The 288,358-nt window shown below is 36.3% G+C and overlaps 1 protein-coding gene across 1 annotated transcript; it reads left to right on the top strand.

The window, feature by feature from the left end:
- Window positions 1-76,884: 76,884 nt before the first annotated feature.
- On the top strand, window positions 76,885-247,787 carry TLL1 (tolloid like 1; the record flags this gene model as incomplete). The annotated part of the gene is given in 23 exon segments (XM_084232314.1): window positions 76,885-77,053; window positions 148,556-148,666; window positions 151,055-151,135; window positions 151,726-151,878; window positions 152,409-152,526; window positions 157,470-157,648; window positions 171,754-171,859; window positions 177,308-177,432; window positions 183,292-183,407; window positions 194,713-194,815; window positions 198,190-198,306; window positions 199,430-199,575; window positions 208,111-208,306; window positions 210,388-210,513; window positions 211,432-211,592; window positions 214,614-214,794; window positions 220,209-220,239; window positions 220,241-220,275; window positions 224,394-224,519; window positions 227,069-227,196; window positions 239,356-239,569; window positions 245,988-246,238; window positions 247,653-247,787. Coding segments are annotated over 23 exon segments (3,108 nt in total).
- Between the last annotated feature and the right edge of the window lie 40,571 nt (window positions 247,788-288,358).

Below are 288,358 nucleotides of genomic sequence, written 5' to 3'. Positions count from 1 at the left end.
TTTGATAAATTCTTTAATAGAATTTCCCATGAGGAAAACACCAAGTCTAGATCATTTCACTGTTTATTTTATCTTATCAAACTTTTTAAGAAGAAGTAATTCATTAAAATACATTTTTAAAAATAGTAAAGTAAATAGGTTTTGGGGATGTCACAGATAGCATGGTGGCTATTGTGGAAAATGCTGTACGGTACACTTGAAAGTTACTAAGAAACTTAAAAGTTTGCATAAGAAATAAAATTTGTAACTACGTGAGGTGGTGAATATTGACGAAACTTACATTGGTGATTATTTCATTATGCATACATACTGGCATGTCTCAGAGATATTGTCGGTTCAGTTCTAGACCACCACAAATACTGCAATATAGCAAGCCATTTCAATTTTTTGCTTTCCTACTACATATAAAATTTATGTTTATAGCTTAGTCTAGTAAACCAATTGAGGGCATTATGCTAAGTAAATAAGTCAAGGAAAGATAAATACTGTAGGAAAGCACACAATAGCATTTATCCAAAAATACCATGTGCAAGGGGTGGGTGAGAGGATTCACCAGAGACAGAGTGGGGAGCAGAACAGGTAGATCTACTGAAATACACTGCTGAGGGGAGCAGTGGGTGAGACAAGAGAGGTCTGCTGTGCCATGTGGATCACCTGCCTGGCCTGGAATTGAACTCCTGCTGCAGTATCTGCCAAAGGCTTCATAGTGTTGAGACTTAACCCCTTGCACCATCAGGGAGGCCCTGAGATGTATTTCTTAATAAACTTGAAAGTCAAAAATGACTCCTTGATCCACACTTTGCCGAACGGATGTTGTGTTAGCAAGCAGGACAACGACACGAACCTCCTTGTGCATCTCCATCAGAGCTTCTGGGTAGGACTAGATATATTGTTGATGAGCATTAATATTTTGAAAGAAATTTTTTTTCTTCTTAGTAAGTCTCAGCAGTGGGCTTAAAGTGTTCAGTCAACCATGTTGTAAACAGATGTGTCATCATCCAGGCTTTGTTGTTCCATTTATAGAGCATAGGCAGACTAGATTTAGCATCACTTTTAAGAACCATAGGGTTTTTGGAATGGTGAATGAGTACTGGCTTCAACTTAAAGTCACCAGCTGTATTAACCCCTAACAAGAGAGTCAGCCTGTCCTTGGAAACATTAAGCCAGACATTGACTTCTCTCTAGCTATGAAAAGCTTAGAAGGCAACTTGTTCCAATATAAGGCTGTATAGACTCCCAATATAGTCTACATCGATGGCCTCTTGTTCGCATAGCTGCTTTCACCTGTAAGGCTAGCTACACCCTGTGGATAACTTGCTGCAGCTTTTGCCTTAGCACCTGCTGCTTCACCTTGTGCTCCTGTGTTGGGCACTTGGCTTCTTTGCTCTGTGAGCCTTGAATTTTTCTTCCTCACCTTCCACACCTACTTTCAGGCTTCATAGAATTGAATAGCATTAAGGCCTTGCTCTGGATTAAACTTGGCTTCAGAGACTGTTGCTTCTAGTTTGATCTTCCATCCAGACCATAAAAGCTTTCTCCATGTCACCACTTTCTTACGAGTTATTGTGGTCACTGGAAAAGTGTCTTTTATTTCTTTGTGAACTTTTCCTTTGCTTTCACAGCTTTGCTGATTTTTTTTGGTGCAAGAAGCCTAGCTTTTGGCCCATCTTACCTTTTGACATGCCTTCCTCACTAAGGTTAATCGTTTCTACCTCGTGATTTAAAGTGAGAGACGTTGTGCTCTTCCTTTTGTTTGAACACTTAGGGGCTAATATGGCATTATATGTTGGCCAAATTTTAATATTGTTCACTGGGAGTTGGGATGTTTCTTGGGGAAAAGCCCAGTCACTGGGCCAGTCAGAACACAATTAGCCAGTTAAGCTCACTGATCTGGACATGGTTTATGGCACCCCACAACAGTTGCAGCAGCAACAGCAATGGTCCTGTTCACAGATCATCTTATGATGAGAATTACCAAAATATGCCACAGAGACATAAGGTGGGCATGTACTGTAAGAAAAGTGACACAGATAGGCTTGTATTTACACAGGGATTGCCACAAACTCCATTTTTTTAAAAAAAGAAAGAACAACAAAAACAAAAACACAGTGGAGCACAATAAAGCAAGGTATACCTACATATCAAATAACTATGTTAACTTAAACTAATATAATACTGTATGTTCATTATATCTCAATAAATTGAAAAAAAGGAAACTTAGCATATAAGATCTTACTTTTTGTCATAATGGACACAAGAAGACACTTCACAGTGTTTTTAGATCCGGGTAGATTGGTTTTGAATCTCATTTCTGTAATTCACCTGTTTCAGGAACTTGGTCAAATAACCCATCAGCTTCAGGTCTTTAGTATGAAAGAAGGTTATTATATAAGGATTGAAAAAAGGTACTTTATATTTTTATATTAAATCTTTAGCAGAGTGCCTGGCACTTAATATATTCTCAGTAAATAGTGGCTAATATTATGAATTATTCCTATTATGTTAATGCAAATATCAAAATTGCATAGCTTCATAGCAAGTAGACATTTGTCAGAATTTGGTGATAAGTGGAGCCTTTTGTATTCTTTACACTTCTAAGCAGGAGTTTTCCTGGTCTGTTTTGGGGTAGAAACTCAGGGTAATGTTCTCTGATGATAACTAAAGCTCTTAGAGAGTTTAATAACTTACCACAGGCTTGGAGATGGGCACTGGGCACAATCTCAAGATGCCAGATGCTCAGGTGCCCTCTTGAGACTAACCTCTGAGAGGAAAGTACCCGTCAGTGGGATCCACGGGATGGGTGACCTTGAGGTGTCTTGATTGAGACACCTAGAACCCCACGTGCCATACTTAGCAGGAAAGCACAGTCTCCGAGGGTTGGTGGGTATTTACTTGTAAATGTGAGTGAAGATGAGTGTTTTGCTTTTGGCTCTAAATCTTTTTCTTGGTCACATTGACTTCAGCGTATTTTAGATCTTATGAGCAAAGTAGTAAGAGATTTGTGGTGATTATTTTTTAATTATGACTTCTCACACATTGTTTGACATTTAGAAGCAGTTTGGTTCTTTCCTAAACATGGTTTTATAGATTTTTCTAGGCTTGGCACTGTCCTTGTTCTTGGCACAGCATTGTTACTATTTTTAAAAATGAGCATGACGGTGTAGATACTGAAATGGAAACTTAGAGCCAAAACAAAGCTTGGATTCAACTGGAAGAAGCCAGAGGCTGACATTCAAATGTCAATGGAGTTCCCCACTCACCTTTTTTTGTTACATTGTAAGATTTACTTTAGAATCTAGATTGCATCACATTAAGCAATACCAATTTAATGTCCATCACTGTATTTGTAAGTGCTTTAATTTTAATTTCACTTGCTTCCTAATGACTTTATGTTTGGACTTCCTTTCAAATTGTGCTATTTCAAATACTTATCTCCACTCATCCTTCCTCTTCATAAAAAATTTAAGATCAGGAGGGCTTGTAAAATCCTGTTTTAGATAAGGACACAGTGACTGTCATACATAAAATTAATGAAAAAATCTAAAAGCTAAGTTGCTGTTATAGTCTCTATATCCATATTTTAACTTTATCTTACTTTATCTCACTTTACTCCTTCCAAGTGGCATAATTATTTTAATTATCAGCTGGATGATACTCACAGAGCTATTTTTATCTCCTCTCCTGAAATTTAATAAGGTTAAAGGTTGCATCTGAGTTTGTTTTCACACTCAGAGAATTTATTTTCTAAAAAGAGGTAAGTAAATATCAGAGCCTTTGGAAATGTATGCAGTGAAATTTTGGCTGGTCATCTTCTGAGAGACCAAGAAAAATGCTGTCAGCCATAATGCTAAATTTGGAAGTGCAATGTCGTGCCAATGGGTATTTTAGCAAGGCTGATGCTATACTTGGGAATTTGTCAAGCACATAAATAATATTTCATAGCACATTTGGCTATGTGCAAAGTAGATACAGAATTTATCTTCACCCTAACAACGAGAAATACCACACATTTAAAAATGTATTAGGGTGAGTTCCTCCATTCTGTTCTTCTGTTTATTTTTATGGTACTTATTAAGGAAGTACCTAAGCTGATTTCAAAATGTCATATTTTACCTAACACCAAGGGATTGTATTCCCATATGAACTTGTGTTCAGACAGCTAATGGACAATAATTTAATCTAGACACTTGCACTGCAAATTTTGCTGGCTAAACCAGCTGCAGGCTGGGGAAATGAAGATGTTTTCAACTGGCTATCCTTAAATACTTATTCAACTCTCTGTACCACCTTCTGTTGCTCTTTGGTGAAGACAGTAGCAAATATGTGGGCACAAAATAACGGGCACACGGTTGTGTCTGTGGTGAAAATACAACCCCAGAGGACAACAGAATGTTGTTCCTAAAATGACTCAAAATTTTGGAGCTCAGAAGTATCTTGAGAAAAAAATTCTAATCAGTCTTGTAGGAAAACACACAGATTCTTAGACAAATTAGATCACACTGTCATCTGACCGAGGACCTTCTCAATTCTGTGGTAGTACCTCTTGCCCCTCTTTAATTATTGGTAAATATCGATGATAATTGAGATTATTTGTGTTTGTTTCATCTAACCTTTTGTGTTTTGCTACTAATGATTGAAAAAAGAAGGGAAAGTTCCCTTGGCTACCACAGACCCAGAGAATTTAATTTTTGAGAAAGGATTACTTTTTAAATTGGACGCCCTTTTAGATCTCCTTATGATTGGGAAAGAGCCCTAAATTTGAGGACTTAGAAATCACCCTTGTTAAGGAACCCCAACATACCCCTTTTGGAAAGCAGGAGAACACATTGTGTCATGGTTTACAGAGCAGACATGGCCTTCCCAGTAACTTTTTGTTACTATCGATGATTAACATTTATGGAATACATCACACATTTTCAGCCGTACCCCAATCCCTTGACTGTTACCCTTATTTCACAGAGAACTTGGGGGAGTTACCATGAGTCATGCAGTAAGGAGAAGTAGGAGTCATAAATTAAACCCCATCAAGCCCAATTTCTCCACCACTCCAGAACTGGTGGCATCAAAGGCCATGTTCTAAGTCACTTTGACTGATGTCTTTTGTTTTAACAGTGCATAATGGGGAAAGAAGTTTTCCATATGTTTACTTCATAATCATGGAAACCTTAAGTAAATAAATTTCTCCTAAATTCATGGTATTTAGGTAAATACATTCAGTGTAAACGTCCATTTATAATGCATTAAAATCACTGGTCCATGTAGGGCTTTCTTTTATTTATTTTTTTCCTTTTTATCCAGAAGGGCAGACTTATCATTAAAAAAGGTTAGCAAAGAAAAGGACGCTTATACAGACACAAGTGGCCAGAGAGTGCTGCCCCCGAAAGGAACACATTTGTGAAAAGAGAAGACTGTATAGTCACAGGTGTGCAGGAGAGCTATTTTTTTTATTTAATTAAAAATTATTTAATGATTGTCTGGAGCCCTATCACTCAGTTTCAGAAATTTCAGAAATAACTGTTTCCACCTGCACAGATATTCTTCCTCCCATGGCCCCTGTTCTTCCCCTACTACTCATTCTACTCTGAGAGTAACTTCTATTATGAATTTCCCATTTATCAGAGTCCGCAGTCCTGGCCGTACTGCTCAGTGCATATTGCCAGTGGCACCTTGTGAATTGCAAACCTTCCTGGTTATTGTTGCCCCAGCCCCAGGCCCTGTTGTTCCTTTGAGCTACAATCTGAGGACAGCATTGTAGCTGGTAAAAATCTGATTATGCTCATCACTGGCCCCATTCGAGCCACTGGCTCCAGAGCCCCCTCCAATCTGCTTTCTATTTCTGCACTGTCTTCAATGTACCCCAGCTGTTTGTGCTGAAAATTTAATTCTCAGGCTGTCCCTGTGCTTGGCAGAAGATAGACACTGTAGGAATCCAATAAAGATGCGGGTGCCAAGCAAATTGATGTAAATACATTGTGCCTAGGAACTCTTCAGTAGGGTAATTCATCCTTAAAATACTATTTAAGGGCCTGTACTGGAAAGGGAAGAGGTTTCAGTTCAATATCAAACACGTCCAGTGTTGGTGATTTGAGCTGGAGCTAGAGAGACAGGATGGCATCATTGTGAAGCGATGGCTGTGTTTGAAGCTTGACCCAACTACCATATAAGTGACCAAAATTGCTATCAGGCTTGTTTCTCCCATTGTGGGTGTCTACTTCTCTGCTCCTTGCTTTGCCATGTGCAGCAGCAGCTGACATCAGTGCCTGGTTAGTTGAACCTGCACCCCCTGTACTAACTTGAAGAAAGACCCACCTCAAAATAAATGTAGCCTCTATTTCTTTCATTTGCCCTCTGCTTGGAATAATAAATAGCATGATTAATCCACCTTTGGCTTGGAGTATGAGCTTTCTGTATTGGTTTATTAAGAAGAGATATTATCCTATATACTATTGGATTGAACAATACATTTACTGTAATTATAGATCCCACAGTGAACCTGTGATAAAATATCATCACGAATTCCCATTCTCTAGGAATTTATTTATTTATTTATTTTTCAAAGATCTATTTATTTATTTATTTATACAAGCACTGGGTACAGTCAGAGGCGCGGGAGGGTGAGAGAATTCACCAGAGCCAGAGCAGGGAGCAGAACAGGCAGAAGGACCAAAGTGCACTGCTGAGGGGAGCAGCGGGCGGCAGGAGAGGTCTGCGTGCCATGTGGGACCCTCCTCCGGTGGTCGGGGAGCTGCAGGGGATCAAACTGGCGTTGCAGAGGCTGCCGGCAGCTTCGCAACCCAGCTCAACTGCTGTGCCACCGGGGAGGACCTCTCTAGGAATTTGGACAATAACAGGTTAACAATTCTTTTAAAAAATTTTTAGGAATATCATAATATTAATTTATGGATAATTAAGAATAATAAAATGAAAACATCGGTATAGAGAAGATATTTGAAGGAAAGCTAATATCTCAAATTATCAACAGGAAAAAAGTTACCCTTCCCTGTCCTTGAAATTTTCTTTTGAAGTTATCAGCAGGATTTTGTACACGGGCAGTTATACTGACTTCATTTTCTCAAAGGTCTTACTGAAATTAGTAGAATTACCAAATGTGTTAATTGCTATAAACTTTCATAAATATTATCTTCATTTAAATACTTGAATGCATTAATATGAAATACTGTAGGTAATGTTTCCTGAATATTTTGAGTCATTGATATTTTGAAATTAATTTGATTTCATGGTACTTCAAGCATGAAAAGAATGCAATTTTCACTAAAAACTGCTTAATCTAGTTGTTATCTATTTGCATTCTCACTGGATACTTGATGAATGCTTACTAAAGATACGGATTCATCTCATGCCCAGTAATTATATAATTACTGAGGATGGAGGAACCCAGCTGTGTTTTTGTTTTATTTAATGTCTTTGACTATTATTCAAACATTTGGGGTAAAATAAATTCTAAAATGCATTTGCCAAGGACTTTTTCCATTTAACTTTAAACCCATGTACTTTTCAGAAGAAATATAATTCATGTTTCTGATTAATTTAAAATTAACTCATCGAAGTTTTTGCTAAGAATAGAATGATGTTCATAAACCCTTAAGTGAAATTTATTTGTCCATTTCTATTGTCTAACAGAATCTCACCTTTGTGAAACAAACACCATTTTAAAATACTCGTCATACAACTTAAAAATTTGCCCTCTTTTAGTTGTTTCTTATTGTGTTCAACATGAAGTCCCCCTTATTGTAAAATTATTTTTGAGGTCTAAGCTATTGTTAGTTTAAAAGAAAAAAAATTAAGAAATTCGCAATAAAAACTTCTGATTTTTGTTTAGTACCCTCTTGATAACATTAAGTAGGGATTAAATATTTACTAAATGACTATTGCATATACTTCAGGTAATTTACCTAGTGTAGAAAATAGATCACAAAATTTGTCATAGAGTAACTTCTTAAATATTTTTCAAATGAATGGATGAATAACAAATGAATAATTGGATATATTAAATGGCACTGGAAATATCCTGGACCTCTGCTTTTAGTTTCCACTTAATAGGATTGCTATATAGGTAAAACTATGTAATAATTCTGAGTTCATAATTTCTTATTTAAATTTGTTCAGGTATCTAAAAGAAAGTATATTTATGTAAAATTAAAGAATACATTCATTTCCTCGATCATTAACTTGGGCGAGGTACATATACTATACAATTTTCACAATATGTACCTATTATAAGTATAACATATTTGTTATATATATATTGTGTACATGCATGTTCTACTTTATACACATGATATGCACATAGTATATAATAGGAACATAGGATTATGTCTATTATATACTATTATATATTATATAATTTTTTAAAGATTTATTTATTTATGCATACAAGAGTTGGGGTACAGGCCAGAGGTGCAGGGGGTGAGAGGATTCACCAGAGACAGAGTGGGGCACAGAACAGGCAGATTGACTGAAGTACACTGCTGAGGGGAGCAGCGGGCGAGTTAGGAGAGGTCTGCTGCACCATATGGGTTGCTCCTTAGCCGGCCAGAGATCGAACTTGTACTGCCGAGGCTGCGGACAGCTTCATAAGTTTCGTCTTAACCCCTTGAGCCACCAGGGAAGCCCTATGTTATATAATGATGTACAAATATTCTTGCACCATCTCAATTGATAATTACAGTGAAACCATGATGTATTAGCCTGATGTTCTAGAGAAGGAGACAGTAAGAAGAGTGCTGTTTCTAAATAATTGAAATATATCTAGAAAATCTGAAGTCTTCTTTTAAGCACTTTCAGGATAAGATACTATTATTGCATGTATTCTTCTTGTTTTCTTCAGTTATATTAAAAAAAATACATTCTTTGGAGCTAGTCTAGACTCTATAACAGAAATATACAATAGAAGATTTAATATCCACTAGGGATATACAAGATTCTTGAAATCTTGCCAGGTCAAAATCTGGAAATCTCTAATCCAGGTTATTTTCCCTAGCACTAAACCAGCTCAGATCTTCCTCTTCCTTTTTTATTTTTTTTATCTCTTTTAATCTTTCTTAAATCACAAGAAGTTATAGTTGTATAACCATTGTGATAGGTTTATCTGTCCTATTACTTTACATTTAGAATGAATAATGTGATGGAAAGAAAATGTAAGATTACATATAAATAAATTCCACAATGTAAGCATTTCTTTTTTTGTTTTGTTTTGTTTTGTGTCCAGGAGCAAGAAATAAGAAATTTTTGCTATTTTTTTTTATAACTTTGTACTCAAGCCTAGCTTGTCTTAGTGATTGCCAATGAACTCCCAGAATAGTGAACATTTAGCAGAAATTTGTGCTGCCTTACATGTTTTATAAGTTGGAGGGCATGGAGGTTAGATATTCTTAGAAAAAGGTTTCCTCATTTTTCCTTATTGCCTGTGAGTTATGCATTTAAGATCTATTGAAATGTTCAATTTATCTTAATCGGGCTTTTACTTCAATTCATCAAAAACTCAGATTTTTTTCATAATTCATTATAACACATTATTGTTTGTTGAAAATGTGCCCAGAGACATATGCATTTTATGCCTTTTTTAAAAAATAAAAGATAAACAAATAGTGACTTCTGTTAAGTGAACAGATGCCATTATTCCATACTCTCTGTCACCAGACTGTGAAATCCTTCTTTCTCTCTGAGAACTGTTAGAACTCAGCTCTGATTTTAAATGTTGTTTTCCTGGCAGATTTGCACATGCCATTTAAATTTTATGTACATAAATGAAGCATGGTCTGTGGTTCTAATGTCAATATTAAACTGTTCAAACACTTCCAATGCTATCAGCATCTAGACTGGTTTTCTGAATACATGGGAGGGCATGTAATGTGCTTCCACTTGACATTTCTGTTAAGATTGAGACCCTGTGAATTTACTCTAGACTATATGCATAACACAAATAGACTGGCTATTTACTTTAGTCGGATTGCATTTTAGTTTAACTGCCACAGCAGGTGAAATATCTCTTGGCCTCATATTGCAAACTTCACAGTTCCTTTATCAGTCTGTACTAGAGTATAATTGAAATATATCTGGTTCCTTGTTAAGGGTCCTTTGATAGCCCTACAGACATGACCCGTTCTTCCAGCCACCTGATAAAGTCCATGTGAAGAACTCACCCATACAGGAAATTAATCCAGCATACATCAACCACACATCCTATTGTCTGGTTTTTCTTTATTTAACAAACATTTCATATTGCTTTATTGGTATTCACTTGAGAACAGCTTGCCATACACAGAGCTAAGCGAAAACTCACCTTTGTATTCAATGCAACAAAAAGGGCAACTTTGTCTAGCAGATGGTGCTGTGCCCAACCCATTTCCATGTCAGTGGGCATTCTCCACTTTTCAGAAGCAATTTCAAGTATGTATTTTTTCAAGTGTGATGCAATGGATTGTGCCCTAAATGTTTGCATTGGGCAGACTGACTCCTCTTTTTCGTGCCTTAAAAAGTAATTGGTGTTCGGCAGTGAAACCAGGTGTCATAAAGTAGTATTTCGTACTTTGTTTACTCTGTGTGTAATGTTAGCCTAAATAGCACATTTTTTAATAAACTTCCAGCTATACTACCAACAATAATTTTGGACATAGGAATATGTTACCAATTACCTCATTAAAAATATTAGCCATCATATTATATAAAATATCAGTTATAAAAGAAGTAAAAGAAAAAAAAATCACTGGACAATATCAAGGACTGTCTGCCATTAGCCAGCCACTGACTTCTGCTTTTTAGTTATATTACACAAAATAAAGGCTTCAATATTTTTTTTGAAAGTCAACTTCTTGGAACTTTGGTCTTTAAGATCCATAGTGAAAAAGCTTCATAATCAAATAAGTTAAAGAAATATAAATACTATATTCTCTCACATTTGGAAATGCATGAAGAAATTTGTATTTGAAAGACATTAAGAAGTCCATGTGAGTTTGTTTAACTTGGTGTTTTTGAACTTTATTTGATTAGGAAACATTAAGATGCTAGGAGACATGCTTTGGGAATCATTGTTTTAAATAATTTCTAAAATTATGCTATTCTAAGTTTATGGATATTTATATTTCTATCATGAATTGATTAGTGACATTAAAAACTCAGTTCTTTAATTAATATAACTCAATATTTTGCCATTTTAATTCACCGTCTCATATATTGCTTATCTCATACTCTCTAATAAATATAAACGGCATTTAGATAATGAATAAACTTTAGTCTTCACATGCCATGTTTCATGTTCTAGTCTCTTTTTTAATCTCTTTGACTTTTTTAAGTAGCTTACCATTTTGAACTCATACCTTACAACCCTTTTGCATATTATTAAGTTTATTACTGCATCCCTAAGTGTCAAAAGAACTTGAAGTCCAGTAAATACCTATCAAAGTTAGAACTCAAAGCTCAAGTTCTTTACTCTGTGGCTTAACTTACTAAGCTCTGTATCATCCAAATGACTGGCATGATCCAGACTCTTTAAAGGAAAGTAATAGATCAGTCACTTCTAGGCAACACTCTCGGCAAACCTTGTGATGTTTGGTGGGCAAAGTTTGTGGTAGAGTTAATAACGAATGTTTTTGGAGTCTGAGGAATTGATGAAATACTATGGGATATTATTAGCTGTAGCTTAAGAACAGTCATCTTTATATAGTTGCATGGTAAGAAAAACATTTGGGAATACCCAAATGACACCAGATGCCGTATAGCCTTTTCACCTTGAAATGATCCAGGCAATAATTCAGCAGCTGCCACACTGTGGTGCCATATGTCTGGCGATCTCATAGAGCTGACATACTGCCTCTGAATCCGTTTTATAAATGTGACTCATACTATGCTAGATAATTTCCCCATCATTCTTTACCTTTCATGCTATTTAAGCCTCTTTGTCCTGTTTTTTTTTTCACCTCACCCCCAGAATTAGCTACCTAATTATTCCAGAAGGAATAATGGATGAACAGAGAATACCAATAATACTCCTTATACGTGATTCAGAAAACACCTATTGTTTATTTAAGAGATAAAATTTAAGTAATCTATCAGTGTTTTCAAGGTAGTACTAATTCCAAACTGCCCCCAGCATCCTACTAATATTAAGTGCTAATTTCTATTGAGTTCTTACTGTGTTCTGGGTGAAATGCTGTTTCCTTCCTATGAATTTTCACCTGTAATTATCAAGATAACATCAGAATTGCTTTGTAAATGGGGAAAAGGAGTTCTAAGTCAAATAGTTAGTGTCAGAATTAGAAACCCACTTTGCCCTCTTCACCACAAAGCCCCATTATCTCTTTTTTTTTTTTTTTTTTTTTTTTTAATAGAGGCATGTTTTATTTATTTATTTTATTTGTTTGTTTGTTTTGTTTATACATGCACTGGGTACAGTCAGAAGCGCGGGAGGGTGAGAGAATTCACCAGAGCCAGAGCAGGGAGCAGAGCAGGCAGAAGGACCGAAGTACACTGCTGAGGGGAGCAGCGGGCGGCAGGAGAGGTCTGCGTGCCATGTGGGACCCTCCTCTGGTGGCCGGGGAGCAGCCGGGGATCGAACCGGTGCCGCAAAGCCCGCGGGCAGCTTCGCAAACCAGCGCTCAACCGCTGCGCCACAGGGGAGGCCCAGCCCCATTATCTCTTAATTGCCTCTCCATAACTCCTTACAATCAGAAAGGGATGCTTTTACAACTTCTCAATAAAGCCAAACACATTTCTCAGTCATTTGACTAATAACTGGTCTTTTTCTCCATATGAAATATTCGGTTTAGGAAGTAATAAGGTCAGTATCAACAACAAAACTATATAGCATTAAAATAAATACTTAGCATTACTGATTTTTCTGAAATCTAAGACTGAAATTGGAGCAATGGTTTTCCCAGTTCTCTAGAATTCAAAAGGAATTTTAAGGCTATCATTCCCTGTATCAAATAAATATTTGCAGGAAAGAGGAATTTCTGTTTTTTATGCCTAACTGACTTGACTGTGCTTCTGTCCAAAATGGACTTTACTGCCCTCCCAATCTGCATTATTTCAGTTTTGACTCTATTGATAAGAGCCAGATGTGTAAATTCTGATAAGTGAAAGGCAATTATTCCAGTAGTGAAGGAAGCCCCTGCCCTTCACCCCAGGCTACTTATTCTGCAGCTCCTTTAGGCTTTTTTTTTTCCTATAAATTTTCTGCCCAGTGCTATAGGCATCCATGATCTTTGGCATTTTTTGCTGGTTTGATGACTTGATTTCATGATAACTGAAAGGAAACTATCTAGGAAAGGCTCGTTCACACTTTTATAAATCAAACCTTCTCATAATCCTCACTTCCCTTCAATTATGCTGTGTCTCCTTGACTTACTAGAGGTACAAAAATAAAACTTCAATAGACACTCAGGCCTGTAAATCATGTTTAGCAATTATAAGTTTTGAACATGGAATCACAGAATAGTATATTTGGATTTTAGCCATGACAGTGCTTCTAATAATATTCTTATGAACCTCCAAGTAAAAGGGCTCCATCGTTAAATGTTTTTAGCGGATCAACATATGTCCACGAAAGGACCTAGCTGGGCTCACCAGTTGGTACCTTAGGGTTCGAAACTAATAATTGTTCATAGATGCTTACTGTCGAACTTTAATTCTCAAAATGTTTGCCCAAGAATTTGATTAAAACATAAATGATATTTTATCCCATTAGAAGATGCAATGAGGTTGAGAAGTTAACAGAATAAATTGTATGCCATTAGAAAAAAAATACTTAGCATTAAGAAGATAGTTATTAGATTAAAAAGTCACTGTTAGGGAAATTGGGCTCCTTTTTTCTTTCTTTCATCAAATGTACATGGAAAGATATACAAAATGAAAGAAACTGAAATAAGTCTATATATCATTCTTTTCCATATTACAGCTAGAATTCTGACATGATTGTGTGAATGAATCTATGTACACACTAACACAGGTGGTTTATGCCACCTCTGAATAGTTACCAATGTTCTCCTCGTTCAACTGATATTAATGTATCACCACTGATTCCAAGTAGAATTTTCTCATATATGTTGGCTAAGATCAACAGTTTGCAAAAAGGTATTGTAAAACCTCTCATGGCATTTAACTTGATTTTCACACCTATGATTGGGAAAAGAAGTCTTGCCCTAACTTCGCTCATGACCATTTTAGGTGGAAAAAGTAAACATCATTACACATACCCTTTCCACTAGAAGACTTTAATTTTAAAATATATCATAATAGAAACAACAGTGCCATAAATCCCAAGTATGAAAATATGAATTTAGGACACAATCCAAAACTAGACTGAAAATATACTGTAGTGAATAGAGTTGATTAAGAACATCCTTCCCAGTCTCCCAGAACATCCAGATTTTAATTCATGAATCAGAAACTGTCTTAAAAAATGTGTGAAAATATTGCACACCTCCCATTATAAAATAATGCATCGGTTTCACTACTCTGTAAGGGCTGAACCCCACCCCAAAGCTGGCAGCCTTGCAGTGTCAGCAACTCCAATAAAGCATTTGAACACCAAGTGAGTTTGAGTGGACAGAGGGGTCCGTTGAGGGGACCTTCCATCTGTAGAAGTCTAGTTTCAGTAGGAACACGTTTAGTGTAGGAGGGGAGGCAGGAAGACCCTTGGAGTGCAGTTGGGGGGTCCCAGTGGTTTACCTACAACTTTGAACAGTCAGAGAAACATGCTTCAAGGTAAGAGGCCAGAAAAAAGATAGCAGACTTGCAAATGATGCAATGCTAGTTTTAGTAACTTAAGGGGGAAAAAATGAAATGAAGACATGAGCAAAGTGATTCACTACAGAAAAGAAAACAACTGGTAAATGTTAGGGGCGGGGGCAAGAAAATCCTTCTCTAATCAAGAAAATGCAAATAAAACAAAACACTATTTTTCAGCTCTGCAATTGGCAGATATTAAACATTGTGAAATACAATATTGCTGACTAGTGGAAGGACAGTGCTGCTGATGGGTACATTTTTTTCTGGTCTATAGTTTGGCAATATGTACCAAAGTCTCAAAAAACATATTGTTTATTTCAGATATTTCACTTGTAGAAATGAACCCTTAACTGAGAGCATGAGTATAGTTAAAAATATTTTTCACAGATTTATCAACTAAAATATTAGAAACAATTTTGGACTTTAACTATAGGGTATTGTGCAGCTGTTTATGCTGGTTTAACGTATTTTGTTGGAAATCATATTTGTGAGAACATGTTGGAACATGTAAAGTTTGAGAAAACATGTCCCTTGAACAACTTTGGAAGAAATTTGTTTTCAAATATATTACATTTTTCTAGAAAAAAAAAATGTCTGTTTTTGAGAAAAGCATAAGCGAATTTTTCCATATTCAAGTATGCATTTCTATGTAGTTGTAAAAAGGGGCATAATGGAAAAAATAATTTCTCAGGTGTCATTTGTGTTTCCAGGTGGACACACAGGGCCTTTCACTTCTGTGTTTCAATTTTTTTGGTAAGTTTCTATGATTTCTTCTGCTATTAATTCTGAAATATGTTTAGATAGCTAACATACCACTGCACAAACAATGGGAAATGTTCACAAAATGTCAGGAAAATGTTTGAAAGACTTGAAATGGGGGAAAAATCATTTTGTAGTATCTATTTTTAAATCAAGATGAAATTATGACTTCCATGTATTTATAAAATGAATACATCCCTAATTTTATTTTATTCAACAGCTAATGATAGAATCAACAAGGTGATAGAACCAGTTCGAAGGAAGAGTCAATGAACCAAACCTAACTGGGCAAATGAGGATTATATCTACTTTTTGCTGTCTTTGAACTATTGTACAATTCAGTAAGCTGTAAACTTGACAATCAGGCAAATGATTCTTGACCATAAAAATACAAATTGAGTTTTCATAGAATGCAATTGATTATTGCCATTAATTGGGACATTTTGCAGCTATTTGAAAATTCATTTCACCATTCCTAATTTGCTTGTTTATGTTTGATTCATTGACTATTCTTTTGAACTGGCTCTGTCACCTTGCTGGTTCTATCATTAACTGTTGAGTAAAATATAATCAGTGATGTATTCAATTTATAAATTTATAAAGTCATAATTTCATCTTTATTTAAAAACAAGTTTTTTTTTAATCAGTAAACTTTTGTTTGGACATAGGTTTTTTTTTGTTTTTTAGAGATTGATTTTATTTATTTATACATACAAGAACTAGGGTGTAGACCAGAGGGGTGAGGGAGTGAGAGGGAGACAGAGTGTTCACCAGAGACAGAGTGGGGAGCAGAACAGGCAGATTGACACTGCTGAGGGGAACAGCGGGCGGGCGAGACAGGAGAGGTCTGCTGTGCCATGTAGGTTAGCAACTTGGCCATGGATCAAACTTGTGCTGCAGTGGCTGGTGATAGCTTGAGTGCTGCAACTTTAACCCCTAGGACAACAGCAAGGCACTGGATGTAGATTTTGATAATTTAATTCAATAAGGAAGTCATTAGGCTGAGGAGGCTCTAAGCTGTGGTTGCCTGGGTAAGCAAACCAAAATCTAAGCCTGTAAATGACTCAAGTTCATAAAGTAAAAAACACTAAAGACAACTAATTACAAACATCCAGCGGGACTTGAAATTATGTCACTCATTTTCTTTTTTTTTTTTTTTTTTTTTTTATAAATTTTATTGTTATATTCCCCATACAATTGCAGCCCCCCATTCTGACCCCAATCCCTCCCCTCCCGCCCCCGCCCCCCTAAAAGTGTCTCTGGTTCATAGTTTTTTGTTGATTTTGATTTTCACTTTCTTATAGTTATTCATTTTCCTGGTCCCTTATTTAAGTTTTCTAGATTCCTGCTATGAGTGAGACCATCCGGTATTTTTCTTTTTCTTTTTGGCTTATTTCGCTGAGCATGATCCCTTCCAGCGCCATCCATGTTGCAGCAAATTGCATGTGTTTATCTTTTTTGAATGCTGAGTAATATTCCATGGTATATATGTACCACATCTTCTTGATCCAGTCATCTATTTTTGGGCATTTGGGTTGTTTCCAAAGCTTAGCTATTGTAAACAGTGCTGCTATAAACATAGGGGTGCAGGTGTTCTTTGGAATTGATGTTTCTGTGTCCTTTGGGTAAATACCTAGGAGTGGAATTGCTGGGTCATATGGAAGCTCTATGTTTAGTAGGTCCAGAAATCTCCACACAGCTTTCCACAGTGGTTGGACCAGTTTGCACTCCCACCAACAGTGCAGAAGAGTTCCTTTTTCTCCACACCCTCACCAACATTTGTTGTTGCTAGTTTTTTTAATATGTGCCATTCTCACTGGTGTAAGATGGTATCTCATGGTAGTTTTGATTTGCATTTCCCTGATGACAAGTGATGTTGAACATTTTTTCATATGCCTGTTGGCCATTTGCATTTCCTCTTCAGAGAAGTTTCTTTTAAGCTCTTCTGCCCATTTTTTGACTGGATTATTTTCTTTGTTGTTGTTGAGTCTCATCAGCTCTTTGCAGATTTTTGTGATCAGTCCTTTATCATTAGTGTTGGGTGCAAAAATGTTCTCCCAGTTGGTGGGGTTTCTCTTTGTTTTTGTTATTGTCTCTTTTGCTGTGCAAAAGCTCTTTAATTTGATATAGTCCCAGCTGTTTATCTTTGCCTTCACTATCACTGCTTTGGGTGATGTGTCTGTAAAGATGTCTTCGATGTGCAAATCACGTAGTGTTTCGCCTATATTTCCTTCTATATATTTTATGGTTTCAGGTCTTATGTCTAGTTCTTTAATCCATTTTGAGTTGATTTTTGTGTATGGTGTGAGGTGGTGGTCAAGCTTCATTCTTTTGCATGTAGCGACCCAGTTTTCCCAGCACCATTTATTGAACAAACTTTCTTTGCTCCAATGCATATTCTTTGCTCCTTTGTCAAAGATTAGTTGACCATAAATCTGTGGGTTTATTTCTGGATTTTCTATTCGATTCCATTGGTCTGTATGTCTGTTCTTGTTCCAATACCATGCAGTTTTGATGATTATGGCTTTGTAGTATAGTTTGAAGTCTGGGAGTCTGATGCCTCCATTCCCTTCTTTTTTTTTCAGGAGAGCTTTGGCTATTCGGGGTTTTTTGTGATTCCATATGAATTTCATCAATAATTGTTCTATTTCTTTGAAGAATGACATTGAAATTTTGATTGGAATAGCATTGAATCTGTATATTGCTTTTGGAAGGATGGCCATTTTAATAATGTTTATTCTTCCAATCCATGAGCAGGGGATGTCTCTCCATTTCTTTGTGTCTTCTTCTATTTCTTTTAACAGTGTTTTATAGTTTTTTTGTATAGGTCCTTTACCTCTTTTGTTAGATTTATTCCCAAATATTTGATTTTTTTTGTTTCAATAACAAAAGGGATGGTCTTTTTGATTTCTTCTTCTTCAGATTTATTGTTTGTGTATAGGAAGGCTACTGACTTTTGCGTGTTGATTTTGTATCCTGCCACTTTACTGAACTGATTGATGAGTTGAATTAGCTTTTCTGTGGAGTTTTTGGGGTTCTCTATGTATAATATCATATCGTCTGCAAATAGTGATAGTTTGACTTCTTCTTTTCCTATTTGGATTCCTTGGATGTCTTTCTCTTGTCTTATTGCCCTGGCTAGGACTTCCAGTATTATATTGAAAAGCAATGGTGAGAGTGGACATCCTTGTCTTGTTCCAGATCTTAATGGAATTGCTTTCAGCTTTTCACCATTGAGAATGATACTAGCTGTTGGCTTGTCATAGATGGCCTTTATGATGTTGAGGTATGTTCCTTGTATCCCAAGAATTTCAAGGGCTTTTATCATGAATGGGTGTTGCACTTTGTCGAAAGCTTTCTCAGCATCTATTGATATTATCATATGGTTTTTATATTTCTTTTTGTTGATGTGTTGGATAACGTTGATTGATTTTCGGATGTTAAACCATCCTTGTGCCCCTGGAATGAATCCAACTTGGTCGTGGTGAATTATCTTATGGATACATTGTTGGATTCTGATAGCTAAAATTTTATTGAGGATTTTTGCATCAGTGTTCATTAGGGAGATTGGCCTGTAGTTTTCCTTTTTTGTGTTGTCCTTGTTCGGTTTTGGTATTAGTGTAATGTTGGCTTCATAGAACGTGTTTGGTATTGTCCCTTCCTTCTCAATTTTTTGGAAGAGATTGTGAAGGATAGGCACTAATTCGTCTCTGAATGTTTGGTAGAATTCATTTGTAAATCCATCAGGTCCTGGGCTTTTGTTTTTGGGGAGGTTTTTGATTACCGTTTCAATTTCGCTAATTGTAATTGGTCTGTTTAGGTGTTCTATTTCTTCTTTATCTAGCTTTGGGTGATTGTAGAGTTGTAGGAATTTGTCCATCTCCTCTAGATTGTTAAACTTGTTTCCATATAACTGTTCATAGTAGTTTCTGATTATTCTTTTGATTTCTGCTGTGTCCGTTGTGATTTCTCCTCTTTCATTGATGATCCTGTTTATTTGTGCTTTCTCCCTTTTTTCCTTTGTGAGCCTGGCTAGGGGTTTGTCTATTTTATTGATTTTTTCAAAGAACCAGCTCTTGGTTTCATTGATCTTTTGGATTGTTTTTTTAGTTTCAATTTCATTTATTTCTGCTTTGATTTTTATTATTTCTTTTCTTCTACTGGTTTTGGGTTTTTTTTGTTGGTCTTTTTCTAGATCTTTGAGCTTCGAGATTAGGTTGTTTCTTTGCGTTCTTTCTTGTTTCTTGATGTGAGCTTCTATTGCTATATATTTTCCTCTTATTACTGCTTTTGCTGCATCCCATACATTTAGGATATTGGTGTCCTCCTTGTCGTTCAATTCAAAAAATTTTTTAATTTCTTCTTTGATCTCCTCATTAGTCCAATGGTCTTCCAGTAGTGTGGTTTTTAATCTCCATGAGGTAGGAAAGTTCCTTGCCTTCTTTTTATGGTTTATTTCTAGTTTGATGCCTTCATGGTCAGAAAAGATGGTTGATATGATTTCAATCTTGGTGTATCTGTTGATGTTTGTCTTGTGCCCCAGTATGTGATCGATCCTGGAGAATGATCCGTGTGCGCTTGAGAAAAATGTGTACTCCGTTTTTTTTTTTTTTTTTTTTGGGGTTTAGTGTTCTATAGATGTCTGTTAAGCCCAATTGCTCTAGGTCTTTATTTAGAGCTTTGGTTTCTTTACTTATTTTTTGTCTTGTTGATCTATCCATTGTTGATAGTGGTGTGTTGAAGTCTCCCACTACGTATGTGTTTTCTCTGATGTCTGTTTTCAGAGAGGACAACAGTTGTCTGATATATTTTGGTGCTCCTTCGTTTGGTGAGTATACGTTAATGAGTGTTATTTCTTCTTGAAGTATTGTCCCCTTGATCATAATGTAGTGACCATTGGGGTCTCTTTTTATCTTTTTGAGTTTGAAATCTGTTTTATCTGATATAAGTATAGCTGTTCCTGCTTTCTTTTTTGGTCCATTTGCTTGTAGGATTGTTTTCCATCCTTTAACTTTGAGCCTATTTTTATCTTTTGTAGCTAAATGTGTTTCCTGGAGACAGCAAAAGGTTGGGTTTTGTTTCTTAATCCAGGCTGCAACTCTGTGTCTTTTTATTGAAGAGTTTAGTCCATTTACATTTAGAGTTAATATTGATATGTTAACATCTGTATTTGCCATTGTGTTTGTCTTTCCTTTGATTTTATTTATTTATTCTTTTAATAACTTTTTTTTTTTTTTGGCCTTCTTTCATTGTTATTCGTCGCTCTGAGGTTCTGGCTTTAGGACTCCTTGTAGTATTTTTTGGAGTGGGGGTTTAGTTGCAATGAAATTCCGGAGTTTCTGTTTGTCTGGGAAGGTCCATATTCTTTCTTCAAAGAGGAAGGAGAGCTTTGCGGGATAGAGTATTCTTGGTTGGCATCTGTTTTCTTGGAGTCTGTTGACTATGTCCCTCCACTCTCTCCTTGCCCGTAGTGTTTCTTCGGAGAAGTCTGATGTCAGCCTGATTGGTTTTCCTTTGAATGTTATCTGTTTCTTCCCTCTTGCCAGCTTCATTATTTTTTCCTTGTCCTGGATTCTTGGGAGCTTTACTATTATGTGTCTTGCTGTATTTTTCCTTTCGTCGTGGAAGTTTGGTGTTCTTCTTGCTTCTTGTATATCAATTTTCAGCTCCTTCTTCACATTTGGGAAGTTCTCTTCAATTATCTCTTTGAATATTTTCTCTGTTCCTACATCTCTCTCCTCTCCTTCTGGTATTCCTATAACTCTTATATTTCCTTTCCTCATGGAGTCAGATAGTTCCCGAAGTCTTTCTTCGTTCTTTTTCCTTCGTACTTCTCTTTCCTTTTCTGTTTTGGTTCTTTTTATTTCTGTGTCTTCAAGATTACTTATTCGTTCTTCCATTTCATCTATTCTGCTTTCATTGCTTTTCCCAGAATTCTTTAGTTCTTCCATTAATTCTTTGATTTCCTGCATTTCTTTTACTTCCCTCTTTAGGGACTCAATTTCTTTCTTCTGACCATTGTTTTCCCTCTCTAGGGACTCAATTGCATTCTTCTGATCGTTGATTATTTTTCCCTTATCATTGTTTTCCTTTATGACTTCTGTCAGTTTTTTAATCACGGCAATTTTAAATTCTCTTTCTGGAAGGCTCAGAAATTCTTCCAAGTTATTGTCGTTGCAATCTGGGGGCTGGCTTTCTTTTTGTGGTGTGCTTTTTCTCTGGAGAGTTGCTAGGTTGCGTGTGGTTCTTCTCCTCCCTACTGTCTGTTTTCTAATTTGCCGTATGCGTTGGGACACTGTGTTGTTGGGACTTGCCGGCATCTTGGGTGGGCTTCTCTGTTCCCCTCTGGTTCTTCCAGGAGTCATCTGTCAGTTTCAAGCAGCCTTTACTGGAGAAAGGTCCCTGTTCTAAAATGCCGATGTGGGGACACACTCCCCTGTGCGCCTGGTCTGCCCCGGCGGTGGGTTCCTGCTCCCCTCTGGGCTTGGACTGCAGGCCAGAGGGGGTCTGGCGTGGGCGAACTTCCCCCGCTCACCTCTGGCTCCTGAGGAAGCCTTCTGCAGGTAGTCTTTACTGAAGAAATGTCCCTGTTCTAAAATGGTGATGTGGGACACACTCCCTGCGCTTCTGGTCTCAGGCACACTCTTCTGCGCGCCTGGTCTGCCCCGGCTGTGGGTGCTCGCTCTCCCTGTGGGCTCAGACTACTTGTTCAGAAGGGGCCCGGTGTGGGCTAACTCCCCAGCTGGCCACTAGCTCCTTCAGTAGCCTGTGCTGGGGTCAAGTCGCTAGGTGGCACCAGAGATCTCTCCTAGAGCCCTTGGGGAGCTGATTTTCCACCCCGTGGGACAGGGAGCAGAGCGGGGATGGTAGGGTACACCTCAACGGCTTTGGGGTGCTGTGTCTGCCTTGTGCCCCACCGTCGTGGGGAACCCACGCCCCTAATTTCGTGCCCCGGGTCTCAGTTCCAAAGCCCTCAGTTCCAGGACGCGGGCTGTAGCCCAGATCAGTGGCGCGGGAATGGCGCCTTTTGAATCCCGCTCCCCTGCCTGGGCGCCTTGTTCCTGCTCACTCAGGAGGGCCTCCGCCCGGGTCTCAGTTCCAAAGCCCTCAGTTCCAGGACGCGGGCTGTAGCCCAGATCAGTGGCGCGGGAATGGCGCCTTTTGAATCCCGCTCCCCTGCCTGGGTGCCTTGTTCCTGCTCACTCAGGGAGGGCCTCCGCCGTCTCCCCGCAAGCCTAGGTCGCAGGCGCGGGGACCTGGGCAGCTGCAATCCGAGCGCCGCTTTCGCGCAAGCTTACCGGGCGGCCGGGGCTGTGTGCTGGTGCTGGTCTCCTCCTGGGGGGCGGGGCTCTCTTTAATGGCGCGTGGAGCTCACCTCCGTGGTGGATCCTGCAGGGTTCGCCTCAGCTCCCGTTCACGGGGTGTGGTGGCTGAAATAGTTCCTTTCCACTCACAGTCCCGCTTGCTGCATCCGTTTTTCTTGTTGGGCGTTTTGATTTGTTGTTTCCCTAGTCTCTGCCGGTGGGAGAGTGCCGCCTCTGTGGGCGGGGGAGGGGAGCAGGGTTCTGCGCTTCCCTCCCTTCTCGTCCTCTTTTATGGCCACTTTCTTCTTCGGGCAGTTTGCTGGAGTCGTCCGTTTATCTTCCGTGTCCCAGTTCTCACTGGGACCTGCCGCTTTTCCTCCCTATTAACTTTTTTTAATGGGAGATCTTACTCGCAGCGTCTCCTCGCCGCCATGTTGCTCCGCCCCCCCTGTCACTCATTTTCTTTTCTTTGCTTCTGAACTTTCTTCATCTTACTGCTGGGTCCCTTTGGGGCGTGCACCTAATCACTTCTGGTTTGCACCCCCCAATTCCAGTAGATCTTTTTCCTGATAGACTTAAAATTTTGAATGGGCCTCAGCTTGTATTTCAGCAGTTAATTGACTATAACAACTTTTTTCAAGCAAAAAAAAATGACACCTAAACTTTTATAAAATAAGTTAAGTGACAAGGTTATAAAATGGAATGTACAGCACTCATTAATATTTTTTTGTTGCATATTCCATAAATTTAACAGGTTTACCTCTTATTATCTCCTCCTCTGCTGCCATGGCCTTCTTTGCTAGTTAACTTCAGCAATATTTAGTGTGTCTCCTTGAGTGACATCATTCTATGTATGCATGGTGCGTTCTCCTTGATTTTTCCATAACCCATCTAACAGCCCTTGTGTTATAAAATGTTATGGAAGACTTGGTGGTAAACAAAAGGGGAATTAAAATGCAGAGAAAAAGGACATTTAATGCCAAATTTTCTGTCATGGTCCTTGGAGTTCACCAGACACTCCTCCAAGAGGGCCTCTCACCACTAACTCTTCCTACTATGTATGTCCTGCAGTGGTTCACAAGCTGCCCTATTTTCCAAGATCTAGAGAAAATGCCGCCTTCATGATAATCTCTATAAAAATCCAATTGTGTTGTTCAAGAACAGGTTACTTAATATTTCAACCAGAATCATCTACATTTTGATGTGTTTATTCCTGGGCTATTGGGAAGGGGCCAACATTACATCTTTCATGTCTAATCTCTCCTAGAACCAGGGAGATACTGCCCTAAACACCAATTTTGGGGTCTGCATCATCCACCCACAGAAGGAACAGTATATGGTGCCCTACCCCCCAATGGCTGTCAGCTGCCCTCACAATGTTTACTCTCCATAGTCAGCAGTAGGAAGAAATTTTTAATAGCATAAAAAACCAGCAGCTTCTCAAGGTCATGTGCGTTTTCCATGTTTTTTAAGTCTGTAATAATAATGGTAGTAGAATAAAAACTACAACCATGATAATAATTATAATGGAAACAACTAAATACAAATGAAAAAAGGAAAGGATATGAGGTATGCTGACAAGGGTTCTGTTAATAACAAAATGTATTGTTTATTGAAATTACCTTATTTGTATTAGTTATTATTTTTAATAGCAATATATTCTCCAAGGCATAGATTACCAAACCATATGATGGTTATCTCAGTTGAATAAATGTGTGTTATTCATAGATAAATAATGATAAAATCCAAGTCCATTTATTAATATTTAATTTTCCAGTCAGTATTTTTCCTGGACAGTTTTTGTCTTTGCTTTGAAGGGAGACTGTCATGAAACTGCTAGGTAAGTTGTTTCTCAGCACATTAAGTTAGATAGGGGATAGATGATCTAATGTTTTCAGCTAATTTTAAGCTAGCACATTTGAAGTTTCATTAAAATGCTTTGATGTTTGGAGATCTTAGTATATCGTGAGGCCATAAAATCATACAAGCACACACACACTTTTTTAATATACTTTTTTTTTTTTACTTTTCCAGTTCCTGTCTAATTTTTTTTGGTGAGCAAAAGTGCTCCATAGCTGTGTTTAATCCTGTTCAGTTTGTCTGGCAGTAGATGGTCTTTGTTTTATTTTTTTTGTTTTTTGGTCACTATAACTAAATATTTTTACCTAAAATACACAATAATTTATTTGTTTTTCTTAACATGTACATTTTCTTTGTGATTTCCAGATATAGGGTTAGAAATATTTAGTGTGTCCCACTGATATTTTTTTTATAAATTTTATATTCCCCATACAATTGCAACCCCCTTATTTTGACCCCAATCCCTCCCCTCCCTGTCCCCCACCCCCCATAGAGTGTCTCTGGTTCATAGTTTTTTGTTGATTTTGATTTTCACTTTCTTATAATTATTCATTTTCCTGGTCCCTTATTTAAGTTTTCTAGATTCCTGTTATGAGTGAGACCATCCGATATTTTTCTTTCTCTTTCTGGCTTATTTTGCTGAGCATGATCCCTTCCAGCGCCATCCATGTTGCTGCAAATTGCATGTGTTTATCTTTTTTGAATGCTGAGTAATATTCCATGGTATATATGTACCGCATCTTCTTGATCCAGTCATCTATTTTTGGGCATTTGGTTGTTTCCAAAGCTTACCTATTGTAAACAGTGCTGCTATAAACATAGGGGTGCGGGTGCTCTTTGGAATTGATGTTTCTGTGTCCTTTGGGTAAATACCTAGGAGTGGAATTGCTGGATCATATGGAAGCTCTATGGTTAGTAGGTCAAGAAATCACACAGCTCTCCATAGTGGTTGGACCAGTTTGCACTCCCACCAACAGTGCAGAAGAGTTCCTTTTTCTCCACAACCTCGCCAACATTTGTTGTTGCTAGTTTTTATAATATGTGCCATTCTCACTGGTGTAAGATGGTATCTCATGGTAGTTTTGATTTGCATTTCCCTGATTACAAGTGATGTTGAACATTTTTTCATATGCCGGTTGGCTACCACATATATATTTTTCAGAAGATATATCTTTTGGAAAATCATTGGCAGAAATGGATTTTTGCATTTACTTTTGTATGTTGTTCTGTCCTATGCAGTAAATGAAAGTTCTGGAGTATTCCTGGAGGAAAAGTTATTTTATTCCAACTGTGATTTTAAATGAATAGAAACTTAGTGAATTTACAAAATAAAAAATTTACCTAGGGTTTTTGGTTTCAAAACATTAGAAAAGGGGTAATTTGCTTTGTTTGGTTATTTTTGAATATGTTTTGTTTTTACTGAGATATGAGATTGACATGTAGCATTGTAATAGTTTCAGGTATTCAATACGGTTATTTGATGTTTGTATATATAGGGAAATGATGTCTCATTTACATCCATGACTTTGCACGATCAATAATTTTTTCTTTGTCATGCGAACTTTTAAGATCTACTCTTAGTAATGTTCTAACATGCAACACAGTGTTGTTAACTATAGTTGCCATGCTGTATATTACATTCCCATGCTACCTTTTTTTAATAAAGAACTTCATGAGTAGTTTAATTTTTGGTTCTTGTTGGGAAAAGGTAAACACAGTGTCAAGTTATGTTATTCTTATTTTATAAATTGGTAGAAAATGAGAATTCTATGCAGTAGGTTTAAGACTCTTGGCATCTTGTTTTTGTGAGTTAACTTTTATAATACATTAGGAAATTTTGTTTGTTTTATATTTCTCCAAACATGTTATATATTTTATTTATACATAATGACTTCTATCTTTGATTTTTATTTGCCTTGTTTCTTGCCTGATAAATGTATGTATGTAATACACATGTATATAAAATTATTAATAATGACATATAAAATCCAGTTGATGATGAGGAAATTAATGAACCTGAAGAGAATCTAATTGATTCTCCTTATGAACTTCACTCAGCATTTACTATTAGAAAAATGAGACTAATTAATACAAAGTAAAAATCAAAATCAACAAGCATCTATAAACCAGAGACACACTATGCGGGGGCGGGGGGAAGAGGAATGATTAGGGTCAAAATAAGGGGGGGTGCAATTGTATGGGAAATATAACCAAAATGAAAATGCATACATTGTACAAAAATGAAAAATGATGTAAGAATTATATAAAATAAAATATTAAAAAATATAAAGAAAAAAAGAAAAATGAGTTTTCAGTGTAGTGTTTTTCATCATAATTTAATCAGGAAATGTATTTGGTTTAGAAAGGTTCCAGCTAAAATGTTGAGAAGTGATTGCAGTTTTCTTAAAAGTCTTAAAATTTAGAGAACATTCTTTGTTGTATAAGCAACAAAGATTGTATGTTGTTTGAAGTTTTATTAGAGATAAAAGATTGTACATTAACACAAAAAATGAAAGGATTAAATGCACTTAAAATTCTTTGTAATGAAAACCACAATTCATATTTCTTTGAACTTTGTGTTCTCTTACTTTTTACATTCTATTTGATTATTTTTTATTTTGATATACAAATAAATGCAAAATAGGGAGTAGATTGTCCTAATAATTTCAATTATGCAGTACTTTTTTAATCCTCATTTCGTACTTTTTTCTTTGTAATTATTTACCTGATAGAGTATCTTTTTTTTTTTTTAATTGCCCATTGGTGGTGAAAAATGAGGTTTAGATAGTAGTAGTTTTCTGGGTTGCTATAAAATGAGACAACTTTTAAGAAAATTTTACTTTTCCAACAACGACTTCTTAAATCTAAAAGGTGGCCCACATGTGAACAATATATTCTTCATAGTTGTTCCTACTATAAAATAAAAATATATGTATCACCATATTATGGACTTGAATTAGTTTGTGCTAAGGAATAAATGTGCAGTGTAGTCATTATCTATGCACAGAAGGTTAGCATTGAGGGATTTGGTCATACTCCCTAGCAGTCTGGATTTAAAATAGATGTACATGTGTGAATTATTGTCACCATTATTTGTTCACATTTGACAGCAGAACACTGTCTTAAAAGCAGTTTTATTTTTAGCTTATTTAAATCACAGGCCGTCCCTTTTCTGACTTGGCACACTTTTAGCATCCCCGACAACTGACATATTGGACTTGATTTTTCACAGATAAACTATTATTTGAAGTAAATAATGTAGCATTCTCATGGAAAAGCTTTTTTTTAAAATAATTCAAAGATGCTTAGACATTTTGATATTCTAAAAACAGAATTATCTATGTGTAGACTTGTCAATCATTAGTACTATTTTAGATTAGCATTTCTAAAAGTTGCAGTCTTTGAAAAGATATATGGAAATTGCATGGAATGTTTTAATCTCATCATATTAATTGTCAGTGTTGAATAATATATTTTACAATAATTATATTTTACAATAATTATAATAGTAATGAAAGAGAACACTTATTCTTTTTAAGTAATTTCCGCAGTGGTAAAAAGTGTTCAAGAGCTATCATTTTATAGGTGAGGAAATTGGAGTTAATGAATCAGACTGTGGTTATGGAAGATATTACACAAAATAATTATTAGTCTAACATCAATCTCTTTGATACTAAAATCCATGCCTCTGAAAGACTTTTGATAACGACAGATCATCCAGCCTTAGGAAGTACCATGTTCAAAAAACGTGGGAAATATGTTCAGATGCAGTAGGGTTGACTAGGTCAAGAATTAGTTTGAGAAGGTATCTGTCACATTACAACTTCGATGCACTTCATTGAGTTCAAGTTTTAGTGCTCCCTTCTATGTGCTCAAATCCAACATTGCCTTGTTTTACAACCCCAAGGCCACACCATTCACATTACATTTTCTGTCACCTGGATCCCAGGAGTATACCTCCTTCATCAGTGCCTTTGATCTTATTGGAGATCCATGCTTGTTTAAGAGGTTTCTAATCTGTGCATGTAGTTCTTCTATAAATAAAGAAGGAGAACAATACAAAAGCATTAAAATAATTCTGTGACTTAAACATGTGGTAGAGACAGTTTTTTTTTTTGATTTTACTAATTTTTTTTTACTTTTGAAAAAATGTAGCTGCTAGAAATTTTTTTTTACATTAGCTAATTTAAAGTAATTTATTATCCATTTTTTTATAATAAATTTTATTTTTATATTCCCCCATACAATTTCAACCCCCCCATTTTGACCCCAATCCCTCCCCTCCCTCTACCCACCCCCCCAAAAGTGTCTCTGGTTCATAGATTTTTGTTGATTTTGATTTTCACTTTCTTATAGTTATTCATTTTCCTGGTCCCTTATTTAAGTTTTCTAGATTCCTGCTATGAGTGAGACCATCCAGTATTTTTCTTTTTCTTTCTGGCTTATTTCTCTGAGCATGATCCCTTCCAGCGCCATCCATGTTGCTGCAAATTGCATCTGTTTATCTTTTTTGAATGCTGAGTAATATTCCATGGTATATATGTACCACATCTTCTTGATCCAAGTCATCTATTTTTGGGCATTTGGGCTGTTTCCAAAGCTTAGCTATTGTAAATAGTGCTGCTATAAACATAGGGGTGCAGGTGTTCTTTGGAATTGAGGTAAAAGCAGGAATCTAGTGAGGTAAATCTCAACTTTGTTCTCTTACTTTTCTTTCTGCTTTCTTAGTAATGAATTGAAAATATTTTAAAAACATTCCTTACAAGCATCACTTAAACAAGAAGGAGAAAGAAAATAAAGGAAACTACTAGAGGTCAATTTCCATTCTAAAGAGGAATTTAACTATCCAGAGGAGGGAGTCCCAGAGGAAATTTTGTTTTGAATTTATCTATGTCTTATCTAGTAGCAATTTTCTATAATCTGTCCATTTCTGTCCCTCTGGAGGCATAGTCCTCCAGAGATCTGCCTTTATCATCCTTCTTTTTTCCACCCATAGGACTCACACAGTACATTCATCAGTGCCCTTCCCTCCTAGGCCTGGGGCACATTTAAGGAGCTTTGACGATGCCTCTGTCAACCTTGTACTGTTGGGCTGGCCAAGGTAGAGAAAGAATGGTAGGGGTGGGGGCTGGTGCTCATGGAGAGGAGGGTTTAAACCTTTGTACTATATTTATTATTTAACCTTAATGCATCTTCTCTACCACCCACCCTATATACTCTCAGGCCTCTGGCTCCAGGGATTATTCTCGAATCTAGATCAATTTAAATCTATTTTAGCAGAGGAGCACAAGATGCCTTGAAAAGTGAACACAGTCCTTGTCCTTGTTTCTGTACTCCTATAATGTGTTGCAATTGTTGTAGTTATAATTATGTACACTGAAATAGGAAAGAAATATAGAGACATTTGCACCAATTCATTTTCCCTCCCCACTTCCTCCCTATTTTCAGTTTTATTTATACAGGATGTGTAACACCAAGTAAATAAACCATGTTTATAGTTAATAATCAAGAGTTTAATTAACAATTTTAGATGTATTTGGTGACCAGGTTTTCAGGAAGTCTAATTCTCCCTCTTGCTGGAATTGGAAATCCCTACTAAGCTTTCTCTCAAAATAACAGTATCCATCTCCCCATTAGCTGACTCCTTCAAGCTAGGTTTTGATAAACACCTTGATTTATATTTTGAGGATCTTACCTCTAATGAAATGGAAGCGTTAGTCCTGAAAATACTGACTCAGAGAAACTAACCTGCTGGTTCTAATTACCTGGCAATTTGTTGCGATGTGGAAAGGCCCTCAATAAATCCTTATGTCTCTGCGGGAGCCTCACTGTATTCTGAGGTCATGAGAAGCAAGATGCTGTGGAACCAGCCAGAGCTGCCTCAAGGCAAACACAGTGAACTGAGGAGCTGAGAGACGTGATCCAGTTGGGCCCTTTTGCGTGGTTTTATGCAAGAAAGTTAGACTCAGTTTACCTTGACTTCATTTATAACAGAATGCTGTTACAAGAAGCAAACCGAAGAATAGATCAAACACCTTTTGGAAAGGGACAGAGCACAGGTGACATGTCACACAGCACAAGATTTGTTAGAGACATATATGGGGTCCTTGGAGACTACCCCCACTATTGCCTTTGAGACTCCTTAAACCAGTACAGGGCCTTGGGGAATTCAAGTCATGGGTAGCCTGAAGTGCTTCAAGTCTTCCTTTTTCTGTTGCCCTTCCTGGTGAATTGGGAGTGTTAGGCTAAGTAAGTATACGAACCAATTTCTAAAAATGCTTAGAATAGAGAAATGACTACTGTTGGTTCTCCTAAGAGTGGAATAATTTTGTTCACAGGTACTTTGTTCTTGACTCCTTTCTGAAAATCAGCCAAGAGTGTCTTCTAACAAGCATGTCACATGTAACAAGAGCATTTCTAGGGCACTGCCCAGAAAAGATGCTCTAGTCGCACAATTGCCATACAAAGATGTCGCTTTTGGTTTTAAAGGACTTCTGGCAAAACCTGGTTTGCACAGCAAAAACACTGAACTTGCCAACAGTCCTATTTTTATTTAGTTTCTGTGTACCCAGATATAGAAAGAGGGAGAAAGAACATGGTGCTGAGGAAGGGGGTGCTTTCCCAATAGTGAGGAAATTGCCAATAATTCACAAAGGTGGAGCCTTAGAAAGTTCAAAAGGTCACTCTCCCAGCTGTGACAACAGAGGGCATTTGTTTTATACAGGAGTTATGCTCAGTGTTATCTGTTATAGGCTCTCTGTATAAATCATTCTGACCTGTGTTAATTCTTAAACAAAATTATCTGCTTTACAGTTGCTTCCTATCCTGATGCCCTCAATATTTATAGCTTTTTCTTAAGTGAAAATTCCAGTGTAACTTTAATACACTATTTTTGAAACCAGAATTTCTACTGGTGATGTTTTGATGTGATATGTGAATTGTAAGGCAGAATCAAAAGTTTCATGAAGCCAGATTTTAGGAGCAGGAGAATTCAGCTCTTTTGTGGACAAAATAGAAATAGAAGCTTTCCAAAGTTGCTGGAGTTATTGTTAAGGTATTAAGCTATTAATTCTATTATGAGCTCATCTTAAATGAGTGAAAGTTAGTACAGTGCAAATTTAATGTGTAAAAAGCCTTCTATCATCATGTCTGGTAAAAGTCACTTACTGTGAAACACAGCATCCCTACCCTACGATGAGATCTACAAATCAATTTTTATTAATTTAGAAAAAATTTCTGGGTTTTTTTTGTTGTTGTTAAGTAGCCCTTTTTTAAAAAAACTCTAATATATGATTTCTATTGTTATTTTTTCATATTTTGTTCAATGCCCCATAAAGAGTATAAATAAAGTAGTATGTTCCAAAATCTGTCTTTCCCCAATATTTCATACTTTTAAGTTTCTTTCCAAGTATAATGTGAATGGGCTGAAAATTGGGCCAAGGGCTAAGAGCATCCAATGGTAATAAGGTATTGCCATCATTGTTGTTATTGCTCTTTGTTTTTCATTGTTTTCCTAAGTTCTCTGCCTTTTATAAGTTTCTGTTGCAAAGTTTAAAATTGGTACTTGTGTATATGAATGTAGATAACTGTGTTAGAGTATGTTAGTACCAGTCTCACCCACCATAGGCGCTGTTATAAGCCGAGGGAAAATGGAAGAAGAAAATCCACTGCAGTGTCTGGTCAGGACCTTTATTTACCTGTTGAAAATGAGGAATTGTCTGGATCTGAACATCTCCCTTGTCCTTCTCTGCCTTCCTTTCCCAAAGGATTTATTCCATTTACATTGTCCTCAACAAATCTGCTTAACAAAAAATACCAGAGGGAAGAAATTTGGATTACTAATTATGTATATACTCCCAGCCACAGTTAAATCTAACAGAAAGGATTATATATGTTGGTTGTGTTTGCTTCAGGTCGGTGTGTGAGGGCAGGCCAAATAGAAATGAAATATTTATTGATGATAAAAATAAAGCATTTATCTAGAAAAAAAGTCAGAGGCAAATGGGAGACAAAAAGCAGCATTATATTTCAAGTGACTGCATTATCAGACCAAGTTACATTGCCCCATGCTGTGATCAGCGAGGAGATAAGGTCTCCACCATCTGTTCTCTAGAGGTCCTGAGTTTAAATCTCAATGGGAGACTACTGCAGGATGCCAGGGAAAAGGGAAAGGTAATTTGTAAATTTTGTTTTCTTTATACCAAGGCAATAATGATTCTTGCCTACATTTGTTTATAATAAGGGGTAACATTCCCCCTATACACTAATATTAAACAGACTAACATTTAAACAAAAATAAGATCCATTTAAAGTTGCTTTATGTGTTTAAATTTTAGCTTATAAATGTTGGGACATTTTATGCACATAAAAAGGTGTCAACAATTATACCTATTCTATTTAGTTTAACTATTAATTCTGTTGGGTTCGACCGCATTGTTTAAAATGGAATGAGATGAGGAAGTTTAAAAGCGTTTAAAGGTTCTGTTGAGTGTCAGGTTGAAGTTGATTTAGTATTATAATCAAGCAATACTTTCAGGTGTATGTTTGTGTGTTTGGAAATAACCTGGGAGACTTGGCATCTGGCACTTTCTAGACTGGATTGAATAGAGCTGAAGGTAAACAGTGGGTACAGGTGCTCAAGAGAAGAGGGGTCATATTGCTTTCTGTCTACATCAGGTTGTTTTCACCTCTTCTATTTAAATTTCTTATAATAATTTCATCTTGTCTCCCAGAGAGACAACATTCATATCTAAAAAAAAAAAAAAAAAACAACAAAAAAAAACCACTTCAATACTAAAAGCATTTATATAATTATTTTCCTGAAAACAAGAAATGCCCTCGAAATACAAAACCTACTTCTGGATTTCCTCTCTCATTACTCAAATCTGCCCACATATGTCCTTCTCCCACCTACGTGCTACAAGTAGTCATTTCCCATTGAATAAAATGCGTACATCCAGACAAGTGTGTTGGGTTTTAAAGGAAGTATTTATTGGCTGTACAATCCAACACATAATTCAGCCCCACACATAAGAATCCTAAATGAAAGATCTGATCTTTCTTTTCTTTTCAGAACTGTGGCCAAAACAACCTCTATGACTCGCTCATCTGTTACTCCCTTGGAAAGAGCCTTCTTTCCCCATTGCTACTGGACTAAGTACAGACACTCGATGCCCACAATCTGGCCTGTATCACTCAGACTTACTTCTGAGCACTCTCATGTATTACACTCCTGCCAACCACCCATCACTAGCATAAATCACAGTTTTCCTGCCTTTGTGTTTTTATTCAAATTAGTTCATCCTAGAGCATTCTTGGGACTTTTGTAAAGATCCTGTAAATTGATTTTGTAACAGTTTGTTAACACCTATGCCAAATACCACTTCATTTGTGAAGACTTTCCAGATACTGCTGGTAAGAAATTATTTCTCCCTTCTCAGTATTTCGCAACTATTTTTTTAGCAATTACCTTATTGCATTGGTATTGGACTGAAACGACATATGATCAATTACATTAAGGCAGGAGTGTGTCATTCATCTTAACAAATTGTTTTTCCATAACATCTTCCATATTCCCTTACAGACAGAAAGTACTCAATGATTTTTGTGTGGAATTTGCCAAACATTAGATGTTGATTGTGAAAATCTAAGTACAAAGGGTTCAGAGAGAGCCTTGCCTACCTGTCACTCTGTGGAGCATGGGGATGTGTGAATTAACCAAACAGATTCTGTTCCTGCTGTCCTGGACCACCACTCTCTGGATTATGGCATTTGTGGATTTCAGTTTCCTTATCAGTAAAATAAAAGAGTTTGATTATGTAACTTCACAGCTTCCTTTGTAAAATTATGAAGACTCATAAGCAGAACATACTTTGTAAAATTAAATATATATATTGGAGACATGAACTGATGTTTATGCATTATATACTTATAAAAATAATACATATGTGATTTCATAGGTGCCATGTCATAAGAATGACAGTCATATTACAAAAATTTGAATTTTAGTGGGGAAGAAAATGAATTGTCTGTCATTCACATTAGTAATTAGGTATGGTCATCAGTGAAGTTATCAAACACTTCATCTATTTTCTTGAGATTTTGGGTAAAAATATTGTCCTTTATGCTTTTAAGAATCAAGAATTAAAATATTGTTAGCAGATATGGAAATTTGCATGTGTGTATGTAGTCATATGTCCATTATCGTTCTACATATCAATTACACCTACATATTAAAGTTCCCCATTTCTAGTATGGATTTTGTAAACTGCACAAGGAATATATCCAATAGAAAATATTGTGATATTTTTGATTATAGTGAAGTTTGATTGAATTAGTTCTTAAACCATTCTACTTAAGTAGAAATTACATATGCCATCAACTCTTCAATCTGAGAAAACTGCAAATTTTCCAAAAATATTCCTTTATAGCAGATGGTGTCTATCATGGCCAAGGGTAGAGATAACCCTCAGCTCTGAGATTTTTCTTTAGTCACTTAATCTGATCTATAACAGAATGACAGTTAATCCTTTTAAACCTTTTAAAGAAGATTTAAAGTGAAAATACAGTGTATTTTCATCTGTGCAGTGAAGCTGATTATCCCTGTTGTTCAAAAACGTTTAGATGACTCCAATATATTAAAATGAATAAAAACCTTCCTTTTGAGCTTTTTATTCTCAAGGCAAGGCAAAGAATTAAGGTCCAGAAATATGATATCTTGATTATGTGATCCTGTATTAAGGGATGTCTTTGGGGAATACTTTTGATTGGATAATCTGGACACAGCATATTCTCAGTGGAAGTGAAGTAAAGTGGGTAAATATAGAACTGGAAAGGATAAAATGGAAGGATCAAAATAAGAGCAAGATAATACTTACATTGCCGTCATTTAAATATAATCCTTATTCTATTATGGGAAATTATCAGACTGAACGTAGGAGGTGAGTATATGTTTATACAGATGTGAAACTGCTGTCTAGGCTCATTATCCCATCTTGATTCAGTGAAATCATGCTCTCAAAGGAGAGTGACTTGTTATATTTGTGAACAGGTGGCAGCTTCATCTACTCAGAGACCAATTATGTAAAGCAGCATGAGAATAACCAGGGTGCCAATGCTGGCAGAGAGAGGGGGGTGATAGGGGGAGGGATGGAGAGAGGGAAAGTAAGGGGGGGAAATCGAGGGAGGGGATCAAGCAACAGACAGCAGATTTTTCACATGTCACAAAAGCAATAGTGACTCAAATTCTTGAACAAGGAAGTATTTTTTGGAAAGTACCCAGTGACATAATTCCTCACACAAGTGCCTATTATGTAATATCTACCTGAGTACCTGGTAGTGGGAATGAAACTTACCTCCATTATATTTCAGTGCTGTTTTTTTCTAGAATATGCTGCTGGAACTCATTTCCATGAGTGGTGACTTAAATTAACAGACTAAATTCTAAAATTTGGGAAAACACTGACAAATCAACAGTCCCTGCTGAGTCACCATGCTTCTTTTGGGTTAAAGCATTGCCTACCAAAGCTGCTATTCACATGCAAATGCATTGTTTAGAGCAGATTTGCATGTTTAGTTAGCTAGAGAAGATTTCTAGAGGAACAATGGACATATTTTATTAATTTTTAAGAGGGTAAAATGATCAGAAAAGTTGCTGGGAGACTCAGTTTCCAGGAATCAGAGACAGCAGGAGTGGGACTAACTGCTCCTCAGCCATCCAAGGACTGGATCTGCTGGCAGTTTAAAGAATGCCTTTCATCATCAGTCCTTTTTGCTAAAAGCCTTTTATGCTAATGTTTGTAGGTTTTGGTGAGGATTCAGGTATTTTATTGCCCGATGAAAATTGCCACAAACTCAAAGATGAATTGATGAAAATCTCTCATTCCTTAAACCTGGAAAGGACTTACTTACATGATGGCAAGCAATTAGAAATGTGAGAATGTTCAGATAATTGAGTTTTGACCTTACTTTTTGTTTTCTATACAAAGCTTGCTTTCAGGAAGTGAAAACTGTATTCGTTGTGGACATTGGAGAAATAATGAAGTCTGTTTCAATTTTTTTTTGATATTTGTTTGAATTTAAATTCTCTGTTTAATATATTGATTTAATGACATTAGCATCACAAGATTTTGGTCGCATAGGCACCAAATATGTAGGATACTTAAAATTTGGGGGAAATTGTTCTGATGAAGTTCATCTTGGTTTACAAAGCAATGTTGCATGTGCTCATGAACTTCTTAGGTCTGGGGAAAATTGAGTTTCTGATGGAAATGTCCTGATGAAATAAAGATAGGATTTCAAGTCTCTGATGACTTGCAATTTCTTCTGGAGTTTGAGAATGTGATTCAGCTAAGAATGGGAATAAACACCAAGCTGCACCTATCTAAACATGTAATTAGTCTGCATGACAGGTCTTTAGTGTAATCTGCATCAGCTCCATGTTTTTTTGTTTCAGTTGATGTTGATGAGCTTGTTAATGTCTTATGTGAATTTAAGCTTAAGCTAATAAGCAACTAGTTAAAGTTCCTCTACTATACACAAGTTTACACTTAGATTGTAGCCTACATTCAAATTTAATTAGTATCTCTCTAAATGAATCAAAGCTTGTGTCTATATTTGGTTTAGATTTAGATACATTCTTGTAATTTCCATTGTCTTTTGCTTTACCAGAAGTCTCCTTGTTTGGCTCATTCCTCAAAATTTGGTGTTAATTCTCGAGAACTGTTAGAAATATAAGGGAGGAAATCTATAGAATGTCTGTAGAAAATGCATGTTTCTTAGATTAGTCATATATGAATTATTAATATATGAATTATTGTAGTTTGTCTACAAAGTTGAAGAAATCAAGCTGTGAAACTGAGGTTTTTAACATTTTTAAATTTATATTTTAAAGGGTTTATTTATTTATTTAAAGATATATTTATTTTTTATACAAGAACTGGGGTACAGGGCAGAGGTGTGTGGGGTGAGAGGATTCACCAGAGACAGAGTAGGGAGCAGAACAGGCAGACTGACTGAAACACACTGCTGAGGGGAGCAGTGGGCGAGACAGGAGAGGTCTGCTGCGCCGTGTGGGTTGCTTCCTTGCCTGCCGGGGATCAAACTCATGCTGCAGAGGCTGCAGACTGCTTCATAGGTGGCATTCCAACCCCCTGCACCAGCAGGGAGGCCCTAACATTTTAAATTTAGTATTATTTGTGAATTTAATTATGATACGACATTTGGGGATATATTTAAATAAAATCAAGCTATTCTGATCCTTCCGATCAATTTAATTATCTCTTTGTTGTTCATTGCCTACCCCAGAACCTTCACTCTGATTTTATCCCATTATTGGTGGTCTAAATAATTTGACTTCATTTTTTTTAAGTCCATTCTTTTTCTCATTAAGTTCCATTTCAAATACTAACTAATCTATAATTGCATTACATTTGCCATTCTTCATTCTATCAGTTTATTAATATGTAGGCCACTTATCTAAATTCTGTCTTCACTAGAAAACTATTCTAAATAATTTTTTAAAAGCTTAGGAATAAATATCTCTTAGAGGCTCATGTTACTATACATTATTCTTTTAAGATAAGTGATGGTAAATATTAAAGTCTTTTCAAAGTATTCTAAGGTTTTATAAACTACTAACTTTTCTGTGGCAGATCCTGTATGTAAGGGAATGGCACAGTATGCAAAGGAAAAAGGAAGTGAGGAAACCTTTTAAGTATCACTAACTTCCCTGAGTCTGTTTGTCTGTGTCACTGAATTGTTTGAAGGTTATATGATGTGTATTCAAGGTCCCCAAACAGCTAGACTCAGATTTTCTAGTTGGATTCTGTAAAGGGCATAAGTATTTAGATCTAAAACATTTTTTTAAAGACAGGATGGTAATGGAAAAGTTAATAAATGGAAGATTTTGTTACACACTTTCAGGATTGGATGGGGCGGTATTTTATTAGTTTCATGGTTTTTAATCTCCTTAGGTTAATTTTACACATGCATGAGTGACATATTCCTATTCCCCACATGAAAGGATAACTTTTTTAATATCAGAATTCCTTTTCCTTGTAAGAATCAACTGCATGGGGAATGTGTGAGAGACTTTATTACTTGTTACATGAGAATAAAATCTAAAAAGACATAAAAAAGGACAATTTCTACATAGGAAAAAATGATTTGAGGAATTCGGGTTATCAAAGAACCCAGAATCTAATTAGTTGTGAACTAGCCATATCAAGGCCTATGCATTCAGTAATTACATCTATCTAGAAAGTATGTATATTAACAATGACATTCTAGATGGCACCCAGTATCTTTCTATAACCAACCGTGACTTCATAAATATATGAACTAGAGCTGACTTCCCTATTCAGACATATTATAAGCTGCCTTCCAAGCACACAGGTTAACTGTGCTCCATTGTCAGTTCATTTCTCATAATTATTTCTGTCTGTTAAGGTGGGACAGCACATGTTCCCAGTGTCCTACTTTCCACCATTTATTCTTAGTCTCCTCTCCAACTTCATATTTTTCTTTACAAAACAGCCAAAACTTCTCACATTGTGATATGTATGTGAGTATGCATGGAGTTGTATACACCCATGCAGACACACAGTGTTAGGATATGTTTCTATTCAAAGATTTCTGCATCTGTGTGTCTTGCTCATTTTTTTTCCCTAATAGACATCTAAAACTCTCATGGAAGACAAAATATCATTTAACAATATGCTGGAGATCTGTGTCAACATGAAACTCATTTTTAGTTCATGTAAATGAGACAGTTCCTTGACTCAGTCTGAAGAGGATGTACTAAGATGGAAGGAAGCCAGTGGGTTCTGCCAGAGAATTTTCTCTCCCCGGTCATTGGAAATTTCTCACATAGAGACATTAGTGTCCATGGTGAGGACAATGATGACCTGCCTTAAAAAAATATCTATGATTGGATAGACTTGGAATATCTTAAGCTGTTTACAAATTGTCCTACTAATATATCTTCCATGAGCATAATTGGGAAGGAAGTTACGCAGGATAATAGAAGTTTCCAGGATTTCCCTGTTCTCTTTGTTTGACATTTACCTCCATATTTATTTTTCTTTAGTTGCTCTGATACTTGCTTAGATTTCTTCTTGAGTTTAAAATCCTCATTTAAAAATATGTTATTAGATATGTTTCAGATTTCCATTTTTTCACTTTATGCCAAAAATAAAACACAATTACACTCTACATTTATGATGTCTTTTCATATTTCATTATCAACCCAGGATTCATCCCCATACCATCTTCCGTAGCTTAAGAAGCTGACATGAAGTTATACTTAATTTCCACATTCTGCAACTTTGCTGTGCTATGTAACTTTCGTTTTTCTTAAATTGTTCGTGAACTAATTATCCACCCTATGTTATCATTGCATCAATAACAATAATTTATATTTCTGGAATACTTAATAGCTGTGATGCTAAATGCTTTGCGTTAATTCATTCAGTGTTAGTCACCACCCTCGCATGAACATATACCATTTTGTGCACGGGCATCATTTTAAAAATGAGGAAACTGAGGCTCAGAGTAGGTAACCAGCTCACATTTTTAGTCACTCTCCACCTCCCCACTTTATCGACTCAATTTCCGCTAAAGCGCTCTTCTAAACAATGGTTCCTAACCTCTGCAGCTGTCTGGAGCTCTCTTCCTTTGCTGTCTCTGTCTTTTCCTGCACCGACTTTTCCTGACATGATTCTGGAGTGCGGCTTCGTTCCATCCCAATGCCTTTTCCATTTATATTGTGCGCCCTTTTTCACCTCATAAATCCCAGGGCATTATCTGAGAGTCAGCAGCAAATATAGGAGCGCCCAAGGCCCTATTTACAGGTGTGCTATTAGATGGCAAGATAACTGGGAAGCTGGGGAATTAGTCATAATGAGCATTGCTGTCAGTAGAGGGCAGGGAAGCCTGCTCCCTCAGCCTCCTCGATTAGTGCTGATTATCACCACCCCGCAGTTCCTGCTGGGAAACATGGCAAAAATAATAGCTGTGGAGATTTGATTCATATTCTGGCAAACCTGGGTTATATTCTATCAGAAATGTTTGTTACGTATAAGTCTTCTCTGTTGTTTGATAAAGGGTTGGGAATAGGGCGAAGGGAGGGGAAGTAAGTTCGCTTTGTTGTCTTTCCCTTCCTCCGAGCCTGGTGTGAAATTCCACTTGGCATACTCTCTAAAACTTGGCCTGAGTAGTGCACACAATGATACACAGTGTATACAGGAAGCAAAATTCAACAGAGTACCTTTGGCTACCACCCATGATTATACAAAATAGGAAATGGGCCATTATCCCTCTCTCTACTTGCTGAACTTTGGCTACCATTGCTGTGAGGACAATATTTATCCTCATCTCACTTCATTCAAACTACTGTATTGTTTTCAAGGCACAGTATGAGGCAACAGGAACAAGGCCCAAGCAAAACAAACCCTTACCTACCACAGTCAGACGACTAATAAGTCTAAGAGAAAATAACTTCAGAAAAATTGGTTGTACTTAAACATTGGTGGTATTTGGACATAGGGAAGTTTATAAAATAGCAGAGGATAAACCAGCAAGATTTACTCCATTAAAGGTATTTTAAATCCCTCCAATCACAGACTTTATAACTGGAGAGGACATTAGGGGTTGTGTAGCTCACAGACGAGCTATTGATCTTAAAGTGTTTAGAATACAGAGGTACAGAAGTCCAGAATCAATGGGAATACATGCATTCCTCAGTATTCAGTAGCTAGTAAGGGACAGAATCAAACTCTGGACTAGGATCCTGAGGAACTTCTGACCAACACTCTACACATAGATTGTTCTTCATGGTAGGGGGTGTGAAGTCTGAGTAGCTATGGATTTGATTATAGTGAACCTTTCTTTCCACATTTGACATATCCCATTTGTAAACTTTCTACTAAAATATTATAATCTTGTGCTGGTTTTCTCTATGATGAAGCACACATCACACTACCCCCAACTTCATTTATACTAATCTTCATTTATCCTTTAGTCATTTACTGTGACTAAGTACTACATTTGGTATTCTGTGCTTCCTGCCACAGAAGCAGAAGGGGATTATTTCTGTCTGGTGGCAACTGGAGCAGCCACACAGAAGCTCAGGATTCAAGAAGAGACAACGTTTACTAGAATAAGATAGGGACAAGGGGACTGAGTCAACAGTGTGTATGCTTTGCTGCTGGAACAGTGCTGGAGCATTGAGATGTTAACTGGAAAAAGGCAGGATTGTAAAAAACCTACCCCACTGAAAAGAGGGAGACTAGGAGGGACAGAGAAGGGGGGAAGAACAAGGGAGAACACACTGAAGAAGCAAAGTTAAGGAAGCAACCAGAATGTGGTGGCATATGTAAGGAGTCGTTACTTAAATAGTGAGAAGATTGTTTTGTTTGTTAGTATATGCATGAATTATGAAACATTTACTGGGGTCATTTAAGTGTGACATGATAGGCCCTTTGAGTTTAGATTCTAGAAGAAGTTGGCATGACAATATATTAAAAGTAAGTGTAATTACAGTGCAGTAAAGAAGGAAAAAAAAAACAAGAAGTATAAATTTAAAAACTTTGAGGAATCAGACATTTTAATTTATATGATGAAGTCTGTGACAGAAATGAGTAATAATCAAAAATAGTATTTCAGTTCCGCTTATTAATTGAATCAACAGCATTGTAAGATGCTACAATAACATTATCATCAAATTAGCATTAAAATTCCCATTTAGCCAAAAAGATGGAATCATTTTAAGTCATACATTTAGCTCATATCTAGGATTAGAATGCAGACAACCTGATAAACACACTTAATACTTATTTTCTTGGGTAACTATGCATCTGACTTCATTGTGACCTATGAACAGCAAACAGTCATTTCTATGGGTTTGTTCAATAAGACAGCAGAGAGACCTTTTGAAATTCATCAGGATGGATTCTAATGGAAGTTCTTTGAACTTAAAAGAGTGTCCCCCCATACAAATAACTTGACCTTCTCTATAAGTCTTACTTTATTTATCTATAACATGGAGATTAGAATGTTTTTCAGTTTCTCTTTTGAGGATTAAATCTAATAAAACATGGAAAGTAGCTAACACGATACCTGGTACACATAAGCCATCCCAAGTACAATTCCCTTTTTCTTGTCTGCCTCATCAAAAAATTGATATACAATTTTTATTCCTTAGGGAGAAAAACATAAATCAAGACAGGAAAATGAATTCCCGATAAATTGGGGTTGGAAGAAGTATATTTTTTAAGGTAAGTGGAGTCTTTCTAGTACTGAAAAACAGATTATTTCTCTGGCCAATCCTGAAATCATTGGCTTCTAAAGCACCTTTCTTTGCGAATGAAAAATCTTGCCCCTGAATGAATATAGCTAATCAGTGTAAGCAACTAGAAGGGAAAATAAAAACAATTGTAAACAGGCAAAGTATATGATAACCCTGATGCCCATCTTACCTCCCTTCAAAATAAAATTGAGTCTAAATACATAGACCTATGTTGTTCCCCTCTATCTTTACTCCCCCAAAGAACAACAGCAAAAGAGCTTACTCTGCTAATATTTTCCAGACATTTATTTTATTCCTGACTATTAATTTAGCTTAAGTGAATGAAATGGATCCTCAATAGGTTAATGTCACACGAGGACACTGTAGCTGTCTGAATACTCTAACATTACTGTCAAGGAAGAATAAGTGTCCTCACACAGAGTGACATTTTAGCTGTCTTGAGCGGTTTTTATTCTAAACTCAATTATCTCTAGGACAGAGAGAGGGTGTCAGATTTCTCACTGTAGCAGACTGTGTAATGCTAGATGTTTTGGTGAGTCTTGTGGAGTTTCTGGATTCACCAGAGACAGAGTGGGGAGCAGAACAGGCAGATTGACTGAAATACACTGCTGAGGGGAGCAGCAAGGAGACAGGAGAGGTCTGCTGTACCATGTGGGCCACCTCCTTGGCCTGGGATCAAACTCATGCTGCAGTGGCTGAGGATAGCTTCATAGTGCTGTGTCTTAACCCCTTGCACCACCAGGGAGATCCCTAGTTTTTGTTTTAATATTAATATTTATTATATCTGGACATTTGTCTCAACCTGCTCTTGCCCTTGAATGCCAGAGAAGCACTGTTCCCTCACTCAACCTCAAGCAAGTTCTCATCTATTCAGAACATCTGTCCTTTTTGTACTCACCTGTTGGATTTTCTTCCTGCTTACCTGCCTGCTTCTCATTATTGCCCATTTTTTATTTGCTCTGGATGATAGTTAATGAAGTTGAAGGGTTTATTTGTGATAGATACTAATTTCTTTGTATTATCCATACATCACAGGAGTAATGCTTGCCTTCCCATATGAATGGCTTTAGACCATTTCTCAATACAATTTTAACCATGGTCTAAATATCAGATATTAGCTTCTGTGCATCCCTTTTCTTTAATAGGAAAGACATTATGTATGTTTTCTGACTCTGTCTGGCCTAGTTAAAAAAACATTTTTGACGTTGCTCTTTAATGTAGTGCTTTTTCTGGCCAACTTGTTATTAGCAGCCCAGACAGATCATAGCCAAATTTCAAAGGTGGGTTGCTCACTGAGCATCTCAAACACACACTCACTCACTCACTCACTCACTCACTCACTCACTCACTCATTTACTCACTCACTCATTCACCCCTTACTCACAACATCAGCAAATAGGGGTTTAAAGTTGGTGGTTCTGAAACAGCAGACTTCATTGCTTCCTCCTTCCCTCCAGATCCTCCATTATATTTAGGCATAACAACTTGCTTAAATTCTCTTGAGCTTCCATGCTCCATCACAGGAGCTACTAATAACACTCAGTGTATCTAGTAGTCTCACCCAGATATTTAAAAAAAAGTAATTCAGAACTGCAGATAATTTAAAATCTTTTCACTGCGGGCAAAACACCCCTTGAAGGGGGTGGTGAAAGAGTGCAGGGTCTAGAACAGACAAGTTGATCATGGCTCAACTTTTAGAAGCTACTGACTAGGGCTTTTGCTCAGCCTCTGTAGATTTCAGTTTTCCTACTTGGAGAATGGGAAGATTTTAGTATCCACTAAATGGTGCAGTGATGCAGATTAAGTAAGATTTAGCACAGTGTAACAGCACTCAGTAAATGGTAGCTATTATTTTTACTGCAGTTATTATTGAAATTATTATGGTTATCTCCATAATGAAGACAAGAGCTATAATTAAGTGTATCTATTTTAACCTGGCTAAAAGTGATCTACAGTCTTATCTGACTTGGAGATACTTTAGCTCCCAGGATCTCTGAAATATTTATAGTAGCTAAGGGAAATTCTATCCAGGCTTGACAGTGGATGGGAACATAGTTCAGTATCTTTCTGACAGACACCATAGCCTGGGATCCTTTTCTTTTGGTTTAAAAAAGGATATGTTCTGTCTAGGAATAAATACTTAGATTTTATTTTCTCTTTCAGCAGAAAGTTCTGGGAGTATTACAACTTAAATGCAGGATTTTAGTAAATGCATCTTTTCTGAATTAGGGCCCAAAGATACCGTCTATCCTTGGAGAAAACATGTTGTATGTCATAGTGTTTCTCTAGCAATATGGGCAAACATGCAAGCAAACTGGTAGCCAAAAAACTCCAAATTAACTCTGAATTAAGGTGACATGTTTTCAGATAGAATGGTCCAGAAGCAAGAGGCTACATAGGGTCTGATATTGCCTTCTTCATAAAACTTTGAAATTGACGCAGTATACTGCAGTTAAAAATACCAAAATATGTTCAGAGGCTTCTGAGATGCATCTTTGTGGTGATTGGCCTTCCCCAGGGGACAGTCAAACCTGATGAGATGGAATGAATGACATGCAAATTACTTTCTTAAAGCAACTGCCCCTCTGTATCTATTCTCACCCTGTATACAAAAATTCTCTGTCTCTGGACTGTCAATTTTGAGATTCTGAATATCAAAAATATCATGCCACCTGATTATAAAGTGATGAAAATAAGTTGTTCTATTTTAATAACATGCAATAGGACAAAAAGAGAAAGACCTGACTGTGGGTTTATCATTTAAGAACATAAACCCTTTAGAAGCATAGCAAGAATTTATTTACTTAAAATTCCCAAACAACAGAATTTTCTACTGATGTAGTTCTTTTGTCGCGCCTTTCTTACTTACTGCATAGAGTTTTGAGACATAGTACAATCAAAAGGAGAGATAGGGCCTCCCCGGTGGCGCAGCGGTTGAGCGCTGGGTTGCGAAGCTGCCCGCGGCCTCTGCAGCGCCAGTTCGATCCCCGGCTGCTCCCCGGCCACAGGAGGAGGGTCCCACATGGTGCGCAGACCTCTCCTGCCGCCCGCTGCTCCCCTCAGCAGTGTACTTCGGTCCTTCTGCCTGCTCTGCTCCCCGCTCTGGCTCTGGTGAATTCTCTCACCCTCCAGTGCTTCTGACTGTACCCAGTGCATGTATAAACAAGACAAACAAACAAACAAATAAATAAATAAAAAAAAACACACGCCTCTATAAAAAATAAATAAATAAATAAATAAATAAAGAATAATAAAAAAAGGAGAGATATATTAAAACTTTATTCAAATATGGGTATTATTAAATAGAACTCCAAATTTTGTCTCTCATAGTATTTTAATTTAATATATCTTTGAGAAATCCCAGATTCTATAATTCAGAGATTTACAAAAAGAAATAAAGAATAAAACTGAAATGAAGTATTAGGCTTTCTATATTTTGTTAAAACATCAGTACTTTTACCCTAAAGGAAATGGCTGGTACTTAAAAAAAGAATCAGCTTGTTGATCAATAAAATATACCTTGCACTGTTACTTAGAATATTTTATACTAATAAAAGAGATATTTAAACATTTTTTTCTTTAGTAATAAATCATAGATGTGCTCATAAAATCATAATGTATAAAATAACAATTAATTTATACCTCTAAACTATAACAGGGAAGACTGATAACCTTAATAAAACAATAACAACTCAAGACTATGAATTTAAAGTAGTATTTAACATTAGCTAAAATTTGACGTCTTGCCATAGACAGGAAGATAAAAATTCTTTCCAGTAGAATCAGGAAATTGTACTCTTTGGCGTTACTTACATTTGGGCTTTAGAACTTTAGACGTCCAATCAGATTTGTTAAAAAAAAAAAGACTCTATAATTTTCCTATTGCAATGCCAATCTGTCCTCAACAATATTTGATAGTAAGGTTCAATTTTTGATAAACCAGTTTTTGTGAGTGGAGGTGGGATGAGAGGACTAACTTGTACACAAGATTATTCAAGAGTCAAATTCTGTGACACCTCTCATTTGTCTTCTTTAGTGTCTGACCTGGGTCTCCTTCACAAAGAGTTTGTTATTACTGGCTGTGTTCACAGGACAAACTCAGTGTTTTCAAATATGCACTAGGATTTTATTTCTGGGACCAAATATGCTCTAGGATTTTATCTTCTGGCCTAAATCATTTGTGGGATTTGACTAATTGAGGAAAAAATAAAGAAATTAATTTAATAAGTCTTGCAAAACATTTTTAAAAGGGATGTACATTCATTTGGATCTTAGTTAGTTATTAATTTTCCTGGACCAAAATGTAACCATTGATCTCAGAGCAAAAATATCTTCTTGAAAACTCTGGAGGAGCAGATGAAAGTTAGTGAAAATTGCCTGAAGAATAACTGGCTGTCTTCTCTGTCAACCACAGAATTCTTCTTGACAAGTCTTCTTGCAACACACACACGTGCACACACACTTGTGTGTGCACACATGAGCACACATACTTGCACATACACTTTCAAGTCTACAGGAATAAATAGCCACATGAGTCTGTTTGCATTTCTGTACTCTGTAGATAACACAAGTATCTTTCTTTTGTGAAAATAAAGTTAGGATTGCTATTATTCTTTAAAAGTCCTATAAATTACATACATTAGATAAGAATAAACCAGAAAGAGATATGCTTGACATTTTCCTATCAGCAGTTTAACCAAATCTAGTTTGAGATGCAGGAACCTGAAATTACAGGGTGCAGATTCATCCTCTGTTAGTATTCAGTGCATGTCAACCAAAAACATGACATTGTTATAAATTACCTTTCTCCAGTCTATGATTCTTTAAAGTGAAACTTAAAAATTTAATAAACAAAAAAAACCACCAAACAATAGCCACTAAAAAAAATGTTCATTAGTGATGACTTGTTTAAGAAAACCTTTTGCCAGAAAAAATTCAATTAATTTGGAATTGGAATCCCTCATCCCTTTTCAAACCCCCCATCCCAATGTTTAAAATCAATTTATAAATCTTTCCTATTTGCTCATAGACAAACAAGAAATGAACACTTTTGAAAATATTTCTATTATGTCCAATATCCCTCTTTTTCTGATATATATATATATAGATAACGTAGATATGGCTATAGATACACACACACTTACACAGTGAGTTGGTCATTAGTCATTTATTTAGGTTAGAAGCTTCGAATTTACTTCAAATTTACCATTTTTAGAACAATCATTTAATAGTCATTTATTAAAACAGTGTATTTCTACCATAACAAAAAATTTATAAATTATAAGGATAAATTAATGTTTGCTATTGAATATTTGCATCAATTAGATGGAAGGTTTTTTCTTAATGAGAATTTAACCATATATATGGAGATTGAGTATAGGTATTTGTTTTTTTTTTTAATTTTTTTTTCTATAGAGGCATGTTATTTATTTATTTATTTATTTATTTTATTTGTTTGTTTTGTCTATACATGCACTGGGTACAGTCAGAAGCGCGGGAGGGTGAGAGAATTCACCAGAGCCAGAGTGGGGAGCAGAGCAGGCAGAAGGACTGAAGTACACTGCTGAGGGGAGCAGCGGGTGGCAGGAGAGTTCTGCGCACCATGTGGGATCCTCCTCCGGTGGCCGGGGAGCAGCCGGGGATCGAACTGGCGCCGCAGAGGACGCCGGCAGCTTCGCAACCCAGCGCTCAACCGCTGCACCACCGGGGAGGCCCGAGTATAGGTATTTGAAGTGATTCCACCTCTTCAAGATGAACTAAACAGAAGCTTAAAAAGAGAAAACACTAACTACCTTGTTGAAAAATCTAGTTTATTTCTTACATAGGGAATAATATGTTTTTCTGTGTTTATTAATTTACAGAAAGATTTTTTTATATTAGGCAATTAGGTTAGAGCGAACTGATTTTTAATATATAAATATACATATAAAACTATTGATATTTGTTAATATAATATGCACATAAAATTAATATATATTTATATGCATACTCATACAAACAAGATTTAGATGAGAAATAGTCCTACTCTGAAATCTCTGAAGTTTTCTAATTTTTTCTTACCAACTGATTAAAAGCCAGTTACTATTCATTTTGTTTGCATCAGAGTTGTTTGATGCAACATTTGCTAGTATATTCAAAAGGTAAAATATATAAAATATATTGACTCCTCTGAGTCAATGCTTTTATCTCTCTCTCGTGTATCTTTTTTTTTTTTTTAAGATTTACTTATTTATTTATGCAAGCACTGGGGTACAGTCAGAGGCGCGGGAGGATGAGAGAATTCACCAGAGCCAGAGCGGAGAGCAGAATAGGAAGACTGACGAAGTACACTGCTGAGGGGAGCAGCGGGCAGCAGGGGAGGTCTGCGCGCCATGTGGGACCCTTGCCAGGCAGCCCCGGATCGAACCTGCGCTGCAGAGGCTGCGGGCAGTTTCGCAACCCAACGCTCAACCACTGTGCCACCGGGGAGGCCCTCTTGTGTAAAAAAAAATAATAATAAAAAAAAACAAAAACAAAAACAGAGTTGTTTGATGCAATGAGATATATGACATATCTACAACAATAGTTGTCTAATCATCTGGAAAGTTAAGGCTTAAAGCACCTGCTTGGGGAGTGTTCTGGAAATAGTCACCTTCTCAGCTTCCAAGTCCATGGCCTGTACCTCTCCTGAGCTAAGCAGTGACTTAAGGCTTTACAGAGCTTTTGACCATCAATGGGTAGTAGAGTCCCTGAGATGCCCTGAGGCAGGAAAAAATGATGCCAAACTCTTTCTTTGTGGCCTGGTAGGCGGGCGATAAAGCCCACTGTTGGGGCAGCTCAGCTCTCAGACCAGAAAGGGGGTAGATGCTAGGAGCAGCTACATCTGTGTGAATCTCAGTAACTTAAGAGAAAAGCCTTCATTGGTTGTACCCAGTGTCAGGTCTCTCTGATCCCCAAGGAGACTATATGGAGCTTCAAGGAAAACCAAGTGTGATATAGTGTTTAAATATTTAAAAGTAATAATGAGGGCCTCCCTGGTGGGGCAAGGGGTTGGGACATAGCCCATGAAGCTGGCCACAGCCACTGCAGCATGAGTTTGATCCCCAGGCAGGGAGCTACCCACATGGCATGGCAGACCTCTCCTGTCTCGCCTGCTGCTCCCCTCAGCAGTGTATTTCAATCGATCTGCCTGTTCTGGTCCCCACTCTGTCTGTGGTGAATCCTCTCACTACCATAACTCTGGTCTGTACCCCAGTTCTTGTGCGTATGAATAGATAAATCTTTAAATAAAAATTAAAAAAGTAATAATGATATTAATGAAATTATCAAGATAATATAACTGTAAAGTGCCTGCTTGATAATCCCTTAGATAGTGCTATAATAATCTTGCCTTATTTTGTACCTTACCTAATCTGGACCTTAGCCAGTTTATAGTTTGCCCTTTCATTTAGCATTCATTTTAATAATTTGATTTAGAGTTTAAAAGAATTTATCAGACAGGGTTAAAGAATTGTGAAAATGGTGCAAACCCATTATTGGATGACAACTCAGAAAAGGCTAAAATGCCAAGTCATTTATCTGATGCCACAATTTCTCGACCAAATAATAAAAATAATGTCAGGGTGCACTCACTCAGTGCTATGGTTTTGTCTATTTGTTTATAACCTTCTCTATCCTCTTTGAACATAGGGAGGCAGAATTTCAGCATGAACATAGGGAGGCAGAATTTCCACATGATTCCTTTGAGTTATGAAGTCCTGAAAGATTACCTCTTTGATTCATCTCTAACTTTTTTTATTTATGTGGTCACAAGAGTATGACTAAATTATCTTTGTTATGACTTGACAGAGTTGTTATTTCATTTATAGTGTAGCATTCATTGTGAACAATTTAGTTTTTTAATGTTTCTAATTGAACTCTGAAAAATCACAGAGGCCTCTGATTGAGCCTTTTGCTTTGGACTAACTTGGCACCAGTAAAATGAAATATTTTAGCTATGAATTTTCTTAAATCGTATGCAAACTTACACATGGATTCTGTTTTTCATTGCTATGGCTATATTGCTCTGTTACTTTAACATTTGAATGGAGTTCATTTTCTTTGTCTTAAATTATGTGTCTTTCAATTCAGAAACCTGTTTTTCCTTCTTGCCTTGCGAACTGCCACACTGGTTCAGCTGGGAAAAGCTATCCCATACTGTGTGTGTGGTTAAAGCTAGAGTTTCTTTTTCTTTCCCACATGCACACAGCTTCACACAGTCACAAACTATTATAACACACATCATACACACATGCTGGGGGGCACATTCATCAGTTGCAATCTACGTGTAAGTCTTTGGATTGTCCATAGAGAAGTGAATTTTTCTTTCATGCTCTTTCCTGCCAGCACTCCTGTGAGTGGGAAGATGTGTATGCTTCACATAGGAAGAAACAGTGTGCTTCTGCCAGAGCTTTTAGTTGGTAAATTACTATTGTAATTATTATTAGTTCTTTAAACATAATTTTTTAAAGATTCATTTATTTATTCAAGAACAGGGGACAGTCAATAATATCCAGCAGCAATGGAGATATCATTTTTCTTTCCTACATTGCCAGTAAAAATGTGCAATTGCATATGATTCTATGAATTATTCTTTACCATTCACTTTGATCATCTCCAAACCACAAGTTAAATAATTCAAAACTGTAAACTTAAGTAAGGCAATATGTAAAAATTAACATATTTTTAAATGTTCCTGACACTGAGATTGATGTAAACGGCCTATTTGTAGTGTGCTTTCTGCCAACTGCACTGTCTAAAAGACTCTGGTCAATGTTTGAAAGCTCTTTCAACTCAGAACTCCCTCAGATGTTCTTTTATGATAAGGAAGAAAGGAGAAGGCAGAAGAGCTTTGTGTTCTGTGGCAGTGCAGGAAGGTCAGAAACCATAGTACATAGATGTCTGGAAAAAGACTCAACTTTTTCTAGTGAGAAGATAAAGATTATTGGCAACTTTGACCTTGCAATCCAATGTAACCATTCTGAAGGCTAAATCAAAGCCTTTGTGGAACAAATAACATGTTGACCCTCAAAGTAACCTCATTGAGACTATGAGCGATAATGGAACAGCTAGAGGTGAGAAGGGATTTAGTTTTCAATCATAGCAGCACATCAGACTCACGGGGTAAACTCCAAGAAGTTCCCCCCTTATTTTCTCTTTTTGTGTGGTGGGAGAACTGTAACTATTGTATTTTCTTATTGTGTCATTGCTATAGCAATTGTATAAATCATCATCTGAACTGAGACACTTTTGAGAGGGATAGGGACACTATTATAATTATGGAGAAACAGGAATAAAATGGGGCAGACCAGTGGAAATAAGAATGCATAATTATCTAACAATATATACATGGTAGAGAAAATATTTTCCTGTCATAGACTGCACATCAGTATATACTCTATAGAACCTCAATAGGATGCTTCCAATTTTTTGAGACACATTCTAAAAGTAAGCCAGTTCAACACTGAGATTTTTTTCCAGGAGGAAAAAGTGATTATTTCAGTCAGGTTTTAATCATATGCTTTAAAGTTCTGCTCATTGACAGTGATGATATGATCTAGTAAATATCAGAGATGAAATTTTGTGCATGACTTCCAATTAATATACCATCTTGATCTACATATAGGTCTATCAAGTCCTAGTATGACATTTTGTTTTCAGTATCTACAGAACATTGTAGATATCGTAATATAAATATATGTGTGGATTATCACACAGGAATTCCATTATGCTTCTGTTTTGTGGATGAATGTCTATAAGTAATAACTCACATAGAGAATGGAGTAGTCAAAATAACAGTACTGAGAAATTCTTTAGGAAAAAAGAAATTTGCATTCAAATAGTATTATGCTATTATAGTATACTATTATACTACATAAGCATAAATAATTAGAATAAATTTAGTTATGTTCCCCAATGGTCCAGCTTACCTTTAAAGCAGCATTTTAAGGCTGTTATACTTCATTCAAATAGAATATTTTCCAAAGTTAACTATTTGCATTTTGATTCAATAAGTTAATTGAAGAAGCCAAACAAGTTGCATGTAGTGATACAATTTGACTCTGTTTAGACATTACAAGTCCAGTTGACCTATAGGTTTCATGGATGAATAAGAAGAATACTGAAATAACACAGAGGCCCAGCTTGGTGGAATTAATGCCAAGCAACTGTGAGTAAATGTTATAGTTAAGCCCTCTGGACTTCCGTCTTCTCACTGCTCAAATTGGAAGAGCTCCTTGAGGTTGCACCATCAGTTCTTTCCATCCCTGCTTCTCCTCCTGATCAAACCAGCAAAACCAATTTGTTATTTGGTCATGTATGGTTTGACTATTATCCTCCTGACATTGTGAGTATTTATGTACTAGATAGTGGCTTTCGTAGAAATGGGTAATAAATCAACTCTTTTTGCTTGAATACAGGAAGGAAATTTGGGGGTTTGGACTTTAGATGTGTAAAAGTACACCTTTTTAATAGTTTTTTTCTTGACATCTTCACATTGGCCATCTGCTGCACGTAGAAGCAGTCACAAGAAGGGCGTTTCAGCTGCAGTTTTACTTATTTTTGCATGAGAAAATAATCAGAATTGGTTATAAGGGTTTACTTTCTGGAGAGATTGGAGGAAATGTCTGATTTTTTTTTCCCCTTTCAAAGGTAACTCTGCCAGCTACAAGTGAGATTCCATATGTTGTGTGGTATTTAAAGAAAAACTGCTCTTGGTTTTTTTTCACACCTGAAATACCCTATTTCAGATGTTTCAGAGAATGTCTACCTAAAAAAAGGAGCTACAAAATAAATTTTAAAATGATTTTGGCATCATTTACTGAAGAAATCATCGATGGTATTTACTAACATGTTATGTTAGTAAAAAATCACACCAACACTCATAAAAGAACAAAGCTATTTGCTTTCCTCTTTACTAGAGTACCATTTAAGGCAACTGAGTGAGAAGAAAGGTTTGTTACATCTCTCTTGCTTGAAATGAGTTATATGCTGAATAGTTATACCTGGCTGTTATGTTTCCTGTGACCCTGATTTTTCTTGGTAGCCTTTACAATTAAATCATCATTTACAGTTTCCAGTTAGTTGTCATCTTGGTTTTATGATGACATACTAGAGCATATTTTAAGCAATTTGGGTCTCTTTTCAGCAGTATCAGTTCCATAGTAATTCTATGTATGTTGGTGTGATAATATGTTAGTAAATACCATCGATGTTTTCTTCAATAAATGATGCCAAATTAATTTCAATGCTTTTGTTATCCTCAGTGCTGTAGAGGATAAGAAATATGCAGGCATAAATAAATACTCCATAGCAGGACTGTTTGTGGTTGCTAGTTCAGATGCAAACAGCATTATGTTTGCATCTTAAATCATGTTCTATCACATTGAGCTCTCACTAATCCCTGAATTTCCAGAGCCCTGTATATAATAAATCTTCATAAAGTCTTTATTGAAACACAGACTATGGGAAAAATGCCCCAGAATAGATACCCTCTTGGTGTGGGTGTAAATTTTATAGATAACTATCCTTCAGATACTCTCCTTTCTAAATAAGTGTGCTTTCTCGACTGAATTCTAATAACTCAAGTTGTAAAAAGCCTGGATATAATTAGTTTGAACCATTTCTTGCTGCACAGTTTTATGTATCTTTTTGTTAATTGTGGCTATTTTTATAATACTGATGGAAGAAAGACTTTGCTATGCAATGGTACATAGCATCTTATACATCATTTTCTAAGATCGATATCTTCTTTATTTTTTTAACCAGGACCTTTAAGAAGAGTGAAATATACGTGGCATGTAGTGGTGTCTATGATTTGAATTACCCCACAAAGTGCCATGTGAACTGTTATCAACCAGAAGTATTGGAATGTCATTTCTAAATCTGCCCAACAGAATTAGGTTTTACAAATGTTGCAACATATATTTGCAAAGCATCTTATTTTCAGATCCAGAGAATGCCATGCAAAGAGAACTTATTCAGGCCAAAAGCAGCAACATAAATATACATTTTTCACCAACTGGAATAAATCATTCAGTCACAACTTATTATGGTAAAAAATAAATAGGAGATATCTTAAAGTCTTTAAAGGCCCTTTTGGTTCTTAATTCTATATTAAACACAGAAGTTGCATCTTACAACAGGATGAAAACACAGTTCTGCATATAGGACTATTACAAAGCAATGCTGACACCTACAGAGGATGTATGCAAATATCCAAGTTTAATTGGTATATGCTTTATTGATTGGTAGTAATACTTTAAATCCCAGCTCTATTGTTATGTAGAGAACAAGACAAGGTAAGTTTTATGTGTTGCACTTGGAAAGGCATTTAATTTATAGTGAAAGGCTCTTTTATAGTCTTTTCAGTAAACTTTATTGCAACATATTAATGTCAAATAAAAATGATTTTATTTTGTTAATAGTCCACTATTATAATAATAGCACATTATTGGGTTTTTGGAAAAGTCAAAATCATGATGTATTTTTTCTTTATCAAAATATGTCATGACTTTTCCAACAACTCATTATTTTCAGATGTGGAGACTATCTTGCGATTTATGTTATGTATATATATGCTATATATATGCTATATATGTGCTATATATATGCTATATATATATGCTCTCTCTATATATATATCCCATACATATAAATCCTAGGTCCACCTGCAATTGTTATAGACTGTTTCACATTGGGAGGGCAATCTGATTTACGCAGTCTATCAATTCAGATGTTAATCTCTTTCAAAAACATTCACAGACACACTCAGCGTAATGTTCAACTGAGTTTCTCTGTACTCCATGCATGATCTAGTCAATAAAATTAACCACCACATGAGTTCATGGGCAAAATTAACTTGGAGCATTTTGAACAAGAGCACTAATAAGAGAGCAGTGCTAGTAAATAATTATATGCCTAATGAAATGTGTATTCCATAATATATAGCATGTACCATATTAAGTATATATGACATTAAGACAAAATAATAACAATGTAGATCTAGCAAAGACAGATATTGTGAAAGAGCAGAATCTTTAAGTAGAGTCTACTATCACAAAATGTGAAAGGAAGAAAAATGATGTTGAGTAAAATGGTGTTGAGAAAATTGATTTCCTAGTTTATTGGGGAAAATATATATGTTGCATAAAGTAAATTGCACATATCATCTGATCTTTAGTTATAGATGAAGAGATCATAAAAGGAAATGAAATCACAAATAGTGATTGAATTAAGACAAGAAAAAGGAATTTCTGTGTCACAAATATATCACACAAGTTAAAGTGACAAATTAGAAGGAAAATATTTATAGTGATTATGAAAAAAATCTATAAGGAAAATTCAAAATGGTTCAATTAAAAACTAGGCAATGATTTTTTTTTAAGATTTATTTATTCATGCATACAAGAACCAGGGTACAGGCCAGATGTGTGGGAGGGTGAGAGGATGCACCAGAGACAGAGTGGGGAACAGAATAGGCAGACTGATCGAAATGCACTGCTGAGGGGAGCAGTAGGTGAGACAGGAGAAGTCTGCCATGCCATGTGGGTATCTCCACAGCCGGCAGGGATCGAACCCGTACTGCAGAGGCTGCAGACAGCTTCACAGCACTGTGCTCAACCACCTGTGCCACCAGGGAGGCCCTAGGAAATTATTATAAAAGATCATTATCCCCAAGACTAGTGTAAGTACTTAATAAAAGAAAAATTGTTCAACATCACTACTATTTAATCATGTTTATTCTAGTCAATTTGATAATATGTTTTTGCATATTAAAAATTTCAAAGATTAAAAGTAGATTATATTCATTATTAGGTAGGCATGCAGTGAGAATACACACTCTTCTATAGTGACAAAGATATAAACGTGATAAGTCCTTCTGAAAAAGATAGTATGTAAAATAAATGTCAATAATCATTTTTGATATTAAACTTTTATAATCATATTTTTGATATTAATTTCACTACATATTTTATTTATATTGAATTATGCTAAGTAATATATTCTAAGAAAATAATTGCAAAAACAAGTTTAGGAAGAATGTTTGTTGAACTGCCATAAAATTGGTGCTAACTCTAAATACCCAACAAATTGGGATGGTAAGGGCAATTCTGCATCCTTAAGGTAGAATGCTATGTAGCTATTAAGAAAATCTTTTCAAAGAAATTTTAACATGTAAAACAGAAAAGTCATTGAGGGGAGAAAAACCCTCACTACATGGGAAACCAGTTTGTGTTTAAGAACCTGTTCGAGTTGAACATAACTTTGAGATATGTCAGAAGTATCCAAATAGGGATTGACAATTAGATATGAGTGTTACCTTTCTTCGTGATTAAGGTGACTGTGGCTTACAATGCTGCATATTATTTAGAAATATAGGACCCTACTTCTTCAGGTGTAGGCTCCTATGGGAGTCTTGAGCACAGAGGAAATTTAAAATAGGGGTTAACCTGTATCCTAACCTTCTAGTCTGTGTTTCTGGCATCTCAGGTCATTGTGGTTAGAACTCTTAGTGTAGGGGTAGATTCTTCTCTTTCCTTTGTTGTCTCTTTCCATCGGGAACAATTGTTTAGTTTATCCAGTTCTACAAATTACTCCTTCCTGGTAATTCCTTGACTTAACAGAATACTTAATCCTCCATTCAGTAGACTGACATTCTTCCTGTTGTCCCTGTGATGTCAAGTGATTCACAAGTTTGAATCATTCTGAAAAACTACACCAGATTAACCTTCCCAAACAACCAATACCGTTATGTCTCTCTTTCTCCAAATTTTGAATAACTCTAGCTGCTTATAACATGAACAATTGCACAGCCTGTGCCACCTTTCATTTCCCAATATGTAACTGATAGTGCGAGCAATCTGCATTATTAGCTTGAGCAAATATTCACTATGTTGTATTGAGACCAACTTTGACGTATTTGTTCTGACCCCTTTTCTATAAATCCAACTTCTATTTATGTTTTAAGAATCATGTAAACTGTGTTATCATATTGGTAATCCTTTTCCAATCCTCAAGACAAAATATTTCCTCACACTGAATTTTCTGGCTCCTGCTTTTCACTTTTATATTACACTTACCCCATGCCAATCTATTTTTCACTCATCTGTTAAATGTTTTACTTCATCTCCTAATTGTTGGCTATTCTTAGCAAAGTTGGAGGCTTTTAAACATCCTATCTTTAAGAGATATGTCAGGCCAAAAACAAAAAACATGTCAGTTTGACAAATAAAGACATTAACACATGCATATTAAGTTTTTATGCTACTATAGAGAAAACCTGTTCGTTTCCTGTGCCAATTGGGTTTTTTGCAAAAGCTAATTATATTTTGACAACAAGTGAAATCTTAATACATTCTAAACAGAAAAATATGTCAAAAGCTACTTTCTTTGATCACAATGTAAAGTGTAGGCCAGAGATGCTGGGGGTGAGAGGGTCCACCAGAGACAGAGTGGGGAGCAGAACAGGCAAATCTACTGAAATACACTGCTGAGGGGAGCAGCGGGCGAGACAGGAGAGGTCTGCTGCATCCTGGCAGGCGATTGAACGCAGGTCCTAGTGATGAAAGCGCTGAGACTTAACCTGCAGGGCACTAGGGAGGACCCCTGAAACAAATAATAATAACACTGTCAGATCAATGTTTATAACATTAACATGTTGATCAATAATTTTCTATGAAAAGTGCAATTATTACATTTGATTGGTGATATAGTGAAAATCTGGATATCCAGGAAAGTATCAGTAAGCATCTAAGATAGAATGTCATCTTTCCACAAAGGAACTTCCACTGTTGAGAAAGTCTCTCTTCTTTAATCCCTATTCCAGATGTACCAGATGGGAAAATCTGAAAAAAAAAAAAAAAATGAGAGTCAGCTTAACTGAGACTAGAGTTTTAAGAGTGTGTAGGTTTCACACTATTATCTTGCAAAATTTTAAGCATTCAATACTCAAAAATATTCATAAAAGTTATCAGAAAAAGGTCATCATTTTTAGTAATGATAGGTATCATTTAAGCATCCCCAAATGTCTGATTTTTCTTGTATCAAAATGGATATGTAATACAGAAAAGTACCTAAAGTTTATGGATGGATACTTTTTGACAGTTTAAAAGTAGCAAAATTTTTTTTCCAGCTTATTGGCATTATCAAGTTGAGCACCACTTTGAATTCAACTAACCAAAAGAATAGGTTATAAATTACTCAAGAAGATATAGGATATCTAGCATTTGATTTATGACTTATAAATTAATATTTAATCACTATATTTAATTACTGAAGTACTTATATAGATCCTATTCTGTCCAGCATTTTGTTCATGAAAAGATGAATAAAACAGAAAATATTGTTTGATATTCATACACATATCTAATATACATACACATATCTAATTTAGAGTTATCTGGTCATAGTTTAACACTATATATATATATTATGTACATGCATCTATATTTCTATGTATAATTATTTAGTTATGTTATGGTGATGTAGCCCATTTTGAATTTCAGTGGCAGCCAAATAATCATCTTCTGGGTGACTATTTTCATACTACAAAAACATACTTTGCTTCAGGAAAGAAATTATGTCCCATTTTATTCCCTAGAGAGTATAACAGAATGCTTGTTGAATTGGTTTGGGAAGAAAATAAAATTGAATTTTCTTTCCCATGTTGTTTTACTTTGTGTGTCAGTTTCTTCAGCAAACAATAAAACAAAACCAATCCCACCACCATCACCAACAATGAATTCTACCATGTAATCTGAATAGCATTAAACCTACTACTAACTTCTGTCTGAGTAGTTAGAGGGCATCTGAATGACCACAGTGTTAACGGCATAAGATGATAGCCAGATGTTCCTCAGTTCATCTCTATCCAGTATGTAGAAGAAAATGCCTTTATCCATATTTTTTTTGTATGAGGAAACAACTAAGCAAAGTTTCTCTCCATGGGAGAATGCAATGTTCTTCTAGTACTTTCTAAAACATTAACTCTCATATACGTTATTACAAACTGCCATCTAGCAGAAACTTAGAAAGAAAATTCGGAGTAAACTCAAAGAAAGTGACATGCAACTAATGTTCTTACTGGCCACCTGCCACTCATGGATTGCCAAGGTAATAATAGTTTCAACTATTTTAGAAATGAAGAAACTGAACAGTGATCTATGATCATTTAAATTGCTATAATTCTGATGATTCATGCTATCAAAATATATTAAAAATTAGCTGTTTTAAAAATTAATATAAATTTTGTAACAATATATCATTTTATCCCACATATTGTTTTCAGTTGAATTATATTGATTGATTATTTGAAACTACTTTCCAAAGTTGCTAATTATAAAATTTAAAACTGTTCCAGGATTACCAAAATGTGATGGAGGGAAGGAATCTTGGATGATAGAGAAAATAATAATGTAAATATTTTCCTATATTATTCGTTGTGTAAAAACAACTTTTAAGAATTTGAGGAAGCTAGATCCATAATAAGAGCTTTAGGTAGGACTATTAATTTCCCCATTTGCTACCTAAGAGAAAGAAAGAAAAGATAATCAGAGCAAACAAGATACAACATGGCCAAATTTAATCAATTAATTTTGTGTGATTAAGAAAATATTTCTGTCATTATATGGGTTGAATTTAGCTAACAGGAACTTTAAGACACAGTGGGACTCAGCTTCGCATTCAAATATTAAAAAAATTACATCTATAGTAATAACTATACATGCACATATCTAATTTAGAGTTATCTGGTCATAGTTCAACATTATATATGTATATTATGCACATGTATATGCATTACTATATATAAATATAAAATATTATGCATAAATATTTATATTCATGTTTCTCAAAAATGATACCTGGAATGAAAGTTTAAAGATATTGTCCAAAAAGTTTGAGATTAAATCAAATACATTTATTTACTGTAAGGATTTTATGTAATAAAATGAATAAAATATAAAATATTTTATATATAAGCATAATCTTCAAGAAAATATTTATTGACCAAGGACGCTTTTTCTCAGGAAGAATGTTTTATTTAACTCATCTTCTTGGAGTATCTTAAATGTTATATCATTGAAGAATAGGTATGGAGCCATCCAATTTTCTTGTGAGGATAAATATACCATAGAAACCGTAGTTCTGAAGCATTGATTTTATGTCTATAAAATGGATTTTATGTCTATAAAATGTATATTGTTTATGCAAAAATCCCAGTGCCAAAAAACCACATGAATAAATTCACTGTTAACAGAAGATTAAAATACAAAAATTTGTAAAGTGCGTTTGTAAAATTTGGAAGAGATCTAAGACTAGTACCCCAAGGTAAGATCTAAATAGACAATATTTTCCTCATTTGTATAACAGATTGACTAAACCTAGGCCAAGCAAGATGCACAGAAGTTAATGTGAAAGGTAACAGAAGGTGTTTCTTATTTCTTTCACTCTCCCCCACATTTTCTGTTAAGTCCACTCATTGAACATCTCTATTAAAATTTCTCCCCTCATATCCTAAAGTGAAAGTGATCATTTGCATGGCACAATTGTAATTTTTCACTTGTTTTTTAAGAAAGGTATTTAGCACGTTTTATCAGGTTACATGTTGTCCACCCCATTAGATTGCTCATCATTCTGTACAAATACATCCTGTTAATAAGTGTAGATTGACCTCAGACTACAAGGCATCAGTATAAAAGTTCCAGTTCTTAGAACAAAATTTTTCAGATTGAGTACCAATGCAGGTTATGTATTGAGTTATGGTTTTGTTATTCTCATTCATACCTTATGTACATTTGTGTTTGCATTGAAATACACTTTTTTTTACCTTAATTTCAAGAATAATAATATGGATTGTAGGGTTAACTTAAATATAGCATAATTGTATTATTCTAAACATTCAGCAGAAAACTTGGAAAAATGTTTGCTTAAGAGCAAATATCAAATCAACTGTTCACTTTTAGTTACTTGTAATATTTAAGAGGCATATTATTTTCTTTCAATACTCAGCTTATATTATCGTTGGACTTCTTGCTGTTTTTTCTTTTGCTTGTATGCATTTTTATTTTCTCTAGTAATTGAAGGTACACTAATGATGGCAAAGACATTTCTAAAAATTTGAGGGAAATTTTCTAAAGGAATATATTTTTTAGTATTTTCACTCTCTCCAACCTGAATTAATGCTGGGATCTGAAAAATGAAAAGTGCTTGATAAGCCTTGTTGAATTAAAAAAAAATTTTTTTTGCTGACTTTCTCTGAAGTTCCTATAGGGACTTGGAATGGGCAAGGAAATTTATGTTGGCTGACAACTTCTGGTTCTCACTAGAGGTCGCAGGATGTCAAAAAACTGACCAGCCAACAAGGCTACAGTTGCCAACAGTAGTGTGAATAAAGCACCCTCTTTGTACAGTCCTAGCCATGCCTCAGACTTCGTGCCAGTCAGAACCCCAGTCTCTGAACACACTAGAGCCAATTAGTGCCCAATTGCTGCATTGCTTCTGCCTTTAAAATTAAGAACTTCAATGCTATATGGCCTTGAAAAACAGGATCTGAAAGGATTAGTAAAACATTGTCCAGAGCAAATGTTTCAGTATAGTCAAGTTTATCTGGTGATTTCGATTATTATATTTTCTCTCTCTCATGATATGTTAGAAACATTTAATTAGTGTCACAATTTTTGTTATAAATTCATTGCTTACAAAATCATTATTTCTTTAAGTGCTTTGATAATGTAATCAAGTTGTTAGAAAAGGAGGTTATATTGTCCTGTCTTTTACTTGATACACTTTAGTAGATTCCATGTGCAAATATTTTTCTGGAATTTTCAGTATCCAAAATCTGATGTGGAGCATGTGCTTTTGATTTTTTGTCATCATACTAACTACAGCATTAATAAAACAAAGCAATGCTTAAAATATATACAAAATAAATGAGAATGCCATGAACATAACACTCACCATTGTGGTCTAAAGTACCAACTGGAAATCTTCAAGTTTTTTCTTTTAATAAAGATTTATTTATGCATACAAGAACTGGTGTGCAGGCCAGAGGTGCAGTGGGGTGAGAGGATTTACCAGAGACAGAGTGGGAAGCAGAACAGGCAGATCCACTGAAATACGCTGCTGAGGGGAGCAGAGGCAGGCAAGACAGGAGAGGTCTGCTGTGTCATGTGGGTTAGCTCCCTGGCCAGGGATCCAACTCATGCCACAGTGGCTGGATAGCTTGATAGCATTGAGACTTTAACCCCTACACCATCAGGGAGGCCCAGAAATCTTTGAAAGTTTTAAATGAAAATTTCATTCTGAAAACTTACCCTGAAATGAATGATATGGTTAAAGGATTAATTTAATGAACAATATATATTATGACAATTAGGGAAGACAGATTTAGTCTTTGATAGAAAATCAAAAATCACTGGAAATTTTAAAAAACAAACAATAGTCAGCACTTCAATCTATATTACTTGCCATTTGAAAACAAACTAGTTTTGCAATTAAGATCTAAAGCAAGATTAAAATGTGCCATCACATTCACATTTATTACATATTGTTTTGGGAAATTATTTATGAAACTCAGATACTAAAGTCAAAGCAGTAAATTTGGGTTCAGTGAGGAGCAACTTAATTGGGCGGCAGGGAGAACACAATTTAGTAACTGCTCTTATATGATGTTTTTTGTAAAGCTTAGCTCACTACCTAGCACATACTCCATTTTATGATGAGCTCCTTGTTTTGCGATAACTTCACTTATCCTCTAAGAGCATATCTTGTGAACATTTATATCCTAGGTTATTAGAATAAAAATGCTAATAAGAGGCCTGAATGCATATTGACTTAATTGCTCTACTAATTGCTTTTCTATTTTACTAGTAATTAAGAGCAAACAGCTTCAGGTTCTCTGCATGTGGTCTGATGATTTCAAAAGAGTAAAGCCATAAACTTTGCACTGATTTTAAAGTCAAACACATGACAATTTCCATTTCTCACTGCAATTGTTATTATAGAAGCAAGAAAACAAAGGAGAACCAGCTCATTTTTTACAGGTTATCTAGAAGCGTTTAAATCTTTTGTTATTCCCTTTTGAAATTATGAAAGTGTTTTAGTTTAAAAGGGAGCTGTACTTAGAGAATGTTCTAGCAATAGGATTTAATTACTTTTTATGTTGATGTTGGAACGCATATGAATGAGTAGACTTAAAAAAAAAATCCTTCTGCAGAACTGTGGGAGAGAGGCAAAAAGATAGCAACCCTTTCCTTTCTGTTAGAACCAGAAACTTAACAGTGAGGAGATACCAAGCAGCCTTCCAAATGAACTACGACCTCAACTCACAGATGGTGGTGTTTTTAGAAGACTGGTAATAATTTAGAAAGTATAACCTTCTATCAAATACATGCAAACTAAAGTAGAAAATGGAGGAAATTATCCAGAGATGTCAGCACTTTCCCACTAGCAAAAAATTGAGCCACCACACCCATTGTGATCTGAAATAGCTAGATAATTGAGGATGAGGGATGCTTTCAAAACCTTTTCTGGTTAATTGGCTTTTGATAAGCCAGATCTCCCGTGGACACCCACCGGAGCACATGGATACCTGTCTCGTGCTCTGCTGACCTGTGAGACATCAGCCTCACTGCTCAGATGATTCAGGTCCCTGGACCAACAATGCTCAGCTCTGTTGACAGGATTGATTATTTTTGGTTGTCAGACACAGAGGAAATCTGAATGAAAGCTTTCCCTAGGAGGTGAGGAAGAGGAAAAACATGAGGGAAATTGTTTCCTTTGAGTCGTCGCCACTTCAGCCATTCAGGTTTTGAACTTGGTGTTGGTGTCGTTAGCCGGGAGCAAACCATGTTCCCCTGTTCACCTATTTTAGGGACCATTAGTTAATGTCATTAAAGTGCTTTGAAGATGCAAAGTAATAAATATATAAATAAACACACTTCAGATGCTTCATATTGATTGGGAGTTGGTTTTATAGTGCAAAACTATTGCTTTAGTGGTTGGAAAAGCAACTCCAAGTGAGTTAAATGCCTGAAGAGGAAGGCCAAGGTCATTAATTGTTGCCACCTGAAAGCCCAGTACAGCTTACAAAATAAATTTGGCCTGGCCTCAGAACCAGACCTAGAGCATAATGGAGAGTTTAGAAATACTCACAGAAAAACTAGTGTTCAAGTGCAGCTGCATATTATGAATAGAGTTAAATAAGTTATAAAATAACTTGGTGATTTTACAATGCATCATAAAAACTGAAGTCACACGAGTTTTATATTTATACCGAACAATTATCCCACAGCTATTCAAGGGGTTAGTGGACAATGCCAGCTTTCCTAATTTAAGTCATTTTGATCATTGTGTTTTTTTATTTACTATGGGTTATTGAAAGATGTGTGCTTTGAAAATTGGGTTTGTCAGAAATTTATTTTGAGAAGGCAAATTAAAGTTGGCTATGGGGCACGACTACTATTTGAACACTGTCTTTTTCACAGGCAGGAATGGAAAGGAGAGAAGAGATTCTGAGATCAGCATGTCCTTTTTATCTGAGAAGGCAATCTTTTTCCCCCAGCCACTTCATAAATACTCATTACAAGTTTCTTTTCAGGGCCCCTGACTTGATTGTTGGAATGCTGATGAACATTTATATTTGTTGACAAGAGAGGATCCCAGCCACTGAGCTCCTATCAAATGCCGGGATTCATGCTAAGAATTGTGATCTGCACACTAAAGTGTTGCATGATGACATAACCGTATGAGGTGAGCATTTTAGTTAAAAGTGAGAAAAAGTGAAATAAGACAGAATAAGTGTGCAAAAACATTTACGAAGTAGAGCAAAGATTCAAAGGCCTTTTATGATCTCAAACCCTTTTTTCTCTGTTTGTATTTACTTATGCATACAAGAACTGGGGTGTAGGCCAGAGGTGTAGGAGGCGAGAGGATTCACCATAAACACAGTGGGGAGTAGAACAGGCAGATGTACTGAAAAGTACTGCTGAAGGGAGCAGTAGATGAGACAGGAGAGGTCTGCTGTGCCATGTGGGTCATCACACTCATGCTGCAGTGGCTGGTGATAGCTTGATAGAGCTGAGACTTTCACCTCTGCACCAACCAGGGAGGCCCTCACACCCTTCTTTTATATAAAATGTATATATCTAAAAAAATAGCTTTTGTTCTTATTCTAGTGTTAAATGTTTCCAGTGATGGTGTATTGAATATTATCTAGATGCCTGACATGGACTCAATACTAATTTTATCAGCAGAGAAAATTATTTTTCACTAGTATGTCCAAAACTTTCTGTGGTATTCATGTGTGGGAAAGATGTGGCCTCTGTCCTTAATGGAATCAATGGCTGAAATGCAAGGCAGACTCTTCTGTCTGGAATGTAATCTGGGGATCAGGATGGATATAATATACAGTGAGGCTTCATGGGAAGAGTGAGGGAAGATGGACTTTAGCTGGGGCTGGGGGCTCTTGGCTACTGTAAGATATGTAGTTCTCTATTACCCAGCACACATCAACAAGATCAGCAGAACTGCGGCGCCCAAAGAGTAGTCCATTAAAAGAGGCAGTGGGGGCCTCCCTGGTGGCAGAGGATAAGACGCGACCTGTGAGGCTATCTGCAGCCTCTGCAGCACAAGTTTGATCCCTGGCTGGGGAGCTACCCACATGGTGCAGCAGACCTCTCCTGACTCGCCCACTGCTTCCCTCAGCAGTGTATTTCAGTCAGTCTGCCTGTCCTGTTCCCTGCTCTGTCTCTGGTGAATCCTCTCACCCCCCACACCTCTGGCCTGTACCCCAGTTCTTGTATGTATAAATAAATAAAACCCTTTAAAAAAAAAGAGGTAGTGGGAGGTCAGAGTTTAGGAGGTGATAGTAATATATTCATGAATGATGCCCATTCTAATTCTTATTCAGAATAGCAGATCAGAAAAACACTGAAAAGTGATTGACTTGGATAATGGGCCCAAAGCTGGTACTAATTCATTGCTTTATTTTTAAAATTAAATTATTCTTGTCCTATTCACAGTAGCCAGGTTATGGAGACAAGCTAAATACCCAAGGACAGAGGAGTAGATTAGAAAAATGTGGTGTATACATACCCCATGGATTACTACTCATCTGAAGAAAAAATAAAAGATGAACTCTTGCCATTTGCAGCAATATGGATAGAAGTGGAGAGGACAAGCTAAAGAAATAAATCGGAAGGAGAAAGCCAAATAGCAGATGGTGTCACTTATATGTGGAATATAAGGAAACAAAACAGTCAGACAAAACCAAACAAGTAACAAACCCTTGAAATCTGACTGCAACCAGAAGGGGACTATGGGAGGAAAAGAGGGAACACAGTGGGGAATGGTAGAGAGTTATTGGAGTTTTGGGGTGTGGGCATGCTGTGAAGACATACAATTGTAGAGGTCTGACTCTATAACCCTTAAAACAAGTACAGTGTTGTAAACCAACACTACCCCAATAGACATAATTGGGAAAAAATAGAAATAAAAAATTGAGTTATTCTCATTGATTGGATGTCTGTAGAATGTTTTATTGAAGGCTTCAAGGTCTATATTTAATCATCAAAAGTAAATAGAGTGAAATGGGATACAAATTTAATTATATAGGGAAACTACTTAGGAAAAATTGGGAGATTATCTCATGCCCGTAATTGGAAAATAGAACAGAGGATTATAGTTAGATTAAGGTTATGGAAAAGGATCAGATGTGAAGCATTCTAAATATAAGTCAGTCACAAAAGCATATTGCTGGGGAATTTATAACCTACATCTAGCAATGTCATCTAAATATTTATTTCAACTTGATAAGATTTTATATGTTTGGAATTTTTCAAATATACCTGTCCTATCTTAACTTATAGTTAAGGGTGTGTGTGTGTGTGTGTGTGTGTGTGTGTAATTTCTTGCTTGACAATGGAAAATCTCACAATGTAGAGGCTTTCTCAGAGATCACTAGGAACCTAGTAATTAATGACAATAACCATCTTTTTATGCACTTACACCACCAGGAATTACATTGCACAGATAATGTTATAAATTTTATTTTTATTTAAAAAAAAAATCAGGAGTGTAGCAAGGGAAGCAATGTGTCCAAGGCAAAACAGTCACGCGATGGCAAAACTGTTTTCTGCTGATGAAGCCTATTTTTAACAGGTTGCCTATTTCCTCTCTCCAGCATAACTTTGCATAAGTTAGTCTACCTTAGCGTTAAGCCATTTAGGAGAAACTGAAAGAAAAGATGACTCTTTTCAAATAATGTATCTAGAGGACCTGGAAATAGTTGGACTTAATCTGAGAGTATGAAGTATTAGTATTACTCACCATCCGCTTTTTCGCTTACTCACTTAAAATGATAGCAATAGCTGACAGATACCAAACAGTTCACTAAAGACTAAGAACTATAAAAACATATCAATACACATATTAACTAGCAATCCTGTGAAAATGCTATGTAGTATTACTGTCCCTAAGATACCTGTGTTATGGATTAAGAAACTTTAGGACACACGAGGTTTAAAAAGTGGATTCAAATTTACCAAGCTACTAAGCAGAGAATTGGCTCTGGATTGAGGAACTACTTCCAAATCGTGTGTCTTCCCAGTTGGGCAGAGGGGACAAAGTGAGGGTTCAGTATAAGTGTAGAGGTTCCATAATTGATTATTCTTGGTCCACTCAAACTTAAGTCCCACCAAGTGGGAAATGAGACACCCCTTCTTATGTTCCTCCTTCATCTCCCTTTCACAGAGCTCATGCCTGAATGAAGAAAACGATTATTTCCAGATGTCGCTAGGCAATAAATAAATGGCTTCTGAGCGTGCACATCGGTTTCTGAACAAATAAGGCAGTGGGTCCTCTTGAGACTTATATAGCAAATAATGCTTAAGCAAGCAAGCAAGCAAACCAAATGTACTAACAGTAAATACATGCAGCTTCTGTGTCCAAACATAGCCTCTGGAAATGAGAAGGGGTGCAAGGAGGCAAGAGAGAAAATGACTGTGGCATTGTTGATGGAGAGGTTGTGGCCAACAGACGATGTAATCTAAGCATTGATATAAGAAATATATATAAAATTACAGATTTGTTAATTAATTTTCTGTAATAGAGACACATATGCAACTATTAGAAAATCTTAAACCTTATCATGATATTACTTCAAATGACCTCAGTTACCATCAGTAGTTTAAGTATCACACTTTGGACATGAACTAGAATGAGGAGATGCTGAGTAGACTTGCTCAGCGCTGAGAGTCTCAGAGAAAGATAGTAAAATAAAGCATTATTTAAGCTGCAGAGGGTGACATCAAATGAGGCAAAGGGAAAGTTAAAAGGTCTGGAGTAGCTAAAAGCCATAAAAACAAAGGTGTCTTTGTTCCCCACAGCAAAGGCCTGCTAGAGACAGGGCAGTACAGCAAACCACTGAGTACCAAGGCATAGCCAGAGACTTGTAGGTCAGCAGGTCTTGTTCACACCAGAATCAATTGCAGAAGGAAGAATCTTTCCTTTTTCTTTTTCTTTCCTCGGGGGATGTGGTCTTTTTCTTTTTAAAGATTTATTTTATTTTGTTTTATGCATACAAGAACTGGTTGTAGGCCAGAGGTGTGGGGGTGTGAGGGGATTCACCAGAAACAGAGTGGGGAGCAGAACAGGTGGATTGACTGAAATACACTGCTGAGGGGAGCAGCAGGCAAGACAGGAGAGGTCTGCTGCGCCAGGTGGGTCAGTGCCTTGGCTGGGGATTGTACTCGTGCTGCAGTGGCTGCCAATAGCTTCATTGAACTCGTGCTGCAGTGGCTGCCAATAGCTTCATATTGCTGAGACTTGTGCCACTAGGGAGGCCCCAGTGTGGTCTTTTTCTTAACGAACAAACAAATAGCTTTGTTAACATTTTTTGTTGGGAAGCAAATATGGCCTTCTGTTCGCTTTTTCATTCCGTCTCTGACACTCTATTTGTTACTTAGGAAACAGCGATAGAACAGATTTTGACTGCAAGCAATAACATCCTAATTATCAAGAGTTGGGAGCATCCTGAAGTGGTAATATATGAAATAATATAAAAATCATAGAATGCAAGATTATTAAAAAAAAGAAAATATGGACATCAAAGTCCACAGAGGCCAGAGAATCATCTCTTTATTTAAAAATATTTGACAGAGATGAATATAGGTTGAGAAGAACAGCATTAATACAAAGCAGAATTTAAAAAAATCTTTAATAGGTTGAACTGTTTTGGCAATTTCCCAGAGAAATCAGACGGCACTCGAGAGGTGGAGAGAGAGAAATTTATTTGTCACCCAGGCAGGCCCAGTGGGATAGCTCCCAAAAGTCTGAGCCCTGAATTGCAGGAATGGCAAGGTTTTGTACAGTTTGTATGCGGAAGCTTGTCACCCCATCTATCATAGACTTTCTTCATTGTTCAGGAACGAGGTCAAGGTAGCCGTGGCCACTACTGTGGACAAGGAGCACACTGCAGGAACTTTCCGCTCCAGCAAGCAGCAGATTCCAAGTAGCAGACTCTAAGCAGCAGACTTAGCAACTTCCTGCTTCAGAACCATCTGAAATTGTCAATATTGGCTGCTTTAGACCTGTAGATAAGATAATTTTATAGGAGTAAATTGATATACAGACTATATAGGTTAGCACTATTTACTTCAGAGGAAAAATGTGAGACTAAGGGAATGCAGGAAACACATTTTATTCTCTGGGTATCTAAACTATTACAATTATTTATTCAAGGTGATACCTGGGCCCTGCAGTGTGGCCTGCAAGGTAAGATTGACATTTTTCCATTGCTGTGTGAGCAGCGGGAGCCATTGGAAAAACACGGTGCATTTACCCATCTGCACCAAAAGTTGCTGACCATGGGAAACCTTTTTCTTGAGTGCCAGCCAGGTTCAATGGTCCAATCAGGGAGTACCATCTTGGGTGGGGGACTCTGAAAGAGAATATAAGGGAACCCAGGAGCCAGCTTGATGTACCCCCGAGTCTCCCTGTGTTCCAAGTCACTTGGATGCTGACTCCTGGTCTCCTGCTACTCTGTACCCACCTGGGAAAGGAAAAGCAGAAGCAAAGCTCATGGGAGGGCCTGGGCCTGGTGTCTCACTGAGCTATTTGTTGTTGGTGTGGGTCAGTGGCTCATGCAAAGCTGTTTATTGGATTGCGGTTATCACCTCCTGGTGCTGTTGTCCCTGTTGTTGTTTGGTCTAGCGTCTGATGCTGTCATCTCGACCTTTAGACTGTTGCTGCAGGCTGCTGTGGCCTCATCTCAGCAGCCCCACCTGTGAGCACCTCTGGGCTCACCGGGAGTTGGATCTGGGTTGGGGCCTCCAGTTCCCACAAGCTCCAGGACCTCGTTGGCAGGACAGCACCATCTTGCATGAGCAGCCTTTAGTTTGACAAGTGTCCTTCTGAACACTGGACACTATCTAGGGTGAGAGAGGTGACCACTAGTGGCCTTAGTAACTTTTTCTTCTCCTATTTGTTAAATAAACCCCATTATTGTTTTCTGAGTGTGTATGGTCTTACAGTTATGTGTGTGGATGAGAACGCACAGACTATCTGTCCCCTATTGGGCACAGTTCTTGGATGCCTATAGCACCCTTACAACCCTATTTCAAAGGGACATGAGGGCAATCTATTCATGCATTAGAGATAATCCCCCCATTATCTGAAAATAGTGTTCCCATGAAAACTTTCATAAACTGATATACCATAAAACAAAGAAGCAGTTGCCATTAATTTGGATGGAATAATTTCTGAGCATTCTCAGACTTCCAAAATAATCTACCAAATCATACCAAGTAACAAAAAAGGCCCTAAAATAACATATAGTAAAAACAGGATATTAGGATAAATATGCAGCCTGATAAAGGATTTCTGCGAGCATAGCTGTGCCACTCAAGATGTTGGGGTGCATGTAGCTCTAGAACTGCTGCTGTAAAACCAACATGAGCACTGTTTTTGCTTTTGTCAAAAATCCTCCTCAGGTTTCTTTCGAGTTAGAGAAAAAGGTAATGTCAGTCGTTAAAAAAAATGAGGAGCTAGAGAGCTAACTTTTGAAAGGCAGAGGATACCTATACTTGGTTTTATAACAAAGAGCAATCCCAGCTAGCTTTTCACAAATTGACTAGAGAATAGACATTGCTAATTGACATCATTTAAAAAGGAAGTTAATTATAATTACTGCAGTTGGCAGAGTGTGCCTCTCTCTTCGGCTATATGGGATGCTTTGTTCCCTAGGATTGCTGGGGGTTGATGTGTTGCTACCACAGGGGGTGATGCTGGTCAAGGGCAGTTGATAGCTGGAAGCCAAGATGACAACAGCACATGCATTACTAAAAGGATCACTCTCCTCTATCTTCCTGAGGAGATTGGATTCACTTGCTGCACACGTATGTGGTTACATTCAACTCCTTTCCAGATGCATGTTCTTATTATTTTTTTCTCTTTTTTTTCATTTTTTTTTTATGGACAGTGCCAAATTTATTTTTGTTTGCAGTCATAGCAAATTTAGAAATAAAATTTAAGATAGGTGTTTTATTAGTATAAACTTAGACTTAATAAACACTTTAAAATAAAATTTAAAAATAAGTCAGGTTGAAGCTCAGGATATTGTGATGCAAACTGATATGTTCTATAAGTATTAGGTATTAAAAAAAACTTTTTTATATTTTGATTTGGGGTTCTATTATCTCACTCATTTGTACATCTAAATTAAAATTTGGATTGCAAAATTATAAAATTGAAAGACTAAGTAATGATAAATTTATAAGGAAAACAAAATAGGCATCATTATATAATAATGTTCCTATATGGTACCATTTTTTAGTACAAATGAATGAGATATATTTATTCCTACAAAAAGGGTAATGCTTATTAGGATAGTCATTTTACCTAAAGCAATACATAGAGTCAATGCAATCCCTATCAAAATTTCAATGGCAATCTTCAAAGAAATAAAGAAAATATTACTGACATTTACAGGGAACCACAAAAGACTCTCAAGCAATACTGACCAAAAAAAAAAAAAAGTCCCAAACTTCAAGCTCTATTCAAAACTATGGTAATCAAAACAAGATGGTGTTGGAAAAACAGACACATAGACCAATGGGATAGAACTAAGAACACAGAAATAAACCCACACTTTTATGGACAGTCAATCTGAAACAAATTTGCTGAGAGCATATATAATGGATAAAGGAAAGTTTCTTCAACAAATTGTGTTGTGAAGACCGTACAATCAAATACAAAAGAATGAAACTAGACCACTATCTCACATCTCACAAAAATTCACTGTAAGTGGATGAAAGACGTGGATATATGACCTGTCTATAAGATATATAGAAGTAAACAGGCAAAAAACTCTGTAATATTAACTTCAATGATGTCTTTGGAGACTTGACTACAATGGCAAGAGAAACAAGCAAAATTAAGCAAATGGGATTACATCAAACTATAAAGCTTCTGCACAGTGAAAGGAGTTATTAAAATCTCTACTGAATGGGGGAAATATTGCATATCATACATCCAAAAGGGGACTGATATCCAAGATCTGCGAATTAACTTTTACAACTCAACAAAAAGAAAACAATGCATAAAAAAAAATAGAAGATCTAAATAAGCATTTCTCCAAAGACATGCAAATGGCCAACAGGCACCTGAAAAATATGCTCATCATTGCATATCATTAGGGAAATGCAAATGAAAACCACAATAAGATAATCACCTCACACCTGTGAGAATGGCCCATATCAAAAAGTCCAGAAACAACAAATGTTGGAGAGGGTTTAGAGAAATAGGACCCCTTCTACACTGTTAGTGAGAATGTAGACTGGTCTAGCCTCCAGGAAAAAAGTATGGGTTTTCCTCAAAATATTAAAAATAGATTGACTACAGGATCCAGCAATTTCACTCCTAGGTATCTGGTCAAAGAAGCAGTAATTTGAAGGGATACATGTACTCCTACATTCACTGCAGCACTGTTTTTGTTCTACAAATTATGGAAATAACCTAAGCGTCCAACAACAGATAAAGAAGATGTCCTATATATACATAGTGGACTACTGCTCAGCTACCAAAAAGAAAAAAAAAAAAAATGAAATCATGCCATTTATCAGAACTTGCATGGAATTGGAGGGAACTATGCTAAACAAATAAATCAGACGTAGGAAGTCAAATATTGTAGATTTTACCCATATATGGGATATAAACAAAACAAAAATGAAGGACTAGGCAAAACTGAACCAAAACAAACCTGAGAAATCAGACTGAAAAATTGAGCTTACCAAAGGGAGAGCAGGGGAGTGGTGTATAGAGGGGTTCCAAAGGACCACGGTGGAGTATATTCCAGGTGCTCTAATATTGGGTGTGGTGTGGTTGTATACATCTGAAGAGGTGTGACCCTTTACCCCTAAATCATACTATGTTGTAAACCAACACTATCTCAACGCAAATGATATAATAATAATTAAAAAAAGGCAAACTTAAGGTATAAAGTTGTGCAAACTTACATGTAATAAAATAGGATGTTTGTTTAGATTAACAAGGGAAATTTAAAAAATCTGTGTGTGGGGACACTGGCAGCCACTCAAGAACAAGCATCCTCTAAAGGAAAGTGGCATTTTCTGGGCTTTCAGATGAACTAAGGAGAACACATTCTTGTTGAGCCCTGCACTGGAGCAACACCATTATTAATTATGCAAACATTTTTTTTGGATGGGTAAATGAATTTGAGAATGACTCAGCAGGAGATTTCCAAACCAAATACCTCTACCTCCTTATTGAACATGTTGTTTCCAAATTTGCTGTGCTGTGACCTGGAGGTTAAAAATTTGAGATCTATAGAAGGGAGTTTCCATCACTGGAGTAGCCTCTGAGGAAGCCCCACTGGTGCCAGGACAGTGGAATCAGCCAGTTCTACCTATTCCACCCATCCTTTTACTTGTGGTTTAAGTCGGAAACAGCTGATACGCCTTCAAGATTAGCCTCTAATTTTTCTTTAACAAAAATCCCTGTCAGATCCCCTAATCAGACTGTATCTATCTGTCAAAGGGGTGTGTGTGTGTGTGTGTGTGTGTGTGTGTGTACACCCACTCACCTTCCTACTAGAGGAGACCATATGTTGGCAGTAAGTTGGAAAGGTGGGGACTTAAATGCTAACTAAAGATGTAAAGGCCACAAGATTTATTTTACAAGTCCCTGCTAAAGTGACAGTTCAAGACTTAGTTAGAAATGGGAAGGATCCCAACCACCAGTCTTTTGTAAAAGTGGGGGAGGAGAGGTCCTCTCACCTATTTTGGAAACTACTTGCAGATGTGGGGAAACCTCTGAATTGCTCACAACAGGGGTTTTGCAGAGATTTCCTCTGATTTTTTTTTCTCCCCAATTTCCCACAACCTGTGTTTGTCTTGCGTCTGGTAGGCTGACATGTGGTTTACCTCGCCGATCCGGCTGCCAGGTTTTGCACACTCTCCTCTGAAGCAGGGAAACAACTGAAGCCCACGGATCCTGAGCAACTCTGGGCACGGGCGCCAGAACTGTCACAGAAAATTTGCTTCCCGAGTATTCCTTCCAACTTCCCTTCCTGCGCCCACGTGAGCCTTAGCGCCAGCCCATCAGCAAGGTCTTAACGTTTCCTGCTGCTGCAATCTGCAACTTGATTTTTGGATTAAAAAAAAAAAAATTTTTTTTTTTTGCACTACTGAGTTCGTAGCAAAACTTTGTTGGTTGGGGGACTTTGGAGGCAGTTTGTTTCCTTACCGAGCGCAGAAGGCGCACACACTTTTTTCCTCCATAAGCTTCACTAAGGTTAAATCCGAGCAAAGTAAAGAACCACACACTCGCTGATTATTGGGGGGGGGGGGGGCGGGGGGTTATAGGGGGGAAGGGCAGAAGAGATTTGCAGATTTGCATCTAAGTTATCACGATCCCTCGCGCAACCCCCAGTCTGGCGCTCCCCACAGCCACGAACGCCATCTATTAATTGCTGGTCGTGGACGCAGAGACATCATACATTCATTTTTATCTTTAGTTAAATATAAATGGAATTGTCAGCACGCTCCTGCCTGTTTGTTTGTGTAAGGCTATCAAAAGCAGTCAGAGAGGAGGCTGTGGCCCGGATCTTGACCCTGATTGTATGAATAAGTAAGCAGGATGCAAGTGATTGGGTTAGATGCTGCGAAGATTTTTTTTTTTTTTCAAGTTAGGAAAGGGTAAAAAAAAAAGACAGCCTGGGGAGAAAAAGGCAAACAGAGCATCCCCAAATCCTCACACTTTTGCTCTCCTCGCAGTCAGTGGCTCTGCTGGCTTCTGCAGGCTTTTTAAGGGCTCGCGGCGCAGAAATGCCTGCCCCCCACCCCCTTCTTCGGTCTCCCCTTTCAGCTCAGATGTGCTGATGTGCAGACCGGATTCATCCTCCCGGAGCGGCGGCTGCGGGCGCAGGCGGCGGCTCCGGCTCGCGCTCGGCCGCCGGGTCCTGGCAGCGGCGGGGGCGCGGCGCGGGAGCCGGAGCTCGGGGCGCAGCTGAGCCCGCGGGGCGCCCTCGCCAGCCGCGGCCGCGGGAAGTTCGGCCGCCAGAAGGACGCCCTGGCCCGCGGCGAGCGCCCGCTCCGGAGCCGAGTTTACCCGCGGCCGCCCCTCCCCGCCGCGGGGAGCGGGGCTCCCCACCTGCCCTCCGCCCACCCGCGGGCCCCTCGCCAACTTCTCCCTGCAACGGGGAGGGGGTAACAGGCAGTCCTGGCCCTCGCCACTGTCCCGCCCGCACCTGCATGTCTCGGGACACCTGAGCACCCCGGTCCCGCCTAGGAGCAGCACCCGGTCTCCGCGCCCCGCTCATCCGCGCGCCCCGCGCCTCGGGTCCCGCGCGCGCCGGGCCGCCCGCGCAGGAGGATGGGGCTGGAAACGCGCTCCCCGAGGATGCTCGTGTGGCTGGTGACCTCAGGGATCGTTTTCTGCGGGGAGCTGTGGGTCTGCGCCGGCCTCGATTATGATTACACTTTTGATGCGGGCGAAGAGGATAAAGCGGAGACGATAGATTACAAGGACCCGTGCAAAGCCAGTAAGTGCCTCTCCAGGTCGGGGCGGCCGTGCGCCCGGGCCGCCGCGCGGGGCTCCGAGGGGGCGGCGGGCGCTCACCTGTTTCCTTCCTCGCTGCTCGGCCCTCCCTGTGCTTCTGCTCCCCACCCCCAAGTGGCCGCCGCGCGGCCACTAGTTGACTGGAGCTCTGTGCTCGTGGGATCCGAGGCCAATCTCCGGTCTCCCAGTTTGGGAAAAACCTCGCCGAGTTCTGATCCCCCGCCACCCTCCCCAGGTCTCCCCGCGGCGAAACGAAACGAGCCCCAAGCGCAGCTGGCTGCCCGGGGTTTAAATACCAGCACCCCGCGGGCTCTGCTCTGGGGGGCTGCACCTCCTCTTTGTTCCAGGGCGCGGCTCCCCAGCTCTCGCCTGACACCGAGCGGGCAGCGTCCCCCCAAAAGTGGGTGGGGATGGAATCGTTACCTCGGGACACCTTTGCTCGCTCTTTCGCCCGGGATGGCAAGCGCGGCTTCCAGGCGAGGAGCAGCGGGTGGCTGCCACGACCTCGGGAGCTCTCGCGCTAGACAGATGAGTTTCTAATACCTTGTGCCCAGTTGCAATAAACCTTCATTAAAAAAAAATCCAGTTGCTACCCCATTCAAACTTGCGTCTTCCTGGCTGCGCGCACCCGGGGATCTGCACTTGGGCCAGCACTGCGGGTCGCTCAGCTTCCCCCAGCGCCCCGACTTTCCCCTCCCCGGCGCGCGTCCCGTGTCCGAGCGCGGCTCTCCGCGCGCCGGGGCGCTCCCCTCCGCCCCGCCGGGGATCCCCGCCGCGAGCGCTGCCCGCCCGCGACCACGTGAGCGCAGCGCCCCGGGGCGCCCGCGCGCCTCCCAGCTTCCGCCGGGCTCCTGGTCTTTGGAGCTGAGGTGACTCGCGTTCAGTGTGAACTCACCAGTAACTTGGGAAGGAAGGTTACAAAGGTTGTTGGGGCCGATTTGGTATTGTTTGTAAACTGAAGGCACATCCTGTCCCATCTTCAGAGGTGTGGGCTTTGGCGAGGCCAAGAGGAAGGGAGGAGGCCGAGTAGCAAGAGTGTCTGTGCTGTCCAGAGTCTGTGCAGGGGTTGGTGGGACACTGACTGCGATTTCGTCCCTGCCTTGGTTTGGTAAGCCTTTTCCACCTCTGGGGCCTGAAGGAAAGAGAGTGCCCACCTGAAGGAAAATGCTGGAAAATTTCCTCCTTACTGTATATCATTGATGACCAGTTGTTTTATTTTTAATTTTTTAATAAAAGATTTATTTATGCATACAAGAGCTGGGGTAGAGATGCGGGGGGCGAGAGGATTCACCAAAGACAGAGTGGGGAGCAGAACAGGCAGATTGACTGAAGTACACTGCTGAGGGGAGCAGCGGGCGAGACAAGAGCGGTCTGCTGCGCCATGTGGGTAGCTCCCTGGCAGGCCGGGGATCGAACTTGTGCCGGGATAGAACTTGTGCTGCAGAGGCCTCGATTGCTTCATAGTGCGGGGCTTACTTAACCCCTGCGCCACCAGGAAGGGAGGCCCCGATGACCAGTTGTTTTAACCAGGAGAGTATGCCGGTTGTGTTTGGAGTCAGATCTTGGTGCACTGGACATCAGCAGCTTATTCACAACTCAGAGTAGCTTAATAGAAACTTGTCAGTGTGGAACAATGATTTAATTCCGGTTTTTTGCTTGTAAGTTTTCTCCTTTTCCCGGTAACATTCAATCTAGCTCAACCAAAGTGTCTTGGGCCATCCCTGATGGTTTGGGTGACAAGTGGCTGGGCAACCAGAATTCAGCACTATGCAACTATGTAAACACACTTTTTATTGTGTTTATTGTTTAGAAAAATGTTTGTAACTGGGTGAAAATTGTATGGGTTCTTGTTTTACATGAAGTATGTGTAATGTCTGGGAAAGCTCAGTGATGTGGAAGTTTCAACCAGTTATCAACAGGAGGAAAGCAGGACATATGTGCACACCGGCCAAGTTCAGGAAAGTAAATGGAGTTTTTGATTCAAATGAAAGCATGTTTCTGCCTTTTAGGAAAAAGTAACTTCAAAGGAGTCTATCATAATATATGAGGTATCACAAGTTAGCTATTGTATTTTCCAAAGTCATATTGTTTTAGGCATATCTTATGTTGAACATTGCCCAGAAATAAAGGTTCTAGGGACATAAGTGACTTTTTTAAAATTTAAGAATGCTTTAAATTTCAAAGTTTAAGTAGTTGCACCTTGTATACTGAAACACATCTCAAGCAAAATGTTTATTTTCCTCAGCAAGTGATCATCTAGGGCAAGAAAACATATCTTTGATAGAATTTATGCTTATTTTTCCTTTAATACTGGTTTACTATTGCTCATAGATGTTTAAGCTTGAACAACACAAAAACAACTTTGAATGGATCACTACGCTTATTTCTTCCCTATCTTCGAGTAAGAGATCTACCAATGGATGTTTGCTTGTGTGTGTGTGTGTGTGTGTGTGTGTGTGTGTGTGTGTGAAAGAGAAATAAAAATGGCCAGGAGGAAGGCTGAGAAGTATGTCCAAATCTGAGATCACTTTTTAAATTATTGACCCTGCCTTTTTAATTTAGTGAAATGAAAGACTTTAATTTACCATCTTGGCTAAAGAGTAGTAAGATCTTAGTACCTCCCATTTGGCACTGTATAAGACAAATAAAGTTGTAATAACAGGAAAAAAAATTAAATTGTGCATTGAAATCCCAAGCAAGAGTCAAAAAAGGGTCACTAAATATAAAAGATGAGGACAGATAATGTGAACCATAGTCTTGCAAAAGCAAGAGAGGGCACTCTCCAGACACCCACGCGCGCACCTCTGTTCTTTTCCAAAGAGCAGAGTGGAGGGTCTGGCCATTGAAATAAAGTTTCCTTTCCGACTTTCTCTGTCAGAGGTCCTCAGAGTCCTCAAAATGTATAGAGACTTAATGTCATAATGATTAACATGGCCTTATGGTGTCAAAGCACTTTTGAAGACATTATTTCTGCTCAACACAACCCAACATGGAGGAATTTGTTAATCTTCCCTTTACATAGGTAGGAAAAGAGGTGCTCTGTTGAGGTTACCTGTGTGTGTTATGATTGCCTTGGACTACATCTTAGGTCTTCTGTATGCAAAGTCTGTCTGTGTGAAGTGATTACCTTGTGTTCTTAGCTGGTCTTTTGGAGGTCTTCTTCAAAATGTAGACACTCATTCAGGTTGACCTGGAATCTAGACTAATAAAAATATAGCTAATTCTATATCTGATATGAGTGAAATGACTAAGAACATAGTTTCATCTTTTCCAAGCCCAATTAGAATATAAAGTCCTTGAGGACAGAGGTCATAACTGATTTTGAATGTTTATCTCAAGGTTGAATTACCACTGTTCGGTATCTGGCATGTTCTCAATACTATCTATAGGTTATTAATATTGATCTTCATACTTCATTTACAAATTTCTGTCCTAATCAAAATCATTTACCCAAAGAGAAATATTCTTAATTGTAACTTATTAAATATTGTGCCAGCCTTTATTGTGACACAGAATATATTTTACAGATCTGTCAGAACTCTGATTTCAGGTTCATGAAATTATAGAAAGATTTAAACCTTATTAATTTAATTGAACTTTGATTTAGAGAGATATTTTGATATAAATGAAAGGAGCTAAATAAATGCAGCACAACTTCAGATAGAGTTATATAACCAGCTCCATTAGGACAGACTATAGGTAATTAATCTCTTGATATAAATAGATGCACAGATGCAGGTAACTCAAAGGGATGCTGGGACTTTCTTTAGTGCAGCACGTGGGCATCTCAATTTGCAATCAGATTTCTCTTACTCTCTCTAGTTCTGCAGGGTCCTGAGGGATTTTGGAAGCTGATGCTGCAGGTAGTTATTCCAGAACAGAGACTGAGGTGTCCTGTTTCATTGTTGTACTATATCAGAGGTGTTAATCTGAGTATTAATAGCTGTATAGAACCTGGGCAAGTTAATCTCTCAGATTTGTCTAGGGATTACCAGAGGAAGCAGAGAGAACTAATAAACCTACTCTGGATTCACAAATACCCTCTCCCTTCCCTCCTTGTCGCTCATTTTCTCTCTGTCTCTTCTTTCCTCCATGTCTGCCTCACTGCCTTCCTCTTTTATCTCCTTTTGTATTTAGGGGCATATATAAGAAGGAAGATAGAAGAAATGTGTATTTTTGAATGCTAGGTAGACACTAAAAAATCTGATGAGGTTAAGTGGTTGAACAGTGGGGTAGACTTATTTCCTCTTAGTCAAGTGTGAACACCCTGAAGAAAGACTTTCCACCTTGAATTTTATGAATAGATGGCTCCTTTTCCTGGAACAAATCCAAGAATGATTAAAGGTCAGTGACTTGCAAGGTTATCTTTGCTTTAATGTAGCATATGGGCTAGGAATAGGATTTTGGCATCCTAGAGAATTCTTTCTTCTTTTCTTTATAGCCAGTGTCCTAGTATTTTAGTTCTTGGGATAATTTTCATAAATTTATAATCTCTTGGTAAGATCCTATCATTCCTTTGGTCCTTGATGTTGTACTTTCTAGCTTCAGGGGTAGCCTCTTGGTGTTTTAGAATGTGATGTATAATCCTGTCTCCTTTATTCCATCATAATATTACATATCCAGACATCTGTTTCTTGGTTGGCACCTCTCTAGATTGCTGAGCCCTTATATTAAAAATGCATTTCATAGAGCTGCTTCTCTTAACTGGTCTCTGCTGTTTTTATTTTCAATCCTCAGATCTTGATTTTTTTTTCTTTTTGCCTCTAGTGTCACTTCAGAAGTGGCCAAAATAGTTTTTGTGAAAGGAATGATTGATTGTAAGTAACTGTGCATTTGAATTCTGTTCTTCTTTTTCCAAAAGAAATTTTTTAGCCCAAGTCTATTTTTGGCGCAAATTGCTCTTATTAAGTATGAATGATAGGCTTTTTTTTTTTAATATAAATTAAATCCTTCAAACTAAGCCAGCTCTGAATCTCATTTTTGTTTGTTTGTTTATGCATAGGAAGAGCTCACATAGATCTTACTACTTTTTGTCTCTGAAAGGGTAGTATCATTTGCAAATTCAAAATCTAATTGGATTCCCTTTTCTGAGGGATTTGGTGGAACAATTCATGGAATCCTATGGTTTCCCTCTAGCCCTCCCTTCTCTGTTGAGGCCTCTTTAGTCCATGGTGAAACAGCTAAGTCTGTAAGAACCTAGTGAAGGCTTCTTGAGAAAGTTATTGTGTAATTGTCAACTTTTCTTCTTGCCCTCATGATGACTTCTTCCCACAAATGTCAATATATGCCATGTGTACTTTCTTCTACAGAAGCCATATTGTCTTCCCCATTTAACATGTATAAATCCTATTTGTGTGCCACCTTCCCTGCTTTAAAATTTAGTCTACTTGCCTGTAGTTACCACTATGGAAGCTATTAATTAATAATATTAAATAATCACATTAATAATAATCCCTTAATCATTGAAAGCGGTGACCCCTTGATTTTTTTCTAGAACTCTAGTAGTGTCAAGTGCTAGTGATTTATTACCATTATTATTTTTTTATTTTAGAATATTACCTTTGTTTGTATTAGCACCTTAGGCCCATCTCCTTAAAACAGGTTAAAGTGGGACCCCATCTAAGCTTTTCTCAGAATGCTTAGAAAAGAGAGTGGCAAATAATCTATTTAAAATGAGGCCTTGCACATCCTGCTGAGACCATCTGGTGTCTGGGGAAGTGGGGGGAAGGGGGTACAGGAAAGGCCCCCTGCAGCATCTTGAGCCCACAGCTAGGCCTGAACAGGGCTCAGGTGCCTGGCAAGTTTCCTGGGGACATAGGATTTCATCAACTGGAGGAATTTTGAGGCAGCTTATTCATCTTTCATATTCCAAGATCTAGACTTAATTGTGTGGACTTACTTTTCCTAAATTAAGGAGTGGAGAGGCCTCTCCCAACCCTGATGACAGTAGAATGACTTAGCAATATGGCTTTAGTGACTAATTTCCTTTAGTTATCCGTGGAATAATAATGCTTGGAGGAACATTAAAAAGATTTTTTCTTAATAGCCTCAAAGCTATGCAACGCATTTTATAGAAGGTGTTCTTTCTCAGAAAGCAAGAGGGAGGAGGAAATCTCTTGCTTATTTGTCTTTGTCAGCCCTAACCATGAGCTATTGACTATTCCATCTTGAGACATTGTGGGCTAGGTAATGGAATGCTGGTTTCGCCAGATCCTTACAAAATGTGTGCTAATCCTGTCAAGCTGTTGTAAAGAGCTCAACTATATATTTGTATTAAGAAGTATTGCAAATTGGGTGTTAATTGAAATCCAGAAAGTGAACTGAGGAGGTGTTTGTCTTACTCAGCTTTTCTGCAATTAACATTTATCCTTTAAGCTAAAATATTTGCTGTCGACCATTTTTAAAAACATAGTAACTTTCTCCAATGATAATAATCCCCAAATGTTGACACCATGCATTACAGTAGGTCAGAAGGACTTCTAAATACACTAATTTTCCAGAATAAAATGTGGCTGTTTGCACTATTTTACTAGTTAAAGTATTTACCTCAGTGTCTAAAAATTGCATTTCAGCAGGTTTTAAAAGGCTGGACTGTTCTGCAAGTCAGGGAAGTCCTTAGAGAGATGGAGACACAAGGCATGGATTTACTCTCAGCACATCATATGTTCTGTGATGGAATGACATTTAATTTATGTGATGGCAGAGGCAAAGGTGGAGGGGTAGAAGATGGGATAGTTCCTTCATTCCTGACATTTCTCATCTATGTTAAATTGGCAGCCTTTGGGCTTGTCACAAGGGCACCTGGAATGTTCCCTGGCCTGCTTGCTCATTTCAATTTCTTTTGAGCTCTCTTCTTTGGCTGTGCATGGATTTCAAGCATTCTTTTGTATCATCGTGGTTCTTGTACTTGGAAGGGTAAAAGGAACTTCATTCCTCTGCCCCAGTCTTGCTACCCACACAGGCCTGGTAGCTAAGGGTTGAGGGCATAGAGTGTTTTGTACTCAGTCTGTTGCATTATCAAGCATTCCTTATTGTATGGAAGTTACAGCCTTTGATACTTCAGGGAGGAATATCAGGCACAATAAGAAAGCAGCCAAATGGAAAACTTTCCAAAGAATGAATTTTTGGACTCCTTGCCTCTCCTATCTAAGGATTGCTGTCAGGATGTACGTCATAATAACATCATTCACATTTTTACTTTAAAAATTTTAATTGGTCTCTGTCTTCACCTTATTCCCATCAATCAGCAGTAAGGAGCAAACGGATACTCAGAAAGACTCAGTGGCAGGCCTGTTGTCGGAGGTGGTAAGTGATGAGAACTTGAACTCCGGTTCTGGATTCCAGATGCCATTCTTTTACTCGAATACCTCTGCTGGCTCTGCAGCCAGCACAGATGTGTTAAGACTGACTATTGAAAGGATGGTGTTTGTGCCATGGGCTCCCATCTGATTTCCTATAGGGCAAACACACCTTGCCTTCAATATTCTTACATCTTATGAGCCAATATATCATATCTAAAGATGGAAACTTTTGATGGCATGAAATCTGGGGCAAGCCCTACTCTTTTTCCAGGAGTATTTTCTGAGTGTGGAGTTACAGATGAAATGTTCCAATTATGTAAAAGGCATACAATTAATTTAATAGAGTGAAAGAAATAGCTCAGTGCTAAGTGTTGTAGAGACATGACTGTGTGTTGCCTGTGTATATAAAGTGGGACAGCAGGCCTTCCATGTCCACTGAGGTAGGGATCGAATGGGATATGGGTAGAGTTCTGTTGTTAGTGCCCACTGCTTGGCTCCAGCTCTGCCATTTTGTGTGGTACGTGGTGTTAAATGGCTTCACACTTTAGATTTGTTCTCTGAGTATTCATTGAATTCGTGATTGTGAGTCCTTGAAGAGTGTGAAGAACATCCTTTCAAATGCACAAGATTGAGGAAAGAGGTTTACAGTATATACTCTGTATGTAAATGATGTGTGAATGTCTTTGAGAAAACAAATATAGTGTGAGAAAATACTTAAATAACTTTATCTTTTTTAATTCTAACTTGTCCAAAAACCCTAAGGTCAAATGTTTGACAGCTTTTAGGGATCATAGTGTTAACTAAACTTCTCAAAGCTCTCTTCTGACTTCCTAAATGTAAGAAGTTTAATACATTCAAGAAATATACTCTATGTATTATTTGCTGTGTTAAAATTTCTTTGAAAGTGCGTATTACTTTTAACAAATTACCATGTTTTCTAGGAGGAAGAGTTCTTTTTTCCCTTTTCTTTTTTTTTTAAGATTTATTTATTTATACAAGAACCGGGGTACAGACCAGAAGTGTGGGAGGGTGAGAGGATTCACCCGAGACAGAGCAGGGAACAGAACAGGCAGACTGACAAAATACACTGCTGAGGGGAGCAGTGGGTGAGACAGGAGAGGTCTGCCGCGACATGTGGGTATCTCTGATGCTGGCCGGGAGCAAACCCATGCTGCAGAGGCTGTGGACAACTTCACAGTGTGGTGCTCAACAGCCTGCGCCACAGGGAGGCCCTCCCTTTTCTTTATATATATATATATATATATATATATATATATATATATAGCGAGAGAGAGAGAGAGAGAGAGAGATTTTACATCATTATTTTACGTCATTATTCATTTTTTGTACAATGCACACTTGTATGCCTTTCTTTTCAGGTGTATTTCCCATAAAATTCCCAGCACCAGTTCACCCACGGACCATCACCATAGTCTCTTGTGCTCGTCTCTCCTCGGTTTTGTTTCCTCTACCTCCCTTTTCCTTGCAGAATGTTTTATAGCTGCCTGCTAATTTTGTTTATTTATTTATTTATTATTATTGCTTTCCCGATCCCTTATTTGGTTCCCGTATATATTCCTCGGAGGAAGAGTTCTTGTACTTGCTTGTACTTGTTCTCTATCAAACGGGTAAGAAAAAAATCTGGTAAACCACACTTCCCTTCTCTACCTATTTTTCTCAACCCAAAAGTAAGGACAAGTGTTTCTTTTATTCTTTTATAGATATTAATCCCAGGAGAAGAATTAGGGTCTATCTGGGCCAAGGTGCACTGTGGCCCTCGGGCAGTCACCAGGGGAGGAATAATTGGAATTTGCTATCTGTAATGCAGATGAGGCACCTAGTATAGGCTTATATTTCCATGGAGAAAGGCATTTGTGAGTAGTTTACTGAATGAGACAGTGACTAAGAATTATACTACTATGGAAGGAAGATGTCAACTATAAGGTGTTGACTATTAAGTGTCCTGGGATGAATGTTTACAATAAAAACAGATCTCCAGCATGTGTAATGGAACTCAGTGGTCTTCATTCAGAAGACTATGTGCTTCATAAGCAAGTGTTGTATAAGACATCATATTTCTATATTGAAATATGATCATCATATGATCATAGGATCATCCTATGATCATCGTATTTCTATATTGAAATATATTGTCATGTTTACTCTGTTCTATATCATCTGCTGTCCCACTTTATATACACAGGCAACACGCAGTCATGTCTCTGCAACACGCAGTCATGTCTCTACAACACTTAGCACTGAGCTATTTCTTTCACTCTATTAAATTAATTGTGTGTATACAGTTAGTGTTTTAAGATAAACTATGCCCCGCCCTCAGAGATAGAATGAGAATTTGAATCCAGAACTCATGAGGCTTCTCCTTTCTTTTTCTTATTCCTTCTGCCCCTCCTCCTTCTTATATGGGTGATTTTCGCAAATTGGGGTTGGCTTCAAAATTTGTCTTTTAAGGTTTCAGGAAGGCAGAATAACATATCAATTCTAACCTTGAGCTTTGTTTTTTGTTTTTTTTTTTTAAAGATTATTTATTTATTTGTACAAGCACTGGGTACAGTCAGAAGCACGGGAGGGTGAGAGAATTCACCAGAGCCAGAGTGGGGAGCAGAGCAGGCAGAAGGACCGGGGCACACTGCTGAGGGGAGCAGCGGGCGGCAGGAGAGGTCTGCACGCCATATGGGACCCTCCTCCCATGGCCGGGGAGCTGCCGGGGATTGAACCGGCGCTGCAGAGGCTGCAGGCAGCTTCGCAACTCTGTGCACAACCGCTGCACCACGGGGGAGGCCCTAACCTTGAGCTTTGGAGTGAATGGGACAGGAGTTCTAACTCTGAACACATTTGGAGTGGCTTTTGGCAAGTGATTTAAGCCTTTACTTCTCAGTTTTTTTATATATAAAATGGAGATATTATGATCCTCATGGTGTTATTACAAGAGTTAAAGAAATGAGAAGTAAAAATCACTTTATTGAAATACAGTAACACTATCATTTTTATTCACAGTAACATTAATATATGAAAGGTAGATGATTTTTTAAATTGCTTCTACTTATTTCGGGGAAGATGATCTTTATAAAAATGTTTGTGGTGTAAATGTCTTTTCTTCTCACATTATCATGAAATTGCATTCATATTTCAAGTTCTCTACAACTTGTAATTGAAAGGATAAATGCCCTTAATACATCTTTTTGCTTGGAGCAAGAGAAAAATCATTTTGTTTGGAATCTCTGATTTGGAACAATCAGAGGTAACTAATATAAACATTTTCTATGTGTTGTTCTCTTCACTATTTGCTCAAATGCGTGATACACTCCAAATATATTGACAATTTTTAATTCACATTGACTTATGTGTGAATAGAATCTTGGCTATATAGTTTTTCAGTAATTTCTGGTTCAGGTTTTATTTGCCATCTGGAGTAACTTCAAGAGCTTACAACCTCACAATCATATGTTTACACAGAGCTAAGTTTAAGCACATGGCTGTAAGCTACAATTTCACAAATTCATCAAACCTCTATTGAACATTTACTGTGAATGAAACCTGGATTTATTCTTGAGGTCACAGAAGTATGCAATATAATACAAAGCCCAACATGGTGTAGTCACAAATTTACTATTTGCAGGTAGATGAATGAGGTAAGAAATGCAATGAAAAACAAGGCTATATTTTGTTGAGCAAATAAATTTGGTCTTGAAATCCCTTTGAGTTTCTCATAATTCTTGATGTTTGTAATTGTGGGTCCCCTTATATTGCTGTTCTTCAGGAGTATGTAGATTATGTTTGGACTTTTGTATTCTAAATTACTTTGGAAGCAACTCTTCATGTCCCATTGTTTAGAGTTAGATTGGAATTGACTGAATATACGGGTAAATTTAGAGAGAATTATTTTTATGCTTTTGTGTCTTCTAATCCCTGAACATGGACAAGGTCCGCATTTGCTTACTTTATCTTTAATATGTTTAATACATTCTTAATGTTTTTACCTGTAAAGATTTTTGGGCAGGTTATTTAATATCTATTTTCTATTTTTTGATGACATAAATATACCATTTTATAAAATTTCTTTTAAGTCATTTGCTGCTGTTGTGCAGAAATATTTTGATGTTTATTTTATTTAACATCCTTGCCAATTTATCATTAATTTAAATAATTAATTACATATTTTCATATAGGCAATCAAATCATGTGAAGTAAACATGTAGGTTTGTTTCTTCCCTTACAGTCCTTCTGCTTTTAATTTAGTTATTCTTTCTTGCCTTCTATGCTGAGAATTTTCCAGTGTGTGTGGAAGTGATGACAGAAAGCTAGCTTACTCAGTTCCCAGTTTTAAAGAGAATGCTTTCAATTACCTATCAGTTATGTTATTTGGTGTCTTTAAAAAAAAAAAAAAAAACCTTTTTCAGATTAAGGAATTATGTCTTTACTAAGATGATATAATTGTCCTTATTTTACCTTTTAACATTGTGTATTAAAATAATTAATTTACTAATATTAACCCACTGTGCATTCCTGGGATGAATCCAATTTGAGCTTAATCTATTATGCTTTTTACATCCTTGGATTTGTTTTATTGATCTTTAGTTTGGAATGTTTGTTTCTGTGTTCATTGGTTAAATTGGCTTGAATTTTTTCATACTGTGGTTTTGGACTTCAGGTTATGTGGCCTCCTAAGTGCTCTGGAGTAATGAATGTGAAAAGATTTTTCTTGGCTTCTACTGGGTGTCAGGAGTACAGTCAAGTGTTCATAACCATGGTTTCTACATTTGTAGATAAAACCAAATTCAGATCCAAACAGATGCCATGTATAATAATCAGGTCTGCACTGGGTGCATCTGCACCGAACGTCCACACACTTGGTTTTTGTCATTATTCTGTAAACAATACAGAATAATAACTATTTATGTGCGACTTACATTGATTATATTAGTTATTATAAGCAGTCTTATGATGATGTAACCTATGTGGAGCATGTGCACGGGGACTTGAGAATATGAGGATTTTTGGTGTCCGAAAACCAAATCCCCCCCACAAAGATACTGAGGGACAACTGTACTAACAATTCAAGACAAGTTTAATTTCTCTACTTAAATGTACTGGGCTACCATGGTAATAGCAATTTAGAATGCAAACCTCCTTTTGGGATGATTTTGCTTATGAGATTTCAGAGAATATTTGCTTTTCTCCCCTCTACTTAGTTTCAAGCTTCTAGGAAATCAGTATTTCTATAGTTACCTAGGGTGGCATGAGTTTAATTTTTATTCTTTTTTATACTTAGGAGTCGCAGATTTGGGAGTTCCAGATTTTGAGGAGGGTTATCCTGCTGTACTTTCCAGCTTGGGTGGGCCCTGGGCTGTGTCCTCTGTCCTTGGAGTCCTGCTTGGCAACAAAATCCAATATTCATGTCAACTAAGTGTGGCAAATGCTCTCAGTTAAAAGCTGACTTTAGTCTTCCACTTGTCTTTCTGGGTGACCTTCCCTCGTTCAACCATGAATATGTTTTTTACTTATTCTGTCATAAGTTCACAGAGATAGATAAAAAAAAAATATCTAGCACTTTTAGTTATGCAGGAAGCTCAGCCCCTATAATATATGGTCTGTCATGTTGGCTGAGATAGCAGTCTTTAGAAGGGACTTTAGCTATTCTTTACTTATTCTTTACTTATAGAACTTTACTTATTCTTTACTTATAGAACTTAAAATAAAGATAATGAAATCACTTTATTTAAAACTCATTTTATCATTGCATATTAAATATAATCATAAATCATTTATGATTTGGTTTTCATGGGAGTTTGGTTTTCATGGGAATTTCATAATGATCAAATCACCTTGTGTTTTAGCTGACTTTTCAGGATATCCATTCAGTCCTAGTTATGCACAAGAACTCCCAAAGTTTCATGAATTATTTGTGAAGACTTCATTATAAATGTAAAACATTTTATGCCCTTCACTTGAAAAGATCTGATTCAAATTTCATGGGATAAGAGCATCCACATGTAACTCAAACTAGACATTGTGATTTGCAAGTGAAAGACAGTTTGAAGGGAGCCTTACAAGTTACCTACACTGATATGCTGCCTTCAGGCAGATTTGATTGCTCTTTAACCTTGCAAAAAGAATTAGGTTCATACTTCCTTAAACTTTCTAGTGAGGTAGATTAGGAATGCATTTGTTTTGATATTTAATGCATTCTGCTTTACTGATTTTGAAAACAGAGAAGCATCTCACTATCTCTTTAACTTTTTAAAAACCATGAATGATGTTTTTAGATTTTTAATTTTTATTTATAATAAGGCGAATATCTTCAACCTCTTCTCATAATTATTCAAGATTTTAGTAATAAAACTTTAACCTCTGTTAACATTTACACAGATTCAAAATTTCCTGTAGCACCTTTCAGTTAGTTACAGGATCTTGAAGAAACTTATTGCTTTAGAGCCCCAGATTCCTTTTAGTGCCAGAATGCAATTCTGAAGCACTAAGCAATCACAAGTGTCATGTTTACTCTGTTCTGGAACAGATTATGCAAATTGTGGTAGTGACTTCAGGAATGAAGGTGAATTAAAAGGTCACTCACTGCCTCACAGTGTGTCCCTTACTGATTCATTACAGTTTCCTGAAAATATGCCATTAATGCTTTCTTTGAGTTAAGCATCGCTCTCTTTATACCTCTTTTCTTTTAAAACACAAATACACGTTGCTGGTAAATACTAACATGAAAATCATTAACATGAAGGATAAGGTCAATTTCATAAATGCATTGAGAATATAGAATATAAGAAGATGGAGAAAGTAACTCTGAGGATAACCTTAGCCTACTCATAGTGTTGTAGAGCAACCCCGATATAAAACGGGGTGCCTGACTGTGGGTCCTCACCTGCACGCTTAAAAGGACTTATCAATGCTCTACTGCAGGCACACGTGAAAAGTTAATAAAAAAGGTTTATTTACAAGGGAAGGGGAAATGAGGAAATGTACAGCTCTGGGAGAAAAGTGGGAGACAAAGTTTTAAATGAGTCCTACCCAATCCGCCGATCAGGAATCCCAAAATGGCGCTCTCAGAGTTCGCCGCCAGCCAGGAGCGGTGAAGCCAGGAGGCGAGCGATTGCAAGCCAGAGAGACCCCAAGGCCCACGTGTTTGGTTTTTATATCCAACCTGGCTGCCCAACTCCACCCTCAGGTCCCAGCCACCCTCCCTTTGGTGGTGATGGGATTTGTCTTTCCCAATGTCTTGATGGCTTTAGTCTGGAGTGGGGGTGGAGTCCACAAAGCCTGTATGGGATTAACTCAGGACATCATTTCCCCCTAACAATAGCTTTGCTTTTGGGCACCTCATAGACAGCTTGGGTACCCCAGTGACTGTCTTGCTCTTTAAATTTTGTATTCCTTATATTGGTGCTTCTCTCTGCATTATGTTTAGTCATTCTTAGTTAGCTTTGGTCTAGGTTGTGTTTATACAGATTTTTCTTTTCTAAAGAAATTATTCTGACCTTACATTAGGATATACCATTTTCAAGATGGCAGTAATTTCCATTAACTCCATTCCATGCCAAAAGCTGAATTAGTACTCAGCTTTTGAGTAAGATTGTCAATTCATGGCCTTTTAACTGCCCATAGATAGATTATAATTTTTAAGCTCTGCTTCTTTAGTAAGGTTTTCTATATGGATATTTATATATGTAATTATTATATTTCTTAGTATAAATAGAATCACAATAAATTCAAGCTATGTGAGCTTTTGTTTCTGGCCAGGAATGAGCAACAAAGATCAAATATTATTGTGCCTGAAGAATAAACAACAAAAATCTAGACAAAATATATGGGACAATAGTTTCCAAGACATTGGGCATCAAGAAACAAAAGACAGTGGTCTTTGGGAGGGAGGAAATAAATAAGGTGCGGCCCATGATTGCCAGCTTGCCATCTATAGGGCCATCAGTTGGGTGGGAACTAAAGACCTCCAAACTACATGCATAAAACAAGTAACTGATGAATTATACCTTGTGAAAATTAAGAACTTTTGCTCTTCAAAAGATACTTTCAAGAAAATGAGAAGTTATAGATTAGGAGAAAACCACAGCAATTTAAATATAGATAAAGGAATTTGTATCTGAAATTGAGAAAATATTCTCAAGATTCAATAAGAACTTAACAACACAATGAAAAATGAAGAAAATATCTGACCTGGAACTTCACCAAAGAGAGAAGTGGCAGGTAGCACATGGAAATAAATCCAACATCGTCTGACATTAGGGAAGTGCAAATGAAAGAACTTTGAAATATCATGAAACGCCTATTAGTATGTCTTAAATTCAATGTTCATCAGGCAAATTGAAGAACTGCTTACAACCTGATCAGTACTGCTCAGAAATCCTGATAATACCACGTGTGTTGGAAAAACCAGAATGCTCATTCAGTGCAGCTAGGGAAGTAAAATACTAAAACAACCTTGAAAGTTTCTAAAGAACATAAACTCATACCTACTATTGATCCAATGATTCCACTCCTGCTTGTTTACCCAAGGGAAATGAAAGCATATGTCTATATAGACCTCTTCCATGAGTTTTCATAGAGGACTTGAAATAGCCCCCACTGGAAACCACCAAAATGTCCACCCATGGGTGTGATACAGTTGTGTAATAGAGCATTACCCTGCAATAAAAAGGAGTGATTGATTAACATGTATCACATAAATGAAACTCAAAATAACTGTGCTAATTTTTAAAAAAAAAAGTCAGACAGACATCTACAATTAATGGTTACTTGTGGTATGGAATACCACCAGGAAGGAGTCATAAAAAGAGATCTTAAGAGTCTATGAGTAAACTTTTGCAAGTAGTAGATGTTTAGCATTTTTGATCTTGGCTTTGGTTTCATGAATATGCAAAGTGAATCAGATCGTACACATCAAATGGAGCAGCTTATTGAAATTAAACTTTTTACCAATAAAGCTCTTAAGTTCAATTTATATGGGATTTTAAATGAATGAGACATTTTTCTTCTTTAGGTGAAACACTCATTTTTAAATTTCCCTCTGCCCTGACTCATATGTCTCCCGCACAAAGGTTTTGTTGTACGAAATTCTCCCTATTTCTTGTGATGTTCCATACTCCTGGAAATTCTTATCTCCTAAGCCATGGTTACCTGTCACCCTTTTCTCTTCTTGTACTGGCACATCCTACTATACTTCCTCCTCCCTGGACTGAAATACACACATACACTTACTTTTACAGAGGTGAAATTTGTTTAAAATTAGTATCAAACACAACTTCAAGGAGGGCATAGAAAAATTAGAGTTATAAATATTGGGATGATTAGGTTTGGGAACAAAAGTAAGGTAAGAGTATCTGGTAAAAACCAATGTTTTCACTCCATATCTGCTTTCTCAAAGCATCATCAGTTGCTTTTCTGACTCATTCTCCCGTCGATCACCAATGAGAGAAACGTGCAGGAAGGAAAACACCTTGATTATATTGTAGGGATGACTAACTTGTCTTTCTGGAGTCATCATACCAGTTCATTTTAGGATAGGATTGGTTTTCTAAACATTGTAGTTTTGGAGTCAGCAAACTACTGACTTGTTTTCATGAATAAAAATTTTGTAAAAGAAATTTTTTGAAACGCAACTTTGCCCATTCCTTTTTTTGTTGTCTCTGACTGCTTTCATTTTACAATAGCTGAACTGCGTAGTTGCAGCCACCGAAGTTAGTATGGACTTGCTGCAAGTCTAAATTATTGATTCCCTAGCCTTTTAAGAAAATGTTTGCTGACCTCTATCGTTGATTACAACTAATAATAGCAAAATGTACAGCACCTTCCATGTGCCAAATTGTTTTACTATATTAAGTAAACTAATTAATTCTAATACCCATAAAAAAACACAAGAAACTAATAATGCTATAATAGCTTTTTGCCTAAAGAAACCACTGCACAGAGTGATTAAGCAATTTATCCTAAGTCACAAGCTTAGTGGTAAGACCAGGCTTAGCATAAAGGTGCCTTAACTCCAAAGTCTGTGTGTTTAACCTTTGTCTTTTACACGTGCTCCAGTGAAATGAAGAACCAAAAAAATAGTCTAGCATATAAAACACATAGTGAATTTATTGGTGGGCAGCTAAATAATTTAGGTGTAAAGCAGGGAATTATTTAAATCACAACAAAGGAGATAAGATATTTAATTAGTTTTAGATTAATTGCTCTTATTTCTTCAGGCTTATCCATGAAAGAATAATTGTGTGACTAGTCAAGTTTTTAAATTTAGTCCTATTCATCCTCAGTAAATTACCTCTTTGAATTATACCTGTATCTCATTATAGCAATTGTACAAGGTGGTAGAGGCAGACTCCCTTTATCAGCTTTTCCCTTTTTCTATTTTGTCTTTTTTATTTGTGGGGGTGGGTGGGTAGGAGGTGGGGGGCACTCAGTGTCCTATCCATGGGACCATTCCTTGGAGGAGTCAAAGTCAAGTTTCAGTTTCATAACTGAATTTTTCTGAAAACTGTTTTGTATTTTCTGCATCTTTGTAGTAGAGAAACCAGTAAGCATTTATTTTGGTAACTGCTTGCAACTAAAACATGTGAAATAAAACAGGCTTAAGAGATTCTGACAGCTTGCTTATTTTCCTTTAAGCTCTTTGAGTGTGGGTTTCTGACACGGTGATCTCAAAAAATTGTTTAAGTTATGAACAATATCCCACTTGGTAACTTTCTCCTTATGAAGATTATACTTGTGGCCACAGTTTGGCATGGACACATATTTAAGGGAATGTCATCATTATGCTTTTATTAAAAGTCCATCATGTTACACTTTATCCCCTTTAGGGTCACAATAGATATTTCTTCAGTAGGGGTAGCATAAGTTTTATTCATTATGAGATGTTAAAGCAATCTCTGTTCATTGAACCCAAATAGTCATATATAAAAATGTGCACATTTTCTTGTACTAGGCACCTGTAGAATATGTGAGGAATGAAAGAATATTTTGTATGGTGTCCTGTTCTACAAAGAGATTATAGTCTATTCAGGAATAATAGAATAAATATACAGGTGAGTGTAATAAAAATGCAGAATATGGTTTTCACATATGAGACTATAAATTTATAAGTTAAACAGAATTACAATATTAATTGTACAATAATATAAGTTGATGCAAAATATAATAAATATTAATAATAAACAGTACTATAGGATTGAAAAGATACTCTTCCTACTTTGCCTTGGAAATGTTTAACCAAGTCTGAGCTGGGTTTTAAATTGATAGGAAGGATGAGATTTCAATGAATACTAAATATTTTTAAGTCCCTGTTTTTTCAAAGTGCTTTCAAATATCAAATCTGTTCTTACAACAATCTAAAAGAACAAGTAGTATTCTCATTTAAAAAATAATTCGAAGGGCCTCCCCAGAGGCGCAGTGGGTAGAAAGCAGCACTGTGAAGCTGTCCGCAGCCTCTGCCGCACAGGTTCGATTCCCGGCCCGCCAGAGAGATTCCCACATGGCACGGCAGACCTCTCCTGTCTCACCCGCTGCTCCCCTCTGCAGTGCTTTCGGTCTGTTTGCCTGTTCTGCTCCCTACTCTGTCTTTGGTGAATCCTCTCACCCTCCTGCGCCTCTGTCCTGTACCCCAGCTACTGTATAAATAAATAAATCTTAAAAAAAAAAAGTAATTTGAGACTATTAGATGTTCCATGGCTTATATTGTATACAACTGGTAAGTGTGAGAGGTGCTATGTGCACCGAGGTCCTCCAACTCTGAATCTTTTGTGTTTCGTATTATTGTCTCACTCCTTAAAGAGAAGAATGCAAAGCACTAAGCCTGTTTTCACTCCGTCTGAAATTCAGGCAAAAGAGGTTGGGGGATTAGGCTGGGAGACAGAGAGGCTCTAAATTCTGAAGCTCCTTAAATGCCTGAGAATAGATTTTCAAGAGGAGTATTTTTCAAGAGAAGATGAGTAGACCATTGCAGTAGTCCTGGCCAGACACGGTCATGAAAGGAAGTGTTGAGATTCTGGATACATTTTCAAAATAGCATTATCTGGATGTGCTAACAATGGGAGGTGGGGGAAACAGGAAAAGGGAGAAGTAAAGGAAGATGCAAAGGAGCTCCGAAGTTTAAAAATTGAGCTATTGGAAGAGTGAAATAGAAAATTATGGCTTCATGAGATGAGTAACACTGAGAAATGACAGGTTAGAGTGAGATGCTACCGGGACAGCTAAATGGTAATGTCAAATAGGTAGCTCATCACATGAGTTTAGAGCTCAGGAGAACGTAAGCTGGAGGTGGGAATTCAGAAGTCATCAGAATGTAGGTGGTATTTAGTGGTGAGGTCATGTGACATCACCAGGGAATGACAAAAACATTAGATAATAAGAAGGGGTCTGAGATCCCAGTTCTTGTGTATACCTTCATTCTGGATTCTTTTTTTTTTTTAAGATTTATTTATTTATTTATACAAGCACTGGGTACAGTCAGAAGCGCGGGAGGGTGAGAGAATTCACCAGAGCCAGGGCGGGGAGCAGAGCAGGCAGAAGGACCGAAGTACACTGCTGAGGGGAGCAGCGGGCGGCAGGAGAGGTCTGCGCACCATGTGGGACCCTCGCCCGGCGGCTGGGGATCGAACCAGCGCTGCAGAGGCTGCAGGCAGTTTTGTAGCCCAGCGCTCAACCGCTGCACCACCAGGGGAGGCCCCATTCTGGATTCTTTAAAAATTTTTTTTGTATTGAAGTGACATGGGTTAAACAACACTGTATATGACTTAGAGATATAGGGTCTCTTTCAGGTGTTGATAGTATATGATTTAGAGATACAGGGTCTCTTTCAGGTGTTGATAGTTTGCCATACCCACCTCCAAAACACCCATAATCCCTCACTGTAGTCCACTGAGCTCCCTCCTCTCTTGGTTCTCTCCTCTCCCCTCCTGCTCTGGTAGCCTCAGTTCTATAGTCAGTTTTCTAGTTAGTCATTTTGAATTTTTGGATGTAGGGAATAACCAGTAAGGAGCTTGATACCAATACCATTTAGAATAAGCTGAAACAAAGCCACCCAATGTGGGAAAAACTGTAAGGGCATGTTGAAAGTTAACTGTAACTTCGAGATATATCTTTTTTTTAGACCATGCTAACTGTATGTTAGGGGTGGACTTGTTCAAAACACGTCCATCATAAAACCCTCTAGTGATCAAATATTTTTATTTATTGGGTGAAGCAATGTTTATTTAATTGTCACAATAACAGAGAAGTAACTAACAGAATCATCATTATCTTCATTTGTAACATGAAGAAGCTGAGACCAGAGGAGGTGAGTGAGTTGCTTGTGGTTTTGATTGGTTTGTTTCTAATAAGCATGTATTACTTTAGTTTCACCAAAAAGTGAAAATGAGAAAAAACTGAGTCAAATTTCTCTTAAGCAATTACTAGATGTTAGTAGAAATATATATTGTGTATATATTTGATGTCCAAGTCCGTTTCTCTATAAAGTTAGGAGGACTGGCCAGAGTCCCTACAACAAACTCTAGCTCCAGCAATATGTGGTCCTCTGGAAAGCCACAAATATCAAAAGGTGGAATTCTTTCCTCAATAATAACTGAAGTGCTCTGGTGTATTGTAATAGTGAAATTGTCATTTGCTTCAGTACCTAGTACTACATTACATACCGAGCATTCAGTACCAGGCAATGTATTACTTCACATAACAATATCAATCACTTAAAAGAATTGCCCTTAATATTAAGCATCTTCTACTTTTAGTATGAGGACATTGGGGCTTATCAAGACTAACTAACGCATCCACACCCAGAGCAGCTAAATGATGAAACTTGAGCCTAAGTCCTAGGCCTGAAATCCTAGTTACTAAAAACATCTGTTCTTTCCGTTTTGGGGGGGTGTATTTTGATGGGGAGTGGGGAAAGTAATGATTATTTTAGTTTACAAATTAGGAAAATCAGAGTCTGCTTGATTTTTGTCATTTTTGGTCCTTGGCCTCATTTTTGAACACCTTTCTTTTCAAGTTCTCTAAGTTAGTGGCTTCATCTTTCTGCAGCACACATGATAAAACCATCTCATATTCTTCAGTCATTAAATGCATTGCCCAGATTTCATGTTTCCAAAACACAATGTTTTAAAATTGATGGGTCTGTGTTTAATGTGCCTGTATTCTTATTTTCCTAGAGAAAAATTAAATCAAAGATGTTTTTAAAAGTGATACCGTCTCTGAATCCAGAAACTAAGAGGTCTGTTGGCAGCACTGTTACCTTGTTTCACAGAGGAGGGTCCAGCATCATTTCCTGATGGTCTTCCTGGTCCGCTCTCTTCCTCACATCGCCAGTTGGAGTCTGCGACTTTCATTTCTCTTCTGACTATTAGACAGGGGGCCCTCCTGGGTCTGCCTCACTCCTTTGCTGCCTCCTAATTCTCATCCAAAACGCATTAGTTTGTCTACTGTTCTGGTTTCCCCATCAGTTTCTGTGGCCCATGCGAGCTATTCTCAAAACTGTCAAGAGTGTCAGAATCACCTGGAGACATTTTTAAAAAATACAGATTCTGAAGTACAGATCAGAAGTGCAAAACCAGTTGCTTAAATTGGGACCTGAAAATCTATTGATTTTTTTTTTTTCTTTTTGCGTAGAAGAACTGGGGTGTAGGCCAGAGGTGCAGGGTGTGGGCGGAGGGATGGTGGTGAAAGGATTCACCAGAGACAGAATGGGGAACAATAAATAAAGGTGCCTGCAAATTTATATTGAGAAGAGTGCTTTCATTCAGAGCCAGACTGGACTTTCTGCCTGTGTGCTGTCTTTACCTGAGGAGGTACCTGTGTGGTTTTTCTCCTGATTCAACAGTCTGGTTCTTTCACCAGCTGTGAGAAGTTAGGGGATCAGAGATCATTCTGCTATGGCACTTTGATGAGAAACTTATCATCCAGAGTTAAAGCAAGAATGCATTCTTAGCTCCAGAAAAACGTATGTGTTTATACTTATAATTATATAAGCACATCATAGTTAATTACCTTTAGAATGATCTTTCCCACAGAAGTACTCATTTTGCCATAAAATGAAAAAAAAAAAAAACCCTTTTGGGATGAGTTCTTCTCTTTTCCCATCTTTAATTAAATGTAAAACACTTTTTGCATTGGCATTCACATGCAAATACTTAAAAACCGCTCATCATATCACTTGAAATGTGAAGTAATTGCATGTTTATTGAAAACACTTCTTAAAAAGAGAGTCTCAGCACTATCAACACTGTGGCCTGGGTTTGATCCCCACCTGGGAGCTGACGCACATGGTACAGCAGACCTCTCCTGTCTTGCCTGCTGCTCCCCTCAGCAGTGTATTTCAGTGGCTCTGCCTGTTCTGCTCCCCACGCTGTCTCTGGTGAATCCTCTTTCCCCCTCCCTATGGCACTGGCCTGCACCCCAGTTCTTGAATGCATAAATAAATAAAAATAAATCTTAAAAAAAAAGAGATTTCAGCCAATCCCACAATGGATAGTTTTCTTATGATAAGAAAATGCTTATCACCTTTAGTATGTGATGAGTTTGTGATGATTAAAATAGTCAATAAAATAGACTTACCTATTTAATTTATGTAGTGGATATTTAGTAAATGTCTACTAAATGCTAACATCTCACTACGTGCTAGAGACAACCAGTTTAAGACCTCAGTTAGCTGACTGTTATCTAAATTTATGGTGTTTACTGTGTGAAAAAAGCCTTTTCTGAGCCAAGTGTTTTTGTTCTGCACCTCACCATCAGCACATGCAGATTACTTTTTGAACTGTGGCTTAATTACAAAGAGCTGCTTAAGCAAATCAAATGATATATCATTTATTCACCTGAGAAATTCAGGGCAGTGCTGATGCTGCTGAGGTATGAAAGTGGAGTTGTAAATAGGTGAATACTGAGTTCCAAAATCAAGCCCGGATTTCTTGAAGCTTCCCTCCTGCATCTTATCCTTAATTTGCAGTTGTGCAAAATAACTGCTGTCTCATAGTAGCAATTTAAACCGAGGTACTATGTGCAACACTTATATTTTAGTTTATAATTATTTATAGTATACAATGGGGGAAGTTCCCAAATTATAAGAAGTCAGTGCAGTAAATCTGTATAATCCTCTCATTCTTCACCTTCTTTAGCTGCATATAGCGCCAACAAGGAATGGTGTTTAAACTCTTTTTTTGGAATGCATTTTTTAAATATTCATTACCTTCCTAGATAGTATTTTCTGTTTAGCTTTCATCTTTTGCTGTGTATAAAATGTTTTATTGTACTGTTGCTAACTCGGGGAACAATAGGCTTTACTAAAAAATGTTCCATTTCTGCAGATTTGCAGAAATCTTGATCTTCCTCATTTTCTTTTCTATTTTTTAAATTTTATTTTTTTAAGGATTTATTTTTATGTATACAAGAGCTGGGGTACAGGCCAGATATGTGGGGGTTGAGCGGATCCACCAGAGACAGAATGGGGAACAGAACAGGCAGATTGATTGAAACACACTGCTGAGGGAGGGGAGCAGCGGGCGAGACAGGAGAGGTCTGCCTTGCCATGTGGGTTTCTCCCTGGCTGGCCAGGGATTGAACTCGTGCTGCAGAGGCTATAGATTGCTTCATAGTGCAGTTTTTAATCCCCTGCACCACCAGAGAGGCCCTAAATTTTCTTTTCTAATAAAGATTTTTATGATTCACATTTTTATAGAATAAAAATCTAAATAGACCTAATATACATAAAACCTACACATATTATAGAATCAGAGCTGGTTTGATTCTATGAAATGCAATGTGTCCTGGTCTTCAAACCTATAGAGTAAATGAGCAGGAAAGTAACCTGAAAGTCTGGTGTTGAAGGCAGTTTAGTGTTACCTGAGGGAGGTTAGGCTATACCTTAGCTGACTGCCAGGGATGCCACAGGATAACAAGTGTGAATAATAATAATGGCCTTGTAAAGAATTGTGAAAGGTCTGAGATTCTTGCACACAGTTCTCATAAGTTAATGGATCAGCCTACAAGTTTCACAGATGCTGGCAAAAAGGTCTGTTTCAGAGACAAACACCTTTGCTATGCCCAGCATAGCAAACAGTATGAATTTCATGTTTGCGAGTTCTTCCTGCAACCTGGATCCCCTAGGGGTGCTGTGGAGTGGGCACTCTAGTGGATGCAGAGGGTTTGTATCACAATTAGGGGCTCCTAGTTTAGGGTACTCTTTTATAGTGGACTGCAAGCAGCCTGTCCAGGTGTTGCTCCCAGAGAGATGTTCTTTATGGTGCTTAGCACAAAAAATCTGCCCTATTTGCCTAGGCTGTGCTCTAAAAAAAATTCTTGAAAATGTAGTCTAGATCAAAGATAATCAGTACTTTCCTCCAAATGTGCTCACAGGAGAATTATATCCAAAATGGTCCTTTGTCAACAATTCCTACCAGATTCACAACCCCGCCCCCCAAGCCCCCTCCCCAGTCTCCTAATTCTGGTTTACTTGAGTTTACCTGGGAGTATATCTTTTCATATCATCTTTATCACAGGCAATATTTATGATTAATAGGCTAAACCTAGATAACTAGAAAGAGGACAGGAGGACAGCCCATTGTAGATTAAGTCCTGTTTCCTACAAATGTGCTCTATTGCAAGTGATAGGAAATGTAATATTAACCGTTACTATTATATGTCAATAGTCCAAACTAGGAATTCCTTTTAGAGAAGATGATTTGAGGGAAAAAAAGAAGTGTCAGAGAAATAAGACTGACTATTCAGATAGGACTATGTAACTGTTGAGAACAGGACTAAATCTCCAGCAGTTTGAGTGAAACCTTGTGGTTAAAATGATTGGTGATCTGCTGAACTACATGCTTATGTCTTTTTTTTTGCCAGGTTCTTAATTGTCTGTAGAAAGATGCTTCTTTTGGATTGAAGTTTGTGTTAACTGTTCATGTGGTTGAGGCCATGAATGCTGAATGTTCTTTAGCCATCTCTCAATATTACCAGCTGGGAAACAGGTTCACGAAATCAGGGAAACTGGGTTATCCAGAAACCTCAGAGAGAGGAGCAGAGCTAAGCTTTCAAACCTTCCAGGAGGGCATTTGTTGACTCAAAAGGGAACATATGTTAAGGTCAAGTGAGAGAGGGGTGGGGCAGAGAGAGAGAGACCACCTGACTCAGCAAGGACTGTAGACAACTCTGTAGTCACAGTGCACACCTTGCTGAATGAGTCTTTACATCTGGGAACTGGCTAGAATGCATGAAGTTGCAGTTCAGCTTATGACTAGAGCTTGGCCCTAGTGTAGAAGAATATTAATTGCCATTCAAAATCACTTTAAAAGATAACTATCTGAGATGCAAATGCGGGATTGCCTTAAGCACAATAAACAAACTATTAAACCAATTATAATTTACCAGTGAAACTTTCAAGCATTGAGAAATTGGCCTTGTTTTGTGTTTGGTGAAAAGCAGAGAGCGTCAGAGTGGTTTAACTGCTTTCATCTGTGGTCAGAGGCCATGTTGTGCTGGTGGGGATCTTAAGAGAGAATCTATGGGGATGATTTTCTCCCCTTAGAGGAGCCCAAACTCTTGGAACCCCAAGGCAGGGCAGAGGAACCACTCCAAACTCTACTCTCACTTATTTCTAACAAAGTTCTCTGCTTTTACCTGCTTCACATCTTGGCTTCTGTTATTTAGAAAACACGCTCTTAAACGTATCAATATAATTTCTGTCTTGGTGGGAGTTTAGGCACATGCATTTATTAAAACTAAGTGCTTAATTATATTTGAACTTTGTGTGAAAAACTGAAGGCCTTTGCTGAACACAACTATAGCTACATGTTAATTGTAGACTGTAGTTGGAATGGTTGGGAGAAATCACCATTTCATTTTTGTGAGAGTAGATTAAGGTTAGGGAGAATAAGAGAGTAAGATTAAATCACTGACAGAGCAGGCACTAGAACCAAAAATATCTTCAAAGAGCAGATTCTGCTACTTTTCTTTACACTCAAATTTGAGGATTTTCCCTAAGATTTCTTTTTTTGGATGTCAGAAAAATCATGAGCACTATGAAAGATGAATAAAGACCTTCTTCAAGATGACTAAAAGTCCTACTTCAAGGAGGATGTCTTTCTGTCTCTGGTTTTTGGTTGAGTTTTCATGTTGGTAGCATTGAGGCGATTTTTGTGTTTCTTGTGGTTTAATACATTAAAATTGCTTGTGCATTTATATGTGTATATGTTCTGTGGCATTTCTGGGCCAACTTTCCATTCTGTTTTCTATTCACATCTAAATAAATGCATAAGATAGTTCTCCAGCATCCTATTGAATTCAAAGTATAGGAGTGAAGGTAATGTCTTTAGAAAAGATCCATGGAAAAGAAAGGTTCATGAACTTTGCAAAGCTTCCCATGCTGTCTTTTCTGGCAGAAAAATGACTTTGCTTCTGGTGTTGATTGACATAAGTCACAATAAAGGACCACCCCCAAATGACATGTCTTTTATTTTGTTTTGTTTTGTTTTTTTAAATATAAATTCTACTAGTATTTTTTTTATAGATTTATTTATGCATACAAGAGCTGGGGTACAGGCCAGAGATGAGGGGAGGTGAGAGGACTCACTGGAGACAAATTAGAAACAGAACAGGCAGGATGACTGAAACACACTGCTGAGGAGAGCAGCGGGCGAGATAGGAGAGGTCTGCCTTGCCATGTGGGTTTCTCTTGGGCCGGCTGGGGATTAAACTTGTGCTGCAGAGGCTGCAGTTTGCTTCATAGTGCAGTGCTCAACCCCTTGTGCCACCAGGGAGGCCCTACATGTCTTTTATGTTGTATCCTTCTAGAACATTTGGGGATTAAGAATCTCTGGAGTTAAGACTGCCTTAGGTTTGAATTCTAGTTGTGATATTTCTAAGTGCAAGAACATGGGGAGCTTATTCAAATTCTCTGTTTTTCCCTTGAGTATATAATGGGGATAATGATAGTGCCCTGCAGCACATTAAATTTAATAAAATTTGCTATAACAACTTTTATTAATGATAACCTTGGAATTTGTAGGCCAGTGACATAGTTATGTCATTTTATATTATATATCATTTATTTTGCTTTTTTATTTATAGCTGACATTTAGTTTCACAAAAAATTGTGCTTCTAAGTATTTATAGGATTTACATCGTCATTTGTGCTGTCAAGGAGGCACGCACACTGTAATTCTTACAGTTGTTTACCTAAAAGCATGAATCATCTTTAAGCACATTTTAGTTAAGATTGGGTTTATTTATTCCCTAACTCTGTTGTCCTTTAAATGACTCTATTTGCTTTCTCAGATTCTAGTGTTGATTTCTGCTTTTCTGTTTCCCCTCTAAAAATCCAATATATAAGAATTGTACATTCAATTTGTACATCTCAAATTGTAATAAATGTAAAATTCTAAAAGAATGAAAAATTAAAATTTTGTTCACTAGTATAACTTAAAATATTTCGCAATGTTATTGTTCATTTTAAGTAGATAAAGATATTGTTATTAGTTGGCAGTACAATTTCAGACTCTGAAAATGTTAGCTGGAAAGTTAATAAGTAAATATATTTTATCCTCACCAGTATCTGCATACATATAAGATATTGGTATATCATTTGAAGGATAAAAAAGATCCAAGGTTCTATTTTCTATAATTCAGTAGTTATGTAATGCTTTCTTTACCTATCATTTGAAATTCTTTGTCTTTATAATGTAATATTTCATGCCTTCCAAGACTAGTGAAATGAACTTATGTTACAGAATCATAGAATTTGGAGGCTTAAAAGCTTTGAGATCATCTGGAATTCTAGATTCATGATTTTTAATCCTTGCTGCACATTTGAGTTATTTCAAGACATTTAAAAATTACCAGCTTTTACTTGTATCCCAGTTGCATTAAATTAGAATCCCTGTGAGTGGGGCCTGAATAGACCTAGGTTTCAAAAGCTTTCCTGGCAGTTCTACCTACCATGATGTCAGTGTCAACCATCCATCTGGAAGTCTTTGGGCAACATGTAAAAATGAAATACAATTGCTCTAGATCAACGAAGTCATAGATTATTACCTTTCAGAATTGAAACCAAATCTTGGTCTCCTCCTAAACCAGTGTTTTTTCTACTGTCACACACTGCCGCCTTTTGGTTATTCCAGTCTGTGCTTTTTATTTAGTTTGTGCGGTGCCAAAGATACTTGGAGTGGACTTATCCTATATAGACAAGCCTTGTTTTGGTGAATGAGCCTCAGAGGGGTAGTCTGCACTTGCATTCCCTGAGGCACTGAGTAGTGAGTAGAGACACTATCAGAGTCCCCCAGTACCCCTGCACTGGACTGGCCAGGCTGCTCCATAAGTAGAGTTCTCTGTGGCAAAGAGAAGGCACAGTGGTACTTAGAGTTGGCTGCTCTACATTTTATGCACTGTGCATTAATTAAATTATATGCTACTTTCTTCAGCAATAATGTAATATACCTTTATTAGACTAGTTTTAGTTATGGGACAAATATTCAGTTTATTTTAAAGATGGTTAGATTAAAAATAGCTGTCTCCGATAATTGAAGCTCATTTAAAATAATTTTCTTTATGTTAAGATATTGTTACACTTTGTTCTTATTTATAGGCCATAATATAATCCATATACTATCTATAATTGATTTTCTATGTGCTCTAGAATTTTTTTAATATTTAGCTATAATATCTTGCCATTTAAGGCTAACTTCAAATGAATGGCAATAATGGGAAAATGTGTTCATAACTCTTTTATCCAATAGCCTTTGAATAAATACAATTTACTTTAGGCTTTCATCACCATTTCTGGCTGTGGTGGGATAGTGATAACGTCATAATTTCAAATGGCATGTGGCCAGACATGGATATAGTGTAGTGCCTCTTGAAGGCCTTGTTTAAAACACTCACTCTGGGATACTACTGTGCTTCTTTACTTCCAGACTGACCACTGCTCTATGCAGTGTTGGGGCAATACCTGGGCTGCCCGAGCCCTTGAAGTTCAAGAAGCAGCACCTGGACTTCTTATGATGGGAGGTCAGAGTCAATGTAAGTGACTTCCTAATTTGGGGGGCTAAATTCTTTCAGTGATTTAGATCTGTAGAAAGTCAGCCTTCTAGGTGACTATTTTCAGTGTGTGTTTTATGTCATCATCACCATACCTCCAAATACTGCCATCAACTTAAAATAAAAATAAAACTTAAAATACTTTAGCAGTGTTTCTAAGTAATAAATTCTTAGGTATCTCTGATGAAATGCATACTGCAAAGATATAATGTGCTCAATTTTTTTTTTGTTTTCTTGGATTACCCAGCAATATTTTCAATTATGTGAAAATATTACTTTGAGAACTGGAATTGATTATAGTATAGAGAAAACTTATAAAATCTAATTTGAAACTGTCTTGTATTTTAAAGCTGTGCAGAACTTTCTTTATCACACATAAATGCATAGTGGGAAAAGGTAAAAAATTTATGTCTTTGAGAATAGTTTTGATTTTTCTGTAGTTTGTTATCATTGTTGAGTGTCATTACTCAAAAAAGGTTTATTTATTTTTAATGATGCTACTTCATGAATCCCAACCAAATGTTACAGTTCATTTAATTGCAACTGAAAATACTAGATGTGTATGCAAATGGATAATAGAAATGGTAGAAGTAATGTTCAGTTGGTGATAAATTTCAAGAAACTGGGATTAGATTTTTCCCTATAGGGCAAATTAATGAAGCTGTAATATGATGCTTGTATTAAGATCAAATTTTCATTATGAACAGAGATAAGAGGAGAAAGTGATGGAAGAATGGAAAATATTATAATCCCATCCCATCAAGTTATATTCTCATTAAGTCCTAAGGAGCTAAATCTCTTTTTGAGTAGTTTTACGTTATTATGAGCTATATAGTAATGGCATTTGAAGCTTGTTCTTATACAAATGAACTCTAGACCTTGTGTGTAAAATCATAATACTTGGTTCTATAGAAGAGAAAATAAAGTTCTATAGTAAGTAAAGATTCAAATTAGCTTTACTATTTCTATCTAATGGCTTGGATCTAAAACTGATCAACAGATTTGAAATAATTTACAAATTAGTGTTTTACGTATTGCTACTTTTCTTAACTGAACCCATCCTGTAGCATATTAAATTAATGGGTATTGGGAAAAGCATGGTTCACAGAGCAGAAAGGCCCAGGTTTACCCCAATTTCTTACTCTCCAATGTTTTAGTGTCATCTAAGTTCTCTGAGCTCTGAATTTGAGGGTCTGCCCACAGGCCCTCCAAAGTTGTGAGAAGCCAATGAAAGTGTAAGTACTTTGTTAACTATAAAAAGCTGTAGAAAATTTATTAATTGCTTGGGCACATTCAACTAGAAGCTGTCAATGGTGCCTAAATAGTTCTAGTTTTCAAAATTAGAAAACATTTATAATAATCTGGGTATTTTATGCAGTTCCTTTAGAGACATTTGTCTTCCTAAGAGCTCTTAGAAAAAAATTAGAAACAAAGTTATTGATATGCAGTGAGTTGAAATACAGCATCAAAATGTTGATGAAAAAAGTAGCTTTAGTTACCATGGTGTAGGGGCAGGAAGGGACACAGAGCAGGTTTTCTATGACCCGAGCAGACGGGGTAAAGGAAGAGAGAGTCCTGGAGCCCTCGGTGTCTTTTCAAGCTTTTATTGGGATTTATCAAGTAAGGCAGGCAGGGGTGCTGGGGGGCCTGGAGGCTGGGAGGCCTCCCAGCCTCCAGCAAACCTTCACTCTATCTGGGCTCTCGGGCGTTCTCTGGTGGTCTCTGTTGCTCTACTCTCTTGTGGTTCTTTATGCTTCTGCTGGCATCCCCGTGACGCTGCCCTTATAAGCCCAGTCTCTCAGCCCAGGTGAATCCCATCTACCTAGGCCCACACCCCACTCCAGGTGTCCGCCATCAGGCATGCATTCAGGACCAGAAGGATCCATCATCTATCCTGATGGTGGGAGGGCAGAAAAGCCTGATACTTTTTAACCTTACCCTACACACATGGCTTATCAGATTGTTATCAGCCCCCCTCGACTCTTCCCCCGTCCCATCTCTAATTTCTCCCATTTCGGTCTCTTCTCTCCCCTTCTCCACTCTGCTTTCTCCCCCTCCTTATTTTCCAAGGTTGATAGAAGTCTCATGCTTGTCTCCTGGCCTTAGGTTTTGCATCACTATTCTATCACTTAGACATCTTGGCAGGTTTTTGTAGAAAACTTATTGACATCTTTCCCTTGATGTTCTGTAACAAGAAGGCATAAAGCTCTAAGCTGCTGGACCAGAAAAAGCAGAGCAGGCTGTGGTCCCTGTGGGAAATACAGCCACAGGGGGTGCTGACAGGTGTGTGGGGCTACGCTTCAGCTGAGACCGGTGCTGTGGCTTGAATCTCTGTAGCTGTATCTGTCACAACTATTTACAATTAAAAAAAAAAAAAAATCCAACCACACCACATGTTTAGATGGAAACTCTGAGGAGAGCAGAAACACAACAGTAATGCATACAAAGGGAAGTCAACAGAGTTTGAGAAGCAATGCATGGACACCTGACTTGCATGAAAAGGCTAGCAGTTAAAGGGGAGAGTTTGGGTTGGAGTTGAGAGGAAGGAAGCTGTTGGGGGAGAGAGGAGGAGAAAGAGAGCTGATAATCCCCGGGTTGCTGTGGCTTGTCAGAGCTGGTTTCGGAATGGTTGACTGGGCCTCTGGGACCCGAGGACAGTACACCCCAAATGACTTAAGCCAGTACACTGAAAAGGGAGAAAAAGCCAAAAACGAATGGCTAACAGGAGGTAAGGAACTCATTTGGCATCCACAGTCTAAACATCATAAACTCAAGAGGAGTATCTGTTTTGAAACTATTTAAACATATTAGCATCAAATACTTGTTGTGATTCTGTGTTACTGGTTGTTTGTTTTTGAAACTTGTAGTTGAAAGAGCAGTGCAGAAAGCTGGAAATTTGCATGAACATCATTTGCCATTCTTCAATTACCCTGAGGCAGAAAATGGGGGTTGCTTTTTCTCCATTGTTCTTTGCCTTCGCTTCTTTATTATAACCATCCTTCTTCCCCCACTGCCTCTCCTCCCACATCTCCTCGTAATTCTTCAATTCCTCCCACTCCAAGATTTTAGAGTGATTTCTTTAGACCTGCAAGCCCTCACTTGATAATGGGGCATCGCTGAAGAATTTTTCCATAACCCTGTCAGTCATAAATTCAATCCATCATTAGTGCAAAGGAGAGTCATGTACCACATGGAAGTCTCAAGTTTTCTCTGTTTTAGGAAGAGACTGAAATCAACAAAAACAAAAAAGTGAAACAGCAGAGCACTACTTCAATGACTTGAGTTTTTGTGAACATCATTGTAGGATTTTCAGTTCTTTATGTGTAAACACCGGAAATTTCGATCCTGATATTTAGACAGAGCCTATTTATCTCTGAGAGTTAGGATCTGGTTTACACATGCTGGATTTGAGAAGATGGGCCTTTGGTCCTAGAGAGCCTTTCCTTTGCCTGGTCATCTACATTTGAGAGATTCCTGAGCTGCTGCGGTGTGAGTCGTCTCTCAGGGAGAGATATCATTAACCAGCTTATACTTGTCTTTGGATACATTACAAACAACTGTCCCCTCTGAGCAGAAGAATTACCACAGGGCGCTTTTCCTTTTAGGTGAGGCTTGGCACAGGAATGGAGCTGGGTTAGCCTCCAATTTGCCACCCAGGAACTCTTACATATGATGAGTCCTGAATCATAGACAGTAGCCCAACCTCCGAGCCACAGAGAAAGGGAAAAAACTGGGCAATGTTCCCTAAAAGTAACTCAAGTTCCCAAAATACAGCAATTTTTTTTTCATTCTCAATAATCAGTGACTGTTGATTTTTGGAGTTATAGATTATCAACATTTTGTCAGTTAAAACAATTAAATAAAGTTATAATTCTAGTCTTGACATTAATTATTGGAAAAATGATTATGATTATAAGATTTCTTTGCTATTTAATGAGACTTTGGGGTTGGAAATAATTGATTTAAATGAAAGATTAGATTTTGAATATTAGCATGGGTCAGAGAGTTAGTGGCAGTAATTATGATTGGCCAGCCATGGGCGCTTCCCTGATTCTCAGATAAATTGGAAACTTTTGGATTGTACTACAAGTAAAATATCAAGTGTGTGCGTGTGTGTGTGTGTATATCTATTCTCTAAGATATGAATTAATATTTTTAAGATCTTATTGAGTAAATACTAAGAATAATGAGAAATAGGTAAAACTTTATAGTTAAAGTTGTGACATTGATAATAAATACATTTAAAAATATGAGTGGCTATATAAGACTCCCATGAGAACTGGAGTTTGGATATAATGTGAAACAATTTGCTCTTACCCGCTAGCTTAAGATCTTATCTCTTGGGGACAGGAAGACCACAGGGCAGGCAACCTGGGGTCAGGGATGGGAGGCCACTCTGTCACAGCAAGCAGAAGGAAGAGGCTGGAGTCTCAAAAGTTAATGTGCATAATCTAGTGATGAAATCACCTGATTTCCAGGGGGCCCCCCTTTTTGTTCTGGTTATGGCAGTTGGCCTTTGTGCCATGTATTGTAAGCTGGAGGGACCAACTGCCACCCAGAGATGTCATGTCAAAGTCAGGAGCTGAAGCCAGACCCTAAGAACTCCTAGCCAGCTGGCAGCACTGACCAGCTCTGACATTTCATTAACTTTGCAATAATGGAACCTCATGTTTATACAATTGAACAATTCCAGTTTCAACTCTACTCAGTAAGTCATGATACAGTTTTATGGCACTAGAAGAATGGAGCATATCAGGTTTATGTTATTTTTAAAAATAAATCACAGCTTCTTTATCAAAAATAAAAAAGCATTTGCTTTGGCCATTGAGTAGTTATGTTTGCCATTATGGCTTTGGATTGTGAACTTGATGTCATGCTCATATTTTGGATTGAGAGCAGGAGTCTGTGTGCTGGAGCAGACTTTTAGAATTTAGAAAACAAAGAAAATGCGAGTATATAAGCTTTTGCCCACCATACAAGGCATGATTTTTGGAAGATGTAAAGTCAAGGATATTCATTTACTCTTTTGCTAATTTCTACTCCCTTGAACTGTGTTTTGTAGGAATATTGGATTTATGATTTTTGTATTTGACAACAAGGGAGGATCTTGAAACAAATTTAAAGTAAAGCTAAAGTAAAAATTAAAATATCCCCAAAACATGTGAAATGTGTTTATTTCCCTTCAGGACTGGAATTTTTAGCTAGTTTTGTAGGGTTTTTTTTTTTTTTTTTTCCCTTGCTCTGGCTGCTGCATTAACAGCCACAGACTAAATGACAACATCTTTATTTTTAATAAAGCGGATTAATGAAAATGTAAGACGATTAAGAATTTAAGGTTCTGGCTTGTATGCTTAATATGAGAGTATTGGTTTGAAGCCAGTGAACTGTACATGCTAATCAGCTGGTGCTTTGCCTGCAGTAATGTAGGAGATTACCTCCTCTGAGAATGGCTGCAGCAGTCTCAATCAAGGGCACTTTTGCCCCCAGGGGACACTTGGCAATGCTGGAGACACTTTTGTTTGTCACTAGTTGGGGTAGGAGTCGCTCCTGGCATCTATTGAGTGGAGACTAGAGATGCTGCTAAACTTCCTCCAGGGCAGCCTGGCAGCACAGCGTCATTCAGCCCAAAGTGACAATGGTGCTGAGGTTGGCAAACCCTGATCCAGGAGTATTTCCACTTTGACTTAAAAAAAAAAAATCCTCTTTGTTTTTTTCCATCTCCCTTATTTAGATAGGTGTATGTCACTTGGTGTGGAAAAGAGTAAGCATGTCTCTATTTTGTACTGTTATCTTTTTGGTGTTTCCTAAGATGTGGTATTACACAGAGTGGGAAGGGAGCCAAGAGACCTGGCCTGTGCTGCAGAACCTTGAACATGTCACTTATCTCTACAAAAGTCAGAATTAGATGAGATCTCAACCCAACAAAGTCAATATGATCTGTCCAAGCGATTTACTCACGCTGATATGAGCCCCTGCTCTGTGTCAGATCAGATGTGAGGTGCTAGGAGTGAACCTATAAAGGACCAAGGGACCAAGGATGGATCCAGGTTTCTAAATGCTGGCCATTTAACCCGGGACACATACTTGCAAGCAGAAGTGACCACACACTGTGATCAGTGACGTAATGACATTGTGGCAGAGTTCTGCAGGTCAGACGATCCTAGGAGAGCTGGGTAAGTCATCAGAGAGAAGGCAGAGCCTGAATGAGGTGACTGGAGTTGAGGGGGGATTTGCCATAGGGAGCAAGGGCATTTCAGGCAAGAGGATGACATAGGCAAAATGTGGAATTGCGGAAGCCCTGGTATTTTCCGTAGTGTTTAAGGGCCTCAGTATGACTGGAACATCATCACTAAATAAAAATGCTCTTCTTATAGGGCCTTAAAATAAGAAATATTTCCAGAAGAATCTTAGAGCTATGAAAAGTAAATATTACCACTTACCGTTACCATGCATGAATTTCCAGTGTGACTCTCACAAGCACAGCAGGCCTCAATTACCGTCTGAGGATTCCCTCAAGCTCCTGTCTGTCCTACTTCACTTGTCTTAACTTTTGTCTGAGTTAAGTGTCTGGTTTTAAAGTGTCTGGTTTCCCCTTTTCCCCATCAAATTTTCTTGAAGTAATTTTGAATTTTAATAATCATCTTGGGGTGATGGACTTGGGTAATTAAAGTTGATGAGTGGATTCACAAATGCAGGTGAACCAAGTATAGCACCACCCCATCCAATCTCCCTCAAATAAGTAGGGGACAAGATGGGGAAACAATGCCCATATTTGGGGCATCAAGTGATCAAATGTTGTTTAGCACCACAAAACAAGTGGCTCTCAACTTGGCTTAAACTACCACAAAGCTCATTTTCCCCTTATAGCTATGAAAGTCTGTTTCTTCCCTTAAAGAATGTCATAAAAGAAAACAGGATAATGTGAGGATGATTTATCTTTCCATTGTCTGTAAAGAAGTAGATGAATTTTGTATGAGTTTTCTCTCAGCAAGTCTGACTTTTCTCAGGAAAAGGAAATTTAAATGAAATCACTCCTTCTCGAGCTTTCCTTTGGAAATAGCCAGATATAAAAGAAGTTCTGCAGCAGATATCACAAGACCTGATGAGAGTTCAGGAAATCTGTCTTCAGTCTATTAGCTGACTTTCCATGACACTGTATTTTGTGATGTCTGAATTTCTCCTTCTAGAAATAAATCTAATAATTCCTGTGGTTCATTGGGCAGGACTTATGAAGTAATGTCTACAGAGTATTTAAGACAAAAAAGGTTCTACCACACAGATAAGTATTTTTCATCCCTCGATATCAGTTCCCTGTTGATATGACTAAATTCTAAGTCCTCTGATGTGTGGGAATGATTTACTCCTCCCCCCCAACAAGAATGTAATAATTGACATGATTAATTGCTCATTATGAAATTTTCACAATCTCAGTTACCTAATAAATATCTCAGGAACAAGCCAGTTTGGCTGGGGTTCAATCAGTACAGCATTGCTAATTTGGCCACTAATTTAAGCCAATACTTTTAAATCTGGAGCTAGATGTGGGGAGAATGTTCAGAATTTAAGGATTGAGTGCATTCTCCCAGAAATCACTGGAGTTCAGCTGTTTTTATATATGTGGTAAGAGGAGGAGGAGGTACAAAAGGATGTTTCCCAGGTTCACATGCCCCCTTTGGTATGTACCACCAGCAGTTGTAGTAGCAGAGGGTCCATATTGAAGAAGTAGTGGGTGGGTAAGTAATCCTAAGTGTGATACTGGAGAATTTAAAATATCTTAAGTTCTTAAAGATGGATCATTTTGTAATTGGTGAATTTTTTAATCACTTATAGGATTTTGTTTTCTACGTGAGTAATCAGTTACTGCATGTTTTAAATCTGGAGTGGATGAAATTTTACTGGGACAGTCGTGCTGATTCATACACATGTAGTCTGAGGCTGACTCTGCATTACAGTGGTGGCATTAAGTAGTTGCAACAGAGAATTTATGACCTACAAAGACTAAAGTAAAATATGTACCATGTGGCTTTTTACAGAAAAAGTTGGCTAATCCTTGCTTTAAAGAAATACCTTTTAAAAACAAACTAATCTGCAATTTAGGTAAAATCTCATAGGGAGATTATCCATCTAGATAAATGAATTTCCTTTTTTTTTTTTTTTTGGAAGAAGTGGTAACCCTACTTTCTTTTCATCTTACCTGCTTTATAATACCTGAGAAATTCTTTCAAAATACAAATGTGGAAGTAATATATAAAAGGAAATATGTTTCTTATGATCTTTGTAAGTTTATGAGCTTATAATTGACAGTTTCATCCAGTTGCACGATCTTATGATTTATGTTATGTATGACAGTGGGATAGTGACTGTAAAGTGATCTTGAATAGTATGTCTCTGGTAAGATAAGGAGATGAATAAATGACAATAGCAATAGCAATTGTTCATACAGTGCTCATATTCTGTGTTATGCACTGTTCTGTTATTTTTTAATTTTTCTTTAGCAAGCCTCTAAAATAGGATACTTAGGGCCTCCCTGGTGACTCAGCGGTTGAGCGCTGGGTTGCGAAGCTGTCCGCAGCCTCTGCGGCACCGGTTCAATCCCTGGCTGCTCCCCGGCCACCGGAGGAGGGTCCCACTTGGCGCGCAGACCTCTCCTGCCACCCGCTGCTCCCCTCAGCAGTGTACTTCGGTCCTTCTGCCTGCTCTGCTCCCCGCTCTGGCTCTGGTGAATTCTCTCACCCTCCCGCTCTTCTGACTGTACCCAGTGCTTGTATAAATAAATAAATAAATCTTAAAAAAAAAAAATAGGATACTTATATACTTATAGATGACATTTTTAGTTGTGAATGCAGTTGAATTCAACTTGTAAGGAAAACAATAACATATTATTGATAATTTATGTCATGGGTTTCTTGATTTCAATGAATAGTTGTATCTCTCAAGACTTATACTAAGGCATTGCCTGTATTCCCTGACTAAAGCATTAGTCAGGGAGAGTTGTCTTGAATTGTAATTTAGTTGTTTTCAATTCTGAGCTTAATTTAATTTTCTTAAGCCACTTTCAAGTTTAATTTAATTTTTTATATAGTTAGGTTTCTATTGGGTTTATTTTTGTCTTCCTTTAAAGTTGATGAACTCAGGTGTGCCCATAGGGGGGGCGGGTGCCATGCTTCACATTCTGTGCAGGCAGTTTATTCTGAGATATGGCACCTAGAGGAACTGACTGATAGACGCGTTCTTAGCACATGACTGGATAGTCGAGCAGGGGAGAGCAGAGTGCCATATAGGATTTTTAATACTAAAGCGGAAACTGTGCTATGTTGATCAACGAGAATGTCAGAGCAATGACTGATAGAGTTGGATTGCAAGGAGAAGCACCCCTTGGGACTGATTCTTGCACAAAAGTCAGATGAGGGATGGACATCCTGACTAGGAAGTGAGATGGTCACTGTCTAGTCTTTCACGCCACTTATCTAGCCTAGTCTGTAAGTTGTGTTGGGGAAGCACAGATGATACAGTGAAAAGAGGTGAGGTGCAAAGGCAAAGAGGCCCCCCAGAGACTTTTGAGATCAGAATTTCCTTAGTCCTCACCCATGAGAATCCCCTACCCCACCCCCTTCTCTAGACCTCAGAACAGTGCTTCTTGGGCTATTCAGCATGTTACCATGTGCTTTTAAATCTGAAGATGTCATTTAACCTGCTTCTGGGATGACCATCTCTTCTGGATTATTTATACTGGGAGATTTGCAGCTGAAATTTTTTTTTTCATGGTTAGAAAATGAGCATTCCTAAGAGAAAGTACTTTTCATCCCTGAAATGAAAACTCAGAACAGGAAGCTAGTACTGCTTTTAATTGAACTTTCTGACTTTCAAACTTCAGATTTGCTCTCATTCTTTTGTTTGTAACCTCTTATTGTTAGAATTACTTGACAGAAAAATATTTAGAATTACTTGACAGTAAAATATTTTAAAACATGAATATATTAATTCAATTAGTTATATAAATTGATATAATTGTACACATTATAGATTTATAGCTATACATTAAATACATTAATGCACATTAAATGTGTAGGTGATGTTTAGCATACATTAAATATTTACAGCTATACATTAAATATATAAGAATCAGTACTGTGTTTCTTGCAGCTTTAACTCTGGCAAAGATCTTTCCTTTTGTGTGCATAAGATCCAACAATTTAAATTTTCTCTGTGCTTTGTTGAACTGTAGAATGAATCATGACATTGAATTTTTCAGTGTATGGAAATAGTTGTGGAAGCTAGTGTCACCATTGCTCAGATATAATACTGCTCTTATCAAATATAGCAACACACATCTATGATCTAGGTATCTTTCACCAGTTCTCATTAGAATGTCAGGCAGTTTTAAGTATATGAACTTCCCCCCAAAATTCTCGAATAAGGCTTCACAAGTTTTATTCTGTACTACATGTGCCCCCACATCCAACAGTCTATTAAAAATCAGGGGCCAATAAAAAAACAAGTAAAATTTTCTCAGCCTCATGTTGCTTGATTGTTCAAGTCAGCTCACTCTTCTGTCTGATCTGTTTCCCTTCAAGTACTCCCTGAGATGTTTTCTCATCTCAGGGGGCAGGCAGGAGGGTTTCGTGACGTCACACTCTTCGGAGAGAGGAAACCTAGGATGTGAGCCCTGCCCGGGTTCTCACTGGCCTCTGCGGGGGAGTGCCATTCTGGGCTCCTTCCCACTGCTGTTTCATTGGCGGGGTTCGCTGTGGAAATCAGGCATGATGAACTTGTGTCCCTGCTGACGCAAGCCCTGTGGACTGTCATCACTGCTGAAAATTCCAACGCAGTCCATTCCGTCCTGGCTCTCTGTCCTTCAGCCTTTAATTGCAGGAACATTTTGACTCTGTTGTGGTAACTTCCTTGGGCTCATATCCACCATCAAGTGCCTTTGCATCCTCCACAGGACGCAGAGAAATATCTCAGTTGCCTTTCTCAACCTATGTGTTGAGAAGTCTGGGGAGAAGGAAGGAGCTGCCCATTTATTCAGCAAGGCTGCCCCACCAGGAGGAGCCTGCTTGCTGGCTGCTTCCCTCTTGAGTTCAAGTGCTCTCTGAGTTCAGCTTTTCCCTCAGCCACCACCCCAGGACTATTATTTGCACACCTGGTGTGGGAGCTGGGACACTCTTGAGCACTGAGTCCTTGCTGCTGAGTTTATGCTTCAAATGTTTAGGAGCTTCTTTAATTTCTACTTTCTGTCCTGCTAGGAGTCCTCCTACCTCATATCCATTTTCTTCTATTGATGTTATTCATTCCCTACCCCTTTTTAAGTGCATAATACCTGCTGGGAAACAGAAAAGATTTTAAAGATACATTGAAGTTATAGATTATCATTTCTGTAATCTCTAATATATGACTTATCCTGATTGTACCTTCTCTGGCCTCTTGAAGTCAATAGATGGGACCTCCAGGCATGATACTGATTTCAATGACTTTCCAGAGGTATGAGAATTGCTTAGAAAACAGGCTGTGAGGAAGAGGTTCCCTGGAATAGAAAAGGCAAGAAAAAAAGTGACAGCCCCCACCCCCCAGTGCTTTCTTTTTCTTTTCTTATTCAATCTCTTCTGTTCTAACAATATATAAATTTAATGTGGTGCTAACTTAATGTCCATGATCTACATCTAACCTTGTCAGACCTTAATATTATCGGATAAAACGTCAATGAAGCAAACCAGACAAAGTAGCTTAGTGCATTGTAAGGTGAATATCCTTTAATCACCCTGCAGATCAAGAAACAGAACATTTCCATCAGCCCCAGAAACCATCCCTGTGCTATTTCGAAGGAATATCTCTGTCCTGGACTCTCCAAATGCAAACACTATGCTGCTTTTATAAGCACTTTCCCCTACAGCTTTATCAGCTGAGAGTGCATTCCTAGACACTATAGTTTAGTCTGGCCATTTTAAAGTGTGATCTATCTTCTAAGTCTCTGTTAATCTACAGGTTCCCCTTTAATCTCTCTTCCTTATAATCTACCTGGGGGAGAACACATACCTTTTAACCGGTGGAGTTGACCTTAGTATAGGGTTTGCTGCTTTAGGAATTCACAGTGCATCAACCTGTACCTCTGCCTGCTCTATCTCCTGCACTTGGAAGTTAGATCCAGACATGTAATTATTTTTGAAATAGATCCCTCTGGTTGTGGTGTGTTCTTTTATCAAGATGCACATCATATCTGGTTTTAGCTTATTTTATATTAACAGTTATTGATAGTTAAGGCTTATGATTATTAATTCCTTGAGAATTGTTATATTGATAATAAACTTATATTGATAAGTTTATTAATGTACTTCACCTCTTCTATTTTTTGGTTATAGAACTAAGAGGTATCATTTGTATAGGAAAGTTTGAGTAAATGTTTGACTCTTTCATTTACACAAAAAGGCAAACATTTAATTCCCTTTCATCCTCTAAAAGTGACCAATTAGTATTTTTAAATATTACTAATGAACTGATTAATTTAATCATATTTGATGTATTTCAGTCTTCCATAATTAAATAAAATTAGCAATCCATCTATTTATGGTGGTTTTGATTGTATTTCTTTACTTTTTTTTAGTGGTTGCTATAATATACAAATGGAACTTATCTTAGAGTTCTGGTATCAATATTTTGCTGCATTGAGTGAAGTGTGGAAATATTCCTTCCATTTGGTTCCCTTTACCTTTCTCAGATTTAAGTATCATTGTCTTAAATACAGTATGATATCACTTCTATGTGGCAATCTAAAAAAGCTGAACTCACAGAAACAGAGTGGTGGTTACCAAGAGCTGGGAGGTGGAGGAAATGTGGGAAACATCAGTCAAAAGAACAACTTCTAGTTTTAGGATGAATACCGTCTGGGGATCCAATACACAGCATGATTATTACAAGTTGCTAAGAGGGTAGATCTTACATCTCACCACAAAAATGGTAGTTATGTGACTTGATGGAGGTTTTAGCTAAAAACTGGGCTGGTAATCATTTTGCAATGTCTAAGTGAATCAAATCAACACATTGATACCTTAAAACTTGCATAATATCAATTTTTTCTCAATAAAGCTGGGAAAATATTGTCTTGAGTGTCCACTGATGTTATAATATTTGTTTCAATAGTAACACATGATTATAAAAGTAATGAGAAGTATGGTCTGTTGTATATTCCTAAAGGTGTATTTCTATTGTTCTTCCTTCTTTCCTCATGTTCCAGAATCCCTCCATTTGTCATTATTTCTTGGCCTACTCATTGGAAAATGTATGAAATATCCATATATTTTAAAGATAAAATGTCTCGTGAGTTCATTCAGATACTTCCAATTCAAATGTTGATCCCTGGATTTTTATTTAATTTCTTATGTTACTTTGGTTCTTAAGGACATAGAAGATGTTAGAAAAATCCATAATTATACTGTCCCAGATATCACACACAACACTCTCAGGCTAGCAATGCTAGCTCTAGGGTCATTATTGTCAATTCTGACTCTTGAAGATAATGAAACAAAATGTCTTTATATATATTGACTTTATTCTCTATTTTGCCAGAGCTTGTAGTTATAATATACAATATGCTTTTCCTTCTAACATTCTTTTCTCTCTGTTGTATAAGTGATCATTTAATTCTCCACACAAATCTGTTGTTGATATTCCTTTAGTTGTTTTGATTTTCTGAAGTTAGTCCCCTGAAGTTTGAAGTAGATTCCCCAGAAGGCTATTTGTAACCATATTCTCCGAGTTCTTTCATGGTGATAGCAGTTTATATCCTTTAGATTAAAAGTTAGAGTTGTTGGATAGAAGTCTGGCTCATTTTAATTTTTTTGAGCATCTTAATTATACTCTTCATTTATTTTAGAAATAAAGTGCTCCTCTCAAAGAGAAATGATTTTTTTTCTTTACATGTCATGTACTTTTATCTAGATGCCCACAAGATGTTTTTCTTTCAAGTCCAGAATGTTATGAGATTGTGTGTTGGTGTTGGTATTTACAGGCTGATACTTTCAGATACATGATGTACTTTCTTAATATACAATTTCAAAAATCTTGAAAGATTTTTCAAAATTATAATGTAATGTCAACTTTATTTATGATTTTAGAAATCTTAGCTAACTTTGCAAGTTCCAAGTTTTAAAAGATCACAAGTTCTTCTCTCTTGGTAGTATTTTATATATTTTTGTTTCTTTTGGATATTCCTAGTATGATTTTTATTAAGAATAGATTAAATGTATGTCAGGGAGAAAGCTTTCTTTAAAACTGCTTATCTCCTTAAAACTGAACCTTTAAAATACTCATGCCAGGAAGTGTTTAGTACTAAACTATGAATCTGAGTTCTAGCTGTGGTTATTTGGAATTTTTTTCCTCTAGTTTTCTTAAGCCACATGTACTCGTTAGAAAATATGAGGCAAAATACTTATAACCGACCTCATCATTTAGAGCCCAGACAAGGAAAACTCATGAAAAAGAGGATGCATGTACTATATAAAGTTACTAAAGTAGACTGGAATTATTTTTTATTCTGAATTTTTTGCTGTGTAATCAATATATTAGGAATTGAACATTCACAGCTTTGTTGTTGTTGTTGTTCTGCTACGTATGACATATATTGGCTTCTGCTCATCATAATGTTGTTGAGTTTAGCTATTCTGACTTTATTTCAGGGAATGACTCTTTATGTGTGCATGTGTTTTTGTATGTGTGTATTTTTAGCAATTTCAAGTAAATTCTTATTTCAGGCTTTATGGATTCAGCTATTTGGAGAATAAGTTTCATTCTGATATAATTTCATAATAAATGGATAAAATGTCTCTTTGGAGGCATAGTCAGTATTTGGAGATGCTCTTATTATTGGAGATGCTCTTATCTTAATTATTGGAGATGCTCTTATCTTATTATTGGAGATGCTCTTAATCAACTGTTGATTTTTAGGCTATATCATATCTTATGGGAGATGTTTTAACTTGTACTACATTAACATTATTTTTGTATATCAAATTGTGTCATTCTTTTGCTCAAATAATTCCAAAAGCTGTCCAGTGTTATAAATTCCAGCTTCCTCATCTGGTCTCTCAAGGCTCTGCCAGACTTGATCTTGACCTGCACTTCAAACTTATTGCAGGCCCTTCTGCTATGACTCAAAATACTTAAGTCTCCATGGCCATTTTTCTAACAAAGGACATGCTTTCTTGGACTCAGGGCCTTTGCACATGCTTTTTTGACTTTGAAATCATTTACATACTTGACTCATTCTCATTATTTAAGTCTCAATTTAAATATTCCTTTCTTAGAGGAACCTTCTCCATCAGTCCAAAATTACTCCTACCCCATGCTGTTTGTCATAATATTATTTATGTGCTTGATTATACATATTACAGATGGTAGATCTTGAAGGTCTGGAAACTATCTATATTGTTTAATCAGAATCCCTGCATTTGATGCTATGATTAACCCCATAATAAACACTTAAGAAATATAAGAAAGATTAAGAATGAATAATTAAGAGTATATTTCTTCACACAAGTGAACAGCTTATACAAAATTCTGGAGGCAGGAAGGGGCTTGATATTTTACTGAAAGTGAAGGAAGACCAGTGTGACTGGAACATACTGTCACAAATATGATATGAGGTAAGGTCATAGAGCTTAACAAGGCCATATATTAAATACAACTGAACTATTTCATAATACAAAAGGACATCTTTACGAGGTTTTAAACAGGAGGTGAAAAGTTCTGCATTTAAAGGTATTCAGAGCCTCTTCTCTTTGGAGACTAGATTGGTATGGGAAAAAGTAAAACTAGGAAAATCCACTAAGCGATCTGTGCAGCATCCATGGGTGAAGATGATAATTTTGACTCTAGTGATTGAAGTAGTGAGAAAAAGAGATAGAAAATGAGAGATGATAATGTGGGTGTCATTCCTAGAGATATGTAATTCTGGCACTGGGGTTGCAAGGTTGGAGTGGAGGATCAAAAGATTTTGCATGTGCTGTGTTGAAGATAGCTGAGATCCAAGTAATGATGTCAACTAGGCAGTGAATCTATACACTTGGAGCTTAAACAAGAGGTTTTAACTAAAAAAATGATTTTGGCAATCTTTGTTATCTAGTTATTACTCAAATACACATAACTGGGTATAACTGACTGGGAGGCATTATTGAGAGAGAAATAAATCCGGGGAAAAGATTGGAAAATCCTAACATTTAGGAAGCAAAATTTTGCAGAGTTAGCAAATAGACTGTTGAAAAGGAATAGCTAAAAATTTCTAACATAGGTAGAAATTTAGAACTATGAGGTACTGAGAAAGGGAGTGGTCTGCCTTGTCCAATGCTGCCAAGAGTTTGGAGTAAACCACTTGAAATATCACTAATATTGGCAAGAGAGGTTTTAGTGTGATTGTGAAAATAAAGTGGGGAAAGAGTTGGCTAAGGAGGCACTAACGGCAGTATGTATAGACAACTTTTAAAAATTGCTCTGAATTATAAGCAGAAAATAACATATTGACATGAAGGACATGGGGGGAGGGTCAAGGAGTGATTTTGAATGGAATGGCAAGTATTGGAGCAAGTTTGTATGTTGATGGGAGTCATGTAATGGCGGGACAGTTGGTGACTCAGCAGAGAGCAGCAACCACTGTGTGAGAGGGTTTTCAGTGTCACACATAGGATGACGTGTGGAGGGAATGGTAAGAGACATGCATAATACTAAAGTCTATTTACTTACTTTTGTTTGAAATAATGAAATGATGAATTGCAAGTGGATGGTATGAAGCGTGAACTGGATATTCTAAGCATTATAACAACAGGATTATATGAAGCCCATGTGAAAGTATAAAAACTATTATAGTCAAAAAGGAGAAAATAAAATGGAATTCTAGAAAACATTCAAATATCTCTAATGAGGATAGAGGAGGAAAATCTGAGGAACACACATGCAGTGGGCAGTTTCTAAAGATGTTCTTCCTCAGCCCCCCAAGATTTCCCACCACAGGTTATCCAATCCAGGTGCTGCCATGAAGGGGCTTTGCAAATGGAATTCAGGTTTCTAAACAGTTGATTAACATAAGACTATTCTAGATTGTTCGGGTGAACCCACAGTACTCAAAGACAAAGACACTGGTGAGATTTGAAGTGTGAGGAGAATGTAGGAGAACAGCTCAATTTGCTATTGCTGGAGGGACAGGTGAAGGGAAATATGTGATTTTAAGAAGCTGAAAGAGGCTCCTAAGGAAGTAGGGACCTCAGGGACTTCTCTGCAGCCTCAAAGAAATGAATTCTGCCTTTGGAAGGGAGCAGCCCCGCTGAGAACTCAATTTCAGCCTTGTCACTGTAAGCAAACGCATCAGCCGAGTAGCATCGTGCTGGGCCTTCGGACCTACAATGACCTTGACATAAATTGTATGTTACGCCACAAAATATGTGATATGTCATGGAATTAATAAAGATTAATTGCAGATGTTGGCACCTGGAAGAAGAGTGCTTCTGTTACAAATACTTAAAAATGTAGAAATGGCTTTGGAAGCAGGTTGTGGGGATTTTGAGGAACATGATTGAAAAAGCCTAGATTGCCTTGAACATGATACTTAGTCGAATAGGGGTAGTAGGGGTGCTTCTGGTGAAGGCTTCCATGGGGAATGGGGAACATGTTTTTGGCAACTGGAGGAATGGAGAACAGGCTCTGTAGTGGCAGACTGCTCAGCAAAATTGGGTCTTGTTGCAAGAGAACCAGTGACTGATAGACTTGAAATTTACTTGTGATTTCCAAGTTTAATGTTGAGGGTAAAGTGGTGTTCGTCTACCCAGGCTGCCATAAGGAAGTGCCATAGATTGGGTTATCTTCAACAGCAGAAATGTATTTCTCACTGTTTGGAAGGTAAGGATCCAAGCTAAGTATCTTTTCTAGATCAAGGTTCAGGTGACTTCCTTCCAATGTGCATTTTCTTGGCCTGTGGGCAGCCGCATCTTGCCCTGTTCTCCATGACCTCTTCTTTTGCTCACACAGAGAAAAAGTGGGCACTTTGTTTTTTTCTGAGAAGCATGTAAATCCTATTGTATCAAGACCGTACCCACATGACCTCATTTAAACTTAAATACTTCCTTATTCAAAAAAAAAAAAAAAAAAACAGCCACACTGGGGGGCTAGAGCTTCAATATAGGAATTTGGGGGGGGGGGCGCAAAAATTTAATTCAAACACTTGGCTCCTCTTGCAGCTTATGGTAAAATGTGAGGAAAGAAAGATAAGTTGAGGGGAAAACTGGTAAAATGAAAGGACTGCATAATTTTGGAAGTTCTCAGCCTACCCAGATGACAAAATACTAAAATTAAAGGATTTATAGTCACTGGAGAAAAGGCTAAGGGTGTGACTGTACAACTTTTCTCTGAAACCTCAGAAAGATCAAAAGATCAAAGTGTTCAGGTACATGAAAGACCCTTTGAAGAGATTAAGGGTATGGTTTACAGATCTCCTCATTCAAACCAGGGAGTTTCTAGGAATCTGAAGGGTATTGTCCCTCAGTCGTCTCAACAGAAGCCAAAATAGAGAAGAGATTATCGAGGAAAGATGTGTAGAAAAGCATGTTGACTAATAATGTAAAACGTTATGACATGCATGCAAAACCTATAATCTCGACAGTTCTGTACTGGTGGAAACTCAACCAACTTAGACAAAAAGGACAGAGAACATGAAATGAAGTAAGGCTGTTTGAGCATCAAAATTCTCTGATGGATGAAACTATTGATAAAACTACTCCACCTCAAACAGGTCCTAACTTTCTAGAAAACAAAGCAATAGGGCAGAGGGCACAGCAGTGAGCCCCCAAAGACCCAGGAAGGCAGAAGCAAGAGCCGAAGAAAACTTTCCTGGAGCTTTGAAAACCTAATGTATTTTTCCCACCTGGATTTTGAAACTGTTTTGGGCTGTGACTGTTCCATCCCCCGCTCCCCTCCCCCTGTCTTGTTGGAGCAGGCATATTTGTAACTGACATCCTATGCCTGTTTCACAGTTGTATATTAAGGGAAGATAACATATGTCTTTAATTTTACAGGTCCACAGATAAATAGAAATTGTTCCCAGGAGTTCTGTTTAATGGATTACTCATCCACACTTGATTTAGATGAGTGATTTTGGGTTTTTGAGCGGATGATACTGTAATGGGATGAAACTCTTGGGAAAATTGGGAGGGGTGTGAATGTATTTTGCATTTGGGAGGAACTTGAACCTTTGGGGGCCTGAGGGCAGATGGTGGTAGATATAATTCTAAAGATATTCCCCCAAGATTCTCCTCTTCTAGTTATTCAATCAAACTAATTCAGCTACTGATAGGAAGGGACTTTGCAGACATAATTAAGATTTAACCAGCTGATTTCAAAATAGGGAATTTATCCTGCTTTCTCTGGATTGGCTCAGTGTAATCACATGAGCCCCTATAAGCAGAAGAGGAAGGTAAAAGAGAAGTCAGAGAGCTGAAGTTTGAGAAGGTCTTTATCTGCTGTTATTAGAGGACAAGGTGAAGAGTGATGCAGATAACACTAAGGAGCAAAGAGCAGTTCCCAGATAACAGCTAGCAAAGAAATAGGAACCTCGTCTCTACAACTGAAAGAAACAGTTTGGAAATTCTTTTCCACAGTCTTCAGGAATGAATGTAGCCCTACTGAAAACTCAGTATCAGTGAAGTTCTAAGTAGATGAATTGCTGAGCTGCACTGTGCCTAGATTTGTGCCCTGTGGAAACTTGATATAAATGAATGTTGGTTTAAGCTTCTGTTTATGATAATTTGCTACAGCAGCTATAGAAAATGAATGCAACAAAATACAAGGACTGAATAGAAAAACAATAGTGAAATGACAGATGTAACTCCATTTTCTTTAAGTAATTTATATGTACAGTTTTTCTGTTTCTTCTTGATTCTGTCTTGGAAGGCTGTATGTTTCTGAAAATTTGTCTAATTCTTTTAAGTTATCCAATTATCCAATTTATGGTCATAAAGATGTTCATAGTAGTCTCTTATGAGCCTCTATTTTTCAGATATCTGTTGTAACATCTCTTTCATGTCTGATTTTATATATCAGAATGTTTTTTTCCCTTAGTGAGCCTAGTAGAGATTTTTCTATTTTGTTTTCCCTCTCAAAGAATCAGCGTTTAGTTTCATTAATCGTTTGGACTGATTTTTGATTTCTATTTCATTTATTTCCACTTTAATTTTTATTATTTCCTTCCTTCTGGTGGATTTTGTTTTAGCTTGTTCTTCTTCTAATTCCTTGAGTTATGAGTTTATTTTATTTTATTTATTTATTTATTTATTTTTAAAGATTTATTTATTTTATTTATATAAGCACTGGGTATAGTCAGAAGCATGGGAGGGTGAGAGAATTCACCAGAGCCAGAGTGGGGAACAGAACAGTCAGACTGACGAAGTACACTGCTGAGGGGAGCAGCGGGCGCGGCAGGAGAGGTCTGCTGCGCCATGTGGGAACCTTGCCGGTGGCTGGGGATCAAAACAGTGCTACTGAGGCTGTGGGTAGCTTTGCAGCCCAGAGCTCAACCGCTGCACCACTGGGGAGGCCCAAGTTATGAGTTTAGATATTTATTTTTGATCTTTCTTGTTTCGTGGTGAAGACCTGTATTGCTATATACTGCCCCTTAATGTTGGTTAAAATCCTTCCAAGAGAGAATACTTAAAGCACAGGAGGACTTGAATTTAGGGCAAGACATTGGAACCAGCAAAGTAATGGGCAAATTGGGGCTGGGCAGGCTTGATGTAGTGCCCAAATAAAGGTTTATTGCACAATGTGAACCCCACACTCAGCTTGCTGGCAGGAATGGGGCCGCTGACTTAACATTCAGGTTGGTTGCAAGTGGTCCATGGACAGTTAATCCCAGGCTTCAGCATTTACATTCAAGAAGATCTAGGCGACCTTTAAAGGAGACATGGTGTCTCAAGAGGACAACACATCCTTCAAAAAGATTTAAATTACCTGCATTAAATTTAGGGTATGTGGAGGAAAAGATGTTTGAGTAAATTGTATATGATTGCAGGTTTGGTGGTACCAGTGGTAAAGACAGTCCCTCTTTAATGCAGAGTGATTCCATGAACCCACTACCCAGCCTTGGTGTTTTATAGTAGAGTGAGATTTCTTTAGGTGACAAATACCAGCTCTACTTTGCTATATTCCAGAAATGTTTTGAACTCTATTATAATCATTGTCTCTTTTCCACCAAGTCAAGTGATTCTCACTTGTTTTAATCATTTTAATTCTTTTTAGAACAGTGTTTTTGGTCTTAAAGAGCATTGCTAATCTACTTTGTACCATACTTTGTATAGCATTGTGGTTATTTTTACACATTTGTTATAAATTTGAACATCTGCTCTCTTTGTGTTTTGGTAGCTCTGAACAGGTAGAATGGTTGATTTTTGCAGTTACAAATAGTATCTATATTAATATTTCTCATACAGTTCAAAATGCAGAATTTCATACTCAATGAATAATTTTAGTGGACACTATAATTAAAGGATAATATGAAATTATGCTCTTTTAGATATGGAAAATACACAAAAAGATTATACTACATTTTTATAATAATTTATAGTTATTTTGTCCATATTATTGGCCTATTGAGTAATGGAATCCAATGGATCAAGTGCATTATTAAAAAAACTTCTGTACAATCTTGAGAAAACATTTGAAATATTTAATAAATAATATTATATTCTGGTTTTGAAGGGAACGTTTTGGGAGTCAGTTCTAAATTGTGTGTTAACTAGAATATTTTGAACAGTGATTTAAGCAATGAAGAAGTGATGTGTGCAGAGTGTTTTAGTTTTAGACATCCCTCACAAGTTTGGGAATGGGGACCCCCTCACTTGATATGTGCCCTTGAATCCTACAAATTTCTTATGAATATTGATAAATTCATGGATTGAAGTTTGAAAATACAAGTAAAAAAAAAAGAAAGAAAAATTGTGGCCCTGGATATTGAGTTACTGCTAAGGTTACTCTCTTTATAAATTAAATATATTAATAGTCAATGGAAGACACAACAGAATTGGTTCCCTGCCAAAATGCCTATATTAACTCCCCATAATGCATATCACTGGGGAGACAATCAACATATTAAGAAGGTAGGTAGATCAATACTTTGAAGGAAAAAAGAGCAAGAATAAAGAGCAAGAATAAAGAGCTTAAAGAGCCAGAATGAGTTTAAAAAAGGGAAAGGAAAACTTAAGATATGTAAAAATTTTCTTTCTGACATTTTTAATTTCCAAATTATTTATGTTTACATGGTTACAAAGCTGATTGATTCAGTTTTTTCTTATTCTTTTTACATATCTTTCAAATAGCCTTAACATGTCTAAAGATGGAGTCTAAGTGAAGGTCAAAATAAGATGTCAAAAGCAGCTGTCTTGTCAAGACACAGTATTGTAGGTTTTCCATCTTCCGCCACGATAACCAGCGTGCCTTGCTGAAAGGATGTGTGATTTCTACACTTTGACACTAGACAATGACTTTGCTTGATGGAGGTTCAAGTGTGGGAGACGGGTCCAAGAGAGTGTGTATAGTATTTGTCCTTTGTTGCTTATTGTCATTGCTCAGTTTCTCCCCCAACCTGCAGTGTTCAGGAACCATGAGGTACTCCAGATGGACAGCCTGTGCCTCTCAAATTCTTTAGCTCCCGCAAGCTTCCCTTTTCCATATGGAGTCTGGTTAACTGTGCCAACGCTGCAGCACCAGGATCTAACTTCTACCTGCCTCTCCACGGCTATGTTCTCCCCACGGAGCATCTATTTATACATCACCTCATGCTGCAGCACCCAGCTGGTTTTGTTGTCGTGGCTTTCCATTTGCAGAGATGTTAACTGCAGTGGTATTTATTTGTCATAAAATAACACCTTTGAGGTAGGTCATCTATTTGCTCTTGGGCATTTTTTTTTGCACAAATGAAGACAGTGTATTTCCTTCCCTTTAGTCAAGGACACTATGACATTTCTGCTCTTCTCTTTTTTTTTAAGATTTATTTTATTTATTTATGCATACAAGAGATGGGGTGCAGGCCAGAGGTGCAGGGGGGTGAGAGAATTCACCAGAAACAGAGTGGGGAACAGAACAGGCAGCTCAACTAAAATACACTGCTGAGGGGAGCAGTGCATGAGACAGGAGAGGTCTCCTTTGCCACGTGGGTCACCTCCCTGGCTGGGGATCGAACTCAGTGCTGCAGTGGCTGCGGATTGCTTCATAGTGCTGAGACTTAACCCCTGCACCACAAGGGAGGCCCTGCTCCTCTCTTAACAAAAGAACAAAATTTTCCCTTAAATATCTTTTCACAGCTTCATTAGGGAGAAGGGGTTTCGAAGTAGAGTCTGTAACATTTGTAAGGAAACAAATCCCATTGGAGAATTGTGCAATTTTAGGGTTCAGAAGGGATCCTGTGGCAGAATCTCTTAAAATAAAAATTTATGGTTTTTTTTTGGTATTTTTGCTTTGCTGTAGTGACTTTTGTTATCCAACATGGTGCTCACCCTATTCAACTCTATATTTAACTTTCCTCTGGTCACTAGAAGTCTTCATTTGGATATTGTCATATGTGTTTTACTTTTAAACTCAAAATTTATTTTTATAGTATTTAATTTTTGATCTTTATTATTTTAAACATTCAAGTAATTACTGACTTCTTGCCAGTATTCACTAATTACATTTGTATATACCATTGCTTGGAGCCATACAGCGTCACCCAGTGTCACCCCGTAACAATGGGAGATGCCAAAGGATATGAAAAGACTAGGATTTTAAGAATGTCTGAGTAAGAGTCACTGTAACTATTTGTGAAAATAGAATAGCTATACATTTGAAAGGAGTAAAAGGAGCCAATGGGTTCCCCTCAAAGAAGATTTTTTAGGATCTGGAAAATACTGGCGGACTCATAAGAAAGACAAGTAGAAAAAGTTATGACCATAAGCTTAATAATTGTACTGAGACTGGAGGCAAGCAAACAACCAAGTTCAGTATTATGTTGTTATAGCAAAAGAAAAGTCTTAGACTTATAGACATTTAAGATGTCTACAAAGACCATTAAGTGAATTTGTATTTGGGTTAGTTTCGTCTCATGATTTTCTTATCACTATTTTATATTTGTCATATATCATATTTTCTTTATCAGTGTGTGGGAAATGATGTCTTTTCTTTATAGCTCAGGGAAGGTTGCATTTTTGATTCTGTAATTTTAAGCTTTTTATAGTGAGGATTGAAAAATAATAAACAAGCACAGGTAATCCAGAGGAAGGGGAAATGCATAATTCTCTGGGAAGACTGGTCAGATTTCAATTGTCTGTAATTTATCATACACTGCGAGGAGCAAGGGAGAAAGCCCAATATATAAGAGACTCTGTCTCGCCTGGTAGGGGAGGATGCATCTCCATGGTGATGCCTCTGAAGTTTAGGGGTTCACAGAAGTTGTACTTGGTTTCAACATGAAAATGGATGAAGTGAAAACATGTGGGGACAAATAGAAGAAAGAGATTCCAGCCCCACAGAACAACATTTAAAATAGCATTGATGATTGAAATAACATGTAACGTTACATCTTTGCTGGAATTGTGTTGTCATTAGTACCTAATGAGAAACTTCTCTCTGACCGTGTATGAGAATCTCAAGATTTAAGCGAAATATGTCAGAGTCCCATTAAGATTTTACAACCAATTTGGGAGACATAGCTTAGCATATACATTAAGATGCATTAAGTGCTATAAAAGAAAGATACTAAAAAAGTAACCATAGTTAAATATTTGGACTCTGTAATCAGACTGTCTGGGTTTGAATCTGTTTGGTGATTTGATGACTGAATTTCTCTAAGACTCTATTTTTTCATTAATCTTTTAAAATCTGAGGAAAATAACTGGATGGCTTAGTAAGTTGTTTGTAACAATACTTGCACCATGATAACTTTAATATTGGTTATTCACAATAAATTAGTTGTGAAGATAATTATGAATAAAATGTTATGAGAACAACATTGTGATGTTAAAGGCTATTGGGCATCAAGAACTCTGTGTGTGTGTGTGTGTGTGTGTGTGTGTGTGAGCTTGAACACATTGTGCCTAACAGCTCTGACTTTAAAGTTAGCATACAAGCTCCCACTTCTGACAGTGATGTTGATCAGTTGTGATGAGGATTCACTAAACATCTTATCTAGTCCCTTCATATGATGTGATTCCTAATTCAAAGGGTGTGGTGCATATGCTAAAGATGCTAAAGAGACTCGTAAGAGCACAATCAGATATAAATAAAACCACCTATATCAGTTATCCTTGCATAACTTTGGGCATTTATATTTTTTCATTATCAATATGTGAAAACAGTGTTGATTGAAGTTATCTGGCTGTTTATATTCAGATCATTTAGATTTCTAAAACTGCATTATTTCCCTACCACTGTTTCTCTGTTGAATTAAAATAATCAAAACCAAGTATAGATACATCATGTTGGGATTTTATATAGATTCAAACTTAATGTGGTTCTTTATAGAAATGTTTGGATGGATTTTCATGAGATTATATTTACCTTTAAGAGACACATTGAAATCCATTTATGAAAGATTTATAAACGCACATTTCACCTGAAGTCAGATTTAGAGATGTTTCTATTCTGTAGAGCAGAACTTTGAATCTTGAAGTAAATAAAGGCTTGCAACACCTAATACAAATCTGTGTCACAAAACCGTGTGTTAATTGGACATTTTATTTCTTGGAATTCCTACTGGAGCCTTAGAGATTCTTTTTTGGCATAGGATTTTTAATAAGTTTAATTATCAGCTTTACTGACAAAGTATTTGGAAGTAAGTATTCCCACAGCTGGAGGGGACATATGACCAGTGGGGACACAGTGACCTTAATGTCAACATAACTGTATTCCTGTGGTCTCCAACAATCAGTGCTCTTCATGTCTACTCATAATGCATGACCATGAGTCATGGAGAAAGAATGTCTGCTCTCCACTTTCATGATGATAGGCACATGCATATTGTATTTTATTATGTTGCCATTTAAGAATTTGATGTGGAATGTTTGTTTGCCCTGAGTCCTCAGAAGCCTTCCAGTATTTAGAGTGTAGCATGAGGAAATGGATTTGAACTTAGACAGACAGTACAAAGTAAGAAGAGAAGAAGCAACAGAAAACAGCCCTAATGAAGACAAAGATGTAGACAAAGCCTGACAAGGCTGGCAAGGGAATGAAGCTGGATTTTGAGGAGCAGGGCATCCCAACTATATGGCTGATAAGGCTGGTTAAAATGCATATTTATGGGTCTTGGTTTCAGAGATTACATTGCAATGGATTGGAGGTGAAGGTCAGTTATCAATATTTTATCTAACCCCTCACAAGTTCTAATGTGTAGAATGCAAGGCTCACACTTGGAGAACTAATACCAGGGGAAGTGGGGCCATTTGTTGACAATTTTGTGCAGAAGAGTAATGTTGAAAGTGTTTCAGGAAAATAAATCTGGTGGAGTGACATGCCAGAGACCAATAGGAAAGCTACTGATTAGGTCAGCTAGGTGGTGGTGAGAGTCCGACCTGATGTGCTCCCAGAAACCCTAGAGAAGACAGAAAAACTCTACAAGAAGTAGAGTCAACAGCATTGGATGATTTGCACGAAGGGAGAGGGGGCTAGAGTGATGACAAAGCAGACATATTAAGATGTCACTGGAGAAGAACATTTATGTTGGGGCTATCTTTTACCTGATTGTAATTACCATGGTTTCCATGAGGTTATTCATTAATGACTATGACATAAAAAATAAATAAAATGCCTGGGTTAGTCAAGTTTGTTTCCCTCACTAAACTTCACTTATCTGTAAAAGGGTGTATCAACTCATATGAGTTGTTATGAGAAATAAGCACATGTAGAGAACTTTCTACATCCCTTCTCTAAGTTGTAAACAGTAAAAAAAAAAAAAAAGCTAGCTATGGCACTTCATTTGTCTTTGGTCCCAGAGTTCTGTTTGCAGAACAAGAATTTTAATATCTGTGTACTTTTTGTCTTCTCGTTCACAATGCAGAACTTCTAAATAAGGATTGTGCATCTACGTTTCTGAGGTTGCTGTGACTGCTTTGGCAGAACACTCTCATTAGTAGGCATCCTATAGATGACCTACAGGACTCACACACTTCTAATAGGGACTGAACTTGTTCTTGGCTAGGGGATTTCAAAGCACATTTATTTCAGTGCCTGGCTTCAATTCTGAATTCTTCCCCTAATTTCTAATTGATCATTTCTTTGCATTGGAACACAGACTAAACAAGTGAATGGTAAAATATTGCCTTAGGGAAAAAGTTATCAATTTCAAGCTTGGTCCTGATATTTTTGGGCTGTGCGTCAGAGGACTATCATTCACCAAAATAGTTGTATTAATGCTATGGTTAGTAAGATAATCATAGGTATGTTGACTGTTTCCCAGGGAAATCTGAGCCAGTTTAGCCATCTTGATGGCCTAAAAGGGAAAAATGATGACTTTTCTGTTACCAATAATTTTTTTTAAAGTTTTTTTTTTTTTTTTTTTTAATACATGCACTGGGGAAGTGCGAAGGATGAGAGAATTCACCAGAACCAGAGTGGGGAGCAGAATAGGCAGACTGATGAAGCACACTGTTGAGGGGCACAGTGGGCGTGGCAGGAGAGGTCTGTGCGCCATGTGGGACCCTCGCCGGTGGCCGGGGATCGAACCTGCGCTGCATAGGCTGCGGGCAGCTTCGCAGCCCAGTGCTCAACCGCTGCTGCACTGGGGAGACCATGTTACCAATAATTTTTTTTTAAATAATCAAATTTTATTTTCATATTCCCCATACAATTGTAACCCCCCCCCCCATTCTGACCCCAATCCCTCCCCTCCTGCCCCCCACTCCCCAAAAAGTGTCTCTGGTTCATAGTTTTCTGTTGATTTTGATTTTCACTTTCTTATATTCATTTTCCTGGTCCCTTATTTAAGTTTTCTAGACTCCTGCTATGAGTGAGACCATCCGGTATTTTTCTTTTTTTTTCTGGCTTATTTCACTGAGCATGATCCCTACCAGCGCCATCCATGTTGCTGCAAATTGCATGTGTTTATCTTTTTTGAATGCTGAGTAATATTCCATGGTGTATATGTACCACATCTTCTTGATCCAGTCACCTATTTTTGGGCATTTGGGCTGTTTCCAAAGCTTAGCTATTGTAAATAGTGCTGCTATAAACATAGGGTTACCAATAATTTTTAAGAGAAAGATTCAAATTGTATTGTTCTACCAAAATGTCATTTCTTCAAACCCTGAAATCAAAATTATTTTGGTAGTTTTTCTACTCAAAGGCAGAGCTTCTCCCTCCCTGTAGTAATTATTATGATGGCAACATGGGAAAAACTGTGAAGCCTTGTGGTTTTGGAAAGTCACTTTCATTGCCAGTGAAAAGACAGACTACAGGTGTATAGGTGTTAAGCCTTGGAGAACCTGGAATTGTTTTGAACTTGGCCAAATTAAACTTCACATTGAAATGTTTTTTGTCTAGCAAAGCTCAAAACACATTTTTGAGAACTGTCTTCTTGCTTAAGCTTATAGCTCTGAGCATTTTCAGGATATTTTTATTTCTGATACCATATTAATAAGAGATTTCTGTTAGCCATGGGATATTCTTTGAACCTGGGAATTTTGTCTTTCTAATATTAAATTGTAGTCTAGCCCAAAGTGAGTTTAGCTTAAAATTTTAATTTGTGCCTTGATGGTTGGTCAAATATCTTCAATCATTCCCGATGAGTTTGTGTTTGTTACTGAAATGTTTGTCTTATCATTGCATATCTAGTTTTACCTTTATTGTTTTGTTTCAGTGCACATTCATTTAGAAAGTGTTCATGACTCTAAACCATTAAGCAACAGGTTATGACTCTTCTTAGAATTGGAGGTCATTGTGTTATGTGTATATACATTTAAAAATATATTGCATCTATGTTGCATACATTGAAATAGGCTCCATATTCAATAACTCTAGCTCCCAATAAGATCTGAGAAAAATACATGGAAAGTTTCCTCTTTCCTAAAATGGATGCAAGTTATAATAGCACAGAGGGTCATAAATTGTTTTTGTGGTTATTACATTAGAGAGATGACCTAATTGAAATTACTCAGGGTCTGCTTTTCACTTCCTTTCCTGAATGTGCGGCACACTCGCTGTCATGAAAATAAACAACAGAGCCCAAGTACAAAATATGAATCACTGTGCTTTGAGGGACTTTTTCATATTAAAGTGTTGAAAACATGAAATGATCCTTTGAAGAATCTTGTATATTTTATTATCAGGAGGGTACATTTTTATCACATAAAGTTTATCAGATGTTACTTCCAGTTAGGGTTTTACTCTGTGTAATAATATATGAATAATTTTATAGGAATCTGTACTTTCTTACACATATTTTCACCCTGTATAATTCTAACAGGATTCATTAAGTTTAAATACCCAATTTAAGGAAAGTTCTAACAGTTTCATGAATTTATAAGGCACAAACATCAAACATTTCATTAGGGTTCTAAGGTCACAGAAAATCGTGTTTTTAAATAATATTTATAATTAGATAGTTTTTATATTTGTTCTACGTTTGTACTATGGATGCTCTGTTCTAGAAGTGACATTTTAAAAATACAGTAAACATTGCTGATTCTTTAAGGAATCTTCTTTTCTTTGTTTTGTAAATGTAGAAAAAAAGGAATGCAAGCTTAAATGATTCTGGAAACGATCCAATGGGAATCCACTACAGTGGGTTCTGTAGTAAGAAATATCACTAAATATAATATTTATAAGTAGGTGAATTCCTTGGGGCATTTAATTAGAGACTATTACTTCCATACTCAAACTTTATTCTCTTTTGGTAAAATGAAAGCTGTAAGAGGAGGTAGTATTAAATTTTTTTCTTCATGGGCGGCACAAGAATACCAGCATTCGAAACAGACAGTATGACTGGACTGTAAAGACATTTACATTTATATTTTTACTTATCCAAATTTCCTGTTCTAGGGTATGTTTTTTAAAAATGAAATTGACACATTACTTAAGTGATTATAGTTATTTTGCTTTGAAAAATAAATAGTACATATAAAATTGAATTGGTTCACTGATGATCACCTATACATCATTTGCAGCAGAAATTGTAATTCATGAGTTGTTTTTTTGTTTTTTTTTTTTCCTCACCAAAGTCACACTTTGTGGGTTGGCAGTATTAGGGCCTCCTTGAGGAGTCTAGGTGGCTTATTTCTGATGTCACCCATGCCCACACCCCCTTATCAGACCATGACTGCTATGTTGATAATCAAAATTGCTCTAGAAAGGATGACGAGGAACTCAAGGCATTGGCTGCTGGCAAACATCTCCCAGTCTCCAGGTTTGTAGCACAGCTCTGCTCCTCTCATCACTTTCAGTTACCCTGTGGGAATGATGAGTCCTCATCTTGCTTGCTGGTTTCTTGACACAAAAAGTCCAAAGTACCCAGGCCACAGTCATAGTTTAAAGTTCAGTGGGATTCTTGCTTCTGATTTAAAATGTCTTTCATTGTTGATCAGGATCTCTAAATGCTGAGTCCAAAGCTGTGGGGGATGAGAAACACAGATTTCCCAGTGGGTTACTGGAAATGATAATCATTGGACCACATCTGCTTCTCCCCTTTGGCTTTTTGTTGTGATGTTAGTCTACAGTCAGCTTTTAAGAATTGGTTAAATTTTGGATAGTTTCTTCTTATCCAGTTTTAAGGGCTTGCCTCTTCCTCTCATACTCGGATTTTTATAGGGCCTTATTCATTGGATGGAATTTAGTTCAATTTGCAGTGTTAGCTGTCTGGATTTAAGAAAAGTGATAATTTTGTCAATTATCTGGATTTATTTTAAGACATAGTTGAGGTGGGAACAACATTCTCTTCCACATTTTTACATCTTATTCATAAAGAGAACAATCATAGTAATAGTGTCTGATTTGATAGTGGTTTTCATTTTTTAAAAAATATTTTTTTTATTTTATGCATACAAGAACTGGGGTGTAGGCCAGAGTTGTGTGGGGGTGAGAGGATTCACCAGAGACAGAGCGGGGAACAGAACAGGCAGACTGACTGAAATACACTGCTGAGGGGAGCAGTGGGCAAGACAGGAGAGATCTGCTGCACCATGTGGGTTAGTACCCTGGCTGGGGATTAAACTCATGGCACAGAGGCTGGAAATAGCTTAATAGTGCTGAGATTTTAACCCCTGTGTCACTGGGGTGGCCTGATGTGGTTTTCATTTGAAGAGACTTCACCTATGTGATTGGTCTGGAAAGCTGGAAAACCAATCAGGAAGTTGTGACAGTTCTTGATGTCATGCCCATTATACATTTAATGACTTGAAAAATGACCATTAGGAGGGTCACAGACCCACTGGAAGTACCATGAATCAATCCTGGCTCAGCACTCCCTTTATTACTTCCCGTATGGCTCCACCCTAGCAGGAGGTCCATGGGTTTTCAAGTGTCAGCATTAACTTATACCCTGTTTCCAAGAGTCCCCAGAATGTCTGTGACAGATTCCCCAAGGAAATAGCTATAGGCCTCTGTGGAAGGATTGAAGGATCATAATTTTGTCTTCTTTTCATTGTGTTATGAGTCTTCCTCCTGGAAGCCAGATTGCTCTTCAGTATATGGACTCCAGGCCTTAAAACAGGTTGAGATTCTGAAGCTCAATGAGGTGGGAAGTAACCTCTCAATTTCTGATCATCCAGCTTTCTATTTTTGTTTGTACACAATAATAATACCCTTGGTTAGTTGCACATCTATTTTGGCCCTTAAAGACCACTTTCAATGAGCTCTCTCATAACTCTCTGTGGTCATGCATGTGACTATAGTTTGGCATTATGATAATGGCCCCCATTTTTCAAGATTCTGTCATACCCATTGTTGTAGTGCACCCAGTTCTAGAACACCATCTTCTGTTATCAGTCTTCTTTCAGTCAATCATTGCTTCTTAGTGATATTGCTTCCTTTTTACCAGTGTGTTTCTTGTAGGTTTGGTACACAGTGTTTCTCCAGGGTCCTGCTACCTAGTCATCTGGTGGCTTTTCTGACTGAGCATAGTGTACATATATGAGTCCATTTGCTTCTCAGAGCTTTCTACTCTCTCTGAGATGGCAATTTTGGCATTTCTCTCATAGTTAGGGCAGGTCAGTGCTTTATCCTTGTAGTCTGTTTGCATCATCTTCCAGTGTCCTTTCAAGGTTGTTAAATCCTATATCTCAGCATGGTGCTTCCAAATGAATAAACTTCTCATGTAATTTTATGCTTCATCTTACATTGAGTCCTTGAGTACATTCTGTGATCCCCTAGGGGGAACTGAACAGGTGGAATGACTGAAATACAATGTTGAGGGGAGCAGCAGGTGAGACAGGAGAGGTCTGCTGCACCATGTGGATTGCTCCCTGGCTGGCCGGGAATCGAACTCATACCGCAGAGGCTGCGGATTGCTCATTAGCGCGGTGTTTAAACCCTTGCACCACCAGGGGGGCCTGAAAAAGATGGATTTTAAACATAATTTTTGAATGTATTATTTGGGGGTAGTACTTTTTTATAGATGAGCTTTCTTTTCATTATTTAGACACTGATTTTTTAAAGCCTCCAATGAATTTATCATAAGGTGAATTAATATATAGATTTATTTTACAACTGGATTATCTTGCTCAATGTTGAATATATATCTTTTGTTTATGATATACATATGGTAATTTCTTTTAACTTCTAAGCTTTTTTTTTGTAAAATTAACTCATTGATAGTTCTATAGAGAGATTGGGGGATTTTATGAGCAAATTTCTATTTTATATCTACTTGCTAAAATTCATCATGTTGGTTCTAAGTATTTACTTTAAAAAATGTCGTCATTAAAGAAAATTATTTTCTGATATTTATAAAGATTTTATTTACCTAATATGAATATATAGCTTTTTGTATTTCAAAATCCATTTTCTTCTACTTATCTCGAATGTGTCTTGAAACGTTACTGGCAAATTACTCAATAATATTATTATTGTGACTAGATAATAAGCAGAGTCTCTAGTGGTTTTGTTCCTTCCAGTGTGCAAGGCACTATGAACTCCATTTTCTTTTAATAAGTAACTTTCTTGGTAGACACTTTGCTTTTCAATAAAAGATATCATTTCTTTATGCCAGTGCAGCAAACAGCCTTGTTTCTGCAGATTGGAAAAAAAAAGGAACCATACAGTCCTTCATTCCCCATATGGGATCTTCCTGAGGTTCAGATGGGTTATAGTTTGACCTCAAATTGAAAATTTTAAACAAACGATGCCTCCGATTCAGTCTCTTATAATTTTAACAAATGATCTAAAGCCATTGCTAGGAACAAATGCTTTATCAACTAAAAGGTAGATCTGATAGGCTATAAGGGAGGGTTCTCCCAATCGTTGAACATTCCTGAAACTTTGAAAAGCAGGGATAGAAATCGGTATATGGAGTCAAGTTTTTGGAGATCAATGAGATTTTTAATTTTATAAAGTTTATACGTGCATACGCTTTACTGGTTGTGTAGCAGGAAATATGAACCAAAGGAAAAAAGATTTTAGCCTTTGGCTTTTGTGCAGAGGAAATCTTTTTACAAAGATGACAAATACCCTGTGAGGTTGGAATTTGACATTTTCTCACTTAACTGATGATAATAGTAGACTAAATAAAAGTGGGGAAAAAGATTGTGGGAAGAGCTGAAAGTCAGTGGGGAAAACATAGCTAGAATATAGAAAATATCAAATTTGCATGAACAATATTACTTCCAGGAAGACATCAATATTTATTCTAAGAGCTAGTGTCAATATTTAGAAAACAAACAAACCTAATTAAAAAAGAAATATCAGGGTTGACTCCTACGCTCACCACCAGTGTAAACAATTATGGGCCTCAGGAAAGGAAAAAAAACAAAACAAAACAAGTGTTTGCTCTGACCTTAGAAGATGTATGATGGGGGAATATAAATAAATGAAACTTGGTAGATTATTCTTTATCTGAACAGTATAAGAGTGACAATTTTGTAAAAATCATGAACTACAATTATTCATTTCATTAAAGCTCCCGAGAGAAAATATTAGGCTGCACACAAAAAAGTTTCAGTATTTATTTTTAAGTTTCTTGATCAACGTTCTTCTCTGACAGTGTTTTCTCTTTCTAGACAAAGAGTTCAGAATGATTATTTGTGGTATGGGTGATATTTTAAAAATGTCCTGAGAAATCTAATCCTCGGGCATTGTGGGTTATAAATGCAGATTGGTATGGTATTTCAATGGATCTTTTGTTATGGGAAAAATTTTGGTTCTTGTCTTAAAAAAAAAAGATTTGTTTATTTAGAAATTCAATATTTAATAACACCCGTAATGTAAAATTATATTTGAAACACAAAATGATTTTAAATAGATAGCATACCATTCATGTTTTGTTTTCAGAATCTGTTAAATAATCTAGATTCATGTTGAAATTCACTAATGTCAAGAATTATTATTATGAAATAGCTCTGTATTTTGGAATATCCCTGGCTCTACCATATATGCCATAGTGTACGTGGATGCAGATGGGTGGTATATGTATAGACAAGTCTTTTTGATTTGTATTTTAGATTAAACATTTGATTTTGTATTGAGATTATATTTTATTTTCTGATTCAGTGAATAATGAAAGAAGACTGTTTAATTCTCATCAGTTTTATGTTCTTTGAAGGGATCTCTAGATTGGAGTATAATTGAACAGGTTTTTTTCAAGATTATTTATTTATGCATACAAGAAATGGGGTACAGGCCAGAGTTGTGGGGGTGAGAGCATTCACCAGACAGAGTGGGGAACAGAACAGGCAGTCCGATGAAATACACTGCTGAGGGGAGCAGTGGGTGAGACAGGAGAGGTCTGCTGCGCCATGTGGGTAGCTCTCTGGCCAGCAGGGGATTGAACCCTGCTGCAGAGGCTGCAGATAGCTTTACAGTGCTGTGCTTAACCCCTTGAGCCACCAGGGAGGCCCCAGTTTCTTTTTTTATAATCAATGATATAAGTAGTGTCTCGCTTTTTATATAGCACCACCCCCCTTCCCTGCAAAAAATCTTTCATTAATACAAAAAAGCATCTTGTTTTAAAGTAGCCAGACAAGGGTAACAATACTGAAAAGAATCTCTTCTAATCCAACTTATGAGAAAACTATTTGATTTAACTCATCTGTAGTCTTCACTTCATGCACACTTTGTAATCAAAGATTAGATGATTTTGTTCATGTGATAGTATATAGTAAAAGTAGAAATGAAGCTCTTTCAAACAACTATAAAATATTCTATTTATTACATAAAATATTTTAAATAGATCACTGCCTGGGATGCTTTCTCATGAACAACCACTAATATCATTGGGCTGCAAATGCTTTTTTAAATTATTATTAGGAATGTACTACATGAAAAAACTTATCTCAATTTTTTTGAGGAGTATTTGTGAGAGTTGATATAAAAATACATTATCAAGTGCTTTTAACATTATAAATAGGTAAATAAATCTTTTAAAAAAAATGAAATTATATAGGGCCTCCTCTGGTGGCACAGGCTGTGAAGCTGTCCGCAGCCTCTGCAGCATGTGTTCGATCCCAGCTGGCTGGTGAGAATCCCACATGGTGCGGCAGACCTCTCCTGTCTCGCCCACTGCTCCCCTCAGCAGTGTATTTCACTCAGTGTGCCTGTTCTGTTCCCTGCTCTGTCTCTGGTGAATCCTCTCACCCTCCCACACATCTGACCTGAACCCCGGTTCTTGGATGCATGAATAAATAAATCTTTAAAAAAAGTTAAAAAAATAAGTAAAATTATAAACAATTGTTTCTCAATCGTGGAAATTATGCTAACTTTCATGTTTGTCATTTTTTTGGGGAAATTTATTTTCTATATAAAATGCCACCAGGAAATTATTTCCTTTTTAAGTGAGGTGATACCATCTCCCAAATGTAAATAATTTTGCCAAGTCTTACTTTTCCTTGGGAGTTTACTAAGTAGTTGCCAATCATGTAAAAATAGTTACCTTTGAGTCTTCTTTGTTATCCTTGTCTGAGGAAATTTTTCAGGAGGCCTTTATTGTTGAGTACAGCAGCCAGAGCAGCCTTGTCAGGGCTTCACATGACATCACTTTTCCTCTTTAAATCCAGTATTAATAAAAGCAGAAAGTTTAAACTGTATATGAAAAAAGTATAATAAGCAAGTGCTCTTGGCTGTTATTGAATCTTTGAACTATCTCTCCAGATCCCATAAATCTCAAGATAACTGCTCTATTAGCTCAGTCATATGTTTCCTCAGCCTATCAATGTGGTGCTTAGAGACAAGGGGACACAATTCTCATAACCGTGCTTAGGAATCTGGGACACTGTAACATAAGAGAAAGGCAGATGCCTTGTCATTGTGTTTTTAAATGAGTAGCAATAATCCAGTCTAGGCTGAACTAATCATTCCTTGGAATGGTTGTATACCTAGTCTTAAGGCAAATTTGTGGAATATGTAGCATGCCTAACCTCATTTTTGTTAAATATAACTTATTCCCCAATCCAAAGTATCTTCTCATTCTCATTCTTTTGTGACTCAAAACATATATCGAGGAACTACTTTATGTCAGGCACTCTGGCAACGAGGATTTACAGATGAGCCACACATGCTTCCTGTATGTGGTCATCGTTTTCAAATCAGATTGAGGGATCAGATGATTGAAAACATAAAATTTTGAGTGCTGGCCTGTTGTTAACAGAAACACAGGCAGGTTCTGGAAGCAGATGATACACCTAACTCTGTTCTTTGGGGAGGGGGTGTTGTGGGAGGACTTTCTGTAGGTGATGCCCAAGGATCTGCCTCCTTGTCGATTACAGTGTACTTTCAAATGGTAACCAGCTATCAGATATCTTAGTATTAATTCAAGAAAATATATTCATTTTATTGAGGTATGTAGTTTGCAAGTACTTTCTCCTTAATGCACTGAAAGCCTTTGTTTTTTGGTAAAAGTAGTGAATCTTTACTTTGTGTGATAACTTTTGACAATCAGCTGCGGATCTTTTTCCCTGCAAGACATGTGGTGGCTCATACATATTATTGTCGTTATTGTTATTATTATTTTGAATATGGTGTTTAGGAAATCATAGACTTGAGTCTCCTTGAAGCAGGACCCCAGTGTCAGAAATGAAAGACCAGAGATTATCAGAGAATCCAGAAATGGGTACAAGAGATATTTATAGTTAGAGTATAGAGAACTTCAATCATGAGTTCCTTATTTTTTGTCATATTATTTGATAAAATATGTTTATTCTGTCTACTACAACAAAAGCACTCCTTTTTGGTCTCCAGTTTTATTGTTTATTATTTTTTAGCACTTTTTTAGTGTTTTTTGAATACAAATAACTTTCAGGAGAAAAACAAAACTTGTGGTTTTCCATATAGTTTAAAAATTGTTCTTTTTGACATTTTATTTTGGCCTATTGCTTAGCTCCAATCCCAGGTTTGACCATAGAAATCCAAGCAGAATTCCAAACCATATAGTAAATACTCTAGTTGTATTTGAGCATCTCCTTAGTGTTGTCATTTATCACCAGTTCTGATATCTCTAACTTCAGATCATTGTAGGGCTGATTAGTGATAACTCTTTTTTTAACTATTTCTTTCTAATATTTTAAATTCAAAGTGAATAGAAAATACCATATAGAAAGAAAAATAAAAAAAAATTCCAAACTGGACTTGAGAGTTACAAATATCTCTGAGCCTAAAATCACATATATCTTAGATCATAATGCAAATTCTTAACCATAATAACATAAATTGCCATGGTACAGCTTGCTATATTGAAATATAAGTAAAATATTTTAGGATGCAGAAATGTAACCCTTAAACTAAAGGGTGAATTAAGAAAACTTGCAAATATATGCAGATAAGAAAGTACATCTTAACCTACATGATAAGTTGAAGTGTCTAAGACATCTATCTTTTTTTCCTGATAGTCGATAATATGAAGTTGATAATATGAGGCACATGACCTACCATGCATCTAGTCGGCACATAAATGCGTTGGCTCAGTCACTCTCTATTGTTTGCATTCAAAGAAGTTCTTGGTTTTTTTCTGAAGCAGTTCATGGTGTGCATAGAACTGTTGAGTGATTCTGAAACTATTAGTTCAGGGGGAAAAAAAATCAATAAATGTAAAACGGCCAGAGCAATTTTGTCTCCTTTAAAGAATCATCGACCCTCTTGCCTTTTCTTCCTCTGAAGTAATGTTTTTGCTCCCTTGAAGTGTTAATCGTTGGACTGTTCATCTGTGTTTGAGATCATCTATCAAGACATGAATCCGATTGCATGTGCAAAGTCGTAACAAGAAAATAAAAATGTAGAACACATTTGAGTTTTATTTTACTCATATTGGTTTTATTATATGAATGTAGCAGTATCAAATTGTGTTCTGTTTTCCTCATGCCTCATTTTTCAAGACAACTAAGTTATTACAGAGGAATAAACATTTATTCTTGCAGAAAAATAGTTACAGATAATGACAGCGAGAATTATTTCTAGTAGTGGAACCTTGTTAAAAAATGTAGGCTCTGAGGCTTTTCTCTATGTCCAGTAAATCCTATGCAATTTAATGTTAGAGAGACATTAAATATTTGAGTGTCTCCAGTTGTCCCCACCACTAGAAAAGGCAGAGCCAGGCAGAAAGCTGGCAGCCAGTGCCTTCAAGTGTTTGCATAATTAATACAAATACTGGAAGATTTAAAAAACTCGCAAACTTGGTTTTATCTGACCACAGTATAAAATTTTGAAGGAGAAAGAATAAAATTTATTTTTATCAAACCCTACAAGTCTTTTATATAAAAGACAAGATATTTTCCTTAAGCAGTTTCTCTGTTTCTTGGGATTCTGAGTTTAGGGGCAGTGGAATATCAGCAGTTTCCCCGACATGTGTCTGAATATGAAGCTGATTCGAATCTGGATTCAATTTCAGACATCAAGATCAACCTCTTAGTCACTGATATAACTGTCCTACAGATTTTTCTTCTGTCTTTTTTTTTTTTCCATGATTTCATTCATATGAAATGCTAGAAAAGGCAAAAGTGTAGTGACAGAAAGCAGGCCAGGGGCTGGAGTCTATCAACTGCAAAGGGGTGCCACAGGAAGCTTTCTGGGGTGCCTGAAAATAGTACATTGTGATTATCATTGTGGTCACATGAATGTATACATTTGTCTAAACTCATCGCATCATATACTTAAAATGAATAAAATATTATCGTGTGAAAAGTGATATTAAAGTTGATTTTTTATGGTCTAAATTTTTCAAATTTATCTAGTGATGTATCAAGCAGTACAAAGAACTCTTGTGTTACTCTAACATCAAAGGTGCCTAAGAATTATACATACATAATATAATAGCCACCAAAGCTCTTTTTAGGTTATTATTTACATGGAAATTTTCCCCATTCCATCAATTTCAGTCTATTTGTGTCCTTGTGTCTAAAGTGAGTCTCTTAGAGACAGAATTTAGAGAACCATTGCGGGCAAGGGTGTAGTACATTCTTTGAAAGTATGCTTTCTAATTGACATATTTATCCATATATATATATTTTTTAAAGATTTATTTTATTTATACAAGAACCGGGGTACAGGCCAGAGGTGCGGGAGGGTGAGAGGATTCACCAGAGACAGAGTGGAGAGCAGAACAGGCAGATGGACTGAAATACACTGCTGAGGGGAGCAGTGGGTGAGACAGGAGAGGTCTGCTGCACCATGTGGGTATCTCCCTGGCTGGCTGGGAATTGAACCTGTGCTGCAGAGGCTGCAAACAGCTTCACAGCGCTACCCTTAACCCACTGCACCACCAGGGAGGCCCTATTTTTTTTATTGAGGTGTATTTGAAATATTACATTAGTTTTAGGTATAGAACACAATGATTTACTAGTTGTATATACAGCAGGAATGACCATCTCCATGTGTCTAGTGAAGAAAAGAAAATAGCTAGTGTTGTTGGCAAGGATGTGAATAAATTGGAACCCTTGTGCAATGTTGATAGGAATGTAAAACAGTGCTATGAAAAACAGAGTGGAGGTTCCTCAGAAAATTAAACATGTAACTACCATATGATCCAGCAATTCCACTTCTGGGTATTCATCAAAAGAAAAGAAAAACACCATCTCAAAAAAGATATCTGCACCCCCCCCCATCCATGTTCATTGCAGCTTTATTTACAATAGCCAATACGTGGAAACAAACCAAATATCCACTGATAGATGAATGGATGAAAAAGATGTGATTGTGATAGCATACACACACACACACACACTCACACACAACATTATAACTTAGTCATAAAAACAGTGTTAAGTTTTTGTGACTTGCTACTTGTGACAACATGAATACACTTGAGGATATTATGCTAAGTCAGATAGAGAGAAATCCCATATGATTTCACTTACATTTGGCATCCCAAAAATAAAACAACAAAACAAATGAAGGCACAAAACACATAGATACAGAGAACAGAATGCTGTTTATCAAGGGGAGGAGTTGTGGGGAGAGGGAAAATGAGTGAAGGAGGTCAAGATGTAAAACTTCAGTTAGAAATAGTCATGGGGATGAAATATACAGTATGTTGTCTACAGTCAAAAATATTTATTGCATAATCAGAAGTTGCTGAAAGAGTAAATCTTTTTATTTCTGTGAGCCAATATAGTAAAAGATAGTATGAATCTCTTTACCTCTACAAACTGCTGTTGCCTTTGGCAGTAGAGCAGGGGGGTGACGAGAATTCTTATTCTGAAGAAGTTCTTTTCATATGTCTAACTGATAGATGATCTTGAATTAATTTCTATTTTACTCCTTTTTAGATTTATACTTTCTTATCTCAAGTTAGTTTTGTATGAGGAAACTAAAGTGGGTAAATAATTGTATATGATAAATATCTCATCTAGGCTTATACATGGTGCAGCTTTCAGAATTGAAGTTTAAATCTCATAAATTATATTAACTAGTTCTTATAGCTAAAATTCATAAAGACAGTGGTTTGAAGTGGATAGGTTTTGTCACTTCTTAAATTTTTAATGTATTTTCCTCCTTTTCCTTTTGGCCTTTCAGTAGAATAATCTGAAAAATAAAATTTTATAAAGAAAATATGTAAAACTGTATCAGGACACATATCCTATAGTTTCTAAGGCATTTGCCAATGCTTTACTGTTTCATAATTAATTTATTCTGTTTCTAAAGTTTGCTGTGTTTCTTAAGGTTATTATAGTTTAAAATTTGACAGAAATTTAATAAGGGGTATGTTATTTTAATTTTAAACTCAAATAAGGAGGTATTTTTTTTCTGTTTTGTTTCCGTAAAAGAAATTTCTCCACAGAGGAGAAACTCACATATTGGTTATAAATAAACTGTCCCAGTTTTTCACAATGGTTTAAAGAATCAGAGTGTTTCCAGTTTAAGGTAATGATTTTGAAGACCCAAATAAATGAACAATATTTTATATTTCATTAAAGATCAAACCCCTGCTACCTAGTCTTTGCCTAAATAAATTTTGACTTAATACTTTTGGTAGTTCTGTATACATTTTTTTTGATCTAGAGATAATGTTATGTTTAGAATAGGTACATTATAAATGTGTAAATGTGATAAATTGCTCTAATAGCACAGCATTCTCTTGTCTTAATTCCACCTTGCTTGATAAAGTTATCACAGCACATAGTTTTGTTGATACTACCTTGTCTACCTGTTAGTGAAGACCTGCACTAGTCACAAACATCCATTTTAAATGCAGGCCTTCTTATCTGATTTTCACTTATTTGCAGATTAGCTCATGTTGTCAATTTCACTTTCTTAGAACTCCCCATAAATCAGTAACTATTTCATTCAAGGAACTGATTTTTCACTCCCAACAAACATCAAAAGAAACGTAGCTCAAGCTTACACTTGGTTCATAGTAACTAAAAATGTCCATTATATTCAGTTATAATTACTTTCTGGAGTATCTGTTTATATCTATATGGGTCACTTTTACATATTTTTAGGGATATTTTTCTAATTACCTTTTTTATTCAAATATTTTACATTTAATTGAAATTTTCTTTTTTTAGCTGTGTTTTGGGGTGATATTGCCTTAGATGATGAAGACTTAAATATCTTTCAAATTGATAGGACAATTGACCTTACACAGAATCCCTTTGGAAAACTTGGACATACCACAGGTATGGTTGATGATTTGATTCAGTTTGCAATAATTTAGCAGAAAATATACTCTTGACATACTATAAATGCTCTTTGGATGATTTTTTCATGTCCTACTGATCAACATTAATTTCCTAGATAAAAATTAGCCTGCTTAGAAATTTCTGTTTTGTTCATAATTTTCCTTTAATTAATTTATTTAACAAGCTGGTAGTGTTTACCATGTACCAGACCTAGTTTAAGTGCTTTGCAGATATTAACTCTGACTCCTCATCGCAGCCCCATAGGGCAGTTACTAATATTGTGATTTACAAATGAGATCAAAATTTAGAAAGTTTTACACTTCACTACATTGCCACATAGTCAAGAAGTGACTGTGTGTGGACTAAAATTCAATTCTGAGAAAAACTGAAAAATATCATTATTTTAAATCAATAATATAAAACAGATAACACTGTCAGCCATAAAAAAAATGTTCAAAATATGTTTGTGAAAGGTCCATGTCTTTAAATGTATTATGCACTATATATTCAGTTTAATTTTAAAAATATGCTACATTTTATTTTTTCTTATTTTTCCTTTCAGTTTGTGCCAAATTGACTATATTTCTTATTTACTTATCTCAAAATGTTTAGTCTGTCTCATAAAAATTTATTTTTTTCTCACTCAAAAGTACATTTTTTATATATATTTTTTATTTAGGTAGCATAGGTTTACAATACTGTATATAACTCAGAAATAAATAATTTCCCCTATTCACGTGTTTTTATTTTGCTCTTAGAATATGTGAGAAATAACCACTTATTTTATACATTTCTTTTTTTAATTTAATGAACTACCTACCCAGTTTTATTTCAATTGCCATAAAATTCCAGATTGCTAAATAACATACTTAAAAACACTATTTTTGCTAGTCTTGAAAAATTGTTCTTTTCAATTTTATGATTATTCTTGTCCTTATAATTATCTTAATGTTATCCAAGACATTCCTTTTTTCATAATTAACCTTTTTCTAGCTCTATATATGTTTCATACCCATCTAATATGAAATATTGATACATGAAGGTCATTTCAAACACATAGATGCCATCCTTTAAAAATGTTTCCTGTGTAACTGCTTAGGAATGGATATCTTTAAGTATTACCTCATCTTTCTAAAATGTTCAATGAAAAATTTTGGAAATTTTTCTCCAGGGGCACAGAAAAAATGTGACCGTGTAATGCAAATAATTAAGCAGATTATTAGTCAGTGAAAAAGCATTTTAACTTATTTGCCTTATAAGGGCTTCATTGATTTTTTTTCTATAAAAGGCTTCTATGATAGCACTTTTTATTATTGTTTTTGTTTTGTATTAGCCTCACTCGAGGTAATTAGGTTTCAGCATTCATTTCAAAGGGCAAAAGAGAGAGACTAGAAGGAAATATTTCAAAGTCTGAGAACAGTCATTTGTCTTTATAGAATCCTGGTCCTTTTTTATTCTTTTCTGAAAATAAGACTCATGAATGGCAGATACACCTAGTGGTACAAATTCATCTATGTTGTACTGATATCAGCAGCAGTTACACTGATTATTTGCTCAATGATGCTGCTTTACTATTTGCCTATTAAAAATTCAAGGAGAAAGGAAAATACAAGATAAAATTGGGAGAGAATTTTATTAAAGATTTGGAATGAGAATCAGAGGCCCTGTATTTTCATCCAATGCTCTGCTTGGATTACTTGAGATATAATAGGATCACTCCTTTATTAATTTTTTGTTGATAAAATTGCAGGAAGAGCTATTTACCCAAACCCATTCTTCTATATTTTGAATTATAAATGTTCACATATGTGCAGATGAATACCTTTTTGCATTCTTATATGTCATTTTATTTCTAATTAGGTGTTACTTACAGAAACTAATTCAAAAATTTATATGACTGTTATATGTATTTTCAGAAACATTTCAAAATTGATCAAAACTTTGGGGCAAATTTTACACTATACACTTGCTCTCCTAATGTTTTTATTTCCATGTGCTGATTTGGCTTCTGTTTGCATTGGAGAAATAGCTGGAATGTGGTCGCAGGTCAGACCCCTTGCTGTCATCCTACATAACATGTGATGTCAAGGTCACAGCAAAGAAAAATGTTTCAAATTATCGATAGTTGACTCAATTGCTGTGATGTCCAAATAAAGTCATTTAAATTGCTCTTTGGATCTCCCTCATACTCTTATTTTTAGTTACCAAAATTTGTTATTGTAGCATTTTTACCTTGTTCTAAGATTTACAACTCTATCACATCCAGTCCACGTAAAAGAAAATGTCTAAACAGAAATCAATGTAGCCTATTGCTATTGCTGTTGTTTATTTACAAGAACTTTAAATTGCTACAGTGAGTTTAACCTATTTTCTTTTTTCTTTAAGGTGGATTTGGAGACCATGGTATGTCAAAGAAACGAGGGGCCCTCTACCAACTTATAGACAGGATAAGAAGAATTGGCGCTGGTATATCTGTTTATAGTTACAGACACTTGACTTGATGTACAGTAAATATTTTACTGCTAGCAGTTACGTTTGCCATTATGATGAAAACTATGTAAAGATAGATGTTGAGAGAGTCCTTTATTCTTATTTTGTTAGTTGATGTCTGATGTAAGTTTTTCTAGAACTCATTGAGACAATTGTTATGTTTCTTTAACTTTAGTTGCTCCTCATTAAGAATGTATGTAAGGTGTTTATTTTATATTTGATGCTTTTTCCCAGTAAATTGGGTAACAAACAAAGATGGTTTTATCAAGCATGGTAGTGATTTAATACATTAAAATATATAAAACTATCTTCTGTTAGCTATGATATGAGCATTTATCAAAATCTCATAGAGCATTAAGAAATAGTATTTTGACTTGAAATACTTAAATATTTCAATGCTTTTTCCAAGTATGTAATATGAGTGAAGTTTTTCTTTAATGGACTTTGACTTCAGGCATATTTATACAAATATGTAAATAAGACATTTTAACTTTCATCCGTTAAGAGGTAAATGATACCCTGACTAAGGACTTCTGTTTCACAGAATGTTTTAAATGTCACTGCAGGCTTGGAGCAAAACAACACAGTTAAGGGAAAAGTACCTCTAAAGTTCTCAGGGCAAAATGAGAAAAATCGAGTTCCCAGAGCTGCTACATCAAGAACTGAAAGAATATGGCCTGGAGGTGTTATTCCTTATGTTATAGGAGGCAACTTCACTGGTAAGATAGTCCCAGAGTGTCTATTTTGTTCAAAAAGTAGAAATGACCACACAGATTAAGTGTCCATTTCCATATAATATCAGTATATAAAATAGTTCATAGAGTATGAACCCAAACTTGAGAAATACTCCTCTCACCTCGGTTGTTCATTGAGAACATCTTTGGAACTGAAAGGTAAATATAGTCATGAACTCTTAAGAGTTTAAAGTAGTACTTTGGTTTTTAAACTGAGTTTCAAATGTTTTCATTAAATCTGGAAGTTGATTTCTCTTCAACTGACAGGAAGAATGTATGTCCTGTTTTAGAGCCTTGGACACACTTGTTTGTAGAGATAATGAGCTTGAACCTTCTCATTACAAGGTCAGTGTCCATTCTTAACAATGGCTCCTGTGTGCTGCTCTAGGCTAGTATTCTCTGGTTGATGTCAGAGGGGGTGACGGAACCGCTCAGACACTCAGGCTGGAGAAGCCAGCATGGAGCACTTCTACCTGGACAGACACTGTTTCATTAATGTCCTGCCCTTCTTCTAGGCAGCCAGCGAGCCATGTTCAAGCAGGCCATGAGGCACTGGGAAAAGCACACATGTGTGACTTTCATTGAAAGGAGTGATGAAGAGAGTTACATTGTGTTCACATATCGGCCTTGTGGGTAAGTAGAGCCAGGGAATGACTTAAATTTAGAAGGAGAAAAAAAAATCCATACATGAGACTCATTTTTTATTATTTGCTTAGGATTTTATTCATGAGAAAGTATGAATTTCATATAAGAAAATATTATATTTTAAACAATGTGCACCCCCAAGTGTATTCCTCTACTATTGCATGCCTCAGTGACAGTTCCCTGTGTTCCAACTATAACAATGGTGTTGCCAAGGTCCCACCCATTTGAATAGAAACTTCAGCATCGCTGATTAGTTATTCTGTTGTGCTCCTTCTAAAATCCATGCAGGCAGCGTCTATTGACAGTCACTGTGTCTTTTGGTTTGCACCTCTGTCTCTTGTCAGTTCTTGAGTCCTTTCATGGCTTTGCCAATTCACACCTGGTCTACTCCAAATACTCTCCTGTCTTGCCTCACCAGTTCATTGTCTCTGTCATTGTCTTTTAAATTATTTGTTAGAGGAAGGGACCATACTTTTTTTTAATAGATTTTTAAAATTTATTTATGCATACAAGACTGGGGTACAGGCCAGAGGTGTGGGGGTGAGAGGATTCACTAGAGACAGAATGGGGAGCAAAACAGGCAGATCCACTGAAATATACTGCTAAGGGGAGCAGCAGACAAGACAGGAGAGGTCTGTTGTGCCATGTGGTTTAGCTCCATGGCTGGGGTTCAAACTCATGCTGCAGTGGCTGGTGATAACTTTATAGTGCTGAGGCTTAACCCCTTGTGCCACCAGGGAGGCCCAGATCATACTTTTTGAGACACCTTGGTGTGTCCTCCAGTGGTATTCTCCAGATTCGCTTTTTACAGGATGATAAATATATATTTGCTCCATAACAACTGTTCTGTAAATTGTGAAATCCTGTGTTAAATTTCAATAGATATTTCTACAGCAGTGTGCTAATGAACATTATTAATATTCAACCAATTGTAAGGTGTTTTCTAAATGGATTTTAAAAGGGTGCATCCATTCTACCCTTTTAAAAGTTAGGATATATATCAATATCTTGAAACACATTTTTTTGGGAAACGCTAGTCTGAGAATAAAATCTAAAGTCCTTGCTATAACATTTAAGGAATGCCATTAACTTACATCTTCCATTTGTTGCTGCTTCTGCCACCACATCTCCCCACACACCCCGTAATCTAGCCAGTTTACAGTAATAGCAGTTTTGCAAGCAATGCCATAAGCTAAATGGACTTTAAATTGAAAAGGTTTTCAAACTTCTCTCCCCTGTATTTCTCTTTAATTGGAATTTATATTTAAATATTTGATTAAATCCAGTTTGGATTGTAAGTTTGTCTGCTAGGAATACATGGTAGGATGTGTTGTCTACATTATTTCACACCAGGAAACAGTGTACCTGGTTCCATCCTACAGCTGATCAGCAGACATCTGTGTTGACAGCCTCCTTAAAGTCCCCTCATGGAAAACAGCAATTTTGTAATGCTGTGCTTTTCTTTTATTCCTTCTATGTTTCTTTTTTAAATTTAATTTTAATAATTTTATTTTTTTAATCTAAATTTTATTTTTATATTCCCCATACAATTACAACCCCCTTATTTTGACCCCAATCCCTCCTTTCCACACCCCCCACCCCCCCCCAGAGTGTCTCTGGTTCATAGTTGTTTGTTGATTTTGATATTTTCTTTCTTATAGCTATTCTTTTTCCTGGTCCCTTATTTAAGTTTTCTAGATTACTGCTATGAGTGAGACCATCCGGTATTTTTCTTTTTCTTTCTGGCTTATTTCGCTGAGCATGATCCCTTCCAGCGCCATCCATGTTGCTGCAAATTGCATGTGTTTATCTTTTTGATTGCTGAGTAATATTCCATTGTGTATATATACCACATCTTCTTGATCCAGTCATCTATTTTTGGGCATTTGGGTTGTTTACCTTCTATGTTTCTTAACTGAAATTCTTCTAGAAAAGAATTTTTTCCTACTAAGTTATAGCTATTTGAATACACTCTAGTATAGATCATACAGGGAATTAAAAATCATTCTTAAATCCTTTGGCGGGAATAGATTTTGCCTTAATGCCATGCATTTTTTGAAATATAAATCCTTTACTAGGTATAGAAAGGAATAAATTGCATCATCTGGCTTATTCTGCCATATTTTCCTAGAATTGTTACCTTAAAAAGAAATTGAATTGAATTTTGACCCAGTGTGAGTGACAATATACATATCTTTCTATATATTTTTGTGTAATGCATAATTTTAAAGTATAACTAGCTCAAGTGATACTTTCTTTATATTACTCTAATTTTAGCTTGATTAGTTTTGGTTACATTTGAAATGCCTCCTAGTTCTTTATATCTATTTAATATTTAAAAGATCCAAATCTAGACTGTCCTTCCTTCCTTCTGGTTATCTAAGAGGAATGGATATAGCTCAGCTTACATATTCTAAATACATAATGTATTCAGATCAATACATCTTTCCTCTTCTCCACCCTCAGTGTTGTAAAACAAATATATCCAAGCACCAATCACTATTTTATTGTTCAATTTCTAACAACTTCACATTTGTTCTTATTTTCTTCGTATTAATCTGGCTCTTTTCGGAGTTTTCCATTTCACTGTCCTGCCAACTGCTTTTCCTCCTTCACAGTGTGGTTTTGCTTATATTTCAGTCACTAAGTGTGCTTTTACCTTCTTTTTCACCAGTGCAATTCTTCCATATGCTTCCTCTCACCCCCCTCAGTACCCATTTCTGAGTTTCCCAGTGTGGCATTCAGGGGTGTGGACTGAAGAAGATACATTTCAAAGATTTTAGCGATATGAAAACTGAGATTGTTTTGCTCATACACTTATATCTGTAGCTGCATTCCTGAAATTAGATTCTTATGGATTCATACATTCATATATTTACAATTATTACAGTAGTAATATTGAATGTTTTAAAATTTGTTTTGCTATAATTTTCTAGTCCAAACTTTATCCTACATTATTTTTTCAGTTGATAAGAAGGATAATAATTTTTATAGGAATTTATAATTGTTCTGGTAGTCATTCTAATCACATCATAAATATCAAATTTTATTTGCAATTGCCATTATTGGACATGATCTTAAAGCAGTTGTTATTTCATAATTATGAAGATTTTTAATGTTAATGCTGCTGCATTTGTATCTCACAAAAATTAAATTTCAAAAGAGTTTGATAGTTGGTTTCACACAAAATTCTGAGGACCATCTAGACTGGATATATGTCAAGTTCAATGCAAAATTTTATTGGACTTTAGTTTGGGTCTTCTGCCTCACAAGAGCTGTGACATTTGCTGTATAGCACTTACCAATACTCATTGTAAATCTTCATTGACTATGGAGAATCTGTGAGGTTGTGGCTGTGATGCTGATTGCTGCATTTATAAGTTCTATTTCTAGCTGGAAATAGGATTTCAGGAAACCTAATGTGGAAGGCAAACACATCTAACCATTTTGTATAGCTTTGATACCTATGATTTAGCTTACCTTCTAAGTCATGGCAACTTGTCGCGCTTGTGATTTTTTTTTTTAAATAAAAGCTAAAACAATCTCCATTTATATGGACAACTATTAAATATTCAACCACCTGAATCATTTAATGCATTGAATTTCCCACTTTTTGCTGCTACAGTCAACCTTTATTCAATAAGTATTTACTGGGTACCTAATTCTATATCAAATAGGTGGGGAAATAATAAAATTTTATTTTAATTTTTAAAATTAAATGTTTCTTTGAGGTAATGTTTACAATACTGTCTATGTTTTAGGAGTACAGATTGGGAAGACTAACTTTAAAATTGATTTAAGTGGTATAATAATATCATAATTACAGTAAGTTTTAAATTGAATAAGAATATAGTACACAATTAAAAATAGCTTATTAATTGGGTCACCTCTTTAAACAGCAAAAGAGGGCAATAAATAATTGGTCTTGAATATTTGGGAATCATGGTACATCAGATTCAAGTACAAAATGAGTAAATGTAGCTTCCATATTTTGGACAGAAAAACATTGAATATGTAAGCAATCCTCAATAAATTGAAAATTTGTAGGAAAATATAGAAATGTTTCACATTTTGACAGTCTGAAAGATTCTTTCAGAAGGTTAAATGGAATATCACAATTACATATACCTCTGGGCATTTGATAATCTCACAAAATCTCATATTTCTGACAGTTAATTGATTTTTCTCCACCAGTTAACCGTTAATGTTAGATAATATGCCTTGTGAAGCTATTTTATTTCTCACTTTGTTTATTTTGAATCTTCTTTTACAAAATGTTTCTCCATTGAGTAGGAAAGTAAGTACTAATTAACCAACATCTTTTATAAATAAATTTGTTTTCAAAGAGGGAAAATAGACTTAAAAACACACAATTATTGAAATAATGGATTATTATCAGATGTCCATCTTGCAAAGTAGTTGCCTACTTAATTTATACAGACTGTGAGGCTAACTGTACTAGTGGTGTGGTAACATACCTTTAAAGAGCTATCAATCTGTTCCCCTAAAACCACCTCAATAAAAAATAATTTAATAATAAAACTATGCTAAAAATAAATGTGAGTCACTGTCTTGAGTTTTACTGTACCTCTAATAGCACATTGAACATTGTCACAAGTATTTTATTTTCTGATTTATCTTCTGGATACTCCTAAAACTGATTTAAGATATGCTTTTGTACGGATGGATTGGAATGTATTTCAATATATTCCAATCAATCAGTACAAAAGCACTACAACTTATCTGTAGAGTTTTATTGTACAGAAATTATCAAGTTACTAGAAATTTGTCATACTTAATAGTGAAAGCTGTTCTGCATCTGAGTCTGTTGGGTGCTGTAGTTATCACAATTCTTTACAAAAGTTTCACCATATTTTAATTCATCTGGCATCACTCTTTCCACCACCACCCCACTTTCTACTTTATTCCAGATGCTGCTCCTATGTAGGTCGACGAGGAAATGGACCTCAGGCGATCTCTATTGGCAAGAACTGTGATAAATTTGGAATTGTTGTTCATGAATTAGGCCATGTGATAGGCTTTTGGCATGAACACACTCGACCAGATCGAGATAATCACGTAACCATCATAAGAGAAAACATCCAGCCAGGTGAGAGGCTTCAGAATGTGTGGGGTTTAAGCTGACTGAGTATCTTTTCGTTGTTTATATGTTTATCATCTAACTTCTTAATATATCAACTGGTTTTTTTAATATGTAGAATCAACATTCTGTTGACTAAAACATACCCGTGATCGTGTAATATCTTAAATTTTCTTTCTATAGACCAAATGTCTTATGCTGTTTTTCGGTTTACATTTTTCCCTTAAGATAGAACTGTTTTGTTTTCAAACATCTGTGCCTTCCAAGAATGGGTGTAGGCTATTGAATCATAAATTAATATTGTTATGTTTTCTTTTAAGAGCATTTTCTATACTTAGCTTTATAATTTATGTTGTAGGGATTTAGAACGAGTCCCAGGGTTTGCTGCAAAACGTGCCTCTACCATAGGAATCTATGTAATACCAGGGATAATTTCTGGAGAAAATTCCAGTGAAGTGAGTCATTTCCAGGATGATCTAAATCGTTTCTTTGCGATTTCCCCTTAAATTTGACTACCCTAAAGAAAATTCTTAAGAATGCTTGCGGTAATTGAAATATATTATATAATTAAAATTTAATCTTCTCTCAGTTGATTTATATGCTAAAAGCCACATATTAAGCCTTTTTTATTTGTTTTATCTTTCATAAATTTATGCAGTGTACCTGAATTGCCAGAAGAGAAAACCCCGTTTGAAGTTGTTTTATAAAGTAGTATGTGAATTTTAAGCAAAGTAAAAGAAAGTAAGGAAAGTAAACTGCATCCTTATTTGCTTATTCATGTCCAGTTTGGGTTTAAAACATTGAATTCCATAGAATTTTTTATAATTAACAGCATTGATCTATTATTTGCTTGTCACCTGCTTGGTGCCAGTTAGCTATTAAAGCACTATTAGATGCCATCATGAAAAACATGAAGCTTAGTGTGGGGTACGTGCACATAAGCAAATAATTGTAAGCTAAGTGCAGAGTAACAATAGTCATATGTCGAGAATACTGTAGTCAAGCAGGTGTGATCAAACGTGCCTTGGCAAGTCAAGAGAGAACTGAAATTTCAGGTATACAGATTGGTGGAATTTCTAAGCTGAAAAAAAAATCATGGTCAAACTTACAATTACAGAAAATTGAATCATTTTTATTTGTCAATTGTGGCAGCTTGGGAAGCTATAAATGGGAGATTAAATTGGGAATTACTTAGGGAGATTATATCGCAGGGATCTGTTATATGAATCCAGGAAATTTAGATCTTATCCTGTTGCTACTGGGGAATATTTGAAGAATTGAAAACAGAGCGAGTTCAGATTTTTTTTTTATAAGAATTTATTCAGCTGTAGGAATCATTAACTGTGAATCGGCATGTGAAGATGGAAGGATGAACCTGAAGTCAGGGAAATCTATTAGAAAATGAAATAATTTAACAGGTGACTAAGGGTGGAGCAGGTCAAGAGAAAACAGAATAAACTTTCAAAAATACTGTAAGAGGTGTATCATCATGTGAGAGGTGAATTCAAAGTTTTATTTTTAGGCAACAGGATAAATGCTGGTGCTATCAAGTGAAACAAGAAATATGGATAAAGCAACAAATTTTTGAAAGAGAGAAAGACAAACAGAATTTTTATTTAGCATATCCTTAAGAAATCTTTGGATAGTACACCTGAATATGTTTAATAGACAAAGGAAAGGTCAGTCTTGTCTTCAGAGTATGTCTAAAGGTAGAAATTTGATAGTAGAGTTGAATGCCTAGGGAAAAGCTGGAGGGTAAAGAAAAATAAAATTAAAGATAGAAAAGGGGAAACATCAGTATTTAGGCAACATTTTGTAGAGAATCCTCTAATAAAGAAAGAAGGTTTAGTTTAAGAGATAAAAGAAAAGTGAGCTGTAATGTCCCAAGGAAAAGATCATTTCAATGAATGTAGTGCTGAATATCTAAGAACAGTAAAGAAAACATAAACAGGTTTTCCCCACTATCCAAAACTACTTTATACAGGTGAGTATATATCATATCATTTCCGCTTTTAATATAGGTTAATTCCATTTTAATTTTTATGTGTTGTTTGGTATGACTTGGAGGGTCTTTTTAGAAGTCTGGGAATGCTCAAAACTCTTTTCATATAAATTAATGTTAATTGTTTCTTCATTGTATACCATTTTGACCTAAAAATAATTTCATATAACACTATTTTTGGATAGTGGGGAAAACCTGTTTATGTTTTCTTTACTGTCACCACAGTCCTCTGTGCTCCTCCCTCCCTCTGATCCCTCTCCCTCCTCCTCCGCTACAGGATGTCTCTGATTTATAATTGTCCGGTTTTGCTTTGTTGTGTTTTGTACTGTTATTATTATTTTTTATACTGATATCTTATTTGGTTCCCTATATTCCTGTTATAAGTGAAACTATCCCATATTTTTCTTTTTCCTTCTGCCTTATTTCACTGAGCATAATTCCTTCTAGCTCCATCCACATTGCTGGGAATGGCATGAGTTTATCTTTTTTGATTGCTGAATAATATTCCATTGTGTATATGTAGTGCTGCAATAAACATAGGTGTACAGGTGCTCTTTTGAATCACTGTTTTTGTGTCCTTTGGGTAGTTCCCTAGTAATGGGTCTATCCCTAGTAGTGCTGGGTCGTATGGTAGCTCCATTTTCAGTGGACTGAGGAACCTCCAGACAGCTTTCCACAATGCTTGGACCAGTTTGCACTCCCACCAGCAATGTAGGAGAGTTCCTTTTTCACCGCATCCTTGCGAACATTTGTTATTGCTTGTTTTTTTGATATGCGCCATCATGTTAAAAGAAAGAAAAAAGAAAAAAAAAGAAAAAGAAAGGCTACGCACCAAAAATAAATAAATAAATAAATAAATAAACAAACAAACAAACAAACAAATAAATAAATTAAGTAGTTTTGGGCAAGGAGCTTGGTGGTGCTATTCTTGCTGCTTGGTGGTGCTATTCTTGCTGCTTCCTCCAGAATAGCTGCTACAAAACTAACTTTGAATGCTCTTTTTAATTTCCACTTATGATTAAAGCAGAAATCCTTTTTGGATTTCTTTCAGTTAGCAAAAACAGGTACTAAAGTAGGTCTTGGGTAATTGTGAAATGGCAGTAATGCAAACTTTGTAAAAGCAAGAGATACTTGCACTCCTAATATAGAAGACTCAACACCTGAGCCAGCTATAAAGATTTATTTTATACTTTACATAACTAGGAGATAAATGAAAATGAAATAATACTTTTTGAAAATTATTTCAACTGGGCCTCTCCTGGTGGCCCAGCAGTTGAGCGCTGGGCTGAGAGGCTGCCCGCAGCCTCTGCAGCGCTGGTTCGATCCCTGGCAGCCGGGGAGGGTCGCACATGGCGCGTGGACCTCTCCTACTGCCCGCTGCTCCCCTCAGCAGTGTATTTCGTCAGTCTGCCTGTTCTGCTCCCTGCTCTGTCTCTGGTGAATCCTCTCATCCTCCCGCGCTTCTGACTGTACCCAGGCTTGTATAAATAAATAAATAAATCTTTAAAAAAAAAAAAGAAAATTATTTCAACTATTGTAATAATAAGTTGCTCTTAACTACAGTTACTTAGTTCCCTCTCTATGTCAAATATTTTACTATGCAGACAAAAAAATAACAAAGGAAGTAACTTTCAAGAATGATTCTTACACTTAAAAATAAGACTGTTTCAACATAAATATGTATCTAAAAAGACAAGAAAAAAGTAATATGTGTGTATAATTCTTAATATAGTGCTAAGCAAATTATGGTTATTCATGTTTCTCTTGACTCTACATTCAGTCTATAGAAAAAAAAAATTATTGGGTGAGATTTCCTGTATTTGGAATCACTACAACAGGGCAATTGTAGTTTGAAAGAGTTCTTGTTGGAGATTAATCATCAACAAATTTATGACTTTCCCTAGCTCAGAAACTTAAGATCAACTGTTATTCATGGGCAAAGTCTACTTAGTACAGACTTCAGCTTTGCATTTCTATGAAAAATTCTGTGATAGGAACTAAATTGGTATAAAGATTGGATTACTCTAATCCATCTTAGTTTATACCTTTAAGGAATAGGCTAATTATTTTTTTATTGTTAGGGTGAGTTCCCTTAGTCCTCTGTATCTCAGGTTCTCTTTTCTTCTTTCTGAAACAAATGTAATTTTATTTATTTGGACTGTGCATGGCCATGTTCTTTTTAAATAGCACAAAACACTGTGACATACACACACACGTTAAGAGCTTAGTTCTTGCATCAATATATACTACTGAAGTTGCTCAATATCCCACTTTCAGAAATTGTAATGAAATGTTTTGCTTTCATTAGAGAATTTTGTTCCCATATTGTGTTATAGTGGATTATAAATTTTTTCTTTAAAATCAGGCCATAATTAAAAAAAATTACCATATAGCTGTATGTATATTAGTATGTTAGTATGCTAGCATGTTAGTAAAAACATACTAATAATCCTTTCTGAAGAAGACTTTCTTTAACAAAGCTAATAAAGGGTATTTTCTGAGGATGGTTGTAGTACAGATAGACACACTAGTGGCCTGTGCAGTACCTATTTACCATATGGTCTGTTCATTTAGAACTGTATTTTTTATAAGAAGCTAATATCATTGTTTTCTTACAGTTAAAAAAAAAGGGCATTTGTATGCAGCATTTTTTAAAAAAATAGGATGATGAGCAAGAAGATAATTAAAACAGCTTTTAGATTTTTGGAATCATTTAAATTTATTATGTAATATATAATGCAGAAAAAACTTCAGCTGGTGTGTAGTTTCCAGAGACATTAAATGAACCCTCGTGGGTCTCTCGCTCATTTTAAGAAATGGAACTATAATAAATAGTAGTTTGTATTTTTTCAATTGAGTCTTCCTTATCAGTCAGAAGTAAACACTATGTTAAAATTTGTGTCAAGCTCTCTCCACTTTTCCATACTGTTTTTCACACATATGGGTATTCCTAAATGGAATGTTGTCTAATTTTGCTTTTTTGACCTCTGTATAAATGCAGTCCATCATACAACATAAATAGATAGATAGATAGACAGATAGATAGATAGATAGATAGACAGAGAGACAGATTAGGACTTGTTTCTTTTGCTTGTTTTTGAGATTGAGCTATATTGATACATACAGATGGAATTAATTCTTTTCACTCTGCAACTTTGCTGTATTATTGACTGACATTTTGATTGTGGCATCACTCAATTTCTTTATTACCTTTTGGAAATTTTTTGATTAATATGATATTTTATATTAAGTAGTATTATGGCAATTAGAATAAAATGTAGTTTGTTGTAGTAATTTAATTTTGAACTCCAACTTTGAATTTGGAACTCTAGCTCACTTTATTTTTTGATGTTCAGAGCTTTTAAAATGAGTCATAAAATTATGAAAACTGAATAATAGCAACCCAGACTCTATGAGGAAGTTCTCTATTTCTGGAACCCTTGGTGTAGATCTGTATATTTAACTCTTTTGTTATTTTCAACAACATAAGAGAGGAATCTTAAAGAAATTCTTAAGAAATAATATTACCATACAGATACAAACAGGCAGTTGAAAAATCTATTAAAATGAAGACATCCAGATGTAAAAATTACACTGTGAAAAAGTTAAAAATAAGTTCTAAAGCATATTCTTCTGGATCAAAAAAGCCTCCAAGTAGAAATTCCTTTTTATCAAAGAAAATCTTGTTTCAGTTTTGAATGAAATTTTGTGCTGTTGGTTTGTCTTTGGTGACAAAGGGCATAAAGTCTGCTCTGTTGTGTAAACATCCAAATATTGTTTTGTATTTCTCCCAGTGTTTCATAGGAAAGCTCTAAAGCAAATAGGAAGATAATTTTTTGTCAATTTTGGCAAATGTAATATAAGAGAGAGGTGGAAAACTTGGAAAAAATGTCACTTTTTATTTTATTCTCACAGTACTACAAAAAGCAGTACAATTTATTTATTTATAAGATTTTATTTATTTATACAAGAGCTGGGGTACAGGCCAGAGGCATGGGGTGTAAAAGGATTCACCAGAGACAGAGTGGGGAACAGAACCTGCAGACTGACTGAAATACACTGCTGAGGGGAGCAGCAGGCAAGACAGGAGAGGTCTGCTGCACCATGTGGGTTTATCCCTGACCAGCCAGGAATCGAACCCATGCTGCAGAGGCTGAGGACAGCTTCATAGCGCTGCACTCAACCCGCTATGCTCAACCCACTGTGCAAGAAATATTATGAGTCTTTAAAGAAGTTACTGAGGTATATGTCATGTAGTGTTTTGCCTATATTTCCTTCTCTATATTTTATGGTTTCAAGTCTTATGTCTAGTTCTTTAATCCATTTTGAGTTGGTTTTTGTGCATGGTGTGAGGTAGTAGTCAAGCTTCATTCTTTTGCATGTAGTGACTAATTATAATAAAGTAAAAATCAAAATCAACAAGCAACTATAAACCAGAGATACACTGGGGTATACACTGGGGAGGAGGGAGTAGGATCAGAACAAGGGGGGTGGGAATTGTATGGGCACTATAACCAAGATGAAAATGCATACGTTGTGGAAAAATGAAAAATGATGTAAAAATATATAAAATGAAAATTAAAAATTTATAAAATTAAAAAATAGCACAGCTCAGATAAATAAATAGCACAATACTTTAAGAAAATAAGCACGAAGAAAATAGGAATTAGGTATTTGCATCTCTGTGCCATGCTTAAAAGGCCAACTTGAAAGATATTTGAGAAATTAAGAAAAATATCAAATACCAAATATCAATAGTCTTCTGAAACTATATGCAGATTGTATTAGGAAACTACAGTAAGAATTGCACAATAAAGAAATTGTGATTTATAAAACAAAAAAACAAGAAAGGAAGTATTATGAGAAGGTAAGAGTATACAAGAAAAAAAACCGAAGAGGGCGGAGCAACATGGCGGCGAGGAGACGCTGCGAGTAAGATCTCCCATTAAAAAAAGTTAATAGGGAGGAAAAGCGGCAGGTCCCAGTGAGAACTGGGACACGGAAGATAAACGGACGACTCCAGCAAACTGCCCGAAGAAGAAAGTGGCCATAAAAGAGGACGAGAAGGGAGGGAAGCGCAGAACCCTGCTCCCCTCCCCCGCCCACAGAGGCGGCACTCTCCGACCTGCAGAGACGAGGGAAACAACAAACCAAAACGCCCAACAAGAAAAACGGATGCAGCAAGTGGGACTGTGAGTGGAAAGGAACTATTTCAGCCACCACACCCCGTGAACGGGAGCTGAGGCGAACCCTGCAGGATCCGCCGCGGAGGTGAGCTCCAGGCGCCATTAAAGAGAGCCCCGCCCACCAGGAGGAGACCAGCACCAGCACACAGCCCCGGCCGCCCGGTAAGCTTGCGCGAAAGCGGCGCTCGGATTGCAGCTGCCCAGGGCCCTGCGCCTGCGACCTAGGCTTGCGGGGAGACGGCGGAGGCCCTCCCTGAGCGAGCAGGAACAAGGCGCCCAGGCAGGGGAGCGGGATTCAAAAGGCGCCACTCCCGCGCCACTGATCTGGGCTACAGCCCGCATCCTGGAACTGAGGGCTTTGGAACTGAGACCCGGGCGGAGGCCCTCCCTGAGTGAGCAGGAACAAGGCGCCCAGGCAGGGGAGCGGGATTCAAAAGGCGCCACTCCCGCGCCACTGATCTGGGCTACAGCCCGCGTCCTGGAACTGAGGGCTTTGGAACTGAGACCCGGGGCACGAAATTAGGGGCGTGGGTTCCCCACGACGGTGGGGCACAAGGCAGACACAGCACCCCAAAGCCGTTGAGGTGTACCCTACCATCCCCGCTCTGCTCCCTGTCCCACGGGGTGGAAAATCAGCTCCCCAAGGGCTCTAGGAGAGATCTCTGGTGCCACCTAGCGACTTGACCCCAGCACAGGCTACTGAAGGAGCTAGTGGCCAGCTGGGGAGTTAGCCCACACCGGGCCCCTTCTGAACAAGTAGTCTGAGCCCACAGGGAGAGCGAGCACCCACAGCCGGGGCAGACCAGGCGCGCAGAATAGTGTGCCTGAGACCAGAAGCGCAGGGAGTGTGTCCCACATCACCATTTTAGAACAGGGACATTTCTACAGTAAAGACTACCTGCAGAAGGCTTCCTCAGGAGCCAGAGGTGAGCGGGGGAAGTTCGCCCACGCCAGACCCCCTCTGGCCTGCAATCCAAGCCCAGAGGGGAGCAGGAACCCACCGCCGGGGCAGACCAGGCGCACAGGGGAGTGTGTCCCCACATCGGCATTTTAGAACAGGGACCTTTCTCCAGTAAAGGCTGCTTGAAACTGACAGATGACTCCTGGAAGAACCAGAGGGGAACAGAGAAGCCCACCCAAGATGCCGGCAAGTCCCAACAACACAGTGTCCCAACGCATACGGCAAATTAGAAAACAGACAGTAGGGAGGAGAAGAACCACACGCAACCTAGCAACTCTCCAGAGAAAAAGCACACCACAAAAAGAAAGCCAGCCCCCAGATTGCAACAACAATAACTTGGAAGAATTTCTGAGCCTTCCAGAAAGAGAATTTAAAATTGCTGTGATTAAAAAACTGACAGAAGTCATAAAGGAAAACAATGATAAGGGAAAAATAATCAACGATCAGAAGAATGCAATTGAGTCCCTAGAGAGGGAAAACAATGGTCAGAAGAAAGAAATTGAGTCCCTAAAGAGGGAAGTAAAAGAAATGCAGGAGATCAAAGAATTAATGGAAGAACTAAAGAATTCTGGGAAAAGCAATGAAAGCAGAATAGATGAAATGGAAGAACGAATAAGTAATCTTGAAGACACAGAAATAAAAAGAACCAAAACAGAAAAGGAAAGAGAAGTACGAAGGAAAAAGAATGAAGAAAGACTTAGGGAACTATCTGACTCCATGAGGAAAGGAAATATAAGAGTTATAGGAATACCAGAAGGAGAGGAGAGAGATGTAGGAACAGAGAAAATATTCAAAGAGATAATTGAAGAGAACTTCCCAAATGTGAAGAAGGAGCTGAAAATTGATATACAAGAAGCAAGAAGAACACCAAACTTCCACGACGAAAGGAAAAATACAGCAAGACACATAATAGTAAAGCTCCCAAGAATCCAGGACAAGGAAAAAATAATGAAGCTGGCAAGAGGGAAGAAACAGATAACATTCAAAGGAAAACCAATCAGGCTGACATCAGACTTCTCCGAAGAAACACTACGGGCAAGGAGAGAGTGGAGGGACATAGTCAACAGACTCCAAGAAAACAGATGCCAACCAAGAATACTCTATCCCGCAAAGCTCTCCTTCCTCTTTGAAGAAAGAATATGGACCTTCCCAGACAAACAGAAACTCCGGAATTTCATGGCAACTAAACCCCCACTCCAAAAAATACTACAAGGAGTCCTAAAGCCAGAACCTCAGAGCGACGAATAACAATGAAAGAAGGCCCAAAAAAAAAAAAAAGTTATTAAAAGAATAAATAAATAAAATCAAAGGAAAGACAAACACAATGGCAAATACAGATGTTAACATATCAATATTAACTCTAAATGTAAATGGACTAAACTCTTCAATAAAAAGACACAGAGTTGCAGCCTGGATTAAGAAACAAAACCCAACCTTTTGCTGTCTCCAGGAAACACATTTAGCTACAAAAGATAAAAATAGGCTCAAAGTTAAAGGATGGAAAACAATCCTACAAGCAAATGGACCAAAAAAGAAAGCAGGAACAGCTATACTTATATCAGATAAAACAGATTTCAAACTCAAAAAGATAAAAAGAGACCCCAATGGTCACTACATTATGATCAAGGGGACAATACTTCAAGAAGAAATAACACTAATTAACATATACTCACCAAACGAAGGAGCACCAAAATATATCAGACAACTGTTGTCCTCTCTGAAAACAGACATCAGAGAAAACACATACGTAGTGGGAGACTTCAACACACCACTATCAACAATGGATAGATCAACAAGACAAAAAATAAGTAAAGAAACCAAAGCTCTAAATAAAGACCTAGAGCAATTGGGCTTAACAGACATCTATAGAACACTAAACCCCAAAAAATCGGAGTACACATTTTTCTCAAGCGCACACGGATCATTCTCCAGGATCGATCACATACTGGGGCACAAGACAAACATCAACAGATACACCAAGATTGAAATCATATCAACCATCTTTTCTGACCATGAAGGCATCAAACTAGAAATAAACCATAAAAAGAAGGCAAGGAACTTTCCTACCTCATGGAGATTAAAAACCACACTACTGGAAGACCATTGGACTAATGAGGAGATCAAAGAAGAAATTAAAAAAATTTTTGAATTGAACGACAAGGAGGACACCAATATCCTAAATGTATGGGATGCAGCAAAAGCAGTAATAAGAGGAAAATATATAGCAATAGAAGCTCACATCAAGAAACAAGAAAGAACGCAAAGAAACAACCTAATCTCGAAGCTCAAAGATCTAGAAAAAGAACAACAAAAAAACCCCAAAACCAGTAGAAGAAAAGAAATAATAAAAACCAAAGCAGAAATAAATGAAATTGAAACTAAAAAAACAATCCAAAAGATCAATGAAACCAAGAGCTGGTTCTTTGAAAAAATCAATAAAATAGACAAACCCCTAGCCAGGCTCACAAAGGAAAAAAGGGAGAAAGCACAAATAAACAGGATCATCAATGAAAGAGGAGAAATCACAACGGACACAGCAGAAATCAAAAGAATAATCAGTAACTACTATGAACAGTTATATGGAAACAAGTTTAACAATCTAGAGGAGATGGACAAATTCCTACAACTCTACAATCACCCAAAGCTAGATAAAGAAGAAATAGAACACCTAAACAGACCAATTACAATTAGCGAAATTGAAATGGTAATCAAAAACCTCCCCAAAAACAAAAGCCCAGGACCTGATGGATTTACAAATGAATTCTACCAAACATTCAGAGACGAATTAGTGCCTATCCTTCACAAACTCTTCCAAAAAATTGAGAAGGAAGGGACAATACCAAACACGTTTTATGAAGCCAACATTACACTAATACCAAAACCGAACAAGGACAACACAAAAAAGGAAAACTACAGGCCAATCTCCCTAATGAACACTGATGCAAAAATCCTCAATAAAATTTTAGCTATCAGAATCCAACAATGTATCCATAAGATAATTCACCACGACCAAGTTGGATTCATTCCAGGGGCACAAGGATGGTTTAACATCCGAAAATCAATCAACGTTATCCAACACATCAACAAAAAGAAATATAAAAACCATATGATAATATCAATAGATGCTGAGAAAGCTTTCGACAAAGTGCAACACCCATTCATGATAAAAGCCCTTGAAATTCTTGGGATACAAGGAACATACCTCAACATCATAAAGGCCATCTATGACAAGCCAACAGCCAGTATCATTCTCAATGGTGAAAAGCTGAAAGCAATTCCATTAAGATCTGGAACAAGACAAGGATGTCCACTCTCACCATTGCTTTTCAATATAATACTGGAAGTCCTAGCCAGGGCAATAAGACAAGAGAAAGACATCCAAGGAATCCAAATAGGAAAAGAAGAAGTCAAACTATCACTATTTGCAGACGATATGATATTATACATAGAGAACCCCAAAAACTCCACAGAAAAGCTAATTCAACTCATCAATCAGTTCAGTAAAGTGGCAGGATACAAAATCAACACGCAAAAGTCAGTAGCCTTCCTATACACAAACAATAAATCTGAAGAAGAAGAAATCAAAAAGACCATCCCTTTTGTTATTGAAACAAAAAAAATCAAATATTTGGGAATAAATCTAACAAAAGAGGTAAAGGACCTATACAAAGAAAACTATAAAACACTGTTAAAAGAAATAGAAGAAGACACAAAGAAATGGAGAGACATCCCCTGCTCATGGATTGGAAGAGTAAACATTATTAAAATGGCCATCCTTCCAAAAGCAATATACAGATTCAATGCTATTCCAATCAAAATTTCAATGTCATTCTTCAAAGAAATAGAACAATTATTGATGAAATTCATATGGAATCACAAAAAACCCCGAATAGCCAAAGCTCTCCTGAAAAAAAAAGAAGGGAATGGAGGCATCAGACTCCCAGACTTCAAACTATACTACAAAGCCATAATCATCAAAACTGCATGGTATTGGAACAAGAACAGACATACAGACCAATGGAATCGAATAGAAAATCCAGAAATAAACCCACAGATTTATGGTCAACTAATCTTTGACAAAGGAGCAAAGAATATGCATTGGAGCAAAGAAAGTTTGTTCAATAAATGGTGCTGGGAAAACTGGGTCGCTACATGCAAAAGAATGAAGCTTGACCACCACCTCACACCATACACAAAAATCAACTCAAAATGGATTAAAGAACTAGACATAAGACCTGAAACCATAAAATATATAGAAGGAAATATAGGCGAAACACTACGTGATTTGCACATCAAAGACATCTTTACAGACACATCACCCAAAGCAGTGATAGTGAAGGCAAAGATAAACAGCTGGGACTACATCAAATTAAAGAGCTTTTGCACAGCAAAAGAGACAATAACAAAAACAAAGAGAAACCCCACCAACTGGGAGAACATTTTTGCACCCAACACTAATGATAAAGGACTGATCACAAAAATCTGCAAAGAGCTGATGAGATTCAACAACAACAAAGAAAATAATCCAGTCAAAAAATGGGCAGAAGAGCTAAAAAGAAACTTCTCTGAAGAGGAAATGCAAATGGCCAACAGGCATATGAAAAAATGTTCAACATCACTTGTCATCAGGGAAATGCAAATCAAAACTACCATGAGATACCATCTTACACCAGTGAGAATGGCACATATTAAAAAAACTAGCAACAACAAATGTTGGCGAGGGTGTGGAGAAAAAGGAACTCTTCTGCACTGTTGGTGGGAGTGCAAACTGGTCCAACCACTGTGGAAAGCTGTGTGGAGATTTCTGGACCTACTAAACATAGAGCTTCCATATGACCCAGCAATTCCACTCCTAGGTATTTACCCAAAGGACACAGAAACATCAATTCCAAAGAACACCTGCACCCCTATGTTTATAGCAGCACTGTTTACAATAGCTAAGCTTTGGAAACAACCCAAATGCCCAAAAATAGATGACTGGATCAAGAAGATGTGGTACATATATACCATGGAATATTACTCAGCATTCAAAAAAGATAAACACATGCAATTTGCTGCAACATGGATGGCGCTGGAAGGGATCATGCTCAGCGAAATAAGCCAAAAAGAAAAAGAAAAATACCGGATGGTCTCACTCATAGCAGGAATCTAGAAAACTTAAATAAGGGACCAGGAAAATGAATAACTATAAGAAAGTGAAAATCAAAATCAACAAAAAACTATGAACCAGAGACACTTTTAGGGGGGCGGGGGCGGGAGGGGAGGGATTGGGGTCAGAATGGGGGGCTGCAATTGTATGGGGAATATAACAATAAAATTTATAAAAAAAAAAAAAAAAAGATTTTCTCAAATATAAAAAAAAAAAAAAAAAAAGAAAAAAAAACCAAATCTTCTCTTGGTAATCCACCTTTGGGGCAGAAATTCCCTTACTAGTGGAATTCAGTGTCACTCTTTGCATACAATAGGAAGTCAGCAGAGCCACCCTGCGGGACACTTTTGTGTGCTAGGACATAGGTAAGTAAATTCAACCAGCAAGATCTGACATTTAGTTAAAACAAACAAACAAACAAACAAACAAAAAAACCAAAAAACCCAACAACAACAACAGATGCAGACCTAGAATGGACTCTTCTGTTTTCTTTACTGACTGTTAAAAGGCCTCTGAGGGCGTCCCTGGTGGCACAGGCAGTTGAACACTGCACTGTGAAGCTCTGCAGCCTCTGCAGCGCAGGTTCGATCCCGGCCAGCCGGCAAGAATCCCACATGGCACTGCAGACCTCTCTTGTCTTGCCTGCTGCTCCCCTCAGCAGTGTATTTCGTTGGTCTGCCTGTTCTGTTCCCCACTCTGTCTCTGGTGAATCCTCTCACCCTCCCACACATGTGGTCTGCACCCTGGTTCTTGTAAAATAAATCTTAAAAAAAAAAAAAAAAAAAAGCCTCTGAAATGTTTGTGCCTGATCCTTAGGTCAAGAGTACAACTTTCTGAAGATGGAGCCTGGAGAAGTGAACTCACTTGGAGAAAGATATGACTTTGATAGTATCATGCACTATGCCAGGAACACCTTCTCAAGGTTGGAGTCTCAGGTTATACCTTTTGACTTTTAATTCCTTTTCTCTGTGTGGCTCTTCACAAAACTATGTTGAACATTAGAACTAGAACTACTTTTCAACAATTGCTGCCAGAAAGTACAAAAAACTTGATGGGTATTTCTAGCCAACATAGTCTTACGTTTCCTATTAAATATATCGATTCAAATTAAAACTTTGGTATGGATTATTTAACTACTTAATATTCTTATAGCATAAAAAATTCGATGGAAATGATTACCAAACCAAACAGTATGTTAAATGGGCAGAGCATTGGGCCTCCCCGGTGGCGCAGCGGTTGAGCGCTGGGTTGCGAAGCTGCGCGCGGCCTCTGCGGTGCCGGTTCGATCCCCAGCAGCTCCCCGGCCACCGGAGGAGGGTCCCACATGGCGCGCAGACCTCTCCTGCCGCCCGCTGCTCCCCTCAGCAGTGTACTTCGGTCCTTCTGCCTGCTCTGCTCCCCGCTCTGGCTCTGGTGAATTCTCTCACCCTCCCGCACTTCTGACTGTACCCAGTGCATGTATAAACAAAAAACAAACAAACAAACCAGTAAAACAAGTAAATAAAGCATGCCTCTAAAAAAAAAAAAAAAAATGGGCAGAGCATTATTTCATGAAGATTAGGCTTTCAAAAGTCAAATAGGATGCTTGGTTGTTGATTTGAAATATTGTACTTTCTATGTGACTTGTGTTTGCTACATATATTGTGCTCAATTACTAAGTTACACTTGACAATTGCTAGACTAAACTAATTCTGAGAGATAATGGTAGGAAGGTAATTTGTTTCATCCAACTCAGAATTTCACCATCTGTTAACCTTAAAAATATTTCATTAATAACTAAATGCTGTTTTTAAAGAGTGTAATAAATTTGGGTTTGATCTACTTCATTCTAAAGATGAAGTCATCCAGCAAATAGTTCCCAGGTAAGGAATTTGAAACTGTTAAACCATTGTGATCATCTCTTTCCCCCATTTTATACCCATTTTTTACACTTATGTGCCTGTTCTAGCTCATTCTTTTTGCCGACATATCTCCATTTCACAATTCATTAGCACCTGTTTTGAAAGGAAGGGTCAAGAACAAGATAAACATTTCAAATTAATTTCCCTGTTCTTTAAAAAAAATGGTAAAAAGTATTGAAGTATCTGTAAAAAAATTACTAATACTGGGTTACATTTTTAAATTATGCTTTTCTAAAAGACCAAGCTTCATTATTAAAAATTGAACTGTGATTTAATAACTATTTTCTTTTTAACTGCATAGATCTATAGTTATTCAGTGTAACTATCTGATTCCTTATTGCTTCTGGAATTGAATTTAAGCTTGGATAAAAATATACACATTTGGCCTGAAATTAATTAAGAGTTACAAAAATTTATTTTTATGTCTGTGTTTGGAATTGAGTTTTCCCTAGAAACATGTAGAATATGGAGATGTGGGTTTCAGTTCAGCCAAGATGCCTCTTGTGATGCTGTTGAATTATATTATTTATAAACAAACTGAGTTTTGATTCTTTGGAACAGAGAAGGTACTGGAAAGTGGAGAAAATTTGTTCTCTCCTTGATAAATGATGAATTTAAACCAAAGTTTGAAAGTTATATTCCCCTCTGTATTCCTTTTTTGTGTTTCAATTGTGAATGCCTGTTTTCCACAAGCCCACAGTCCATCTCCCCCCACACCCTCTTTGGAGCTGATTGCCAACCAACCCTGACCATTTATTTTTTTCAGTACTTCAAATTTATCTTATTCACTTTTTCCTTAATAAACGTATATCCTTATAGTGAACATCACCATTTTCTCATTAGAAGAATTGATCCAATTCAAATTATCTTATTGCTTTCATCTTTAAAGAGAATGCTTCTAAACTCATACATATATTTAAATAACTGAATTTTAGGAAATGAGATATTTGGCATGGTTCAAAGCCACAAATTCCAGAGTATTTAAGTTTTTCAAATTGTGATAAACAATTTTAATACACCATGAAACATACTATCTTTGCCATTTGTAAGTATACAGTTCCATAATATTAAGTACACTTATGTCAAACAGATTTCCAGGACTTTTTAAACTTGTAAAACCGAAACCTCATACTTATTAGACAGTAACTCCCCATTTTCTTCTCGTTGAATCTCCTGATAACCACCATTCTATTTTCTCTCTCTGAATTTGACTAACTTAGAAAATTTGTTAAGTGAATCATATAAATTATTTGTTCTTTTGTGATTGGTTTATTGCACTTAGCATAATGTCCTCAAGTTTCATCCCTGTTGTAGCATGTAATAGATTCCCTCCCTTTTTTGTGATTAAATAATATTCTGTTATATGTACATACAACATTTTTTTATCCACTCATTTATCAATGGACATTTGGTTTACTGTCTATGGTCTAGCTATTGTGGATAGTGGTGTTAAAAGATATTTTCAGACCCATATTTGCAATTATTTGGCTATTACCTAGAAATGGGATTGCTGGATTATTTGGCTGTTCTATTTCTAGAGTAACTAAAAGTTCTCCACTATGCTTTCTAAAGTGGCTGCACATTTTACAATCCCATCAAATGTGCACATTTACCCATATCTTGGTCAACATGTACTATTTTCTGTGTTTTTTTTTTAATAGAAGCCATCATAATGGGTGTGACTTGACATCTTCATGGTTTTGATTTTCATTTTTCTGATGACTTGTGATGTTGAGCATCTTTTCATAAACTTGTTGGCTGTCTTTTAAATCATCTTTGGGAATATGTCTATTCAAGTCTTTTGCCTTTTTAAAAATCAGATTACTTGATTTTTTATTGTTAAGTTATAAAATTTCTTTATATATTCTGATTTCATATTTATATATATATATAATTTGAATTTTTTTCTTTTTTATTCTTGCTTTGTATTGGTTGATTGCTTTCTTCGCTGCCAAGAATCTTTTCAGTTTGATATAGTCCTACTAACTATTGTTGCTTTTTCTGCCTTGTGCTTTTGGTTTCATGTCCAAGAAATTGCCAGATCCAATTTTACAAAGCTTTTTCTCTATGTTTTCTTCTAGGAGTTTTGTAAATTTGTGTCTTATGTTTATATCTTTAATCCATCTAAGATTAATTTTTGTGTATGACTTAAGTGTCTAAGTTACCATTAGACACTTCATTCTTTTCCCATCATCATTTGTTGAAAAAAAAATATTTCCCCAATAAGTTGTCTATACTCTTTTGATGAAGGTCATTTGTTCTACGTTCTAGAGTCTATAAAAGTTTTGGTTGTTTTCCTGAATGCAACCCATCAGCAATCTTGTGGGAAAAATAGAGCTGGATATACAGGATTTTCTTATGTAATTTATAATGTAGATGGTATAAAATGAATTCTTCCATTATTCAGTAATAAAGGGAATGTAAAATTTTATGAAATTTCTTAAAAAGCATAGCTAATTCATTCCTCTAATGTAGGCAGAACAAAAGAATATTAGTTATTAAGCCTCTCAATGCCTTGTCATAGTAAGAATATTCAGAAAAAGCCTGTGCTGCTTAAAGGCCTGGGTATGCAGGGAGAGAATTGTTAACTTCCTGGGAACAAAGAAAGAACAAATGAATGGGTGACTGGCTTCCTTGGGAATGAAAGGCAGTTTAACTTAAAAGACAGAATGAAATAAAATTAACATTTTATTGTCTGAGTTTGAGTATATCTACTTCACGATATTACTGACCTTAAATGGAATCATTTTTGAAAATTGGCAAGAATGAGACTTATAAAGATTGCATTTTTTTTAAGGAATAGAAATAAACTGGATAATTTGCTAGTACTAAACTGCTATAGGAATTGTAACACCTCATTAATTTGAACTTAACTTTCTTAATATAGCTGATGATTCATGGAAGATAATTGAAGAATGACTACCCTATAGCTCAACTTTCCCTTCAATTGCATTGACCCAACTGGAGTTGCTTCCTATTAAGTATTTGCAAACTTTTACTTTTGATGGTCAATTCCCATAAGTCATTAGTTTCTCTCGCCCTCCCCTCATCTTAAATAGTATACACAAGAAGTTCTTGGGATACTAAGTTCTTCACCTGAAAGTGACAACATTTTAATGGTCCTCCCATCTCTGGGTGGTTGTGACTTGTTCTTATCCCTGCAAACTCTACTCCCAGATACAACATTGCTCCAAACTTTACTTCCCTAATTTAGCTAAATTTCCACTTCCAAGTGAATGTTCCTTTGAACACTGGAAAATCAGAGATCTCTTTATTTTTCTCTGTAGTACCTGTCCTAATCTATCTTTTGTTTAACTTCTTTCTCCCATACAAAACCTTCCCCCCACTGGAATGTGAAAATCATGAGGAGACAATCTTTTTGTCTTATTTAACTGCTGCAAATATAGATATATAGTAGTGCTTAGTAATTTTTTCCTAGAGGAAGGGATAGAGCTGAAATTTTATTCATTTAAACTGAAGTTTAAACATAATTTCTTCATTTATAAATTTTGGAAAGGAGTGTCCCAATATTCACCCCAATTTAAAAGACTTCTTAATAATTGCATTTCTTAACCTAAAGTACTTAAAGTTTCTTCTGTTTTTAAATCCTCATATACACATACTCATTCCTTCTTGCCTCTTGGACTAGTCTTCCAGTTCACTTAACTTAATAGCTATATTTCCTTTAGAACAATACATGTTGATGTGTCTTGCAAAATTAGATTATCACTGGTACAGTATATTCAGAATTTTTAGTCATGCATATTACAGAAAATGTGTTACTATCACAACCTTGGATGCAAAAATTTCAGAATCTATGGCTTAGCATTATTAGGGCACTGCATGGATTTTTACTTATTAACTTTGCAATGAAAGTTTTAAACTGTGTATGTGTATCACAAAACTATTTTGTCTCTAAAATTTGTTTAAGATTTGATGATTTTCTTTGTACTGTAACACTTGGATTTCTAAGAATACTTATAATTAATAGTTGAATGCAAGCAACTCTTAGAATAATTTAATTTAAAAAGTAAAACATTTCATTTGGCTTTAGTCATTAATACCCTCACAAATATATATTGCAGTTTGTGCTTAAGAAGACAGGTCTTGATGAGAGAGAATTGTTTTACAAATTGCTAATCAAAAGAGTTATTTGATCTACTTGAGAGACTAAAACAGGGACCATGATGTACTTGGTGGGCAACTATATTAAATTCTAAAATATTTAAAACATTTCTAAGGAAAAAGTGAATGCCATTATTAACTTTATGCTAGGCACATACATATAACACACCATTTTTTCTACTTTGATTAAAGTGTTTGAAAATTTGACATACTATACTAAGCGCAACACAAATGTAGTGTCCCTTTGATTTACTTGAGTTTGAAAAAAATTACTTTGTATTTGTAAGGAATGTATGAGTCTTAACTTGATGACTTATGTGTGGCTTGCCTCTGATTTTTTTCAGGGGGATGTTTTTGGATACTATTCTCCCCTCTCGCGATGATAATGGCATACGTCCAGCAATTGGTCAGCGAACCCGTTTAAGCAAAGGAGATATTGCACAGGCAAGAAAGCTGTATAGATGTCCAGGTATTGCACCATACAAACGCAGAAGCATGATTATGCCTGCTTGTGTTCTTCCAGATGACTAAGCCACAACTGACTCAATTGTTCACTTGTTTCTGTTCATGCTGGCAAATGACGTAGTCAGTTCAAAGTAATAAAATAGCATAAGAGAGAACTTTGGAACATGCATTGATATAATTAAAAACGAATTACTAGAAATCAGATTTCAAGCACATGGATAGTATGTTTTATTGCTTTTAATATATAAGTGAAAGAACAAAACGTGGTTGGTTGATATTATTAAATAGCTGCATGGTTTCGTAGGCAGATGCGGTACTTCCTTGCCAACATAAATGGATTATCTTATTTTAGCTTCATAATTGAATACTGAATAATCTTTTCTTGCAAGTGCCATCATTGATGGTATATGAATGATAATTTTATTGACTGGAATTCATAACTTCATTGCAAAAAAATTAGTTTTAAGCATGTTGCTAGTGAGCTACTGTGTGTTCTCCTACTGCATGCAATTGTGAAAAGAAGATTAACAGAGGGTCTTAAATAAATTTAAGGTCTTGCCTTAAATTCAAGGCAATATTAGTGTATATTGATTTAAGGAGGAAAAAGAGTCTGGTTCCAAATTGGAAATGCTAGCTATTTCATGCATTTAAAGTATGCACAAAATACTTAGAAATAACCTGTATCAAAAAAAGATGTTTACTTAACACAACTTTTTTCCCCAAGATTTTTTGTGAATGGAAACCTACTTTACTACTAATCTTTAGAGTTCATTTTTGGAAATATTATTCTAGATACTAAAAGTACAGTTGGTAAAAAAAAAAAGGGTAGCAACTTTAATTGATATCCTAATAATTTTGCAGAAAATCAGAGCTATTTTGGGTACATTTATCATTAAAGTTTTATTTTTTTAATTGAGATAATGTTGGTTTATATCATTATTTGTATAGATTCTTCATGTTTAAACTGTGCTTAAAGTTAAGCTGTAATGATAATGGTAGGTTTACTGGTAACACGAATGGTGTTGAAGAGTCAAGACTACACATAGAAATTTAAGTAGGATAACTTATTTGAGAATCACTCAAGAAGAGAGCAAGAGCTTGTAAAGTGAGATTTGGTTGTGTCTGCGTTTTCATAAAAAGATATGGTTACAAAACTACACATCACTTTGGCATTGTTCATCTTACAGTTTTGCTAGAGCCAATAAGAGGTATTTGACTACTTATTACACTTTATGAGTTTATGCTCAAAGCTCTATTAGACCTGCATTTTATAGAGCTAGTCTTTAGAGTTTAATCTTGATTTAAACTTAGATATATAAAATTGTGGCTTTTATGTTCAATGATAAGTGGGGCATTGAGTCCAAGAGGGCAGGTTTCTAACAGGCAGGTAATAATCAGCTGCAAATACTATTGCTCTCTGACTTTAATAATATAGAAAATGTATTTTTCTCTATCATGAAGTGGACAGCATGAAAATGTATATATTTTTAACTTTTAATAATATATATATTTTTTAATTCCTTTAAAACAATGTAAACTGTTATTTTGGTGGAATTTTCTCAATGACAAATAACTTATTGTATGTATCATTTTGTCATTCATATGCCAAAATTATATTTATCATTTGTAAATATAAATTCCATTTATAATATATGAATATATTATTTATAAATTTATAAATATTTATAAATATGTAAATATGTCATTTATAAATATAAATATAATATAAATTATATTTATCATTTATATGCCAAACTTATAAATTAGACTTGTATGTGTCTCTTTACTGTGCAGTCAGTCCATACTCATTATGGAAAGCTTGAAAAAAGGAACAAAGTTCTGATTTTAGGGTGATCGAATGAGGATAAGTTTCTTTTAGTTTAATTTTTCATTGCCATTTCTTTTTCTGAGAACAGGCAAGAATTCTCTCCCTATGCATTGCTTATACATAAAGAATGAATATGGGCCTTTACAATGCTGGTGCTCTAGTGCTATAAGTCCTGGTTATCCATTCCAGGCTACATAGCCCCAAAAATGACAAGGAAAGGAAAGCAAGGGCGAGAAAGGGAGAGCTGACCAGCACTGGATTGACTATGTTATGAACACTATTCTGTGCCCTTCAAGGACTTCTAAGCCTTCCTACCATTAAGACATCTTAAAGGACATCATATTAGTTGCCTGTCATTATAATCCCTTGCATCCTACATACTATCAGGTCGAGAATATTCCACATGGAGGTGGAGGATGAGTCATCTTTACAACTCTTTGTCTTCCCTTCCCTGGATAATTAGCAGTTTGGCTGTGAAGGGGATCCTCTCATAGGTACAAGAGTTGTATGTCTTCTCTTCATAAATGATTAATTTGTGCTCTTTTTGTGGGGACCTTTTTCTCCTGACTTATTTTCTAAATCAATGTCCTTTCTTTTGCTCTAATCTTAGGTTTTCTTTCACTTTTTTGTTTCTAAGCTGCGTGACTTAGTTCTTCTGATACAGTCACTGTTTTTTTTTTTTTTTGTATATTCTCTTAAGTTAGTTTTTCTTTAGTGCCATGACCTTTTGGCTTATTACTACATAGTACTTATGTCAGCTATCAACCTTAATATACTCTCAGTGATTTTTCCTTAATTAATAGGTCAAGTAGAATAATAAAAGCATAAAAATAGAAAATAAATTGATACTTAAAAATAAAGGCTCTTTTGAGAATTAGAATCTTGCTTGTTATATAAAATTGCATATCTAAAATACTAACAAGGAGATAAATCAATGGTACTTCAATAAAAATTAAAAAAAATTAAAAAACACGTAAAGGTACTTATTCATATAAGACACAGACAATCAGTGTTCAGAAATTTAAATTGTTCTCAATTCTGGAGTCCACATAGTACATACACAGACTGTCCGTGTCTACAGATAAACATTTGTGTGGAGGTTGCATGGCTGGAAGGCTAATTTCAGCATGCATGGAGTTTGATTACTTTCCATAGAAACTTGTTAGTGCTTTAAATATTGGCTTCATTAAATTTATCTTTCAAATTGATATAAGGTCTCTTTAAGTTACCTAAAATACTAATTTCTTGGTTCCTGATATAATGCCTTTGAGGTTCTAAATAAAATATCCTCTCCATATATATCTTATGTGTGTATAATATACATATATGAGTATGTATCTATGTTTATATATGAAATTATACATCTATAAGTATATATGTATAAATATGTGTGTGTGTGTGTAGATAGAGGATAGATAGAAATTCTTGGCTAAAATGTATTTTCAATGTGCTAGGGTCATTTAGTTTCCCCGTCCCCCTATTTATTCATGACTGTAAAGCACTCCTCGTTTTGTGCTGGTGCCACATACAGACCATCTAGTCACCAAATCAAAACTTTGGAGGCATTCTTGTTTTATTCTCCTTCTGCCCTACTTCCTACTACTGTCAATCCCATTGCCTTTTGGATAGGTCACTTAGTTTCAGGGATCATCATCTTTTGTCTCAATTGCTAACATGCCTCTTAATGCTTTAAAATGACTCTTGCTTCCCTTCTTCCATCTTCAGTTCTCTGACCACACTGCTATTCAAGTTCCTTTTTAATGTGCAGTGTTCCTCTGCTTATTTTCAGGATAAAAACTAATTTTCAAGATGTCTCTAGCTCTAGGTATTTTCCTACAGCATAGTTTCTCATCGCTACCTCCTTCAGCCTGTGGCACTCTGATGGGTATGCTTGCCTTCTGCCTCTCCCTCCAGCAGAAACACACAGAACTGCCTTGTGGGTCAATCCTTATTTCATCTCTAGAATCCATCTCCTATGTCGCCTCTAACTTAAAAGATCCCTGCTCTCCCACACTCCTGTCGTGGTAAATGCTGTGTGTGTGATCCTCATCTATGTCTTACTCGTATAATTGTCCATTCACTTGTCATTTCCTTCACTAAAGTATGAGCATCTTTAAGGTTAGAGTGAAGCTTTTGCCTCTGGTATCCTGACTCAGATGTAAATTAGTTGCTCAATAAGTAGTTGTTCTATCAACAAATGAGTTATCATAACATATGAAAGTTGCTCCAAGTATTATTATTGCAGAGAAGGAAGCAGACTGTACATATAAAAGGTATCTGGGGGCTAGTCAGTATCAATTAGTCAGGAACTAATTTGATTAGTAAAGATACTAAATAGGTCTGAGAGGATACCCAGCTGAGATGCTCACGGGACAAGGAAAATTTCTTGGAGTTGATTTTTGTGCTTCATTTTTAAGAATGATTCAGACTTAGGAAGTTACTGTTAAGATATATTTTAAAATACTTCCATAATTAATCTCACCATTATCACTCAGATGACTTAGCATTCCTTTTAACATTTCTTTATCTTAAAATCATTTTAAAACTCTATTTTATTTATTATATTTCAAAGTTGAAGAGAGCCATGGATTTAAGAATAAAATTAGGTAGTACTATGTTGATTGGATGTAATTTCATTTCTTTCCATACTCTAGACTTGGTCAAGATTCTTTGGGAGAGGTTTTATTTAATAGAAATTATTGTGCATATCTATCTACCTTTGTTTTGTTTGGTCTTAGCAAAATTATACAAGTGTTCCTATAGAAACAGAGAGGAAAGTCTCAACCTTTGATATATGGTAGATGAAAGAGACATTTGAAAGGAAAATATCTGTGATGCAGTCACAGACAATTCAAATGGGTGGTAGTGAACAGAGGGGAGCGTACTATCTCCTTGAGATCTTTCAGTATTTTTTGGATTAAATACCCAGAAGTTGTATTGCTGGATCTTACATAGTTCTATTAATAATTTTTGTGGAACTTGCATACCATGTTTCATCTTGACTGGACCATTCTACATTCCTACAAGAGTTCCAATGTCCTCATATCTGTGCCAACAACTCTTGTTCTTTATATCTTTATTTATTTTTCAACTTTGGAGTATACTTTGAGAAAAATTTTCATTGTGTATGGCATTTTGGTTCTCCCTTTATTTATTAGTTATGAATTAAGATCTTTTTTAAAAAACTTTTTTTAATGATTTATTTATTTATTTATACAAGCACTGGGTACAGTCAGAAGCGTAGGGGGGTGAGAGAATTCACCAGACCAGAGAGGGGAACAGAACAGGCAGAGTGATGAAATACACTGCTGAGGGGAGCAGCGGGTGCAGCAGGAGAAGTCTGTTGCACCATGTGGGAACCTCCTCTGTGGCCGGGGATCTAACCGGCACTGCAGAGGCTGTGGACAGCTTTGCACCCCATCGCTCAACCGCTGCGCCACCAGGGGAGGCCCTAAGATCTCTTTTTTCACTTTGATATAATAGTCACTATTAAGCTTGCTTCAGTTGACTCAGACTATATATATATATATAGTTTGTTTGTTTTTACATTAATTTATTTTTCTTTGTGTATAAATTAAAGTGGCAATTTACACTGAAATATTTAATACTATAAAATTAATAGAAATTTTCAAGTGGTCCCAGCCCCATTTAAACTTGGTATACATAGAACTGGATGTGAAAATGGTTGACATACAAGTTGGTTAGTAGCTTTTGGGGAATGAATAAGAAAGTTTCCCATGAGGAAGAACTTCGTATCTGTCAGTTTATTTATTTCATAATCTTAATTTATGGTTAGCCCTTGTGATATCATTAACTATATTGAAATTTTGGTAAGAGAGACAAAACATATTTACTTAGGAGGGAAAACTTGTGAAATACAAGCATATACTTTTGTCAAAAATAAAAGACTCAGCTTTATTTATGATGTCCATGTCATTCATAAAAATTAATAATAGTGATCTTATCTTTTCTGGGAAATATGGATGTCAGTGTTTTTGAAAAATCAGATATATGTGTCTTTTTTTCTCCTTTCAGCATGTGGAGAAACACTACAAGAATCCAATGGCAACCTTTCCTCCCCAGGATTTCCAAATGGTTACCCTTCTTATACACACTGCATCTGGAGAGTTTCTGTGACCCCGGGAGAGAAGGTAGTTTACACCATCAAGAGATCTCTTTTAGTCTTATAAGTACCAAAGTTCATCTTCCTTCAAATATAATTTGATTTATTTTTATTCTTGTTTGATTCATCAAGTAAAATACTATAAAGCTCATCAAATTTATAATAAAAGTTATTCTAACTCAGAAATTTTAAAAAGATGCAATTTTAAAATGATAATAAGTCTAAATATAACTGAAATAATAAAAATTATGTTGTGAGACGTAGTTAAAGTAAATTAAAAGTCAGTATCAAAAAGATCACTAGAAAACTCCCTATACCATTAATTAATTAATTTTTATTTTTGCATAGAACTGGGGTGTAGGCCAGATGTTCTGGGGATGAGAGCATTCACCAGAGACAGAGTGGGGAGGAAAACGGGCAGATCTACTGAAATACACTGCTGAGGAGAGCAGTAAGTGAGACAGAGTCTGCTGCACCATGTGAGTTAGCTCCCCTACTGGGGATGGGGGGATTAGACTGAGGCCATTGTGATGGGCCATCTTGGTGGCAGTGCTGAGACTTAACCCCTAGGCCACCAGGGAGGCCCCCCCATTTTAAAATTAAGAAATATGCATCTAAATATCTAATTCCTTATAACTTAATGTATAGAGAATCATGGACCTGGAGCTGACCAGGGTGTTAAAATGTTCACAACTAACATTTGTAAATTAACTTGGAATACATGAATGCATACTAATTATCTTTACAATCATCTTAAAGAATTATATGTCCATGTTACAATGATAAAAACATAAGGAGAATATTCTTTTAAAGATAATGAAGGTTATATAAAAGATAATAAGGCTTCAGGGTGAGTTCAAAGGTATACAAGATTTTTTTAAAAAGAAACTATTATAGACTATTCCAAAATACAGGTAGGAAGAAATCAGCGTATCTACCATATTTTCTTAATATTATGCATGGTGATGAGCAAAAATATTGGATTGTTATAGGTGGTCAATGAACTCATTTTTCATTCACATGCTTTTGTTATTTTTTTTGCTAAAATTTGGGTTCATTCTGTTGTTTTTTTTAACTTCTTTAGTTGGAAGTTTAACTTAATTTTAATTAAGCATCTTGTCTAATGTAAGCATTTTAGGATGTACATTTCTTTCTAAGAACTACTTTATCTGAATTTCACCAGCTTGACATACAGTATTTTTGTTATTTTTCAATTTTAGTTATCTTTTTCATCTTTTGTTTCATCTCAACCCAAATATTTTTCAGTATCATATGTCTTACTTATTTGCATGCATATGTTGTTTTTCCAATCTTTTTTTCTTAATTAATTTCCCCTTTAGTCACTTTTCAGTGAGAGACTATCATCTGAATGTTGTCAGTCTTTCAAATAGCTTGAGATTGTATGACCTTGGAAATGACCAATATTCATATAAAACAAACTTTGCTTTTCAAATGCATCTCATGCAGTGATTGGGTTCAAAATTCTCTATATATGCATCCATCTTTTTAATAGTACTTTTTATTCTCTATAATACTATTTTTGACTGTTTCATCTGTCAAGTAGTTAGAAAGGTATATTAATATTTGACACTATTGGTAGATTTATTAAGTGCTTTTTATACATTTGATCATTTAAAAATATAGTTATGACTATTACATATGTGCTTAAATTATTAAATTTTTCTATATAAATACATAGTTATTACTATATAGTAAATTATTTTAACTGCAGTCATGGAGTTTGTTATTTTAATAAAGCTTTGATTAATGTTTTTGCCTGATATATCTTAATCTTACTTTAGACATTCAATCATTCTGTGATCTTATGTCTCAGGTGTGTCCTAAGATAGCTGATATTTTGGTTTTATCTTTACTTAATCCATGGTGGCATATTTTATCTTTAGCTAGAGTGTTTATTGCAGTTGGATTTATTGTGATTACAGGCAGTATGTTTTGGTGTCATAGCCAAGCAATTGTTGCCAAATCCAGTAACATGAATGCTTTTCCTTATGTTGCCTTCTAGAATTTTATACTTTTGGATCTTATATGTAGATCTCTAATCCATTGTTGAATTAATTTTTGTACATTGTTGAGGATAAGGGTCTAACTTCATTATTTTGCACAGTCTTTTCCCCCCAATAGCATTTGTTGAAGATTTACCAACATATTTTTATCAATTTTCCCTCTCATATTTCAGAATTTCATCTGCTCATTTTCTCTTGCTATAATTTATACTTTTGATTATATTTTTAATTAGCATTTTTTGGTGGCTTTTGTTTCTGTTTGAAAATGTAGGTGCTTTACTTGAATTCAAGATAATTTCGCTTCACTGGATATACTTAGCAAGTTGTTTAACTGTTAAAAATAAAAAATTGCTGGGCCTCCCCAGTGGCGCAGCGGTTGAGCTCTGGGTTGCGATGCTGCCCGCAGCCTCTGCAGTGCCGGTTCAATCCCCGGCTGCTCCCCGGCCACCAGAGGAGGGTCCCACATGGCGCGCTAGACCTCTCCTGCCGCCCGCTGCTCCCCTCAGCAGTGTACTTCGGTCCTTCTGCCTGTTCTGCATCCTGCTCTGATTCTGGTGAATTCTCTCACCCTCCCGCGCTTCTGACTATACCCAGTGCTTGTATAAATAAATAAATAAATAAATCTTAAAAAAAAAATAAATAAAAAATAAAAAATTGCAGAAATACTCTCATTTGAAATATTTCTCAATGCAGGATCTTAGAAATTAATATAATCAAAGCTGATTGAATGAGCACTAAACATGTAATATGTTAATAAACATATACAACAAGTTGACAAAATTATTATACAGTGATAGAATTTGCAGAGGATTGTTCGTTGTGGTTTTTGCAATTTGAAAAAACTCAGATCCATCCCATGTAACAAAATGTATTTTAAATGCTTTGTAAAAACTGTATAGACTCTTCATTTATTTTACAAAACTAGTAACATTCTAACACATATGAAAAAATTCATAGTGCATTGCATATGAACATAAATACATGGATATTATACAAATATAATCAAATCAAAATAAGCTTTATAATTTATAACAATTCAAGTGTGCTATAAATAGTTGAAAGTAGTTCAATGTTAGAAAAATCTTTCAAATAACAATATCAAAGTTGAAAAAAAACTGTCTAAAAATTTCCATAAATACTGGTAACACTAGAATTATTTATATATATATATATATGTGTGTGTGTGTGTGTGTATGCACACACACACATATATTCAAATATATTCTGGAAAATTAACACTAGAATTCTTTCCAATCCAATAAGATAGAAAAAATTGATATTTATTGGGTGCTTAAATTACAACAGATACTGTGTGACAAATCTATTATCTGCTTGTACCCCATTTAGTATTATAATTATCTCCATTTTACACATGAAGAATTTAAACTTAAAAACGTGCTGTATAACCTGTTTAACATGACGGAGCTTGCATTTAACAAAGCTAATCATTAAATTTTTCTTTAGTTATAGAGAATGTTTTCTCTTCTTTTTTTTTTATAGATTTATTTTATTTATTGATACATACAAGAGCTGGGGTGTAGGCCAGAGGTGGGGTGGGGTGAGAGGATTCACCAGAGTGAATTCACTAGAATTCACCAGAGAGTGAATTCACCAGAGATAGAGTGGGGAGCAGAACAGGTGGATCTACTGAAATACATTGCTGAGGGGAGCAGTGGGCGAGTCAGGAGAGGTCTGCTGTGCCATGTGGGTAGCTCCCTGGCCAAGGAAACAAACTTGTGCCACAGTGGCTGCCAATAATGTCATAGTGCTGAAACTTAACACTTTGCGCCGTTAGGGATGGCCCTGAGGATATTTTCTCTTCTTAAAAATTTAAAAGAATCACTCAAAAATAGAATTAGAGGTGATCAAATAAAAACAAATATTTTAAATATAATAGATTATAGAGCACTGAAGACTTTGGGACTAAAACAGATGTCATATCCAATCATGTAGCAGGATCTAAAGATATATATCATGTAACTAAATTTTAGATTGTAAATGTTTCCATATTAATGTATGGTTTTAATATAATTCAAAATAAATTTCCAGTAGATTTTTATCTTTTTCCCAGATCAAATTTTTCTAGAGTTTATTTATAAAATAAGAGGGTTGGCATAATTAATAAAATTTGAAAAGAACTGATGAGATGGAGTGGATTGCATTGTAAAACAGGTTAAAAATATTTTGAAGCTTAAGTAATTAAAATCTTGTGCTAATTTCGAAATAAGCTTCTGAAATTCTGGGACGAATTAAAAAGGCCAAAACATGCCTGGGAGAATAGATGATGTTTATCCTTTACTCTTATAAATATCATTTACTCATTTACACAAATAAATTGGGAAAAGATTTCTTTCAATATATAAAATAAAATCATTTTTGTCTTTGTCAAAAAATTAAAAATTTATCTCATACTGTGCATTTTTCTGAGGAAGGCATAAGTAATTTGTTTTTATGTTTTATAAAATATGTCAACATTAGTTGAAAATAAAATATAAAGTAATTTAATGGAAATATTTACATAAAATAAATTTAATAAAATATTAAATCAGAAATAAAGATCAAAATGAGGACTATATAGCACAAATAGATATAAAACATTGGTATTGTGATTATAAAGATAATTATATAATTATGTAATTAATAAGTAAATATAATTATATATACTTAACTGTATATAAAATGTAAATATAATAAGCAAGTATAAACAACTGCTAAGTAAAGGTAATAGCACATTAGAATATTATTAAGAAAACAATATTTACTGAAGTTCAGGGCAAATAAATATGCAATCAATATATGAAAATTATTTACTTTTTATGAAAGAAATATTCCTTAAACCAAAATGTGTGTTATATTTCACCTATCAAATCATCAACACTGAGGGCCTCCCTGGTGGCCTAGGAGTTAAGTCTCAGTGGTATCACCATGGCCTGAGTTCAATTCCCGGCCTGGGAGCTAACCCACAAAGTGAAGCAAAACTCTCTGGTTTCTCCTGCTGCTCTCCTTAGCAGTGTATTTCAGTAGGTTCAGCTGTTCTGCTTTTCATTCTGTCTCTGGTGAATCCTCTCACCCCCTGCACATCTGGCCTACACCCCAGCAATTCTGTGCAAAAATAAATAGATGAAATCTTTAAAAAACAAACAAAAAACCCAATTGTCAACACTGAATAGAATGATAATATCAAATGATTGTGAATATGCGCAATTCCTGGAAGTCAAAATTAACCTTTCTAAGGAATTTGGCATCACATTTAAAATATATATCTATAGTTTTACATAGAATATTTATCTTAAAGTAATATTTTAGTAAATGCAAAGGTGGTTCTTCATGTTAACAAAAAATTGGGAATTCAATAACTTTTAAAACCAAAAGAAAACTTGATTTGAAAAATGTTTTCAATATATTGTGAAATTTTAAAAGCAAGTTAAATGCCATAGTCATGAAAAGATCTAGTTTTTAAATTACCTATGTTAGAAACAAAATTATAGAAGAATATTTATGAAAGTTACATGGTTGGTTTCAAATAGGTATTATATCTTTATCTTCCTTTTATCTTCTAAAATTAGCATACATTTTATGCAGAAAAATGTAATCATTTTTTAAAAATAATATTACTCCGTAATAGTGTGAATGTACTTAATGCACTTGAACGGTTAAAGTGGTCACTTTTATTGTGTGTATAATTTACTACCAAAAAAAAAAATGATTGCCAATTCACATGTATTTCTTGCTAGGATCCAGCTTCCCAAACTAAAGAGAATTTCCTGTCCAGTCTAAGTCTGGGCTGGGTGTTGCATAGTGCATGTGGATAGCAGGGCGACAGTCCACAACTTGCAGCTAAGAATGGAGCTGTGTTAAGCTGACAGCAGCACACATGTCGATTTTTCTATCCCTTAGAACCAACCGACCTTTTAACAAAGGCAGATTGCTTGTGTGTTGATTAAAGTTAGTATTTTTTTTTCTATAGAGCTCTGTAAAAGCTATCATTTTACTTCTTTCCTTTTGCAAAGGTTTCCTTTTAATAGCTCATCTATGCCTTCCACATATGGGGTCAATTCTCAAGATGATGTTTATATTGCCAAAGGCAGTGCTTAAATTTAGCATTTACTGTATAGATCAATCTTTCATTCCATTGAAAATAAATGTATCTTCTGGTGTGTGAAATATTTGCTCTCCAAAATCTCTTAATTTTGTTTTTTTGTTTGTTTCTATTACAAAAACAGTTAATTTCAGAATTTAAAAGCTAAATGAATAATGCAAAAACTGTCCAAAAGCTTAGCAACATGTAAGGCAAGGTAAGACCCAAAAACACCCAGCCAAATCTGGGGAAAAAAAACAGGAAAGCAAGAGAAAACTTGTCATGAGTTTGCAGAGATAAGATATCGCAGATCTTTTTGGGAGATACAAGCATGACCCAAGAGAGAGTAACATTTGATATAGACTTTGAGAAATATAAAAAGTCTCAAGAAATAGGGACAGGAAAATAGAATCTCAGGCAGAATTATGTACATCTTGGCTAAAGGAATGCTCAAATTGGGGTACCCTGTCAGGTGACAACAGCAAGAAGTCAGGGATATATGGCATGAATATTCTGTGTTGGAGAGGGTGAAAGATGCGCCAGCAAAGGCGAGTTAGGAGTGTGAAGTCTTTGGTGCCCAGATTTACACATTTATATTGAGTTGGGTGTGATGTCATTGATTCTAACAGTAGAAGCTTGACTATATTGGGATTAAAGTGACCTGAGCATGTGGGATGACGTGGGGCAGAATGAAACTGAAGACCAAAGTACATGCTGTGAAACAATTGCAGTTAATTCAGAGAACTCTGCGGGGCACCGACAGTGAAAAAGGAAGACGAACACTTTTAGAGGATGTGTGGAGTATCATCTCTACCAGTTTGCAGTTATTAGATATGGGGTGGAGTGAGGATTGAAGAAGGAGATATAAAAACTGTTCCTGTGGGTAGGGACAATGAAAAAAAGTTGAAAATCTAGAAATTTTGATAAATTTAAGCAGAAAACAATGTCCACAGCATTATCCAACTTCTGTTTGTCACCTGTCACAGTTTATCTATGATGAAATGAAGGGTCTCACAACTCTGGGCTTTTTTTTTTTTTTTAATGCCATTTTGCCCTAATTCATTTTTTAAAATATTTTTTATTGAGGTAATAGTGTTTTACAAAGATGTGCATAATATAAGGGAATAGCTTCAGATATCCTCAGATGTATGTCACCACACCACACCACACCCACCACCCAAGTACCCATAGTCCTTCATGCTGAGTGTGTTTTAAGGCAAGGATTTGAAACAGCCTCCACGTTCTCCTGGCCATTCTCCTTTAGATTTTTATCGTCTAAAATCTAGATTTTTAACACCTTGATTTTTGTATGAAACTTTGAAATGAAATGAATATTTTATATTTCTCAGCATAGCTAGATAAAGAAAATTGGATGGATATTTTATAATTATTTTCAGCATCATTAGTGTGAGGGATGTCTGAATGTGTGCCATGAAATTTAATTCTACCCAGATCGCCTGCTCTGGTGACCTTCACTTTATAGTAAGGAAATTGATTCAAACTTGGAAAGTTTCAGTAAACTAGCAAACTGAGAAGTTAAAGGTTGAATGCAGGCAGCCTTCTCACTCCCAATCATAAACAACTTCTTGTTATAGGAAAACATGCATTTTTTCCTCCTTTAGCATGTTACAATTCAGAGCTAAACAAAACCTTAATGGTCAATTATTCTGGGAGTTGGCAAACTTTTCTGGAATGAACATACAGTAAATATTTTTGGCTTCACAAGTGATAGGATTGTTTCAATACTTCATCCCACCATTGTATTGCAAAAGCAGTTATAGACAATATGTAAAGGAATGGTTCCAACAGACCTTTACAAAAACTGGCTGAAGGCTGGATTTGGCCTATGGGGTAATCCCAGATCTTCTCTCCCTTAGTCTTATTTCTGAAAAGAAAACAGCAATCTCTCTAGAGAGTTTATTAGACTTGTCCAAGCTTTCAGCTGGAGCCCAAGAATCTATTTTATCTTATTGTTTTTGATTCTAATATCTCTTTCTTATGAGCCATAATATCAGCCAGTTGACAAAGTTGGTATCTTCCTCATCCTTGACATTATTCTAATTGGTATTTCCATGGTGCCAGTGGGATTACTTTAGCTAGTCCATAATGTCTTACAAAAGACAAAAGTCCATTGATTATATCATTCTCTGGAGAATTGCAGATGTCCCTCCCCTGACTGTCCAATCTGCCTGTCTTTCAGCATTCTGCAGCATTCTCAACAAAGTCTTTGAGAAGCAAACCTCACAGCAATAGAATTATTTTACCTGTAGGAATAGCAGCTAAGACTCCTAACAGATCACAGGAAATCTTTGTCCCCCAACCCCAGTTCCAACACAACTATGATTAATTTTAAACTGATAACTGGTATATTGATACTTAACCACCAAAAATAAAATAAAAAACATATTTGTGTGAGGTAGCTTTTATTTTCTTAATCTTTGAAAACAGATGTATCATATTTACATGAAATAATATAAAATAACCAAATATTTTCCAAGTGCTTTTGATTTGTAATCCAAGTATGGATTCTGCTAGCAACCACAGTCAAAGGCCAGTGTTTTGCTTCTACACGAGAGCCTTAAGATTTGATTTTAGTAAACCTATCTTTATTACATTTTCTGCTTCTTAAGGACTCTGTGTTTTACATTAAAATAGGCCAGTTTTGTTCCTCCACAGTGCTTGGCTTTTTAAATAGAAGATTATAAACAAGATAGGAAACTTTTCTGCTTAGTGTTATGCCCCTCCCACTGTGTGTGTGTGTGTGTTTCAAGACTTTCAATATTAACTTTGTGTTAGCAGTCCAACCACATTGTTCCAATTTTCAATAAAATTTGATGATATACATACTTCCAATTTAGTTGATGTTTCTCTTCATTGAAGAGGAAGTTGAAACTATTTACACACCATTGTTAAACTCCCTTTTAAATCCAAGAGGGAAGCCATAAAATCAGACTTGTGGTCTACTATATATGTCTGTATTCTAGTTTTGTTCTCTTTGCAATCATGAGTTCTTATATAATCATATGGAATTGTAACTTTAGTGGTTACTATAGGGAGACTATAAATGCAGAATGAAACTAAATATCAGGTAGTAATAGTATCCTCTATTTGTAGCAGAAATAAAGTAAGTATGAAGTTAATGGGAAAGGCAGAAATTATTTACCAATTATGTCTTAAGAAAAACTTAATGTTGCATTGGTATTTGTTTATGGAGAAAATATATTGGGAACTTCAGAAAAATAGTTTAGAAACCAAACATTTTAATAATGAAGTGTTGAAAAAAAAAGATCAATCCTTTGTCTTTGTTTATTTTGCAGTCTTTCTAAACACCTTTGAGAAAATTCAGGTGATAAAATTAGGTGAAGTATAAAAAAAGAAAGGAAAAAACAAAACTTATGAATAACTTAAAAAAATACATTTTTATTAAACTAAACCAAATTATGTCACATCTACTGTATTACATTTTTAAAAGTATATGTCTATTTTCATGTCTGTGGTAAATTTCATTTCTTTGTAGCGAAGAAAAGATATGTTCAAAGAAATTATACAAATTAAATGAAAAACATTTAGTTTAACATGAAATCTAAATACTTTTATAGATACAATTGTCTTTATAGTTAGATAAATTCTTAGTTTTTATCTCAGTAAATGAAAATGTATATGGACAATTATAACCAGCTTTGCTGTATAATTCATTGGTGAATATTGTGGTGCTGAAATACAAGATGCCATAAATATTTATAGGTATAGTTTAATTGCAAAGATTAAGTTAATTTGAGATTAATTTACAATAATTAGTGCTTACCATTCTGTTAAATATTATACCCAAGAAAGAGTATATATTTTCTAACACAAAAATGGTAGTACATTTCTGAACTATTAATTGATTCTACTTTCTCATTTTCTTTTTTGGTGGTTGTTCCTTGAGCATTCTCTTATAGTGATATTTTCATATTGTCATAGAAGGGTTTTTCCAAAATTCATTCAAATGTTGCTTGATTAAAGTTGAAGTCAGTTTTAGAATAAATAATAGGTTTACCATAAGTCAGGATTATCTTGGAGATATTAAGCAAATTAGTGTTAGAATTAATTTTTGAATGTAACAATATTTTTTAGATGAATTTTACTTCATCAAATTGATTTTTTTCTCATGCTAATTTGTTTTTGCTTTTGGTGTAATCAAGTAAAATAAGACTTAAATATTTGAAAAGTAAAATCCTTTGGTGAATCAGTAAAAACCTGTCGATTCTAGAGTTGTATTAATTTTAACAAAAGGAAGCATTATTTCAAAACAAAGTAAAGAATAGAGGATCGTGAAAGAACTTCTACTTGAAATCCCTTTGAATATATTCTTGAATATAGAGAAGGCTAGTGACATCTGCCTTCAGTTATAGTTACATGGACATATTCAATCCTAGGACTGATTTTAAAACATTGCAACACACGCAATGATACTATGTTTTTGGATGATGGCACATAGTGGTTATTTTTAACATAATTATAGATGTGAATGGTCATCATTGAAATAAATTTATGAAAAATAAGACATTTTATGGCAAAACCAGAATTTTTCATGGTTTGTCACATAATCTTGAGAAAGCTCAAAATAAACTACTTGAATTAAAGATTTCTGTTTGTCAGGAAAGGAATTGGGATATTAAAGAACATAGTTTAGAACTTAACATTTTATCTCATCTGCTTCTTAGGCATAAGCAGTCTAGATCCAATCAAGCAGACAGAGCATAACCGAGTGCTCAGTCACCTGCTATCCTTACCTTTATCAGTAGGTAGTTTTATTCTCCTTCTGTTCCCCAGTCATCCTCAACTGGGGACACTGTACATGTGCACTGCCATATTTTCTTCCCCATTTCCTTCTTTTTAGTCCCACTCTCTCAGGTTAGCTAGAGCTAGTTTGGTGGGGGGAAAGAAGGGATAAAAAAAAAAAAGATTTCTGTTTGTTTCACAGTTGTTCAAATTGACTTTGCAGATATTTTAATTGCTAATATGTTTAATTTGTTCAATGATTGACATGGTACTTCTTTACTGTTAAACATTAATAAGAATGAGAAAATGTCTTTTTAAGTGTTAGAAGAAATGTTAGGGAAATATAGAAGAAGAAAGAATTAGTTAATAATCCATTTTCACAGTAGTCTGATTCCTAAATTGAAGGAATAAATTAATGTGTAGTTACTATCTTTTTACTCTGTGTGTTGTTTTGTTTCATTTTGCAGATAGTTTTAAATTTTACCACCATGGACCTATATAAAAGTAGTTTGTGCTGGTATGACTACATTGAAGTCAGAGATGGATACTGGAGAAAATCTCCTCTCCTTGGTAAGAGATTATTTTCCTCCTAAGTGGCTGTGCATATATTCTACCCTATATGAAAACAATCTTTTCTATTTTTTAAACATTTATTTATGCATACAACAGCTGGTGTACAGGCCAGAGATGTGGGGGTTAGAGGATTCACCAGAGACAGAGTGGGGAGCAGATTGACTGAAATACACTGCTGAGGGGAGCAGCGGGAAAGACAGGAGAGGTCTACTGCACCATGTGGGTAGCAACCTGGCTGGCCAGGGATGGAACTTGTGCTGCAGACACTGCAGCACAGTGCTGTGTTTAACCCTTTGCACCACCAGGGAGGCCCAACAGTTCTTTTTTCTTTTCTTTTTTTTTTTTATTAAGGCAACATAGGTCTGAACACTATTATTCAGAAATATAGAATTCCAGCTCCTCAGATATAAGTTACTTCACCACACCCTCCACCAAGGCATCCATAACCCTCCACCACAGTCAATTGTACCCTCTTCTTTTAGTTAAAAATGTATGCGACGAACATTTTAATTTTTGTTATTCTTTTCTCACTTACCACAAAAATACTGACAGAAAAATAAGCTGATTTATTCAAACTAGCTTAAAATTTGAGGAAGTTTTTGGATCTGAAATATTCATTGAGGATAACTTTCGCATGTATTAGGCTGAGAGTCTCTCCTCATCTCCTCATCTTTCTGTATTTTTAATTTAGGCATCATAATTTTAATGAGAAACCCAGATAAATTGTGTGTGTGCTTTGTTTTGTTTTGCTGTGCTCAGGCTGTGGGTGTGAGCCGTCAGACCTATGTCTGGGACCTGGCTTCCTGTGCCAAACATATTAGCTCTTTCTGTAGGCATCACAATTTTGCTTCGCAGAGAGTTTTTGTGGCTGAGAAGAGGCATTTGTAGGTTGTGTCATAAATGTAGCTCAGATTTAGCGCTCATGAAAGTCTGCTGCCAATGTTTAACCACAGACCGCACCGTTAACTTGCATGAAGTGCCTCACTGTTGCCCTCTGTTTTACTTAAAGGTGAGAGCTGTGTGAGTTTGTCAGCATCTGCTCTTTATTGATTTTTTTTTTTTGAGATTGTGACTTTTCCTTTATTTTTAGAAAGAGCTTTGCTCACTGGTGTTTATGTGCCATATAGATCTGGATTTTGTCTTTACGTCTAAAATCTGCAGAATGGACACAGTTAAATTCAGTGACAGCAGCCTTAATAAGTCTGCAATCTGTAGAAATGTTCAAAAATAAGGAAATATAAAGACCTGAAATATTCTGATAAATCAGGCTAAAGAATACACTGTGCTGAACATTCAGTTTCTTAGCTTCAGTGAAGTCATTTGTAATCTGTGTACATGTGTTCCCAAGAAAACATTTCATTAAACTCCTATCAAAGAATCAAATATAAAGCTAAAAGTTTGAGAAATGATGTCTTTTAGAGCTTTGGTATATAATGGTCCACCTGGATGGTTCAGTCTGACCATGTTTTTCATGTGAAAAGCTTTCCCCACCATTTCCTGAGAACTTGCTCCTCAAAGGTTATTCCTGAGACTGTGGCATCACAGTCTTCTGGAAGGTTTTCAGCAATGTTGAGATTCAGGTCACACTCTCTTACGTCTGAACTAGACACTGCATTTTAACAGGAAGTTCATAGGCACAGTGCTGTTTAAACACCGTTCCCTGCGGCATGCTCCAAATTTACTTTGCCGTCTAAGAAGACATTACCTCATCTTTTAGATGTTAACATGAATGCGTTTTGAGTTAACTGCTGTTTTGTCATGTACTAAAGCCATGTATGATACCACTTCCAGCCGCACACAGAAGAGGATCAACATGTATTTTATGTGTTCTGTCATATTTAGCCTTTTTGTCTCCACATGAAAGCTTAGTGGCAGACATACGGTAAGCAATAGTGTTTGTGAAAAGTTGAGGGGAGAAAAGAAGAAATGACAGAAAGTATGTGTACTAAATAGATACATCATTGAAAAATATCACAGGTCATGCTCAAGTCTCCTTAGACTGTTAGTTATATTGCCTACTACACCATAGAATATAACTGTATAGATGACATGGAATACATGCGCTGACAGATGACTTTTGAACAGTGTATGGGTTTCCTAAAGGGTCTTTTTAGAATGTGGCTAGATGAGTACTCTAGAATTCCACTCAGAACTGAGACATTCTTAGCCAAGTTGCTCCTCTGTGAATGATTGATGACAATTTGACAGTTTCTCAGAATCACTTACAATTTTTTTCTTTGGAGAACAAAGAATAATATTCCCCACCTTGATGTATCAAGTGACCATTTTATAAAGTCTTTTGATGCCAGTTGGTTGATCTGAGGACATATTTGAATACTTTATAAATAGATCTGAACAGATTGTTTTGTTTATTCACCTTTATTAAATAAATATTAAGGCATAGTAATGACTTTATTAACTAGATCATTATTGGGAAACAAAGAAAATCAGCCTGTGCCCCTCTAGGGTCTTTTCAGGCTGGATGAGTGATTGCAACAATACTTGATGAGTTAGCAAAAGGAAAATCAGTTCAATAGCATATGTATGGAGAGTAGACACGGTTTTAAATGTTAGAGAATAATACAGCATAACAGACGAGATATTTAGCTTCCATTTAGGGACCTAAAACATCAAGGATGGGAGTGTGGAGAAGTCACATGATAGACAAGAAGGGGTGATTTTATCCTTCCTCTACAAGTAATGATGTGATTCTTAGAGAGGACATGCCCATTGATAATTCTACAAATGGATGAAACCCCCCCCCCAATTACATTCTTCTGGGTCATAAAAGGGTAAGCAGTGATTGCTTCTCTGACAAGGAAATGGATGGAAGCTTAGGATGTGTCAAACTCTTCTTGAAGAAGGGTAGGACTTTGGCAAGGGCAGAAACTTATCCTCAGTCTTGTGGGAGTTCATTGCTCTTAGCTCAAAACACTCCACATGCCAGAGCAGGACATCTTTTTAAAAAAATTTTTGCATAGATGAACTGGGGTGTAGGCTAGAGGAGTGAGAAGATCATTAGATACAGAGTGGGAAACAAAACAGGTGGATTTGCTGAAATACACTGATGAGTGGAGCAATGGGTGAGACAGGAGAGGTCTGCTGTGGCATGTGGGTTTGCTCCTGGGTAGGGATTGAACTCAAGCTCTTGTGGTGATAGTGCTGAGACTTAATCCCTAGGCTACCAAGGAGGCCTCCAGAGATGGCATCTTGAGGAGACCAGTTCTGAAAAACTTGGAGTGGTCTGACTTGGGTAGCCTCATATGAACAAAATCAGATTTTATATATTCACATATAACTCGTAGCTAGTGTGGGAAGCAATTAGAATTTAGAACCACATTTACGATTCTTTATTCTTTTATTTCTTCTAGGTAGATTTTGTGGGGACAAAGTGCCTGAAGTTCTCACCTCCACTGACAGCAGGATGTGGATTGAGTTTCGGAGCAGCAGTAACTGGGTAGGAAAAGGTTTTGCGGCCATCTATGAAGGTTAGTCACATTGTATTTTAGAGATGACATCTTCTTAGAGCTCTTAGTGAAAATACCTTTTCTACTGACTTCATTAGAATGATGTAACCATGCTTTAATGATGAACTTTTCTGAACCTATATTATAACATTTACAAGGGTGATTTTAAAAAAAGCACCCACTAATATTAAAATGCAAGAACAACTTGTCTGGTACCCATGATGTAGTCATTTCATGTACTCAGGGTTTTGAGTTGGGGAAAAACCAACAAACAGCACAGGATGTTTTAAAGTTCAATTGCTTTCATGATAATATTAAAATGTTACTTGAAATTATTATTTTCCTTTCTACCGAAGCCCTGTTCTATCAGTGCCTGTACTGCTGAAACATTCACAGGGAAATGCACAGAAAGTAATTGTGCACATTTCTGGAGCCTGCTTTGTCTAAATGAGAGAGTCAGCACTCAAAGAAGAATTTACTAGATGCTTCTATGTTTCTCTAAAACAATAAACTGGCATTGTGCTTCCTGGCCTGAAAACAGCAACTCTGGCCAGGTTGTGGGTGGAAGAGACCCTTCTTGCTGCTGCCTCCACTAGCACAGAAATTAGGTAATTTAGAAGACAGACGATCTCTGCCTTCTTTAAATGTTTAAGTAAAGGAAGCACTTTGTTTTAAGATGAACTGTATAGCTGAAAAGAGGATTTTTTGGATGGAGGCACAGGTGTCCAGCTGTGAGCCTAGCTTCTGCCACAGATCCCCAGAGTTCTGTGGAACTCAGCTCTGATCAGCTGCTTCACCTGAGGTCATAACACCAGAAGAAGCAGCTCAGGGAATCTCAGAACAGACTCACACAGAATATATTTACAAAATCTCAAGAGGTTTTAAAAAGTTAAAAAAAAAATCCTTCCGGGGGTAAAAATGTGAATGAACTGTGATTAAAAAAATCATATTCCTCGCTACTATCTGATAGTTGTAGTGAAATGGCAAAGGTTTTATTTTTAATCATCTAAATATTTACAACAGTACAGCCAAGCAACTTTGATTTTTATAACCACAGGCTCTGAACTACAATGTTATCTTAGGAGAAAAGGAAAATGAAGTGCAGGCCTGGGTTTATTTATTTGTATATTTTTGCTTTCCTCAGCCATCTGTGGAGGTGAGATACGTAAAAATGAGGGGCAGATTCAGTCTCCTAATTATCCTGATGACTACAGACCGATGAAAGAATGTGTGTGGAAAATAACAGTGTCAGAAGACTACTATGTGGGACTGACCTTTCAGGCCTTTGAGGTAAAGTTATTTAGGCTGACATCTCGCAATGGATCCTCCATAAATGAGAGTGGCATTTAAGGGAATCCTCATTAAACAAGCAGAGAACCAGACAATCAGCTTTTTAATCAGGGGAGAAGCAAAAGATTGCCTATAAAATGGAACATCAAGAGCAAAAGAGGGTTTTTTTTCCCTCCCTTTTCTTTCCTCTTGTTGCAGACATTTTCAAGAAGATTAAAGTAAGTTTACATTATCTTTGCTATTTGAATTAAAATGTTTGAAGTACTGACAATAGGTTTTTCTTTTTTTTTTTGACAAATGCACAGACTTGTTTCACAAGACTGCTTGAAGGGTCCATTAAATAATAGAACTTTTATTTCTCCTCTAAACTTAAAGGTTAAAAGGTAGACCATCTTTTTTTGTTGTTGTCAGGGGAAAATCCATTCTTTACCTTTTAACCATTACATAGAAAATTGTTTATCAGAAATAGGGTTTTAAGTGTTCTTAAGAACTTGACTTCATCAAAAATATTTGTCCAGGAGATCAGCACCACAATTGAGAAATGAGATGAGAATAGAATAAACCAAAGACCAGACAGAATTCTGGAACAAAGTCTGGGCTAAAACTACCAAACTGGCTAATGACTCAGTTTTGTGGGGCGGGAGAGAAGGGATTAGGAATTAGAAGGTGAGAGTTGGGAGAATTTGTTTGGAACTCCAGGGTATGTTTCAAAGAAATGAGAGCCCAAGGGGATGTGGGAAGAAAAGATGGTGGTGGTAGTCCAGGCAGGGGTTAGACATGCAGCAGCTAGAATAGGAGATGTTTCCTTTACTAATTAAAAGGTCGATTCACTATCCAACCAAACAGTAGACAACCCCATTTGCTAGCTGGGTGTACCTGCCACTTATGCTTTGACTTGGTGGTGTTTCTTGAATCCCCATGGGACTCCAGGCATTATCTGAAAGCCCAGAGAATCTCACCTTCCTGTCTCCAAGCTGTGTGATAGTTATCTTCTCTCTCTGCTTTGCAAATAGCTTTTACTTTCCTAGGCCTATTTCCTTTTATCATGAAAAAAGTATTCTTTCTATTATGATCATGATGTTGTATTTTGCATACCTGACCAGCTTGCAGTTTTTGGAAAACTTGGTTCTGAGATAATTTTATTTGCATTTGCATTTTTTTTTTCATTTTTATACATCAGTAAGATTGTTAATATTATTCAAATAAACCATTTAATTAACAACAATCTGAAATTGGATAGGGTTTACTTGTTATTTAGACCAAAACAACAAAACAAACGATTCATTGAAAATTTATCTACCTAATGTTCACATTACTGGTATTTTGTGATATTACAAAAAATAAGAACATAATTCTTTCAATATATAATTCAATGAATTATGGAATTTGACTTCAGAAGTGATGTTGGAGAATGTGTTCTTTCCATGCATCTAAAAATTGAGGTGCAACTTCAGAAGTTGCTGACTTAGTTGCTTAGGAGTTTTAAAAAATATATCAATAAAGTGTAGCAGTAATATTCTTAAAAAAATAGGATAGCATGAGGATAAATAGGAAAGATTTATATCTCACCCTCTTAGAATCAAACTTGATACAGAACATATTTAATAAATATGTGTCAATAGGGTGAATGGATAATTTTTTAGTAAGTTTTGGGGCTGGGAAAAAGTCATATAACAGTTTGACTGATAGTACATTTTATTATGTCTGCTTCCCTGTCCTTTCTTCATTTTGTCTCATTTACTCATGTCTCTTTCTTCTTCAATTATATAGTGGACATATTTTAATGTCTAATAGACATCTCACCTTTAAATTGACAAAATCTTTTATTCTTTTGTCTTCCTAAGCCATCTCTTCTTCAGTCTTTCCTAATTCAGTATTTATTATTCCCTAATAGTATTTACTGTTACTCAAGGAATATCCCTAACTCCACTTTTTCCTGAAACTTCAAAGCAAAATTCATCAGCATATTCCATTTACTTTGTCTTCTGTATACTCTATACATAACCACTTTATGCCAACTTTCTGGTCACCTCTCATTTCCCATGATTGCCCCTTCTCTTGGAATTTATGAAAGTACCACATCTTTGTTTTCCCCTACATACCCTATTTTCCATATAACAGCAAGAATGATACTGTATAATGTGAGTTAAGATCATAGCACCATAATGCTTTAATTATTCCAGGTTTCCATCACACCTAAAATGAGATCCAGACTCAGTTGTCATGGACAAAAGTAACTTGCAATTTGGCCCTAAGCTCATTCTCATTATCTCTGTGCCAGCCACTCTGGTCTTCTTTCTTGTCTTCAACACTGTGATTACTCCCTCATCATAGCATTTGCCACTGATGTTCTCCTTCCAGATCTTTGCTTTAATTCCTACTTTATTTGGAGGGGTCTAATGGATGGTGATGGGTTTCTGTTTATTTTTAATACCCTTTTAAGTCAAAAATACTTATATGTGTTGGTGGTAGTAGGAGAACTATGGTCACCACACCTAAGGGAACAATGTTCCCTGAATATTCTTGAAAGAATATTGTGAAAACACAAACAAGGATATAAAAAAGTGGTACATCATTAATAAAACAAATGAAAGAAATAATTAAAAAAGTCCTTACTGGCAACTGTAAAGTTTTTTCTTACCTACAGTTGTCTATAAACTATCATTCTTATTTTATTTCAGTTTGCTGTATATATGACTACAGAATTTATGTCATGGATCTGTTTGTATAAATGGTTACTGTCTGTCTCTGTCAATAGAATACAATCACCAAGGAGTTGCAATCTGATCTGTCTTGTTAATCCCTCTGTCTACATTACCAGTAGATGTGTGATTAATACTTGATAATGGGAGGAATGAATTTATGGTGGAACATACGTAGACAGATATGATGTAGACAGGGCATGATGGGGTGGATGGAAATCAATATAAATTATTATAAATTAATATAAATATTTTTAATATTTTTAATAATATAAATTAAATATTTTTAAATATTAAATATTTTTAATAATATAAATTAATATAAATATTTTTTCCTACAAAACTATGGAAGTTTTCATGTTGGGGCAATAAACATGGATATGTAAGAAAAATTTGGATTATAGAGGACCTGGTATACTCTGAAACTGAATTTAGACAAGAGATCCTGGGCTCTAAGAAATTCAGAAGTGATAAGGTGTCTTAATATATCATCTAAATCTTGTAGTTCAGGGAACTGAGCTTATGCCATTATCCTAGTTTCACACAAGAGAACACTAAACCAGCATTCAAATCCACATAGAGTTTATCTTTATTATTCACAGGTTGTCTATTTGCAAAATCTCACTCAAATTTATTTGTAATCCCAAACCAATAGTTGTGATGCTTTCTAGGTCACTTATGAGCATGCTCAGGGCAGTAAAATACTACTAGAATTGTCTGATATCCATAGTCCCATGTGTGAATTTCCCCATGGAGAAAATGTAAAGAGATAAGCTCTAAGAAATTCAGAAGTGACAAGGAACTTAGAGGTGTCCTACTATATCATAGGCTTGTGTTAGAGAGCTCTTTGTGATCAATTTAGTGTTAATGAATGGACAGCATATATTAAGATGTCTTTGAATAGAAATATACATACAAAAAGTATGTATTGATTGTTTGACAAAAATTTTGTGACTGGAAGCCCTTAGGAACCTAAACCCGTATTTCTCCAGAAGCAGGTCTCTTGGCTAATGAATTTTCAGATGTCTTTGAGCAGGAAAGGCCAATATTTGGAGGGTCATAGAGTCCTGATTCTTCTGTAGTCATACCCTTTGAGAAGCTCTTTCTTCTTCAACTGATTCATTGTTTCCTAAGGAATACAGATCATACCTGAAATCATTTTGGAGAATTTGTTCTTTTTTTTTTTTTTTAATAGAGGCATGTTTTATTTATTTATTTGTTTGTTTGTTTTGTTTATAAAAGCACTGGGTACAGTCAGAAGCGCAGGAGGGTGAGAGAATTCACCAGAGCCAGAGCAGGGAGTAGAGCAGGCAGAAGGACCGAAGTACACTGCTGAGGGGAGCAGCGGGCGGCAGGGGAGGTCTGCGCGCCATGTGGGACCCTCCTCCGGTGGCCGGGAAGCAGCCGGGGATTGAACCAGCGCCGCAGAGGCCGCGGGCAGCTTCGCAACCCAGCGCTCTACCGCTGCACCACCGGGGAGGCCCTGGAGAATTTGTTCTTTAGTCAGCGGCTGTGCTCTTTGTACATTACTACTGTTTTATTTGAGTACTTCTGATATTCAGAAATATGGGAGAGAAAACATTAGGGGGACTAAAAATGTTTATAGTAACAGATTCAAAGAAATGTCAATAAAGCAGAAAAGAAGTGAATTAAACCCAGAGCTTATGCATGTTTACATTGAACTCTCCACGTACATTAATTTAAGTGGGATTAAGTTTGAGGTACTTGTCAACTTTTCTATACAACCTGATTTGGTGACACTTCCCTTATGAAAACCACTGATGTTTAATAGCCTCTCTCATCATTACTTTGTGCTACAACATTTTGAACTATGTACAAAAGTTTTTATCAAGCTATTTAGTGGATTTCCTGACTAAAAGCAATCCTTTAATTCTTTTAAATATTTTATGTTAGTTTAAGTTAAGTATACTAGTCTTTGTAGAGCAAAGACCAGAGATTTTAGGGAGCATTTTAAGCTTGCCATGTACTGTTTTTGGATGTTTAGCTGTGAATATATATTGGTTAATGACTAGAAAAGAATTAAGTAATCTTTAGAATTATGGTTTAGCGATAATTCTACTGAAAAGAGGACTATCTGTTAGTTTAAATAAACTTGCCCCAGGTCACACAATTCATGATTGGTGCCAGTGTGATTGAAACCAATTCCATGGACTGGTGTACTCTTGCACTCAAGTCCTAGGAATAAAGGCAGGCATGGATATTGTCTCCTAGCATTTAATTCTTGACCTCCAGGGCTATCTTTATTTTGTATTATATGATTATATTCCTGTCAGTCAGTGATGTCTGTTTTAGTCCCCATCTTTTATAATATATACACTGCAAAATATTCATGTAGCCACAGTAGGTTTTAATAAATATTTATTAAATTTACAAGTGAGTTAAAAATATTGTGTCATGAAAAAAAAATCAAATGGCAGGATTTTTAAATGCTCAGTCACATAAAAATGCACCTAACCAGGTTCATAATTCTGATTTTCACCGGGCTGAACATACTTGTTTTTAACTCCTCCTTTGAGAGAGAATTATCTATGAACAGTGTTAATTAAATTTAAGTAGTAATAATAAAATAATATTAATAAATAAAATATTAAATATGATTATAGCAAATTTTAAAATCATGTTCTTTGGACTCAGGACTCATCTTTTTATTCAAAATTCCTTTTGTTGATAGCACCAATTTTTTTATATATATATATTTTAAGGATTTATTTATTTATGCATACAAGAGCTGGGTTACAGGCCAGAGGTGTGGGGGGTGGTGAGAGGATTCACCAGAGACAGAGTAGGGAACAGAAACAGGCAGATCTACTGAAATACACTACTGAGGGGAGCAGTGGGCAAGACAGGAGAGGTCACCTCCCTGGCCTGGGATTGAACTCGTGCTGCAGTGGCTATGGATAGCTTCATCGTGCTGCGTCTTAACCCCTCATACCACCAGGGAGGCCCAGATAGCACCAATTTTTAGATGCTACTGGATTTTCACAATAATTAAAATTAATTTTTTAATGATCAATGCTACTTCACATTGTGTTTTAGCATCCCCTTTTAACATTTCCCCCCATGCAAAAAATAACGACTTTAGTATGGCTCCAAGTATAGAGATTTTGGATTATATTCTTTCTAAAAGCTTAGTAATTCATCCGATTGATTGTATTCATTGTATTTTAAAACTGCATTCCTATAGTCTTGGGAGAGGTTTTTTCTTTTTGTGGTAAAATAGATACAACATAACATTTACCATCCTAACCATTTTTTTAAGTATAGAGTTCACTAAGCATTAATTCAACATTCAAATATTTTTGCAATCAATCTCCAAAACTCTTTTCATACTGCAAAACTGAAAATCTAACCTAATCGATAACAATCCTCTTTCTCCTCCACCCTTCTACTCTCTGTCTCTCTGAATTTGACTGTTTACTCTGGGTTCCTTGCATGAGTAAAACCATTTCATACTTGCCTTTTTTACTCAGTGTAAAATCCTCAAGGTTCAGTCATGTTCTAGCCCATGAAAGGATTTCCTTCCTTTCTGAGACTGAATACTGTTCTATTGTATGTATACACCATATTTTGTTTATTCATTCATCCTTTGATAGACATTTGAATTGCTTCCACCTTTTGACAGTTGTTTATAAGGCTACTATGAACACGTGTGTGCAAGTATCTCTTCAAGTCCCTGTTTTCAATTTATTGGCTTTATATTCAGAATTGGGGTAGCTGGATCATATGGTAATTCTATTTTCTACTTCTTGGGAACATGAGAGAGTTTTATTGAAACTATTACTTAGAGAAATTTTAAGGTGTTTCATAGCATTTTACAGATACCTAGGGCATGCAGTAGATGATTTTATAATGTTAAATTTATTTGAAAATTTAGATTATAAAATAAAGGCAAAAGTATATGAATGGTCTGAAGTCTGCATGGCCCCTTGCTCCAGGGCTGGCTGCCGTTTTCTCTGAAAGCTCACCCCTTGCAATGACCCCAAAACTCTGCACTGGTTGGCAGTTTCAGAATGAGAGTGACCACTTTAGGTTACATTTAACTGAATCTAGTTCTTGCTAAATAGAAATCACTCAGCTTTCCCTTGCTCTAACCTGCCAATAATGCCATGAGCCCAAATTTAGTAATGAAATGTAATACTAATCCCTTCTGGCTAATCTTTATAGTTGTTCTTTCTTCTTCATGTTCTTTCTTCCCATGTCATTTAATATATCAGTTTCCAAAAAGTGTTCAGCACTTACTATCACTTTTATTGTATTCTCTAATGTATGTATGAATTCTGTTTACATTATGATAAACTTGCCACATTCATATATGGTTTATGCTCTGATTACCTTAAAGTCTGTAATAAATCACTGCCATCATTATCAAAACATATTTATTGTATGTGTAATTGTGCATAACACTGCTTTCAGGTCCCAGCTCTATGAACTGTGTCCATGACTGAACTCAAGAAGAAACTGCTTTTTCTTCTTTTGTTTTTATAAATCAATGAGTTTGGTATTCTTTTCACTTAAAGCTTAAGGTTACTGGCATAACATCAATGGACTTGATCCACGCTTAGCTTAAACAGCATTTATTTGTCTCCATTCTGTATATTCATTGATGAAATAATGAAATAGCTGGAGAAATTGTTACATAAATGACAGATATCTCAAAATTTCATTTGTGCTCATCAAAGGTAGATGAAGAAATGTAATTAACACCAATAGAGCAGATTTAGCATACTGGCATTGAAATTAACATTGATGCTATTAAAATGGAAAAATATGCTAATAAAGATAATTGTGGCCATTGGTAAGATATCTGGGATTGTTGTGGAGACAAAGCATTTCTGAATATCATAAATTCATGCATTTGAGGCACATTTTATTTTTCTTAACAATTTCTCAGTAAATGTGGTATTTTATAAGAATACAGTGTATATTTCTGCTGTGTTACTCCTAGTACCAGATGCATAACATTAATAAAAAATAATGTAATTTGTTTACTGTTGTTTTTAGAAAGCGAGTTCAATGCTAAAACATAGGTCCTTGAACATGCACTTTTCCGTAAAGCTTCATAGGCCAATAGTCTGACCTTAAATTGTTTATGAAAAGAGACAGAATTCCTCCATGTTATGTGAGCTGAGAGAAGTGGGTTGAGGTAAAAAAGACTCATCCAAACAAGTCATGCTACCTTGAAAAAGGGACACCGAGTGCTAATTCTAGAAAATAGTGGTCTTTCTACATGGAACTATGCCAACTCTGGGTAAATAATTTCATAGACTAGGAAGAAATATAATCCCATATTATCAGATTTTCCTTCAAAAAGAGATTTGTAACCTAAAACAGTAGACTATTTGTGGATAGTGTATGAATCCAGCTTCTTTATGAATAAAGTAATAGTTTTGTTGATGTACTCTGAAAACATTTACAGCTATGTTTCACAGCAAATTATATATTGCTCATGGCATATGTGGTCCAGATTTTTAAAGTATATATATATATTTCAATTTTATTGCCCACAGAATCACTACTTGCATTTTAATGTTCTTTTTTAGGCAACTAACTTCTGTTGATCTGAACCTTGTGGACACACTGTCTCTGGGAACTTTTGAAAAATCTCTTCTTATCTACAAAATAATGCATCTTTAAGTCATGGACAATTGTAGGGCTTTCCACATACATACTCACAAGAAGTACTCTCATTTCACATAAATAATTCTTCATATGACCATGTCGGTACTGTGGTGCTGAGAATATATAATAATTTTTCTATAGAAATTATTTCACCTCTTAATGAGATATATGTTCACATATTTTTACTGTTCAGATTGAAAGACATGACAATTGTGCCTATGACTACCTAGAAGTCCGAGATGGAACCAATGAAAATAGCCCCTTGATAGGGCGTTTCTGTGGTTATGATAAACCTGAAGATATACGATCTACCTCCAACACCTTGTGGATGAAGTTTGTTTCTGATGGAACTGTGAACAAGGCAGGATTTGCTGCCAATTTTTTCAAAGGTAACAAAAAGACTTAAAGGGTGAGCTTTTTATTTTGTCAGGGATAATTGTGATATTAGGTTTTGAGTTATAGTCGAATTCAAGTAAAGTTATGCAGAAAGTTGGAATATGTACTGTACATAAGGATACTGGGTGCTTTCTCAGGGAAAAAATTATTAAATAAACTGGAATTTAGAAGTGTCATATAGGATAGGAACTGCATTAGGATATTACACCATCTATTTTTTTAAACTTATTTTTTTTTAGGATTCATTTATTTATGCATACAAGAGCTGGGGTGTAGGCCAGAGGTGTGGGGGTGGGTGAGAGGGCACACCAGAGACAGAGAGGGGAGAAGAACAGGCAGATCCACTGAAATACACTGCTGAGGGTACCAGCGGACAAGGTAGGAGAGGTCTGCTGTGCCATGGGGTTTAGCTCCCTGGCAGGGTATTGAATTCGTGCTTCAGTGGCTGCTGATGGCTTCTTAGTGCTGAGATTTAGTGCTGAGAACCCCTTGTGCCACCACCGAGGCCCCACGCTATTTTTAATGAAATAATGATAATAGCACAACCCAGAAAGGGATAAAATATTTGCAGCATAGTCAATAAAGGATTCATTACCCAAGTGGGTTCATGACATGTAGTTCATCAGTTTACTTCCAGGTGGGAGTATTTCTAAACCATTACCTCCAGACTAGCATTCCAACATATTGGAAATAATTTATGGACACCTCATAAAATATTGTGATACTTAAAGTGCCTTTTTGACAAAGAATTATTAATTATAATTATTACTGATAATGAATTGCATTATTAAATTTTAGTTTATTTTTCTACCGCATATTTGTTGTGTTTTAATTGAGGCCAAATAGAAAGCTATTTTAATATACATAGGGCCTCTCTGGTGATGTAGCGGATTGAACCCAGCACTGTGAAGCTGCAGCATGGGTTCGATTCCCAGCCAGCCAGGGAGATACCCACATGGCACAGCAGACTTCTCCTGTCCTACCCACTGCTCCCCTCAGCAGACCTTTCAGTCTGTCTGCCTGTTCTGCTCCCTGCTCTGTCTCTGGTGAATCCTTTCACCCTTCCATGCCTCTGGCCTGTACCCCAGCTCTTGTATAAATAAATAAATCTATTTAAAAAAAGAAACTTATTTTAGTATAAATAGAAACATCAAACATGCATGTACAAAATCCATAGACATTTATATTAAGTGTCTCCTGTAGAATAACATTGCTTTTAAGATAAAACAATTTTTTTCCTATGCTGATTTTTATAGAATGTTTTTCCTGCATGTACTAGGAGGATATGTTAAGTGTACCTGCTTTAATTTTCTCTATATGTGATATTTTATAATAAAAGTAACATATTAGCAAGATACTTTCATGTGATGTCTGTTTGGTTGTCAAAAATCCTTACTGTTTTTGTGCAAAATTTCTCCAGAGGACTTTAGTTATCTATTTAGCTCACAGTAGTTTATTCCTAAAGAATGAGATGGTAGAGTACCCTATCATATACATTTTTAGAAAATAATATATATTTTCATATATTTTTAGGCTTCCACTTCCAATTAATGTTGTATATGTATTTACAAAAATATTGAATTATTACATTTTCTGGATCAACGTGTCCATATAAGAAACACCAAATATTTTAAATTTAAAGACATTGAAAGTCTCTGAGTTTTTTCCATTTAATTTGTTGTCACCATTATCCATTTCTTAAAAATGACACTGTTTAAAAAAACATTTCAGGTAGTTATGTTTTTTTAAGTAACTTCTTACTTAAAGAGATTTTTTACTTCTGTAAAATGTCTAGCTTTTAATAATTCCCATATGATTCTAATATAAGAAAATGTATTCTCTGAGATAAGGTGATCTCCAGTTGGCCCTGCAGTAGGTTTCCAGTCTTTCAGTGATGTGAATTCCTGCATGTCACCCACCTTGGACTTGTGAATCATCTGTGCTCTTTGTTGAAGGAATGAATTGACTCAGTTTTAGTCAGAACCACTACGCATCATACTTTGAAAAACATTTCCCGTGGGTAATACATAAGTAAAATACTCTAGCTGTTCCCCTACTCTTACCTTCTTTGTAGAGGAAGATGAGTGTGCCAAGCCTGACCATGGAGGCTGTGAGCAGCGGTGCCTGAACACTCTGGGCAGTTACCAGTGCGCCTGTGAGCCGGGCTATGAGCTGGGACCCGACAAGAGGACTTGTGAAGGTATAGAGGGGTTCCCCCCAGCTTCCCCTGCCTAAAGCCCCAGCCCCATTCCCTTCCTTCTGTCACTTAGTCTAGTTCTTTCTCTCTCCCTTTCTGCTGCCATCTTCCATTTCCTTTACTCTATAGTAGCCTCTTTCCTCAGCTATGTCACAGCAAATGTGAAATCTTCCTGAATTCTTGTTATAGAAACAATTCTTTCCTCCTTTGAGGTCCAGTTCACCTTATTTGTATGTGCATGGATGTCCATTTTTTTTCTTTTTTTTTTTAAAAGATTTATTTATTTATGCATGCAAGAGCTGGGGTACAGGCTAGAGATGCTGGGGGTAAGAGGATTCACCAGAGACAGAGTGGGGAACAGAACAGGCAGACTGACTGAAATACACTGCTGGGGGGAGCAGCGGGAGAGACAGGAGAGGTCTGCTGCGCCATGTGGGTAGCTCCCTGGCCATTCGGAGATCGAACTTGTGCTGCAGAGGCTGTGGATTGCTTCATAATTGCGCCACCAGGGAGGCCCCTACACCTATTTCTTCACCTCTCTAGTTGGATCACCTATTTCTATTTTAATCTCTACAGACAAAATTAATGTACTGATCTTTCTCTGTAATGTTTATTTCTCCTTTATTCCCCTCTGAAAATTTCTGCCATCATTGTCATAGAGCTGTAACCATTTAGCATTATTTATACTTATGTTTATACTAATTTGCTTTTGGTGTTTCCTATAAAAATGCACGCTCTCTAAAAATGAACTTATTGTTCTCTTCTTACTATACCTGTGATAGAGGACATGAGTGACATAGGTGGCAAAACTTTCTAGATTTTGAAGGAAGATGGATGAAATTTAAAGCTGATATGTTTGGGAAACCTAATAAGGAAACCTTCCTTACTAAGGGAAAACCTTTGCTTTTTCTTTCCTTCTAGCGGCTTGTGGTGGACTCCTTACCAAACTTAATGGCACCATAACCACCCCAGGCTGGCCCAAGGAATACCCACCTAATAAAAACTGTGTGTGGCAAGTGGTTGCACCAACTCAGTACAGGATTTCTATGAAGTTTGAGTTTTTTGAATTGGAGGGCAATGAAGTAAGTAAACAATAAATATACTTTTTTCCCATCATGGCTTGTGAATCGCCTAAGGCAAACTGGTAAATGGAAGGAGGAAAGGAAGGAAGGCATTAAATGACATTTTAGACTGCTTCTGTGAGATTGAAAGTTATCCAGAGGGAGTTTTATTCAGTGTATGAATATACAGAATTTCCTTGATTTATTAAAGAACTATGAACAAGTTACATCAGCTTCATGTCACATAGATTTTTCTAGAAAAAATAAACCAACATCCACTAGTTGAGTCATAACAAAAATATCCATTTGGGAGAACCTGGTATATTTTACTTGTGGAAATGTGTGTATTTTCATGAAATAAATAGTTTTTCATCATGAATGTGCTTATGGTTCACAAATAAGGAAAGATTAATTTTTTAACCTCATCAGAAGATGCATTTCATGGGCATTATTTTTCTTTTACAAAATATAGCTTATGCGGTAAAGGTGTAATTTCTTGACAGTGGACCACATTTCAACAAGTAAAATCAATGATGTGAGAGATCCTGTGTCAGAATACACACACACACCAAGTGCAACTGGAAGGTCAAGGCTAGAAATGAGAACTTTTAGAACTGTGGCCTGTAAAAGACTGGTCACGACTGGTTTGATCCAGAGAAAATGTAACAAAAGTTTGTTATATTTGCGTTTTCCTACTTTTTTGCTTTTCTTTTTCTAACTCCCATATCTTTTCTCTCTGCACTTTTTTCTGTGCTCATTTTAAAATGAATGTGATTCAGGCTTCTAAAAAAGATGAAGTTAACTCCATTATTTTGTCTTTGATATATTTTTATTGGACACTTGGAAGAAGTAAGAGAATAATTGTTAATATTTGTGAGCTTTAGGCCATAATTTTGTCTTTGTTCTTCCTCCCCTGACTTCTTTTGTTTTTAATTGCTTTTTTCTTACCTCTTAATACTGCCTGTAGTTTTCAAGACACTCCTGAGCATTTTTTAGTCTCTTACTAAGGCAAAAAGTCTCTTACAAAGGTAAAATAAAGTTGCTAACTTTTGGGTTCACTTAAAGGAAATTAAAGTCTGACGTGATTAACATATATTTCAGAGAATTATAGATTTTTTAGAGATCAATGGACCATTTAAAATTTTCTTTAAAAAATCATTTGTAGGCTTTATGATGGGAAAGACATATTTTATCCACATCATGAAATATTGTATTCCTTTTAGAATTATCTGAAATTTGGGGAAATATTGAAATGAAGAATATAATTTTTACAGTGTTTTCACAAAAATTTTCATAGGAGTCACTCATTTTTGCAAATGAGAATCTCCTCACCAGTCCTGATTTAGTGTGAAAGACTTCTATTTTCTAGTATTCCCTAAAAGTATTGTGGTGGAAATGACATTTTAATTCATTAATTGATAAGTATTTCTAAAAAAGGCTAGTTTATGTTCAGGAAGAAGCATGACAGATGATTTTACATAAATTGGGCACTGTGTTCCAAAAGTATTTTTCTTATGTCATGTTTCTGGTCACGGAAGGACCTTTTACAAACTCTGTAACATATCCCAGAATCACTCATTTAATACTGATGTGTCTGTGTAGAAAGGTATTATACAATTCTGTGTATTTTCATAGTTTGACAGCTTAGCTGTTTATAAAGACATAAGCAAAAACTCACAGAGAGAATGCTAAGTTAAAGTAAAATTTTGTTTTATGTGTTAAATAAGATGAATATCCCTAAGGAACATCAGTGCTAACCATTGTTAGCCGTGGCAGCCTTCTCCTACGCTATGTTGAAGCCTGTTCAACACAAAAGTTGCAACAATGTAGACAAAAAATGTCTTTAATTTTTCCTAGCAATATTTTGCTTATTTATCACCCTGTTAATTAATATCACAAGAACCAATAGTTTGAGTTGACGTATTGCAAAGTGCAAATTATGCCCCCTGGCTCAATCATACGCATTATTAAATCTCGCTAATTACACATTTATAGAATAAGGACATTCATACAAGATATGTTCTTTAGAAGGTGTACTGTCAGACCTTTGGAAAAGGGTTTTATGGCAACATGTGTTTGTGGCTATAAAATTGCTAAAGAATACCTGGCATTCACTTACCTTCTTCATTTTATTGTTAGTGCATTGCCTATAAATCAAGTTAGTATAAAGGACTACCTCCATTCTATTGACTAGAGTTCCTTTTTGTTTACAATCCTGTAGCAGAGTAGCTTCACAGTACCTAACAACTCAAAGAAATAAAAAAAAAAAAATCAGTCCTTTTAATAGGTGTGAAAGGCAAAGGGATCTTGTTCTTAGGTCCCAAGTGCCTGTCTCACTTTGAAAGTCTGTAATGGTGCTGATCTGATTAGAACATACTGTTTGTGGAGCTCAACACCAGACCAGGCCAAACTCCATTCTGTTGACCATGAAACTACCACAGATAATAAATAAAATCTTGGGCAAATTATATAAAATTTTGTGAATGTTAGGTTTCTCCTTTTTACAGTACAAAGGATCATTTCTATTGTTAATGGTTGTTTCATAGATTGAATTGTACCAACTTCAGTTTCATAGACTAGTTGTACCAGGAGATATTATTAAATAAGACAAAAACAATGGTTATTGTTGAATGCATTGAGGCACTACATGATGGTTCCTCTATCGTGCCTTGTAAAAATTAAAAACAAAATAGAGCACTGCTGCTCTTTTTGTGACCGTCAGCACTATCATCTTGACAAATATTCATCTCAGTTCTTCTTGCTGCATTTTTTTTTCTTTTTTCTGGAATAGATGTATGCTGTCAATGCATATAAAAAGTATACATTGATGTAAGTATCTCTTGGAAATATATTCAGAGTAAAATTCTTCTATCATCTATCTTTCATGCCTTCTGTCTCAAATTGAATCCCTTTTCTTGATCTTTTTTCCCTCTTTGTATCATCTGTGGTTTGATTATACCAAACATAAGTTTTCCAAAAACAATTATCATTGAATACTTCAAAATCCAGTAGCTACAATAACCATGTTTTTTTTTTTTTTAGGTTTGCAAATATGATTACGTGGAGATTTGGAGTGGTCTTTCCTCTGACTCTAAATTGCATGGCAAATTCTGTGGTGCTGAAATGCCAGACGTGATCACATCCCAGTTCAATAATATGAGGATTGAATTCAAATCTGATAACACTGTATCCAAGAAGGGCTTCAAAGCACATTTCTTCTCAGGTACCAGTATTCAGGTCCTGCATGTATATTTTATGAATTTTCAAGGTAGACTGGCTTTTATTGCATGTCAACTGTTCTTCACAGTTTTCTGTGTTATTTGGAAGTTTGTGGAATGCATGACCGTTTATCCTAAGTTCAAACATTTTTTTAATTTAAAGTTCAGATGTAGTAATAGAGCCACTGATACAATTAGATCTTATGTAAAATCTAATTAAATACAATAAAGGCTAGTACAAACAGCACAAAATTTTTATAACAAGATTTTAATATGACTTTACTCTTTATAAGTAGATGAGAATACTAATGGATTTCCAAAAAGTGGTGGATATTTTTCACAATAATTTATCTTGTTTTTGGAATGTGTGGTCATATTTTAACAATATATTTTTTATTCTTACAATTTGGCAACATGTTTCTTGCTCTTTTTATTAGTATATTGTCATTCTTATTAAATAGGTATTAAAGCCATATTTCCCTCCTCACTATAGAAATAACAGTAAAGACCTAGAAATATGAATATATTACAATTTTACTAAAACAATATATTATCAGATATATTTAATAGTTGAAGCTTCTGTATTTGGAATTCAATGTTTACTTTAACCAACTCAATGTAAAATTTCCTTTCTAAAGAGCTGAAAGGTCACCAAACATTAAAAAAAGACATAGAAACCTTATTTTCCCAATTTCAGAATCATGCTTTATAAAAATAATATTCTGCAACTTCAATTTTAGTATATATGCTGCCGAAGCAAACACTCTGCAACTTCAAATACATATAAAAATTGTAATAAACCTTAGTATAGCAATCTATTCTGTGTTTCAAACTGGCAAGCAATTTAAAGCAACTGAATTCCAATTATGCTTTAATATTAAGTAATTTGGATTGAGTTAATTCAAAGTCCATTTATCCCTGTCCCCATGTGTTTAAAATTAATGAGATTTACAATGCCCAGGGTTTGTTTGGGGTTTTCAGTGTAATTGAAGTTAATGGTTCACAAGCTCCATTGAGGTCCAAGTCACACACAAAACTGTCCCAAATACAATGGACTTGGTTTCCTTTGTCTTTTTCATTTCCTTTCCCCCTGATTTAACTGCCTTTTAAAAATTCTTTTAAGACATTCATTTAAGATTTATGCTATTCAAAGTAGTTTAAATGTCCTATCTCAGTGAAAGGAAGACTTTCTTAGGTTTCACCGCTTTATGTATATCTCATGTATTTTACAAATCTTGGGTGATTTACTGGTTAGAGATAAGACCTCTTATCTTAGAGATACCCAAACATTTTTTTCAAAATTGAAATTAAAAAGTGAATAAATGTTATAAGTTTAATAACATTCAGATCATTTTTATTTTACTTTAGTCATATGTCTTATTTAGTTATTCCTTTTTTAAATGGCGCATGCTACAGATAGACTGATGAGAGAGAGTTTAGTTAAGTAAAGGTTACCTAGCACATTTGAAATTCACTCTGATATTTATGGTCAGGAAAAACTTCCCAAATTATAAAGACATACTCTCTGGTTGTATCTTAGGAGTAATACTAAGAAATAGAGGACTTCTTCAATTCTGGTAACACAGATATGAAGGCATATGCAGAAGATGCTATTTTCTAGCACATAAGGGTATATAGTCTTTACTTCTATCTCTACACAGCTATGCTTTGTAACATTAACCAAACACCTCAGTAGACAGTACTATACAATCAGCCTATCATAGCTAACTTGCTGTAAATCATGTTCACTGGTACCACTAGAAGTCATCTCCATTTTTAAAAAAAATTACATCAATTAAGTGACCATATTTTATTTTCGAAGATTAATCTAGATGGTTTCATGGAATGTTAGCAGTTAAGTAAGCTAAACAATGAAGTCTAAGAAGAATTTACGCCCCATATTTTCATATTATAGCCACTATTTTTGAGAACTTATATGCAAGCATATATTATCTATTTAATAATCAAAATAATACTCTGATATTCTAATTGCTATATTTGCTTGACAGATGAGGCAGCTGAGGAGTTAAAAAATTGCTCAGTGACGTGAAGCATTTAAATTCTAATTTGTCTTGGTTCATCTTAACCCTAGAGCTGATCACGCCCTTTGCAAATGGCATTAGTAGTACGTTACACTCAACATACTTAGAACCTGAAAAACAACAGATATACTTTTTACTTCTTTATTAGATTTTTTTTATAAAGACCAAGATAATTATCATTAAGTATAAACTTTCAGTGTTTTCATTTAGATATGTTGAAAAGTCTTGGATCTTTTTCAGATTCCTATTTAAAATGCTATGATTCTAGATGAGTAATTAGATCTATTTCACATTGAATTTCCTGGGCATTTCTGCTAGCAAGGAAGATGTTTGCTTGGGAAAAGAAAAGATAGAAAACATATCGATTGGTGTGGTGCTATCAAGAGATATCAGCAGATAAGGAAATATGTAGCTAAATATCCTAATTATGATCATCTTATAGAATTATAATTTACAAAAGATCACCCACCTTTACAGTTTCAATTCACTTTAAAAACATTATTTTAGGGTAGTAGTAAGTCCTTCTGTGTAACATTATGCAATTGTGTGAAAAGCCAAATAATTTATTATATCTACATTTATTAGAAAGTGAGCATGTGAACTATAAGGATACAGTACTTCACAAATGAAAGTAAAGGATTTTTTTAATGTTATTCACTGTTGTAGTTTTGATATAAACACAATGGGTTTATTGTGATAAAATTTTTGGAATGAAATTTGGCAAAAGATCATGAGTCATTACAATGACTATTCTCTTTGCCTCATAAATCCCATTCTTGGGATCCTTTCATGAAGAAATATCTCAAAATCTGGAAGAAGGCTATCACTATAATGTGATGATTTCAGAAATTAGAAGCAATCTAATAATGTGACAGGAAAATGGTGAATAAGTTATTGTAAATGCACTTTGTCGTACTTTTTGTACACATAAAGGTGGTTTGATGTTTCCATGGTATGAAAATTGGATATGATAAAAATATTAATGGAATTCTAACTATAAAACTAACTGTGTACTATGCATGCAGCTATGCATGTGGGCAGAAACAAACTTGAAAGTGGTTATTATATAAAAATACCAAGAATGCTTGTCTTAAGGTACAAAGAGGGTACATTTTCTCTAGTTTCCTTCAGAGAATTTTTGTGTGATTTAAACACAAAAATAAAACTGTAGAACACCAGTTATCTCATATTTTAACTGTTATCAATATTTTTAGATTTGCAAATATTAGATTTTGATCTTTGAGAGTAAAGAAATTTTTAAATGCAACTAAATATTGATAAATATTAATACACATTAGTAATATTAATTTAAGTTTTTGAACTGAGTTAAATTTTGTAATTTTATTTTTTGTAGTTAATTTATATTATCTATAAGATTGAATAAATATGTTACTGTATTGTAACATTATAATATATGTTATATATTATACATTACATATAACATACAATACATAAATTATGTTATATACCTTATTATATGTGTTATAATAAATATGTTATTGTATTGTTAATGTATTATATACACTAATCAAAATATGTTTTGTGGTGACTTACTTAGTCTTTAATGATTCTGTTTTAAATAGTGTTCTAAAAATTTCAGAAGTGGCTATGAGTTCATGAAAACATAACAAGTTATATAATATGTCAAGCATTTTCCACATTCTTTTTCCAAGAACAATTATCAAGTAATTCAATAATAATAAGAAAAATATATTTAATAATATATGATTACTTATTTGGGAAGGAGTTATTTAAAAATAAGTTCTAGCTTTCTTGCAGTTGAGAGTTGCATAGAAAGAAAAATAGGAAATATATTTGAATTTTTAATGTATACAGTGAAATAAAATATTTATAGCCCAAAATACAATAGTTAATAATCATATAGAGTTTTGAGATAGTTTTACATAGAGCTTCTGATTTTAAACAAAAATCTCACAGACTTATGAAGTGGAATGGGATGGATGACACTAAAAACTTATTAATAGAATAATTACTATTTTTGTCACTTCCATGTTCATAAATGTAACAAACTGTTGCATATAAATCTTGATTAAAAATCATAAACTAGCATGAAAATGTTGTAACTTGACAATTTGGAAGATATTATACACTAGAAAATCTATGTGAGTCTCTACAAAAATAAAGTGTCAGGCTGTATTAATTCTAGGTACACTTAAAAATCATATTAAAGCAAATAAGGAATATCAAAGTAAGGTTCTTTGGACACTATATGTAATTATGTGTCTATTCAATTTTTTAGCTAATGTTGGAATCTGGTGACATAGCATTTTGAGACAATATCTAATCCAAGATATCACTGGTCTTTTCTTAGACTGAATGGAGTTTGTTATTGGAGTAACAGTAATGACTTACTTTATATGATGATAAAACCATTACTTTTATATGATACCATATTTGAATAGACATATACACATCTATGCAGGCATTTGTGATGTAGTTTGTTTATTATCAGTAGTGAAATGACCTGTATTCTACTCAGAACAAATTATTTTTCTTTAAGTGGGTTAAAGGAAATTATAGTAAGAGTGTGTGTGTGTAAAAATGGCAACATTTGGGAAATTTGGCATGCTTTTAAAAGCTGAATCGTAGCATTCACATTTGGGATGACAAATGAGTTTGGGTAATGAGAGTCGAGTATAGACATTTTACCTTCTTTAGGGAAGCCTAAACTAGTGAAGGGTCTCAATTATGACTTCTATGACAGCAAGAACAGAAATGGAAGAATAAACCTCATTTAATAAACCTCATAGATAAGTTAATGAGAATGTGATCTCTTGCTGGTATGTCAAGTATCTTGCTTAGTGGCAGAAATGGAATAAAATCCAGATTTCTTGACTTGCAATTCATTTCTGTCTAACAAACATGGGAGTCAGACCATATGATTTGTGCAATTTTTTACCTCTGACATTTCAGCTGACATGCTCCTCATCTTATCCACCTTACACTGTATATAGATATATTTTCATACTGTTCCTACTCTACACTATTTCTCTCTTGGAATGCTTGTAGACCATTTTAGAAGAAATTCAACCAGAAATGATTCTAACAAAACACTGACTAGTACTATTTTAAATTATAAATAGTAACATGATTGCAATTTTTTTACATGCTTTTGAACTCTGTTCCCAGGTTTTCATTATTAAAGATATTTACATATTTGTATGTTTATGGAAAGAGCAAATTTTCTCTTATTTGTTTATTGGTGCTTTCATGAAGGCGATTATTTGATAGATTCTAGTTGAAGCGTGTGGGTGTGTGCACACTTGCCTGTGTGTGCATGTGAATTTGAGCAGTTTTTGTGAGTACTTATGCATGTGTGTGTTTCTAGTACATTATTTTTTTACTTTCTCCTACAGACAAGGAAGCTTTCTGCAAAGTAAAAATTTTTATTTTTAATACAGATTACTACTTCAGTTCTGTTCAGTATGTATTATTTATAGACTGAGGGCCTCTGTCAGGCCAGAGATAGTTTGCAGGCATTAGGTGGGAAAATATCACCTCCCCCCCTTTTTTTTTTAATAATGGACCATTCCTTCATCCAACTTGGGGAGTGGGAAGGAGATGTGTCCATTACAAAGAAGGAGGGAAATTTCCATCTGTAGAAAATAAATGATTTATTTTTATTTAAAAAAGAACAATGTTTCTATCACTAATGATTTTTTTTTTAAATTTTGTGCCTATGGAAAAGCTTGGAAATTTCAAATGAATTATTGATAGAATTCTCAATTATTAAAATTGTTATGCAGACAATCTGAAGGATATTTTAAATATTTTATTCTCCTGTCCTCTCCCCTTATTTGGCTTTTTATTGTTCAAAATATCTATAGAGTTTGTGTCCTAAGAGGAGAAAGGGAGAGAAAGTGAAGACAATCCTGCTTGATAGTTTTTGTCCTCTAGTTTGGTGGCCTTTCATACATGAAAATCCAGCATATATTTGTGCAATTAATCTTTTATGATGTTGCTATTTCTTATCAATGTAGGTCATTCAAAAGATGCATTCTCTTCAATTAAAATAGTTTACAATTTTATTTTTATTCAAAAAATTATTAAAAAATATACCATACTCACTACTTCCTAGACAACTTAAAATATTGAGATAAATAATTTCCTCTGTCTGCATGACGTAAAGCATGGGATAATTATAGGGTTTTCAATATTTACTGAAATTTTCTCTTTTCATTTGACTATTTGACACATGGTGGCGCTGTTTTATATGCTACTTTGCTGGGCATGATAACTTTCCTCTGCCACTGTTAGTCCAATTTTGAATTTTAACTAAACTTTAGATTAACTCATAAATATATTTTATAAATTTATTTGATAATTTTCATGTGACATTGAATTTTATTATGCAACATCAGATGTGGGAATGAGGGCAGGAAAGAAACTGGGAATCTACAATTAATAAAAACAAACTTGTGACAAGGGTGGAATTGGAGGGCATTGTGCTAAGTGAAATAAGTTAGAAGGAGAAAGACAAATACCAAATAGTGTCACTCCTATGTAGAATATAGAGAAAAGAAAAGGTCAGCAAAATCAAACCAATAACCAGCTCTAGAAATCTGACTGTAGAATTGAGGTTAGCAGAGGGGCGTGGGGAAGGGAGACAGCTAAGCGAGGAGGAGGCGCGGTGGACTATGCTGGGGGATTATTAGTGCCTAATGGGAGTGTGATGTGGTGACACACACCTAAAGGGTGTGATTCTCTACCTCTGAGTCATGCACAATGTTATAAACCAATGTTACCTCAATAAAAGTAGTAAAAAATGAGACTTTCATTTAAGGACTAGGAAAAAGGGTAATTATCATTATAATAAAGTAAAAATCAAAATCAACAGGCAACTCTAAGCCAGTGACACACTATGGGGGGGGGGAGGAGGGAGTAGGATCAAAACAAGGGGGGTGGGAATTGTATGGGGACTATAACCAAGATGAAAATACAAACATTGTGCAAAAATGAAAAATGATGTAAAAATATATATAAAATTAAAAAGTAGTAAAAAAAATGGATGTTTAGACAATAATGACCCTATAAAATCTTTCCCTTCCCCTCCCCTCTTCCTTTTCTCTTTCTCTTTCTTCTTTTCTTTATTTTCTACTATAACTTATTTTTAAAAATATTTTCCATCACAACAGAAATATGCATAATCAGGCATAAAAAAACTACCATTAAAAGATATTAGTTTTCACCCCCCGCGCCTCTGACATACCCCAGTTCTTGTATAAATAAATAAATCTTTTTTAAAAAAAGATATTAGTTTTAATTCTCTTTAGTTAACATTCTCACTAGTCAGACTGTATTCTATTCTGTCTTAAGAATATCATCCCAATACAATAAAAGGCGTGACTTGAAGTTTCCACTAGAATAAAGTTTAACTGTAGAAATATTTTCTGCAACGGTATAGTTTTTATATGAAATTACTGCATTTAAAAACTCAGCAATAACCTGTGTTCATGCTTATGTTTTAACATGTTCATATCTCTCATATAGGATCCATACAGGTCCAGGTAAAGTATGATTCAGGCACTCCCTGCTATCTTAGGGTTTGCCACTGAGCAGTGGATCTGTTTAGCAGTTGATTGCAAATATGAAATAATTTTCTCTAAACTTCTTTGTTTAAAATTGTTAGATTTCCAAGTCTTCCTGAATTATAATACTACTAAAATTCACTCCATGAGGCTTTATTTTGGGTATACCAAGCAATCATTATATAAACATTTTCATAGGAAATATGTGTCTATTTCAGAGTAATTCTGGCACTAGCAATTTTTTAATGGAATCTTTCATTTCGTACAAATAAAATGTCCTTCTATGTCTATGCATGAGGAAGTTTTTTTGAACCTTCTTAAGTAAAGAGCCTCTGGAAAGTTACTTTAAAATTATAAATTTAAATCATTTTCTAAGCAGTCTGAATGACTGTCTGAATTACAAAATTCAAGTAGAGGAGGCCATGGCTGCAGAAAGTATGGTTTACTATCATCCATTCTGCATAGGTCATTGGTAAATCACAAGCTATAATTTTCACTATTAATACAGCTAGGGAATGAGGATTCTAAGTTTTTATACATTCTCTTAAAATTAAGCTTACAAGGCTAATTCTCTACTGACTTCTGATGTTTTTATATATTTTGTTGTATGATGCTATATGAGAGAATAATTTTTTTATTGTCTTTTTTTGGTTGAGTCCTCATTGTGAATGTTAAAAGTGTAGGAATCAGTAGAGAACATGTAAATCATAGATATTCTGATTTCTTTAAAGCTGACATTGCCTGTATGTATTTGGAATGTACTGATACAGTCAACGCATGAATATAGCTCCAAAGCGTGTGTGTGCTCTCATATTATTAAGGATTGAAAAAAAATTAAATGTATCCTAAAAAATTACTATCAGATCGTAAGCCCATCTCCATAGTGGATATCTATTTAATAAAAAAGCAAAGGTAGCCTTTGCTACTTGTGTGCTACCGTGAGCTAGCTCGCTGATTCTCTCTAGAATAATCAGTTGACAGCGTAATTTTGAATTCAACCTAACTCTCACCTCTGATATGACTGCCATGTGTCCTTTTTGTTGTCTGTGCCATGGGAGTGATGAAAGTCTGAGTGATGTGTCAGCATATATGTGTGTCAGGAACAATCTGCCAGTTGTGACTTTAATGGACAAGCCAGGTGTGGAGTGACAGCTGAGTGACTAGCACATGGCTGAAAGCTCTCACTGGATTGACTGCTTGCTAATCTAGGTTGGCTTTTTTCCCTGTAGTGAATTTGTTGGCTATTTCTTAAAGCTCATATTTCTTCTCATAAACTATATTTTCAGCACATCAAAAGTCCCTTTAGGGATTTCCTTATTAATAAACTGTTCTGCCAATGTAGATTTGTTTTAAATATATAAATTGTTTCTCCTTTAAGGTAATCTAAGGATGCCTTCTAGTGTCTTGGAATGTTATATAATATCCAGATTCATTAATGCTAAATCCTAACTGCAAAATTAATGAAAAAAAATCAACTACAGTAGTTATTTATACTGATATTTAAAAAAAAAATTGCACATGAGTCTTGACATCTTGTTTAGCCTATGTCTATATACCATGGAAAAATTTTTCTCTAATGCCATTTTTTTGCATTTTTTCCAACTGCTCACACTTTTAAGTTCACTTTTAAAAATTGGCCATAAATGATTAGGGTTAGTTGAGAAAAGATTAGTTGATTTCTTCTCTCTTGCTCACAAGTTTTAAATTAGCATAGGAGTCAAAATGCACTACAAGTGGTTGTCTCAGTGACAGAATTCAAGGCACAAGGCTCCACGCTTAAGAACAAGTGGGAGAAACAAAGCCAAAACAAAGCCTACAATTTTGTTGGGAATAAGCCAAACATTTGGCTTTGTTGGGAAACAAAGCCAAAACAAAGCCTGGCTTTTGTTGGGAATATGGAGAGCTGTGACTTGGTTTACCCTTTGCCATTGTTAACTGTAACTAAATCACCCTCCTTTGATGTCCTTTGTTTTTAAAGCTGCTTACTAAATGATGGGATTATTTCTTTGCTAGACAAGGACGAATGTTCCAAGGATAATGGCGGGTGTCAACACGAATGTGTCAACACTGTGGGAAGCTACGTGTGTCAGTGCCGTAACGGATTTGTGCTGCATGAAAACAAACATGACTGCAAGGAAGGTATGACATGAAAGGAGTGACCTTTTTCTTTTTTCACAACCTCTAGAATTTCATGCAGTTTGAGTCAAGCACCACTTCCAAGTAGAGCTAATCATATCAATGAGTGATATCATTGTTGACTATCCAGATGTCAAAAAAATATATATGTGCACTATTCAAAGATCCAAGTCATACTGTTGGAAACCTCATGTTACCTAAAGGTTCTGCTCTTCACACATGGATGGCATTAGAATAACTTTGTATAATAAACATAGAAGCTTCCACGATGCCATCTGGAAACCAGAAACCAAATTATCCCTGGGTCTTTGTCGAGTGGACCTTATAACAGGCTCCATATTTAGAGTTAACTTCTGCTAAATGTTTTGCTTTTTGATTTACTTTCCCTCCCAAAATATCTTATATATGTGCTAAATGAGTGATGCCACTTTAAATATCAAGAATATCAAATTCAAATCCTCCCAGAAGAAAGACATTTGAAAGTGGCAGATACTGTGTGCCTTTTAAAGTTTTCAGTCATGGGTTTTGAAAAAAAAAAAAAAAACAGAAAACCTAACAGAACACACTAGTAGTACAATAGAAGCCAACCAATTTTTGGCCATAAGACCGTATAATATTCCAAGATTTCATATGGACATTTATCTTAATCTCCTTAGTCAATTCTAAATTCTTTTTTGACAGTTTACTCCTGGATTTTCTCCTTCTTTTGGATTTATGTCTATTTTGAAAGAACAAAAATTATGCAAAGGCAGATTTAATAACAATTTATTAGCACATAAAGGTTGGCAGGTAATTGACTAGCACCACAGTCAGAACAAACCTTGTATTGTGCGAAAAATCCTTAATTAACCCTTGTTCCATTCAAATATGAATATCAGGTTTTTCTCTTTTTTTTTCTCTTTTTTTTCCAGTGAGTTAATACTTTGCTCAGAATCATATACAAACAGAATTTTTTCCTTTTTTTATTTTCATATATGAGCATAAATCCATGAGGAGTTTGATATTTGTAGCTCAGTATAATAACCTATTTCACCAACAGGCTGAGTAATAAACTCATTCTTTTGCAGGTAAGGAAGGTAATTTAGAGGAAAAATTGAGATAGCTTTTATAAAATCTTCATGTAGCCTGTCGATCACAGCTGGTAAATATAATTTGGATATCTCAAGTCTCTGTTCATTACAGAAAACATTTTCAAGAAAGGCATTTACAGAAGACTGCCTTTTAAATAGAATGATATCCAGGTACCCCTAATAAAGACTATTTTTATTGCAGAAAATGGTTGGATTTTCTTTTACTTAAAGTTTGAGCACCTTCTACAGTTTAGTAGAGACCTCTTGCCTTTGACTTGTTGGCTTTCAGACAGATCCTGGGGACTCAAGATTTCATACAACAAAAACAGGGATAATAGAATTTAGGAACCCTTGTCAACATAGAATCTAGATTTTAAAGGTATTGTGTTGCTACATGATCCCATGTTGTTTTGAAAGGAGCTGACTTTCACCTCTTTTTTGTGTTTCTCTGTTATAAATTGAAATGTCCTTATAGAAATCTAGCACAATGATGTTGAAGTTTTAGTAGTAAGGAATGTAATGACAGCATGTTAGCTTTGAGCAAATCACCCCTATTTAGTGCAGTCCTGAGTATAATTATACCAGGTGTTCTTGCCATACAGTAAAGAATTTATACAAAGAAAATTTCTTGAAAATTTTCAGAGAAATAATAACATTTTATTATGAGATGCACAATATATAAAAAAGAATACCAAGTCTAAACCAAGATGTTTAGGGTGCTGCTTCGTAAATTATATAGAATGAATACAGTTTGAGGTTATTAAAGATTCTTAAGTTTGATATTAATAGTATGGAATGATATAATCTAAAATTGAAATTATTTTAATTGTAAAACTTCTAAAAGAAATTACACACTAATTGAATGAGATTTTCTTTGAAATTAGTTAAGAAGCAATCTCCATGGCTGGTAACTATTTCCTTATTTTTCCCCTTCGTGTTTCATTTTACCATGGTGAAGTTAGGGTCAATTTACTTTAACAGCTAAAATTATGGTTAAGTATTCAAGTGTATACTGTAATGAAGGGTAAGTGAAAATGTAAATACATGATTCAGAAACTGGATTAGTGATATTAAATAGCAGTAAAGGATGTTTCTGTTAATATCGATGAATTGAACATGGGGTAGTGTACTGATTTTTGCTTGTAATATTACATTAATTTTTTTTCACATACCAAGTGTTTCTATCCTTACTTGTCAGTGTTTACAGCTCTGAAAAAATCTAAACTCACAGATTCAACAGTTTAAAATAGGAGTTTATTCTCTTTAGACACTTACATAGTTCATTGTAAACACTTAATTTCATGTGAATAAGAAAACAAACAGTTCTGATTATGTCAGCAACATGTTGCCAAAGCAGATGAATATGATAACAGAGACTGGAGTGATGATTAGTTGGTATTCAAGAACATCTTCAGTGGGCTAGAAGGTAAATAGACTGCTTTCTTTCCATGCACTGATTGGATATTATCGTTATTGGCATAGCTGAATGTGAACAGAAGATCCACAGTCCCAGTGGCCTCATCACCAGTCCCAACTGGCCAGACAAGTACCCAAGCAGGAAGGCATGCACATGGGAAATCAGCGCCACCCCTGGCCACCGAATCAAATTAGTAAGTGAACACATCGTTTCTTCTGTTAAGTTGACTGCCTATTCCTTTTACTGTTAGTACATGGAAATAAGATGGATGTTTATGTAATTGGATTGAATTAGTATGCAGCTGCAAAAGATTTCCTTTTTTAATGCTTTCTTACTTACACTAAACAAGTCACTGATTTCCTAGATCAAGGGATAATAATGGTAACATGTAGCTCTCAATAGTGTTCTTATCCTGGATGCTTTAAAAGGCATTACAAAAGTCAGAAGTTACTGCAAAACAGTAGGCTCTACTTCTTAATATGTTATTCATAATGATGTTTCCAAATAGGGAAAATAAAGAACAAAACCAAATTAGAATTGTAGCAAGAAAAGAATGAAACAATTATAACCTTAAACCCTGTACAGTATAGTCTACTGGTTGTGTCAACTCTCTATGTTTCACATATAAAACATATATTTTTTTGTAATAAAACTGCTCTGTTGTGTGGTTTGTGGACATTATTTTTGCATAATTATATTTGTGCTCCTAGATGGATACTGATATCCTTAGACTTTTCCAAATTCTAATATGAATTTAATGAATGCACTTCTGTACTATTTTAGTCTTGCATTCTGTCCTGATCATTTGATAATACACATTTAGTTTCATTACTGACTACAGAATACCTGAAGAATATAATTTAAAAGAATAAATTCATAGTCATATAGACATTTTAAACAATTTTAGCAATATCATATTGTCAAAAGTGGAAGCGATTGCAGCTAGTAAGACTTGGGACAATCTAGCAAGCACCATAATAAAGGTGGTGCAAGGGGTTAAGACGCAGCCTATGAAGTTATTCGCAGCCACTGCAGTACGAGTTCAATCCCCAGCAGGAAGCTATCCACATTGCGCAGCAGACCTTTCCTGTCTCGCCCGCTGCTCCCCTCAGCAGTGTATTTCAGTCAGTCTGCCTGTTCTGTTCCCCGCTCTGTCTCTGGTGAATCCTCTCACCTTCTGGTGCATCTGGCCTGTACCCCAGTTCTTGTATAAAAATAAATAAATCTTAAAGAAAAAAAAAAACTCTGACCATTATTTCTTCAAAAAAATATTCAAAAAATTCTTTTGCATTATTGTCTCTCTTCTCCTTCTGGGAATTAAAGCACATGTATGTTAGATTGTTCACATTATCCCATAACATTTTGATGCGCTTTTATTTTTTGTCCCTTTATGAGTTTTATTTTTATTTTTTTAAGATTATTTATTTATGCATACAAGAGCTGGGATACAGGCCAGAGGTGCAGGGGGTGAGAGGATTCCCCAGAGACACAGTGGGGAGCAGAACAGGCAGACTGACTGAAATGCACTGCTGAGGGGAGCAGCGGGTGAGACAGGAGGGGTCTGCCTCACCATGTGGGTAGCTCTCTGGCTGGCTGGGGATCGAACTCATGCTGCAGAGGCTGTGGATTGCTTCATAGTGTGGTACTTAACTCCCTGCGCCACTAGGGAGGCCCCCTTTATGAGTTTTAATTTTGTGTAAATTCAATGGACTTATCTTCAAGTTCGGTGATTATTCCAGTTGTCTTTGGCCTACTGATGAATTTGTCAAAGTCATTCTTTATCTCTCTTTCCATGCTTTTTATTTCTTGCATTTCAATTTGACTTGACATTATAATTCTTTTGTATATTTGTTGACTGGTGCTACCATGACAAAAGGCCATAGACTGGGTGGCTAAAACAACAGAAATTTTATAACAGTTCTGAAGCTTAGAAATTCAAGATTGAGATACTCCCAGGACTGGTGTCTCAAAGGACTTAGTTCCTGTCTTGTAGATGACCACTTCATGGCTATATCCTCATTTGGCCTTTCCTCTCGGTGTGCACAGAAGAGAGTACTCTGGTGTCACTTCATCTTCTTATAAGGCTACTAACATTATGGGGTTAGAGCCTCACCCTTATGATCTCACTTGACATCAATTACCTCCCTAACGGCCTTATCTCCAAATGCAGTCACATTGGGGATTAGGGCTTCAAAGTACAAATTTTGAGCACAATTTAGTCTATAATATCACCCATCAGCTGAAACAGCTCATTGCTTTTGCATTTTGCATGTTATCTGTATTTTTTCTAAAGTCTTTAGCATATTAATCATAGTTGCTTTACATTCCATTTGTGGTTTTCAAATCAGAGTTCTGTCTGATTTTGTTCTGATGGTTATTTCTCTTTTAGCAAAGCGTTGTTTTTCTCTTGCCTTTTTGCATACTGGGTAATTTTTGTTTTAACCCCAAACTTGTATTGTAGTAGAAATTTTATGCCTGATGCTTGGTACATCTCTTCTGTTAAACTTAAAGGGTGTGTGTGTGTGTGTGTGTGTGTGTGTGTGTGTGTTGTTGAGATAATCTAGTCAGTAATTATGTTGTTTGGGTTGTCTTTCTCCTACAATTAACTCTAGGACACCATTGGCTTCAAATTCCTCTTTTTTAGTGTGGAGGTTAGGATTTCAGAGGCATTTTCTCAATGTTTCTGCTTCATCTCCACCACAAATTGTGTCTCTCCACTCACTCTCCCCTCCCTGAGAGGTAGACCACAGTAACAAGTTACTTTCATGGTGAAGGCAGGGGTTCTCTATTCCTTTAGATCAACTTAATCTTAGACAGGACATGTGTTTTTTGATCCTAGGGATGGCCTTTCTCAGTGCCCTGTCTCCTCTCTCTGTGGCATCCATACTCTATCTTACAACCCTGGTTGCTCTTTCATGTGAGAGTATCTTTTCCCTCTCCCAGTGGTAGCAAATTTCTAATGTTGATTTAGAATATTGGGCCCAGGACTTTCCCATGGATAGACCATTTTTATTATTATTTTTAACTGTTTCCCTGGCTACAGTTGGTCTATACATTTGCCCTGCTGGCAATAGGGATTTGTTTCTCCCTCAAGGCTTATTGTTTTTTTTTCCTGGGAGGGGTTGCCGAGGGCTTCATACTTTTCTCACAACAGTAGCAGGAATTACAATACTTCTACCTTCAACCTCACAATACTTGCCCATCTCTTGCTACACCTATAGTCTTTCTCATGAAGAAGAGATTGAAGTCAAGGGAAGCCTGTGAGCAGGTGCAAACTGCCCCTGTGTCTGCAGTATAGAACCAGAGTTTCTGTACTGCTACCTCCACCACTCCAGACCTTTACCAATACATTAAAAGTTTAGCTTAGAGGCCTACATTTCAGTGGATACTTAGAGGCCTACATTTCAGTGGATTCCACACCACTTGTTTAATTAGTGACTTCAGTTCTTTGATGAGTTGTTAGTCTACCTGGGTTTTTCTTTCAGTTAGGGTAGAAGCAACACTTATTTCTCTCTCTTTTTTCTTTAAAGATTCATTTATTTATGCATACAAGAATTGGGGTACAGGCCAGAGGTGAGATGATTCACCAGAGACAGAGTGGGGAGCACAACAGGCAGATGTACTGAAATACACTGCTGAGGGGAGCAGAGGGTGAGTCAGGAGAGGTCTGCTATGTCATGTGGGTCACCTCCCTGGATAGGGATTGAACTCATGTTGTAGTGGCTGCGGATAGCTTCATAGTGCTGTGTCTTAACCCCTCGCCACTAGGGAGACCCCAGGATGCACTTTATTTATGTTAAACAAGAGAGAGCAAAGGGAAGAGAGAAGCAACACTTATTTCATCTGCACAAAGGAAACTAGAACTTCTGATATACCCCAACTTTTAAAATGTCAATACTTTATTTGTCCTCCATATATACATATTGCCTTATTAAATAGCCCTTCCAGTTCTAGGATAGTCTGTTCCTTCACAAACTACAGACTCTCTTTCTTATGCAAATATTCCAGCTAAGAATCAGGACATAAAATATGTCTGTTCAACAATGGTCATACTTGCTAGTATCATAAAAAGCTGATGTTCAGAAGTAACATAAAAGCTGTAATGCAAATTTGATCTTTGTGATCTTTATGGGAGTAGGTACAGTTCACACCAGGTGACATTTGGCCAACATTGTTTAGAATATCAATTCAAACCATTAGATTTGTTTGACATTTGTTGTAAGTATTTGTTATGCAGGAAACCTCATCAGGAAGATACATTGTTTAAAACAAACATATTTTCCAAGTTTCTTTAGAATCTTTAATTTTCATGGACGAACTTGAACCCAAACTGACATTTGGAAAATGGATTCCAATAAAACTTGGAAAATTATGAACTCTTTTACTCCCCCTAGGCCAAAGAGCCATTGATAGATACTTAGTTACAAGCTGAACTTGTTATGGGTCAGTGCAAAAAGGAAAGGAATAAAACATTTGGTGTACTTACTAGCTCCATGGAGCTTACTTTTATAACTCATAGACTTATTCTTCCTTTCTTAGATCCTTAGGCTGCTTGGAAAAAATAAGGAAAAATTTCTAAATATTTTTCTTACCTATATGGAAGCAAAGAAAAAGAAATTGTCCCTGAAGACAATTTTATGAAATATTAAAAAATATAATTAGTTTTGTGAATTTGGAGAGGATTAGTGTTCTTTATAACCCAAATACCCCTCTAATTTGATACAGAGTGACTTGTACGTAGTGGCTTGTGGGTATATGCTAGCCTTCTTTCACTGTATCTACGAGAACTATTATTTTGGTTAGTTTGCTTAATTTGTAAGACTACAAATGTTAAGGTTATTTAGAGATCTTACAATTCTTGAATAAGGAGAATTATAGTACAATCCAGTGCCCTTGGTGAGATATGAGTATTTTTGTGCATAGTATTTACTTACTGTAAGTACAATCAATTCACAGTGTGATTAGCCTTATCTAATATATGTCATTGTACAGTAACATAAGGAATGTGCTTCAATAGTGATCTACTTGTTGCAGATTTGTAGACGTTTGGCATTGTAATGCAAATATTCTGTTGTAGATTTCTAGTTATCTCTTGCTTTATAATAAACTAACCCAAGTTTAAAACAAGCAGCATGCTGCTATAGCCCATGGTTTGTAGGTAAGGGCATCATGGCCTGCGTGCTGCGTCGCTGGCAATTCCCTGTTGCCCATGGCATTGACTGAGGCCCGTCAGTGATATTTGTCTCGTTGGGAGGGTCAGGTGGCTTGGCTGGGATGCCAGAGAGGCTGACTCAGATGGGGCAACCAGAGCACCTCGTATGACCAACCGGCATGGTAGTTTCATGGAACCATACTCTTCACGTGGTAGTTTTGGGTCCCTAAAGAGAGCATTTTATGAGATTCCCAAGTCCACCTCAAAAGCCCCTGGACTTTACCTCTGCACTTTCCTTTGGTAAAGCGAATCACAGAGGCTGATTAGGATTCAAGGGAAAGTGAATTAGGCTGTATCTCTTAATAGGAGAAGGAGCACAGAATATGTAGCATATTTAATCCCACACATGTAGCTAAAGTGCAACACTGCACATATGCAGGGAAAGAAAAATAACATGAATAAATTAACTGCTTATACTCTGTTGACTAGTTTTCCAGGTGAGGTCCAGCATGAGTAGCCAAAATACTATTAGGTTCTAGTTTACTACCCGGTATACAAACCAGAAGTGCTTAAAAAGTGATTTAATAAATGCTACAGTAAATGCTGTCTAGTATAATAAAAAAAAATTGAATATAACTTATTCTATACTACATAGTAAACATACTCATTAATATTTTTTACCCCAGATCATGAATTTTCTAATTATAAACAAATATTAAAAATAAAAAGTTATGTTTATGAGTGAGTATATCAACTCATGAAGATATTTTTGTATTCTTGCATGGACCTTTTTTAATATGTGATCTGTCTGATCTTCATAACCCCTTGGAATACTGTCTTTATGTTAAAGCAGTAAACTACAGAGCTAGGATTCAGAAAGCCTGGAAGTATTCTTTGAAAAATTCTAAAATTGGCACTCTATCATGTGTAGTTCTACAAATAAAAATATGAATGTTCTCAAGTTTTTCAGTTCTTAAAAATGCTCTCCAAATAGTAAAATATAGCTTGATAGGTATATCTTGTGCTGCAAAAAACAAATCCATATGGGCTAAACAGCACTGAGAACTAATGTGTGTGTAGTGCCTGCGTTTCAAAGTGGTGTCATGTATATTATCTCAAGTTGGTACCATGAATGACACACAGATAAGAAAGAAGTGCCCAGCAGTTTAGGTGACTTGACAAGTTTAAGAGCTAGTAAGGGTCTGAATACATTCAGCCCAGGTGCTGTTTCTACATTTTCTCTTATTTTTCATTATAACATCTTACATCAGAGAGTAAGGAGAACCATAATTGCTGTGTTTGTGCACATGGAATAATGTAAATGGAAAATAATCTTATTAGTAAGAGAAAGTTGTGATTTAGTAAAAAAAAAGTTGTGATTTAGTAAAAAAAAGTTGCGATTTGTGATGCCACATTCAAGTATGCAACAGAGAACTATGAAGGGATTAAATTATTTTGAATGCAAAGAAATTTGGGTGTAGATACCACCATTTCTACTTATGAGCTATATTATTTTGGGTCAGCATCCTTATCCTTTGAAAGTTTTGATTTCTTGATCTGGAAATTAGAGATAATAATCATGAATTTTGTGTGTGTATTATGTACATAAAGTGTTTGGCATAGTGTTTTAGTTAAATTGCTAATAAATATTGATATTTAATATTCAAATAGCAATGAGGTAGTAATAATAATTTATGCAAAATAATACTTTATGCAAAAACTATTCAAACATGGTTAAGTTTTGGTGAAGTGCAATGAATTTGAAATTCATTCCTAACAATGAAAAAGGTAGAGACATGTAGTCTGTGTCCCAGCAATTTAAATCTGCTATTTTAGTGTGAAACTAGCTATAGACAATACACAAAAGATGTAGTTGTGTTCCAATACAAAGTCTAATTACAAAAACAGGCTATTGATCAAATTTGGTATGTGGGATTTAGTTAATTGACCCAAATTAAGAAGGTTGGGGAGAAAATATTTGAAATCTGGAGTCATAGTGGTTTTTCTTTTGAGATAAAATGAGTTTGTAACATTACATATGTTTCAGATCACAGCATTGTGCATTTCAAATCTCTCTTTTTTTAAAAAAGATTTATTTATTTATTTATACAAGCACTGGGTACAGTCAGAAGCACGTGAGGGTGACAGAATTCACCAGATCCAGAGCGGGGAACAGAACAGGCAGACTGACGAAATACACTGCTGAGGGGAGCAGCGGGTGGCAGGAGAGGTCTGCGCGCCATGTGGGACCCTCGCAGGTGGCGGGGGATCAAACCGGCGCTGCAGAGGCTGAGGGCAGCTTTGCAGCCCATCGCTCAACCGCTGTGCCACCAGCGATGCCCTGCATTTCAAATCTTAGCATAGTGATGTTACATCTACATTACAGCGTGATCACCACTGAAAGACCAGTTTCCATCCTCTACCATTTTCTCTGGGGTGAAAACATTTCTGTAGTAGGCAGGATAATGTCCCGCACCCTTAAAGATGCCCATGTCCCAATTCTCAAAGCCTGAGCACGTGTTACATGGCAAAAAATATGTGGCTAAGGATCTTGAAAAGGAGAGATTATCTGGGATTATCAGCGTGGGAACGGTGTACTCACAGGGGTCCTTACATGGGGTCCACCCCTCTAAATAGGATATTAGGGAGGCAGGAGGTCAGAGAGGAGAAAACATGCTGAACTGTCGGTTTTAGATTTTCTGGAGAGGAACATGAACCCAGAGCGGAGAGCAGCTTCTAGAATATGGGACATGTTACTAGATTTTCATCTTGGACCTTTAGCGGTAACACAGGCCCCCCCATCCATTTTAGACTAGACTCTAGGTAAATAAATTTGCATTCTTTTTAAGCCTTTCAGTGTGTGGAAATTTGCTTCAGAAGCAGTAAGAACCAATGCATTTGCCTGTTTTTGTTTTTGTTTGTGTATATGTTTATGTGTATATGTTTTGAATCATCTGAGATGTTGATTGCATGATAATAGTTTAAAAGTAAAAGGAATTTTGGTTGAAAAACATTTGGGAGAGAAAGTTTTCTTCCTGGAAAGGGGATACAGTTCTGAATGGAGAAGGATAAGGATCTATTATTTCTGACTTTATCCTGTCTTGCTCCTGAGACTCAAGTAATCATTTCATTTGTGGTACTTTCCCATTTTTTGAACTACTATTCATTAAAAACAACACATAACAAAAAACAACAGGCACAAATTTCCAGACATAGGTGCAGACAGCAACAGGCTAATGTGCTTATATTGTTTATATTTGATTTATTATGCCCTAGAGTTTTGCTAAGTTACGTAGTTACAATTTATAGCTTTATATATGGGCTGTTTAGAAAACAAAAACGCCTACAAAGTGTATAATTCTCCACCATAAAGCCATAAAAGTATATTTGATCTCAATTATAGAGGACTCCTGGAAAAGAAAACATCTTTTGAGTCAGAAGACTGGAGTTTGTATTCCACTCACCCCTTTTCCAGTAATCTCCAATCCTTCCAATATCTTGTGGGAAACCAAATGACAGTTCTTATGGAAGACAGGAAAAGGCAAAAGATGTGTGACTAGGGAGCTCTCAATCTTATCTCACAGCTGCTCAAATTGCATCAGTCTCTTTAATTCCCTTAGTTTAAATAGGCACCCTCGCTAAATTTTATTTCCGCATTAAGTCCTATCATTTTAGTATCTTGTCCTTTGTGATATATGTAGTTACTCTGCATGGCTTTATCCCTTAGCCAGCACCTGCATTTTCAATAAAAGCACCTCCACAGATGTTGTTTGAAGGGGCCACATATGGGAGTCTGGCTAGTGGCCAGCTAGGTAGATTAGGCTTGCTTGCGTGTTCCAGAAACACACAGTTATTCTTTCCACAGCTTAAAATGAGAGTTCAATTTTATTTCCTTTGAATTGGATTCCTTAATCTTGTAGTTTGCCTTGTGGGAAATGCATTAGGAGTTCTAAGCAGAGCTCATGGTGATTTGCTCCTTTTTGTTTTTTTTTAAGACCTAGATTAGTAACCTTAAAAATCATAGAACTGGAATGAGTAAAAATTTTAAATACCAAAATGCCTATAAAGTTTCAGTGTCCATGCTTGCAAAATATTTAAAAATACAAAACAAGAGGGCAGTGTTTTAGCAGAAATCAGAGTATCAGAGTCCCACATTGCTCAAGATGTCAGCTTTGTTAGCCATCCTGGCTTTGTGAAGTGAAAGGACTTTTTGAGAATCTAAGTTTCCTTTGGGAACATTTCCTGGTGCTGGTATCTAGTCACTGGAAATTTTCACATTCTGTATCCTCTAGGTATAGAGATTCATTACTCAGCTTATGTGTCATAGAATAAAGCAATAAATTGTGAAGTTCACTTTATCATTGGGAAATCTAAAAAATATCTTCAAAGTTTTTCCATCTTCTCATGGACTCCTATAATACCTTTCTGTGATCTAGAAATATATTTTTAGGGTAGATGCCTCTGTGTAGATGTCTCTGTGATATTTAGGGCCAGAATTAAGAGAGCTCAGATTGTGACTTAGTCAGGCTTTTTGCTTGTGTGAAGTGGAGTGCTTGGGTAAGGTTGCCTTCTGGAAAAGGACCACCCAATCTCTGCAGTTGACCTAACAAACTGCTCACTATTCCAGGAGGAAAATTCATTAATACCTTAATGAATGAGAGCTGTTCGCATTGCTTGAGAATGTGTCAGCTATAAAACCTTGTCTAATTTGACTCTTATAGAGCCAATCTGATTCCATGAATAATTTGACAAAAAGCTGGAGGCAGTTGGCGTTAGAACAGGTGTCAGTGTGTACCCACCCCCACGTTCAATGCCATTTTGTGTAGTGGTGTTCTGCTCTGTTAACAGATGTTATGATTTACTCCACACAGCCTGCTTTCATGAGGAAGTGAAGTAGTCATCTCATTCACTTAAGTTTCAATGGTCTTTCATTCTGTTCCTGTTTTTCACATTTACTGGAAAGATATACTTAGAATTCCCCATCTTACCATTATCTCCATACAATAGGTTTCTCTGATCTTAACATTTATTGATGCAATAATACTAAATCATGTTCAAAGGAGATAATTACTCAACATGCAAAGATTTTCATGTATTATCTTCCTGTAAAATGTTTCTTTTTCTGGCGCTAACATGTTCTTATCATTCAGAAGTTTGGTTTTAGGTTCAATAAAAATCTCTGGTTGATGTTATTGTCATTAGTTTCTGAACAGATACAAACTGATAGTAAAATTGTGTATTTGTGTATAATGGTGTTAGAGGCTGACAGAATACTATTTCATAAGAGGCAGGAAACCTACTCCTGAAGTGGTCTCCACTTCTGCAGGATTTCTGTCCATGGGGTTGGTCATAAATATGGAATTGGTAGGTGGGTCGATGAATGGACAGACTTATCTAGACAGCCGGCCAAGAGATCCCATCCAGTAGAGACTGTCCAATCCACTCCACTCTCTGCCACTGGATTACAGAAATTAAAAAAGTTGAATTCCTTCAGTGATACCCGGCTTTGCATATTGTGCTTTAGAATAAGTAAACTCTGCTGTAGTCTTCACACAAATTTCCTGCATTGCTTTTGTTTCCAGTGAGATTCTTTGTGCTATATGTATTCAATCTTTTTTGTACTTTCCAGTGTCTTCGGTCAAGTGAATATTCTTTCATAATTATTTTAATAATTATAACAAATAATGACTAATGCTTATTGGTTATAACATTTTTTTTGTACTAGTGTGTGGTGGAATGAGGCAGGAGAGATCAAACCTTTTTTCTTCTTTTAAATATCTTTGTTTCTCTGACTCCATAATTCATATTAACTATGAGGTAAGGAATATTAACTATGACCCACAATATGGGAGAGGTAGTCACTTTTTTTTTAAAGATTGATTTATTTATACAAGAACTGGGGTACAGGTCAGAGGCACAGGAGGGTGAGAGAATTCTCCAGAGACAGAGCAGGGAGCAGAACAGGCAGACTGACTGAAATACACTGCTGAGGGGAGCAGCAGGTGAGACAGGAGAAGTCTGCTGCGCTATGTGGGACCCTTCCTGGCCGGCCGGGAATCGTACCGGCGCTGCAGAGGCTGCAGAGAGCTTCACAGCACTGCGCTCGACCCGGGGAGGTCCAGTAGTCACTTTTTTCCTTTCAAAATTATAAAATGTATGAGTTAACAAAAGCAAGGATTATGGACACTTCACAAAGTTGCATTAATGAAAGCACGTATATGAAAAGCTTATGTGTACATGTTTTATGCTAAATATATTGCAGCAAAATTAATGAATTTTAAAGCATTATATATTTCTTCAGATTAATTTTCTTTGTAATGTTTTAGCTCTGCTCTATAGACTTAAATAGAAGTGATGATTTCTTTCTTGTCTGTCTGATACCTTTTCTGGGGAAAAGTAAAATGTCTTAGATAACCTAGAGTTCCTGGAACTATTAATAGTTTGGACAATGCTATTTTCAGTCCATCTCAACTAAACTTTCCTTCTGAAGATTTGATATATTATGCCTTTAATGAATGTTTACCTTAAGAATTTGCTAAGACCCAGTCATGAAAATTACAATGTTTTTTAAATGGGAAAGCATACTAAACCTTCCCAGAATTAAATATCTATTGGGAAAGTAAATTGAAAATAATCAAAAGTCATATTAATGTTCTCTAATAATAATTGTCATCAGATGTTAAGATAGAAATATAGTGAACATTCCATTTGTTTTAGTTATTCTGTTAAGATTTACTGAATTTAATTTTTGTGAAAATAAGTTATTTATGCAATTTTCTTCTTACTTTAATTGCCCAAAGATAAAATGTTATTCACTGATTTTTTAAAAACCAATAAATTTATATTATTATTGCTTAAAATATTCTGATTCTGATACATTCCAAAAAATTAGAATAAATTCAGAATAAAACATTTTGTTATTATAATCTGTTTACATTCTTGAGTTGACTTAATTGCAATGGTAGAATTAGTTGCAATAGTTAAATAGTAGAATTTTACATGAATTTATTACATGGTTATCCTCATTATGGTTTCCCATAAATTTTATACTGTATTGATTTCACCCCCTTTCAATAATGTGTTATATGGATTAGATCCTTTGTGTGGCTGAAACATATTCTATTGAACTGTACTTATGCTCAAAAGAAAAGAACTCATTTTGAGTGATTTGTGATTTTTTTGTTCTTTTTTTCTTAATAGACCTTTAGTGAATTTGAGATAGAGCAGCATCAAGAATGTGCTTATGATCACTTGGAAGTTTTTGATGGAGAAACAGAAAAATCACCAATTCTTGGGAGACTCTGTGGCAACAAGATACCCGAGCCCCTACTGGCCACTGGAAATAAAATGTTTGTTCGGTTTGTCTCTGATGCCTCTGTACAAAGAAAAGGCTTTCAAGCCACACATTCTACAGGTCAGTATGTTGGGGTCATACTTTTCTGACAAAGACCAAAGTTTCTCTTCCAGTGAATGGAGTGGATCCTATAACAAGATCATCAATGCAGAAGAAATTTCACTGAAGTTCTGTGTGAAATAAATATCTTTGTAGTTGTTGAATATCTAGAAAGAAACCCAATAATTTGGTCTGATTTGTGTTGCTGTGGTATGACCAAGTAGAATTATCTGAATCTTTGTGAAATGAATTTCATCTTAACTCTAACAGTTTGTTTTATATATTCTATTTAACAGAAATTTATAACTTGCTACTCAAAAATAATGTTTAACCCAATAGATTACCTGATTGGCCTGTTTTTGCATTAATGTAATATTGTACATATCGAATTTGGATACATCTCTGTTTTACAGTGCCTAATTTATTTTTGCATGCAATCTGATCTTTTCCCTAATCCTAATTTACACATTTTGACTGCTCTATATCTTTGAGGGAAAAAAAATATTTAGAAAAGTGTGGGAATTTTTAGGCAAAAATGTAGTTTCTTTCATAATTTGAAGACAAAATAATAATCTCTTCCATAAGTGTTCTTTTATCTAGCAGTTAAAATCAGTTAATGTTGATATTGGCTAAAGTCATTTAGCTTGTAGTGACATCTAGTGGTACTCTCAGTGCATAAACTTTTGAGACACTTCTGGGAGAAATTTAGTTTAGTTGTGAAACAGTTATAATAGTCTACAAATTTGTCCATGAAACAATTTCAGTGCAGTAATTTTTGTCATGGTTTCTTACTGATTGTTCTTGTATTTTCCCCTTGTTTTATAATCAGAATTTTAATTAATCCATTGTCCAATATTATTTTTTACTCTAGCATATTATGAGTTTTGAATTTTTAATGAAGTCTATTTGTGGAAAATGAATATTAATTGTTAGAATATTGATCTGTTTCATTCTAATAATGGTTGGATTCCTCAATAGTACAAGTTGGTTATGTCATGTGATTTATATAAGTCATTTTGCATAAGGAAAGTATTTCATGAACTAGAAATTTCATAGTAGTGAAGATTTTCCATATATTTGACATTACTCTTTAAATATTTTCCAAGTTCCAAGAACTTACAGGTTCTAAGAATGCAGTGGGAAATATGCTGTCAAAATGACATAGTATTTGTAAAATAATCTCAAGGTTTCTGGTAAAATGTGATGCCTTAATTTTCATGGCCTCTGACATGGACTCGTCCTGCAGTGTTTAATAATCCATTGGTAGATTCTAAGTATAATAGAGATCATGTACTGAAATCTATTGGTATATGAGGTATGTACTTGACATTTTAAACATATGTGTATCTGTTTGTCCATCCATTCATCTATCTACCTGGTTTACATACACTTGACATACATTGTATCCTCAAAAGAGCTATTTGATGTTATCTCTTCACTCTTCAGATGAAGAAATTAAAAATCTGGAGGTTTCATTAATTTGCAAAAATTTCTAAAATGATGTTAAATCTGTACTTTTGCCCAGCCTTATCTTCAAAGTTCATGTATTACAGTGTAGTATATTTTCTCCTAACAGAAATTTTGGGCTAAGAAGAAATTTAATACAAAATGGGAATGTTATTATTTGAAGCAAGTGGTAGAGATTGAATACTTCATTATCTAAATTGTAAACAAATCTTCTGGTGAAATAGATACTTGATTAGGCTGATTTTATTTCCCTGTTGATATCTGTTCAAATACCCATGTGAACCACCTCAATCACATTTTGTTAGGCAAACACATGCCTTGGATGTTGTTTAATCCAGTTCTGTCATCTCAGAAATGAGGATTATGAGACTAAAGCTTAAATGACAATGTAAGAAACAAAATGTAACAGATGGAATTGGAGTCCTGGCTTCTTCCCTTTAACTCACTAGCATTTGCCAAAAGTATAAATGATGACATTTACCTATTTGATTTTTAATTTTTTTCATGTATAAGCTTTAGTCTTGCTTACCTAGTTCTCTTGGAATTTTCTGAGTAGATTTATTTTATACAGCTAGTAGCCATAAAATTCTTATTACTGCTTACTATTTATTTCTTCTCAAAGCTTGTTTTTAATACAAATGTCAAATAGTCCTTCACTAAATGCTTATTTGGCACTTGCTTTGAATAGACCCTGCAAGGTATTTGTTATTTATAGGAAAATAATAGAAATTTGGGGAAATTTATAGGAACATGGTAGACATTTCTGCCTGTAGGCAGTTCATAATCTGATAAGATAAATTGATTTTTCAGAAGTTTTTGAACTTTTGATTTTTGCTTGGTTTCTACTGACAAGACAACATAATTCAATACCACATATATCCACTTTTGCTATATTTATAAAGCATTTTATTCATTATTCACTACTTTTCTAGAATACATGTAACTATTATTGAAGAGTCCCAAAGTATACATTTTAAATTGCTTGAGTGAATTTATATTTCTAATATTAATTTTCTGCACAAGGAAATCTTATAACTATGAATTTTAAAGCCAGTTATTACAAATAGTGTTCTAAGATACTTTATAATAAGTAATATTTCCCAAAACTTTAGGAAATGGACATTATCAGAAAAGTCCTTTCCCGCCACAGTAAATTGGGGGGAAATTCTGAGTACAAATTTATTTTAAGAAGTTAATTAGGGCCTCCCCTGGTGGCGCAGTGGTTGAACCCTGGGCTGAGAAGCTGCCCGCAGCCTCTAAAGCGCCGGTTCCATCCCCGGCCACCAGCAAGGGTCCCACATGGTGCGCAGACCTCTCCTGCCATGCCTGCTGCTCCCCTCAGCAGTGTATTCGTCAGTCTGCCTGTTTTGTTCCCTGCTCTGGCTCTGGTGAATTCTCACCCTTCCGCGCTTTAAAAAAAAAAAAAAAATTAATGGTATTATTCCAGCTTTTTTTTTTTAAGATTTATTTATTTATTTATACAAGCACTGGGTACAGTCAGAAGCGCAGGAGGGTGAGAGAATTCATCAGAGCCAGAGCGGGGAGCAGAACAGGCAAATTGACGAAGACACTGCTGAGTGGGGCAGCGGGCGGCAGGAGAGGTCTGCGCTCCATGTGGGACCCTTGCCTGGCAGCCGGGGAATCGAACCAGAGCTGCAGAGGCTGCGGGCAGACTTGCAAGCCAGCCTTCAACCACTGCCCCACAGAGAGGCCTTATTCCAGCTTTAAATAAACTAACTGAAGGAAACAAATCTTCCAATTAAAAAAAAATGCCCTGTGTATTCTCACAAAAGATATAGCTTATATAATGATATTGTAAGTATGGAGTGGAAAAGTGTTTTTAAGTGGCATTGTCTGCTAGTTAAGACTTGTTTTTTATAGCATAAAACATTACACTTATTTGTCAATGACATTTAAAAATCAAATACTGCATTACTAAACCCCCTAGGAAGGAAATTATTTTTATCTAACTCAATTAAATTAGAATGCCCTCCAAAAGCATTTATAGGTCAAATTGCAGAACCTCTCCGGGAATTTAATACTTTACCAGGAAATAAACAAACATGTCCTTCCAAATTAAAATGAAGGCTCTCCCAGGCTTCTCTCCCCTTGTTACCTTTCTTATTCAAATTCATTTTCCATTTCTCAGAATCTGTAGAGGATGCACTGGCAGCTTGGGGACTATTTTCAAACAATTTATTTAAAAGCAGCATTGCTGCCACGCTAAATGACTGCTTTTATATCTTCCTGGCCTGGTAAATTATTAGGAATATTTGCAGGAAATGTGTTTATTAAAAATATTTTTGAAAGGGACTGTGTTAAATGATATATGGACCATATTTTGAAGAACAGTCATAAGATTTCTTAAGGACACTGCAAGCAATTGTCTTTATGCTGCCTAATATTTTCTGCTCATGAAATTTCTCTCAGGACATACAAAAATCACACCTCTTGTGCATATAATATTCAAATCTTCACTCTTTAAAAATGTATTCTGCAGACTAAATTCTCTTTGTTTTCATAATTGGTATTATTTCATATTTATTAATTTGAGCAGTGATCTCTAGGAATACACTAGAACAGGGCGACTTGCTGAAATATGTTAAGGCACCCTTAAATGGACTTGAATTCGTTTTTGTATTTACCAGTTTCTAGAAGTTTTCAATAAAATCAAATTGTGATTCCTCACTGTCATTTTCAGATTCAAAAAGGCTTTGTGAAATCTCTCTTCCCATATTGTTTGACTTCTTCATTTCCTCCTTGATTTTTGTTCCAAGCTGGGGCTGGCAGAGAATGTCTCTTCTGGATCCTGGTCTTTGTTTTGCTATGTTCTTTCTGCAAAGCAAGCAGGAAAAGCCAGACCCTTCTCATCTCACAGTTCTGTCCTTCAGCCCTTCTGGTTTGTGGAATAAAAGTAAACCCAGCACTGGCAGCTCTTTAAACATTGAAAAGAATACAAATCAGCTATTTAGATGAAACTTTGCAAACAGGTAGAATTTTGAAAAATGTGTAAATGAGGTATGCTGCTTTATATATTTATATATTGAATTCAGGAATATTTTTTACCATGTATTTTCCTGGTCTTCCAAAATATATTTTTCCTTTCTGATAGCAGATTAATAGTGTTTTAAATTGTTTTTCAATTTTTCTGGCTTTGCATTTCATACCTCAGTGGAAGTATAGATAATGGCACTTGGGTATTCTCGTGGAAAATAATAGGACTGATGGTGATAGCTTACACTTACATGACCGCTCTCCATGTGCTGGGCATATTTCAAGCATTTTATTCTTCATCTAGACCCTGTTCACTCTTTGTCTATCCCCCATGATAGGAGTCCTTTATATGATCCTTATTTTAGTAATGAAGTCTAGGACAAAGTCCCATAGCTGATGAAAATCAGAGCTTCTCCTTGGGCTGTGGAGTTCTGTCACAGGGAAAAGACAAAAGTTCTAGATTTACTTGGTGGGCAAGGGAGGATGCTTGGCTAATAGATTCTGGGACTCAAGAGAGGACATCTGGGGCTGATTGGAATCCAGTCTTCAGAAGTGGTTCTAAGCACATGTGTCTCCTCACATGTTTAATTTGTAATAGTGGCACCTATGTCATCAACAGATGGTGCAATATGCCCACCTACCAGAAGGCATTGAGATTCATCACATAACACAGCCTTATAGGGAAGACATTTCATGGTTAAAACCCTGGTTGGAAGTTTTTTATGTTATTCACAGAAAGGTCTCTGAATATGTAACAACAGCAGGGATTTGTTGAGTCTAACTGTATTCTGACACATCTGAATGGGGTTACATCCTGGGGACTCAAACATATTTTGTTATTTAAAATCACCAATCCACAATATATACAAATCTGAGAAATCTAGATAAGAATTTTAGCCAGGGTCTCCCTGCTGGTGCAGCAGGTTGAGTGCAGTGCTGTGAAACTGTCTGTGGCCTCTGCAGTGCAGGTTTGATCCCTGCCGGCTGCAGAGATACCCACATGGCACAGCAGACCTCTCCTGTCTCGCCCGCTGCTCCCCTAAGCAGTTATTTCAGTCAGTCTGCCTGTTCTGTTCTCCACTCTGTCTCTGGTGGATCATTTCATCCTCCCACGCATCTGGCCTATACCCCGGTCCTTGTATGCATGAATAAATTTTAAAAAAATAATTAAAAAAATTTAGCTACCTAATAAGTCATCGTCACAGGTTTCACCAAGGACTCTGGCCTCAGACCTGACAGTATTGCAGTTGGGTTTTGACAGCCAGTGTTGTAATTTCTGTCCAGATCTCTCCATATTTGATTTTTATTTTTGTCCTTTTCCCAGGTCATCTCAGTTTTCCTAGATTTAGCACTGAAATTACTGCTTCCCAGGAATTCCTCAGATATTCACGGAGACAGAATCTCTCTACTTTCCCCTAATGCTTGTAATAGCTGTTACTTTCCCCTCCCACACTCCCAGGAATATGTTTGCTTCTATACTGGTGGGAGGGAGCATTGTCAACTAATTCTTCCCCTATTTCATCTCTAGTTACTATAAATTTTTGGGATTCTGAATTCAAAGCATTGCTGAGAAAAAGTTTTTGAAAACTGATAGATTTTTATGCATATTTATTTCCTTGCTGTAGTCACCTCTAGTGACAAAAGAAATAACTGGTGAAATATATACACATATTTCTCTGAAAAAGAAGCTAAACAAAGGTCATTATTTTTTATTTTGTGCAAACACAAAATATAAGCAAATGGGTACTAGAACTACAAAGGTAACTAATTAATAATGTATGTATGGTTTCCCCAATCAAATTAGTTAAATATTTCTACTTAAGTAAATTAATGCTGTTATTCACAGTGTCTCATTATGAGAAACACATCTGAGGATGGTCAGAAATACACAGCTAGAGAATAATTGTCCTACTCTGAAACTGAAGTTGGACCTCTTAAAGCTTATTGAACTTACTTTCATATTTTCTTCCCTGGGCAGAGTGTGGTGGCCGGCTGAAGGCTGAACCAAAACCCAGAGACCTGTACTCACATGCTCAGTTTGGTGACAACAACTACCCAGGACAGGTCGACTGTGAATGGCTGCTGGTGTCGGAACGGGGCTCTCGGCTCGAGTTGTCCTTTCAGATATTTGAAGTGGAGGAAGAAGCTGACTGTGGCTATGACTACGTTGAGCTCTTTGATGGTCTCGATTCAACGGCAGTGGCGCTTGGTCGATTCTGTGGATCAGGGGTAAATACCATTTCAACAGCAACATGATAAAAAGGCTATTGATTCACAATGCATATATGTGCAACACATATAAATAGGCAGTGTTTTGTAAAAGAAAGTTGCATAGTGTTATTAATGGCTTGGTAAATTACAGCATGCCTCTTTATCCCCTTGCCAGGTCACCATCTCTACTGCATTTGGTCAATAATCAAATGAGACAGATTAATTCAGTAAAGTTTCTTGCTATGTCTACATTCTAACATTTTTACTCACATTTTAAAAAAGTTTTATTTATTTATGAATACAAGAACTGGAGTGAAGGCCAGAGTGTGGAGCGGTGAGAGAATTCACCAGAGACAGAGTGGGGAACAGAACAGGCAGATCAACTGAAATACACTGCTGAGGGGAGTAGTGGACAAGACAGGAGAGGTCTGCTGCACCATGTGGGTTAGCTTCCTGGCTGGGGATCGAACTCATGTGCAGAGGCTGGTGATGGCTTGATAGCACTGAGACTTTAACCTCTAGGCCACCAGGGAGGCCCATTATTCACATTTTATTGTGCAATCTATATTTAAATATTTAGTAATCTAATAACAACATTCTTTGGAGAATTTTGTCACCTTCCTAAATTAAAATATAGAAGAAAATGTATATGCACACCTTTCAAATTGACTTTTCCTTCTTAACAAATATATTTTTGGTAAGAGTGGAAGGATCCACCACTGTAGTGTGGGCTCAGTACTGCTGGAACATGGTTCATGCAGGGTACAGAGTACCAGCACAGGTCAGAGGGTGTCACTGTAAGAAATAAGAAATAGAAACTTTTAAGGTTTCTCAATGCCTTTTTTCACTGAGTGAACATCCAGTGGTCTTCTGAAGACACATTTTGTTTTGAAGACATTCCCAACTTTTGGAATGCCTACTGCTTATATAATTGCTTATATAATACTAGGAAACTCCTGTCCAAATAGCAACTAAAATGAAACCAAAAAAGCTTTTTGGTACTTAGGTTATTAAAACAAGAAAAAATAGATGGTTTGGATTCTGGAGGTGGCTCTGTTTCAGAACAGCTTCTGAAACTATTTAATTTAAGGTCTCTTCATCTTCTCTGGACTTTATTTACTTGTAAATCAAATGAGATTGGCTTAAAAAATTGGAAAAAAGTACCATATTCTAGAACTTGGAAACAGATTCAATTGTGCGTCAGGTCCAGCTGTATCCCTGAGTCCATGTCATCTTCAGTGCATCCTTTGCTTCTCTGAAACTCAAGTTTTCTCATCTTTCAAATGAAGGAGTACTCATATCTACTCAGTAAAGTTGTTGGGAGGGTTAAGTTGTATTCCAAAGAAAAATATTATCAAACAGGAACTACACTTAAGAAAAAAATGATACATCCTATTATTTATTTATTTCCTTGTTGTTGATTTTTCTCCAGCCACCAGAAGAGCTCTATTCCATAGGAGATGCAGTATTAATTCATTTTCACACTGATGACACAATCAACAAGAAAGGATTTCATATAAGATACAAAAGCATCAGATATCCAGATACCATGCATACCAAAAAATAACACCAAAACCTCCAACAGAACATAAAGGAATGTGCATAATGGAGAGAAGACATATATTTTTTAAACTGAAGAATATTAGCACACATGTTTTATATAATGAGTTTGAGCAGAAGAAAACAGTAAGACCAGAATTATCTCTGTACTAAAAGAGAAGCTTCCAGCTAGCCCTGATCAGCATCACCAGGATATCTGAACTCCATATTTGACGGTATCTAAAGCTGGAGAAAGGCCATCACATCTCCAAAGAAGACTCCACAACTTTTGCTGACAGCTTAACATAGATGCCTTGCAATGTGGACAGGATCTATGACCCTGTAGAAAGTTCCTTTGGACAATTTTTCAAGATTTGAGGAAAATAAAATGATCTTGCAGGTCATAAACTGGAAAGCCCTCTTCTTATATCTTAGGATAATTGCTTTGGCTTTGTATCTTGGATACACTGTAAATCAGATGCACAGAAGATGTCGTGAAATGGGAGTCTTTTGAAAGTGGTGTGTGCTTTAAATGTGGGTATGTCTGGTGTTTGGAAACTGGAATAGTTCAGCTTCATTATTTTCGTTAGCAGGCCAGATTAACCTCTTTGAAACACCAATGATCTTGAGACCACTTCATTTTATCAACATTTTGACATGTTTGAATTGTCAGTAGTGTCAATGACTGTAGTGTAACTCAATGTCATTTATTTAAGTGCTGGAAAACTCCCCATTGATTGGAAAACCCAGTTCTTTCTTAGGAAGTTCTCCCTTTTCACACCAAATCTGAGAAGTCTTGTGAGGAACTGATGAGAAAACAGATGTGAACAGGATTCTTTTAAGTGACTGCCTGGATGGCTCATACTCACGTCACCACTGCTGCTATTGTCTTTCTTTTTTTTTGTTGTTCTGTTGTTATTGTTCATGTTGTCATGGTTAATGTTGTATTTAAAAAAAATGAAATTAAGTGGAAGTAGGCCTTGTAAGAATTGAAAGATCTCTTTATTTCTCTTCCTGTGATCCACTTAAAAAAATGCAGTATTGGAGAAATGGATTTGTTTCTGAAAGACTTTCTATGGTGCTATTCCATAAACCTTTTTTTTTAAACAAAGTTTTTGAACTTTGAGCCAAACACCTGTAGACTATGAATGTCTTCCCTATATCTGGCTGGTGGTATTTGAAGACTAAAGACTTGCTAAGGGTATCAAGGGTATATCATTACAAGGGTAGCACTTGTCCTGTGGAACAACTACTTACAATGCCTTAGAATTCTTGCACATGAACAAACAGATCCTCCTAGGAACACCTTTTGAAATGCTGAACATAATAGTGTATGTTAATTCACAGCTCTATAAGGAAACTCCATTTCTGTCTTTGAGAACAATGTGTATAAATATGGTAATCCGCTTTTATTGTAGAAAATGAATTTTCTGCTTTACAGTCATGTGTGCTTTTAATATTACTGTATATATATATTATATATATATATATATATGTGAGATTGTCTGAAGTGAAGAGAGTGAGTGAAGCTACAGGAAGGTGAAAAGTAGGAGGTGGTGGAAAAGTTAAAATTTATGTGCCAAGTTCTACTAGAATCCTGTTTGAAGTAGCACCTTTCTTAGAAGGTTTCATGGACAAATAATGGGAACTTCTAATTACTACCAATCCACTTTAAAAAGGTTCTTTCCTTTAGAGAAACTCTTTTTTTATTTTTTGATGTTGGTGGAGACTGCTGTATGTAGTTCTGTTTCTATTACCTGTCCATGAACATTCAACATTTAATAAAATTGGGGATTTTTCTTCATTTTTACATTAAACTATACACACAGATGTAGCTTTTTGTTAATATATATATATTTTTTGGTCATTGTTGCCCTGAAAACTCTTTCTCACATATGAATTTAAAATGTAAATACATTTTTAAAACCAATCTTCTCATCTTATGGAATGTTACTTTGGAAATGTATAATGATTGCTTGTAATATCATGAGCTTTTGAGTGCAGCTGATTTATTCCAATAACTTCTGTATTTTTACGCTACTGTTAAATTAGCTAGAACATCAGGAGTAGGATAGAGGAGGCAAAAAAATATATAACCACGGGTGTTCTATTATTATGCCTTGCCCTTTACCTAGTGCAGGCATTTGGTCTTTTAAAACATAGTATGTGTCCTCTGAGGATTGCGGTGAGATGAGGCTCCCATGTGTGGGCTGGCAACTAAGGCTCAAAGAAGGATATATATATATATATATATACATATATATATATATATATACATTCCCAGGGTCCCTGGGTAAAGTTAGAGGTTGAGACCCAACTTGTCTCGTAGCAAAATCTGCACTTGTTCTACCAAATGTAATCAAATAAATCTTGATATAAATACTAGATATTTTTTTATAATGAAACTTTTCCACAAAAAGTAAATTTTAAGGATGAATCACAGTTAAAGGTTCAAGATGTACCTCTTGTCCTTTCTGGAACAGGATGAACATTTGAATACCAAGTGTAGATAGATTTAGGAACCACCGTTAGTCCTAGGAACTTCGAAACAAAAACTACTCCATAGTTTGGAGTTAGAAACCATGAGCCTCTGGTTCAAGTAAATATGTTAAATTATTTTATCTGGTATGGTAGGGGGAATGCAATGTTCTACTTTAGAAATATTCTGGTTATTCCGGTTGATGTCTTTTTAGGCTGTGTTCAACACAACTGAGAAAAAAAGTAAAGAAGTATTTAGAAGACATATAGCGTACTGTTATTATTCTAGGTCTTCAATGTGAACATGAATTTTTATTGTGTCCTATGCAGGTATCAGTTTACTGCATATTATTTTTATATCAACTCAACTCTGGCTTAAATATGTTGTTAAATGCAAATGCAGATAGCCACATTATAATTTTAATCATTGCTACTATTCTAGGTATTTTATTAAATTAATTTTGTAAATTATTTTGGACCCTTATGTTAGTATATTGTGTTCTCTATTTCTGAAGTTCTAACTCCTATACAATTCTTGCTAATATGCACAGAAAAAAACCTGCTCCCACCTAATATGATTTTATTAAATTATTTTTAAAAGTCAATTTTGAATATCTAGTTTATTTAGGAAATCATGGCTTAATTGTGCAAAACATCACTTTTAAAGAAAAAGCAATTATCTTTTCAAAATCCCAAAATGTTCCCTACCTGAATTGTTTGGATTTTTATTATCTAGGGCTGATTTTAATATTTAACAATATCAGAACCAAATTCTGTACAATTTTGTTTTTAAATATCCTCATCTCTTTTATTTGGTTTTAGTTATTATTGTATTTTTCATGATAAACATCAATTATGAAATTTTATTCTTCCATATAAAAAAATCTCTAAAAGCATCTACTATTATTTTTCACAGGGCTAAAGGTAATTAAAAGAATTAAATTGCATACTTATATTTAGTAAACTATAGCCATATATGTATTAAAAATAACTTTTACTTAAAGCATTTATCAAAATGTTTGGAAATTATATTGGGAATAAGACTTACTTTTTTGGAACAACTTTGATGTCACTTGTTAAACCTGGCATGGGAGGAAAAAAGCAGAAAATTTAATCATCTAAAGAATTATAACTTGAATTGCAGCTATGTCTTTTATTTTATAGGGCAAAAATTACATGTGTTTATAAAAAAAATGCTATTTTGTGAATGAATTCGACTTTTTAATCGAATTCAACTTCTCACTTTGGAAGAGCTGTGAGTCAAAATATATTTGGTTGAGTCAGCTGAAGGGGGTTATCCAGGAAGCCAGTTTAATAAGTGTAGATAAAATAACCTGTCAGGTATGTTTTTTCTCTCTTTGCTGCGAGGGTGGAAGTGTTGAGTAAATAATGAATTTCTTTGTGTTCTTAGTAACTTCACCAATCCTGTTTACTCTGTTCTGTCTACCTATATTTTGCCCAACCCTGGAGATTTTATAGCATACTTACATCTGAAATAAAAATAGCAACTAAGGTTATTCAAATTGATTTGCAATAGTGCTCGCTTCGGCAGCACATATACAAATTGATTTGCAATAACTTGAACATGTGTTTATTGCTGCAGAGTACTTTACAAATTCCATTTTAAAAACAGACCCAATAGTGCTTTTACTGTTAAGTAATCTAGTTATATTAGTCATAATATTTAACTGCACAACAAATCAAAGCACTGACAGATTTTCTATCTGTCAAAAGCCCTATTAGGAAATTTTAAAAGAGTAATGATAGAAATTTAGTTAATAATTTTCTTTTTCTTTGTTTGTACTTAACTTTTTTTTTTCAGAATAGAACTTCCCATTTCCTTTGTTTTTTACACCATTGTCCATTTTTAAACAATGTTTGCTTCCCTGCCCCCTCAGGTGTTTTCAATCAAAATATGAGTCCCTCCTGATATTCCAAAGTCAGAACCAGTGACTCATGAATAAGATGCCAGACTGTGAAAATAGTAGTAACAGAGTTGAGGTGGGAAGGCAGGGAAGGAGATGTTTAAGAATGACCATTGCAATTATTTAAACAGGAAAACTGCCCAGAAAGGACAAATATATTGAAAGGATTATAGATAATGAGGCTTAAGTATGCAAACCTATTCTAGAAGAGTATTAATGGATATTCCTTAGAGGGCTATATTAGAAATTAATGTAAATTGTAGGAAAATTTTCCACAGAGATATACTGAATTTGTTCAAGTCCCTTTTACATCACAAAATGTCAACTAGTTGTGTTTGAATTTCTTGGGAACTTAAGTAGTTTTGCTGTTTCCAAACCAAAAATACAAAGTAAAACCATGTAATTCATTCCATTTTTTAAAAATTCAGTGATTCTGTTTATTCATTTAATAAATATTTGCTTAATATCTAATAATATGCAAACTACTCTGCTAAGTACAAGGAATTTAGTGAGAGGTGAAAAAAATGAAAAAAAAAAACACGCCATAATCTTTGATCTCATGAAGGTTAAATTCTAGTTGGAGAGATAAACATTAACTTCACTTATCAGTTACTTATATTTTCAATTTATAAATGAAAGGTATTATCAAAATGGGCAATGGCAGTGGAATAACAGAGAAAAATTCTGACATTTATTCAGAACTAAACAATGTCATGTATTAAAAAATGCTGCCTAATGTCAGCACCTGGAGTGCTTAACGGATGCTAGTCTTACTATGATACATTAATACACTGTAATTCCATAATCACTTATTTCTGACCTAACTACAGAAAAGGGAATTTTGTAATTGCAGTGTGATTTCTGGGACAGTGAAACACCTCAATGGCTAACCATTTGCTTCCCTCTCCAAGCCAATAAGCCATTTTGAAGTATTGGTCAAGTCCTGGGGTACCCAACCCTCTTAAGATCAGACTCTAAAAAAGCACTCAGGGACATATACTTGCCACCCAAGTAACATATTATCACCAGAGACAATGTTCATAAAACATGATGTCACACACACAAAAAAGACAGTGGTTAGGTAAGAGTAATCCAGAATAACAAGTGGCAGGATTAGGCTCTAGAACTTTGGATACCGTGATTACAACATGTAAAGTACAATGATAAAGAGAAAATATGTGAAAATGATATAGGTGCTAACAAAGTATTGAGTAGATTTTTTTAATTGAATCTAGAAATATAGTAATTATTAAATATTCAAATTAGATACAGCTGACAATTTATGAGTTGAGAGATACTAGGATTCACATGCACATAGAAGGGAGAGGTAAAGAGATTGAAAGATAAATTTAAGAGACATGTGGAATGGCATGCCCACAGCTAATATCATACCTAATGGAAAAAAAAAACTGGAAGTTTTCCTTTAAGATCAGGAATAAGACAAGGATGTCCTCTAGTTCCACTTTTATTCAAATATAGCTTTGGAAGTTCTAGCCAGAATAAAAAGAGATAAAAGGCATCCAAATCAGAAAAGAAGAAGTAAAATTGTCCCTATTTACAGATAATATTATTTTATGTAAAAATTCTAAAGACTACAATAAAAACTGTTAGAACTAATAAATGATTTCAGTAAATTTATGGTACTAATTTATGCAATTAGTATACAAAATCAATTTGATTTCTATACACAAACAAAGAGCTTTCAGAAAGAGAAATTAAGAAAATGCTATGTGCAATTGCATAAAAAACAACGAAAATACCTAGAACTAAATCTAACCAAAGAGGTGAAAGATATGTACGCTGAGAATGTTAAGCCACTGATGAGAGAAACTGAAGAGGAAATAAATAAGAGGAAAGACTTTTGTGCTCATGATTTGAAAGACTGAATAAAATGTCTGTACTTCTCAAAGCAATATGTAGAATTCAAAAACTAAAATTCAAAATTCACAAAAATAAGGAGACTATTTAAAAAAAGAAAATAATTCTCTTTTGAAGGGCCAAACATTCAGCAGGAAAAATATCTCTTAGAGGTGAACCAACACCCTATTATCTGCTTTCCTACTAGGAATTAGCTCATTCTCGACCAGGGTGAGGAGCTGTGAATCCATGTAAACTGACTGTCACTCTTTGCCAAAATACATTTGAAAGTAAATTCTTGAACTGCTAATTCAAACAAATATCTATTTCCAGAACAATGACTATAGGAAAGTTGGAAATTTTGAAAAATCATTTTTTGAGACGGTCACAAGAAATTCATAATTTAAAATCACTACAGTATGTTAGCAGAGAACGTAAACAATGTTGTTACTAAGAACAAAATAAGAATAGTGACAGAAAAATCAGACCACTGCCAGAAGATGATTATCAATACACACAGTTAACGGTTTTTTAGTCGATCCATTGGCAATATATGAGATATTGACAATTCAAATCTAGAAGTGAGGATGCATTTGAATTAGTTTTAGATTTAGCTTTTTCACAAAGTATTGTCCTAACTTCAAGGACAGAGCATCATGAAACATAATTCTGTAGATACTTTTTTCTGCATGTTTTTCTGCCCCTTTGAATTTGAATGAAAGCAAGATTAAACTTAATGGAATATGAAGAAGGTGTTTCAAATATCAGATGTTACAAAACATTCCTGTTAGCATGTTCTCTGTGAAGACTAAGATAATCATTTATGCCATGATTTCCTTCAAGTAATTTTGAGGAGAGAAGCAAAATAAATGAAATTAGAACTATATTAAGGTTTAGCCATAAAGATTTCATTATAAGATAATGTGTTTTTGAAAGTGCTACAGGAGAGATTTAGAAATTATACTGAGTTTCCTTCTCTGTGTGCCACCAAATATTTGTCATGATAATTGCATTTATCTTATACTGAATTAATCTTCCTGTGCAACGTTTTGAGATTCTTGAAAGGAAGCAATAGATTTTATTCATTGGTGCATATTTTACCTTGTACTTACAAGAACTGCATGATAAAAGGACTCCGATACATATTGGTTGCATAGAATTGGAAGGGGAACTGAATTAAATTGAATTACTTGATGATTAAAATTATTCAGAATATGAATATTTGTCATTTTAAGATTTAGAACACTTTTTAGGTAACACTAACATGAAATAACAATGTAACTAATACAGGAATGGGTTTGCCATTTTTAATAATGGACAAGAAGATACTATATTTTAAAATATTTAGGTTAGTTACTTTACACAAATGTGAGAACACTTTTGTAAAATAAAGAGACATTTACCTCTATTTCTATTTTTTTTTTTAAGTTAGAAAGGGGTATATTTGGGTAGGATCCTAAGTTGTTTATATAGCAATGTTAATAAATTTGACTTTCAGTGAAAATTAGGAAAATTTATATTTCTGTTTTTTTAAGTAAATATTTGTCTTCCTCTAAGCTGTGAGTGAAGAGGTTTTTTTATTAAATCCCTTTCAGCCCTTAAAAAGGGCTAACTTACAACCTGTATTAATGAATGCAAAAGGTTAGCTTTAGAAAGAAGAATGAAACTACATTTCTACATATATTATCTCCATTTAAGTTTTTCTCAAAAAAAAAAAAGTTACTTTTTGTCCTTTAATATCCATGGCAGAAATGGATAAGGAACTCAGTGTAAACCTTTGAAGAGTTAGGGAATTTGGAATGAACAGATAATCCCTTCCTATTCTCATTTAACCTTCAGGAAGCCTGAAACTCCCTTGTTATCAATTTTAAAACTATACCTACCCACCTATATAGACTTTTATTCAATTAATTCTCAATATTGGGAGTAACAGCTCAAAATGAAGGGGAAAAACTCAAGAACAGAGAGTGTTCAGAGTTACAGAACTATAACAGAACAAAAGGAAGCAATCAATACAACTTCTGTGACAAACAAGTTTTACGAAATTAATCAAATGAACTCTGTATTAGAGGATCACATAGAGATGACCACATACAAATTATCATGGACATTTTAATTGATAATGGATAAAACACACAATTGATATGCTACCTGCTTTTTATAAGGTACATGTTCAAGCATGAGTTTGGGCTCATTGCAGGAAGTAGAAATTGTTGGATTTTAATTAGAGAGTTAATGTAATTTGGAGAAAAGGTGGAGAGGTGGTTTCCTGATGTGATGCCCATATTAGCTTCCTGAACATCAAAAAATGACCTTCCATAAATGCTTCCAGTGCTGTAATCCGGAAGTTAGAAAATCAGGAGACTGATGTTGAACTTTCGAGATCAAGAGCACGTTGAATAAATTAAGGCTGTTGCATATATAAAAGAATTTCCTATTAAGCTTATTTTGTATCATGTTTTGAAACACTTCTTTCAGTTGTGATTATCTGTGTCTTTAATATAAATTTTAAGAGTTGATTTAAAATAACATGATGTGGATATATTAGTTTGTACTATTACATGAATTGGTTGTTAGGTGATAATGTAAACTCCCATCCTTATAGGAACTAAAAATTCCATATATATATATATATATATATATATATATATATATGCTCAGTTCACAGCATTTCACTTTGTTCCAGATCTGAATATCCAACTGCCAATTAAGTATTTCAAAAACACTTCAAACTCTATGTCTAAACCAAAGTCAAGATTCAATGTACTCTGCTTTCTTAATGATGTAATTTCCCTTTTGAGTTGTGTAAACCCAGGTGTAATACAAATTTTGCTCCTACTTTGCATTCCTTATCTAATTTAACATCAAGAACTGTCAACATAGCCTCCAAAATCTCAATCTGTCTGCTTCTCTCCATCTCCATTCCTATAATCTAGCCATTGCCATGTCTCCCCTGCAATTGCTCGATATGTGCCAGCATTCTAAGATCTACACCTATATTAACTTATTTAACTCATATTAACTTATACTGTGCTATAAGACCAGTAGTAGAATTATCCTGATTCCACCTATGAAGTAAAGGGAAGAGCTGGAATATAAACTATGTCTATCAGGTTCTTGAATATGTCTGTACATTCAACATTATAGAATCTGAACTCTTGTTCTTGAATCCTATAAAAAAATGGATTGTGAATGTTTAACAGAAGTTTTCTTGAGTTTACAATTCAATCTTGCAAAATGGAAAGTAATTCTTTTTCATATTGGCATTCTTTGAATTATGACACTGAGCACTGGAGACTCTATCATTGAAATCTTAACTTACTAAAAGTCTTTCTATTGGGAATTAAGATAATGTGATCCAGACTTCTTTCCCTCTAAGAGCTGACATTTGGCTTACCACAAGAAAACAGTTTGGAGAAACTTGAGAAATAAAGATTTCACATGCTCTTAGACTGTGCCTGTCCTATATCAGCGTTCTCAAGTAAGCTTCAGGGAAGTGCTGCATCAGTCTATTTACAGTGGGATCCTCTGACAAGTGCCTGAGGTGCAGCTCTTTTATCCCAGTTGATTCTAGAGGTATCCTATCCATGTGATTTAAATTCCAGATGTACAGGAGGCTGACCTGACATCCTGTTTTGAAAACTGAGGAGACTGACTTGCATTACCTTCCAATGTCCACCTCTAATTGACACAGCGATAGACTCCATGACAGTCTGCAGATTTATTTAATTGAACTCTTTATTTGAAAGTGACTTTCTTTTCCTAGGTTATGTTCTACATTCAGATATGATGGATGAGTTTGAAATCAAATTTTCTATAGTTGGGTTGACACCATACCTAAAGATACTGAAACTTCAATTACAAGTTTCACAGCAGAAACATTTTATTCTTTCTCTCCAGAATAAAGTATTTTGAAAACATGAGCAATTTATACTTTCTTTGCTGATGCTATGTTTTCATCCACTACTGAATGCTGTTGAGTAGTTGAGCCTGACACCTGCCTTTTTTGACAGTTCCTGAGTTGAGAGACTAGCTTTTAACAATATTGATTGTTTTCTACCCCTCACCAACAAGGTCTGCTAAATAATGCAGCAGCTCTCAGTACCTTTTCCTACTGTCAGATGTCACAATTTCCGGTAGCCATTTTCCAGGTAGCTGGGCTCGTAGTCTATTACATTCTGTAGCAGCTTCTAGGTTACTAAGTCTCTCTCTAAGTGAAAGTTTCTATATAGCTCATAGGACGTGGCAAAACCTTGGTGAGCTCTGCAGTCATTCATGCAAAACCTATGAAGAACTAAAGGAAGTCCACATTTCTCTGTCTCTTTAGAAATTAGATGTTGTTGACCCCAAACACACTGATATCCAGTTCAGAATAAAATTTTATCCCCCTGCAGTGAAATTTATGAATGTGAATGTTCAACTTAACAATCACTCTTGTTTCTTCATAGGCAGAATTCTCAGTTATTACAGCATTCATAAGATCCTAGGTGATTCTCAAAAAAAGTTATATAGGGCCTCCCCGGTGGCGCAGCGGTTGAGCACTGGGTTGCGAGGCTGCCCGCAGCCTCTGCAGTGTCGGTTCGACCCCAGGCTGCCCCCCGGCCACCGGAGGAGGGTCCCACATGGCATGCAGACCTCTCCTGCCACCCGCTGCTCCCCTCAGCAGTGTACTTTGGTCCTTCTGCCTGCTCTGCTCCCTGCTCTGGCTCTGGTGAATTCTCTCACCCTCCTGTGCTTCTGACTATACCCAGTGCTTGTATAAATAAATAAAAATAAATCTTAAAAAAAAGTTATATAAAGTATTGAACATTTTAAAAATGGCTATGTGGGTGCCTTGGTGAAAGGTGTGGTGTGATAAAATACATATGCCTCTAAATCATAAACTGTTTCATACCAACATTACCTGAATAAAAAATAATACAATTAAAAAAAATCTCATCCTCACCCCATATAGATCTACAAAATCACAGTTCAGTAAGTAGGAATAGCTTGGAGGTGGATCTCATGTTTTCTTCAACTCTTTTTTTTACTTTGGCTTTCTTTTTTTATTGCTCAGAGTTCCAATCAGATAAAAGTATTCACCCAGAACTATGGCATTTAAGGATAATGGTATTTATAGGACCCTGACGATCTCTTCACTTCATATCAACTCTTGCCGCAGGTAGTTGTAAGAATTGAAATTAAAAACTTTCAATAATATTTCCAAATTTGGAAAGAGGTAGGCTTGAGGTCTACAGTTATAATTCCTCTCTCTCTCTCTTTTTTTTTTTTTGCCAGAAATGTTAGTTTTGTAGAGTTAGGTATAAAATACATATATAAAATTAGGGATACATTTTTATATAGGGGCATTTAGCTTCAGAGTTCTAGAAGATAGGAATCCCACAAATTGCAAGGGTATTCCCTTTCCTGAAAGTAGGACGTGGCTCTCATGGAAAGAGAACTGTTCAGTTCCATCCTACCAACAAGAGCCAAAGCATTTAGTCCAGCTCTCTGTTTTCTCCCAGTGGATATAATATAATTTAGACCTCTCACTACTTCATCCAGAGAAGACTAACATTTCTCTGATAATATGAAAGAGAAATCACATGAAATTTTAAATTCTGGCACATACTGTAAGAATAATTAGAGATTCTGGACAGAACTTCTCAAGTCAGGCAATATAACAAGAAGTGATCTGGCAACACACCACACTACCAAAATAACACAGAACAAATGAAATCCCAGAGTAAAATAGATCCAGCTGAACATTACGTTCCTCAAATAGAAGGAAATATTGAGATAATCAAAGTTGAGGCAGCAGGAAAGTTAAGAAAATTAAAGTCAAAAGACAACATAATAGGGAAGACAGATGAGACAATGATATATAATAAAAAAAGAGATAATCCATATAAAAGAGAAATGTTAAATGTTACAACATAGAAAGTTTCCCTCAAGTGAAGAAATGACTGAATCTGCAAATTGAAAGGGCATATTCTGCGTCTTATCTGAGTAAAGGTATGGAAGAACATATGGATAAAGATGTAATTCTTCAGACATTCAATCTCAATAAAGGAAGAAACTTGAAAGTGGAAAATCAGTTTGATCTTGGGCATCAATGTCAGCAGAAAATGGAGATGTGTCTGCACAGACCATTTAGATAAAGACCATGACAGCAAGACTCAGCTCTGACTTCTGCTGTATGTGTAGCCCATGTTGCATTTTATGGCACACAGTTTGCATTCAATAATTGCTCTTTGAATAAATATAAATTCCTGAGGAAAAAAGGTGGGTGGTGGATGAACATTACAGTTAGCTTCTCACTCAAAATAAAGGCACATTATGAAATATGAAATGCATATCAGCAAATGTTCATGAAAAAAGTTCAGTCAAGCAACAGATGAACCAAAATAAGAAGACTGGGAATAAAGAAAATGTGATATTGTACTATTTTTATAAAAATAATGTACCTACTCCTCTATGTTAGGATAAAGTTCAAAACAAAAATAATAAAATACTGTCTGTTTCACTTAGATATCACTTTAGATCCTGCAACCACTGGCCTCTTAAGTGTGCTTTGGGCAGAGACCCGAACACTTTAGATTTCTACTTAATCACTCATCTAATTAACAAACTTTTTAATGGAAAAATACATACTGCTTATTCTATGGAGAGCCAGAAGGTGAGAGGGGAAGAAGTGGAGAGAAGAGGAAAAATAAATTCATCTGTGTTGGAAAATGGGATGAGTTAGAAATTGGAACCAAGATTGCAGGACATATGGAATGAGATGGTGGGAAAGTGTGGATGCTTGAGAGGACTGAAAAGGAAAAAATGGGGGTTTTAAGAAAGATTATGGAAGATGTGAAGGCACAGGTTCAAATTATCTATTTTTGTTGTCACTGTTGGTATGTCTTTCTTTGGGAGCAGTACCCTGAAATTTAGCCCCACACTGCCCTAAATGTATCTCTATGCATCTGTGTAAATCTGTTGTATTCATAGCACCTACTTGGGGGGAAATTATGCAGTCAATAAATATTTGCTGAATGAATGATACTTTAGTTATTTCACTATCACACAGTAAAACCTTTCTTATTATACGAGATGATGTTTCTGAAACTGGTGATAAGATCTATTTACTAAATCCTTCAAGAAGGTAGCTTTATTTCTATTTTTCATGTTCCTCATAGTCAAGTTTCCCATTCAGTTCTTCATTTCCCTATTATGTCTGCCACCGCTCCAGAATTTGTAAAACAAAACCTTTGTCTGCAAAGTGCTTATGTCAGGAACACTTTTTCTGAAGTGTATTTCTTCTCAGAACTATATCATTTTAGGAGTTCAAGGCACCTCGTGGATAATTCAGTTGGGTCATTTCATTTTAGAGAAAGGAAGAGGCAATCTGTGTTTCCAAGTAACTGTCCAAAGCCGTAGCTCTCAACTTGAGATTCTTCCCAATTGGATATTTTAGCTCTTTGCTTCTATTGACCTTCTTAAGCATTAAGGTATTGCAGCCTATTTCAAATGATATCATTTGAGTATTTACTTTTAATGTTGAAGCTTCAATTCTCTAACCATCAGCTTCTCACTTTCCTCTCTAGCTTTTGGCTTTGCATGTCATAAGGATATATCTACTGAATGAAAAATTCATGGCTCATTGGAATTCTTCTGAACATTCTGCCAAGTTTTAGGACCTATTATAAAGGCCTTACACAATATTTTTCCTGGAACATACCTCCATTCTATATCCATATTCCTTTACCTCTCACTTCACATCCATAGTGTGTAGGGGAGGAAATGCAAGAGGAGGACATGTGCTCTACTTATGCAATTCTGCCTGTTATTAATATGGTAATATGAATGCTTCTTTAACCTTGGACTATTTTCCAAAGTAAGCATCTTGGCCCATTCCATATACAAAAAGAAACATTATCCCAGGATGCTCATAAGGAAAACTACCATTTTAGAAACATAAGCCCAATCTATTTTTTTGAACTTGGAACACCTACATTCTAAATTTCTCTTGTTGGAGCTGAAATTTATCAGTTCTTTTATATGCACAAGAGATGTCTGATTGAATGTAATGATTGCTATTATCATATCAATTGTTATATATTTGACTGAACTTGAATAAATTTCAACATATTGTTTTCCTTTTCAAGAGAGTGAGCTCTTTAAAGTTTAACTTACAAAACTTAAAATCATATTCATCTATTTTTGTTCTAGTGACTTAATTCCTGGGGGCTTTCATGCAGGATAAACTAATGCAGAATATGCATGAATGTGTGACATCTCTCCCTTAGATCCTCATTTCACATCTACCTAACAAAAGATCGAAACTTAGAGCTCACCTTTTCCATCCATATTGAACACAACACTCAATAATGTTTTTCTATCTTCTTGTCTATAAACAAGTATTAATACATAATTCCACTGAGAACAGATGAAGATCCTGCTTTATCAACAAAATGAAACAAAGCAAAATCAAAATGACTATAATAAGGGATACACTGTCATTACTTTCCATCTTATCTCTCATCTGGTAAGATGTTATAAGTAAATATAGAGCTGCTCCAATTGGTTGAAAGTATATTAAGCAGTTAAAATGATTAAAATGTGTTTTATATACTATCCATGCATTCAGTGCTAAGTTTAACTCCTGAATGATTTACAGTCTAATATTTATTATTTTCAGCTTAGAAGAAAATGTAGTCAACCTTGCATACAATTTGTTGACGAGCACAGGTGTTTTAGATTTAGCTAATCTGGAATTCAATTCAGTTTCACCCCTTAGTTCTCAGTTTTGTTATTTACATAATAGAATGAAGGATGACAACTTCTGGAAACAAGCATCTGAAGAAGTGTGAGCCTATACTTTCAAGCCTATGCGATGTTATAAACCCATCTTACATCAATAAAAGTATACAAAAAGAAAAGAAAAAATTGGAAAGAATAAAAAGACAATTTGCATGAAATCTAAAGCAAAACATTTGGGCTTGTAATTAAATGTCAGTCAATATAAGTTTACCTTTGTTTATTAACATTTACTAATGTTAATGAAACATCTGAGCCAATATCTATCTCAGGTATTTTATATAAACTATATTTGCAACTATTATAGACAGTAGAGTATTTTTCCTGTACAATTGATTTAGCCTAAAATTAGACATGAGTTGTATACTTGCTTGTCCTTAACCATTAAGAACAACTGGCAACTCTTAAAAGCTGTCTAAGTGGTACATTTTTGTCTGCCCCAGATAGATCCCGACTACTAATTTTTGTTACCATCAATCTTTTAAGAAATTAAAGCCATTTGTTAGAATTATAATGGAGTCTAGCATTAATTTCTTTGGAGACTTATTGTGTGATGATAATATGTGAGTTCTCATATTATAACTCTATTTTTACCTAATTCATTTGGATGTATTCTTACAAGTTTCATCTCTCCAAATGACTCTCCTAAAGTGAAGCACAAATACTAAAAATAAACAATCTTTCAGAGACCTGGGATGTCAGAGTATTATTGTGTAAACATGACTTGTTGTTGGTCTGACCTCACAAAAGCAATGCTGTATTAATAAAACTGACAATAGCAAAGTCATAATTTTGTTTTGATTTCTATAGAAAAACAACAATCTCAAAATTTTAGTAGAAATATGGGAAGGGAAGATCTGAAAGGCCCTTTGCAACACAGCAGAAATTGGATGAAATTAAATACACAAAGCTCATGTTCAAGGAACTTATGAAATGGGATGAAAATATTAAAAAAAACAGTAGTATAGCATTGCTGTCCTTGTGGTTCATGTATAATAAATGATAGAATGAAGAGAAAGGAAAAGACTTTTCAGACTTGGGAAGTCTTGAGGTTTGAGTAAGGTTTTAAATCATAAAAAGGAAATGAATAGAATCCTAAGTAGAAAAGAGGCATTCCAAAAGGATGAAATATTATGATCCAGAGTGCTGAGGTTAGATGCTAGGCTATTATTCACAAGAAGATAGTAAAGGAAGATAGTAAGGGAAATAAAAACAAAAATTGTGTGGACTGGAAGGCTTCTTTGAGACAGCAGATGGCAGGCAGGGCCAGACTCAGTCTTTCTAACTCTGCTTGAGAATATTAAACTGGCACAGAGTTACACATAAATTTAAATAATGTAAAATTTTGTTTGGGATTCAAATTTAAAAAAAAAATTGGGGGCTTTTGGTTCATAAAATAGTGTGTGTATGTATGTGTGTACTGAGATTATACATATATGTATATATATAGAGAGAGAATTTGCTACTGTATTAATGTGTGAGACAATTGAGTACTTAAAAGTGAAAAATTTGAAATATTATTCCCATCTGTTAGTTGGCTCATAAATCTCTGTGAAAAGTTATTACAAATCCAATTCAGCATTATATCACATGTGTGTTTTAAATGAGTTTGGTATACATTTCCTCCCTAGGGGTTAGAGACCTGGTTTTAATCCAGAACAAGACCAGTAAGAGGTTATGCACATTGGTAGATTCAGTGGTAAGCAATTTATGGATGCTTCAAATTTCCAAGTACTAAGAAAGTTAATTTAGTTTATATAGATGCAAAGTTATGTTGGCGAGAAAACTACCATTTATCAACAGAGGATTGATAAAAAATATTAGTACAGCAGAGATGATTTGGCAACTCTCCTACTTTATTTCATTTTTGGCACAGCTTGTTGGGTAGGAACTGCTAGGTTTTCTTCTGACGTGATAGTTGGTAGGACTCAAGAAGGAGCATGTTGAATAACTATACCTCAGTGTTAGTTCCCCCCAATAAAATAAGCTCTGTAGGAAAGATGACTAGGAATTAATGGCCATCCCTCAAGTTAGTTCAATAGTATTATTTGAACTAACTTTCTTTATCTATTCCTGAAGAGGAGAAAACTCACAGTCTGTTTTCAAGCTGATTCCATTTATTGTAGTTTGATTTAGGTCCTCCGTACATGGGGTACCTATTTATTTCTTGTTCCAAAGTGAAAAAGCTTAAGTATCTATGCTTGGCTACCTACAGCTCTTTTAAAAAGTGCTTTGAAGGAGTTGTTTGAGCAATTTCAAGATCCATTTGGACCATTGTGGATCAGACTATTTTGTGAAACATTAGTTCTAGCAATTTTATAACTGGGTCACTTGGGAGAAATTTAACATGGGTCATCTTCCAACATCTAATTCTCTGGTACTTCTTGATTCATGTGCACACTCAATTTCTTTTTTTTTTTTTAAGATTTATTTATGCATATAAGAACTGGGGTGCAGGCCAGAGGTGTGGGGGGAGCTGAGAGGATTCATGAGAGACGAGTAGGGAACATAACTGGCAGACTGACTGAAAAATACTGCTGAGGGGAGCAGCGGGCAAGACAGGAGAGGTCTGTCGTGCCAGAGGGGGTAGCTCCCTGGCCAGCCAGGGATTGAACTCCGTGTTGCAGAGGCTGCATATAGCTTCAAAGTGCTGTGCATAACGCCACCAGGGAGGTCCCTCAATTTCTTTTAGGTGTGCCTATGTCAAAAAGGAAGGCTACAATAACTGGACAATGATGCTATGTGGTTTGTTGAATTTTTTAAACACATTTGATATTGGAGAATTCAGGTAATATAAAACAAGTAAACCAAAAGCAGATGGAGAGGAGTGTCTTGCTAAGCCGGCCTGGCATTTTGGCTAAAGACATCTTATTATTGCATGAGCAGAAGAGGCAGAAGAAACACAATTTTAAGCTCTGAGCCCAGTAAGTGGGATGAATAGGGAAGACTGTAGATTCAGAACAGCAGCAAAATTTTCTGACTTGGCCTCATGACTTATTTCTTTCTGTAACTGAGCAAACAAACAAAAGCAAAAGAAAACTAAACTAATGAACAAGCAAATAATCTAAGTTATATTTTTGTTCATTTGAATTTTTCTTCTTGGCCCTACCACACACGGACCAGGGTCCGAGAAGAAACTGAGTACTGCCTTGCCTTGTGCAGCAGAGACTTGTCTCCCTCACTGCATTTGTTGGAAATTGTTTTGAGGGCCGAAACTCCAAGAAATAGACACTTGTGACTGTAATATTGGGATCCTGGAATGCCTCAGTAATGGGATCCAGGAGCTTGTTTTCTAGGAAAGAGGAAGTTAGCATCATTTATTTTTTTAAGATTTATTTATTTATGAATGCAAGAGCTGGAGTGTAGGCCAGAGGTGCTGGGGTGGGGGGTGTAAAGTGAAAAAGTGTCAGGTTTTCCACCCAGCCAGCATTAGCATTGATGATGGATCCCTGCGGCCCGACATGCATGCCTGATGGCAGACACCTGGAGTGGGGTGTGGGCATACATAGGTGGGCACACCTGGGCTGAGAGACTGGGCCCATAAGGGCAGCATCATGGGGAACCAGTAGAACAAGAGAGCAGGGTGAGAAGGAGAAGATTGAGAACCCCAGGGAGCCCAGGAAGCATGAAGACTACCGGGGACTGGGAGGCTTGCCAGCCTCCTACCATCCCTGCCTACCCTGTACCTGGTAAAAGCGCAATAAAAGCCTGAAAAGCCACCGAATGCTCCAGGACTCTCCTTTACCAGTCTGCTTGGATCATAGAGATCCTGCACTGTCTTCCTGCCACTACAGGGGGTGAGAGGATTCACCAGAGACAGAGTGGGGGGCAGAACAGGCAGATCCACTGAAATACACTGCTGAGGGGAGCAGCAGGAAAGGCAGGAGAGGTCTGCTGTGCCATGTGGGTCAGCTTCCTGGCTGAGGAATCCAACTTGTGCTGCAGTGGCTGCGACAGCTTCACAGCGCTGAGACTTAAGCCCTTGCACCACCAGGGAGGCCCAGAGTTAACATTTTAGTTGGAAAAATGCACAGAGCTACTATCTGTATAGTTTCATGAAAAAACATATCCAAAATTTCCAATCACCAAAATAAAACCCATTAATACCCCAAAATACACATATCTTTATGAAAATGGAGGGGCATTCTAAAATAATTTAAAGGTTGGTTAAAGTTTTTTCAAAGGAAATATTAAAAATCACAAAATTTGATTTCTAAGAATTGTTCAAGGCTACACTTGATTTGGATAACACAATTTGAAATCCATTGTACTTATTGAGAGGGATATTTGTTTATTTTTTTATCATTATTGATTAGTGTGACTTCATAGGCTTCCAGTCAAATAAATAGAAAAACTCACAAAGTTATCCAATCGTACCTCAGCGTAGCAGCAGGACGGACACTGACAGGATCTCTGTGACCCAGGCAGATGGGGTAAAGGAGTCCTAAAGCCCTCAGTGGCTTTTTGCAGGCTTTATTCGACATTTTACCAGGTACACGGCAGGCAGGGGTGCCAGGGGGCTGGGAGGCTGGCAGGCGAGTCTTCACTCTTTCTGGGCTGTCTTCTCGTTTCTTCTGATGGTTCTGCTGTTCCGCTGGCGTCCCCGTGATGCTGCCTTTATAAGCCCAGTCTCTCAGCCCAGGTGTACCCACCTACCTATGCCCACACCCTACTCCAGGTGCCCTCCATCAGGCATGCATTCAGGACCGCAGATCCCTCATCAATCCTAATGGCGGGAGGGCAGAAAAGCCTTTTATTTCCCCTACACTCAGTAATATAACAATGAATCATGTTTATTCTGAAGACCACAGGACATGGGCCCAAGAGCTTTATGGTATTAATAACACCCATAACAACAGAATCAGGTAGCGTGGATGATCTTATCCTGAAACAACTCTTAATATTTGGTGTTGAATTCTTTTTGACATTTTATAAACTATATGAGCGAACAGTAAAAGAATGTACAAAGCATGTGAAGACAAAGAAGCCACCGTCCAAAGTGTTTTCAGACTGTGATCCTATCTGTGCCCATCTGCTCTGTTAGAAGAAATGTGATACTCTCAAGCTCTTTCAAGTTAAATGAGATCAGAAAATGCTACGTTATATCTTAGAATTATTGGTCACCAGAGGCAATATTCAGATTATTTCCCCCATTGCCTTCTTGGGGGTGCCCCCTCCTTCCTTTGTGATTTCCTGCTATTGTGATTCCTGAGGGCTTGAGACCAGCAGATCATCATGGGGAATAGTGGAGATACAAATTGGATTTATAGCTACCCACTGGCTTTCTTGATATGCTAACAACCATTTAGTAATAGAAGGATTCTTTCAACCTATAAAAGCCTAAAGTTATAACATCTGTTATGTACACAGCAGTTTTAAGAACTGACATTGAAAAGGCAAACATGGAATTCTATTTGTTTGAGGTTTCACGTGGTTTCATTCCCTGTATTCACCAAAATCCTCAAAGAAAAACAAAACAAATTGTTTGCTTTAAATATTATTATCTAATGTCAGGACTGCTTTGAGTCAGGGTCTGTTGGATTCTTTGTTCCATGTTTTTCTGAACAACACAGGAACACAGAAATAATTTGTACTTTCATTGAAACATGTGTTTCAGCTTAAAGGCACACAATCGTCAAGTTATAAGAATCACATGTCTTTTTCAGCTTTGAAATGATGCCTCAAGTCTCCTCAAAGTCGAATTTTTCACTGAAAGATGCTTTGTTGTCATCTTCCTCCGAAAAATCCCGTTTCTTATGTATACTAACCCGGATCATCTCATTTTTATTCAAACAGTCACCCAGGCTACACATGTAGACGTTGTCTTTGAATTTTACCATTTCCTCATGTTCCATGTTTAGTCAAATCACCATGTTCTGTTCACTTGCTTCCATAAACACTTTTGGAACCAGTCCCTAGATTTTTCAGCCTTACTAAAATAGGCCTGGTCGGGACCTTCATCTTTTGCTTGGACTCTAGCACCTGGTCCCCTAGTCTCGCTGCATAGAGACAACGTTTTTAAATCTCACTCCCCTCAAAGGGACTGGAGGGGTTAAGACAAAAATCTTGAAAATGCAATTCCATTGTTCATCCCTGTATCCCAGAGGGTAGACGGCAAATAGGAGGGCCAGGGTGGGAGTAGTGTCCACAGATGCAGAACTTATTGATGGAGCAAAGGCTGAAGTGAGCTGGGAACCAGGTGAAAGCAGTTGAAGAGGCTCAGTCAGTCCTGAGATGGACAAGCGCTGTTTAGCCGCGTCTGGGTTGCCAGGTCTTGCGGTTCCCAGAGGTTACCAAGTTTGGGGGTCCTCAGTTCTTGACTATGGCCATGAAATAATTCAAAGCCACATCTAGGCAAAGCAAAGCAACATTTATATAGAGATAGTGCCCCTGGGAAGAGTACGTATGTGTCTATTTATCTATCTACACATTTATTTACTTCACAGTCCCAACAGGAAAGCAAACATAGACTGCAGAAAGTTAAAGAAAAATTTTCAAAATGAAGGAAACAAATTGTCAGCATTTATTTCAAATGAAAGTTCTTTGAGGGCCTCCCTGGTGGCACAAAGGGTTAAGTACAGCACTGTAAAGCTATCCGAAGCCACTATAGCAGGAGTTCGATCCCCTGCCAGGGAGCTATCCACACGGCACAGCAGACCTCTTGTGTCTCCCTGCTGCTCCCCTCAGCAGTGCATTTCAGTAGATCTGCCTTTTCTGCTCCCCACTTTGTTTCTGGTGAATCCTCTCACCCACCCTACACTGGCCTGTACCCCAGTTCTATGCATAAATAAATAAATCCTTTAAAAAAGTTCTTTGAATAAATATGTATGTGTACATGCAGAGAATTTGGCTTTGTCACAAAAAAAAACTGCCCTCTCAAGTCTTTACTGCCTGCTGCTTTCTTTCCTCTCTCCTCCCTTCCTTCTGTCCTTTCTTTTTCTTTCTCTCCTCTCTCTCCTCTCTCTGTCTCTCTCTGTCTCTCTCTCATTCCTAATGTTTCTACAGGGCCAAACAGTACATTTTTGAAATTGTTCACTCGAATGCATCATAACTTGATTGGCATTCTGATAAATAAGGCAGATAATATGTGCTAATTGTAATTTTTTCTATTGGAACTACTAGATTTATTCTTTTTAGTACAACAGCATTTATTACAGATTTTCTGTGCCCTAACGCATTCCAGGTTTGCCTGATTCTCCACAGAGCGTGGGAAGATTTCCTCTGCTCTCCCTCCCACCTCCATGCCCTCCCCCCACCAGAGGTCTCAGAGAGTTGTCTTTCCTTTTGTGCTTTTATTTCCTTGTCTCCTTGCACTTTGGAAATGGAATATTCTCCTGTGATAGATTTGTTTTGACAAGGAGACCATATGATGGGGTAGGAACCAGGGTTAGATTAAGAATCAAAGTACTTGAATTCTAGCTGTTGTTGAGAGACCACGTGTCTTGTGAAAAGAACATGACTCATTTGGATCTCAATTATTCTGCCGGCAAAAGTAAGATAGGACTAAATGGCCTGTGCATTCTTTTCTGACTGTAGTACAACTGAATTCCAGGAACTTGAGTTCTTCTATGTGTAGTTCATGGAGGATTTCATCTCCCTAGGGTAGCGTTGATAATCCTGCTAGTTTTTTTTTTTCATTTTTCATATAAGTCCTTAATCATTTGTTAAAATTCTATCATTAGCACATTTATTTCAAAGAATAGGTTGTACATTTAAAATTCAACTGGTCTTTGCTTTTCTCTATGGTGTAATTATAGGGGTTGGCCAAGAAAAAGATGCCACAGGTGGGCACCCCAGAGACTTCTGGAGGTCCAGAAAGAGATGTCCAGTTTTCTTCATGCTGTTTCTCTCCTATGATGTAGCATGCTCTCCTTTTTCTGCAGTTTTCCAAGTTTTCTCATTGTCTCCATCTGGCTTCAGAGAGGTTGGCAGGACTAAGAAGGAACCTTGAATGTCCTCTCCAATTGATACAGAGTTTAAGTATCTGCACTATGAGCTATCAGCAGCCACTGCAGCACGAGTTTGATTCCTGGCCAGGGAGTTGACCCACATGGCACAGCAGACCTCTCCTATCTCGCCCACTGCTCCCCTCAGCAATGTATTCCAGTAGCTCCGCCTGTTCTGCTCCCCATTCTGTCTCTGGTGAATCCTCTCACCCTCCTCCCACACCTCTGGCCTGTGCCCGGGTTCGTGTATGCATAAATAAATAAATAAATCATAAAAACCGAAAACAAACCACCCCCCCACCCCCCACCATGGAGCTGACGCTTAAACCTTTTTCTTCCAGGCTGTAACAGCAGCAAAGCTGGGAAGAATTTCAGTCGCTCAGCTACTGAAAAGCCTTCAAACTTCTCTCTGACGTTGGCTGCTGGATGCCTCTCTCCACCTCTTTTAGAGGCCTGCAACAACCTCCTGGAAGATCGGCATGGTGGGGGCAGAAATGGCTGACCCTGGAATTGCTGAAGATCTGAAAATGCTGAAATCCCGAATGTTGAATCCTGAATGTGGAATTCCCTGGGGCTGCTTCTCCAGTCCCTTTTATTTCTTTTTATTATTTTTTATAATAAATTTTATTTTTATATTCCCCATACAATTGCAACCTCCTTATTTTGACCCCAATCCCTCCCCTCCCCACCCCCTACCCCCCATAGAGTGTCTCTGGTTCATAGTTTTCTGTTGATTTTGATTTTCACTTTCTTATAGTTATTCATTTTCCTGGTCCCTTATTTAAGTTTTCTAGATTCCTGCTATGAGTGAGACCATCCAGTATTTTTCTTTTTCTTTCTGGCTTATTTTGCTGAGCATGATCCCTTCCAGCGCCATCCATGTTGCTGCAAATTGCATGTGTTTATCTTTTTTGAACCTTATCAGAGTCTCCACCCCCACGGATACTTGGATTTTGCGTGGGGCTAACCATCCTCACCAGCACCACCCACTAGGGGGCGCCACCTGTAACCGTCTTTGGCTTCAGCCCCTGCTTACATAATTCTCACTTGAAGTACAACTCCTTGCTTCAATTAAACAAATAGTCAACACAAAACACTTCATAGTAGATACTGCATTAGAGCCTGGGAATACAAAGGTATTATTTCTTACCCTTGTCTTTGAGAAGTGCATGTTTTAACAGATATGGTTTAGAAACATTTATGTATATTTTGTTATTTTTAACTGGCACTCAGTTTTTAAAGTTTTTAAAGCATTGTGAATGTCTTTAATCAGTGAAGGTATACTCTGGTTTACTTCATCTCACACCGAAGCACTCCCCATGGCATTTCATTATTTCCATCACCCAGATGACCCCCAAAGTAACTAGAATTTGTGACCCTGATGGAGTACAAAGTAAACAAGTAATGCCACTTAGGGCTTATGATTTGTTACAGTGGTTGATGGTGTGGCCACAGGGGAAGTGCTAAGGATCACACTCAAAGGCATTGCTGCCTTCCTACAGCAACATACATCTGTTCTCAGGGACAACCAAGCCACCCAGTTTACTCTAGGAGACATTGATACACAAAGGGGAAAAAAAAAAATGATCTTTGAAACTGTGAGCTTGTAATGTTACTGAAAAAAAGAGAACTTGGATTTGTGGGAAACTCCTATTTTAAAGTACATTTTGGTATGGTTGTCATCTCAGTAATTTTTTGGATTCAGTCTTTCTGATTTAAGTTTTTATCCTCATGTCCTGAAACTTTTGGCACCATGCACCAAGATGGATAGTGAGTTAAATAAGACAGAGATGGCAAATTCTATGTCCTGGGTTAAGGCTTTGAAAAAAGGATGGCTTAAAAATAGAAAGCCCTTACAGAATTAAATTACTATGTTAATCCTAAGGCTGCTAGATCTCTGTTTTGTTTACAACTATGTAACCCCAATTCTTTTGACACTTGGCTTAAAACTATCTCCCCTAGTCATAGTTCTATATTCCAAGTTCCAGGCTGGAACAGAGTTTATGGCTAATGTGATTTAGAGTCTAGAGAAATGTGTTTCATAACAAAGCGGATGCACCAATATGTTGCATTTGAAGTTATTTGTGGTCTGTGATAGGATGTCTGTTTCAGTTTACCCAAGGGGGTGAGCCTACCTACACAACGCTTTGTTAGAAATTTTCTGGAGGGAGAAGGAATTGCAGTGTTGGCATCAGCTGTGGGAGCTATGATAAGAAGTTACCCCTTCATATCCTTCTCCTCTATAATAGCTGTTTAGGCTTTTATAACACCAGAATGCTCATTGGGAAGGACACTGTTAATTCTTGCTTTACAGGATTTTTGCGAAGGGTAAAGAAATTTACAAGAATATAGACAAAGTTGGGAGTTTTGAGCATTTTGTTTTTAGAGGTCACTCAAGCCAATTAAACATAGGCCCGAGGAAACTTTCCACTTAGCCTCAGCAAGGAGCATAAAACCTGGGGTAGGAACAGGGAGTTCTCACCTTGAAGTCACTTGATAAGTTGTGCTTGATACAGCCATTTGTGCAATGTTTTCCTGGACTCTGAGGCTGATTTATTGTTTAAAAATCATTGTTTACCTGCTAATTTTGCAAATTTCCACAAATTTGGACATGTTTACCCAAATATGTACCTGTTTTGTTTGTGTATAATTTAAAAAGTCCTGCTAGCTCAGAACAATTGTGTATACCTCCTTATTCTTGTTCATTAGCATTTCAGGCTGTTTTTTTCCTGGTTGGGCCTCTTTTGTGCTAATTATATCTTGGAATGGACAGCATCTCACAAATTCTTAGAGTTGTTTAAAAAAAAAAAGATACTCATGATAGAGTTAGAAAAATAACAGAAATTTGGGCCTCTCTGGTGGTGCAAGGGGTTAAGATACAACCTATGAAGCTATCTGCAGCCACTGTAGCATGAGTTCGATCCCCGGGCAAAGAGCTACTCACATGGCGCAGCAGACCTCTCCTGTCTTGCCCGCTGCTCCCCTCAGCAGTGTATTTCAGTCGATCTGCCTGTTTGGTTCCCCACTCTGTTGTGGGTGAATCCTCTCACCTCCATACCTCTGACCTAAACCCTAGTTCTTGTATGAATAAATCTTTAAAAAAAAGATAAATAACAAATTCTGCTAAGTCAATGCCATATTACTATCTTCATTTTTGTACATGAAATATGGCACTTTTATTTATATATTTTTTAAAGATATATTTATATATTTATGCATACAAGAACTGGGGTACAGGCCAGAGATGCAGAGGGCGAGAGGATTCACCAGAGACAGAGTGGGGAACAGAATAGGCAGATGTACTGAAATACACTGCTGAGGGGAGCAGCGGGCGAGACAGGAGAGGTCTGCTGCACCGTATGAGTAGCTGCCTGGCCAGCCTGGGATCAAACTAGTGCTGCAGAGGCTGCAGACAGCTTCACTGTGCTGTGCTTAGCACTTGTGCCACCAAGGAGGCCTTATGGCACTTTTTTTTTTATTTTTAAATAATAAATTTTATTTTTATATTTCTTGTAAGGGGCAGGACTGGCCGCAGTGCAGGTTTTCTGATCCCATGCAGAACGGGTAAAGGAGGAGCCAGAGTCCACAGTAGTTTTGCAGGTTTTTTATTTGGGGTTCACCAGGCATATGGCAGGCAGGGGTGCTGGCTGGGGGCTGGGAGGCTGACAGGCCTCCCAGCCCCCAGCAAGTCTTCACTCTATCTGGGCTCTCTGGCGTTCGTTCTGCTGCTTCTCAGCTTCTGCTTCGGCTTCTGCTGCTGCTTCTGCTGCTGCTGGCGTCCCCGTGACGCCACCCTTAAAAGCACAGTCTTAGTTAGCCCAGCTGAATCCCATCTACCTATGCCCACACCCTATTCCAGGTGCCCGCCATCAGGCATGCATTCAGGACAAGGATCCATCATCTATCTGATGGTGGAAGGGCAGAAAAGCCTGACATTTTCTTTCCCCTACATTCCCCCATACAATTGCAAATCCCCCAGACCTCTCCTGTCTCACCCACTGCTCCCCTGCCCCCTTATGGCACTTTTAAATGTGTGTGTCTTTTTAGCCTTGTCACTTGAAAGAGATTTAGTTAATGTAAATAAAAGGCCCTAAAGTGTGTGGTTTGTCACTGATGTAACTGATAATTTTCACACAGGGTTGTTTGCCAAAAATGTTGTTATTATATAATTAAGAGCAGAAAGCCTGAAGGTATTTACAATATATAGAATGAAAGGTTTTTTTCCCACAGTACATGAGTTTCTATAAATCAATGATAAAAATTAAAAAGTACTTAATTTAAAAAGCAACCACACAGTTGAAAGATTGTAGAGAGAAATAAAACTAAAACCATAATGAGATAGTTTTATACATAATATGATTAACAGACAGGTACTATAATTATTACCCCCACTTGCGTGGCACAGTTCCCTTTGCAATTAGAAGGTGCTGGTGATGAGTACCATGGCTAGCAAGAGTTAGGATATGTGTTACTATCGGATCTAAATGCTTAAAAATTTCTTTGCAGCAACCTTCAAGAACCTGGGTTACAGATGACTCAGTGCCAAGGTGAAGGGAGAGGATTTTGGTGAAAGACAAAATCTTGGTTACATTAAGCAACTGAGATTTAGGAGGGTTGTACTTAATTTATTTTCCGTCACATCAAAACAGTTTTTTGACTGATACATAGAGTTATATAAACCACTGACATCCTGTGCGGGTAGTTGTGTGGAGAAATGGGTACTGCACATGCAAGTGTAAGTTTTGGTGGAGCAATTGAGGAATGCATATCAAAATACAAAACTTGTGAGCCAATTAAGCAACAATTTCACTTCTATGATTCTAACAATTTTCTTACAGAAGAAAGATTCTTTTTGAAGAAATTCTCTTGAACAAGCTATGAACTGGCCTCCCTGGTGGTGTAGGGGCTAAGTCTCAGAGCTATTACCTCTGCAGCCTGAGTTCAATCCCCAGCCAGGGAGCTAACCCACATGGCGCAGCAGACCTCGCCTGTCTCACCCGCTGCTCCCCTCAGCGGTATATTTCAGTCAGTCCACCTGTTCTGAGCCCCACTGTCTCTGGTGAATCCTTTTACCCCCAACACCTCTGGCCTGCACCCCAGTTTTTCTGCACATAAATAAATCTCAAAAAAAGAAATAAAATGGGCTGAACACCCAGAAATAGGCAAAATGGCTTATCAAAAAAAAAAAAAACCACAACAATCTAAATAATTAAAAAATGCTTGTATTTACTACCACAGCAAAACATCCTGGATATATTAGAGTGCACAAGCAAACTATGACAGGATCATTTTTTTTATAGTCGTCTACATTATGCACAGCAGCATGCAGAAGAGAATACACTTTAAAAACCAACCAAAAACCCTGTAATAAATAAAAACAAGCAAAATAAAAGCACAAAAATGGAATAAGATCATGAAATTGTTAAACAGTTGTTGATTACCATCCAAGGAGAAGGAGAAGGACTGTGGGATTTATAACACACATTTCTGAGCTGCCCACACTTGTTATGAATATAATATAGTATTTTATAATTAAAAAAATCATCCCTGGTAAAATATTTATATACGTCTTAGGCCTTTGAATTGATTCACACCTCAGTTTTTAATATTCATGGTAGGACTGTGACTATAGCCTCTGATTTCATTGCTAACAGATGTAAGGGATTTGGTAGTTGTGACTAGTCTCAATTTCAGGGAATAAATAAAGCTAAATCATTCATTTGTAAAACCAAAACAAATAAAAGCAGCTATTCAATGGGACATATTTCTAACTCAAGATGTTATGGGCATATGTGCTTATATCTTGTTCTTTTCCAAACTCCTGTGAAATGGCTCAAAGAATATAAGAAAATTAAAAGGCAATTTAGTATTAGTGTTATAATAGGATTGAATGTCTTGCATAAACCAGAAATACGTGACTCTATTAGGGAAAGAATAGCTCAGCAATGACGTAAAGGGAAAGAAGCTTCAGGAAAATCACCATTAAGTTCCCGGGGATCGGGAAGAATAAGAGGAGTGGGAGAATTTATAAAGTACAACTCATGATCAAACCTATGTCTCCAACATCGATAAATTACTCAGGACATCTCAGTAGATCAATTACTCAGTAAGTAGGTGTGGGGGGCAGGAATGACACGGAGCAGGTTTTCTGATCCAGCAGACCGGGTAAAGGAGGAGTCAGATTCCTCAGTGGCTTTTGCAGGATTTTATTGGGGTTTACTAGGTACATGGCAGGCAGGGGTGATGGGGGGCCGGCCCCCAGCAAGTCGCCACTCTGTCTGGGCTGTCCGGCGTTCTCTGGTGCTTCTCTCTGCTTCTCTCGTGGTTCTGCTCCATTCTGCTTCTCAGCTTCTGCAGGTGTCCCTGTGAAGCCGCCCTTAAAAGTCCAGTCTCAGTCCAGGTGAAACCCATCTACCTATGCCCACACCCTAATCCAGCTGCCCGCCATCAGGCATGCATTCAGTTTCTGTCCCTTTCCTAATGGCGGGAGGGCAAAAAAGCCTGATATTTTTTTACCTTACCCTACAATATGCAATAGATGTGCAGTAGATCTGAGTAAGGATGCTTGGATTGACCCCTAAAAAGGAGAGTTTCACCATTAGAGAGGGGATGTCACTGTCATCCTGTGGGTCTCCAGCCTGAGACAATAACAAGCCTTCAGGAACAACTGATTCCTGGGAAGCAAACTTTGTTTTTTATTAAAACAATTAAAAATTAAAATATTAGTTTAAAACAATAATATAGGTGTAGGGACAGGAATGGGCCACAGGGCAGGTTTTCTGATCCAGCAGACCTGGTGAAGGAGGAGTCGGTCCTCAGTGACTTTTGCAGGTCTTTTATTTAGATTTACCAGGCACACGGCAGGCAGGGGTGCTGGGGGGCCGGGGGGCTGGCAGGCCTCCCAGCCCCCAGCAAATCCTCACCCTATCTGGGCTCTCGGGCGTTCTCTCTGCTTCTCTTCTTCTCTCGGCTTCTGCTGGAGTCCCTGTGATGCCTCCCTTATAAACTCAGTCTCTCAGCCCAGGTGTACCCACTCCAGGTGCCCGCCATCAGGCATGCATTCAGGACCACAGGGCTCCCTCATCTATCCTAATGGCGGGAGGGCAGAAAAGCCTGATACTTTTTCCTTACCCCACAATAGTTTCCGGTGTGCATTGTTATAATCAACAGTCATACTCACCACCAATTTACACAGATAAAGACAAACACCTGGTAATTTCAAATAAAACAAAAACAGACTTTTAGATCAAACTTTCTTTGTGATGAAAATAATTCTAGTAGCTTTATGTCCAATAAACTTTACTAAATGCTTGGTAAAGGCATAGATTGATGTCAGAGAAAATTTGGTGTGTAAAAGGAATAAATAAGAGATAACCATATGGTAGTCTTTAGGTAGACAATTTTTTATGCTTTATACAAGATAATGTTTACTGATGACAACATTAGGCAGTTTCTTGATGACTTATTTACTTCTAAGGCCTATTTAAAATGCCTTTTGAGTTAACAAAATTATTATCAGGGCCTGAGGAAACCATTTTCTATAAATTCCTCTCAATTTGCTACAAGGTTGTTAGAACTTTACTATTTTATTTGAAAAAAGAATGTACTCCTTTAGTCATATTTCATTAGACTGTTGACCAAATTGTATTTTAATAGATAATAATATTTCTAAGAAAAAGCCCAACAGTAGATTATTTTTTGAAAAGATTTATTTATGTATATAAGAATTGGGGTACAGGCCAGAGGTGTGTGTGTGTGGCTGAGAGGATTCATCAGAGACAAAGTGGGGAACAGAACAGGTAGATTGACTGAAATACACTGCTGAGGGGAGCAGCAGGCAAGACAGGAGAGGTCTGCTGTGCCATGTGGGTAGCTCCCTGGCAGGTCGGGGATCAAACTTGTGCTGCAGATAGCTTCATAGTGCTGTGCTTAACCCCTTGTGCTACCAGGGAGGCCCAACAGATTACTTTAGAACAATAGTTAATGTGTCTTTTCTATAGATCAAGTTGTAGCATTAAATAAACTCACACGTATTGTGAATAGTCAGGTAACTTACAAAGTAGACAATTTTCTTATGTTACTCAGTCATGGAACAGGTCTCCTTAATATTCTTCTCACAAAATAATTCTCTTCACAAATTAGTATTTTGTTAAATGTACCAGATTGGATAAAAATAATTGTCATTTAAAACAACGTTGAGCATTATAGATTATTCACTTCTCTTTCAAAAGAAATTTTCTTCTTGTTTGAAATGTAGAGTTAATGTTAAATAAAGGAAATTGTATTAAAATTATTCCTAGTTGACATCCATTGACATCCATCACCACACAGTTACGTTTTTTAGCAAGCTTGTTTAAGGAAAACAATCAGGATGAGTTGATCAAAGAGTAGATTCTCTCAGAAAAAATGAACTAATTATTCTCTTTTAAAATCCACAGAATTACAGGGAAAAGATACATAAATAAACTTCAAAGACTGGAGGGAACCACCATCTCTCCCCATATCATGAGACACATCCTTTGGCTTGGATACTTGTCCTGGGTACATAAACACATCTAAAATGCTCCAGTCTCTTGGGCTTCCCTGGTGGCGCAGGGGTTAAAGTCTCAGCACTATCAAGCTATTGACCAGCCACTGCAGCAGGAATCACTACAGCATGAATCACTGCAGCATGAGTTTGATCCCTGGCCAGGGAGCTGACCCACATGGCACAGCAGACCTCTCCTTTCTCACCTGCTTCTCCCCTCAGCAGTGTATTTCAGTCAGTCTGCCTGTTGTGCTCCCCACTCTGTCTCTGGTGAATCCTCTCATCCCTTGCACCTCTGGCCTACACTCTGGTTCTTGTGTGCATAAATAAATAAAAATAAATCTTTAAAAATAAATAAATATAATGGCCCGGTCTCTTTAAACTACTTAGATAACAGTATTTAATAGGGGGAGGTTAAAAGTTTCTGAAACAATGATGCTAATCTAATTAGCTAAGACTTGGTGAGGTCTGTGGGCCTCCCCTGGTGGCGCAGGAGGTTGAATGCAGTGCTGTGAAGCTGTCCACAGCCTCCGAGGCACTGGTTCCATTCCGGCCAGTTGGCAAGGGTCCCACATAGCGCAGCAGACCTCTTCTGTTGCGCCCGCTGCTCCCCTCAGCAGTGTATTTCAGTAGATCTGCCTGTTCTGTTGCCCGCTCTGTCTCTGGTGAATTCTCTCACCCTCCCACGCATCTGGACTGTACCCTGGTTCTTGTATAAATAAATAAATCAATCTTAAAAAAAAAAAAGACTTGGTGAGGTTTGTAATGGAGACAAATAGAACAAAGAACAGATACAATATGATGTAGAAAATATTATTGCTGCTGTTGCCAGGCAGATGAACTCTCAGTTCAAATAGGACTGTGCAGACAACACATTTATCATTGCAGGATAAACTTCTAACTTTCAGATTCTATATAAAAATGGAAAAAACTGTGGCCTTGTCGCAGCTCATGTATTAGAACCTTGGTAGGCACAATTCTGATCTCAAAGCTTCCACAAGTCTTTGTGAAATTTAAAAAGTATCACCATGAATTTTTCCCAGAAAATAGAAAACAAAGTTACCAATGACGTTGCTAGCTGACCTTGATGCTTTACTCAAGAGCAATCTGCCTAAAGCTATTTACTGCCTGAATGTGCGCCCCTCCTATGTTGGTTTGGCTCTTGAGTCTGTCTTGGGAATGAGCTATTAAACATGGACTTAATACACAGCCATACTCTGTCAGTGTGTGGGTGGCAAACAAAGGTGTTGACACAACTTCACTCTGCCCCACCAGGGTTTACAACGTGAGGCCAGTTCCCGTGAGGAGAAACACATGAGTTCAAGGAAGGACGATGAGGAGAGAAGGGAGAATCTTTTATGTTTATAACTTTTGAAATCAAATCTAAGTTTTAAATATTATGCTGTGACTTTACAGTAAACATTTTCTTTCTTCAACTAAAGTAGCATGGCCGCGGGAGCCGGAGTTTTAAATCCATGTGCTTACAAGGAATCTTCAGTCATGGATCTCACAAATAAGCGGGGAATATTTTAGATGATCTCTGCAACAGGAGAGGCCTTTCAACTTAAATGGAGAAAATTTTGAAGCTTCTCAAATTTCCAGGTCAGCCCCTTCCATGAGGGCGCTTTCACGTTTCTTTTATACCCTTCTCACATGCAGACACTGCCTATTTCCCACAGATTTTGACTTAAATTCTTGGAAGCTTAAGCACATGGAATGACATAATTTTCCATGGTTGTCTAAAGAGTGATGGCATTTTGTTTTTCCTACAGCCTCCATGAAAATGGCTTCTAATTTTCTTCCTGCAGACATTCTGAAACCTGAATATTATGTATGAACAATAATTTAACAAAATCTCTGGGAAAAATTATACATAACTTGCATTCATGAATCACTATTGATGGGGAAACTTTCTCCCATTTTAGTAAATGTGACATTTCAGTAAAAATATTCATCTCTTGCTTCAGCCTCTTAAAAATTGTTGCCTTGCTAAATAGTAAATAAAACATGAGTATATAATATTTATATGATGATAAAATATTTTATGATTTTCTATCCTCTTAATCAAAATATATGTTTATCTTAAACTCCAGAAAATGAAATTGAGACCATTTGAAGAAAGAGAATTGACAATGTCTGAAAAGAAAGGATTAATGTGCTGTGCTCAGTGCTACAGAAATGTGGCATCAAATGAGGATTAAGAGATGACTGTTGAGACTGGAACAATAGAAATCATTAGATTCTAATAAGAGCAGATTCAGCAGTGCATAGGCTTTTGAGAGACTGAAACAAGATGGGAAGGTCCTGTGCACAAGCAAGGTGTTGGACTTAGGTAGGGTTAGGTAGACTGTATAGTCTAAAATTATCCATTAGCAATTAAAAATAAGTATGTATAAATGCAGATCAATTCATGGATGTGGTGGTGGGAAGATGAGAAAAACTTTCTGAGTGATTCTAGTTCTCCAGTGAAAATAAGAAACAAAGTCATCCTATGAAAGAGAGAATGAAAAGTGGGTGTTGACAGTTTGAATAGAGAAGGCAATGATGGAATATCCTTTGGAAGAATGGAAAGATAAATTGACTAGAAAAATGTAGCAGGGTTCCTGACTAGTGCTAGCTTTCTAGTAGAGATTCAGGTGGTGGGGAATGCAAAAGACTAATATGGATTAGTGATGCTTATAGATAAAGGAATGTTCCAGGAGATTACTAGAGCAAGTAGTCAGGAGGAAAAGAAGCAATATGAGAATGGGAGATAAATAAAAATCAGGAGTAACAAGACAATGGACTGGCCATTGAAGAGTTTGGAATGGACCTTTTACATGGATGTAGAAATCAGTCAGGTGTTGACATGAATGTTGTTGAAGAGAAATATCTGAATCCAGTTCTGCAGTAAATGAGGGAGAGCTATAAGGAGGTAAGTCATTGACTTTAACAAAGACAGATAGTGAGTAAAATTACCTATTGGTTTGGGCTTCAAAGAGTTGTGGTTTTTGAGGGAAAAGAGGAGGTAGATATTCTGGAATATGCAAAGAAGTTCCGTGAGGATATCTACTGTCTTGGGGTAGTATCAAACCACAGTGATTAGTGTGAGTTGGGAACCAAATTAACTTCTGCCACTAAGTAGATGTGATGATTTTGTGTAAGTAACTTTAGTTCTGGGCCTCCCTGTTGGTGCAAGGGGTTGAGATGCAACCTGTGAAGCTGTCCGCAGCCTCTGCAGCATGAGTTCAATCCCCAGCCAGGGAGCTACCCACAAGGCGCAGCAGACCTCTCCTGACTCACCCGCTGCTCCCCTCAGCAGTGTATTTCAGTTGATCGGCCTGTTCTGTTCCCCACTCTGTCTCTGGTCAATCTTCTCACCCCCCACACCTCTGGCTTGTACCCCAGTTCTTGTATGCAGAAATAAATCGTAAAAAAAAAAAGAAACTTCAGTTCTGTGGGTCTTAATTTTCTCAGAAAAATTTGGAAAAATATTTTCTATCATGTAAGGTTGTTTTAAGGATTGAGTTAAATTGATGTGAATGCCTAAAGCAGTGATGGTTCAATAAATTTGGATATTACCCACTTTTGGCCTAGGGTAGGAAGAATATGGGAGTAAAATGCTGATAATGTGTTGGGATTATTTTAACATTATTTTAGAAGTTCTAATTATGACCTAATTATAATCTTCTTAGTTCACTTCTCTAACAATTGGTATATGTGGGGTGACTCGTGACAAAGTATCATGAACATTTAAAGTATTAACTGGTCTGAAAATCTAATTGAGACAAAATGGGAAAAAAAACAGTAACAGGAGCACCTGACCTCTGCCAAAAGACTGTACATTAACCTTTATTCAACTGAAAAAATTAAGACAAGCAGGACATGATTGATTTAGGACTATAAATAAATGTGAGTCTAATATATCTAAACAAACTCAACATAAAACATGAAGACTATTGAATAACTCTGATTTATGCCATGACCTGGAGAATTTTACTTTATACACAAAATTCAAGTTTGGACTTTCCTGTTCACTTATAAGTCTTGAGCTTTTTGCATTTAATCTTATTTGTATACTGCTTCACTTTTCCAGAAATAATGTACATTATTGATTGTATTGATGCTTCAGAAGAAGTATATGATGAATAAGAAATATTATAATAAAATCACAGACAAGTGGAACAGGTAGAGGGTTTGTAAATACAGGATGGTGATAAATGCAGATGCCAATACAACTCAAAACTTCTCAGTGTCCCAAATTTCTAGGCTGGAGTTTTGCCCTGGAGATCTTGTTAGAACATTTATGAAAAATTTAGTAGTTTTCTAAATTGCAACCTTTTTTTCATTTCTTGCTCTTACAGGTCCATACACTGCACATTTTGTAGGAAGGAAATGAGTGGAAATGAGAGGAGCCAAACCTTATATGACTGGAAAATCAGAAAGCAATAAAGAAAGCATATGATAGCCATTACAGATGTTTGCACAAATTAGAAACCCCGCTGGGCTTTTAGAACTTTTCTATGTCAGCACAAATGAAATATCACATGAAGGACAGTTTTCCCCTTGAGAAAATTTTGTCCTAACTGTATCAGCAGACATAATAAGTTTTACTTCAACATAAGCAATTATTAAATATATAGGAATATGTGTTTTAGAGGGAATAAAATTTGTGCAAAAAAGGATGATCAATATATTACTAATCAAACAATACTTAAAAATCTTATACATTTTCCTTATTTCCTTTTTTGTAATTATTCTCCTATATTTATTTCTTAGCTTTTTTTAACATTTGTTTTACAATGACAGTTTCACTATGTGATAAACAAATATGAAAATGAAAAATATCAGTGATTTTAAATTGTACCGCAAAACTTAATGACTGGACTTCCAAGTATCTTTATAAAAGAATTAAAAATGCCCCAAAGCAGCTTGACTTTTCCCAAAATAAATAATTGCATTCAAAATATTAGGAAGAGAATACAGAGAAGTCAAGAGAATTTATAGGTATAGTAATGGCTGCATTGATTCTAATTCAGAAAGAAACCTGCTTTAGTATACCCCCAACTAGAAAAGGAAGAAAACATGAAATTATTTAGCAGGAGATAAAATCTGAGCTCTCACATACATACAGAATTTGATATCTTACTAAACTGCTTAAGTGTAAACCCTGTCAAACATCGTTTAACCTCTGCGTAAACACTGAGATGAAGTAAAATTAAACAGACAAACCAAAAAGGATTTGAAGGGCAAAATGAATTAACACTGTTAAAAAACAACTCTGAGAGAACAGAGAAAAGCACAGTGGATTGGCACTATAATTCTGGATCTTTCTGAATGCCTGTGTTAAAATATGCAGAGCAGATAGAGAGCAAAATCAAAAAACATATGGAGAATATTTACAAAAAAACTGTTGACAAGCTATCCTCAAAATGCTGATGGGAGGGGGAAGCCACTGAACAGCCACAAGGCACATATGTTTTTAGCATCTGCGTTGGTGGAAGTGAAGAGAAGCAAGTTGGCATCTGACAGATGATGATGGTGATGGTGATGGTGATGATGATAATGATAGGAGAATCCCTAAAGAGCAAAGGGATATTCAGTGTAATGTAAGTGATTCAAATTTAGAAGAGACAATGGAAACCAGGAGGGATTTCACTCACGACGTGGATGGGTTTGTGTAGGGGCTCTTAGTAAGGTCTAGAGGTTCTAGAGCAACCTAGCTGCCCTGACTCAATGACACTGAGCCAAAAGACCTTCCTTCACACTGAGGCCTTCACCTGGGAGACGAAGGAAGAGAAGGTCCAGAAGAAATCAGGACAGGAAGAGAACTAGGGAGTGTCAGAAAATAATATTTCCTCTTTATTTTAACACTGCATGAATTCAGAAGAGGAGGGAGCTTTGTGAAGGTGGGACTCTATTTGAACCAACTCCTCTCTCAGCTAGAAAAAAAATTATCATGACAATTAGCAGCAGGAAAGATGAAAAAAAACAAAAAACAAAACTCAATTTTAAGTTACCGTAATAGAAAGATATAAGGAAAATTACCTTCTTACAGACAAAAAAACCTCTGAAAAGATAATCTTCCAAATCAGTTGGAAATAATCTGAGATGCTAAAAAAAAGAAAACCAAGATATGAAAAAAAAGGAAAAAACAGAATTACAACTCAGAAGTGAGACAATAAAACTTTTTAAATGTTGTATTTATTTTCTTACATTTTAGTTAGTTTTGGGGTAGTAATTGATTTCTCCTTCTAGTGTGGTCCCTGGAGCCCTCCCACCACCACAGACCCTGTGATGAGGCATCACCACAGTCCCTTGACCTCTTCCTGCCCCTGTGTTGGCCCCTCCCCCCCACCCCTGGTATGTCCCTCAGGTCTATGGTCAGCTTGCAAGTTTTGTCTTCTATTTCTTCCCCTGACACTTCGGATTCTATATTTTCTGTATGTAAGTGAAACCATCCAATACTTGAGATAATAAAACTTAAGAAATAATTAGAAGTGGAAAAAAATGAAATTAAAACTAATGTAGAAGAAACACCAAAAGTGAATAAAAGTGGCTTCAAAGAAATAGAGATGAAAAAGAGAACTTTTAAAATTCAAAATGGATTGAAGAATTGAACAAAGAATTTAAGAAAAAGTGGTTAATATTAAAAATAAGCAAAGAAGATTGAAGATAATGGAGCAAAGCAATTTTATGTGAATTCTATTTTTCTATTTAGTTTGTGTGTGGAAGGAGGGACAGGAGGAAAATAATGAAGAAAACCTGGAGGAATAAGAGTGAGGTGAAGTAGCTATTAAATTTTTGTTTTCTCATTTTCTCTTCCTGTCTTTCCCCCCTCAGATTAAATAGAAATATTTTTAGACATACTTTTTGTATTAGATTTTTTTGTATCAGTTTCACCAATCTGCATCCAAGTAAAATAAATGAAATCAAATGACTTAATAACTACTGTGTACAAATACTTATCAGAATATACTATAAACAAGTACTGAAAACGTCAAGTCCGACATACCTAATGGACATATGTAAATGGCCTACCTGTCTACTAAGAGTCACCTGTGACTGCCACTGAACTTGGATCTGATTCTCAATGTTGCTCTTCTCTGACAGTCAAACTTCCAAGTCATATTTCAGTTCAGTTTTTCTTGAGGTGTGGGGTTTCCTCTGTGATGGCGCTGTAATCATTTCACAAAACACCCTTGAGTTTTTGCCAATTTTTAAATCTTTTAATAGTAGGGGTTTTATTAGTTTCCCAGAGCTGCTGTAAGTATCACAAATGAAGTGGTTTAAAGCAACAGTAATTTATTGTCTCACAACTTTGGGGGCTTTGGAGGCTATCAAAGGATCAAGGAATTGGCAAGACCATCATTCCTCTGCACCTGCAGGGGAGAAACAGACCTAGTTTCTGTTCACCAGCAAAACCTGACACTTGCTCACTCTCAGTTGTTGCTCTTCAGGCTCTGTCTCCACCATCACCTGGTATTTTCTCCTCTTTTTTTTTTTTTTAAAGATTTATTTATTTATTTATTTATACATGCACTGGTACAGTCAGTAGCGTAGGGGGGTGAGAGAATTCACCAGAGCCAGAGCAGGGAGCAGAGCAGGCAGAAGGACCGAAGTACACTGCTGAGGGGAGCAGTGGGCGGCCGGAGAGGTCTGTGCGCCATGTGGGACCCTCCTCTGGTGGCCGGGGAGCAGCCGGGGATCGATCCAGTGCTGCAGAGGCTGCGGGCAGCTTCGCAACCAGGCGCTCAACCGCTGTGCACCGGGGAGGCCCAATTTTGTCCTCTTCTTAAAAGGCCACAGTTGTATTATTAGATGCAGTGTCTACTCTACACCAGTATAACCTACTCTTAATTATTTAAATCTTCAATGACCCCATTTCTAAATCAGGTTACTTTTTGAGGTACTGGAGTTTAGGACTTGCACTTACATTTTTGGGGATTCGATAGAACTCATCAAAAAAGGCTGTGGCAAGTTTTATGAATGTTTCCCTAAATCCATAGGTTTTATATTTTGTGACAGCAAACACAGGCTTGTTTGCCAAGCTCTCCAAAAAAGCTCTCTTGTTTTGCCAAAAATCTACAGCTTTATTCTTAGCTGTCCTCTGAGTCAGCGTGTTGTTACATACTGTATTAACATGCTTTAAGCCTGGGATTCCTGGTGAATCGTCAACATGAATATGTCTGATCGAAATTTGAAAAGAAAGCAAAAAGTTGTTCTTACTTTTAGGTATGAAAAATACAGCAGGCAGCTTCCATTAATATTTGAACATAAACTTTCTCTTAGAAGGGCTTTAATCCTTTTTAAATAAATGTGTTACCATTGAATTTACTACTTTAGAGATGGCATTGTACGTTTTTCTTTTTATTTGTCATCACACACAATTAAGTAGTTATTTTGCCTGAAAAGATTCTGGACCTTGTTCAATATAAATAAAGAGATACAGACTGATAGTTTCATTAATTTATTGTATAATTCTGCAATGAGAGATAGAGGACAAAATGAAAAAACGGAAACTTGGACCTGTGCAAATAGGATGTAGTCATTATGCATTTTGTCTTTTTGTCTGCATGTATGTGATTTGCAGTAAGATTCATTTTAATGAGGTGAGCAAAGAGGCTGGCAGTGAAATTTCAAGGAGAAACCCTAAGATTTTTCCTAAGAATGCATGATTAAGCCTTCCCTTTGCAGATTTTTTCATCAACGCATTGCTTGTGAAAGCATATACAAATGTAAATTCAATGCAGGCATTTAATATTATGTTTCTCTTGAGTCCTAAAAAAATTGCACCTTGGTTTTTTTTTTTTTTTTTTTTTTTAGAGGCATGCTTTATTTATTTGTTTGTTTTTGTTTATACATGCACTGGGCACAGTCAGAAGCGCGGGAGGGTGAGAGAATTCACCAGAGCCAGAGCGGGGAGCAGAGCAGGCAGAAGGACCGAAGTACACTGCTGAGGGGAGCAGCGGGCGGCAGGAGAGGTCTGCGAGCCATGTGGGACCCTCCTCCGGTGGCCGGGGTGCAGCTGGGGATCGAACCGGCGCCGCAGAGGTCGCGGGCAGCTTCGCAACCCAGCGCTCAACCACTGCGCCACCAGGGA

This window comes from Talpa europaea, assembly GCF_964194135.1.
Source record: "Talpa europaea genome assembly, chromosome: 4".
NCBI lineage: Eukaryota > Metazoa > Chordata > Mammalia > Eulipotyphla > Talpidae > Talpa > Talpa europaea.
This window is presented reverse-complemented; position numbering and strand designations above follow the sequence as displayed.